General features: G+C 41.3%; 45 protein-coding genes and 1 non-coding gene across 65 annotated transcripts in view; 22 read left to right on the top strand and 24 right to left on the bottom strand.

Annotated features, from left to right (window-relative positions):
- Positions 1–6,419: 6,419 nt before the first annotated feature.
- LOC129590769 (protein rtoA-like) lies at positions 6,420–9,890 on the bottom strand. 2 transcript variants are annotated; one of them, XM_055486141.1, is made up of 4 exons: positions 9,514–9,890; positions 7,588–9,327; positions 7,205–7,238; positions 6,420–6,903 (listed from the first exon to the last, which is right to left on the bottom strand). In XM_055486141.1, exons 1-2 carry the CDS (start codon positions 9,634–9,636, stop codon positions 8,629–8,631), a joined length of 822 nt encoding a protein of 273 aa, XP_055342116.1. In that variant the 5' UTR covers positions 9,637–9,890; the 3' UTR covers positions 6,420–6,903; positions 7,205–7,238; positions 7,588–8,628. The 2 variants fall into 2 exon arrangements, with proteins under 2 accessions (XP_055342116.1, XP_055342117.1); XM_055486142.1 differs by having other exon boundaries at positions 7,190–7,238.
- Positions 9,891–10,405: 515 nt separating this feature from the next.
- On the bottom strand, positions 10,406–11,962 carry LOC129590770 (putative lysozyme-like protein). The gene is made up of 3 exons (XM_055486143.1): positions 11,538–11,962; positions 11,292–11,355; positions 10,406–11,020 (listed from the first exon to the last, which is right to left on the bottom strand). The coding sequence occupies exons 1-3, from the start codon at positions 11,646–11,648 to the stop codon at positions 10,620–10,622; spliced, it is 576 nt and encodes a 191-aa protein (XP_055342118.1). The 5' UTR covers positions 11,649–11,962; the 3' UTR covers positions 10,406–10,619.
- Positions 11,963–12,298: 336 nt separating this feature from the next.
- Positions 12,299–21,919, bottom strand: LOC129590786 (uncharacterized). Its single transcript, XM_055486160.1, has 25 exons — positions 21,535–21,919; positions 21,292–21,455; positions 19,521–19,656; positions 18,923–19,314; positions 18,608–18,847; positions 18,321–18,486; positions 18,033–18,238; positions 17,714–17,871; positions 17,497–17,649; positions 17,018–17,151; positions 16,774–16,802; positions 16,569–16,709; positions 16,356–16,464; positions 16,219–16,277; positions 16,081–16,156; positions 15,541–15,754; positions 15,429–15,465; positions 15,224–15,333; positions 14,711–15,050; positions 14,410–14,588; positions 14,261–14,315; positions 14,030–14,165; positions 13,372–13,903; positions 13,125–13,230; positions 12,299–12,995 (listed from the first exon to the last, which is right to left on the bottom strand). Exons 1-25 carry the CDS (start codon positions 21,612–21,614, stop codon positions 12,601–12,603), a joined length of 4,347 nt encoding a protein of 1,448 aa, XP_055342135.1. The 5' UTR covers positions 21,615–21,919; the 3' UTR covers positions 12,299–12,600.
- Positions 21,920–25,432: 3,513 nt separating this feature from the next.
- On the top strand, positions 25,433–48,156 carry LOC129590785 (low-density lipoprotein receptor-related protein 2-like). Of its 2 annotated transcripts, none has more exons than XM_055486158.1 (49): positions 25,433–25,451; positions 26,007–26,113; positions 26,195–26,393; positions 28,479–28,598; positions 28,707–28,826; positions 28,913–29,044; positions 29,283–29,376; positions 29,516–29,541; positions 29,612–29,752; positions 29,875–30,485; positions 30,626–30,885; positions 30,968–31,353; positions 31,614–32,006; positions 32,082–32,558; positions 32,635–32,796; positions 32,912–33,094; positions 33,334–33,483; positions 33,569–33,875; positions 34,470–35,382; positions 35,447–35,631; positions 35,687–35,915; positions 35,976–36,153; positions 36,223–36,351; positions 36,413–36,597; positions 36,679–36,858; positions 37,010–37,258; positions 37,322–37,483; positions 37,546–37,837; positions 37,953–38,260; positions 38,323–38,768; positions 38,908–39,404; positions 39,479–41,113; positions 41,323–41,524; positions 41,588–41,887; positions 41,988–42,561; positions 42,665–42,832; positions 42,892–43,127; positions 43,195–43,495; positions 43,557–43,746; positions 43,810–44,101; positions 44,165–44,451; positions 44,509–44,748; positions 44,835–45,251; positions 45,339–45,887; positions 46,034–46,422; positions 46,493–46,580; positions 46,699–46,889; positions 47,066–47,231; positions 47,417–48,156. In XM_055486158.1, the coding sequence occupies exons 3-49, from the start codon at positions 26,315–26,317 to the stop codon at positions 47,566–47,568; spliced, it is 13,971 nt and encodes a 4,656-aa protein (XP_055342133.1). In that variant the 5' UTR covers positions 25,433–25,451; positions 26,007–26,113; positions 26,195–26,314; the 3' UTR covers positions 47,569–48,156. The 2 variants fall into 2 exon arrangements, with proteins under 2 accessions (XP_055342133.1, XP_055342132.1); XM_055486157.1 differs by lacking the exon at positions 25,433–25,451 and adding an exon at positions 25,612–25,630.
- Positions 48,157–49,533: 1,377 nt separating this feature from the next.
- Positions 49,534–62,071, top strand: LOC129590809 (collagen alpha-2(IV) chain-like). Its single transcript, XM_055486200.1, has 41 exons — positions 49,534–50,063; positions 53,006–53,057; positions 53,127–53,258; positions 53,324–53,458; positions 53,523–53,567; positions 53,633–53,695; positions 53,771–53,893; positions 53,956–53,991; positions 54,054–54,116; positions 54,175–54,253; positions 54,317–54,432; positions 54,495–54,611; positions 54,760–54,804; positions 54,861–55,068; positions 55,130–55,327; positions 55,395–55,490; positions 55,590–55,891; positions 55,960–56,281; positions 56,502–56,666; positions 56,744–56,833; positions 56,918–57,033; positions 57,097–57,202; positions 57,286–57,444; positions 57,505–57,617; positions 57,802–57,859; positions 58,031–58,084; positions 58,151–58,472; positions 58,545–58,803; positions 58,866–59,001; positions 59,057–59,164; positions 59,227–59,349; positions 59,416–59,592; positions 59,696–59,893; positions 59,957–60,052; positions 60,151–60,204; positions 60,288–60,349; positions 60,526–60,580; positions 60,641–60,829; positions 60,890–61,176; positions 61,362–61,485; positions 61,563–62,071. Exons 1-41 carry the CDS (start codon positions 50,008–50,010, stop codon positions 61,694–61,696), a joined length of 5,373 nt encoding a protein of 1,790 aa, XP_055342175.1. The 5' UTR covers positions 49,534–50,007; the 3' UTR covers positions 61,697–62,071.
- LOC129590810 (vesicular inhibitory amino acid transporter-like) lies at positions 62,045–67,239 on the bottom strand. The gene is made up of 6 exons (XM_055486201.1): positions 66,647–67,239; positions 63,577–64,022; positions 63,397–63,498; positions 62,836–63,208; positions 62,552–62,753; positions 62,045–62,432 (listed from the first exon to the last, which is right to left on the bottom strand). Exons 1-6 carry the CDS (start codon positions 66,947–66,949, stop codon positions 62,338–62,340), a joined length of 1,521 nt encoding a protein of 506 aa, XP_055342176.1. The 5' UTR covers positions 66,950–67,239; the 3' UTR covers positions 62,045–62,337.
- A 1,051-nt stretch (positions 67,240–68,290) lies between these two features.
- Positions 68,291–72,407, top strand: LOC129590838 (uncharacterized). Its single transcript, XM_055486261.1, has 9 exons — positions 68,291–68,437; positions 68,719–68,905; positions 69,503–69,667; positions 69,877–70,016; positions 70,195–70,383; positions 70,788–71,065; positions 71,137–71,185; positions 71,246–71,335; positions 71,531–72,407. The coding sequence occupies exons 1-9, from the start codon at positions 68,330–68,332 to the stop codon at positions 71,855–71,857; spliced, it is 1,533 nt and encodes a 510-aa protein (XP_055342236.1). The 5' UTR covers positions 68,291–68,329; the 3' UTR covers positions 71,858–72,407.
- Positions 72,408–72,562: 155 nt separating this feature from the next.
- Positions 72,563–89,202, bottom strand: LOC129590815 (uncharacterized). The gene is given in 11 exon segments (XM_055486216.1): positions 72,563–73,710; positions 73,712–73,853; positions 74,281–74,714; positions 74,918–75,647; positions 76,667–76,911; positions 77,232–77,617; positions 78,412–78,486; positions 83,341–83,405; positions 85,909–85,969; positions 88,568–88,815; positions 88,895–89,202. Coding segments are annotated over 10 exon segments (2,952 nt in total). The 5' UTR covers positions 88,584–88,815; positions 88,895–89,202; the 3' UTR covers positions 72,563–72,912.
- A 538-nt stretch (positions 89,203–89,740) lies between these two features.
- On the bottom strand, positions 89,741–91,288 carry LOC129590808 (solute carrier family 25 member 35-like). Of its 2 annotated transcripts, none has more exons than XM_055486198.1 (6): positions 91,225–91,282; positions 90,910–91,126; positions 90,813–90,850; positions 90,566–90,715; positions 90,362–90,430; positions 89,741–90,294 (listed from the first exon to the last, which is right to left on the bottom strand). In XM_055486198.1, the coding sequence occupies exons 1-6, from the start codon at positions 91,264–91,266 to the stop codon at positions 89,974–89,976; spliced, it is 837 nt and encodes a 278-aa protein (XP_055342173.1). In that variant the 5' UTR covers positions 91,267–91,282; the 3' UTR covers positions 89,741–89,973. The 2 variants fall into 2 exon arrangements, with proteins under 2 accessions (XP_055342173.1, XP_055342174.1); XM_055486199.1 differs by having other exon boundaries at positions 89,742–90,294; positions 90,910–91,115; positions 91,225–91,288.
- Positions 91,289–92,046: 758 nt separating this feature from the next.
- LOC129590793 (regulator of microtubule dynamics protein 3-like) lies at positions 92,047–95,000 on the top strand. The gene is made up of 3 exons (XM_055486170.1): positions 92,047–93,054; positions 93,737–94,349; positions 94,561–95,000. The coding sequence occupies exons 1-3, from the start codon at positions 92,333–92,335 to the stop codon at positions 94,687–94,689; spliced, it is 1,464 nt and encodes a 487-aa protein (XP_055342145.1). The 5' UTR covers positions 92,047–92,332; the 3' UTR covers positions 94,690–95,000.
- Positions 95,001–95,086: 86 nt separating this feature from the next.
- Positions 95,087–96,799, bottom strand: LOC129590818 (uncharacterized). The gene is made up of 4 exons (XM_055486224.1): positions 96,596–96,799; positions 96,345–96,443; positions 95,757–95,834; positions 95,087–95,534 (listed from the first exon to the last, which is right to left on the bottom strand). Exons 1-4 carry the CDS (start codon positions 96,696–96,698, stop codon positions 95,335–95,337), a joined length of 480 nt encoding a protein of 159 aa, XP_055342199.1. The 5' UTR covers positions 96,699–96,799; the 3' UTR covers positions 95,087–95,334.
- A 9,683-nt stretch (positions 96,800–106,482) lies between these two features.
- LOC129590848 (globin-like) lies at positions 106,483–109,215 on the bottom strand. The gene is made up of 3 exons (XM_055486275.1): positions 108,708–109,215; positions 107,391–107,616; positions 106,483–106,835 (listed from the first exon to the last, which is right to left on the bottom strand). Exons 1-3 carry the CDS (start codon positions 108,962–108,964, stop codon positions 106,704–106,706), a joined length of 615 nt encoding a protein of 204 aa, XP_055342250.1. The 5' UTR covers positions 108,965–109,215; the 3' UTR covers positions 106,483–106,703.
- A 1,736-nt stretch (positions 109,216–110,951) lies between these two features.
- On the top strand, positions 110,952–113,807 carry LOC129590796 (trace amine-associated receptor 1-like). 2 transcript variants are annotated; one of them, XM_055486177.1, is made up of 5 exons: positions 110,952–111,324; positions 111,437–111,459; positions 111,654–111,799; positions 112,343–112,370; positions 112,449–113,807. In XM_055486177.1, the coding sequence occupies exons 1-5, from the start codon at positions 111,287–111,289 to the stop codon at positions 113,411–113,413; spliced, it is 1,200 nt and encodes a 399-aa protein (XP_055342152.1). In that variant the 5' UTR covers positions 110,952–111,286; the 3' UTR covers positions 113,414–113,807. The 2 variants fall into 2 exon arrangements, with proteins under 2 accessions (XP_055342152.1, XP_055342151.1); XM_055486176.1 differs by having other exon boundaries at positions 110,954–111,324; positions 111,437–111,455.
- Positions 113,808–116,856: 3,049 nt separating this feature from the next.
- LOC129590797 (beta-2 adrenergic receptor-like) lies at positions 116,857–121,436 on the top strand. Its single transcript, XM_055486178.1, has 4 exons — positions 116,857–117,797; positions 119,089–119,113; positions 119,369–119,999; positions 120,715–121,436. The coding sequence occupies exons 1-4, from the start codon at positions 117,498–117,500 to the stop codon at positions 121,073–121,075; spliced, it is 1,317 nt and encodes a 438-aa protein (XP_055342153.1). The 5' UTR covers positions 116,857–117,497; the 3' UTR covers positions 121,076–121,436.
- A 3,498-nt stretch (positions 121,437–124,934) lies between these two features.
- On the bottom strand, positions 124,935–127,115 carry LOC129590811 (cytochrome b5 reductase 4-like). 2 transcript variants are annotated; one of them, XM_055486203.1, is made up of 3 exons: positions 126,416–126,627; positions 126,126–126,335; positions 124,935–125,566 (listed from the first exon to the last, which is right to left on the bottom strand). In XM_055486203.1, the coding sequence occupies exons 1-3, from the start codon at positions 126,485–126,487 to the stop codon at positions 125,390–125,392; spliced, it is 459 nt and encodes a 152-aa protein (XP_055342178.1). In that variant the 5' UTR covers positions 126,488–126,627; the 3' UTR covers positions 124,935–125,389. The 2 variants fall into 2 exon arrangements, with proteins under 2 accessions (XP_055342178.1, XP_055342177.1); XM_055486202.1 differs by having other exon boundaries at positions 124,944–125,566; positions 126,420–127,115.
- Positions 127,116–127,334: 219 nt separating this feature from the next.
- Positions 127,335–131,785, bottom strand: LOC129590821 (protein regulator of cytokinesis 1-like). 3 transcript variants are annotated; one of them, XM_055486227.1, is made up of 13 exons: positions 131,542–131,785; positions 130,750–131,020; positions 130,444–130,554; positions 129,819–129,947; positions 129,610–129,750; positions 129,351–129,503; positions 128,963–129,107; positions 128,758–128,894; positions 128,484–128,579; positions 128,127–128,333; positions 128,018–128,038; positions 127,834–127,911; positions 127,335–127,762 (listed from the first exon to the last, which is right to left on the bottom strand). In XM_055486227.1, exons 1-13 carry the CDS (start codon positions 131,598–131,600, stop codon positions 127,757–127,759), a joined length of 1,554 nt encoding a protein of 517 aa, XP_055342202.1. In that variant the 5' UTR covers positions 131,601–131,785; the 3' UTR covers positions 127,335–127,756. The 3 variants fall into 3 exon arrangements, with proteins under 3 accessions (XP_055342202.1, XP_055342203.1, XP_055342204.1); XM_055486228.1 differs by lacking the exon at positions 131,542–131,785 and adding an exon at positions 131,338–131,378; XM_055486229.1 differs by lacking the exon at positions 131,542–131,785 and adding an exon at positions 131,161–131,226.
- A 591-nt stretch (positions 131,786–132,376) lies between these two features.
- On the bottom strand, positions 132,377–137,770 carry LOC129590750 (3-hydroxy-3-methylglutaryl-coenzyme A reductase-like). The gene is made up of 11 exons (XM_055486119.1): positions 136,968–137,770; positions 136,771–136,882; positions 136,181–136,569; positions 135,707–135,939; positions 135,186–135,561; positions 134,893–135,087; positions 134,099–134,191; positions 133,861–134,017; positions 133,164–133,804; positions 132,947–133,101; positions 132,377–132,872 (listed from the first exon to the last, which is right to left on the bottom strand). Exons 1-11 carry the CDS (start codon positions 137,133–137,135, stop codon positions 132,737–132,739), a joined length of 2,655 nt encoding a protein of 884 aa, XP_055342094.1. The 5' UTR covers positions 137,136–137,770; the 3' UTR covers positions 132,377–132,736.
- LOC129590866 (U12 minor spliceosomal RNA) lies at positions 134,511–134,653 on the bottom strand. The gene has a single exon (XR_008690780.1). It is a non-coding gene; the product is annotated as a U12 minor spliceosomal RNA (small nuclear RNA).
- Positions 137,771–139,125: 1,355 nt separating the features above from the next.
- On the top strand, positions 139,126–144,705 carry LOC129590798 (rhotekin-like). Of its 2 annotated transcripts, XM_055486179.1 has the most exons (8): positions 139,126–139,661; positions 139,769–139,824; positions 141,359–141,554; positions 141,730–141,904; positions 142,513–142,690; positions 143,394–143,656; positions 144,103–144,241; positions 144,331–144,705. In XM_055486179.1, the coding sequence occupies exons 1-8, from the start codon at positions 139,618–139,620 to the stop codon at positions 144,483–144,485; spliced, it is 1,206 nt and encodes a 401-aa protein (XP_055342154.1). In that variant the 5' UTR covers positions 139,126–139,617; the 3' UTR covers positions 144,486–144,705. The 2 variants fall into 2 exon arrangements, with proteins under 2 accessions (XP_055342154.1, XP_055342155.1); XM_055486180.1 differs by lacking the exons at positions 139,126–139,661; positions 139,769–139,824 and adding an exon at positions 140,542–140,646.
- Positions 144,544–146,455, bottom strand: LOC129590799 (proteasome subunit beta type-7-like). The gene is made up of 3 exons (XM_055486181.1): positions 146,283–146,455; positions 145,571–145,965; positions 144,544–145,309 (listed from the first exon to the last, which is right to left on the bottom strand). Exons 2-3 carry the CDS (start codon positions 145,957–145,959, stop codon positions 144,853–144,855), a joined length of 846 nt encoding a protein of 281 aa, XP_055342156.1. The 5' UTR covers positions 145,960–145,965; positions 146,283–146,455; the 3' UTR covers positions 144,544–144,852.
- Positions 146,456–148,754: 2,299 nt separating this feature from the next.
- Positions 148,755–151,677, top strand: LOC129590863 (rRNA N6-adenosine-methyltransferase ZCCHC4-like). Its single transcript, XM_055486291.1, has 2 exons — positions 148,755–149,441; positions 150,547–151,677. The coding sequence occupies exons 1-2, from the start codon at positions 148,863–148,865 to the stop codon at positions 151,270–151,272; spliced, it is 1,305 nt and encodes a 434-aa protein (XP_055342266.1). The 5' UTR covers positions 148,755–148,862; the 3' UTR covers positions 151,273–151,677.
- Positions 151,678–151,835: 158 nt separating this feature from the next.
- Positions 151,836–156,828, bottom strand: LOC129590862 (gonadotropin-releasing hormone receptor-like). The gene is made up of 5 exons (XM_055486290.1): positions 155,416–156,828; positions 155,049–155,277; positions 153,576–153,725; positions 153,305–153,388; positions 151,836–152,442 (listed from the first exon to the last, which is right to left on the bottom strand). The coding sequence occupies exons 1-5, from the start codon at positions 156,007–156,009 to the stop codon at positions 152,138–152,140; spliced, it is 1,362 nt and encodes a 453-aa protein (XP_055342265.1). The 5' UTR covers positions 156,010–156,828; the 3' UTR covers positions 151,836–152,137.
- A 1,527-nt stretch (positions 156,829–158,355) lies between these two features.
- Positions 158,356–162,065, top strand: LOC129590864 (dihydropteridine reductase-like). The gene is made up of 5 exons (XM_055486292.1): positions 158,356–158,670; positions 158,745–158,884; positions 158,973–159,022; positions 159,531–159,780; positions 161,696–162,065. Exons 1-5 carry the CDS (start codon positions 158,578–158,580, stop codon positions 161,877–161,879), a joined length of 717 nt encoding a protein of 238 aa, XP_055342267.1. The 5' UTR covers positions 158,356–158,577; the 3' UTR covers positions 161,880–162,065.
- Positions 161,808–167,367, bottom strand: LOC129590861 (uncharacterized). Its single transcript, XM_055486288.1, has 8 exons — positions 166,968–167,367; positions 166,091–166,744; positions 163,815–165,713; positions 163,275–163,752; positions 162,990–163,175; positions 162,886–162,921; positions 162,686–162,795; positions 161,808–162,355 (listed from the first exon to the last, which is right to left on the bottom strand). The coding sequence occupies exons 1-8, from the start codon at positions 167,175–167,177 to the stop codon at positions 162,245–162,247; spliced, it is 3,684 nt and encodes a 1,227-aa protein (XP_055342263.1). The 5' UTR covers positions 167,178–167,367; the 3' UTR covers positions 161,808–162,244.
- Positions 167,368–167,783: 416 nt separating this feature from the next.
- On the bottom strand, positions 167,784–169,172 carry LOC129590748 (transcription factor IIIA-like). The gene is made up of 2 exons (XM_055486117.1): positions 168,990–169,172; positions 167,784–168,795 (listed from the first exon to the last, which is right to left on the bottom strand). The coding sequence occupies exons 1-2, from the start codon at positions 169,052–169,054 to the stop codon at positions 167,919–167,921; spliced, it is 942 nt and encodes a 313-aa protein (XP_055342092.1). The 5' UTR covers positions 169,055–169,172; the 3' UTR covers positions 167,784–167,918.
- Positions 169,173–169,523: 351 nt separating this feature from the next.
- On the top strand, positions 169,524–171,112 carry LOC129590749 (GTP:AMP phosphotransferase AK3, mitochondrial-like). The gene is made up of 5 exons (XM_055486118.1): positions 169,524–169,862; positions 169,936–170,052; positions 170,136–170,311; positions 170,423–170,541; positions 170,741–171,112. The coding sequence occupies exons 1-5, from the start codon at positions 169,718–169,720 to the stop codon at positions 170,862–170,864; spliced, it is 681 nt and encodes a 226-aa protein (XP_055342093.1). The 5' UTR covers positions 169,524–169,717; the 3' UTR covers positions 170,865–171,112.
- On the bottom strand, positions 171,037–174,031 carry LOC129590779 (rab-like protein 3). Its single transcript, XM_055486152.1, has 7 exons — positions 173,780–174,031; positions 173,529–173,644; positions 172,501–172,637; positions 172,202–172,385; positions 172,012–172,083; positions 171,853–171,900; positions 171,037–171,430 (listed from the first exon to the last, which is right to left on the bottom strand). Exons 1-7 carry the CDS (start codon positions 173,820–173,822, stop codon positions 171,362–171,364), a joined length of 669 nt encoding a protein of 222 aa, XP_055342127.1. The 5' UTR covers positions 173,823–174,031; the 3' UTR covers positions 171,037–171,361.
- A 77-nt stretch (positions 174,032–174,108) lies between these two features.
- LOC129590762 (hormone-sensitive lipase-like) lies at positions 174,109–178,395 on the top strand. 2 transcript variants are annotated; one of them, XM_055486133.1, is made up of 10 exons: positions 174,109–175,184; positions 175,503–175,721; positions 175,788–175,958; positions 176,054–176,149; positions 176,232–176,466; positions 176,553–176,771; positions 176,897–177,240; positions 177,323–177,517; positions 177,575–177,611; positions 177,798–178,395. In XM_055486133.1, exons 1-10 carry the CDS (start codon positions 174,510–174,512, stop codon positions 177,983–177,985), a joined length of 2,379 nt encoding a protein of 792 aa, XP_055342108.1. In that variant the 5' UTR covers positions 174,109–174,509; the 3' UTR covers positions 177,986–178,395. The 2 variants fall into 2 exon arrangements, with proteins under 2 accessions (XP_055342108.1, XP_055342109.1); XM_055486134.1 differs by lacking the exon at positions 176,054–176,149 and having other exon boundaries at positions 174,110–175,184; positions 177,798–178,393.
- A 60-nt stretch (positions 178,396–178,455) lies between these two features.
- LOC129590788 (syntaxin-like) lies at positions 178,456–181,211 on the bottom strand. Its single transcript, XM_055486162.1, has 10 exons — positions 181,009–181,211; positions 180,768–180,851; positions 180,469–180,571; positions 180,053–180,127; positions 179,913–179,986; positions 179,730–179,847; positions 179,485–179,558; positions 179,205–179,342; positions 179,036–179,146; positions 178,456–178,906 (listed from the first exon to the last, which is right to left on the bottom strand). Exons 1-10 carry the CDS (start codon positions 181,039–181,041, stop codon positions 178,826–178,828), a joined length of 891 nt encoding a protein of 296 aa, XP_055342137.1. The 5' UTR covers positions 181,042–181,211; the 3' UTR covers positions 178,456–178,825.
- A 158-nt stretch (positions 181,212–181,369) lies between these two features.
- On the top strand, positions 181,370–183,406 carry LOC129590787 (GPALPP motifs-containing protein 1-like). The gene is made up of 3 exons (XM_055486161.1): positions 181,370–181,798; positions 182,008–182,407; positions 182,679–183,406. The coding sequence occupies exons 1-3, from the start codon at positions 181,603–181,605 to the stop codon at positions 183,121–183,123; spliced, it is 1,041 nt and encodes a 346-aa protein (XP_055342136.1). The 5' UTR covers positions 181,370–181,602; the 3' UTR covers positions 183,124–183,406.
- A 1,507-nt stretch (positions 183,407–184,913) lies between these two features.
- LOC129590807 (histone-lysine N-methyltransferase SMYD3-like) lies at positions 184,914–189,184 on the top strand. Of its 6 annotated transcripts, none has more exons than XM_055486193.1 (10): positions 184,914–185,055; positions 185,187–185,522; positions 185,991–186,059; positions 186,202–186,265; positions 186,440–186,571; positions 186,774–186,849; positions 186,917–187,093; positions 187,181–187,314; positions 187,634–187,943; positions 188,302–189,184. In XM_055486193.1, the coding sequence occupies exons 2-10, from the start codon at positions 185,314–185,316 to the stop codon at positions 188,703–188,705; spliced, it is 1,575 nt and encodes a 524-aa protein (XP_055342168.1). In that variant the 5' UTR covers positions 184,914–185,055; positions 185,187–185,313; the 3' UTR covers positions 188,706–189,184. The 6 variants fall into 6 exon arrangements, 5 of the variants coding, with proteins under 5 accessions (XP_055342168.1, XP_055342169.1, XP_055342167.1 ...); XR_008690777.1 differs by having other exon boundaries at positions 184,922–185,522; positions 187,634–187,968; positions 188,302–188,681; positions 188,773–189,184; XM_055486194.1 differs by having other exon boundaries at positions 184,922–185,522; positions 188,302–188,681; positions 188,773–189,184.
- An 832-nt stretch (positions 189,185–190,016) lies between these two features.
- LOC129590780 (uncharacterized) lies at positions 190,017–196,034 on the top strand. The gene is made up of 18 exons (XM_055486153.1): positions 190,017–190,305; positions 190,452–190,522; positions 190,600–190,655; positions 190,749–190,865; positions 191,138–191,180; positions 191,249–191,387; positions 191,449–191,652; positions 191,812–192,034; positions 192,213–192,388; positions 193,124–193,294; positions 193,389–193,459; positions 193,539–193,594; positions 193,742–193,855; positions 194,165–194,207; positions 194,269–194,407; positions 194,494–194,700; positions 195,138–195,363; positions 195,706–196,034. Exons 1-18 carry the CDS (start codon positions 190,232–190,234, stop codon positions 195,883–195,885), a joined length of 2,310 nt encoding a protein of 769 aa, XP_055342128.1. The 5' UTR covers positions 190,017–190,231; the 3' UTR covers positions 195,886–196,034.
- Positions 196,035–196,847: 813 nt separating this feature from the next.
- On the top strand, positions 196,848–197,510 carry LOC129590831 (serum paraoxonase/lactonase 3-like). Its single transcript, XM_055486243.1, has 3 exons — positions 196,848–197,085; positions 197,179–197,249; positions 197,347–197,510. Exons 1-3 carry the CDS (start codon positions 197,012–197,014, stop codon positions 197,493–197,495), a joined length of 294 nt encoding a protein of 97 aa, XP_055342218.1. The 5' UTR covers positions 196,848–197,011; the 3' UTR covers positions 197,496–197,510.
- A 182-nt stretch (positions 197,511–197,692) lies between these two features.
- Positions 197,693–199,604, top strand: LOC129590781 (serum paraoxonase/arylesterase 2-like). The gene is made up of 6 exons (XM_055486154.1): positions 197,693–197,734; positions 197,969–198,011; positions 198,078–198,216; positions 198,365–198,568; positions 198,916–199,138; positions 199,425–199,604. Exons 1-6 carry the CDS (start codon positions 197,693–197,695, stop codon positions 199,602–199,604), a joined length of 831 nt encoding a protein of 276 aa, XP_055342129.1.
- Positions 199,605–200,175: 571 nt separating this feature from the next.
- Positions 200,176–203,370, top strand: LOC129590829 (serum paraoxonase/arylesterase 1-like). Its single transcript, XM_055486241.1, is given in 10 exon segments — positions 200,176–200,448; positions 200,954–201,042; positions 201,315–201,370; positions 201,461–201,574; positions 201,850–201,892; positions 202,138–202,276; positions 202,442–202,539; positions 202,542–202,641; positions 202,783–203,002; positions 203,060–203,370. Coding segments are annotated over 10 exon segments (1,092 nt in total). The 5' UTR covers positions 200,176–200,383; the 3' UTR covers positions 203,228–203,370.
- A 279-nt stretch (positions 203,371–203,649) lies between these two features.
- Positions 203,650–208,919, bottom strand: LOC129590830 (GTPase KRas-like). The gene is made up of 10 exons (XM_055486242.1): positions 208,458–208,919; positions 208,231–208,360; positions 207,734–207,782; positions 206,625–206,653; positions 206,157–206,241; positions 205,467–205,609; positions 204,616–204,726; positions 204,494–204,543; positions 204,276–204,395; positions 203,650–204,126 (listed from the first exon to the last, which is right to left on the bottom strand). Exons 2-9 carry the CDS (start codon positions 208,268–208,270, stop codon positions 204,306–204,308), a joined length of 597 nt encoding a protein of 198 aa, XP_055342217.1. The 5' UTR covers positions 208,271–208,360; positions 208,458–208,919; the 3' UTR covers positions 203,650–204,126; positions 204,276–204,305.
- Positions 208,920–209,905: 986 nt separating this feature from the next.
- LOC129590806 (uncharacterized) lies at positions 209,906–213,322 on the bottom strand. Its single transcript, XM_055486191.1, has 10 exons — positions 212,730–213,322; positions 211,997–212,421; positions 211,848–211,928; positions 211,470–211,708; positions 211,282–211,402; positions 211,030–211,158; positions 210,796–210,893; positions 210,520–210,732; positions 210,375–210,448; positions 209,906–210,289 (listed from the first exon to the last, which is right to left on the bottom strand). Exons 1-10 carry the CDS (start codon positions 213,146–213,148, stop codon positions 210,232–210,234), a joined length of 1,857 nt encoding a protein of 618 aa, XP_055342166.1. The 5' UTR covers positions 213,149–213,322; the 3' UTR covers positions 209,906–210,231.
- Positions 213,323–216,258: 2,936 nt separating this feature from the next.
- Positions 216,259–218,445, top strand: LOC129590790 (nuclear pore complex protein Nup50-like). The gene is made up of 2 exons (XM_055486164.1): positions 216,259–216,563; positions 216,647–218,445. The coding sequence occupies exons 1-2, from the start codon at positions 216,491–216,493 to the stop codon at positions 218,188–218,190; spliced, it is 1,617 nt and encodes a 538-aa protein (XP_055342139.1). The 5' UTR covers positions 216,259–216,490; the 3' UTR covers positions 218,191–218,445.
- A 602-nt stretch (positions 218,446–219,047) lies between these two features.
- On the top strand, positions 219,048–221,157 carry LOC129590803 (cell division cycle protein 123 homolog). The gene is made up of 2 exons (XM_055486184.1): positions 219,048–219,619; positions 220,016–221,157. The coding sequence occupies exons 1-2, from the start codon at positions 219,178–219,180 to the stop codon at positions 220,534–220,536; spliced, it is 963 nt and encodes a 320-aa protein (XP_055342159.1). The 5' UTR covers positions 219,048–219,177; the 3' UTR covers positions 220,537–221,157.
- On the bottom strand, positions 220,695–223,522 carry LOC129590800 (major facilitator superfamily domain-containing protein 1-like). The gene is made up of 4 exons (XM_055486182.1): positions 223,013–223,522; positions 222,139–222,643; positions 221,785–222,060; positions 220,695–221,346 (listed from the first exon to the last, which is right to left on the bottom strand). Exons 1-4 carry the CDS (start codon positions 223,303–223,305, stop codon positions 220,984–220,986), a joined length of 1,437 nt encoding a protein of 478 aa, XP_055342157.1. The 5' UTR covers positions 223,306–223,522; the 3' UTR covers positions 220,695–220,983.
- Positions 223,523–223,525: 3 nt separating this feature from the next.
- On the bottom strand, positions 223,526–226,333 carry LOC129590801 (major facilitator superfamily domain-containing protein 1-like). The gene is given in 6 exon segments (XM_055486183.1): positions 223,526–224,405; positions 224,566–224,841; positions 224,916–224,974; positions 224,977–225,192; positions 225,580–225,800; positions 225,879–226,333. Coding segments are annotated over 6 exon segments (1,428 nt in total). The 5' UTR covers positions 226,175–226,333; the 3' UTR covers positions 223,526–224,045.
- Positions 226,334–229,794: 3,461 nt separating this feature from the next.
- On the bottom strand, positions 229,795–231,883 carry LOC129590783 (uncharacterized). Its single transcript, XM_055486156.1, has 3 exons — positions 231,632–231,883; positions 231,095–231,296; positions 229,795–230,688 (listed from the first exon to the last, which is right to left on the bottom strand). Exons 1-3 carry the CDS (start codon positions 231,881–231,883, stop codon positions 230,261–230,263), a joined length of 882 nt encoding a protein of 293 aa, XP_055342131.1. The 3' UTR covers positions 229,795–230,260.
- Positions 231,884–234,640: 2,757 nt separating this feature from the next.
- On the top strand, positions 234,641–243,519 carry LOC129590791 (sodium/potassium-transporting ATPase subunit alpha-B-like). Of its 3 annotated transcripts, none has more exons than XM_055486166.1 (21): positions 234,641–234,786; positions 236,991–237,171; positions 237,489–237,540; positions 237,621–237,682; positions 237,787–237,846; positions 238,049–238,196; positions 238,406–238,461; positions 238,556–238,919; positions 239,092–239,360; positions 239,471–239,605; positions 239,937–240,000; positions 240,079–240,323; positions 240,454–240,649; positions 240,717–240,884; positions 240,972–241,334; positions 241,700–241,801; positions 241,902–242,056; positions 242,190–242,313; positions 242,382–242,527; positions 242,600–242,730; positions 243,075–243,519. In XM_055486166.1, exons 2-21 carry the CDS (start codon positions 237,157–237,159, stop codon positions 243,295–243,297), a joined length of 3,078 nt encoding a protein of 1,025 aa, XP_055342141.1. In that variant the 5' UTR covers positions 234,641–234,786; positions 236,991–237,156; the 3' UTR covers positions 243,298–243,519. The 3 variants fall into 3 exon arrangements, with proteins under 3 accessions (XP_055342141.1, XP_055342140.1, XP_055342143.1); XM_055486165.1 differs by lacking the exon at positions 234,641–234,786 and adding an exon at positions 235,803–236,899; XM_055486168.1 differs by lacking the exons at positions 234,641–234,786; positions 236,991–237,171; positions 237,489–237,540; positions 237,621–237,682 and having other exon boundaries at positions 237,807–237,940.
- A 2,543-nt stretch (positions 243,520–246,062) lies between these two features.
- Positions 246,063–257,523, top strand: LOC129590804 (tyrosine-protein kinase transmembrane receptor ROR2-like). 3 transcript variants are annotated; one of them, XM_055486186.1, is made up of 11 exons: positions 246,063–246,341; positions 251,846–252,067; positions 252,900–252,991; positions 253,138–253,318; positions 253,398–253,504; positions 253,771–254,152; positions 254,340–254,740; positions 255,119–255,507; positions 255,698–255,840; positions 255,905–256,117; positions 256,421–257,523. In XM_055486186.1, the coding sequence occupies exons 2-11, from the start codon at positions 252,027–252,029 to the stop codon at positions 257,115–257,117; spliced, it is 2,646 nt and encodes an 881-aa protein (XP_055342161.1). In that variant the 5' UTR covers positions 246,063–246,341; positions 251,846–252,026; the 3' UTR covers positions 257,118–257,523. The 3 variants fall into 3 exon arrangements, with proteins under 3 accessions (XP_055342161.1, XP_055342160.1, XP_055342162.1); XM_055486185.1 differs by lacking the exon at positions 246,063–246,341 and adding an exon at positions 250,048–250,573; XM_055486187.1 differs by lacking the exon at positions 246,063–246,341 and adding an exon at positions 251,650–251,664.
- LOC129590805 (protein Hook homolog 3-like) lies at positions 257,206–261,693 on the bottom strand. Of its 2 annotated transcripts, none has more exons than XM_055486190.1 (15): positions 261,371–261,693; positions 261,092–261,177; positions 260,871–260,922; positions 260,304–260,418; positions 260,151–260,231; positions 259,905–260,080; positions 259,747–259,841; positions 259,203–259,474; positions 259,043–259,128; positions 258,724–258,888; positions 258,546–258,646; positions 258,266–258,446; positions 258,022–258,135; positions 257,864–257,935; positions 257,206–257,563 (listed from the first exon to the last, which is right to left on the bottom strand). In XM_055486190.1, exons 1-15 carry the CDS (start codon positions 261,437–261,439, stop codon positions 257,360–257,362), a joined length of 1,869 nt encoding a protein of 622 aa, XP_055342165.1. In that variant the 5' UTR covers positions 261,440–261,693; the 3' UTR covers positions 257,206–257,359. The 2 variants fall into 2 exon arrangements, with proteins under 2 accessions (XP_055342165.1, XP_055342164.1); XM_055486189.1 differs by having other exon boundaries at positions 258,218–258,446; positions 261,371–261,692.
- A 1,157-nt stretch (positions 261,694–262,850) lies between these two features.
- The window catches only part of LOC129590857 (serine/threonine-protein kinase A-Raf-like), an 8,811-nt gene continuing 2,689 nt past the window's right edge, over positions 262,851–268,972 (top strand). The window contains 10 exon segments of the mRNA XM_055486285.1: positions 262,851–263,056; positions 264,148–264,369; positions 265,488–265,589; positions 267,217–267,453; positions 267,456–267,611; positions 267,670–267,694; positions 267,697–267,784; positions 267,902–268,180; positions 268,253–268,431; positions 268,681–268,788. Of these exon segments, the coding sequence (XP_055342260.1) occupies positions 264,193–264,369; positions 265,488–265,589; positions 267,217–267,453; positions 267,456–267,611; positions 267,670–267,694; positions 267,697–267,784; positions 267,902–268,180; positions 268,253–268,431; positions 268,681–268,788 (1,351 nt within the window). The 5' untranslated portion in view covers positions 262,851–263,056; positions 264,148–264,192.

The following is a 268,972-nucleotide window of genomic DNA, read 5'->3' on the forward strand; positions in this document are numbered from 1 at the left end:
TAGTAGACAGAAAAATGGCTGCTCCCATTGCGCGTAAACGGATAAATTAATACTGCAACTGACTAAAAGCTCTATACGCCGTTAGAAGAACTGCTATATATACGTGACTGTTGTCAACTTGTCACAAATTCACCATACCCAACATTTTACATAAAATACGTAATTGGCCTTTTGTGGAGAGAAAAACTCTTTGGTAAGCTAAGGTAAAAGAATGGCTGGTTTTATCGCCTTAGATAAGCGACCCCTGCCCACTTTAGTGAAAATGTGCGAGAGTATAAGTAAAAGTGTTTAAGTAAGTATTATATGTGCAAACACGAAGTTTATGTTAAATCTTCATAGTTTTATGAAATTAAAGCCGATGTATATCCTAGTTTAGTTAACTACTTATTTGTCTGTACGGCATTTCTGTCCGTCTCCACAAAATAAGTACACCATTAGTTACAAATTTAATAGATATAGTATTAGTTGCCTTATTTATAGTGCGCTATGCGTGTGCCATACAGGATGTCCGATTGAATAAGTAATTAAGCAGCAATCTTCGCAAATCTTTAGTAGTTTCCCATCTCATCGTCTGGTACGGCCAAAGGTTACTGCATAACCTGCCCCGTTCGTTATTCACCTATTGGCATCGTGTTGACCATCATGGTCACCACGGTGTGTAGTCGGCACTATATTGCTCGGTCTACGGGAAGACAGTGTATATATATACCGCTGCTGTGGAGTTGCGATGTCTTTCCACTCCTGTTTTAGTTGAACTGCTATATTCAAACCGTCTTTGGACAAAATGGTTCTGCATCATTTGAGCCACAAATTTTGTTCTCCTGCATCCATCCCTTACCAGGTTTCGGGAGCGAAGTTTTCTCGGCTCATCTATGGTACAACCGTTGTTGTTCTTTCTTTGTGAGGTTTTTTGCACTGTTCGTATTTGTGAAGTTTTTTGCACTGTTCGTATTATTATTTATTATGCTCCGAAAATTAAAGCCGAACGGGAAAAACACACTGCAGTGTTGCTGCGTACTGCGTAGCAGCGCGTACGCGAAAATTGATGCAGCAAACAGCGCCGCATTAGGGTTCACGTACCATTCGGCGGTTTACTACAATACTTGTATTATTATTATATCTACTACGAGCACCAGATGTCAGTCCCCATATATTATTAAATTTTGGTATTTATCTTGTTTAAGGTTAAAACTTGATCATTTGCACCGTTGCACGCGAAGATTTAACAGGTTAGCTATGGTTTAAGATTTAATTATTTTAACAAATATCAACGTACTTCTCAGTTCTCACTCTACTGCGAAACCCCGTGGAGACGATTTGTGGCAAAAATCGGCTATCCGGATTTTGGAATATATATTTATTTGCGCAGTAATGAGATGAATCGTTTAATTGTGTGTCTGAATATTCTATATGTACATATTACATAAATAAAATTACATATTAAAATATGGATCAGCGGAGATAGCAATTTATAGGAACGTTACTGTGCGTACGTTTTTCTTATTAATTGTCCTCACCATCAGTCATTCAGACAAAACTGACAAAATTTTCGGGATAAGACTTAGTCAAAATAAACTGACTATGGATGCCTGTCGGCTTTTTTTCATGAATACTACCAGAGAGTCTATATTATACTTGTATTATATGGTGCATATACGCTGGTATACCATTAATTATAACTATGTTAGAGAACCATAGTACGTGCTATAGTATTACTGCTTTACCTGTGTCACACATTCTAAGTAGATCTGTAATGTGACCAGTGACAGACCACTGTAAAGCAAGTTGTTTACGTCATATTTACGTGTTTACGTGGAGGCATAGCCTGGAATTATTCGATTTAATTTCGAATTTATCGAAACTATAAGCACTATTAATTACTTAGGTAAACGGCATGCTTCGCGTCCGGCCGGAATGGTTACTGTAAGTACCAAACTCCGAAAAGCTCGAAGTTAGGTAGTTCCGCGCTGCGCATTTTAGTTCAGCTGATTGGAGGAGCTTTACCGATTTTGGTCGAAATTTTGGAATTATAAAAAGGTTAACAAAACATTTTCTGATAAATGGTGTTGATTAGTATCACTACTCGTACTATGCTTGCGTTGCTAACTTGTATGCTAAAATATGATTAATTTCATTCAGAATAAATCATCATGCAGATATAGTCTTCTGTACAGCGTACAGAGCACGTATGCTAACTCTTTGGTAAAAATTGGTTAATTTATAAAATTTTAAATGTACTCTTGAGAAGAAATGTATAAATATTATTGTTAGCTTCTGAATACACGTCTTCGTAGAATCATATGTTTTAAAAATAACGGACAAGACAATGCTCACCCGCGTCTCGATCCCTTTTCGATAAAAACACTGATTCCATCCGTCATCACTAGTTTTCAGACAGTCCTGGCAGCGTTGTATCGAATTTTTCACAACTCGGCGCGCTTCTGCATTATGCTGGTTCACGGAATGATATGATGCCGTCGAAAATTAGTTCTAACAGAAACACAGAAATTTAATTTTGTCACGCATCGCGTTGCACAGCAAGATCTCGGTCTCTTCGGTAGGTTGTACGTGGATGTAAGTTTAAGTCTCAGCTCTAATTATAAGCTTTAAGAGTAAATTTAAGAAGTACAGTTGTTAATGTTAAACTAACATACTGCGGCTGTAATTCTGCAAGAGCAGCACTGTCGCTGGCAGAGAAATGCGTGACCTTAACAAAATCTCCTGCAAGCTAAAATTATCGCAAAAATAAACTACAAGCAGCTTATTATTCTCCTCAACATGAAATCTCTTGAAACATTATTTCTCTCTAGTTCACTTGGCTTCGTAACAAGATATTCACAAAACTAGCTTTTGACCATGATACGCTCGATTTCTTGTAGCGAGCGCTCAAGCCTGGCATTTAATAATTTTGCTCATCTACTGTACATAGCTGAATTATTGCAGGCACCGGCGCCGAGCACCAGTCACCCATTTTTTAAATTTTGTTCGCAGGTTTTTAAAAATAAGTTATATAACCTTCACTGCTCGTACCTACGTAATTAGTTACTAATAAACAACTTAGCCGTTTCATCGGATATCAAGGCATATCTATATGCATAATGCATGCATCGGGGTAAATTTTAAAAGAAATATATAAATACCTCGTTGATAATGCGCTATGAGTACAAAATCAGTGTATCTTTAACTAACTTAATTAGTTAGTAATTCTATTAAAATTAAATAAACAATAGTCATTACAAATTTACATTAAATTTTATACTAATCGTAAATCAGGTACATACGTACAGATCTAGAGTAGTACTACTCGAAACGGACTTTAAATGTGTTCTGTAAGATACAGAGCCGGGAGTTCTGTAAAAGTGAATCTACCAATGGTACAGCGCTGAATCTTATAGAGCGTTACAGAGCAACGAGACCACGGTTTCTAAAAGCCCCCAGTTACCGTAGTTGAATTGGTCAACGATTTATTCATTTTTCACAACAATTTTGTGGCGGTTTCCTTTCTGTTTTTCTGGCGATCTGAAGTTTTGTTACGTTAAGAAATCAAACGACTGGGGAAAAAGCGAAAGGCCATTGCATGTAAAGTACGCTGAGGTATTCCTCGCGCTGACGGCTATGGCGAAGTTGCTTGTTGCCACGATACAAATTCAAACATGCACAGTCGGAGGCAGCTAAAATCAGTGAACAAAGCAGACCTGGAATGTTGATTCGATAGAAACAATTAAACTCCCGTTAATTACACCCTCAAAACTTGAAACTTAAAAATAGGACTTATGATTAGACGTACAGCGGACTGTGCCTCCACATCAAAAATAACTTTGACCTAGCAAGAAATGCGAGTTCTGTATCGTAACGGAGCCAGGAGAGTTCCTTTTACAATGGACACCATAAATGTGGTTACACTTAAACCGCGCGCAACCAGATACTTATCTGTACTCAGACTGCCATTTCCGTGCTGGCCATCGGCCTGCTGATGTTTACACTTGCACCTTGCACACTTCCCAACGAAAACCATCAAACGATATCTCAAAAGAATGAGAAAAAAATTCTAAGAATTTTGATACCATACAAATTCGTTTTTGTTTCATCTAAGAGAAAATCGAGGTTCCTGAAGTTTCCCGTAGACAAAGCATATGCGTGAAAACAAACCAAACCGTGGATTCAAATCCTATGCTATTTCTACGGGAAACTTTAGGAGCCTCGATTTTCTCTTAGATGTGATAAAAACCAACTTGTTTGGTATCAAAATTCTTAGAATTTTTTTCTCATTCTTTTGAGATATCGCTTGATGGTTTTTGTTGAAAAATGTGCAAGTTCCAAGTGCCTGAGTTTAGCATACGAGTCTACGCGCAATGGACATGACCGACTTATTTTGGTCTGCTGTTGGTCTTGCCGTTAAAATATCGGTCCTCGGACCGATTGTCTAGTGTAACCACATTTATGGTGTCAACTGTAGATACATAACACTTTAACTCAGCCGTCCAATCAGAGGTACGGGGGTGTGATCGAAAAATTACAGAACTTCCGGCTCTGTATCGTACAGAAGGCATTTAAAGTGCCTTTCGAGTCTAGCATCCTGTATCTGTAGCACTTCCTGTATTTCGTAGTGGTGAATCTGGTGAATGGTGATTGAATGAGTCCAAAAATTAATTTCCTTCTTGCTCAGACCTGCCCTGCCGCCCAAACGACGGCGTCTACAATTTCGTCGAAGCTACAGCGACCAAAATTTTTGATTTTTCATCCTTCTCGAGCATTAAAGACAAGAGTTTTTGAGTTTGAACTTTGAAGTATATTTTGTAAGTGTCAGATATCTAGTTGTTGTCAGCGAAATCAATTTACGCGCGCACGTTTTGCAGCTCTGTTGTTTTGATAGTTGATACTCCTTTAATTGTTTTGAGGCAGTTTTGCTAGTATTTACCGTAAGTAACCAGCTTGCGGCCTTGCGTGCAACCATGAAGCCTGCGCTTGCAGCATATCGTGGGATACTGCACGAGATACGGATGTTGAAGCTCCAGGTTTGTGTTGTGGGATTTCTGTTTTCGTTTTACATAATATACTGTAGAAGTATGCTTACCTTTACTGTTTTACTTTATGCCTTCATTGTGCTTGTTAGGCTAACAGGTGAAGTCAGTGGTTATTATGCAACTAAATGTAATTGCTTTCAGAATACTTTACGCCAGGATTTAATCAAATACGTTAGCACGCAGTTTAAGAGGCACAAAGTTACGGATGAGAAGTATTGTCGCGCTAATGAAAGTGCGATGTTCGTCGCTGATACCTACCTCTCCATGCTGAGGAGCTCCAGATCACATAATGTACGTACAAGTAGCTAAAATAAGGTGAATTGTGTTAAAATGCGAACGGACTAACCGTGATAATCTTTCTCCCATCTATTTCTTTCGTGGTTTATCTTGGTTTATGATTATCTTCTTAGGCAGACTTCCTACACGGTGATTCAGTTACCCCTAATTTAGTAGGCTTCGTTATTCTCTTGGGTTCAGCAATCAGGAAAACCGTGACGAAAAAAATCGTTATCTTGAAAACTGAAACGGAGTATTATACGATTCCAAGATCCTTCGTATAGTATTGAAGTGTTGTTTACGCAGTTCGTCATAAATCTATGACAAAAGAAATGTCTAATCGTCTATAATAATTATACGAGTATAATAGTAATAGTTATAATATTAATTGAGTTTATCTCCGTTTATGCAGGTTACAGTTGCGGTTATTAATTGCTTTACTTATTTTTCGAACGCAACTTCCGGTAGCTTTCCCAAGTTTGAAATCCAGGCGTAAAAAAGTATACATAGAAACTCATTCGTTGCATTTTTCGGATCGCATTGTTATGATGCTAAATATAAGTAACAAGAATTCGGTTTAGGTGCTCACTAACCAGTATGGTGGAAGAGGTGAAAGAACAACAGCTGAAGCGGCTGCATTGGTGGGATTGAGTCTGCCGAAGACCACGTAGGTCTGTACTCTGTAGTTAATATCCATAGTATCCACCGGAACCGTCAACTAGCCACAACTAAGAACAAGCAACAGTGCGTGGGCGCAGCTGTAGTTCGAATGGATAAGGCTACAAATTCATGCAACGTCGTGGTTGTGAGCTATTTTAATTTAATATTTAATATAGTGGATTTGCGAAAATGTTTGTTGTGACAGTTTTTCTGATGTCCTTGTTGTGGTTGTTCGTTTCTTGCTGTTGTGATCGGGAAAATTTTAGGAGTTTGGAGAAGGGTGTTGTAGATGGCACTCTTAATCATTAAATCGTTTTATGATGAACCGTAGTGGATCGACACTTCCTGTCAAACAGTGTCGGCAAACGCGAATCGTGATCCTGGGACAGTAGAGTGCAAGTCCTGTATTTGTCCCGTAATAATTGGGATCGGTTATGGTGAATACCATTTTATGTTACACAATCGTGATTCTCTTTATCATTGCAGTGTACTCACAAAAAACAAAAGCGTGTCGTACATACAACAAATCAGATTAATGCTCTGTATAACTTATTCTATCAGAACAATAGTGCGCTACGCATTAGTGCACTCTCTGCACTCAGTAATTAACTGCATTTGCACAGAAGGCTTCGTTCGTGACAGTTCTAGTATTCGGTATCATCTGGGTTTGCTGCTCCCGGTGTCTTCCCTGGAGTGGGCACATAACCGGTTCCACTGGAACTGCTTGTTTTTCCACCGAAGCCTCCGTTGCCACCGCTGGACGCCGGCGCTGGAGCGTACCCTCCGGATCCTCCTGACGAACCTTTGTTACCGCTGAAGCGATTGATCAGTTTCGTTATCATGCTTTGGCTCAGGTTGTTCGTGATGTGCGCTCCAAGGATGCGGGTTAGAGTCTCCATTTTATTGTTGCTTTCGGCCATTGCGAGCACGGCCTGCAGTCCCCCTGTCCATTATAAACATAATAATTGACCATTTTATTTATACAAATGCTTACGCTGTACATAAAACACTGCGGTTGATATGCGGACTGGGCCAGCGGCAGTAGCCTAAACTCATTTTTTTAAAAACCTTAATTTTTACGTTTTGTCCATTTTTTTGTGAAGCAGTCTGAATACTAATTAATGCGAATCGATATAAAAGTTGTAATTTAATGTTACTATAAACGCTCCTGCAGTTGCATAGAGCCATAGACAAATCAGATACCGGTAGTTACCGATTTCATCGCTTACACTGATTTTAGTTACCTCGTCGAATGAATTCCCCGGCAAGCTCTCCTATCTGCAAGCATCACAGGTTACTGTAGGTTTAGCATGAATATGGACATTGTTTAAGTACGAGTATTAACGGATAGTAGTAGATACCAAGCCGATGGGTCTTTTAAAAAAGGAGAAAATTTAGAAAGGTAGAGTGTTGTTCGTATAAATAACCCCATACATAAGCATGCAGTTTCAAAAAATTATTATTTCATTGAATTCACCATATTTCTCTGCATGGCGCATGGCATCGTCAAAAAACAACATCTTCATATTTTTTTCTTTCTGTTAGCTTTTGTTGTACATTTTACAGGCACTTGTTTCTCTTCTACACGGTTCACATATCGGAAATGTACGCGACCAGCCATCCTTACCGAACTGAACATACTTCCGGAGCCACCTGATGTTTGCCGTGGAAGCCGCTTATGCACATCGCACGAAGGGCACTCTTTGCCAGGAAGTCCGTTTTCTTGGAGTGACCCATATAAACCGGAAGGAAGATAAGGATTTCGCGCATTGCATCCACTTTGCGAGAGTAATACTGATAACACTACGATGCTGTACAGTCCGGTTCTGATGTAACCCTTCATGTTGAAGCTGATGTGGTTGCTTACAATTAATTATAGCAGCCGTGCTCGCAGGCTAAATTTTGCAAATGCGTCAAGCGCTGGGTCGAAGGAAGTATGCTCTGAAGGAATAATTTTCCGTGAATATCGCACCCCTGTGCTACAGAGTACTGCTCCATTTGAATTTTGCCTTCTTTGGCAGAGTGCAGCATTTCGAGCACCGGTGCTGATTTCGAGATTTCCTCAAAACTTTGCGGCGCCTACTGCTTAATAAGTATTAACGGAATCGAGATTACCTCCTTCCCCGATTATCTGCTGGTGAAATCGGCTGTGGCGTCTGCTATCAACTTACCGATATTATCGCAAATTTTGAAGCTCTTATGCTATACACGTGCAAATAAATCGAAATTTCTTTAACTGTAACCGGTTTTCTATTAATTTTTTATACGATACCTGCACAAAATTACTCTTTTCGTTTGCTCAGGTTAACCGTAACATTATTAATTAAACTGGCAAAGACTTAAAGCTCCGTAAAAACTGCTCTCAAACTCTGTTCTCCTTCGTAAAAGGTCGGTTTTTGCGATACTAATTGCAATCACGCCACAAAAAAATTAATTTCAGTTCGACCACATATAAATTAAATTCCGTCCATATATAGCAGCTGTGCTCATGTGCAGGCAACTATACTTTTCTGACCTTTAACTGCAAAAGGAAACATGTATCATGTAACATCAGCATTAATAGTACACAGAAGATTATAGTTAGTGCGTAAATTTGCTCAAAATTCGTATTCGAAATACTACGCATTCGTCCATCAGTACCAAACCATAAATCAAACTTAAAACTGCCCTAATTCGAATCATCACGTCTGTTTCCGCTATACCGTCCATAACCTCGGCCGCTTCCGGTTCGTTCGGTGTCAGTATTTCGGGATCGACCGGCATTTCCATCTTGGCGCGATCCGTCGCTACCAGCATCCACATCATAATCGGCAACATCTGGGTTGCGGCTGCCGGCCGAGGAACTTGCACCCGAACTAGAGCTGGAAGGTCGACGATCTCCAGGCCGAGAATTAATAACTGAAACACCAGTCTTGGAGTTACTTCCAGGCAGCGGATCGAAATCCGAACCACGATTCCCCGTTCCGCTGGGCCTTCGTCTTCCGGTATTAGTGTCATCGGTTCCGGACCCGGATCCAGTTGAACCACTTGAACTGGGACGTCGCGGCCGATCTGGATGGGAATCCACAACGGAGACGCCAGTACGGGAGTTGGAATTTGAGTAGCCGCCGCTACTAGCTGAACCTGAGGAACGGGAGCCACCGCTAGCGCTTGGTCGGTAGCCTCCCGAGGAAGAGGAAGAAGATGAACTGCCGCCCCATGAACCTAAAATCTGACTGACCAAGTCGTTTCCATTGCCGAAAACCATTCCCGCTATCGCCGAGCCAAGATATCGCTGTAATACTCCAGATTGATCATTACTGCTGCTCAGTTCGTCCACTCCTCGTTGTCCACCGCGACTAAAAAACTGGCTGGCCAAATCCGACAGCTGCAAGCATAGTTTTCTCAATTACAGTTGCATTTCCATTCACAAGGAAAATAATAATGGCGATGACCTTCCTTATTACGGCTGTGAAATCAATGTTTATACGTAAAATGATCAGTATTACAATGTGTTTTCTGCATTACTTGAAGTCAGTTAAATATAATCAGCACATAACGTTTAGGTCCGTACTATGCTTGATATTTCCCGACGTTCACGTCCATTTTGAGGAACACTGGCTGTCAGCACAGGCAATATTGTTGACAGCACCAGAAACAGAGCCGCTCCGAAAATTACCACGAAATTGGTTTTCATTTTACGCCGCACACTTATGTGATTCCACCAGACGCGCTAGTAGTAACTTTATCTCGTTTCTTTTAAATCACAGGATGGAAGAATTTCGACTGTGTTGACTTTAAAAAATTGTGGAATTATATAAGAAGTAAGAAACAGCGCATTGAAATCAACTATAGTGTTCTACTGCAGCTGGTGAATCACTATCGTACAGAGTGAAATTTCACAGGTAGCGCAAATTCAAATAACCCAGCTTTTGCACGGATTATTTACGATTAAACATTAAGGCGATACATATTATGATCTCGTCATGGCTAGTTACAGGAATTGTTGTGATACAGATCGCCTTTTGGATATCTCCAGCAACCTTTGCACCAAACTTTACGGTTGACACTACTTACTCATGATTTACATGGGGTCTAATAGTAGCGCTTAAATTTATTCTACGGTACATACAATTATTTTATGAAATCAGACAACTACGAAACTGTATTAAAAATCGTACAACACTATCCACAAAGGCATCTAAAGACTGGCCGACAATTATTGCCGTTACGTTGCCTTAACAGGATCGTGCCGAATAGTTCATGAACGAAAATAACTGTATGAGTCTTATGCAAATTATGTAGTTATTTATGTTTTTTGGTAGTGGCCAGCTGCCAAAACGCCGGATGAAATTTGTGGATACAATTCGTACAACATGATATGGAGCTACCATGGTTGCTTTTCTAAGAAAGGTCACCCGTTAACCGCCGATAACGTTCTCGATCATAATTATTTCACAACATCGCAGACTCTCGTAATTTAATCGTATTTACTCGAATTTAAAAACTGGAGACGATTTACGTGCTAACTTACAGCGTTTCGCAAAAGCCAATGCTTATCAACATCGAGCAACTTGTCAACGGTAATCTCTGCAATACTGTAAAATCGTTCGCTTCTGACACTGGCATGATACCATATTAAATCGATGTTTTCATAAAACAATGCTTTAAACAATTAAATTATCCAAGAAATTTTGCAGCCAGCGACGCTAGCATGCCGGAGTTGCTGCTTGACGACTGGCTCCCTTCGCCCCCAGAATTCGAAGAACCGCTTCCTGAAGAACCTCTGTTCATGACCGCTCCAACAAGTTTTCCTAGCATTCCCTTCCCAGATCCGGAGCTTGATCCGGAACCCGAGTTAGAGTCGGATCCGTGCTCCGAGCCACTGCTGCTGCTGTCAGTGTTAGAGCCTTTATTCATTCCCATCAGTTTGCTTAATATTCCGCCGCCTCCAGATCCACTGGACGTTGGTTGCTTGTTTACACCAATAGCCCGCCCTAAAACTTGGCCAACAATGCCCTCACCCAAAACACTCCGAACGGCATAGTTCGACACAAAGGATTGCAGCGCTCCCATTTTATCTGCAATACGCAAAAGTATAGATATCACCGTATTCGCTATCGAACGTTAATTACAAGTTGTACAGGTAGTTCTGGTGCTACTGGCTACTGATATGCGCACACATGTACAATTGATATTGTTTTAATACGATAGAATACTTAATACGACGGAAATAATCAATACCATACAAGTTAAGATTTTGTTGACCATGCTTCAACTTTTACGAAATGAAAATAATTTAATACAACATACTGATATTTGTATGTTGAAAGGATCTTACGATTTTTTTACCTGAATTTCCTTTAATGGTTTCCACTCCGCCACCGAGTATGAAAGCCTTGACAGCATTTATTAACTAACAATAAATACATACATAGTTAGGACTTAGGATCGACATGGGATCTTGGATGCAGTGCTTTGATGTATCCATGCTTTCTGCCGCATGAAAATTGCTACTCTTCTCAGTCAAAAAGTTTCGCGAAATGAAATCGATGATAGAATCTCTTAGAAAAGCAGCACTCGTATTTAGGAACTCACCATGCTGGTTAAACCGTCGTTTTGCCGCTTGGCTCGGTAATGATAATCAGCTGACGCAGCGAAGGATAGCGATCCCAAAAGAGCCAGAATCGAAAATACTGAGAAACGCATTTTGTTTATTTTGATAGAAGGCAAGAATCACTACAAAAACAGCGGGAACTTCGGAATTTATCAGTGGTGAAGATTTCCAGATCACCCTGTAACCAATGGAAATAAGGCGCTCAACGGGAAGCTCAGATGCAAGAAAAATCTTCTTCAGACCCTTATCTCGCAGGCTACAACCGCGTTATTGTCATGTACATATGCAGTGGGGGAGTAGATTTTCCAGCTGCACTGACAGAATGGCTACTGTAAAGTCCGCTTTGTGCAGGCAGGCGTGCGCTTAATAACTTCGCACTGTTAGAAATCACAGGTTTGCTCCGTTTTGAAACCGGATTTTTTTTGCAATGAAAGTGTGACTGCATAATCAGCGTATTTGTTGGCTGTATTTTTAATCAACACAAAGCGCTAGAGGTGCCCTGTACCTTTACTTAATTTTGCTCCCGTATAATAAACCTGTATGCATGCAGTTAAGTAAGTTAGTAGATACCGGTAGATGGTAACTGATTGAGAAGTGCAAAACATCGGCAATATACTTTGTATTATTTATAACAATGCCGGCACAGGGCATAGCAGATTCATGATGCAGAAAAATCTACTTGTGGATCAGGAAAATAGCTTGGCATGGTACTCGGCATTCGGTAATTGCAGAACCAGTGTGACTATTACGTGATTGGGTCCATAATCTGGAGCAGCAGCTAACCGCCTGTTCAGTTTGGCTCAAATGAACAAAACTCACGACCCAGAGTAAAATACTTTTATTATTATAACTATCGCTTTGGTGTAACAAATTGAGTATCTCTGCCACATCATAAAAAATTCCTAAAGTATAATCCAGAAGGCAAAAACCGCAAAAAATATAAATCACCACTACTGGCATCTCGTAACCCTAATCCCGCTTGTGCGGCAACAAAACGACAAAAAATCCCAAAAACCGCGAAAAGGTTTGTGCCCTATCAAGCAATTATTTTGCGCTGTCGTCGTCATCCGCTAGTTCTTTGGAGCACTGAACTTTACAAACGTTGTCCGCCAAAATTTGGTCTGTGGTGAATTCTTTTTTCAGGTCTTGACAATTGACGCTGAGTGATCGGCAATCCGGCCCGTTTACTGTGCACGAACATTCTACGCACGGCGTCGCTCTCTTTGACTCGCCGATCTCCACTCTCTTACCACTTACAGAACAGGCGGAGACCTCCTGGAATGGGGAGAGGTCCAGTGATGTGATATCATTACAGCTGACATGCGTATTGGAAAACGTATCCGGGAGATCGAATACGGATCGTTGAATCTGATTGTAAGTGTCCGAATTTTGGCAAACAAGTTTGGCCATGGTGACCTTTTTTATTGCCGCTAGTTGTGCTGCAAAATTGCATCACATATAGATACGACCGATCGCAAAGCCATTCAGCAACATATTAACACAGTTAATATTGAACTATACTATCTTTCCGCCATTAGAGAAAGAATATCATTTATGGTTTTAATTACCTGGTGTGAAGCGCACAGTCGTGTCTGAATTTTCGTACCAAAACCTATCGCACTTCCGTAGCCGGAGAAATTGTTCTCCGATAATGCAGGCAAAAGTTGGACCAACCTAAATTAGCATAAAATGACTTACATTGCGGAAACGGCTTACAGGTTTCAGTTACTTGGCGCTTACCACACTATAAATATATATTCACGCAAACATATTTTAAAATGCCATAAAGTTGGCAACCAAAATTCCGGTACTTACCAGCCCTCCTGTTACTGGCAGCTCCACAGTACCTCCGGTAAACAAATCAATATCATCCACATGGCGGTAAAGTTGAGCAAGCCGGTCGACCAAAAACTTCGGGATATCCCCCAAAAGGTCATCGAACGATTTCGCCTTTGTCATATTGCATCGTTCTCTATACGCGTTGTATCCAGCCAAGCCGTGGTCCCTGCCGCGTTGGATGTTAATTGCGACGAGATCTGTTCCTAACGGACGGTTAGGGTCTTGGAATAGGTGATTGGCCAGTGCATCGGAGAAGGAAAAGTCAGCATTCTGCGTCGGTTCGATCGTTAATCCAATCAAAATCTGATCGACACCGAGACTTTCGTACAGAGAATCGACTCGAGAGAAATGCTCAAACAAGTTGAGCGGTTTGAAGAGGTTGCTTTGGAAAGTGTTGTCATATCGTCCCAGCCGAGCGGGGACCAAACTGTGTCCGAAGCGGAAAGCGGCTGTTGCAAATTCGTTGCTGATAGTTGCATCGCATGTGTCGTCGTATTCATTGTAATACCTGTCGTACAGCATTGCGTAAAAGATGTGATGTTCCGAAGATTCAAAAAAGCATTGCTTATGTTCAAAATAAACTGTAGGCTTGTAAAGATTTGTAGATCATCACTTTTAAGCATTAATTAATCACCCGCTTTTTTTGAGTGCAAGTCCAAAGATATTGGCAACTGGCTGTCCAACGACGCGAGGTATCCATTCGTTGTAAGTGATATGCTGCAACACTGCGACTAAAATTCGTCGTGTTTCATCAAATACGCGCTGGTCATCTACAGAAGCAAAAACAAAAGTTGAAATTTTAAACCAACGAACACATTCTAAATTAGACAGCGCATGCAATGCAGAGTGGTTGATTTGTAATTACCCCAATGGGGATTCAGTCCCCTGAGTTCGTTGGCAATTCGGTTATGTTCACGCACCTGAGACATACAGGTAAATCGTAATTAATTTTAATACTGTACGGGATAGACCTAATGCAGTCGCAAACGATATTAATAACTATGGAACTGTTACCCAAACGGTATGCATTGCACTGAGCCCGGGTTGCTCGTTTGATCGTGCGTCTCCAGCCAGAAAACATCGATTGGCCCGATTGACACTGCGGCATTCCTGGGATTCGACATCGTTCTGATTTGTACTCTGCTGCAACAAATCTTTTCCGCCTTGTGGATGCCTTGTAGTTATCAGCAGTCCTGGAAACGAGTTTTCTGGCTTATGTTATTTTTAAACCTTTCAGTTTTTAATGTGGGACAAAAGCCGTTTTTTGTAGAGAATATTGATTAACACACAAACTGCCGTGGAACGAATAAAATACCATTGTTTAGTGATCGGAGTCTCCTTGTAAAGCAGCGCGAAGTACCATAAACCATCCCTCCATCCAGATACGAGGACAACTGATTAACCTGTTGCCGTCGACCATCGGAGCCCTGTCTGGACTGGGAGCGGGTGAAACTCAGGCACAATGGGCGACCGCGCTGGTCAAACGACGCCATCACTGGATCGCCCTGTGGCACTCGGATCGGACGGCATTCTTGACTAACAGTAAACTGTGAATCACATTCCCGGCAGGAGAGAAACCCCCCAGTGTTGCTTGTAGCCATCGGTGTGTTAGTAAAATCATGGTCGATAAATTGCCCAAATTGCATCAGCAAAACCTAAAGCAAATATGATTTGAACTGTCTATCATTTGTGTCATCATAGGATGTCCAAATTTGCATTAGAAAATCAAAATTTGTAATGTCTGACAGAAGCAAAACAGTGCTATAAAATATGCAGAGTACGAGAGCTTACCATTAATTCCTGAGATCGTACAAAAGGTCAAGCGTACCGTATACTTTGGATGCGGCCGGTCAACATCTGTCAGGATATTTGTGCGGACAGCCCTGACCGGAGGAAGCGATCCTCCCGCAGCACTTGCGTCCCTTTGTTGTCCCACTCCTAGACAAAAACTAGTGTTATGCAGAAATTCGAACAACGTTCCGAAAATGCTGCTGCTTGGAGAGAAACTTTATTATTCCAAAAACTTGACTTACCATCATCATATTGTGGAGCAAGAAAACGAGAAAATATCTACAGAAAAAAAGATTGCAGCATCACATTAATGATGACGAATGTAGTTGGCTGATATTCAGTCAGCTTTTTTACTCGATCTGTTTCGCCGAATTCGGGATGGTTTAGATTGTTGCAATGACCGGAAATTGATCGGAATTTGGAGGTGGCATCACATCCTTGCCGCTTTTCATCGCAGCCATTATCACTCGGCTGGAAATTTTGAAACTGATTAACTGGCTGAAGCTGGCGACTTTGGCGGAAGTTTCCAAATCCACCTCCTCCAAATCCGCCTCCTCCAAACCCAAACCTATAGGAAACAGTGTTTAGATGTAAAAATGGAGTTTTGCGATACAGATGAGCTTATATATTACAACATCAGTTCCTGCTGCCGATTTTCATGCACGAAAACGTAGAGCGATCAACTGTACAGTACCGGTACGTACTTCAAAAATTTACTGCCAAGCGTCACCCTTTTATTTTATTGTTCTCTGCAGCATATTCTCTATATGTAGAAAGCGGTATCTGGATTAGCTTTTCTTGTGGTTAAGCATGCCAAACGTATTCTTTTCACTTTATGCTTTGCCAGCTTAAATAGTACCCTAAGCTGACCATGAAGGCCACTCGCACACTTACTGCCGACGGTTTCGAATTAAAATCGGATCAGTTTCATTCGAAGGGCTCAACAAATCGATATGGAACAGAGCCGTTTCTACGCCAGAAAAAAATTCAGATATCATTTTCCGAACTTTGGTGTTCAGGGCAGGTTCTTACGTTCTCTCCATTTGCTTAAATCCATCGCAGGAATATTTCGGCAGTCAATGACGGCATTCCTTAAAAATACTTCTTTTCAAGGGCACGTTTTGGACAAGCATGGGTTTCGATTATGTCACTAATTATGTATTACATACAATGCTTCATCGGGCAGCAGCATGGCTTCCGGCTGAATATTGGTGAGGTTGTCGGCGTTATCGCAAATCAGTCTTGAGAGCGAAGATTTCTTCAGTTCGTTTAGTTGGTCTGAAGAATAATATTCATCTAATTACAGTGAAGCAACAGGTGAGCGCTATAATTCGCGTAAAATATTTGTACCGCTTTTTTGTAATTTATGAAAATCGACTTACTTAAAGTGAATTTTGATGGCGGAATATCCATTTCGTACCAAAATCGGTCTCCATGCCTGAGGCTGTTAAACTGTTGACCAATAACGCAAGCTAGTACAGGTCCCACTAATGAGCCCTTGGATGGCACTTCCGCAAAGGCGGCTAAAATTTTGGTTGAAATCAATAATTCGTTGCTGAATCACTCCGGAAGAATTTTGTCAATTACCAGCAATTAAATCGATGTCATGTACGGACCTAAAAGAAGAAGAGATCTTGATTTTAACCCAAATTGGGGGGGTTTTTGCTTAACGTGTAATTATGTAAGTGCATGATGTACGTATTGTATTTTCAGATACCAGTTCTATACAGTATGTTCATGCTTATTGTTAGAATCCGATATTCACAGATATTATAAGTTAAAACTAAAAAACTCAAAAGCACGCTTTTATGGCAAAAAGCCATTGCAGTACTTGAATATTTTCTTGAATTGCGCAATATCTTCAGCGGTCATAACGCCGTCCAAGTCTTCATAGTTCAGAATGTTTGGTAAATCACACTGCTTTCTCCAATTCGTGTAGCCGGAAATACCGTGATCTCGTTCTCTCTGCAGGGAATACATCAGTCAGAGTTTTAAAAATAAGCTGCTTATTTTTGCAAAAGTGGTAAACACTTTAGGCATTTACAGCATAATTTGCTGTTACTGACTTAGACTACTCTGACAAAAATGTATACTTCTACCGTTCTACGTACGTATACAACACATAACCGCTAATGTGGAACATAATATAGTTTTATAGTTGTATATTATGTAGATACAAGTATTGTATGATATATATGTGTATGACCCACAAATTCTTATGACTAACTATAAGAAAAAATAAAGGCTGTCACTAAAAATAACACGAACGTCCAGTAAAATTGACTTTACTTGCAGACGCAGTCAGTCTACCTGAATAACTAACGATAATAAGTTCATGCCAAATGACTGCTCTGGACTTTGCAGCCAGTCATCTAGAACCTCTCCTGAAATTCCGCCATGCTTCCGGATTGGTTGCCTCACCATTCCTCTTATATAGCTATCCATTTCGTCGTTTTCCAAAAACTAAAATTGCATAAAATTCTGCGATATAAATATAAAATATCCAAAATTAATTTATTTTAACCACCTCAGACTGTTGCAACACATCTTTAGAAATTAATCGTCTGGACTTTGTGTTGTTCCAGTGAACGCGCAAAATTTTGTCATCCAACATTGTCAACCATAATTTTGACCCAACTGTCGCAAACCCATTGCTGGCACTAGGATCTGTCTCCATCCTGTAACCTGCGCACATAATATCGAATTACAAAGCAATATTAATACTATCGTACTGTCGAAAACTTTCCGGTAAGTTATTAAGGGCGTAGCATGGGCATACGCAAATATGAGCCAGCACAGACAATTCAGTTTCTAAGGAAAGGTAGCAAAGCTAAAGCAATACATACCATTGTAATAGTTGATGTTCTGTAATGTCAGATTGTGGTCTCTAAGAGCGCGATGGTCCAACAGGATGGGCAAGTACTCCTTAAAAGTAATGTGTTGGATTTCTGCTATCAAAATTTTTCGTGCGGTCTGAAAAAGCTTTTCGGCATTCCAGTGACGGTTTAGCGTCGAAAGAATATTCGCCAGCCGGTTGTGTTCTCGCATGAGTCTGTAATAAATACATACTTTCATCCGGTATCGAACTTCAAAACTACTCATACCCGTATTAAATGCTACGGAATAACACCTACAATATTTTTATTGCTGCTAATGGTGCGTAGCCACTCGTGGGAGAGGTTTCTGACTTGTGAGAAGGACACTGTCCTTCCGATGTCTCCGGTTTCTCGCATTCTTTATTATCCAAAGGTTTTACAAGTATACCCTTTCCGTTTGGGCCTTTCTGCATAGGCAGTAATCCTGCAAAAATAATTCGAAGAACTTGAAGCCTAAGAAAAGCAGTAGTGTGCGGAATGCACTACCGAAGTTTTAAACCGAGAAGTTATTGCTCATGCAAATGTGATTCCTGGTGTCACCGTACCATTCTTAATTCCAAGCGGATCTCGTTGATCAGAAGTTCCATAAATACTGGATCCATCCAGGAAGTGGCTGGCCAGGTTCATCTGCTGTCGTGCTTGCAGTTGGCAACCGATCGCCGGTGCCGATAATGAGCGCATATAATGCGTACAGCTAGACCGGTCATTGTCAACAATCGGAAAGCATTCCGGATGTATTGTTTGTAAATCCCCACAACAAGAGACCGCCATACTGCCGTTGCCAGCTGCCGAAAATGCAAGTAGGCGGTAATTTACAACTTTACGTAATCCCTGTGATCATGACACTGCCGCAGACTCACCGGCGTAAGATACGCTTTGCGCCAAATCATCCTCCAGCAGCATGGCCCAGACTGGTAGCAGTTGATTGACATATTTGTGGTCGCCGATTGCTGTTTTCCTGAACACTTCACTGACGCGGACCGGTGAGGGTAGACGGTGCCCGAGACTATCTTGCGTTTTTGGGCCTGATACACCATCGAAATATTCACCATCTTTTGTCCGGCTGAATGGCGTAAATTGTCGGCCCCAGTAAGGATGCTGCACGTTGTTGCATTCTCCGCTAAACGATCGAAAATGCGCTGCGTTGCACGGTAATGTGCTAATCGGGAAGGGGCAACTGGCTTTAATGTCTTTCGGCAGGGCTTCGCTATAGTCGTTCAGGGTTTCCGGGGCAGCACCAGAATGACCATTTCTACGAGTAAGTGAAGCATATAGTATATACTCGTTTTCGTCAAGGTCTATAATATATGCACCCTCGCTTCTGTCAGAGAATGACGCATTAGTACAATATGTCAATCAACCAAGCGGCAATTATGACATCTATTATGCAAGGCCCAACCGCATTTACGGCGCTGTACCGGAAACGGTATTCGACGTGCCAGAACCATGATTATTTACCTTTGAGCAACAGCTGCCGAAATATACTCCAGCTTCCGCGAGAATGCTGCTACGTTCCGTGGTTCATCCGCTAGAGAATTGTACGTCAGCCAGTCAAAATGTGCCGGAGATCCTTCTCGGACTATCTGGTTATGATCTGGAATCAGGCCTCAGTTAAAAGAACAAAAGCATTTGAAGTTGAAGAATAACCGCCTGTTTCTGGATTTAAAAGAAAATAAAATTACGGCATCTTCTAGTTTTCAGCCACAAAACTGAAAACTAAAACCGCTATCACTATATCACCAGTAACAAAATAATTGCCAGCAATGTACTCGTCTCGTTATTATTATGTCAACCGATGCTGGAATAATTAACAGGCATCTAACTGCAACTCACGTTAATCTTAGCGTATACAAATTGCAGATAAACTACATTATTACAATTTACATCGATTTCAATTTTACTGTCGGGATGCTGGAACAATAAAAATTCAACAATTATCATTCATTGTAAGGATCATTGCAGCGACCAGTTGGAGCTACAGATAATATTTATTGTTAATAAAAACGACTTGCAAGTTCTATGCTCTCAATGACCACTCAGTGTAACACCTTTCTTGGTGCCATTTATTTTGGTAAATTTCATCGTATGCAGAAGTTTTGCAAATTTTGCTAAAGAATAAAACACATTAATTTACGATAAATATACCTTCCGTTGTGCATGGATAACAGGGGCTCGTCTGATGAGCACATCCTCCTCTCATGGCAAGTACAGAAAATAACAAAAGAAAACCAAACAATTTTTCGATACGCATTGCCGCCCAAAACAGCCAATAAAATTTTCAGTACTAACTAAGTACTCATAGTTGCAGATGCAGTTGCTTTCTCTACGTACTGCATAGACAGTTGCCTTAAACATATATAGCAAAGGCAAATGAAATACTTTGAAAATAACATAGAAATTAAGTACTGTATTTTTTACGTGATTATAAGTGGGCGCAACTCCAAAAGCTTTTGAGTTTCCACCCCTTTCGTTCGGCCATTTGGTTAGACTCAAAGCAATTGCAGTTCATTTTAAAAATTATAAGTTTTTAAATAACTGTTTTAAAATTAGAAGTTTTTAAAGATGGCCATTTGCCATTATACTAATGTCTAGAGAGATGCACCTGGTATCTGTTGAAATCTGCAGGTTTAACTGACTTTATGCGCCGTTCCCGAACGAGATTCCGGCGATACTGTTGGCTTTAATTTGGAAATAAAAGCCCGTTATTACTTAAATGCACTACATGTAAATACTATGCAGGCTCGCCGGTGAGTCTGCCGGCTCGCATGGGAAACACTGCGGTTACGGAAAGCGTACAGAATTTTGATCATTCGATTGCAAGCCGAAAAATTTACAATATCAAAAAATTTCCAAATTTTGGTTGCGGACATCACTGAATTTTGGATGCAGCTGATCATCCCTGTGGTAAATAATCTGCGTAAAATGCGCGTTTAAGCGGCAAAACACGAGGCTGTTCAGCTGTTTTCCTGTCTTCTACGATCCTATGTGTTAATAGGCGGTAATCCACATCAGACGCGCGTGAGAGGGAATGATGGATTCATATGAATCCATCAAGAAAATTAGCTTGGTAAAACGATAATCTATTAAAATAAGATTTCATGTTTTTTTAAACGAGTTTGGAATTAGCGAGATTTATCCCTCGCAACCAATTAACGTACACCAAAAGGCGAACCAGTACGTACTCATAACAGCTAAAGCATATTTGTCCACTGAATACTTTGCATCTTACCGGACAACAGCGAAAGCTGTTCTTCAGATTTCATGCTTTCCTCTCGAAGGGTTGCATCCCGAAACCATGTGTGAAATGATTGTGGTCCAATAATGAATCCGAAATCGACAAATACCGTATCGTTGCCGGTTTCCGCGCTGGCATTTTGACCACTGACACCGGCGCTACGGTTACAAACATAAAATCATGATCAGTGAATATAGTCTCATTGTATTAGCGAATTAGCGACATTTGTTAAGATACCTTCCGGTACTCTTGTTAAAACAGATCAGAACAGGAACAAGGATAGATAAAGCGCACGCGGCCGGAGTTCTTCCAGACATCGGTAAGGCCAAAGCAAATAAACAGGGCAAAAATAACTGTGCGACTAGCTCGCTGACTTAAAGCACTTGGTCAGTTGGCACAACCGCGTCGTCAGACATGGACACAATTCGCTACAATAACACCGCGACCACGTGCGGTATTTATTTATTTGCCCAGTTAATAATTCGGAAAAAAGGCGATCACTGCTCAAAAGTGTTCGGATGCATGTCGAGACTCGGAACAATTTATAAACTTAACGCTTATAGTACAGCGGGGAGATTTTTATTGCAAGAAAGCTATACGTGCTCCACCTCGGTGTTGTATTCGTCCAGTACCATGGTAAAACGAAGCTTAGCGGTCCAAAAAATGCTTAGAAATCGGTTTTATAACGTTTGTTGGCATCCCATTGCCAGCGGTTGCTCTTACTATGCCGATTGTAGGACAGTCTACATTGCCAATGATTTTAATTTAGCTTTTGGATGCTGTGCAGTCGGCATGATCACGTGATCATTGGCAACAATTATCTAACCAAGAGTTATTAAGTACAATAAGGCAATATTGTCGTGAATTGAAAACTGCCGCTCATCCTTATTGCCATAGACATTTGTGTATTGCTGCATTTTGCTGTATAGTTTGTACCAGTGAAATCATTAATCAGTGCTACACTTGCTAAATTTGTTATTCAATAGTTGGCATTCTCAGATATCCTAAAGACCTAAACATAAAAGTGTTTCTCATCAAAGGTACCATTATTTCCTGCTTCCGCCTTCTGCACTTTTATATGTGTTCATAAACTGATTTAATTTGGTTATTGGCCGGTTATCTAATGTGCTATATTCTGTAAAATTTTGTAAGAATCATGTTCGTAGATTTTGCATACATTAGTTTATTGCTTCGTATTTTGCTTCTCTGAATAGAGTTCGCTAGAGCCTAGAACAACATGTACAATCTCTGCATCCCGCGGGGAGTATGCCTTTTGATGGCTATTATCCAGTGTTCAGTCATTTGATCTTTGCCGTAGTCGTGTTGCAATATTGGTGAAATTTTGACTTATAAGTATAGTTTTTGATCGGTTGGTTTTGTTGTTAGTGCGCCACAAAACGTGATAACTGAACGCGAATCTTTGATAAGCTAACACTAGTTACGAGTACCCCCGAGTAAAACAGTTTGTAAAAAATACGGTGGCTAAACGTCAGTTAAAGGCCAAAATTCGAACATGTGTTTTACTCGGGACCGTACTGTTATATTTATATGTAATACGTTATCGATTAACGAATGTTCTTTTGCATGTTAAACCATAATGTTCTTTTGCAGAAGAACATTATGGTTTAAGCAGAGAGAAACTTCACGAATCATCACTGAATGCATACATGGAGGTAGCCGCTGGATAATGACAAAAAAAAAGGAAATTGAGCGATCATGCGGCACATAGCCAGTCGGCGTTTAACGTTTATGAGCCCACTCTGGGGCTCGCAGACATTTGGACAATAAATTGAGCGATTTTTCGCGCACTAGATGGCGGTGACCTGGATATGAACAAGAAAGCCCGCTAGTGAAAGAACTGAGGAAAACCTTCGGGAAATGACTGGAATTTGGAGGAAACTGCAAACTCCAAGGCATCGAATTTAAATAACGATTTTTGCAAAGCTATCTCCATAAATATTAGTAACATTCGCGGAATGTGTGGTACCGATAGATTTTGTAGATTGACAGTTGGGAAAGATGGCATGCGCAGTCCACGGACAGGATAAGAAATTAAAATATGTTCTTAATATTCTGAATGAACTGTAGAAATGACTAAAAAGCGAACATTCCCAAGCAATAGAAATGCGAGCGTACATCGACAGCATCAAATTTCTTGTGCCGCAGTTCAACGGAATCACTGGGATCACTTCGCCTAACATGCCTCAACATCCCCAACATCTCTTTACCCAAACATCTTGACGGCTCTACAAAACACAACTTCCTACCTATACGCATACCGGACCAGCTATTGTATCCGAGTATTCAGAACGTTGGCTTCTATATAGAGCCTATTTATATGGCATAACAGGACACTTGTTTTGGACTCAGCTTATGGATGCATGCATAAGGAATATCGAAAACACTTATTAATAATTTATAATCTTTTTTTAGACCTTTTATTGTACTTATTGTTAGGTATGGTGCATGGTATATATACAGCATTTATAGGTCTTTCGTGTGTGTCAGCATCAGTGAAAACCAGAAGACTTATACCCGGAATCCAATATGGCCCCATGTAAAAATATTAACATTAATTTTTTAGCGTAATACGAGTATCTGTAATTCTATACACTAGCTACTAAAATTATGATAATGCAGGATGAAAATTTAACGTTACAATTTTAAGACTGCAACAACTGGGCACAGAATGTAGTACTTCTACTGAAAGTTGTGTTCCTAAAGCTGCTGCGAATATTCCACTTTAGGCACTTGTCGCAGTGAACGCCGGTTAGCAAATGGCGCGTTAGTGGCCGGTTCCACGGGATGCGCCGTTATGGGAGCGAGTGACCTACATAGAATGCCGAAACCGGTCCGTCGCTACAGTGCATGTATTGTAGGTTCAAAATAAGGATTTTGATTATTGCATCTACTGTACCTGCAGAATCGATATTAATACTATCAAAAGACAAGAGCCCACCACATACGTAGCTGAAAAGGGAAGGGTAGCAAAATTATGATCGCAACCGGGAGACCCTGATAATTCCTTAATACAATGTCAGTACAATGCAGTACCACTGTTGGTGTACGTATTCCTGTTGCCAGTTGTGTCAAATGTATGTTTTGTTTTTCCGGTTTGAACAAATCTGAAGTTTCTATTTTTACTTTAACGTCGCACTAGAGATCTTAGACAAAATTGACCCGGTATTAATTTATGTAAGTCGGAAAATGTTTATCTGTGTATGTTTTTCGCGTTAAGATGTTTGATCGTTTCTACTTCCCGGGTAAAACTATACGTACATAGTATTTTATATTCTACAGATATTTGAGAATAATAAATTCATGAAGGATTTAGAATATGGAGAGGATTGCTTCTTCTTGTGGTCAGTCCTTTACCTATAAACATGCGCTTTTACGAATAATTTTATGTACGATTTACGATTGTTATTTCGCTTGAACTATTATTCTGCAGTCCAACGGTGCAGACAGTCTTGTTACTCTGTCTGTCTCCCTCTCATCCTCTATGCCCACTCTCTGAATTCTGACAAGGGATACCTTGTGCACCTGTAAGGACATACCTTCGTCTTGCAGACAGATAGAATCCATACCAGTACTCTTCAAAACTGACCATAAGGGCCATGGGCAAGGGTTAATACACACGTAAAGCGCGAAGTTGCCATTCTTGGGACTTGGGAGTTTTTATTAGAATGTGATCTTACTACGAATTATTTGCTCGTCGCGTAGATAGGTATATTTATTTCGTGCAGAATCTACGTTGAAATATGAAATGAGACGAAACGCATTTGCGTAAATTTATGATGTGGACATCAGGACATCTATATTAGCCATCATCATTTGCTGCATAAATTTCCGTTTATAACAATGTCAGAGTGTTGATGAAAACTGGAAATGCTGGATGTTTTCGCTGATTTAAATCGTTGCGTTGCAGCCGTACACTGTATGGAATACTATGGATAGCCAACAATAAGACGATCATCAAAATCTATCCGTTAAAAAAGCTTCTGGCTAATTTTTTGTATGAACCTGCGCGGCAACAACAAGTGCAAGAGCATCTGTACGAGCGCATCACATTTAATTGATTTATTCAGTCCGAAGGACCATGACTGCGCCACTCTATCGCTCTAACAGACTCACACCGGAGAATCGTCGCGTTGGTAAGTGTATCTGCATCTAATAATTTTGTTATTTCATATTTTCACCGAACTAACCAAACTCTCAGAACAATGTTTCCATACAACGGTAGATGTGCGTTTGTATGTAGTCATTCGTAGTGTACTGGTTCGTCTATGTAGTGTAGTGCAGAGGGACACATTCACAACCAGCCGCAAGAGATGTGAGTAATGCCTGCGTTGAAATCTCGTTGCAGTTTTTCGGCCACAGGTACATTTTTGTACGCTTTGTAATAATGCAACCTTACCTGCCGCGACGTACCGACAGACATTCATACTTGTACAGTGCGGCCATCACTTACCGTGTTTAAGTGTTGTTGACTGGGCCGCGTGGCATCATTAGTTGTCTTGTAGCCGCTACGGCAACTACGTATACGGCGTAAAAAACAGCATTCTATCACACTGTTTATACAGGCACTACTAGCATCGACAACTTGCAACGCCTATCAACTCTGAATGCTGCAACTTTGCATGTTTTGTGAAACTCGCATCTCTCCAATGCATGTATTCATCCCGTGATGTGTGTGTTTGCATCTCCAGGTTTATGAAGTAGCGTACCTATCGGTGGACCGTGATTATTGTGCGGAGAGTAGTGCATATTTCTGTCCTTGACATATCCTGTCCTTCATTGCATATCGGGGTCATCGGTAATAACTTCCTTAGTCAACACCACTTTGTACCGGGCTCGAGTAATTGATTAACCAAATCATCTGATTTTTTGTGGGTAGGAATTCTACTGGGCCTCCTCACGGTGGATTGTGTAACGGGCAGCCTGTGATATCCCCCTCAACTGACCAGTGCCAAATGTCCTTCCCAGCGTAGAGCGGTCGAGCGCGCTGCCCCCAAACATGCGGATCCTATTAATAGGATTTATAATTTCGGTCCAATGGACCTTTTCCAGCCGTATACACGCACAATCGTCGACAAGTGAGTGCCGAAATTATTTTGACCGCATTTTTTGGACGAACAATGGCAGCTGATGCTGCTAAATCATATGACTAAATACGTTTAATTGGTACACTAGGACGGTGCACTTGCTGCCAGCGGGACTGATATCACGATCACATTTACCTGATCAATTTATCGTTATTCAAATAATATTATAGAGTATGCATGCATTCCAATGCAGGGCATTCCGTAACCCGTAGTATTTTTGTAAAACTAGGGTACACTTCTGTCACTTTAAACTTTAATTAATTCATAGTATTTTTATTAATTATTATCCATGCGCGCAGTACATACGCCCATAATAGAATCAAAACACCATACAAGCAGTTCGTTTTGTGTAAGTAAGTGTTTGTGTACTTTTTGAGACGAAATGGTTGTCATTGTGATGCGCTAAATTAGCTAGTCGGTTGAGCTGCAATTCCTTTTATTATTCTAGCACATTGGCTTCCTTTTACGGTTTAAGGCTGTTATCGGCAATTGGATTTAATTTAATTTTTTCTGCATAAAAAATTATTTTTACGAGCAGAACTCATGAAAATCTATTTTCAAGGTTTATGAGGTTATGGTTGGTGAACCATCTCTCGAATCAGTCAGCAGGACCGTTTAGCCGGAAGATATGTTTGACATTATGTTTTTCGGAAGCTTTGTTGCTTGAAAATACGGCATTTTGATACGCTTCCATGAACATCAGAGCAAATACAGTTTAATATTACAAGAACTGCATTGCGATCATTAAAGTTTTCGTAGGATTCCGAACGGTTTTTTTAAGAAATCGTAAAAATAAGAGGACCAGAATTAATTAATGTTGCGCTTTGTTAATGGAATGACTTTACCAGCTGGAACTTATTATAATCGCAATGATTTCATGGTCAGCTCATTTGAAAACCTTGTCCTTTATTTCTTTTAAATAACATTTCCCCTTTAATAAAGACAAGTCCTGAAAGTTGAAATCATGACTTATGAAGTTTTATGGAAGCGGCCAGAAGCCGGGGTGTTTTGTAGTTGAATTCGCACAAAGGAATGTCGTTTTGCTTTTTTGTTTGATTTATTTGCTGCGCTTCTACACCCAGAATTTTCCTACGAAGCAGAACGTGTTTTGCAACGTTGTCGTAACTGTATTTACTCAAACTGTGATAATCCTGTGCATTCTTTTGTTGAATGTTTTTGAAGGTGTGCACAGAAATCGATCCAAGTAATTCGATATCTCACCGGTGTAGTTTTGCGCTGCCTATACTTGAATGTTTCTTCGGATTTGATGTAGATTTCGACTAATTTTATGAACACATGATTTTCTGTGGAACGACAAAATTTCGCAGGATTTTCGGAAAATGATAAATCTGTAGTGTAGGTGACTCAAATGTCTCAAGTCATGAGATGGGTAGATATATTGCTGCACGAGACTGGGTATACTGAAAGCGTGAAAACAACTAAATATAACTGATCGCTGGATGCAAACATTTTTGGGCCCCAAGGGGACCCTATAGTTAATTGAAATTTAATTATCTTTCTAGAAGAAACAACATGGGTGAGCGATTAATGACCATAATAATCATAAGTGGTAGATGTAATACTGGCTAGGTTGCTGGTTTTTTTTAAAATTCTTCCATGCCGCAAAAATCGGTGGAAGTATGTTGTCCTAATTCGGTGCTAGTGCCTGCACTCCCGACAATACGAAATAACCAAGTGCACCACTGCTAGTGTTTTTCAAGGGTGTGAGGACAGTCGGCACAATAATAACGAATTCTTGAGTACACTTCAGAATTGCTTCCCCATATCCGTGCATATCTCGGTGTCTGGCATGGTGCATATGCAGTGATATGCTCATCATTACTGTTAAAATTCAATGACATAAAATTGGCAATTTCAATTTAAATAATTCGTTTTCAAATTGTAACGTTTACTCACCTAAAATTTCGAAATAAAATCTGTATCTTTAATCTGCAACCGTACGTTTACCGACTGTAATGAACCAGTGCAGTAATTATATCATGGCCTGCGCAACACTTATGCTGTAACGAATAGTTTTTAATTTTTATCCATTCTATCGAGGATGCTATTTTGCAGGATCATGCCCATACAGTCCCCCAGTATTTAACTGTGCCACAAGTGGAGAGTGCATCCCTGTATATTTTGCATGTGACGGCGAAAAAGACTGCGCGGACGGTTCTGACGAAGCACAATGTGGTAAGACATGTGTGGTCGCCGGTCGGGAAAAAAGTTGCCTATCTTGACCACTTTTCTCGGTCTATCGTTGGTGCACTTGACATATACTTTCTGTCGTTTACCGAGCAGATTCTCGGCCATGTCCGGGTAATTATTTCCGCTGTTCAAACGGACAATGCATTCCGGAAAACTGGAAATGCGATTATTATGCCGATTGTGCGCAAGGGGAAGATGAACAACAAAACTGCCGTATGTGCAAATTTTTCAGTCGCAATATGTTTTGACACGATGTTCTTTTTGACTCGACTATAATGGATATGTTATTTCGCTTTTAGCTCCTCCAACGTGCAGCGCGTTCCAGTTTTCTTGTAAAACGTATTCCTGGAACTCAACCTATTGCATACCGCAACATTGGCAGTGTGACAAGCAAACTGACTGCAAAGATGGATCTGATGAGCAAGGCTGCTGTATGTCGCTGAATAGTTACATTAGCGATAAAACACATTAATTTTAATAAGCTGCATTTTTTCCTTGGTAGTAATTATTAATAGAGTTTATATAAAGGTACTTTTCTACAAAATCCGGATACCGCAAATCTTACATGAAAAAGAAATCACGATAACTTAGCATTTTTCAACAAACTTATGGAACAATACAATGTAATGTTAAGTCTGTTGGCTTAACTTCCAAATCGACTGTTTGCAGCATATCGCCAGTGTCTTTCCGACGACTTCAACTGCGCAAGTACAAGGCTATGCATTGCTAAAGAAAAACGATGTGACGGTGTATATGATTGCCGGTAATAATATTATTTCTAAATATGAAAAGTTGTACTGTATTTGTTGAATTATAATTAAGCATATAACTGTACCGAATATATGGAACCAAATTAGACTTACTCTTGTGACGTATTTAAATATTGATTGATGTTGTTCCAGGGATAATTCTGATGAACGCGGATGCAGTAAGTTCTGGATTAACTCGTTAAATAGCTCATTTAAAGTGACAGCAATGCCAAATTGATTTGTTTACAGATCGCACATCTTGCTATCGGGGACAATTTCTTTGTAAAACCCGGGATCGTTGCATCGCCGAAAGCGATGTATGCAACCATCGTGATGATTGTGGTGACGGCAGCGACGAACTGAATTGCACGTTCCCGGATTGTGGCCCGGGTAAATAATGGTCGTTTACGAATTACATCGAAGTCGCTGATACTGGCGTGATGGCACAAAAAAACTGGTTTTTCCCTGATGTTTACGGTGGCGTGATGTGTATTTGTATGTGTGTTTTACAGCTGAAATGCGATGCTCTAACGGTGAATGTGTGGCCAGTGAGCGCAAGTGCGACGGTGCCGTCGATTGTTCTGACGGCTCGGATGAACGCAATTGTTCCATCTGTGCAGCTGATTTCTTCGCCTGTGGTGGCCAGTGTATTCCCAACAAGCAGGTCTGCGACGGGATTCCACAGTGTGCTCGTGGTGAAGATGAGATACAATGCCGGAGCGATCGCTGCCCATTTCTCAGCTGTGAATTCCAATGCCGCAATAGTACAGCTGGTGGGGAATGTACCTGTGCCAAAGGCTATACATTGGACCCCACCACCAACCGCACGTGTATTAACCAAAATGAATGCGATATGTGGGGATTTTGCGACCAGATTTGCATGGACACATTGGGTTCCTACCGGTGTATGTGCAATCCTGATTATCAACTGGAAAAGCAGGGAACGTGCCGGGTGTCTGATTCATCCAAGTTACGAATCATATACGCACGACGAGAAGGCGTCTATGATGTCGATCGACAGGCTGTGAAAATCCGCAAACTGGTCAACACCAGCAAGGCTTATGCAGTCGATTATCATTTCATTAACAACGTATTGTACTGGACCGACACGGACGAGCGACGAGTGCGTGTCCTTATTAATTTATTTTTGAATTTACGGATATTTTATTTTTGCTTGCCGAACATTACGCTGCTTTAAGCATTACGTGTTACTGTAATAAATCGCCGCTGCAAACACAGAAAATTGCTATTATTGTTTTGCAGCCTGCCGTATATTCGGCTCCGCTGGGTGATGTGGCTACTCGAGCAAACACTACCGTAGCGACGTTTGCACTGAAGAATCCCGTGGGCTTGGCTGTCGACTGGGTAGCCAACAAGTTGTATGTTGTGGATTTGGCCGCTAAGCGCATCGATGTGATGGAACTGGACGGAAGTTATCGCGCTATTGTCATTAGCCAGAATCTCACCGCTCCGTTGGCAATTGCACTGGATCCGTTATTCGGTGCAATGTTTATCTCCGACAGGTAGTGATGTAAACCAATACTGCATTCGCTATTCTTTGTAGCCAATGATCATGCAGCAGTGATCAGCATGGTTTTTTTGTAGCAAGCGAATTGAGCGTGCTAGCATGGATGGCACTTCACGCCGTACCATTCTTAATGAGAGGATGTATTTTGTTTCGTCCGTGACGACTGATCTCATTGCGAAACGGATTTATTATTGTGATTCACGACTTGACTACATTGAAACGGCCAAATATGACGGATCGGATCGCAAAGTGGTATTAGCCGGCAGTGCCAGTATACCGCATCCTCAAGGATTAGCGACTTTTGAGAACCTTGTCTATTGGTCAGACTGGACCAGATTGGGTGTTCTAGCTGTTGCAAAGTTCAAGGGAAGTGAATCTGTCATACCGGTTCACTTAGCCAAAGACGACCCCAGTTTCCCCATGGGTGTCACAGTTTATCATCCACTGAAACAAATTCAGCCGCGTAAGCAAGCGTTTAATCTCAAAACATCAAAATTATAGTGCTTGATATGTACAGACTATTTACAACATTGTCTTACGTAGTAATTTTCGGTCTGCGGTAGTAATCTAAAAATTTGTTAAAACTGAAGAGAGCAAATTTTTCCTTGGGAATTCAGATAATTAGTGTTTCCTATGTGTGTATTCGTCGGTAAAAGTATTCTCTCAGTCATGTTTATTTTTTCCTGCGATTCGGAAATGGTAATTTTATTGTTTCATTTGCAGCTACGAAACCATGCGGAACCGACAATGGCGGTTGCTCACACTTGTGCATAATTCGCCAGCAAGCCAACAATCTCGGTGTCGGCTACCGTTGCGCCTGTAACATAGGATACCAGTTACAGCCCAATGGGAAATCTTGTGAACGCTTGTCAAGTTATTTGATTTACTCTTCACAAAGCGCAATCCGTGGGGTGGTTAAAGATGGATTTCAGGAAGAGTCTTTCACGGATGCCATTATGCCAGTTGTTGGAAGCCTGCGTGGAACAAATTTTGTATCTTTGGACTTTGATCATCGGAATAACTACATTTACTTTTCTGACGTTGTGGCCGATGTCATTTACCGTGTCCATCCTGATGGAAGCGGAAAAGAGCCCGTTGTTTTGTCGGAGAACGAAGGTAAACAAGTTGGAATGTTTGAGCAGAAGCTAACCCGACAAATTACGATGCCTTTATCGAAAATTATTGTTACAGGAGTCGAGGGAATTGCTGTCGACTGGGCGTCACAGCTGTTGTACTTCTTGGATTCCGGACGCTCCACTTTGTCTGTGGTCAGCTTGCGTGATTTCCAATGGCGGCGAACCATTTTGAGTAATTTAAGCCGTCCTCGGGCAATTGCCATCCATCCCAACAAAGGCTTTATTTTCTATTCGGAATGGCAACGACCAGCCAATATTTCCCGCGTTAACTACGATGGAACTGGCCTCAAACGAGTCCGCCGACAACAACTTGGTTGGCCGAATGGTGTGGCTATCGACTATCAAGCGGACCGTTTGTACTGGTGCGATGCCCTGTTAGACCGCATCCAGCATTCAGATTTCGACGGAAATGATGTACAGACCATTGTGGGCCGCTATCTGCTGCATCCGTTCTCCTTGTCGATCCTGGACGATTATGTTTACTTTTCCGATTGGCGATTCGATGCTGTCATCAGGGCAAACAAGAGAACTGGTGTGTTCAGTTTATTGCAACTGGATTGTAATTATTGTTACGGTGAATGGGCACATTGTCGTTTTTGCCGCTGTAGGTGGGGATCAAGTTATAGTGACCACTATTGATCCGGATGATCGACTCTATGGCGTTAAAGCGTTTAGCTTGGCAAATCAACCGACGGTGCCTAATCATCCTTGCACTTTATCCAATAATGGTGGATGTTCGCATTTCTGTTTCCCAAAATTAGTCAGCGACGGTACGTTAAGGTTGAGGAAAACAGCAGTGTAGAGCCATGACAAAGGACTAACTGTTTATTGCGCCAACAATTGCATGTTACAGTATTTCACCCTTGTTTATGGATTTCTTCGTAGATATCAACTCCGCTCTATCATCGGTCTGTAGTTGCCCATACGGATACCAGCTGGGAACAGATGGGAAGACTTGCGTTCAGAACAAACTTGAACCTGCCCCAAGGCAGTGCCCGTCGGCTAGTGATTTTGCTTGCGCCAACGGTCGATGTATCACCAGCCGATGGGTTTGTGATGGCGACAATGGTAAGAGTTTGCACGGCTTAATTAATTATGTACTACTGGAGCGGATACTTTTCCTACGCCTGTGTTGCTGCTGTTGCATTAGTTCGCAGCCATTTCATTTGCCATTTCATTTGTAAATAGCGCTTAATGATATCCAATATCCATAAGGTTTCTTGTAAAACAGACTGGAAAATCATAATATTGTGGCAGGTTTTGATGGAATAATTGTGCGAATAAGTGATTTTTACGGTCTATTCCAGATTGCTTGGATAACAGTGACGAAAAGAACTGTACTCAACCTACTTGTTCGTCCGAACAGTTCAAATGCAATTCGGGCCGCTGTATTCCTAATCGTTGGAAATGTGACGGGGACAATGATTGCGGTGATTTTAGCGATGAAATGGGCTGTGGTATGTGCTGGGCATTTTTCCACGATAAACGATGACATTTACAAAAGATGTGTCTGTTTGTATTTACGTTGTAATATTTGTATAGCCAACGTCACATGTGAGTCAACGGAATTCCGCTGCAACAACAGCCGATGTATCCCACTTTCCTGGAAGTGTGATTCTGATAATGACTGTGGTGATGGATCCGATGAGGGAGATTTTTGCAAGGAGAAAACTTGTCAATATTTCCAGTTTACCTGCTCCTCTGGGCGTTGTATTCCGATGTCATGGAAATGTGATGGAGACGATGATTGTTTTGACAACTCCGACGAGACCAACTGTCCACCAACAGTTTGCAGGCCCCAAGAATTCCGATGTGATAATGGACGGCAATGTGTCAGAGAGCTTTACAAGTAAGAATCGTTTAATATCATTAACAAGTAAGACAGGCTCCGCGAGCACGCCAACAGTGACGTTGGGGAATAATGTATCGATGACCTATGTAACCGGCGCAGTGGATCCAATAGGTCATCTCCACAGTATGTAACCGACCCAGCGTATCCATTACAACATTTCCACAACAATCCCCTCCATAAACAAAAGGGAGGGAGGGTAGGGAGAAATTGCCAAACTCATTTCTAGCAGCCGCAGAGGTAACTTCCATACTTTGCACTCAGCATTATCAATCGCACATCTATATACACAACATTCCCATGAAACTATCCATAAGATACAGCTGACCACTGCCCAAGCGCCCAACCACAACACATCGATCCGCCTTTCATCCTTCTCCGCTGTCTTAACCGGAATTAGTTCCGCTAATTCTATGTTTGAAAAAAATTGTGCGGTAGGATAGACACCTACCATATCAATGCATACTGGAACGATCTTTTTTTGCCGAACGAGTATTTGGGTAACATCATAAGAATTGTGGAGGAAGATTGAGAAAATCATTTAGTAAGCAAGACGCTGATATACGGTTATAAATGTTGTTATTTGCTTTACAGGTGTGATGGATATCGTGATTGTTCTGATGGATCGGACGAGAAAAATTGTGCCTCAAGACCGCCTGGCACATGCAAAACAGATGAATTCCAATGCCGGACATCGCGAATCTGCATACCGAAAAAATGGCAGTGCGATGGACAAGCTGACTGTGATGACTTTAGCGATGAGAACGGTTGTACAAACATAACCTGCGGTGAGGACTTTTTCACTTGCGGTAACGGACACTGCGTATTCAAGTCATGGGTTTGTGACGGCCGTGACGACTGTGGCGATGGCACCGATGAGGCTCAGAATTGTGGAACGAAACCCGACACCTGTCCCACGGGAACGTACCAGTGCTACAATATGAGCATTTGCATAAATGAGACGCTGGTGTGTGACGGAAAGAGCGACTGCCCGTCGGGTTACGATGAAGGGCCACTATGCGCCACTAATTTATGTGAATTGGATCGAAACAAAATCCGGTGCAGCCACACCTGCCTGCAGACACCTTTGGGACCGCTGTGTCGCTGCCCAGCAGGAATGCGTCTTGGTAGAGACGGGAACCAGTGCGTTGATTACAATATGTGTGACGATCCTTCGATGTGCTCGCAAATATGTACAGACATGAAAGGTGGACTCAACCCCAGAGGATTCCATTGTGACTGCGTATCGGGATATCAGCTGGCGACGGACCAGTATGGATGCAAAGCCATTGGACCACCGCCGTCGGTGTTTATCTCAAATCGGCGGACTATCTTGCGGACCAGTCTGACCGGTGGAAGCATCGAAATTTATAACAGTAACGTGAGCAACGTTGTGGCACTGGCAGCCGACACCAAGAACAACAGACTTTTCTGGTCGGACCTTCGTTTGAAACTCATCTACCAGGGGCCAGCCAACAATCTCAACAAAACCGATATAAAGCAACCGGTCAGATACTTCTGTTTTGATTTAGCATGACCTGTAAGCTAAAATTTTATTTTATTGTTTGTAGATTGTCACAAGCGGTATTGACGTTGTGGAAGGTTTGGCTTTTGACTGGATTGGGCGAAATTTATACTGGACTGATTCGTCGTTGGATACCATCAATGTGGCTTCCGTGGACCGAAATATGCGTTCTGTGCTTTTCAGCCAGAATATTTCTCGACCACGAGGAATTGTTGTAGATCCTCGAGAAGGGTATTTTACTAGATAGTAAAAATGTTTTCAGTTAACGAAGATGACTTCTTTGCAGTGCGCGATACGTTTTTTGGACTGAATGGGGTGAGCGTCCAAGAATAGAACGAGCCAGCTTGGACGGACAGGGTCGTCGTAGTATCGTCACAATGAAAATATTTTGGCCCAACGGTATTGCTATCGATTATCCCAACCAGCTGCTGTACTTCGCTGACAGCAAATTGGATTTCATTGATTTTATAAAATACGACGGAACTGGACGTACTCAAGTGATCGCTAGCGCTCTGGTGAGGTTCAGCATACAAAGTTTCGTCGCTGTTGTTTTGTTTAATATTTTGACTGCTTAGGCATTGCATCATCCACATTCGATGGTGGTTTTTGAAGACAAGCTCTACTGGACGGACCGACAGATTAATCGTGTCAGCATGGCGGATAAATACAAAGGACGCAATAGCACTATTCTTACTTATAAGATAGCCCAGCCGCTTAGCATCGTCGTCTTCCACAACGTCACCCAACCGGATGGTGCGTTCTGATTAAAATTTATTTCTTATATATTGAATAAAATATTCTGACAATGGAATTTTATTTCAGAAGCGAACCCATGCGCAAACGCTGGTTGTACTCACCTGTGCTTGCTGTCCGCAAATTCGACCACTGGCAGCACTTGCGTCTGCCCAGCCGGCTTCAAATTGGGCAGCGATAAGCGGACCTGCTCGGAAGGTAAGAATTTTGCTTGCTGCAGAATATTCAATAATCTGTTAAAGAGGAACGTTTATTGTAGTCGAAGACCTTCAGTTTTTGATGACCATGCAAGACAAAGCGGTGCGCGGTATCAGAATGGAAACCGTTGATAAGGACTTCCAGTCGCCCTTCTCGGCGGTCGGCATTGAAAACGGTTACGATTTCGCCGTGGACCCCGAAGGCCGCATGTTCTACTACACGCAAAAAGAGGAAAAAGGCGACAACGTAAGTGATTATAACCTCAATTTTACTGGTCATATATCGCTTTTTTTGTTGTTTGCTTCACTACATGTGCCTTGGTTGCAGGGATCGCTATGGTCGATCTCATTCGATGGTTCGGACAGAACGCGCTTACTGCGAACCGGCTTGATAGGATCTCCGTATTCAGTAGCCTATGATTACATTGGGAAAAATTTGTTTATTGGTAACGTGGAACAGAAGCAGATTTTGGTTACTCGGACTGGCGGAAAACGACAATTGTACAAGGTACACATCCATATTTGCACTTTGCACTTACGACCTTTCGGCAACATGAATTTGTAACATCATTTTGTTATTGAAATTATTAATAATGCTCGTTGACTTCTTATGCAGTTATCCGTTGAAATCCTAGAAAATAAATGTTTTCCCAACCTAGGTCATTGTCGGCAACAACGGCACGGAAGCCAGCGCATCCCAACCCGTATCACTCGCCGTAAGCCCCCAAGAAGGCCTGTTGTTCTGGGGTGACAACGGTGGCACCGGTATACCTGCTAAAATTGCCAAAGTGCGTATGGATGGAATTGGGGCGACTATTATATTCAAGGATGGTATTGGCAAAATCTCCTTCATTACTTATGATCCGCTGAGTCAGATGGTGTACTGGAGCGACACCCGCTTATCTAAGGTGCAACGGAAATTTTTCTTAAGTCTACCCGCATTAAATTATAAACCGTTTGGGATTCTACAGATTAGCCGAGGAAAAATCGACGGCACCAACCGAGAAGATATTGTCACGAAGAATATCTTTCACCCGGAAGGACTTGTGGTCTGGGAAGGCCGGTTGTATTTTGCGGATTCAGCCTATGAATCCGTTTCTCGCGTGGAGGCGTCGGCCAAAGATCGCAATCGCGTATGCATTTTTTTACCATCTATAAGATTTCCTTTCTGGTTATAGACAATTTTCTTTTGCAGCTGGATTTGAGAACTCAGTACTCTAACGTCAAGCAGCTCAGGATGTATAAACGAGATAGCATAATAGAAATCCAAAATCATCCTTGCCGCAACAATCAAGGTGGTTGCGAACAGTTTTGCATACCGATTGGCGCCAACCAAGCCACCTGCGCCTGCAGTGTGGGATTCACGCTAAAGGACAGCACGAAATGCCAAAACTTTGATACCTTTATTATCGTCAGTCAGCTGAGCCAAATTCAAGGTGTAGATTTAAATGGTACCAACATGGCAATGACGCCCATCAGTGGACCAGGTACTTATATTTCCGTTTTTACAAATGAGTGGGAACATCCACACTTGCTGAGCTGGGTTCAGATTTCGAAATGATGTGCGTAATGAAAGCCACATAATGCATGTTTATTTTTTAGAACGCAATGCACTGCATATCGAATTCCACTATCAAGAACGATGGGTCTACTGGACTGATTTCAACAAGGATCGAAATCCTGAATATCCCAATGGTATCTTCCGTATTCATCCCGATGGATCTGGTATGCAGCAGATTGTATCTACCGGTGTTGGAATTACTGGTATTCGCGGTTTGGCCGTTGACTGGCTGGCTGGTAACGTTTACTTCAGCAATGTGTTTGCCACTGATACGTTTTTGGAAGTGTGCCGTTTGGATGGGCAGTTCCGTAAAGTTTTGTTGCGCACTGATCGGGATTCACCACGACAGGTAAGCCAACAACTTTGCCGTTAATTTCTAGCGACTAAATTCTCATGGATGGGTTCTTGTAGATTGCAGTAAATCCCATAAAAAACTTTATGTACTGGACTGACTATGGGCAGTATCCGAAAATCGAACGAGCCTTCTTGGACGCATCCGGCAGAAAGGCGATCGTAACAACAGGCATATCGACACCTCGCGATATTGCCATTGATTTCGCTACGCATGATGTGTACTGGGTGGACTCGGTGATTGATGCCATTCAAAGTGTTAATTATCTGGGAGGTAATCGACGGTCGATCAAGAGTGCGGAAACGGGCTACTCGCTGCCTGCTCCCTATGGCATTGCGTTATATTCTGATAAAGTGTACTGGGTGGATCGCAATTTGATGGCCCTTTTCCGAGCCAGCAAATATCCAGATAATTCCACCGAGCCAGACAAGATCCTTGGGGATTTGGATACCGCTCGGGATGTGGCTATTTTTGCTCAAGCTAACCAACCGATACCTACGCAAAGGTGAACTTTCCATATGTGACTAATATTTGTATATTTAATTTTGGATAATTTGATAATTTAATTTATTGTATGTACGATAATTGCTGGTGCATTTAGCGACCGTTTGAGTGAGTTATAAGAAAACCTAATTACTTGACAGAGCCGTGTGTGCACCGGAAACAAGCGGTTGTTCTCAGCTGTGTTTTGCCGTGCTGACGTCCGATGATATGGCCGCTCAGGTCAGTCGTCAGTGTGCCTGCGCTCAAGGCCGACTATCCGCGGATCTTGCTACCTGCATAGCTTGGGAGGAATTCCTGGTGTACAGTGATATGGGCAACCTTGTTGGTATGCATTTCAACCCGATGTTCCCCGGCACCCCATTCTCGGCTCAGGGCGTTACTTTCCAATCGATCACCGGACTGGATTATGATGCGAAAAATCAGCGACTTATAATCGCTATTAACGGCCCGCGACCAGGCATTCGCTGGATGAGCATTAAAAATCCCCAAGACAACGGAACCGTTATCTTCAAGTCTGACAACTTCACGCTACCGAAAGCATCGGGATTGCTCCAGCAGCCGGAAGGAATCGCTTATGACTGGACATCCAACAGGGTCTTCTGGGCTGATAGTGCTAGGAAGAAAATCTTTGCTACCGGTAAGCATTGTTGCCGAAATTAGGTTAAATTTTATGATAACGTATAAAGTATAAAAACGAGACTTTTGTGACAGATTTTGCGGGCACAAGTACAATTGCAATTGTGGATGTTACCCGACCGAAGGCCCTTGCCCTTCACCCTTGTCGTGGGCAGATGTTCTACACCGATTGGGTGGTGCCTAATGGTATCATCAAACGCGCCTCAATGACTGGTACCGATGTTACTGTACTTATCAAAGATAACTTGGTGCAGCCAACCGGTTTAACCATTGACTATCAAGAAAACATGATCTACTACGCAGACGCAATTTTGGAGAAAATCGAACGCTGTGCTCTGGATTGCGTGAAGCCGGAAACCCTTATTACTGGAGCAATTTACCCGTATGCCTTGACCATTTTTGGCGAGTACATCTACTGGTCGGATATTTCACTTCGGGGCATTTACCGGGCCGAGAAGTATACGGGAAGCAGATTGCAGACTCTAGTTTCGCGGTTACCATCGGCACCAAGGGTACTGATCGCGTATTCTGGTGGTAAACAGAACTGCTCCGGAAGCCCTTGTGATTACGCTAATGGCGGCTGCCTGCAGAAATGCTCGGTGGCCAACGGGGCTGTACAGTGTTCATGCAACGACACCTACCAGCTGGTCAACAGCGGAACATACTGTGCACCCAATAACCAGACATGCGATTCTACCGGCTATTACTGTTGGAACGGGAAGTGCATCCAGAAAGCCTGGGCTTGTGACAGAGATGATGATTGTGGGGATAATTCGGACGAAGATCCAAAGTATTGTTCAGTGAAAGAATGTCTGCCCAATGAATTCCAATGCGCCAATAAGAAATGTATTTCCAACAACTGGAGATGTGATCATGAAGACGACTGCGGTGACCACAGCGATGAAGAAGGTTGTGCGTATAAAAAATGTGCAACGGGAGAATTCACGTGCGATAATGGACGCTGCATCAGTATGGATCAAGTTTGCGATGGCATCAACGATTGTAAAGACAATGCGACGTCGGATGAAAGCATTATCAATTGTCCTGCGGCTAACCGCACATGCCCGCGCAACACCTTAAAATGCAACACCACCAATATCTGCATTGATCCTTACTGGCTATGTGACGGTGACAACGACTGCGGTGACAATTCGGATGAAAATCCTATGTTCTGTCAGAAGACAACCTGCCCCTCGAATTCCTTCCGCTGCCCGAACATGCGTTGTATTCCTGGGACGTGGTACTGTGACGGCGACAACGATTGTGGTGACAATGCAGATGAACCGCCAGGATACTGTAATTCCACCGGACGCACTTGCTACGGCAATCTGTTCACATGCGGCAACGGAAACTGCATTCCGCAGATCTTTGTCTGCGACGGCGACATGGACTGTCCAGATGGAAGTGACGAATCTGTCACGCAGTGCCAAAATCATACTTGCTCCAGCAATGAATTTGAATGCAAAGCCAATCGCCAGTATGGACGAAATCCCTGTATCTACCGACAGTGGGTGTGCGACGGAGAGCCGGACTGTGCCGATGGTGAAGACGAGAAACAACCAGGATGCCCGACAGCTGCTCCTTGCGCTCAGGGTGAATTCCAATGTCAGAATGGCCGTTGTATCTCTTCTAAATATGAGTGTGACCATGAGGATGATTGTGGAGATAAATCTGATGAGCATTCTCAATGCAGATACAAGCCCTGTGAAGGTAGGTGACGGTCAGTTATAGCCATAGGTAACCATACTCTGGGTGTTTCACGTAATTGTAATACGATCAGCAAAATCAATACAGCTTGATTATTTGTCAACATCTTTATTAGGTGATTAAGCAGTTTATTGTCTGGTTTGGCGTGAAGCCTTTAAAGAATTTTTATTTATTTTGGTTAACGTTTAACGTTACAATTATTGCCTTTTCAGTGAATGAAAGAAACTGCTCTTCTGGCCGCTGCATCCCCGCACAGTGGTTCTGTGATGGCGATAATGACTGTCGAGACGGAAGCGACGAAAAGAATTGTACTGTTACCAAATGTAACAAGGATACCCAGTTCGAATGCAGAAGCGGCGAATGTGTCCCAATAACGGCGGTGTGCAATCACATAAACGAATGCAAAGATGCAAGGTAATTTTGCTGTTGCAAGATAATTTTGTTATGGTTATGAGCTGAGCAAACTTCTTGACACAGTGACGAGAAGACCTGTGGAATCAACGAATGTCTTCACCTGGAAGATCATCAATGCGGTCAGGTTTGTGTGGATTTACCTACCGGTTATAAGTGCGCTTGCAATTCGGGCTACACTTTGATGGATGATGGCAAAGCGTGTCGTGATGTCAATGAGTGCCTTGAAGTTCCCGGTGCCTGCGATCAGTATTGCTACAACACGGTTGGAGGTTATATTTGCAAATGCAACACGACATTGTATGAACCCAGTGGGCCGGCTACTTGTAAGCGCATTGATAATCAGGAGCCCTGGCTGCTGTTCAGGTAAACGTGCGATTGGCTAAAGGCTAAACACGAAATTAATAAGCAAACGAAAATTTTCCGCTAGTGCTTAAATCAACATTAAATTTATATCTCTTTACAGTAACCGGCATTATATCCGCAACATTAGTTCGGATGGAAAATACCTGCAGCTTGTTAAAAGTGAACTACGGAACGTCGTTGCTTTGGATTTCGATATTGCAAAGGGTATCGTATTTTTTGCGGACGTGGAAACCCGTCGCATCTCCCGATTCAATATTAGTAATCCCAACGGAAGTGTCGAAGTCATTATTCGCCATCAAGTCAACGGTTTGGAAGGTTTGGCCGTGGATTGGGTTGCAAAGAAGATCTACTGGGCCGATCGTATTGTGAAGGAGCTCGCCGTTGCGGAATACAATGGAACTGGGCGCAGGAGTCTGCTCCGACACGGTTTGAGCGAGCCTCGTTCGGTGGCTGTGCATCCTGGCGTAGGCTACGTTTTCTTTACCGACTGGGGTCTGACTCCCTTCATTGCCAAAATCGGCATGGATGGTATAATGTTTTCCCGAATTGTCACGGAGAAGCTCGGTTGGCCGAACGCAATCACAGTTGATTATATCACGAATAGAATAATCTGGGCGGATGCGCATTTGAACGTTGTTGAAATGGCTGACCTCACTGGAAGAAACCGCTTCAAGGTTAGTTATTTTACGCATATAATGTGCGCAGAATTGGGCTATGCACGTTTTGTCAGATACTTTTTAGGACTCGTGTACAGTTATATTAAGTGCGTTTCTTTAGGTGTTATCGGGACACAACGTGGTGCCTCACGTGTTTTCATTGGTTGCACTCGACGGCTACCTTTACTGGACAGATTGGAACTTCCAAGCGGTTCTTAAAGCAAAAATGTTCGTGGATAAAAACGGAACAATCATTCGAAACACTACGCACAGGCCCTATGACATCAATGTGAGTTGGGAAACAGTTTCCGTATGTACTACGCAGCATGCAAATGGCGCATTTTGCAGATTTGGCATCCAGTTCGGCAGCCGAAATTTAACAACCCTTGCGAAAACAATAATGCGGGATGCTCGCATTTGTGCCTGCTATCCCCTGGTGTCTATGATGATACACCGTCGTACACTTGTGATTGCCCAACAAATTTCGGTCTACTCCCTGACCAGCACACTTGCGTTGCCAACTGCAGTGCGAATCAATTCCGATGTGGAAAGCCAGACGAGAAATGTATCCCGAAACTATGGAAGTGCGTACTGGAAGAATTTTTTTTGATTATTTTGAACGAATTCATTCATTAAATTGAACATTTTCAGATGTGACGGAGAAAAGGACTGCGGAGATGGCTCGGATGAGGGGCCGACTTGTCCCCAGCGACGGTGTCTGCCGGGACAATTCCAGTGCAATAATTTTAACTGCACGTTACCGTTATTTATTTGTGATGGCAAAGATGATTGTGGTGACGGATCGGACGAAGCCAGCTGTAACGTTGCGTGCGACCAGTGGCAGTTTAAGTGTAACAGAACGGGACGATGCATACCAATTGGTTGGTCTTGCGATGGTGATGATGACTGTGGAGACAATAGTGATGAAAGTCCAGCAATCTGCAAAGCGAAGGTATAACTCTGCTTTGTGCAATATTGAGGCATTGAGAAATATGACCTGGAATTTCTTTCAGGCATGCGATTCACAAACCGAATTCAAATGCCGAACGAGCGGTCGCTGTATTCCGGCTAGCTGGTATTGTGATTTCGACGATGATTGCGGCGATGGCTCGGATGAACCACAGAGTATCTGCAAACAACGTGCATGCTTGCCTGGTTGGAGTCGCTGTCAAGGCACCCCGTTGAATTATCGCTGTATTCCAAGTATGTTGCACTGGAGACGTTTTCTGCTCTGCTGTGCGTTTAATTTCGAATGTTCTGCTTTAGATTGGCACATTTGCGACGGAAAGAATGACTGTCGTGACGGGTGGGATGAATCCCCGCAGCAGTGTCCCAACTGTACATCTCGCGGAGAATTCCAATGTAACAACCGAAAATGCGTGCCTCAGCGGTGGACATGTGACTTCCAGGATGACTGTGGCGATCGTTCCGATGAGAATCCCGATATGTGCCGTGGACGATATCGTGAATGCTCGGAAATGGAATTCAAATGCGGCAATGGGCGGTGCATTTTGGCACGATGGGTATGCGATCACGACAATGACTGCGGCGATTTGAGGTACATCTTTTTTGCAGTTTTTGTTTTTTGGTAATGTTCTTCTGACCGGTGGTATATTTGTAGCGATGAAACCAACTGCACTAATTACCGCTGCAATAACGAAACGCAGTTCCAATGCACCAGTGGGCATTGTATATCCAAGAGATTCGTTTGCGATGGAGATCGTGACTGTCTGGACAACTCGGATGAGCAAAACTGTACGAAAAAGCCTGGACCGAGTAGGCTGCAGCCGGAGATATGTCCACCTAGCAAGTTCCAGTGCGATAACGGTGTCTGCATTACACGAGATTGGTTATGTGACAACGATAACGATTGCGGAGACAATTCGGATGAATCACCTCGAGCTTGCAGTAAGTGTCTAAGCCAGTTAAAATAAAAATTTCGATAATTAACTGTACCATTTACAGCGCAAGCGACTTGCGAACTCGGAAGAAAGTTCTTGTGTGGCAACGGCAAATGTATTCCAAAATATCGCGTTTGTGATGGCTTTGATCACTGCGGCGATGGATCAGACGAGCCGGCGGCTCTTTGTCGCGTCGGATGTCAACCGGACAGCTTCAAGTGCAAAGATGGGTCCTGTATCGGTAAAGAGAAGGTGTGTGATCGTATTCGAGACTGCCCGGAAGGATTGGACGAAGACGGCTGCAGTGAGTTTATTTTCCTAAACTGACTTACATACGAACTAAAAAGTTGTGTAGTTTGCATTCGATAATCGCCGATTGCGATTTTGCAGATGATGCTAAGCAAGGAATCAAAGGTTGCGCCGATAATAATGGAGGTTGTCTACAAAATTGCACCAATTTGCCCAGCGGGAAAGGGTACTATTGTTCATGCCGGGATCACTTTGTGCCATCCTCGAAAGACCACAAAACTTGCGTTGAGCTGGATGAATGCATTGTGCCCTCGTTGAACAACTGCTCGCAGATCTGTACGAACGTGAAGGTTGGATTCGACTGCTCTTGCAATCCAGGTTATGTGAAACACGATAAGAGCTGTGTGGCAGTCGACACTCCATCTCTGCTGTTGGCTAATGCGGACGAAATTCGCCAAATGACGTTGGCATCAGGAAATAGAGGAACATATAGCGGGTTAATTGGAAACGATACAGCATTAAGCCGTATTAATGCGATTGATTACGACGTGAAGAACGGTAAGTTTTTGCAGGCACAATACGTTGCTACTTTTTCTATTGAAAAGTTGAAAGTACCGAAAGTCGAAATTTTGCTTTTTTCTGCAGACATCATGTACTGGGCGGATTCTGCTTCGAAAACGATTAAGCGCTCGTATATTCCTCATCCTGACTCGGACACGCGCAGCGCCCATCCTCAACCACTGGATATTGCTTCCGTTAACCGTCCTGATGGGATATCTGTGGACTGGGTGGGTGGCAACATCTACTGGACCGACACGCGACCTTTCACGACACGCGGTCGCCGTGATGTGGCATTCGACAGCGGTGACAACGGCGGTACGCTCAGCGTTGCCAAACTGGATGGCCGCTATGTGAAAACTCTTGTAACTGATCCACAATCGAAACCAGCTGCCATTGCGGTTAATCCCAGACTGGGTTTGATGTTCTGGACTATGATTGGCGAACGACCGAGAATTATGTCCAGTTGGATGGACGGTTCCAATCCGCGAATAATTGTTGACTCCCGATTAGGACACCCCACCGGATTGGCCATCGATTTCAATCAGAATGATCGCCTTTACTGGGCAGATTCGAAGGGCAACAAGATTGAATCATCCAGGCCGGATGGCTCTGATCGACGAGTTATTCTAAGAGGTACGTACTACTTTACGCGGTTAGAGTCTTTACAACAACGCATTTTTCGTCACCATATTTCCTTTTACTATTTTTTACATACAGTATCTGCATGAGCTTAATCGCTGGCTTTTCCTTCCCAGTTGTACACCTTTACCGTTTTACAGATATCGACCATCCAGTGCGTATCGACGTGTTTGAGGATGATCTCTACTGGATTGCTCGCGATACTGGAACAGTGTACTCGCAAAACAAATTCGGCAATGGTGCGAAGACAGTCGTGACGCAGAAATTAGGCGTATCGAACGATCTTAAGATCTATCAAAAGCTGTATTATAATACATCCATTTCCAACCCGTGCGAAAAGAGTGGATGCTCACATCTGTGCCTTATGACGCCCAATGGTCACACTTGTCAGTGTCCGGAAGGAACCCGTTTTGTGCGTACCGATTCTACTCGACATCAGTGCGATGCTGCGGTAGTGGAATCCAAACCTTTGCCGTTGAGGTGTCCGTGTCAGAACGGTGGATCATGCATCGTCGCATCACCCTCGAATGTGAGTGACAAACGATTGAACCTTTGTTACTGGATTCTGCGGGAGACTAAACCGCCATTTTACTTTCTAGACTACTTGTCAATGCCCTGCGGGTACCTCCGGACCTCACTGCGAAACCATTAGCCCGAACGGAGTGTACCTGCCAAATCCTGGAATCAGTAAGTCCCATTTGACTCCTTTTTCTGTTTTTGGTTTCTGAAAGTACTTAATATATCGAACCATATGCAACATTAACAGTTCAGCGACTTGAAACATTCTGACATTCTCCCATTATAGATGCTGCCGCTGTGGCTGTTCCCATTCTTCTCAGTTTACTTGCCATCGGTGTGATTATTGCCGGTTTCTTGTATTTCCGAAAACGCAAGAATCATAAAGCTTTTGCTACTACCGGGCCAGTGGCTTTCCGAAGCGGCACCAATGTCGAGTTCGGTGGTAACGGCCTCGGCGGTCCTGATGATCGCGTTGAGGTAAGTTTCGAATAACTTTTATAACTTTTGCATGTTTAAATATTTAACCGCGCTTGACCGCTGAACTTTTGAACTGCGGTCCCGTTACAGATTTATAATAAGCACTTTTTGTTATTTTGTTGGCCATCCTACTCTTCATGTACTTGCAAGGAAACTCCGGAATTGAATCTTTTCAGGAAACTATGCCAAATGAATTCCAAATGGGTGGAAAATCGAATTTTACGAATCCTATGTACGAAGCCATGGGAAATATGGAAAATCAAGCCGAATCTGCTGCTTCAAATCCCACTGAAGTTCAGCGTGCCATGACCTATGATCCCAAGCCCCTTGCAAGCGTTGCGGGTACGTTGTTGCCGGTCAAATAGGACGAAGTAAATCGTATGATTCAAAATTTGGCGCTTGCTTTAATTTGTTTTTCACAGTTAGTTTTATTATTTTTAAATTACGCGTTGTAAAATTTGATTTCAGTTTTTTTATAAATAACATTGTTGAATGCTACTGTTAATGATGAATAGTTATCATTGCAGAGCCAGCGTCGGCAGTATTAGCTCCTTCGAGCAGTGCGACCATTTCCAAAATCCATCCTCGCCCACGAACAACCGCTCTAGATCCTAGTCCGTCCGAGAGACATGATGATAAAGCTAAGCTGGTGGTCGAGGATAACAGTAGCGAAGCATAACCGCATCGCTACTGTGTAACGTGTGCTGTATGCGGATCGCTACTTTGCTGACCCATATTTCCAATGTGGATTTAATTTTTTGTCTGTTTTAAATTTCGTGAAACGATAGACGTGAGAGTGAGAAGAGTCTCGAGATGGTCCGCCTGGTTTTTCTCTGCGATGATTCACATTTTTTCTCTTCTTCACACCACTGTGTGGACCGAAGCGCGCTCATTCCAGTCGTGATATTTCTGGCAGCCATGTACCCATTTTCTGCAAAGAAGAAAATGTTTTGTTTTTAGAAATTTTACTCAGGCAGTGTATTTTTAGATTGCTCTCTCTCCTTAGTTCTGTCTTACTTGCTTTTCGTGTACACTTTGATAGAGTAACAAACCGTGGTAGCTAGTCTTTGATGTGTTCTTTTAAAGTTTTCATTTCTGCGCTCCATGTCGGCTTTTCAATGTTTCGATGGAACTTGCAACTGCTTTTAAGGTTTATTTTTCGTCTTCCTACTGTATTAATTTTAAAATGTGCCTTTTCAACGGATTTACCGCTGTTTGCATTATTTTGTATGATATAAACTTGATAATAAAAACGTTACAATATGAACACTGTACTTCCTGCAGTTACGATAATTACGGGTATTTTGTGCAAAAAACCCTGGATTCCAATTAATGTGCAATTAAAAGAATCCAGCGACTTTCTGTAGCTTCACCCACACGAGCCTCCGCTTTAAAGTTTTCGAACAGCCCCATCAATTTTATTTTAACGGGAGAGTAGCAAAATTAAACAATTAAAGAACTCATTCAATTATGAACTCGGCCGTTGGTTTTCAAGTAGCGTTTGAGCCTGGACGGTAAAAGTAATGGCAGCTTGAAATCAGTGATTCGGTAGTCGGCTAACAGGTCAGTTTGTTTAGTCAATATGACCAGAACTAACTGACATTGACCGATAAATCAACAGAACTGTCCATCACGATCAATTGCCGGCGCAACCAGAAACTGCATTAAAACAAGAAAAAAGTTTATTTATTGTATCGCAAGGTACGGTATTTTTTCGTAAAAGTAGTGTAGCTAATAAAGCTTGTTAATAAACCTTTGCTAATAAAGTTGTTGCATATGAGATATCATGCAAAGGATGACCTTTAGTGATAGACAGCAAATGATTGTTGCAAAATTTAAATAATGCCCTGCTATAAGAATATCCCTGCGATAAGAATACAGTTCACCTTCCAATTAGTACTAGCATGTATTTAAAGGCTATCGGGTGTACATGTACAAATCGTGCGGCGCACAACTGGTCAAAGGCAGTTTTATTTTGGCATGTTTTTTTCAGTTTTGTTTTTCATAAATCAGAGATCTGAATTTGGCTTTGTATGCATCAGGATGTTTAGTTTCAGCAATTTCCAGTTAATAAACAAAAGTCTACCGAGTACTAGATTTTCAATGAGCAGACTCGCACAGTTAGTATGCAATTAGTAACAGTATGCGCTGCCCGTTATGTTCGATGAACTATGGAAAGGAAACAATATCGCAACATGCGAAACCCAGATCTACAAGCGATGGAAGTTAGACAACCCGGGTTCTTCTCTGCTGCTGTGGTATATAAGAATCCCATCGTTCGAGAGTACGCTGCATGCCGCCTGGCTAATTCTAGCCGCGACTGTCGCACACATTCGTCCAGCATCCTTCTGAACACGATCTTCCACCACCACGCTTAACATAATTCGGGTGATGCACATTGCACAGTGTCTGGACTGCTTTACACAGATAAAATGCGGCTCTGTGTCTTCGACGGAATAATTCGCACATATGCTGTGCATTACACACATTGCCTACTTTAAACTGTTCATAATCCATATAATTCAAGGCACACAGATCCGGCCAAGGACCAGTGGCAAACTTTTGGCGTTCAATTATATGAGCACTGGTAACTAACTGTCCCTCTCGTGACGACAGCTATTTTTGTTGATGTAGCATATGTGTGTGCCTTGCATACATATCTCGGCCGCTGCTGCTGCTGGCTGCATCTGAAGCTGCGCCGCATCTCTCTATGATCCGGATTTTGAAACTGTTTTAACAAAGTTGCATGTTAGCTAACTATCTTAAGATTGGACAGTCAACATCTCTCAGTATATTCTTCCGCACAGAGACTGCGCCCGCACGATGCACGGCATTCCTTGTGCGAGGAGTCTAAACTCGTAACTGTGCTCCAGCACAGAAGTTTCTGCAGTGTTGCTTCTTTGGCTTCTTTTCCGGAGACTCTGCATATCGCTTCGGTGTGTGTGAGCGGCTGTTGAGCCTAGTTGTCTCTTCCTAATTCTCATCCACATACGCGTATACACGTATTATAGCGAACGGATACATTGTACACTTGTGAACCGGGCGTGTGATCCATCTTTGGGCGTGCTGCTGCGGCCGGGCTGACTATGAGGTCAGGTCCGCTCCAGGAACCAGCACAATGAAACGCCATGTCTTGCAAAGGATTTTCGGGATGTCGCAGTTTATGGCCTCACAGTAAGTGCAACAATTGATCATGACGATGGTCGGCAGCTATTACAAAACGAAGAGCGATAAAATCTAATGGTGAATTTCTCTATAAATATAAATTTAAACTGTTTTGTTGAGTTACTGCTCTTTTCCTGTCCATTGAGAGAAAGCAGACAACACTTTCCCGCCGGTTCAGTTGAAATAACGTACTGCACTTGCGGCATCTACCGTCGTTTAATTTTGCATTATCTATGATTTTTGCATTCCTAAAATTTATCTAATGCAATCAAAACTCTATATGTGCAATAAAATCCTCGTACAAAAACAATGCAGAATTAAAATTTAAATGTTATATAAGTATTGTGAGTTAGAAAATTTGCATAATATCGAATTTCTGCAGTGCCAGTCACTACTGCATGTGAAGCGCGAAGATTATTGGTTCCAGTTCCATTCAAAGCGTTTTTAAAGGAGCATTGGGTGTGGTTTTCCCATGCAGTTGCTATATGATGGGAAATGGTTCGCTCGTTCTATGTAACTGCATTTGTGTTGTGCGAATGGTCCCGAGTTTGAAAGAATATAGTACTCGTACCTATAAGGACATATGATGCTCATTCAATATCAGTTTTTGATGTAAAAAGAAGTTTTTAAAATTCACCGAGGTTTCGTTTAGTTTGCAGTCAAATCCTTTTGTCATATTAGCGATATAACAATTTTGACAGAGCGCAGACACTGCTGAAACGCACATTATGTGTATCCTTGGCGGTTAATTACAAAGGAGATTTGAGAATATTATTGCGCTCTTCCCCGTTTACCAGAGAATGTCATTGATCGGAAGGAAAGCAGCTAATAGATTAGAATTCTGCTGTGCTGATGGAGCTAAGTTTAACTTTCTCTAAACAAACCCTTGAAATAATTTGAGGCCACCAATGGGGTTACAGCGCTGCATTAATGTAAGGAGTGTACTGGGATCTAGTTGATGCTGTCTAATACAAGGCGCCGCCGCCAAACCGACAGCGAGGGCATTTTACAAGTTTGAACCGCTCATTGTAGTTTTAGTACGGTGACACGATCCGGGAGGCGTCCAGCAGCAATTCACACGTCATCTGATCATCAGCGCGCTGCGCGATAAGATTAGCTCTTGTGTTGTGGTGTCGGCGCGCGGACATGCACTGATAACTTCATTGACCAGCGTCCGATGCAACGTGAAAACGTGCGTTTCCACTTGTTGATATGTCTGTGGATAACATTTCTGCTTTTACCATTGAAAACTAGTCTTACTAATAACCAAATCGCTTTTTCATAATCTGCTTTGTTTTTGGTTTACATTTACTAAGTTAAATTGATTGGTTTCAAGACATTGAATAGTAGTGATTCGTGTAATAACTGGGTAAATATTAAGCGTCGAGCGATAGGTTATAAAAAAGGCGCTATTTGGGCGCCGCTGCCGGATTGAGCGTCTGCTGCTAGAAGAAAAAAAAAACAGTTTCATAATCTTCCGCCCTAATTTTGCACAACAACGTAAGGCAGCAGATCGCATCGAGGATTGGTTGTTTAGTAGTCTCAACAGACGTAAGCAACATCGTTCACAAATAGAAGCTAGTGAATTGGAAAGGATTGCGTTTTTCGTCTTTGATCCTTGGACGAGCGGCTGTAGCAGCAGTACCACACAGTAGCAGCAGATTGTCGCAGTCACAGCGCAGTTCTAAATTAGCGTCCGCCTATGAAACCTCGCCAGCAAACGCATGCTAACTGGACCTCCCTTGAAAGTTTAAAAGTGCACATCGGTTGGCCTGGAAATTTGTTTTAAATGCCAAACTAGTCAGAAGCTCAGCGTCGAGGCGGCGGAGGAGAGACCGTTAGAGAGAGAGGAGAATACGAAGAAAACTAGTCCAGATCGTCGCACACATGTGGACGAAAATGGAGTGTAACGAATAGAAAGAGTTATGATGGCGCGTGTGTTATAACGCTGGATGATACGTAACCGAAGTGCACTGCAATTATCCCAGAAGCGGCTGCTGCTGCGCCCGTTCTGATTGCATGTAACGAAAACGTCGCTTTCCGGATTTGTTTGTTCTCATAGCATACATACACACATAAGGCAGACACACACTGGTCGTGTTCATGGGTTTACAGCTGACATTTCCGCCTTTCGAAGGTTGTTTTGTATGCAGTGGTCAGAATGCGTTAGCGCACGCTGCCGTCGCTGCCGTCGTCGTTTTGCAATTGTTTGTCGCCGCCACTGAGCCATCAAAAGTAATTTTAACTTTATGCTAAAACCATTTGCACTGACCGGATATCCAGTCTAACAGACCGCCAGCATAATCCACAGTGCAAATGCTAATCGATTCAGTCTGAGGGACAACAAAGTTTCATTTCAACGCGCTGTCCAACAAATGCAGGTTCTAGACTGAGCCTCATCATGAATTGCGACTAAACGTAAATGTGTCTGCTTTTCCTTGTAGGCAAGTTGTAACTAACAGCGCGCCGGTAGTTAATAACTGTAGGCTAATTAATGAGTTTTCGAAATCCATCAGAATTAAATTTTCTAGATGTAATTTGACTCGAAACGTTAACGGTACTTTTTCATAAATCTCCAGCTTCCGATTTTGCACTGCACAGAAAAGGAAAAACTAAAACAATGCAGTCTGCAAATAATTTCAATATTTATGTGTAGAAGTAGGCGATTTTGCTGTTAGCGGTTTGTTCCCATTGCTGTTGACGCAACTTTTTAAAAATCATAGTTATTATTTTTTTATAAAAAATTTCAGTTAAGACTCTTCGTGATTAGACAGAAATTACTAGAACTGTTTCCACCCCGAACGGTAGCGTTGCACAAAAGCATTCTAGAATCTTGATATTGAAAGATATTAAAAGTTAAGTTATTAAAATTAACGGTGTAAATATATTGCGTATTGCATAAATATTGCGGTAGGCTTGCTTGATTGACCGTTTGCACCTTTTAATTGCAGTAGCGTGATATTTTGGATTTTTTCCACGAGTTTTTTATTATCCCTGTATTCGGTAAGTCTGCTCCTTGGAATAGAGTTTTCAGACATTTATTATCGTGATAACTCTATCCATTTATTACAGGTAAATGCCCAAAACCGAGATGATTTCGCGTACGGAAGCGGTTATCCCGGAAATGGCCGGGCAGAGTACGTAAGAGACTGCAACGGCCGGGATTGCTCCGCATGCGGATGTTACGGTGAAAAGGGTTCCAGGGTATGCACAAAATCATGCAAAACTAATCGATAATAATTCTTAAATTAACCTTGCTTGTTCTTTAGGGTCCGCCTGGACCCATTGGACCTGCAGGCGAACGCGGTCTCCAAGGTCACCCCGGTCCGGAAGGACTTTCCGGCTCGAGGGGCGACAAGGGTGCCATGGGCTTTCCCGGTGCAATGGGGCTGAAAGGAGACAGAGTATGCACAGCAACGGTCAGAACAGTGAGGAATGGAAGGTTTAAATTTCCCATTTTATTTGTAGGGACGGACAGGAGTTCCTGGATTTCCTGGTATCAACGGAATTCCGGTACGTTGCGTGCATCACTCTTTTCTAAGAAGGGTCACTTAAGGATAAGATTTGTTTTGTGATAGGGCATTCCTGGTCCGCAAGGTCCAAGAGGTTATCCAGGAAGAGACGGGTGTAACGGCACGGATGTAAGTCACATTATTTAGAACGACTTGACATATGTTCGCATTGCAATATAAACACCTGAAATGCTTCTTTATTAGGGTCCACCTGGACCGCCTGGTCCAGGTGGAAATGGTGGTGGCTACGGTGCGCCTGGTCCACAAGGACCGAAAGGTGATAAAGGTGAAGCCGCGATTGTATTTCCTGGAGCAAAGGGCATAAAGGTCAGCGGCATTGGCGTTATCCAGTTTGTGTCGCGTACACGCTTTCAACTGTTTCTATGCAGGGCGATGAAGGCGCTCCTGGTCAACCAGGCTCTCCCGTAAGTAATGCCATCATTACTGAACCATTGTTGCAATGTAAGAAATAATTGTTTTAACACAGGGTCAACCGGGATATGATGGTCAAGCGGGACCGCGAGGTGATGCAGGAGAGCCAGGATTACCGGTAAACACTTTTAACACGCTAAAATGTTGCGCACACAAAAAGATCCTTTATCTAATAGGGACAACCGGGACCCCGTGGCCTGCCGGGCGTTGCCGGAGGAATGGGAATCGGTGTACAAGGTCCCAAGGGAGCCATGGGTAATGCCGACACCGGCACAAAAACATCGACAGTTTGCAAGGCTTTGGTATTATGATCAACAGGTGAAGCTGGCCCTCCCGGAGCACCGGGCGTCGGGTGCTCGGATCGTGGTGAACTGTGGGCTTATAACAGTTCCTGTATTGTCAACCCTGGTGCACAGGGCCCGCGTGGAGACAAAGTAACCTGGTTGCTTGTCATATATGTTGCCAGCAAAAGCGTTATTAAATGGCTGTTTTACAGGGTGAACCAGGTACACCGGGCACACGAGGATTTGATGGTCAACCCGGTCAGCCTGGTATTCCCGGTTCACCGGGACAGACCGGCGAGAAGGGTATTCGCGGTCCAGTGGGTCCCCGAGTAAGTCCACATTTGTACTCCCGTGCAGCAGACTGATTATTCTTTTCCGCATGTATTATATCACTGATTATTCGCCTGCGTACCGCTAATAATGATCTCGTCCTTTGATGCGCATAATTATAAATATTTCATTACTTTCCAATTGTAGGGCAAAGAAGGTCGCCCAGGTCAACAAGGAAATTACGGAGCTAAGGTACGGTAAAGATGATTTAGATTACCGAATATATATCTTAATTAAGGCTACTGTAGGGTGATAGCGGTTTCCCTGGTAATCCCGGATTACCCGGACCCAAAGGCGACCGCGGCAGTACGGGTGACGCCGGATTCCCAGGTGCCAAAGGTGATCGTGGTGCTCCAGGTATTCCGGGTGGAGCAGGAAGGGCAGGACCAGCCGGACCACGGGGGTTAACTGGACCGAAAGGAGATAGAGGAGCCCCAGGAGAAGATGGTCTATCAGGTAATAAGCAACATTCTTTGGGCTATTTGTAGTGACATCTGTCATAGCGAGAGTGGCGTAGGCCTTCCCGGTGGTCCTGGCCAAAGAGGGTTCCCTGGCGGCCCTGGCCTTCCCGGTATTCCTGGAGCAGAAGGTCCAGCAGGAGTCAAAGGTGACAAGGGAGATCGCGGTTTCCCCGGATCGGCTGGTCTGTCCGGCACTCCAGGTCGTCCTGGTGTCCCTGGGGCCAAGGGCGAACCTGGATTCAAAGGAGAGCCTGGTAAGAACGTTAGTTACTTAAATTCTGTTGTTCGATCCGTTTCTTGCAACAGTGTCTGCAATTTAAGGTCTGCCAATTCGTGGTCCTCCTGGCTTGGATGGTTTGCCCGGAAATGACGGTCTTGTTGGACCAAAAGGTGACATGGGTCCAAAGGGTGACAGAGGTGCGTATATCGTACTAATTCTATGTAATATTTATTTTTTTGGAAATTAATCGGTCTTCCTGAAAAAAATTGTCTTATCTGAAAAATCTCTTCCCAAAGGATTCCCCGGAGACTCACCCGATGCCATCCCCGGCCCACCAGGATCACCTGGAGCGAAAGGTGACAGAGGCCCCGGTGGTCCTCCCGGCCGACCGGGCTTGGATGGTCGAATCGGACCCAAGGGAGACCGAGGTGGAAGTTGTCAAGACTGCCAGCCGGGCCAGAAGGGTGAGAAAGGAGACCGTGGGTTCGAAGGACGCAGTGGTGGCCCGGGTGAACGAGGTGCTCCTGGACCAGAAGGTCAACTCGGTGAACGCGGTGAAGATGGTCTCCCTGGCTTGCCTGGATTAACTGGCGCTCCGGTGAGTGGCCGGCTCAAAATTTTGGCTATTAAATGCTTAGTATCTCAACATTTTTTTAAAATTTCCAGGGTATTCCGGGAGTTCCAGGATTTAAGGGAGACAAGGGTGATCGCGGCTTGGATGCAGTTGTTTCACCGGACGTCGCTCGTGGTGCTTCTGGACCAAAGGGTGACAAGGGTGACATTGGTTTCCCTGGCCTGCCAGGACCGCTCGGTCAACCTGGTTCGGCTGGAGCTCCCGGCTTGTCCGGACAACCGGGATTGCGCGGTGCCAAAGGAGATCGTGGTTTCCCAGGAGCCCCGGGCGCTCCAGGATCTCCTGGTGTGCAAGGTGCTACCGGTCCTCGAGGAGCACCTGGCATTGGCCTGCTCGGCCCACCGGGCACACCTGGTAACTACAGGCTTTTGACTGCGAAAACGATGTTTATTATACGAAACAAAACAACAACAAAAACAAAATTTAGTTTATTCGACCACTGCAGGAAAAACAGGCTGTGAATAGTTGTTAATATTAAGTACTAAGGATTTATATAAATAAAATTTTGTACAATACTACAGTACATAAGAATGGGTTTCATCTGTAGCATCGTGACACATCATCACTGTTACAGGTGACATGGGCTTACCTGGACAAAACGGTTTTCCCGGAGCAAAGGGAGACAAAGGTGAACCGGCCGAAAGAGGCGCACGTCCAGAAATTTTGATACCTAAAGGCGACCGAGGCGAGCCGGGCGCACCTGGACAACCTGGCACACCAGGCCTTCCGGGATTTAAAGGTAAATAAAAGAAAGTTTCGAAAGGCCCACAACAGTTACATTTGCGGCAAAGCTAAAGTTAATATTTTGTTTTTCAGGTGACTTGGGACAGCCCGGACTGCCTGGCGCGTTTGGTCCTAAAGGTGATCGTGGCTTACCAGGCCAATTTGGCGCTCCCGGAGAACGCGGTAAATATTTTTTAAGATTCCACTACATTGATACAATATTCGATTCAGCTATGTCAACAAATTATGACGTTTCCTTTTTTAAAGGTCTTCCCGGAATCAGAGGCGACAAAGGTGATCGTGGTGGTCCTGGCATGCCAGGTGCTGGCGGTGCACCTGGTCAGGACGGTGTTGTTGGATTGCCCGGACCCAAAGGTCACAAAGTAAGTCGTGTGACAGAAATACGGAAAAGTTACCGAGAAGTTTTCAACATTAACGCATCGTAGGGTGATGCCGGACGATCTCAAATCGGTCAACCTGGTCAACCCGGAACACCGGGTGGACCTGGAGCGAAGGGCGACAAAGGACAAGTAGGCTATCCCGGACAACCAGGTAAGATGGGTGATCAGTGGTGCTGTAATTATCATATGTTTGATGCGTTTTGAAATAATTTGTGCTGTGTTTGTATCTGCTAGGCCTGCCCGGCGCCACTGGGCCAAAAGGGGACGCCGGCCGGCCCGGTCAAGATGGATTACCTGGTTTAATGGGTATGAAAGGTGGACGCGGTGAGCCCGGCTACGGTGTTCCTGGCCCACAAGGTCCCAAAGGAGATCGTGGTCTTAACGGCCAGCCAGGTAAACGGTCTTGCAAGATATTCATGAATTATGTATCTACTCTTACTGCTTCTTGAATAGGCTTGCCTGGAGCAAAAGGAGACTCCGGATTCCCCGGACAGCCAGGCAGAGTCTCGGCCAAAGGTGACAGAGGTGATGCAGGTCGACCTGGCCAACCTGGAAACGCAGGAGCGGTACGGCAATGAGTTTCGCTTAGAAAACTTTAGGACGTAAACCATTCAAGTCGCTTTCAATCGGCTGTGTAAATTTGCTGTTTGGTGTTGCATTTTGTAATTTAGCCTTACTGTTACGACTACTACGCTGCTCGTATAATTAAGTGAGCACAAGTATAGTGTAGTTCTAATGAGATTTTTTTAGCCTGGAAGCGCCGGCTCGCCTGGACTACCCGGCGCCCCCGGTTTGCCTGGTGCAGCAGGTAATTTTCATACAGACACGTCTTATTGCCTATGAAGTTCCAGATTTCCTATTTTCTATGACTGCAATTAAAAGGCTATGTTTTACTGCAAATCACATTAAATTTTGAAGATTCGCTATGCCGCGCTTGCTATGCCTGTCGTTCATAAGCTAACCAACCGTTTTGTTACAGGTTTCAAGGGAGATGCTGGTGCACCCGGTAGGCCTGGAGTTGGAGGCGGTCCAGGTTGGTGCTAGATTTAAAGAAACTAATTATATATTGGTCTCAAATGACCTTTTGCTTTTCAAAAAGGACTGCCTGGTCTTCCTGGACAAAACGGTGCGAAAGGTGACCGAGGTCTACCCGGTCGAGAAGGACAGTCCGGCCAACCAGGACTGCCTGGCGCCAAGGGAGACGGTGGATTCCCTGGTCAACCTGGTGCCAAAGGTGAACCCGGACAAGCCGCTCTTATGGGACCAAAAGGCTTCAAAGGTGACTCTGGACTGCCCGGTGCGCCTGGACTCCCTGGTCAGCCAGGACTGCCAGGCCAAGCTGGAATCAAAGGCGACGCCGGAATTCCAGGACAGGGACAACCCGGACGACCTGGTCCGTCTGGAGAACCCGGTCTTCCAGGGTAAGATACGTTCAGTTTTTGCGTGAGCATCGTCTCGATCATCCCTGACAAAGGTGTTCTAAAATACGTTAGCGGTGCTGGTGCTCCCGGAGCTAAAGGAGATCGAGGCAGCGCTGGCCTGCCGGGTCTGCCCGGAGGTCGTGGATACAAAGGTGACGCTGGCCAGCCAGGCATACCCGGTCAACCAGGCCTTTCGGGAGTGCCAGGTCCAAAGGGTGATCAGGGCGGGCCCGGGGCGCCTGGCTATCCAGGTGCCAAAGGTGATCGCGGTCAAGCTGGATTCCCGGGTATTGGTGGCGCAAAGGGAGACGCCGGAACCCCTGGAACTCCTGTATGGATTTACTGTATTGCGTTATTCTGGTACTGTTCTTATTGGATGAGTTGTTTTAATAGGGTCTACCAGGACAACCAGGATTTTCTGGCGCGAAGGGAGATAGAGGCTTTGCTGGACAGCCAGGTCTTCCGGGTGGCGAAGGAGCTAAAGGGGATGCCGGACTACCTGGTGGTCCTGGATTCCCCGGCGCAAAAGGTGAGAAAGATTATCTTCTGTCACTTTCACTCGTTTAATTCAAAAAGTCTTGTAGGCGATCGTGGCATTCCTGGCCAGCCTGGTCTTGGTGGCATTAAGGGTGATGCCGGTCTACCTGGACGCGAAGGTCAACCCGGAAACGCCGGCCTACCTGGCCAACCTGGTAAGAAAAATGGCTTACTCCAGTATTGCATTTCTTGGTCTATTACGTGTTTTATTTTTTAGGTTTACCAGGCCAACGTGGCCAGCCAGGTATTCCGGGAGCTGCGCAGCCCGGACCAAAGGGTGACGCAGGTTTAGCTGGTCAACCTGGTTTACCAGGACAAGCTGGATTTAAAGGAGATCGAGGTATGTTAATACAGTATATCATTAACAGTGAAGAACAAAGCTGAGAATTATTGGTATTCCGAATAGGTGCCCCTGGTCTTGACGGACAGCCCGGTGCTCCTGGTATTCCAGGCATCGGACGACCCGGCTTGCCCGGACCGAAAGGTGACAGTGGACTTAATGGAATGCCGGGTGCGCCTGGTCTGCCAGGACAGCGCGGTCAGCCGGGTCAGCCTGGATTTGGCGGGGCGAAGGGAGACAGAGGTCAGCGTTTGCAGCCAGTCATAACGTACTAGGCATAACTGGGTGAAGAGATTCTAAAGATTGTGAAACGGCACGAAAATAAAACACATACCTTCTTTTGCAGGTTCTCCTGGTCTTCCTGGAACAGCCACTCAGATTGGACCACAAGGGCCAAAGGGTGATCGCGGATTAGACGGTGCTCCGGGCTTGCCAGGCGTGGGTGGTGCCAAAGGTGATCGAGGTATTCCCGGACTTGGTGGTGTCCCTGGCATCAAGGGTGACAGAGGATTCGCTGGCCAACCTGGACAACCCGGCTTCCCAGGTACTCCTGAGGCTGCACTCATAACCTTATGTGCAGATTATAATGTGAGATTATTTGATGCAGGTCAAAACGGCCCTAAGGGTGACAGAGGTGCCCCCGGCGCACCAGGTATCCATCGTGATGCGTTGCTAGGACCTAAGGGAGACCGCGGAGTGCCCGGTAAGACCAGCTACCAGTCTACAACTATGTGACAATGCAAAGTATTACGCATTTATATGGGAATGTTTATGCTCTGATTTGACCGTGCTGCTTGTCAGGAATGAGAGGACTTGATGGGCGTCCGGGAGGCCCAGGAATGCCAGGATTACCAGGTAAAGTGCTAATTAGGAAACTTCGTGTTGTAGTATTTTCTTACCAAAAATAACAGTGGGGTATAAGGTATCATTGGTTCTAGGTGTGAAGGGAGATATTGGACCACGTGGTTCGGACGGTTTGCAGGGACCACCTGGCTTGCCGGTAGGCACTGTGCATTGACATCAGGCAGAAAGATCTCATTAACAATCAAAAAAGAGATACGTCTATTTGTTCAAAACATGTTTTAGAATGACTACTCTAGTTGTTTGCAGCTGCCTGTACATGAGTACGTTAATTTATCGCTCTTGTGCTGTGGGAAAACTCTTTTTTGTTTTAAGGGAGGCCGCGGAAATCCTGGATTAATGGGATCTCCAGGAGAACGCGGCAATCCAGGTATAGCAGTTAACGTATTACAAAAGAAACCAACATCGCTTATTTTACGTTATCACGCAGGTCTACAAGGGCCTCCTGGTGTTCCTGGAGCTCCGGGTGGTGCTCTTTCGTATCAGACCGGCTTCTTGCTTGTCCGTCACTCCCAATCGGAAGCCGTACCAATGTGTCCCAGCGGTCTCACACAGATGTGGACTGGCTACTCTTTGCTGTACATCGAAGGAAACGAAAAGAGTCATAATCAAGATCTTGGTAAAACTGTTGATGATTTTTGCTGAGTACTGGAAAGGTCATCGTGGTGTGTTTAAACAGGTGGAGCTGGTTCGTGCCTGCAGAGATTTAGCACGATGCCATTTATGTTCTGTGATGTGAACAACGTGTGCAATTATGCCTCGCGAACCGATAAGTCATTCTGGCTGAGTACCACAGCACCTCTTCCGATGATGCCTATAGACGGCAACGAACTGCAGCAGTACATCAGTCGCTGCGTAGTATGCGAGGCACCGGCCAATGTTATTGCCGTGCACAGCCAGTCTCTGGATGTGCCGGATTGCCCATCCGGATGGAGAGGTCTATGGATTGGTTACAGCTTTGCAATGGTAAATTCGATGGCAATAAATTAAAACAACCTGATATATTAAACTAATAATCAACTTTGTCATTTTTGTAAAGCACCAACATAACCACTAACAGCAAGTTAAGGTCATTTTCTGTTCTTATCGAAAATCCAGCGGGACTTTAATGGTTAAACACGCACAGTTTAAAATGTCGCGCGTATTTACAGCACACTGGCGCTGGTGCCGAAGGTGGCGGACAGCAACTTGCCAGCCCTGGATCTTGCCTTGAAGATTTCCGAACAACTCCTTTTATTGAATGTAACGGCGGTCGGGGTACTTGCCATTACTATGGTACGTTTTTATTCTTTTAAATTCACCTAGGATCTGTACCACGGTTTACTGTATTTTTATATCTTGTTCTTTTCCAGCGAATGAATTTTCGTTCTGGTTATCAACTGTGGATGACAACAATCAGTTCGGTCGACCGGAGAGTCAAACGCTCAAAGCCGGAAATGTCCGTTCTCGTTGCAGTCGGTGTCAAGTCTGCCAGCGCATTGTTTAAAGATCACTAACACACAAAAGAACAAAAAAGGACGAATTGCTCATTCTTCTTTTCTACTACAAGATGTCAGTGCATTTATGATAATGACACGATTGCATTTGTCGGTGCCGTGTTAAACGGTGCCCAGGATGGTCAACAAAGATCCTAATTGCTTGGCGGGTTAGGTTTTGGATTCAAGTCATTTTCCGGTTAAACACTGCCTTTGTTTTGTTTAGATTACGCCTTTATTTGCTCTTTTGCTGCAGTCACTCATCTCTTTGATATTCTCGCATTTACAAAATTTTGTTTGTCTGCGACTTTTTTGCGCTCTTGAGCTTTTATATCGAGACAAAGATTTGTGTATTTGTTATGTTGTCCAGAAGATTACTTATTGGCCATCTGTTTTTCTAAATTGTTGTGGTTACGCTTCTATTGTCATTTTTAGCAAGACAGTGTAATATTCACTATGAATTTGCAACTAAGGTCACCAACACGCAACTTGAAAATCCTTTGCACACATTTTGAAATTCTTTACAAAACACTGAAAGATCACGATTAACAACGAGGTACGGGTACATAATAAAAGAACTGATGTATTAACGTAAAAAGAACTTGTTATTGAGATCACGCATTTCCAACACATTTTTATCGATGCGATGGTTTTATCCCGTGTAATTTCCGATAATCGGCAAAGGTTTATAGCTTATATCCTCTCCATTAAATGCTCTGATCAACTCGTATGCTGAATAATACATTCCTGCAAAACACGGATTTTATAGTGGTACAATATTATGTACAATATTACTGTACAGTATACGCAAAAAAGGGGTGCAATTTTTTTTTAGATCATAGTTACTTTTAACTTAAATAACTTACCGACGCAACCACAGATTAGCCCCAGACAAATAATGAAGGCATTCAGGGAAATGATGTACCATTCCAGGGTTTCCCACTTCAGCCTCATATGGAAGTAACAGGGCCAAATGAAGCTAAGCATCGTGCCGGTGAAATTCCCAATAAATCCCATGAGCGTGGTAAAATGCGGAATGGCGATGGCCATAATCAGCGTCGTAAATACCTGCAAATGCAGTCCGCACATTCTGTATCATGACCAGCAAATGTCCTCACTTGTCAGTGGTAAAGTAGCCATATCTTCTTACTATTCCCATTTTGAAGCCAATTCCCCACTTCTTATAAGACCCATCGGGATTTCGGCACGACGGGAAGGGTGTGTCGGGTTTGCCGCGGAACAAGCAGTGCTCCAGCGTATCGCATGCCGCGTAGAACGGAAGAGGATAACTGAGCAGTGCTTTAATTACCAGACAGAGATTGACGATGGCTTTGAAGCCCTGTGTCGGGAGGTTATTGGTGATTTCTTCTTGTGTATCTAAACCCCAGGTCAGGAATCCAACGTAGGCAAAAAGTGCTTTAAACACAGCTGCCGCCAAATGACTCCAATTTAACATGGCGTTGAATCGATTCGGTTTGGTCATGTTGCCTTCCAGTGTTGGAAGGAAGATTTGCGATGTGTAGCTGTCCGTTCATATGGAGTATAGTAAAAAATGGCGAATAGCGTAGCGTAGCCATAGACAGTTATATAAAAAACCGGCGTAAGTGTTATCACAATAAACGTTTTCATACTGGTGAGATTTTGTTCTGCTATACATATTCCGCAAAATTAATAGGTAAAATATGTTTGCAGGCTGGCAGTTGTTAGTTACCTGAACACAACTATTCCAAGAGCAATAGGAAACGAGTAAATATCGATCTTGAATTGCACATCGCTCCAATGCCAATCTTTGATGCAAATCAAGCAGTATGTTCTGCAGAATAAATCCGTTAAAAATTTATACTTGTAGACAATATCTTAAGGTGCCAAACCTCCGGCGCGATTGACTTACAGAATTATCATGTTGATGATAATATGAGCTACTGTACACCAAAAACTCGTGAAAGAAACGGACTGGAGATTGCGTAAAAATGCACAAGATAATAATATTACAGCGCTCATGATCATCCATCCATTAGCGCCGATAGCAGCATCCGGGAAGCTACCTTCCATAAGGTCACCACACAGGACGATATACAGAATACAGGTCATCAGCAGCTCGATGAGCTGCGCGGCCGTCACAACGGGCCGGCCCCATTTAGCACCCCACACGGCTGCGGCAATATCCATGTACGATCCGCGGATACGTTGCGGTATACCGTCCAGATTAGGTTCGTACAAGCAGTCCACCAGGATCTTCCCGGTGTGGCAGCAAATGTAGGCGAAGAACACCATTGATATGATCGCCCAGTAGCCGCCCTTGAGAACGGTGTAGGGAAAACTGACCACAAACATGCCCTGCAAAGGATATTCGGAGAAAATGTTTCATATGTAATTGGTGTCGTGCACGCGGTATTGTAATATTTTTGCCGTTACTTTTTATTTCACGAATTATTATTCACCTAGCCTTGTTTAGATATTTTGTAAAAAGGTACACTAATATACATACGTATGCATTATGGTTTTTCGTTTGACAGATACTAATGATTACATGACTATAATTACATCGTGTAGCCGTATGTGCGAAAGAACAAAATTTAATTTAAAAGCAACTAACCATATTAAACCGTCTGGCTGTTATTTATTTTTGTGCTAGAGGCGGGTGTGCACTGCGACAGCGATATATTGTCGAACAATTTCGACAAGAAAATCTAATATTTGATATTGATCGCATTCTACCGGATATTTGCACAGAAGGCCTAGAACCGGCAATACTTTCAGGAATGCAGCTTTTCCCCGATAATTTCAGACGTGATGCTCTTCGAAATCAAATTTGCCGGATAATTTTTATGCCAGCATTCATTTTTCATGAACCAGACCGGTTTAGCACCAGCCATTGTAGTTGGTGCATTCGAACATGCCGGGCGAATGGGACTGCTTTATGCATAATTGGAACATCTGGCTGGGATTTGGCTCCATGTCCGATCACCGATGCCGGCTACGTTTTCACGCATTCTGTCAGCCAGCTCCTCATTTAAAACTACATCACAAGGCCAATTGGTGTCGGAGCATGCGTAAACTTCTGAATAGGATAGATAGCTCGGGAGTGTGTAAAGAAAATGGGGAACAGCTTGACAAAATGTAAAGTATACCCTGTGGGAAATTCAATGAATCAGTCCAAATAGCCCCGGTCTTCATATATGTCTGTTTCACCACGCCTTCCATTTAAATTAAAGGTTTCGCCTGATTTTCCGCTCATTTAGTTTCGTGCGGACTGTCGGAGTTGAGTTGTCCAATATAAAATCTTTTTACTTTACATTAGCACTCTGTCTCTCCCTTCGACGGCTGATGTTTTCCCGCATACGGAGAAAACACAACGTGCAGCAACAGTGCAGCCTCTCACTTGTTAATCAATATGGCAACGATTTCACTTTGCACCTCCAGGCGCTATCAAAAGAAATCAATAAGAAAATTTATTGGACTTGTTAAAATGACCACTTTAAGGAATTAAAACAGTTTTTGCCCGGTCCCCAGCAAGAATGCCTCCAGATGCTGAATCTTCCCATGGTGTCGTGCGGTGTTGTAATTATACTGAAAAGGCCGAATATGTGTGTACATGCGTGCGACATGGTCCCCTTGTCAGGAGAGTGCATTGTTTTTGATCACGTGGGCACAACATTCTGCAGTTGGCGAAGCGTCGATGAGTCTTCACTACAGCGTGAATTTATTTGACAAATACATTCGGCAAACTATCGCTAATATGTTCCATCTGCTCAAACAAAAGGGATGTTAACTTTGTGAACGTTTTTCGTAACGGTTTTATGACTGGGAGTCGTCGCTTACGATTACGGTGTTAAACATAGCAGAAAACCCGGCGTTAAGCGGTTTATTACCACTGGTATCACGTATCGCTTCCATGATTCCATCACCGGTTGTAGATTATGTGTACCTTAGCTAATCGAACTTCTATTCGAGCTTCGAATTACCTTTCGAAAACGTGATGAGCAACACAATTATGTGCCACTAATACCATGACTATCGAAAACATAAAACTTTAATGCTGGTAAGTTATCAGAAATTGTAAACTTTTTCAGGCGTTTTAAATGATCATAAAATATGTTCCGCGCTTTATAATTATCGTATGCGCACTGTGCGTTGAAAAATCGCCGAAATGTACCACAATATCTGAAACATAATTTTATGGAGGTATTCTAGAATATGTTTTAAAGATATCTAGTCAGTAAGGCTGCGTTTCTAAACTCTTTGATAATTCATCACGAACTGCGTGATACCACCTGTGCTACTAACTCAGTTTTTATTTTGGTATACCATTGCCCACTTTACCAAGACAAGGTGAATTCCCATGCTCGAGAAAATCTGGTAAATGGTCTGGTAAATGAACCAGCTGCAACTTGGCGATGATGGAAAACCGATTTTGTAATTACGCGCCATGCAAGGTTTTTGACTTTTCGTTGGAGAGTGCTTCATGCACGTGTATCCGTTAAGTATCAGAAATATAAAAATGTCTTCTGCATAAAAGAATATGAAGACTTCTACACGTAAAGGGAAAGAAAACGATATGCGACTCCGAAAAACTATTTATTTGACTACATTGTCGTTAATGAATTATTCTGACTCGCGAACATCACATTCATAAAGTATATACACAGCAATGCCACCGGTTATCATCCGTAAAATCATACTTTTAAGTTCTTTCAACTTCATTCGCTGACATACGCACTGCTGACGCAAAAATCATTTAGTAATAGCTCCAAAAAACACTTTGTGCTACTAGCCCGAAGCCACCGACAATCTCGCTAAAGGTCAATTCCTGAATCTTCCTACCGGTTTTGTTCTGATCATGGGCAATCGTGTATGCACATAGCGGATATGGGAAGAATTATTCGTCTATGATTAGGTTCAAAGTTCTGTACAATTTCGTCATTGTATAATTATTTGGCACTTATTGCACTATCACCTACCTGGATGGCATTCGTGACGTTCCACCCGGCTTGCCATTCTGAAATCTTATGCTGCGTTGCCACACCCTCGGAAAACTCTTCGTACTCCCCAAATCCCCCGTGATAATTGCCATTAATATTGCTGTCGCCCGTTGTGCATTCATTATAATCCTGGCCATAGGTTTGATAATTCTGTTCATCATAATAATCATTGGCCCGGGCGAATTCAATCTTCTCGCTGTCAACCGGAGCACCAGTGGCTAAAACATTCGTCTGATACCACTCTCGCGCTGCTCCACCAAAGTGCTGTAGACGTCGAAACATTATGGTTGTTGGCGGATGTTCTTAGTTGGAGCGTACAGTATTTTCTACCCTGGTCCAATCGACGGCATTTTTCGCCGGGGAAACTTGTTCAGAAAGAGGCTAAGGATTTTCGGTTGTTTTGGGATCAGCTTTAGCAAATGTTCCCTGGGCATATACAGTGTGTTATGTTGCCTGTGCAGTACAAGTAGTAATAAAGAGTAGCATTTGGCGGGAGTAAAGTCGCGTCCGGGAGACAGGAGCCGCACTACGAACGTGCTTAGCACAATATGGACAGCTGCTGTTGCCTTTGGCCTGCACTGCACACTGTGCCAACCGGTGACAACAGCCCTTTCCACTTCGTCAATTCGGTTGTTTTATGGATTCTCATCCCGCATGTACAAGAGCACTACTTTTTCCTGTCACTTGTATTGGTAATCGGTGAATGTCTCAAGTGCGGGCTGCACAGCTGGCTTGTGTAATTTCGCAAACACCCTTTCATGCCGTTCTGCCAACTTTTTCCAAATCAAAAACGTCCCCCACGAATTATATGCGGTACTGCTTTAATAAGTACAATGCGCTCACAGTTGCTTAATAAATATTGGTTTGTGATTAGTATTTTTGCAAAAAATATGAAAACGTAACCAGCTCACCAACAAGCTCCCATTCTGCGTAGCCGGCTTAAATAAATTTCGGCTTGATCATGATTAAAGGATCAAAATTACCGAATGGTACATACATGCCTGAGAAAAAAACCAAAATAAATATGAACATCATAATTTTTCAACTCATCAAGATCTATCTTTTGAGACAGCCAAATATTTACCAATAAATTCTATTTCTTAATTTTTCCTACTAACTTTATGCGATTCTAGTTAGCTTTACTACCATTACTTGTATTTTCTATTATTTTAACAAACAGTAGAGAATTTTACTTGCCATCGAACGTTTTAGCAACAGTAAGAGTACGAGATTCGTACTGGAAAGATTGCCGTCCACGGCAGAAAAATACCCCATGAAAAATGCAGATCATATTAAAAAATTCATTTAAAACTCAAATATGTAACACGGATAGAAAACAGTTTGTTCGAATTGCGCCATGACACCCTTGATCTACAACCACTTGTGTGACGATTAAACAATGCAGTATTCAACGGCGCATACTACGATTCCCGTACTTTTGCCAGGGATGTAAGTTTTAATTGTAGAGAGCGCGGTCAAAGAACAAAAAACACTCGCACGCTTGTCCACTCAGATTTCGCGTGGCGACACAATATTATCGTGAAATGTTGATATATAGTCAAAAATACGAGTAGGATGTCAGGTCCTTCGCTAGGATGACCACTCGGACTGTGAGACGGCAAATGAACAAGCAGTACTGTCTGTTTTCACGTTGTTAATAAAATGGTATCCGTGTTTTCCTTTGTATTAAGTGGGCTATGTTTGGATTTAATTAATTATGGATTAGCGTTAACAATGCTCACCGGAGGAAAATCTCATCTTGAAATTCAGGCAAGCTTTTTACTTTCTGTGCCTTTATGGTACCTGTATGTTTACCGGTTACCGCCGTATACCGGTATATTTCCTTTCCACGAACTGTGGTATTAATTTTGACCTTGATAACCTTTCGATTAATTTCTCTCGGTTTCTGATGCACACGTGCAAGATTGATTTCTATTTGTTCACTGCGTGCTTATTTTCCTGTGTTTCGGTTTAATTTTCTACAATATGAAAGATCGTTTAGGTATCAAAGCAGCAGGTTTCAAAATTATTGCTGAAAAATAATTTTGCAGGAGCAGAATGTATCTATTTCTATTACCATTGGAAATTTGGCAACGAGTTTCAACTCGAAGCTGCAGGTCCAGAACACCGGCAGACAAAACATTACCACGACCAGTTCGCCTACCACCCAGACTTCCACCCGCTCGACGACAAGGAGTTTGAGTCAAAAGCTACATTTCCAAAACACTGGGAAACTACGTAAGAAAACTAGTTTAAAACTGATCTAATTTTGCATACGTACCTGCAGGTAATCTGAAATATGTTCTATATTCTGGAAGTTCGCTCAGTAAGTACTCTATATATAGCTAGTGCTTGTTCGCTGATTACGAGCAACGCAGTGCTAACAAACTGTACTCGTACTGGATTAATGTAGGAGCGTGTCTTGCATCATCGAAACATTTAAAAAAACGCGAGAAGACAATACCGGTGAATGAGCCGGAAGAGAAGTTTTCGCTGATATACAATGTATATAACTTAATTTCAAAAGAATACTTACCTGGAGAAAAACCAAAATCTTACTAGACTGAACAAGGCACAACCATGACAGCATTGCATGCCGAATGACAGCAAGAAAATCCAATATGGAAGGAATTCAACGCCCGCAGTAAACAGTTATGACCAAATTAAACGCGTTTAATCATACAGTACTTCCGTTCGATTCGTAAAACACCATTTCTAAAGACCGTCAGTCTCCCAAACGCTGTAAAATTCAATTTTTTTTTGCATGTTTCTACTTTGCGGTTGTAAGGCATTCACCGAAAAGAGCTTGAGAATTTCACAATATATTTTGATTAGGCACCACGACCACTACGAAAAGCCCTTCGAAAGTCCGCGTAGACCATTCGGGTAGCCACTCTGGATTTCGCGACCTAAGGCATCCTATTCAAAATTTCAATATTCCTCCCGAAAAAATCAACAAATTTCCATCACCATTAGCAAGATTGATGGCATCCTTGAATAGTAAGCACAAGCTGTACGGAAAGCGTAACACAGGGCTCGAACATTTTATTGAATTGGTGTTCATTCTTCCGGTATATAGGCGCTATTCGTTGAACGTGCGATAAGATGCATAAGTTAATAGCTCGTGCGATATAGATACATAAATTATTAATGGCAATATTAATAGTACTAAGAGTATAAATTGAGGTTGTCTTCACCCATAATTTTAGATTCTCCTTTAACTGACATCTGGACGGTACCTTTAGAACAGCCTAATACAAGATTAAGGAAGAAACGCCAGTTAGAAAACGCATCAATTTCCATTCCCGAAACGCGACTTGTCTGTCCACTTGAACCGCCGTGCGACCTGGTAAAAAAACCATTCATAAAATGTTGTTAATAAAATTATTAATTCTTTAATAGTTTATGTCTTTATATTCAGGCTAAGTTTATCCTCAATCAGTTTGTATTCATTTTGCAAGCGATGCCAACCTCAATAAAACATGATCTTTAAAACATGATGACCTTTTATTAAAGAACATTTCTAGAGCCCTTTTCAAGCCTTCCTGCCGCATGAAGAAATGGTACTTGGTTTCAAAAACGGGAAGATTCACATGCTATCGCCCAATGGTGAAATCTTAATACCACGACCTGTTCCTGTTGAAACGATTTTTCCAGACGCGACCTCCAACGTAACAGCCGCACTGAAAATCAAAAACCAAATTTACTTATTTTTCGTAAGTATTAATTCGTAATGCAGCATATATATAGCTGGCGTTCGTAAATTAATATAGATATATTTACAACCTGATTCTAAAGATTTATTATTGATTAATGCCACATGCATTAGATGATACTCTGACTAACCCAAAGTTAGGTTAACCGTTGGTACTCCTAGCTATATACAATAGTTTGTAACTATTATGTAAACTTGTACGCGCATAACAGTAAGGTACCCGGTTCATTCTAAAGAAAATTTGTTCATGATTTTTCTCGAAAATGCCATGCTCTATAGAGTCTGTACATATTATACAAACAGTCTGTACATATTATTATTATACCATACTCTACACACAATACACGGCACAAACGCTGGAGCTCTTAATTAACTGTAAGCTGGTACTTTGAAATTCTTTGTCAGGGGACAACCTACATGAAGTACAGACCTATCCGTCGCCCGCCGATTTACCCACGACCAGTGCCCGTGCCGACCGGATTCCACGGCGTTCCTGTGCCGGTGGATGCTGCCTTTCAACTGAACGCGCATACATATGTGTTTGTCAGTGGACCAAGTTTTGTATTTTATCAGCCGGATGCCAATCCACCTGTTAATCCAGCCTATAGTCCCAATGTGCTGTCCAACATTTTCGGTGGGCCGTCGCTAATCGATACTGCTTTTAACACTCCTGATGGAAGAAGGTACGTACGTTACGTGGCTATTATGAGTTGTTTCGGTCTTTCATATGTAACTGACAATGTATCGACGGCAGGTTCTTTTTGGCGGAAAAGACGCTTTACGAAATTAACGACAAAATGCAGGTACCCCGCAATTTATACAGAATTAAAGACTTAAACTAAATGGCTGCCATTCTTTGTAAGGTCATAAAAACGCAACCGTTCAGGAAAGGGATGGATAGGATTGGTTGGCTGGATTGTTCAGTTGGTGTTCCACTTGGTTGCAACGCAGAGGTTTGGTTTAGCTTCGAATGCTTCTGCAGGGACAGTTTTACTCGTAACAGGAGAAATTTGACGAAATATAAAATTAGCGTTCAGAATACTTAAGATTATTATGTAATAAGTATTTTCCAGAAGCCTTAGTCGGTGGAAGATAAGCGGCCATTTATCACTTCGCAAGTTATTGTACTCGTACATAATTAATTGTAGGGTTTGCCCATTCCGGACACTTCACACGAAACACACTCCCTCCTTTCAAACGAAACTTCAAAGGAGCAGAAACCACATTTTTTGGAAAATAAACCGACTGATCAAACCACCACACCTAGTGAACTACCTAAGTTATCGTCGGAAACGGTGGGACATTCCTTCATCGGATCCGACGCCGGCGGTGCAGAAGGGAAGCATTTCTCCCGGCGCCACCGCACTGACGACCGTTTCGTCCACCTTCAGTGCCCCAGTAGCTGTCACCGTGACCACGGAGCCATCGACAACACTAACACCACCAACAGATGCTCCATCAACGCCACGCGATGACTCGCCATCAGTCAATACACACCGGTCAACCGAGCACACCACAACGATGACCTTTGGCAGTGCCACGCTAGATGGCAGTCCGTTGACGACGGCGACAGGTGGATTTACTGTAAGCGCAGCTAACACCTTCGGCGGACTGGACGATCAATTACCAACACAAAGTGTTTTGTTGGAGCGACTGGAAAAGCATGAAATTGTGCTTCAACAGTTGGTTGACAAATTGAACGAACTGGCTCGTGCACTGTCAGTGCTGCCATTACAAATTCATCATGCTCAGAGCGGTCTCCCCATTGCTACCGATAGAATGCAGCGACTCTGACAATCTTGCGGAAAGTATCAGCAATTTTTCCGTATTAATTTAAATTTACTAATTATTTGTACGTGCATAAGCACGTTTTTTGTGATGATGATGTTAGAGAATATTAGCGCTACACTCACCGCCGCTCGAAGGACGCAGTGCATGTGAAAATATAAGTAATTACATATTTCTAATAATTTATTTCTTTTGTTGCGTTGCCCCGCTGGATCGTTTTGCCTTATCGTGCATTTGTTTGCTACCAAGTCTTGTCTTTTTTATAGCGAGGTTAGAGTAACCATTGAGTTATTACAAGCCAATAACGAAGAGCAAAAAATTTATATTTATCCATGTGTGTTGTGACTTGTTAATTCGTGTTTCACCGTGGTAAGTCGGAATTATTTCGGTAGGAATAGAATCAAATTTATAACTTCAACCAGCACAAATACACTCACAGATCTGTATAATAAAGGAAAACATCCAAACAAAACTTCATAAGCATAAACTTGACAATAAACGAGAGCGCGAGACCACTTGTACCAACAAAAAATGCCATTCAAGCGCAACATAAGGAGCCGCAAATTAATCCCAAAGTCAACATAAAATTCCACTTCTCAAGGTAAAACTTCACAGCCATTTCGCAACTTGTTAAGAGACAAAAATCATCCGATTCAACACTTGACGTCCGCAGTGAGTGTTGTCACTTGGAATATGATCGGTTCATCAAATATTCATAATCTAATTAGACGCCTGTATATCCTCATGTGGATTTCTTGAACTCATCCAACCACTCCAGCAGTTTGTCCAGTTGTGCAATATCATCACTGACTTGCCGGTGCGACGCTAAGCCCAGGGATTTACTGCGCGGCATCCGATAATTAGCCGATACACTGCGCTCTTCCTCCCACTTCAGATCCGTCTCCCGCCCCGAGGAGAAGCCACTCGACTGAGATTCATTGGGACTGGGATGGGCAATGCCCGGTATTAGGTGGTCGGACACATCCAAAGTGGAATTATACGCAATATTCCGACCGTAATTGGCCGGTGTATGGGCGTAGTCTTTGTCGATTTTCCCATAACTCTGATACGACACACTGCCCACGGCCGGACTGCGATTCGGCTGGCCCATGACCGATTCGAATTTCTCCTTCAGATGGTGCCAGAAGGGATGTTTGAGATCGCGAGGCGTCAGTGGAGCATTCAGTAAGCGCAGCTTTTCCTCTAGTTCATCGAGGATAGGATGGTAATGGACGCCGTTTGTCTCGGCGACCGGCAGGTGACGCTGCGGAGGGGGCGGGGCGGCGCTGCGCTTCAGTGGAGTATTGGGATCCGAAATGGCTTTAGGAACTTGATTATCAACCGGGAAGGGAGGCAGGCGGGTGTCGTTAGGGTGGTACAGTGAATCATTGAAACTCCCAGAGCGGCCGACGTAATTGTAGGCTCCGGGAAGGGGTCGTGATCCGATCCCGGGCCATTTCTCCACCGGCGGCCGGCCCAGTGAACGTTTGTCGTAACCGTTAGGCGCCGTGCGCGGACCCATATTATCCACTAGCATCTTTCTCTAAATGCTCAAGTTGTGCTTCAAAATTAGCATTGCGCGAGATGGCATGCTCGAGTTTACTTCGATCGACGATGAGTTCAGGTGAGGGCGATGAAGAATCGACTAGTCGATGCATGGCGTCAAACTGATCGTGAAGTTCTCTATAACAACAACAACCAGGCCCAATAATCCGTTAAACAGTTTTGATTAGTTCACGCTTGAATAAACAGATTTTATGAATTGCTTTTAAGTGTTGTCCTATAAAGCTGACGTTAATACCCATCACATAACATAAATCAAACAACAATATTATCCACTTCGCTGGCTTGCTGCGGTTCGTTGCCGCTGTCTCGTTCTGCTTTAACTCATTTCAAATGATTTTTTTCCATCTGACACAACCACCACGAAAAAAATTATCTGTCGCATGCGGTTAGAATTTCAATTTGACTGCCCTGTCAACACATGCTCCCGCCTTGGGAACGGTTAAATTAAAAAAGGCGTAACTGTTTTGGTTGCGACTTAATTACCATCCGCAGCCACAGCCGCATAGAAAAGTAAAGGTCATGAGAACCCGTTCAAGAATAATACCTGTTTTCCCGCTGCATAACATGGACCTGTCGTCGAATCTCATCTAAATTTACTGCGCGCTCCGCGACATCCGTCTGGACCTCGACAGAACTCTTGCTAATGACTTTGGGATACAAGGAGCGTGGCTGGATGCGCTCATACTGAATGGGCGGTTCTCCCCGAGGGCTCGCGTCAATGTAGTCCAGGGTAGAGAACTCACTGCTGCTCGACTGACCGACACGTTGCTGGTCGTTCTGAACGCTGATTGCTGACTTTGTTGGCGGTTTATTGATAACAACTTCTGTATATTTGGTCTTGCCTTTCACGGGAATACTGGGAACTGAAGGTTGGACTTTCGGTAGAAGGACGTCCACCTCGGTGTAGTTGAGAATTTGTGCGGTGACTGCACTGATTTGGCGCTTTGTCGTTGCTGGGCTGGGATGCGCCGGAGGTTCCTTCGAAAGGTATGACATTTTACAGCAGCGTTTTAAATCGATAATTTAAACAATAAACGTTTTTCTAAGCGGAAAATGAAGAGAAGTAATCGAAGCGCTAAAAATTTACTGCAAATAGCTATCATCATTCGGTAGAAAATACCGATAAACAGGCTGATATGAGTATAAGGTTGCACACGTTATTGACAAGTGGCAACATTTACCTGTCTCACTGAGCGTTCTTTCATGATTACAGGCGCGGGTATCTGTGGTTCCCATAATACCGGCAGCGGTGGTACAGTTACAGCCGGCGGGTTATCTTTAGGTACCACGCTCGGCTGGGCCGGCGTGGTAATTTGAGTTTGATTATCCAGAGATTTGATTGTCACATCCACCGCCGGTCGGCCTGCACCATCCGCTTCTTCCGCCAGTGCATCTTCCGGCACAGTCGGCGGCTGCTGTAATGCCAAACGGAAGTGCGCGTCAATGGGCTCAGAGATCGATCGCGGCATGTAATTTCTTTCGGACTGCAAATCGCTAATGCCGCCGTGCGCGCTATCTAGCTCGCTAATTACTTCCACATCCACCTCAAAGTCTTTTTTATTCACCGCACTGACACTCCCCGATGGTGTACCGGTACTGTTACCGTGACTGGGCGCTGTCGAGCGCGACCGATTATCGGCGGTGTCCGGCTCGCGATCCGAGTCGGCACCGGCCGCGAATTCCATCGCCGACGCCGAATCCGGTAAAATGGGCATGTAGCGGGGCTTGGGCTCATAATCTTCCCCGCGAAAGACGCGATTCCTCATGATCTTAATGAGATCTTTTGTCTCCTGGCCGGCGGTGACGTAGGAGGAATATTCGCGGATGGGATGCCGTAGGCGGTGGGATTTGTTGAATTTGCCGGTGAAGAAGCAGTTCTGGCACATGTTGTAGTTGTAGCATCGCAAACACCTAAGCCATAAATACTGGCGCTGGTAAATGCCATAAATTTGCATGAGTTGTAAAGTTTGCTCATAAAATACAGATCATATTTTATGGCGTGTACAAGCCATAAAAAAGATAACTGATGTGGATTCTCCAGTTTCAGATGGCTTATTGTCAAACAACAGCAAAGGCTGTGAACACAGTGGGCTTGTGGCCATGAGAATTCATCGTGCGTTCAAGTGGTACGGTTCGACTTCATTAAATTGAAGCTACAGCCGTTATTGTGGTAAACTGTTTTATCAGAAATTTAGATCGAATATATTTTTGTTTGAACAACGTATACAGAATACTACTCAATATTTCATTATTTTACTTATTAATTTTTAGTTAACATAGTAGCGAGTAACCAACAGGTACACATAATAGTGACGCTTCTACAGATGAAGAATGTTCAGGTAATTAATGTCCAAAATGGCGTGTACAAAGTAGTAACGGCCGGACACCACTTCATTGTTGGTATCAAAGGATAAGATTAGCTGTATTTTTAACGCAATTTTGCGACGATAATGTGACCGACCTTTCAATCATCAAAACTTAGTGCATAATTCGCTATTTGTAGAGAAACGGAAGCTTGCAAAATGGTGAATAAAGCAATTTATTCGATACGTGCTAAAATGATGTATCGAGCTCATCGCGCGCCATGGTACCGTCACGATATGCTGTGGAGTTCGCAATATAACAATAATACCTTTCGAAACGTTCTTCACTAAGAATAATAAAACAATTTATATTGCTACATAATTATGAGTTTCTTGCGTCGCATAAATGTTAAAAATATATAGTGAGTTCACGATAATGGTCGGATGCTATTTTGTTGGTGATGCGTCCTAAATTATCGGCCGCTTTTCTCATCATTATACGACAAAGAATGCTTGACCATGATTTGAATTTCAAGTTCACAAAACGAAATAACAGACACTTGATGGTTGTTGTGCTGTGCAAATGGAATCTGATCCGTGGATAGCCACGAGAGATTCTTAACATACCGATAGCGTAATCCATTGAATGGCTGAGTTCGGCACACCGAACATTTGATATGATGCCGTATCCGTTCGGCCTGTCGAATACGGTAGCTGGTACTTAGCCAAACAAGTGTTTGTGGTTCGTCTCTCAACCAATGACGGAAGCCATCTTCTGTCAGTCCGACACTCGTGGGACGACCGCGAATCCATAGGCTTTCAACGGCTGCCGGAACCAAATGTGTCCCGAACAGGCGCTTCTCACCCAAAATCTGCAATCAAGATAAAGAATTGAATTTATAATGTAAATTGATCTGAAGGTTCAAAATAAGAAAATAAGTATATAAAAAATAAAGTATGCACAGCTACGTAACAAGGATTATTGCAAAATGCAAAAATAAGTAAAGAAGTCCCTAAAGGTTAGAGGGGTATGTCAAGTGAATCATGAACGTGAAATCTTAAAAAGCGATTAACAAAAGCGGCCTCAATGACGTAATGTTAACGCACACCGCTTGAGTTTTTTTCCATTACACCGCACCGGTGTATTGTTGCAATTTTCTTTGGTCTCAATCTTTTAAGACCGGGCACTTACTTCAGGTATTCGGGCCACATCAACCAGGAGGTTAAAGGCATTTTTACGACTTAAACACCGGTTGTAATCGAACAATTCGCCTAAAATGTATTTCCACTTTTCCAAGTAAGAGCCGGATGCGAGCAGAGCCAATCCAATTTTGGCGGAAATCAATTTAATGGTACCGCATCGATTTGTATCGTATAATTTCAGCAGCAAACATAATAATAATTCAGCATTCACTTCGGGCTGATCAATGCTGGGCAGTTCGCGACGGGCACTCAGGTAGATGTCGGCCACTAAAGTCTCTAATTCTACACAGGGAATGAGTGTATGATTCTGGTACACGGCCTCGTATCCATGCTGTTTTAGGACACTCCGGATTGTCGATAATTTAATCTGGTGCACTGCAACAGCCCATAAAAAGAACATGAAATGAAAAGTCAATATTGTTACACTGAATTGCTACGGTGATATGCAAAAGTCTTATTATTGGCAATCGTTGAAAAAATTTGAGACATGCGGCACAAAATATGAAGCTCTAGAAGTCGACAGTTCGTAAAACCCTTAATGGCTTTATGAAAGACGAAACAAAAATTTTAGCTTACTTTTGGATAGCTGAATGCACTACAGATATAATTATATATCGACAATAGTTCAATATCATATTCGGTACGTAAATCAAATATTTGCATCATTTCTTTTAATACCATTTAATTCAAAAATGTAGCAATAAAAATTCTTGGTTTCATATTTTTAAGTACATATGCATTATTTTCTTTAAAAAACCGATTTTAGTGAACCTTAGCATTTTTAGCTTGTTGGTCAGCTTTATTTTGTTGTGCAAGAGCGTGGCATAGACTGCCTATTAAGTGATACATAATAACATCTTTAAACTCAACACTCTAACAGCTATTTAATTGGATAGGACGGCTTGGAATGCGGCGCACATTTCGCAGCCTGTAATTTTATCTATGAATCCATTCAGTGACTTTATAAAATCATTTTGCCCTCGAAGCAGTTGACTTTGAGCTATTGTAGGAAACATATATTTTCAAGCATTAGAAACCGAGAAAAATTACTGGCTTCCAGTTTAAATGCGTTTGAAATCGAAAGCAATTGTACTTGTACTCCTAATTAAGTCCGACTGATATTTGCTTAGTGCTTTTTTTTGCCGATCACCGAATAAACATAGGCTTACATTGTAACCGGTTTGATAATGTCCGAAATTTAAGTGCCGTCCTGTAGGCCGCATATCGCACGTCATTGTAGGATGCTGCAATAAAAAGCGTATTGCGTTATTAGATGAAAGGAAAAAGGTCATGCAGATAATACGGACCATGCCTATTCAATGATCGATATGTATGTCATGTAAATTAAAATATGGCGATTACGATCGGCTGCTGAAGGCTTTAGTGGACCTTAATGCGCAATATATCGCTCTGGGGAGAAGCGAGCGGGATAATAATATTTTATTTGAATATCATTGCCCATTTTCCATGCAGATTGAAATCTGAGTCCCCTGCTCTTGGCAGAGTCGGCGCATGTGGATTCAGAAGCAGGTCTCGGGTAAATGCGCAATATCTGCGCCAGACTGCACAATCTTATTATGCTACACAGAGCAGCCTAATAAAACCACCAGGCAACCTAAGATCCGGTTCCGGCGCGAGGTGTTGCCGACTGCACCGGCTTTGACAATTCATTCAACGTGTCTGTCGGATGGAGTTGCATTTCACCGTTTTACAAAGAAAATATCACTTTCCAAAACTGCATGCCTGAATTTTGAAAAGAAACCGCGTCGCTGACCTTACACGCTTGGTTACATCTGGTCAACTGGTCAAATACTGGCGATGAAATGCACAAACCTATTCCTGCAGGTAATCAAAACAGTCGACAGCAAACAGGGCCACATTTCTTCGTTTCGCACTTGACAATCTTTCGGCAGTATATACCGCATACAGCACTGCCATTTAGTAATCCCTTCTACTATTCTTGTTTTAATTGGGCATTTTGAAATGGCTATCCTTCTAAACACTGCCGGGAAAAGTGGCTCTGTTTAGGATGGACAACCCAATCAATTTACTTACTCACTTAGCCCGACAAGATTTCCTTGATTACCCTTTTGGACGACCTGATTTTTGGAATAAATACTAAGCCAAAATACGGGCCCATAGCGATTAGCGAATAGGAACACCAAGATGCAATTTGTTCCCACAATTAGGTCAGAGTGGTTGTTTTATCACATTACCACGTTATGCCGTATGAAATGGAATTATAAGCAAATACAATTATTTGACCTAGAAGGTAAAGCCAATCGAAACGCACAGACAACAATCAATTTGTGAATATTTTAAAATAAAGGGTAGACAAATATTTTTCCATGTTGCCTCTCGCACAAATTCAGCTGCTTGATTTCCGAATAAACATGACGTGCTTGACAAGCACAATTTCCAGCAACACACTTGAATACTTTATAATAGCGGGTCAATCTTTGACCATTGGGCAGTAGTGGATACTGCTGACCGGAAATTATCTACCACCACTTTGGCCGGGGTGCTCTCACATTTTCCCGTTGACAACATTTTTAAGAATAATAATAGTTCATCAAGTAGGCAAAGCACGCACACTAGTACATTCATTAGTGTTTTCTATGTGAGAAATGGTTTGACATGTGCCTCTCCTGCATACGCGGATATCTACTTGCTCTGATGAATGTTCGACTTCTCACGCCTCGGGATGAGCATTCACGAGAGAAAAGGACCGGGGTTCATTCAGCATTCCATTGCTGCATATGTATATGCATGCGGCAGCCAACGATCAGAAATATTGGGAAGAAGACTGTTTTGCATTTGCATAAACAGTGCTGACTCTCTGCATTATCGATTACTGGCGGACACGATGATTTCCGCACCTCGCCCTGTCAGTTGTTTGTGTATGGAGGCACGGGACATTTGCCGTATGATCAGATTAGAAGTATAAAATGCGCACACATACACACACTTCTCAACAAGATGCGACACGGAGGATTCATTAACAGCCATTACATACGCAGGCTCTTAACGAGTAACTACAAGTTCCGGACTAACAAACGCGATGGTAATTGAAAACCGTCTACTAGCCCAAGCTTCTGTAAGAGAGAACGATTTCGGAATCCCACTGAGATCTTGATCATTAATGTACATACACTGGACAATTTTCTTTATGGCTGCGGATAACCTAAAAAAGTCCATTGACAAAAGGAATGGAATGTGATCCAGAATTACTTCATTGGAAGCAAACAGCTCCCATGGATTAATGCTCTTAGATAAGAGAAATTGATCTTTTCATACAAACACCAGTTTTGACTTAACTGTAAACTTGTACGAGTACACTGAATACAGTAACGGAACAGGATAACGCTGTCTGTGGGAACTATATCCTATAATAAATTACTTTCTCTATTTTGAAATCAGAAACGATAATTAGCGTATGGCATTTGCTTTTATTTATTTTCGAATGCATTAAGTGGCCTAAAACTTTGATAACCGGCTCTTTTTTTTGAAAGTGGAACCCCCATGTAAAATCTGGCTCCGCTACGCTTTTTTTGAGCCAGAACTGTAACTTCGTTAAATGGAAGAACAAGTTTCTAATCGGATCTGAAAAGCGATTACAATCAAAACCCAAAACAAGATTGCATGACTGGGCGATTTATTCATGCGTTCAATGACGCCTGCCGGATCCCAGGGGAACGTACAAAGGGCACTTTGAGAAAAGGCCTAAGCACCACTTCCAGCCAACCCCAACGGACCCTGAGAAAGCTTGATGTACGGTTATGGACAAAATAGTACCGTGACTTGTCACTTGAGTTTTGCTATCTTGTCACGTCATACAAATTAAACCTGATCGGTTGAAATTTAATGACATAATATCCTGTGCATAAAGGGCACAGAATATCGAAGAAATCACTAAGCCGATGAACATAGTGTTGTCAATCACGACAAATTTAAATAAAGGTTTAACTTAACCACAGAGTGAAACTGAGAAAAAAATAACTTTTGATACAGCCATCGTATTTGTCACGGATATGATTACCAGCATACACAATCAGCAAATAATAAGAAAAGTTACACAAAATTACTGGATGATCAAAAAGTATGTTCGTCCAGATTAACATAAAATTTTATTGTAAAAGCAATGTGGTGCAACGTAACTGCGCACAACCGAAGCAGACTGGGTAGTTATGTATGTTAATAGGTATGCATGTCAGGCCGGATATTAAACTGCCGGCATATTTTCAACACTTTACAATCACCGACGTACATCTATGCAGCAGATCCGATCGAAAATTCGAATGAGAGTATACCGAATAAATGCAACTGTAGCATCCGATCAACTTCACCAAGGTGGCCGTCGTAAATTTTTGTGAAAATTAATGTTTATCATTACAAAGTTCATGGCTCCGAAAACATTCCCTATTGACAGATCAGCGATTTGTGGTTTGGAAAACGCACGCTAGTCAGTTAACAAACGCAAGCAGACTTGCTATGGCGTTATTGGCCTTTCATACGCTTTGTATTTATTTATTTACGCCATAAGAGCACACTTTACCATTTAATCCTACAAGGAATATAATTCGGGATTGATCGTTTGAATTATAAGCAGTGCAGCTACGTGCATATATATAAGTAATAACTGGCGGATGCTGGTCCAAGATTTCTGAGTTGTGTCGAATATTCAGCTTGTAACGACCACCCATTAAGTTATTAATATGGCTTATTAATAATTACATGGAGTGCAATTGCGTAATATGCTGGAAGATTGGCTGCTAAAATAAGCCGCACCGCCGAACAATCACCAGCTGCAGAAAATTTAATTTAAGAGCCGGCTGATTGCACGAACCAATTCTCAGGGAGTTGAACAATGACATTTACATATGAGCTTGCGTAATAGCACGCAGCAACGAATGGTGTTTTACCCTCACGTTGATTTGCAAAAAGTCAATAAACAAAACGTTGCAAGGTCGACAGACAGCAGTGCCAACCGTAGGTACCGAACAACAAGCTTAAATTATGCATTAAGTACGGGTATTATCCAGAGCATGCAACATTCACAAAGACAGTTTTGTGTTATTATATCACAGAACACACAAAGCTTTCCCCGTACTTCTTAAATTTTTCAAGTGCTTCTTAAATTTATTATATGTAAGATTGTTATTGTTAAAAGTGTACAGTAGTTTATAATTTATTTCGTTAGACGCGCACGTTACGGCTTCGTTAACTCTCTTTCACATCTGAAGCGCCGTTCACCAGATCAATCTTCCTTATAAATTTAAAATATTTCTACATTCTCCAGGCAGTATTTCCTATCTATCCTCTCCATGCCAGCCATCAGCATTAATAAATTCGAAGCTTAGTACAAAAGGAAAGCGCCACCAAACTGACCAGATTTTCTTGTGTTCACTGAAATCGCAGTTGTTGACAGATACTACTACAATTTTGCCGGTTTATACCATGCTCCGAAGACCTTAGTAGCCAAAGCGGCTTAACTTTAACGAGCGAACGACTACGAGGAAGATTTATGGTTTATGCTGACTTTTAAGTGCAGGTGCCCCACCGAACCCTTCAAAATGACAATCAAAGTTCAAATCTTGCTTAGAGAAATGAAATAGCCTTATATGTGCATATATTTAAGCCGGGGATTACTCGACCGATAGGAAATGTCCCACAGACGAGATGCGGTGAAGAGTTGTGGATCGTATTATTATGATATAGTATAAAAAGTTATATTATATATTTATGTGTGTTCAGCGCGTGGTAATCGGGCATGGCACTTGAAAAACTTGAAAAGTTTTGACTTTAAGCAAAGTGATAGGTTGTCGAAGGATTTGTACATAGCGGTGCGAAATTTACCCTGTGCATGGCGTAACGATAGTTCAAACAGTCCATTATTTTTCCAGATACCCACTCATTTCTGTGCAAACCAAATCCAAGCGCAAGAGGATTTTATAAAAAAGAGCGGGAGAGCAACTGACAGCCAGTGAGCACTCGACCATTAAATCGCCAAGGGTATTATGAGTAAAAAACAGTCTATATGTGCCTAAGAAGGAAAAGACAACTTTCCGCAGCTTCCGCTGCGCTTCCTTATCGCTTACCTATATCCTCTGCAAATATTTTCGTAAGAAGTGGATGGTCCCAGTGTGTAGTTTGTTCTTTGTGGCTGAAATTAGAAAAAATTTGACATGTATTTACTAAAGTGAACATCTTAGGCGTTTATGTCAATACACAGTATGGCATCCACATTCAGCGATAATTTGAACAATCTACCGGTGCTTGCCCAGATCAGGCAGTTGGACTACTTTGATGCAGAACATTATTCAAGCGTTAAAAATCAAATCTTGAACGGTTACCGCAAAATCTCAATATTTACTAGCCCGAATCCACTGATAATGTGCCGCCTGACTACAAAGCCGGCAGCGCACCTAGTCGAATACAGCTCCGTGAATTACTGGTTTTTCAACGCAATAAAAACCTACCTTTTGAAATAGATGAGATTTTTATTGTCAACAGACTAAACACTATATAATTGCTTTTTTATCAGTTTCGTCTTACCCCTTGTAAAAACGAGGAAGTCTCTTATACAGCGCTTCAACAGCCGTGCGCGACGGCGACGGTTTTAGTAACTCATTGTTGTCTTTGGCTTCCGGTGAATTACCATCAACAATTGCATTATCAATCGTCTGATCATCCACAATTTCATTGGGCGGGCTGGAGCCGGGAGACGGAACGGTAGGTATTATCTCCGTGTTCTTCTCGTTATGTACAACCGGCTTTTCAAGCACCGACTCGACCATTGTTAATTACGTATATCTATGGTGGTCTAATAATTTTACAATAAAACTGTACAATACACTCGAACATGAACCGCAAAACAATCAATGCTGGAGATAACAAGATGCACTCGGGGGCTAGGACAAAGTCGGAATTATATATACTCAGGACATGGATGAATTTCTCGAATGAGCACGTTTGTCACGCAACCTATGTGTAATAACAGTCAAAGCCAATGAAGACAGCTCCTGTGTGCGCCACACGGAGAGTCCTGTATATGAATCCCCTGACTCAGCCGGGTTGCCGAATGGAATCCCAGTGCGCAGTGTCAGTATGAACAGCCCCGGCTTTTATCCATAAGGAAATATAGCTACTGTTGGGAAAGTGAATTAAGCATCTCTTTATAGGCGTGGAAAACACACACGAAAGTAATATAAGGTTTCCCGAGTACACACATATATATAGCAGCAAATTACAATATCAGACACCTCAACTGACTTGTAAAACGCTGATCCAACCCGTTAAATGCATACTACCTGAAGAATCTCATGGTCGGCACTCTATCCCAAACGGTTATTTTTACAAAGTCGAAAGATCGGTTTTATAACCGTACCGGTATTCGTACAGCACTCAGAATGCACTCACTCATAATGTTACTCGCTCGTAACTACCTAACGTTTCAGCTTACAATATTATGTACCGTATTTTACTATACGCACGCGACGTACAGTCAGTGATTCCTTTGTATTACAAATGCGCCGCACCGTACATGATATGCCGCTATATTTGACCAATCGGTATAACCATAAACGGCGTTTATTATAAAGGATGTCCAGTTTGTACGTACTGTTGAGATATCACCTGCACATGTGATTCTGATTTTCAGCTGCACGGAAATTTTTTTGTTGTTATGCTCATAATTGAAGCACGTGCGGCGAATGTCCAAAACGTGCTATCATCATCTTCTAATCGGCGCGCATTAATGGTCAACAACTGTCCGGGCATCATAAGCCAGTGCTCGCGTCTGCCGGCAATTTGCCATCATCCGTGCTTAATTATAACTTCCGCACCAACAACTGCTGCTGCTCACAACACGGAAAAAGGAATTTATCTTCTGTAATTTAGATCAATGATGCTCGCAGCTGAATTTTTACTCGAAAACGCCCACATCAGACAGATCTGAGATCTGAGGATTTAAGCGGCGGCTAGCGCTTTTTTATGGTTCAAGTTTCACAAAGTGTGGCTAGTCATTACGTCGAAACTCGAAGGCATTCGCATACATTTTTCACGCAAGTAAAAAAATGGTTCTCAGATCTCAACGCAGTCTTTGTAGCATGGCGCCACAAATCTAATGCAAGCCAGATGGCAGACGTTTTCCAAATCTCAGTTTTTCAATATTTAATTCGCCTTTAAGAGTTTGCGGTTGTCAGCATACTGACAATTAACCAGCCTTATCGAGCAGTACCAAATGGACCGCAGTAAAACTACTTATGCAACACACAATTCTGTAGCTTGAGAAGTTGCAGCTGCCACAGCGATAAAAACACAAAATGCGTTATTTGGTCAGTTTCATGCTCTGTACATTAGTTTTGTAGTTACGCTTGCGGTGTTTGGCATGGAAGAAATAAATACGAATAACTCAATAACGGTACGTGGTGTTAAGGTTAAGAGTTAAGACAGAAAACTGTGGCAACTTTAGAACCAAGCTCTGTTATACACTCTAAACCAAAACAAAACAAAACAAGATTTTTTTATTCATCGATGTTGAACTACCTGGATACGCTTTTGATGGGATTTTCTGATGTGGATGCCATTACTGTGTAACAAAAGCCGCCCACCAGGTTTTGTATGTTATAAACAGTGGGAATGCGCGGAACTTCCACCAAACTTACTTGATATAGAATGGTATTCCCGCGGGAGAATCTCCTCTTTGCCAATCATCCTGGGAGTAACCTAGAATGTACAAGGTTACGTTCATTTATCAAATATTATAATTTCTACACTGCGGTGTCTATAGAATGTGGTGTTCATATTCTGCTGTAGCACAGCTGCTGCTGCCCATTAATGCATGAGCAGCTACGTTTAAAGTGTCCCCGGTCCACTGCAACGGCCAAGATGCCTTTTACTTTCGCATCCAGATGGTCCGATGAGAGAAAGCTTAAGCTGGCATCCGTTAATATTGACAATAATAAGGAACAACCCCCCTCCAAAGCTGCGCCCGTTTTCAGGGTAAACCTTTTACAAGCGGATATCGCTGCTTCGCGTGCAGCAGGAAGTCAGGGTGCAGAAAATTACTCTGTACATATTGCAGTACTCCGCACCACGCAGACGATTGTCCACAGGGCAGTCAACAGTTTATAAATGAAATATGCTCTACACTAATATTAATACTGCGATGTTAAACATCGATAAGACCATAGAAACGTTGTGGGCGAGGATCGATGCAGATTGTCTCGCCAAAGTATTTGCACTGATCCGTCCATTCATTTTAAGTTATCGGATACAGTAATTTTGCAGTCCATTGGTCAGTAAATCCCTTTAAACCATTAAAAGGCCAACTCAGATAAAAAGGAAAAAGGAAAACATCATGCAAGGAATGTGCTGGATGGTAATACACGCTTCGGCTAGTTTTTTGCATCGAGCTATTTCGAATTCGATTTCATTTAATTTAACCCGGTGTGACCGCGGAATTTTCTCAACATTGCATAGTATTCATAAATATCATTCTACGTAGTTAATGTTGTCCTTGTCATTCAGAAGGCCAAGCAACACAACGAATAATTAGCCGTACTGGTTAAAGGAAATGATGGGAAGTCATCGAAGATATCGCATAGGCTGCTCCGGAAATCATTTTCACTCAAAACTGCACCGCTCATTTACAAGAAATCCTGACGCTGACCAGACTTGACCGCAAGGCCACACATGTCGCTTAATTGCTGACGCCGAAATGAGATAGTCATAAGCGGTATGCATTTCCAAACCAGGGAAAGCGTTTCCTACCAATAATGTCAATTTTGCAATATTTAAAAACACCATAGTTATTATTCAGCTCAAATTCATAATTGCAAACACAGTAAGATTGTGAAAATTTTAATGCTAAGCAGAAATTCGATTTCGCACTTCAGAATATATGTTACAAACTGCTGCAAGTTTAAGAAACCTCATAATAAAGCTAATCAAAACTAGAAAACACAAACAAAAGGTTGTTTACATTAAAGTCGGAGTTATTTTGGTGTTTTCCGTACCATGGTCGTTTATTCCTTATGCAGAAGACATTAACCGCATTTAAATTTATTTATTTTTCAAGACATCTTAAAGCGAGGAATCTTTTACTGACTTGTGAGCTTGGAAGAAGTAGTATTGTACTATTCACTATGGTACTATCTAACCGGTTTCTTTCCAGAAACGTAAGAAACCGCTGCATGTCATTTCAGAATATGGTTCTTGTAAAGCAATAAAAAATTATCCTTCTTTTTGAATTCCTTTCTTAGCAAAACAATGAATGTAGTAATTGCAAAATCATTTATGCAAATTTTCCAAATCCAGCTATATAGCTTTTTTTAAAATCATGCTTCAGAAACGTTGCGCACTCAAATGATTGTCTTAAAATGCGCCAAAGAATATATAGAAAACGAAGTTTAACGAACACACATACTCATAATTTTTTTGTTGAATTACATTTTTACTGTGCATTGTATTGCTAACCAAATTATTCGGTTGCTACTTTTGGACTGCATTAAATAAATCTTAATTTTAAATGTGTCTTTCCGATTCTAAATTAAAAATTAAATTAACAAGAACGGATATCTAACACATCGTGCATAAATATGTGCATAATAATTATCGTGATTACTATGGTAGTCGCGGGATACTTCTGTCAACTGGCAAGGTATATAAGAGATAAAATCTGGGAATAGACTCAGCAGCACTTTTCATGAGTTTTTTACCGGTCCCGCGCATTAGCGATACTGTATAAAGGCTGGAAATTATGTGTCTGCCGTATTTATGTGCAAACTGGTTGTAGAGTTACAAAATCTTGTTTGTATGCAAAGCTGGCCGTGAAAACATTCCAAACAATATCTATGGCCTGCTCGTGACTTTATTCAGCGATTTTACAAATAACACTACGCGTTACGCAATACTTCTTTGTACACAGCTAACACACCTAACAGCGTTAACTTATCACCACATATGCTCTACCGAGTAGTGGTCACGAATCAGGTACAGTACTCTGTATTTGTACATAGGAATGATGGGATAATAAGATCACGTAAAACAATTATTTATGTACAATCATGATTTTGAAATTTGCGTTATTTTCTATCCTGCGCATGCGTTGGCCAAATGATAAACCTATTGTAAAAATATGTCTCCAAATGCACATTTTTATAAGGGAAACGATTATAAAATCGATTTAAGCCGCACAGACACCAAGTAAATTTGTGGAAATTATTCGAGTAAATACGAAACAAGTCTTTAATTTAACGACACAATTTGGTTTAATATACTGCCACGATCAGTAAAATTGCCTTTGCAATATTTATATGGTACCTTCGAAATCCCACATTGCCGATAATATCCACGATGAGAGTGGGGCAGTATTTCCGAATTATCCATTTGCAAAATGACACGCTGTCCACGGCATGTCGTTGTTGACTTGTTTACGCAAACAAAACCGCCACAATCAGAATCTTCCACCAAACCATGTTTTCAGGGAATTTCATCATATATCTCCGCTCCCGATATTGTCTTTGCTATCCATTCTACTCGTGGCGCAGAAGAGCGCAGAGAGATTCGACCTAAAAGAATATGTGTATATGGTTTGAATGAACTCTATCGTCTCGAGAGATGCAACAGGCATTTGGTCGGTTTCCTTACCGCAGTTATGCCTGCCACGCTTCTTATATTTCCGCTCTGACTTTCCAAAAGGGCGCCCAGAGAGCCGCAAAACTGGCAGCTGCTTCCACTCCTTATCAGCGACAAGCTAGCTTTTTGTGCCACATTGAGCACTGAACCGAACCCGTTCCTCGTAATATTCCGTCTGCAGCATCCAAATTGCCGCCGAATTCAGGTGTATTTGTTAATAGTGCTAAATGGACAAACAAATTGACGAGGACGTTTAAATGGCGGCCCGATTACAATAACCTGACTGCACATCCGTACAGCTTAACTAGCCTTATTCACACACCCGGCATTTTATATTGTGGTCCACAACACGATCGAGATGGTTAAACTTCGTTAAACAGCTGTCACTAGCTACGCATGGAGGAATACATCATAGACATAGTGGCATAATTTCTTGCCATGGTGTACTCGTATAGCTAAATATATTTTTGAATCGAGACTACCGACAACCCCGTACGAATGAAATCGTCATAAAAATAATTGTAATGTTATGCATTCGACTATTTCAGTGGAAAGTGCTGAACTGCATGGGAGCGAGAAAGGTCCATAAGCCGGAAATCGAACACTCTCATTTCGCGAAGCGCCAGAACTCCATTCGAAATTTCGAATACGTAGTAATTAACGGCATAAAACGAATTTATATGGTTCAAACTCACAACCTAAAAAAGTTAAAATGGTAGGGTAGTCAAACTCAATATGACTAAAAGTTTTACGTTTTGTTCACATAATATCAACCTCTTTTCTTACATGATACAAAACAATTGAGTCATATATCTATAGTCTGCGCAAAACAGCAAACTGAGCGTAATATTTTCAATTTTTTATCATTCAGGTACTTTAACTCTCACCAAAGAAAAAACACAACACTTTTATTTTTTCCACAATGAGCAAAACATGAACGTTAATCCATCCTACTCAAGTCTTGAAAGAATAAAATTCAACACAATCTCCACTCACTATACAAAGTTTTTTGCCGAATGTGACAGATAAAACCTTAAAAGAGCAAAGGATAAAATATTAAGTATTCTGAAAAACGAAGCCATGTCGGCGCCTTATCCGGGCGCAGTCGGAAAGGTGGCAAAATAAAACTTTCTCAATTCATCCCAAAAAAGTAAGCTGAAGATGGTATGAGGTGCCAACCGAAGAAAAACTGCTGTCCAGCCTTTATAAAAACCCAATGGGCCTTCTTTTCTCAATACTTTGGCCACGCAATCAAGGAAGCCGGAATAAAACGTCCCACGTCCGCTGGCATCCACAGGCTGGTTGTAAAGGCGCAACGAAACCACGTCGAAAGGCGTCATGAACACTGTCACAGACAAACTGGAGATGCAGGTGGCCAAAAAAGTGCATTTCCAGTCATGCGGACCAAAATGCTGAAACCATTGCCAAGTGAGAATTCCATGAGGAGATAGAATTTATCAGTGATGAATCAAAGCTTACGAAATGCTTCTCCAGCCATTCTTTGCTCAGGGAGAATGTTGCCAGCTGCGAGGACGATCCAGCCATAACCTGATCAAACAACAACATGCACAAATCCAAGGTATGTATATTAGAAAACAAATAAAACCTGCTCTTCTTTGCCGTAAACGCCACATAGACTGGAAACGGACGCACTGACGATACACAAAATGCAAACGCAGTTACCCGCGGAACTGCACCGGAAACACCGCGCCACAGACCAACAACTCCATGCAGTCCATAAATCGAACGGAATGCTTGCAACATGCTGCTGTGATGGTGCTGATGACCAACAGCGATTTCCCGACTAGCTTCGGCTTGCAAGTGGGTTTTCACCTGCAATAGTAATATTCAGTAACCCAATCCATGTATGCGGACATAATGCGGTGGCATTTAATAATAATTATACTACGTAACATGACAGCATCCGCACCAAATATAAAGGGCTGGCAAGACTGGCTCCGATGCAGCCTACGAAAAAATTGAACTTCGAGTAAGTTTTGTCAAAATAACGAAATGCACAAAATTACCTGCAAGGGCCCCTGCAAGAACCGAGCGCCAGAAACTCTTGCTTCCGTCGGGTTTGCTGGTAATGCCGGCGTTGATACATATTTGGTATGTTCCCAAACGGGTCCCGTTCATAACAAACTGGTACCAGATGGCCGGCACGAGGCCTTTCTGCAGCGCCAGCAAGCCCTCTTTTTCACCCACAGTGTAGAAGGCGTGCAACACATTCCTGTAATGCACCTACATGAACACTCCAGCTGAACGGAACCAACTGTCAAAGCAAACAAAGCCAACATTAGTGCAAGTGCCCTCAGACGTATTAACAGTGCACAGCTTACTTTGTACTGGCCGCGTGATGCTAATTCGCCCTGTAACTGCATGCGGGTTTTGGCAACCTGAAAACGTTAAGAACAAGTTTATAGCGGGTGGACAGCTTGGAATTATGGTATTAACAATTACTTGTAGAACTGCAATGATTATGATGAGAAGAGTAGAACTGCAACGATTCCTGAATGAGAAGAAACTCAGCTGACAAACCAATGTTTGCACCACTTTCACCCAAAGAGTCTCTCGCCAGCCAGTGCCACCAACTGCCAGAAAATTCGTTATATGCATGTTCTTTGCACCAGGATCTAATTCTCCCTGTCTGATGGGGCTTGCAACCAAAACTTGGAAGAAGAGGGGTTCTGAGTATGATCTATCCAACAATATTGTAGAATTCAACACACAGGAAGGGTGTGAGCTGCCTGTACACTTCCTTTCTACAGCTCGTACAAAGTTCTTCAAGTAGTAGCAAGCCACTGGAAGCCACCCAACATAAACCGTTACATAACAGTACTTACACAAACGACAGTAACAATAAACTTATAAAAGTAACGAGACGAGTTAAGCGAGAACGAGTCAGCAGAGGTGCAGAGTATATTATTAGCCCCAGTATATTTAACTACCCCGGTAGTGCTGTCGGCTTCCCATTTCCGGGGGGTATAACGACTACTCACACGAGGAGTGGCAAGTGTTCCGTGAGGTGGTTGCTTAAGCGACCACAGCAATTGCTGCTACCGCACCAGATGCAATGGTTTCGTTGTTTTTCAAACCAGGGATCGTAAGGGAAGCAGGGATGTGTGCGGAGTCTGTGGTCTGTGACTCTGTGGAGCCTGACAGTGGCGTGAATCGCTTTCGCTTTACACTAATCTTTAGACCTTATGTCCTTATGGCTGAAAATTTTATTTTTAATTTTTTTATGCTTGTGGTTTAATTTTAGAGCGGTATTTTTTAATATTTATGGTTGATTATGTTCAGGCATTATACAAAATAAGCCCAGCATGAGAGACTTTTGTTGAGGCGTTCACAAGCAAATACCGAAATATGCTGATCGGTTCCTCCAACTGAATGGGAGACTAGAGATATGCCGCTGGCCCGCTAGCGTAGTCTTGATCTGTTTTCAGAATGGCGGCCCACGAGCATGTTCGCGGCATTCTGACTTCATCCGGTTTCGGTGCTCCATCGGAGCCTATAAGTGGCGCCACCGGCGCAGAGGATGATCTGTCCATTTCGAGATTCTGGCGTCTCATTCCGCCTCCTGATCGGAAGTTGCTAATGGTCGGGGTATCCGCCATGGGGATTGGGTTGGTGGTTGGAGGCACTTCGGTGTATTTCTACCGCCGATGGACGGCTTCCATGCAGCAGGAACGCGTGGAGGCTCTGTCCCGCTCCCTGAGTGGCGTGTACGAGGAACTGCGCAGTCTGCAGCAGGGAATGGTCCGTGTGCAGGAGAGTCTGACGCAGATGAACCGCGATCCGTTACAGGATGGGCAAAAGCGACGGAGACCACGGCGGTTGCAGTTCTACGATTCCGATTCGGATGACGGTTCTGTTTACCTGTCGGCGGACGACGAAAAACTGGAAAAACGCCAATTGAAACCCATTCTGAAGAAACGTCTCTCTAACGGACATGTGGAGGTGGATGGGGTAGCGTTCCATGTGCCAGCCGAGAACGGCGATATTGGCAGTATCAACCAAGGATTGTCCATTGCGGGCATGTTGCCGGCCTCTCCGCTGGCTTCGCCTACCAGCGATGATGACGATGTCTACGAAGACGCTCTTCAGGATGGTTTTGATGAAGGCGTACGTCAGGATTTGATTTTCGAAAAAGAGTTTGAACATATGAGGTACGTGGCAGTTTTTCCTGAATTTCTAACAGCTGTGCTCAGTAGTCAGCTGGAAGTTTTGTGTATAGTTGGTTCTTCGTTATGGTTTGTGCATTGGTTACTGTTGGTTAATTTGTTTATCTGTGAGCACTTAGCAGTTAGCAGTAATTTTAAGATTTGGCTTTGGTTATTTTTCTTTGTGCTAGTGCCATTTTTCTAAATGTGCCATTTTTCGGGCGGTGTCATTTTTCTAAATGTGCACGGCTCCCGCTGTTTTCACACAAATGATTAATGGATATTTTCGTTCCGAAAGAATGATATGGAATTATTACATGAAACAGGTATTTATTTGTTTTACACTAATTAAAATTAACATTTAATATCTTAATGTTGTACGTGAATAATTTTTTTCTCTCAACTGTGAATTTGAATCGTTCGTGATTCAGTGTAGTTCATTTTTTCTGTGGTAAGTGTAATTTTCACGCTTTTATTTTGCACCACAAATCGGGAGGTTGAATTAATAATTTACCTAATTTCCGTAACGTGTATGGAATCCGATGCCTTGGCGATTTTATCAGTGTGGAATTGATGAACATTTCATTTTGTGTAAGTTAAAAAATGATACAGACCTCATTAAACAGGCTTAATTAATGACGAAACTAATTATAAGCTGGCTGTTTTCAAGGCTTTCTAATGGTTGCAGAGGCGATAGCGGACAGGCGACTGACACCCCGGTACGCCCAACTCCTTTCGATGCCATCGATATGATCTTGGATGCGTCAGTATCCAATGAACAAGTAACGCAGGCACTGGAGTTGATCAAATCGAAGCAACCGACGTTTGGAGAAGATCCTGAATATTTGTGGCGTCTCGCCAAGGCCACATTCATCTATGGTAACCAGTGTCTGAAACATGACGTTCCATCGCGCATTGCGTTAATGAAGGAAGCCAAACAGTATGCTGATGCGGCACGCAAGTTGAACAATTCGCATCCCGACGTGTTGAAATGGTGCGCATTAACGACCGGTGGATTGGCGCGTTATGCCGAAACAACCCAGAAGATCAATTATGGCCTGGCGACAAGGGACTTGTTGCAGCAGGCCCTGGACTTGCGCCCCAACGATGCGTCATTGCATCATATTTTGGGCAGATGGAATTATGAGATTTCCCAACTGGGATGGGTGGAACGAACTGCTGTGCGAGCGATTTTCGGGAAATACGCCCAAGTAACGGTGGAGGATGCGAAACGGTGCTTTCTCGAGGCGGAGAAACTGAAGCCAAAGATGTTCAAAAGCAATATGTACTACATTGCCAAGGTGAGTGTTAATATTGTTATTCTTACAGGCTTCTTATTATTCAAAACATATAGTTGTGAGATTTGCACTTTTTTCAGTTTATTGTGGCTTATTTTTGTTCGCTGGTTTTGCAGGATGCTATGCCGCTTTAGCCTCTTATTAAAGTGCTTTCTCACATTATATTATCATGGTTTTGCACGTCATGTGTGCAATCATTCTTTCGTCTTTGCAGTGTTTTGCACAGCAGGGGAACAAATCCGAAGCCAGGAAGTGGCTAACGGAAGCGCTAAGCGTAGAGCGGTTATGTGTGGAAGATGAGCAGTGTGACGTCGATATTCAGGAACTAATGGTACAATTGTGATACTGTGTGACTTTGTCTGACAAATGGAGAGTTTCAGTTGTTTTTGGTTTTAAACAAATTTTATAGAGTAGCATGCGCTTTTTGCTGCAGCGTTATGTATGTTCGAGCGCAGTGTTAACTTCATACTTGCATACCTGCGATGGCTCTGGATAAATCCGCGCAGTCCTTTTTTGCTTTGCTTCGAAAAACTATTTTGATTTTATTGGCGGTTTATCGTTAGCATCCCAGTGATATTGAAAAGAAACTGCTGTTTGTTTCCTGTGCTACTACCAGTATTTAAGTTCGGGTATTAATAAGATTGCTATCCATGGAGTATTGTTGTCTGGAAGTATCTTTGTATGAAGGAAATCTGAACAAATTCCAAAGTGTTATCCGTTTAGTGACTTCTACTCTAGCCTTAGAGTAACAAACTTTTATTTATGCCATGATATGGGTTTGATTTAGGTGGTTCACAGACGGTGAAAAAACACAGCAGCACCCATTTTTCGAAAAATGTACGTAAAGTTTATTGACGTCTTTTGGAAAAAGGGGAACGAAAAACAAAACGGTCATCGTCCATCGGTGCTTTGAAGCAGTATCCCTGCAGGACAATGGACACTATTTGCATCAAAAATATTTGTACAAAATTGGGTATTAATTCTTGTTTTAAGGAACAGTTCTATAGATAATCCACGTGACGATGCCGATTAACAAGCCGAACTGCATTTTCATGGCAGAGCCTCCGTTACAAAGGGAGTGATCGCAGTTGCATGTTTCTTCGTTAGTGCTAGGGTTGGTGTTGCACTCGTCCTTTCCGCTTCCGGTCAAACCTCCTCGTTTGTTGCATCCGCGCGTAACATTATAAACTGAATAGGTATAAACAGGAAGAAAAATATTAAACTACATACAACTGCATACTTATATATACTATAATATTTATTAAACTTCATGCAACTGCTTCTGCAAAAGTTGAAGTATCTGTAGACTCTTCCAGGTACAAGAATGTGCGTTTAGTAACCTCTCGGAATTATACTTTACATTAATAATCTGCCAATTTTACACTAGCTGATGCTTTGCGTATCACTTACATGGGTCTTGCAGCATCGTAGTCTTGAAGCAGGCTCCGTAGGTGATACCGTCTGCCGAAGGCTTGAACTCCGCGCATGCTAAAATAAAACAATTATAACAGTACGAACGAGTAAATGGCATGTATAACTAAATTTATCCAGCGCACCATTTTTGTTCTGTGTTTCTTGCCATTTATGGTATGATAACATAGCTAGGTTTTTGAGTTAACAGGCCATTTAAACCATGATTATAGCGAATGAATACAATATATAAAAATTAATAATTATGCGATCATATAAGGTTCAAGGTTGTTATCAGATTTTGTAGCTGGTCTTGTATAACGTATGCTATGCACACTTAAAATTTACATAATTATTTAATGGATTTACTATTTATAGTATATCTCACTGCAGTATTTATAATTTTTGTTTTGGACAGTTTACCTGTTCTTAAAATTAACATTTAATCAAAGGTGACAATTTCCTAAAGAGCTTCTTGAATTGTTCAATTGGTGGACATTACTAAGCCCATAGTTTATCTGCAAAACTGTACAGAATTGCCGAAATTTGCTATTTAACTTATAGTATCAACTACTATATGTGTTATACTTTGCAGATGGGCAGGGTTTGGTTCTACACAGCAGTCAATTCTGTTCCCACAGGAAGGCATTGATGGGTGGCATACGTAGCACTGAAATGTCGACTTGTCTGCAAATAAGAATTCAGTTTTTAGCAAAAACTTTGCAATGCGGGAGTCGTACTCGGTTTTGCATCCACGATCCAGAGAATGTACTCGTTAATGAATGTACGGATGTTGCAAGACTACTTAGTAATTGTGTAATCAGGATTTTGTACATTACCTCTAAAATTTGGTTCCGGGTTTTCGATAACAGCGACATCTTTTTCGGCTAGGGATAGCCCGGCTAAAGTCCCGAAAACGTACAAAAGCATTAAGAGGGCCATTTCCGGACGTTCTCACTAGAATACTGCCCCTCCACAGTAACTGTGTATCACGTTGGTAATAAACGATCGAAAACTGCAACAACCATGCACGCTCTGTCAGCTCCTAACAAGCACTAATTACCCGATTATTTTCTTATCTGTCGACAGTTGTGTTGTAGATAATCAGTTTGTTATCACTTCCCGTGCGATTAACTGACAATACGTACTGTGCGTACATGTATGCATAATACATATATTATTCAGTAACATGAACATGAAGCACCGAGCAATTCACGGATAATGATTATGGCCCGGATAGATAATTTTTACGAAGTAGCCTATCGTTGTATGTACATATATCTTTTTAAACTAACAGCTGTAATATTCGCGGGTAGATATCGAGCTTCGATAATTTGAGATCCGCCTTCTTTTACGTCTGCGCGACAGTCAAATGTGCATATGAGTACTCATATGCACATTTGACTGTCGCGCAGACTTAAATACTTAATTACTAGTAATTAAGTATTTTAGGCGCGCAGTAAAGCACCAAGCACTACAGAGTAGTATATATTTATATATAGTTCTAAATCACACCTTCGTACACTTTGTGATTATATACTTATGGGATAAAACTTCAGGTTGCGAAACAGTGTCAACATTGTTAAGGCCAACGTTAAAATCTTACATCCTTTCTGTACACATGCTGATAAGCTTAAGCTCAGCCAGGCATAATTATTCATCTTGAACGGTACTGTCTACAAGTACCTACTGGAATACATCAAACTTAATTAAAAAATCGTACTGTAATATGGTATTTAAATAGCAGTTGCATCGTCGGAATTTACCAGCCATAAATTTGAATTCAACAAAGAGGTGTAATCACGAGGACATTACCTATCACATCCTAAGCTAGAAAGTCTATCTTGAATACGTAGTTAAAACTTTCATGGTGAAGTATATTTGTGGCCGCCTGCATTACTTTAACTACATTACAGATCATCAGGGTTTTACCTAGCTGAACAGCTATAAATGGAAGTGTACAGATAGTTATGTAATTAATTTTGACTTATATAATGGGTCTTTAAGCATTAGAAGGGCAGCAATGTACGAACAATCCAAAATAGTTTTATCCAATTTTGAATTCAAATTCATTTAGGTATATAAGTGCACTGTCTGCGCACAAAACGCGTCTATTTAAATCCGATGATCTACTGTTTTTGATGGTTTGGCATTTAAGTGGTCTTAAATTTGTAGTGTGTTCGGTACAGATACTGGGGCATACGAGTGCATACTAATCCCAGGAGTACATGAAGTTAACGACTCCAAACACTGGGATTTGTAAGATATTTCATGTTCGTCAGCCGGAACGTCAACGATCTTTGTGTTTTACGTAAGAGAAACGCATAATTACATGTGGTGTTTGAAAAACAACAATTCACATGAGACACTGATGCAGCAAAGCGATAATCATATTGTCCTTATTTATTTGCCGTTTTTTAGGATGTGTCAAACATTTGCACAGAGCCGGAAGCTCAGAGTTTGCATACAGTACGTCTGTATCAATATAGCAACGTCAGCATGTTGTACTGGTGCTTTGCGCGGTTAAGCTGTGCGAGTTATGCGAGTTTTATAATTGTTTTGTTCAAGATCTACACATACAATACCGTACTTATGGCTAAAATTTTGAAACCCAGCATACATACTGGTTAACGATTTTTTTCTTTATGTTTGCGAACAAAACTGCTCGTCAGAATAATTTAGTATGATACAATACCTAAATCTAGGTCAAAATATTGGTTTCTTTATAGTTGCACTTGAGAAAACTTCATAATAATCTTCAAGGCCAAACTAGCCGACACAGGTGCACAGGTTTCATAGCAAAACTATTTTCACTAATCGTATACCGCCACTGCACCAAAGCGAAAACAAGGGGTGTGAGTATGGGACCAAAACTGACTATGACTCGAAAAATTTTTTATGTGTATTACCATAGTTTTATAAGCGGTAGTTATCAAGATTTAGCCAGATTTGTCTAAAAGTCGACCTCTGGGTTTATAGACAAGAATCGAACAGCTAACTAATATAAGGTCACTGCGGATTATGTCGGCTCTGCCTTTGAGATCGATCAAAGACCCGGAATTTCAACAATTCCAGCACTGATTTCAAGGATTCAAAAATACATTACAACGTTCGACCAACCGGAAATACGAGCGTACCAAATAAAATGTAGTGTTCAGACTGCCTAAGTGATAATGCAAACAGTGCTGATGGAAAGGCGTTAGTTGTCTGGACATCTACTTTGTAACTGTAGCGTCGAGTTGTTTAGCGGCCAAGCAGCGTCTCTTCCAAGCCTTCCTGGACCTATCCATACAAAAATATATGGCAGGAGTTTGTGTGGTACGCAGCTGCATGCCTATTACAGCTGCAATCTGGCTATTGCAACTTTTAAAAATATTCCCTTCCGCTGAAAGCAGTCTTCGGGTATACATGGCCATAGAAAATTGCAAGCTGTAGCAATACTGCAGTACAGTTCGGTGCGTTCATGGAAACGGATATTGTAATGCACGATTGTAAATGAAGCAAATATTTTTGCAAGAGCACAATTAGTTGGCGCCAAAAGCGTCAGACAGCTGCCCTAATGGTATTTGGTTTGTTCATTTTCAGTGCATTGTACTTAGAAATGTTGTTTAAAGTTCTTTGTGATCACGTGAGATTTAAAGCAAAACGTTTTTGCCCCAGAAATAACAGCGAAGAATATTGCTAGCAAGTCGGATTCGATGATTCTGAACAATTTTTCAGGGCCGTTATTTGTGAAACTCGTATATAAAGTAATACAGAGCTCTTAGGGTACCTGAACTTGGTGATTACTGGTTTTTACTGAATCTCATTAACAAAACTGTTGCCAGATTTGAACAGATTTGTAATGCTTTCTGCCGCAGCATATGGTACAACAGGCTGTATTATTTAACGTAATAAAAACGTACGTTTTCTGCCTTGAACACATAGGGTTCGTGAATTGACTACCAAACTCCAACTGAATGTCGCAGCTATTTCACGGTTAGATCTAGAGATCGGGTAGAAATGATTTGATGAGATATCCGAGGATGTGGACGCCGCATATTCATTGTGTACATGCTGGTTTGAGTACGGCATGCGTACGCTCCTAACTCGACAGTCTACACTATAGTGTCTAATTAAAACTATTATTACTCGTACAATTATGACGAAAACATGGTCCACCAATTTTGAAAATTCTTTGATCAACATTACAGCGAGCGAGATGGAGAATACAGAGTACGGTAACATATGTTTGCGCGTATCCTGCATGTTGTGCTTTGTCATCACTGTTACGTATATGGAAGCAGATGCCGAATCCTGAAAAGGGATTTGTTCAGCGTGGACAAACATTTCGAGATCCTGAAGGACGAACGTTGTTCTCGTTCGAAATCCATCTGTTGATATTAACACTAGAAGTATAGCCGCGCATTTTACAAATAAATCCTTTCGGGGGTAGACGGATTAGTGTGCTGCACTTATATTTCGTCACATGCGAATAGTACATCTGCGGATCGCCGAGATATGATACCGGCTTTTATTCATATGCAACCGCCCTCATGCGCACCAAAAATAAACATTCTGCATAGAACGCAGAAAGCAATAAATAAAAAAATAAATAAAAAAAAACAACGGAACAGCAGTCAAATGAGATTTCATTGCGAGACAAAGTCACAGATTTGGCCGAAGGCATGAGCGCTGTAATTCTTTGATGGAGCTGGAATTATGGCAATCCCAAAAAACAAGTACGATTGTATCGAAATCAGTCTTGGCATTCCATCAAGCACAGGCAACCTGATAGAATCCATGGAAATTGGTTTGGCGTCATGTTTGAGATCGTCCACTAACTGTGCGAGCACTCAAGCTAGCAAAGATTTTCCGGTATTTCTACCATCCTGGTTAATAACAAGGGGCGTGATGCGATGTTTTCACCCTCTATAAAGATAGAATTCGTTGTGATTATGTATGTTGTTATCTGTCTGTCACTTTTTCTAGCTAGACAAATGCAGTCGTTGTTTTCGTCGTATTCACATAAAAGGTTCATGTACGGTAATAAGGCTTTGAATAAAATTTAATTTAAAAGTAAATATTATTGCATATGAATTATTAAGTTTTGCGTACGTTGAGTAATAATTCATTACCGATTACTAATAAGTAATAACAACATTTTTTTAAATTTAACTGGATGGCTCGGTCTAAAAATAATCATGTCATATTTTGCTATACTTTTTTTCATAATGGGAAATTGAAAGGCTGTCTCGTTAACGTTATCAATACATTCGTTAACGTAATTCTGTTCGTTAATATGTTTACCGAATGTATCGTATTATTCTTTTTAATAACTACATAGTAGTATGAATACCGGTTCGATTTTTGCGTTATTGAATAGAAATATGGTTCGAATCAAAATTTTGCATACAAGCAAGTATTGTATCTAGGTATTTGCTATCCACTTCAGCTGTGAAAGTTTTTTTATAAAACTGGAGTTAAAATTTGACTTTTTATCAGGAGACAAGGTATATCTCGAAGTTTCATGATCATTGCGCGGCATTTCCTATCTTACAAAAGTGCGTTGTCATAATTAAATGATTTATTTATTTTTATTTTTTAAGATCATGGCTTATCTGCTGCAGATATTACATTTCATCCGGATTTAGCACTCCATATCCATACTGGGCGTTTTGATGCAATCGTCCTGTTGAACCAGATCGACTTCTGCTTTTTGCCATCGACAACAAAGCCTCGATTTCAGCTAATCGTTGGTCCGATATTCCACTGCGCTTTTCTCGCATTCTGTGTGATGAGAAATACTTAATTATCTATATGCTGGATAAAAAAATGTTCCGATGAGCACATCATAAGTACTTACATGGCACCGGGAGGCAGAGATCGGCCGAGTGCCAAACGAGAAAACAGCTGAACGATTAGTATTAATATTAGTATACGTAATGCTGTTGACATATTATCCAGGTCATAAGCAAAAAAGGCGATCGTCAAATGGATCAGAATGCTTCCTTAATGATAAGGAAGGACAACCAACAAAACAACACAGCTGCGTGCACGTTGCCGGCCGGCGAGTAAAAAGTGCTGCACGCGACCAAAAGGCAGCCGAATTTCACACCGTGCAGCGGACGAATGAGTAGGTCGACGGGGTGGGTGCCGATTATAGCAATGTAGACTATCGCCCCGCGATATACAGATGCAGATGTTGATCACTACTCGGAGGAACGTCGCCAAATTAGACGATGCTGACCTTCGTATGCGCGTCTGATTCAGCCACCAGTAAGGAATGATGCAATATCAAGGTGCAAAGTTAGTTTCCCACCATATCAAGCAACCGTACTTAAGTGTGGAAACGGCAACACCAAATACCAAAGACGAATATTAACGCCCGTCGAGTGCCGCGCTGTGGGTATATAAATGTTGGTCCAGCCAACCAGGAGATCCGGAAACCATATCATAAACCAACTCCACAGAGTATTAGTAAGTGGTTTGACATCATGACGTATCACCTAAAGGGTGCAGTGTGTATTAAAAAGTAGATTATATATATTAATATTACACGAATCGCTTTCTAAGTGACGACAACGACATGTAACGCCGACTTGTGCAAATGAATGATGGCGCAAGATACGATTGAATTCGGATGCGGTCGGCGGTACCATTAATGCAAAAACTGTTGTACAAGTTTAACAAATTCACATATATCAGTAACAGTATCCTTCTCGCAGTAAGGAGTCGATTACAGTCATATATGCATTCCGATTGATTACATTTAGACTCAGGTGACAAGACTTATCAAACAAAACGTTCACCGGGATTACGTAGCGCCGGATTTGATTTATCTCCCTAAACCGCAACATTCTTCGCCACATCAGACAGTCTCCACGTCGTCGCACTGGCGACGCGGACGTGGGTGTGTGAAGAACGTGATATTTGAAACTGCTTTCCAGAACAACGCAACAGGAGGATTGTTAGTTTAAGCATTAACCTTGTTTATCTGAATTTGGGTCAACTCAGGAAAAACTCGTGTAGTTACACATAGGTGCACTCCATAACATCCTTGCACGCTCTTGTCCGTGACATCACCTTTGGTATCAGATTTGACATCGGACGTAAATAGCCAAAACTTATTCGCACTCGTTTTCTGCATATGAATGTTTACATGTGGTCGAATACATTTTCTGTGACCTTTGGTAGCTGTATCTCTTAAATATATTTTGCAATTATGTACTTTCTAAATTCCGATAGCTTGTGCACCTCACAAGCTCAACTTGTAACGAGAACAGCTTTGTTGTATTTAATTTAATTATTAACTTGCTTTAAGAAAAGTCATGACACGAGTAACATGGCCATGAGTAAACTAAAAAACAATGTTTGCGCTATCACTTACCTTCCACTGTCCGTAAATGAAAGCCGACGCAAATATGTTACGGTATACAATGCAATACTTGTTGTAAGCGCTCCCTAATGCTGCAAGATAATTAATTATAGCAAAACAAAAGTCAAAAATAATCTGAGCAGCGTACAATACTTATAAAATACAATATACGAGTAGCTCTGTTTTTATACGATCTTAACCGTTTGTGCATGGGTATATATATGGCGAGGTGGCGCATTTTACTCTCGAAAAGGGAAAATTAATGGTGTGTTTTATTATTCTCATAATATATTGTGAATCACTGTATTATATTATGCAGGTAGTCATTATTTTTGCTACTTCGAATTTGTTTCATACGACGCCGAAGAGTTTTGGAACAGGTACCCGATTACCTTTTCGGATGTTGAGAATATTTCCAAGTGTCCATGAATGTACACACATAAATTTTTTATTTCGGCTCTTACATCACGTCTGGCAGAACTGGTTATGCAGAAAATCTGTATTTATTGTTCGTCTTCAGTGCAATGCACCGGACCGACAACTGCAATCATTGCCGCCTTTCTTTTCAGATATACTATAGATATAAGTTATAACTATCAAATCTCTTTACCACCGACCGGTAGGTGACGCAACTTCCTTATCATTGCTGTTAAAAGAATTTAATTGTCTCATTATCGCACGTTCACGTTTTAAAGCTCCCCATATATACTGCTTTTTAAATTCCAAGCATTCTTTTCCACCATAGTAATAAATTTGTAGAATCCACGTAGACCGTACAAAACTCAACAGATTAGGCTCGCGGTGCATGATGCAGCCCTTGTCAGAGTCAACTGCTTACCTGTGACCTTTGGAGCGCCATGAATTTGCACTTTTGTGTGAATTGTCTAAAGCTTTTGGTTGAGAAAACAATAAACAATAAATAGTAAACATTTTGCATTGTTCTTACTACTCCTAATTTATTTCAAGTGCATCCGCAAATGTTATTTAATCCTCTGTAAAAGTAAAATGGATTTTGAAGTAATTTCAGTTGATTGCACACACTTTGGACGCACAGGTAGGTTAAAGATAAAATAGACTGCTGTATTAAAGTGTACGGCGTCTATCAAGGTAGTATGGTTAATTTTGGAAAGAGAAGATACTGCGCTGTGACTACCATATAGCAAATTAAACGAGCATGTTCGGAATGGCAATGACAGTTAGTAAAGACTGTAAAGTAGTAACAAACTCGCTTACTGAAAAGTGAAATGAAGCAAATCCGTATTGTTAATTGTTAATTGGAAATTTTATTCAAATGGAACAGCCATGAAGTCCTCGTGCCAAACTGACCTATCGGTCCTATAATTGTTTGTCACTCGAGCTAATAAAAGGTACGTGCGCAGATGTGGGCAAAGCGGCAAAGCAACAGCCTAAATTTTGCACTATAATGTGTAATATGCAATAATATCATTATACTGTAAACTAGAGCTTGTCCGGAAAAGGGTTTGTTACTTATCGGGCTCATAAACTACAACGAATCGGCGGGAACGAATCAACGTACACTATACTGCTCAAATGGTACCGCCTTTTCTAAACCTAGCCAAACTCACGTTGGTGGTATTCCGCAATCGTTGGTTCGACTTTCCCCATCAAATTAAAGTAGTGGGATGTATTTCATTGGGCCGAGGTCTTTTACAGTTCCTCGTAACTATAGGCAGAAGTATTAAATTAATTCGGGCTTATTAATAATATTAATAAGCCCGAATTAATTTAAGATTTATAATAAAGCAAAATATTATATTTGCTTCATTATAAATCTCGCGCCTTAAAGACACCGATATTTAAACGCACTTAAAGTGTACTAACAGTCATAATATCTTTCTGCATGGTACATATTGTACGTACATGTATTGTAATACCGTACCAGCACCTTGTCCTCATACGAGTACATGTACAATGGCATGATTTGTGTCGGCCTCTGCACGCATGTATTGTATCTGTAGATCGATGCTTTTATTTTTTTGGCAACCGAGTTTAGTTAAGGAGATTATTAAAATTACGGTATAGAATTAAAAGAGGGCTAACTAACCAGGGCACATTTTCCGGGTCCAAATTCAGAAAAATCTGATCTTTGGCATAAACATAGTATGCCATCGTAGTATATTTAAAAAAATAATTTCAGCTGCTGACACTCAAAGGGCGTGGCCAAAACAAAATTAATAAGTAAGTAATACTGCATGTTATTACAATGCACTAGCGTAGTAGCGTTATATCCGCACAGGCTTTTTATAAAATAACAGCATATCAGGAAACTTTCACCTCTTGTAGAAACGTAGTATTCTGCCACATTATGATTAATGAAAATTTTCATGTGCAAACGTTAAGACGACACAGTAGAAAAACCATTTTGTAGCTGCAATTCTTTGCAGTAGTGCAACAGTACGTACCACATACTGCCACTGTATTTGCATTTTGGATTTTGCTTTTCCTCACTGTGTGTAGTCTGCTCCCGAAACTTGTGATAAATACTAAAGTTCATTATTTTTAACCGTGCTATAGTCGTACACTGTCATTCGGGAAAAGATGAATTTCTTGATTTATTATTGTTACACTGATACAAACAGCTGTTAAAGTACTACACTAGTGATAAATACTAAAGTTTATTATTTTTAACCGTGCTATAGTATGTACTATTACTTTCTTATTAATTTTGTTTGGCCACGCCCTTTGAGTGTCAGCAGCTGAAATTATTTTTATAAATATACTACGATGGTATACTATGTTTATGCCAAAGATCAGAATTTTATGAATTTGGACCCGGAAAATGTGCCCTGGTAAATAAACTAACTACGTCATGGTATAACTAATTACATAGTATATACCTGATTATATAGTATTAACTAATTACATAGTATTTACCTTTTCACGTTTTTATTTTGTTGCATGCTCAATATTATTTTTGAAGTGATTATTGACGGTAATTCGAAATTGGATGCTTACAGTTCCTCGGCATACAGCATTTGTGCGTGCACTCTTAAACTTTCGTCTTTCGGTCTTTACAATAAATTATTTTGTTAATTTGTTTATTTGTTTGTTTATTTTGTTAACTACGTCATGGTATAACTAATTACATAGTATATACCTAATTATATAGTATTAACTAATTACATAGTATTTACCTTTTCACGTTTTTATTTTGTTGCATGCTCAATATTATTTTTGAAGTGATTATTGACGGTAATTCGAAATTGGATGCTTACAGTTCCTCAGCATACAGCATTTGTGCGTGCACTCTTAAACTTTCGTCTTTCGGTCTTTGCACCAATAAATTATTTTGTTAATTTGTTTTATTGTATGCAACTAGCATAAAGTTTCACTGTTTTAAATCGGGTACCAGTGAAATCGTAACTAATGATAATACAAAATTACTCAAAGAAGTGTGTTTGTTGTGATCTTGTGCATACTACTGCAACGCACACAGTATCAAGCAACGTGATAAAAAGATAAATCCTCAATTGTGCACCAATTTTCAATTTCAATTGGCTTCATAGGAGGAAGCAATTTATCAAATTTAAGTGGATGAGGATCGGTACTTCATATTGTGTGCATCTGGCTTAGATAGCAGCTGCTTGTTTCATTCCGTGGGCGATGTAAGTAAATAAGGCCAACCAAGCGTTTTCTGTTTCATCATCCCACTTCATTTGCAGAGATAGGCGAATTGCGCAGATAAATTGAGGTCCGACAAACTGCAATGACATTTGACACTTCGTAAAATCAACAATATAAAAAAGAGCGCTGTTCGTATCATATTCATTAAATAAATTAAATTCATCAGCGACTGATTACGGCATGTCAACAGCAGCGCTCCGTTAAGATCAACTACAAGTACAGGCATCCAACACCAGCCTCAAACTATCCCGGTGTAGAGTAGGTACGAAACTTGTTACTGAGTAATAATGTTAGGTAGTTATGTCACATTTAAATTGAAGAAATAGAGTTATCATTACACAATACACGATGCGAACAATCTTGCGGAAATGCAAAGACTGGAACGAGTCAAGAGAGAAAGTGGTCGTTGCACACCGCAGTAAAGTTGCCGTTATAAGTTATTTAACTTATGAAAGATATGTATACTTCACGATCATTAATATTTACGTACTGGTCAGTGGGAGTATTATGATATTTTTAAACTACTGTAAAATTTAGGGTAAACACAACACCAGCAAATGCTGGTTTATCTTTGAGTAATCGCATATAATATAGTATGTGCGATGGCTTAAAAACTTAACTACGAACATTACCGGGAAAAATTCTGACGGTGCCCCGTAACTTGCATGGCGTTCACCCAGCTCCTTTATTATAGCATCCAGTTTATCGGTCATATATATTCGGCTGATACATTTCTCCACAAAACCCATCACGCGTAGTGCATGCTGACGCAGTTCTTTGCTTTCCGGAAGATTTTCGGGTGGGCAGTCTTTAAAATTGCCAAAAAATCCCTGAATTTGGGGGTGTGTTTCAAATAACCTAAGGGAAGAGCGGAAGCGTTTAAAGTTTAAAATTACAGTGCTGTGGTGGTTAGAAAGGCAAACACGTGATCATTCCACAAGATCAAATCAAAATAACTTATACAAAATGAAATATCAATTTATGATAAATAATCAAGTATGATAATATTGTGTGTTTTAGTTAAACGTAGATTTTCCCGGTAAATGATAAATGTAAACTAGCTGGCTTAGGACACCGATGAAATGCACTGAACTTCGCCACAGATGTTATTACTGTATGGATGTCGACTGCCAGTGTTAATAGTAATGAAAGGTGCCACATTTGTTGGTCTTCATTAATCATGCGACTCGAGTTCATTAAAACTTGAGATCTGTTCTGTGCATTCACTGAAAATAGTTTTCTTTTTCTGAACTTCCTTATCAAAACTATAGTGGACATGCTGTCATCGTGTTCGTTACTCCATAATAACAAGTTCAACGTCAACGAGTAATAGTCATGTAGTAGGAAAATTTATTTCATAAAAATCCTATTCAATCCCAATCTCAGCGTCATTCTCCCCTTTGTCTCAGTGGGGTATCATGTTGGAGTCAACAAAAAGGACGCGCGATCGTGACTTTTATATGTAGTATTCCACATTTGGCTATGAGCCTTTTTTGTTGTAACTGTTCGGTTATTTCTTACTGTTGAGACTGAGACCCCTTTTACATATGATTCAGCATTGACTCTTGTAAAAATGCGTGGTCTCGATTAAAAAATTAGAAGCAAATAAGTAACATCACAAAAGTCATTATGTGTCCCAGGCTTATCTGTATTCTTCAGGTAATAATAAGGTTCTCCAGCTTCGCGTCATATTTTAAAACTATTGTAAAGCGATTTTTCTCATAAAAGTAAAAATTTTAAATTTGTACTTGATAAGAGAAGTCCGAAATTTTAACTGCGTACTCGTACAACTTTACTTCAAGTACGCAGCTCTTGCTGCATAAAAAATCTCTTCTTGACTGAAAGAAAAATTACTAAAAACGATTTAGTGTAACAGGAATGATAAATTAAAATTCACTTACAAAGTTTTCTTTGTACAATACGTACACAAACATTTGCTGCCGACTCACCCCATAAAAAGCAGAACACCGATTTGAGAGATGTGAAGTTTGAGAGTGGAAAAAGACTCGACTAAGATATCTCGCTGTAGATCCGTTATAACAGGGGGTGTCGCGGCAACATCGAAATCCGAAATGGACTTGTTTGCCGGGTTAAAAGTTGATTCTCTCCGCAATAAAATTATACTTTTTCTTTTCTTCTTTTCCACTGCGTTGTTTTCCAGGTGTTCCGTGCTTTTGGCAGATGGCTTGGTATTTCTTAGTCCCATTTAAAAAAAGGGAAAAAGCAGCTAATAACGCAAGCGCTATATGGATTCAAAGACCTAGGCCTATTGACAATTATCATGCATAAGAATCCAGGAAACTATGTTCATAAACTGGATAGGCTATATCACATGATCAAGTGAACAGGAAGACTTGCCGGTAAGAACTGGTGTACAAACAAAAGATCCTTAATAAAGTGTCCGATATCGGGTATATGTTTACTGAGAGGCTGTAAGTGCTTCTTTGATTAGGAATCGATTTTTTGTACCACATACACGCATCGGCGTCCTGTAAATTCCATTAAAATGCTTTCTCGCTTCGCCGGTCTCTAATCACTGTTTCTCGGCTGCATGCCCATAACGATTACAGCAAACGGCAGTAATGTAGCAAAGGCCATAAAACCAGAACTGTCCCAGGTTAACTTTTTAATCCACCTGAGTTACACGGGTGGGCCTAACTTAATTCCCCGAGAATTACTCGAGCCGGGAATGACCGCGTGCCGACTTTAGTGATAAATCACAACCCGGGTAAAATGGATGAACGGTGGAGTTTTATAGCTGCTCTCCAACCAATCCAGACGGGATCAAGCGCTTAGTTCACAATACGTCCAGACGGATATTAAAGAGCACTTAAGACAGCACTGAATATACACACTACAGATGCTATTAGCCAACTAGGAAAAACTGCAACGTTGCTTAATTACCAGATGTCGTGGAGAAACCCAGTCCCATCAGATCTTTGTGATGTGTTGTAACACGCAAGGGTGCAATTGTAGCGGCAACAGAAGTTATTACGAAATGTACCTACATTAATTTGAATAAAACCTGGACAATCGTCTCGAATAAGTAACCGACTTAAGAAAAGGTCATAGCTAATACGTTATTATGGTGACGTTATTACGATTTTTTGGGCTTCTAGCTCGAGCTTGTTGGGAGAGTACAAAATATTTTTATAATATTATCCTTCACCACATATATCATAATACGATTTATTTCATAAAATTTTACGGACAAAAAAGAAAAACTATGCATTATTTCAGCTTTTATATTTTGTGTTACTGAATACACCATGGGGTACATACTGCTGCTGGTACTGGGATGTGACTTCTCACTTCTGCAACACAAAATGTTACTCATGGTAAAAAAACTTCACCGTTGACTATTCTGCAACTTTCTGTTTCTTACATGCAGGCGAAACCAGCACTGGCAAATTTGAGGGCTGGAACCAACCGCCAAGACCTGGATCATCATAGTTTATAAACTACAAATTTTGGATGTGTGCTTCACTGTACCCTTGGTGAAAGTTATGTTTTGATTCATGGAAATAGTGATGATAAATCTACCAACATCGTTAAATCAGTTTCAACCAGTTAGTGCATCTTTGCATATGCAACACTTCGATGGAGTTCAAAAGTTTAAAAAACAAAGTTTGCATTCATTTTCTACAATAATTGAGGGCTATTTTCAGTATGTTATATGTTCAGTACTTATTATCCAGTTGAACTTGTTTTTATTCATAAACGAAAAAAATACAAATCAGTAGGAGTTAACCAAGCAGTTTCATGTATATATTGAGTTCCGTTTGCTGTTGTAGCTAATAATATTGTAGCTTACTCTATCACAACAAAAAGAGCGCAATTTTATCCAGTTTGATACTGACCCGGAGTACACGTATACTGTACTGGTATCGTACTTTGTACAAATACGGATCAGCCTGCCAATATGGCTTCTGCTTGTGTACAAGTGCAAGCAAAAGCAACTACACATTTTGTGTATATTATATATATATGTTAATATTTTATCGCAGTGCATCCGTAAGCATGTAATCATAACCTTGAGATTGATAAGATTTGATTATATATCATTTCTAATGTTAGCACAGTATTTATGCTCACGTTAAACGTCGGCAGACTCACTGCATATGACGACGTTTTTCCTTATCAAATCAGGTCCCAAAGAGCACCTCAATTACCGAGTACGAATCCAATGCTTTCACGATTTGCAAATGTTGATAATTATAGGAAGATATTATTATATTTTGTCATGCCCGAAGCAAATACAAATCATCGAAAATTCATCTCTCCGTGTTATTTGAGTGTTTGTACATTGTTTTGAATGATGTTATGATCCAAATCATACAAGATTCATATTATGTGAACCACGCACCATATCACAGCAACATGAATTTTTCGGATTTGGATGAATCTTGTCCAGTTTGTACCGCGGCAAAAACTCCCATTGAATACTTGATTTTGAATAGCTTTCTTACAATCGTTTGTATTTTCACAATTTTATCCAACTTCACCTTTATGATCACCGTCTTTTTCAATGCCAAGCTGTACGCTATCCCAACAAACAAGCTCTTGGTATGCACTTATAAAACTGGATAACCTTCTAAAACCATGTAACTTCTCGTGACGAACTACTTTCAGCTGACTGAGTTTTCTGTACGTTGCGCTAATTTCAGATTTTTTTCAGGTGTCGAATGCAATTGTTGGTACGTAAGTAAACCTAAATAATGACGTACTGTATTACTAAATAATTATTCAAACATTTTTTGACTTGCCTATATTTGCCGCGGTTTTTATTGTTAGCCAAAAAAGGAAGAGTCCACATGCTTTCACACTCGATGTTGCTTACGTCTCTCTCCAGACGTTGTCGAACACGTTGTCGAAGATCCGGTTTAATTTTACAGATCTTCTTGTCGGTGCTTTCGTGATGCCTTTTCACATAGTGCGATGGATCAACTTCACCTGCTGGTCATCTGGTCAAAATTCCTGCAAAGCTCTGCAGTCTTTGGATATACACATGACGAGTATGAGCGTTTTCCATCTTACAGGTGTAAGTCAATGGGTGTTAGCTTGCAACATACGGTACTAAAAAATGTAATGTTTTAGTTCATTAGCTAAGAGCTGTTGTTAAGAAACGTGCTACACCGGGTTTAAGAACTTCACCATTTAACCCGAGAAAGGATAGGCTGGGAATTTTAAATGTCTTTTAATTGTTATAAAGTGATGTCACAGCCATTGCACCTCTCTATTATTCTGGCGGCTCTTGCCTGATACTGTAAACAACGCTTACAAAGGATTTTGACGTACAAGCGACAAATTACGAAAACGACGCGACGCCAGTTATCTGCAAGCATACACATTACCATAACTTAAATTTAAACTTATGTACAATATCTGTTTACGTATTTAACTCCTAAAATAGCCATAACAACACATACTAACTCTGATATGTGCTGTAAAGTAATACAACACTGAAACTGCATATATAATTATTATTAGCCAAGACAGATAGAAGTATGTGCAGTGCCGCGTTAATCACGATGAGCACAAGTTTCAGTTGCCAATTAAGCGATGTGTTGTTGTTTGCCTGCAGGTCGCCGCTGAACGTTATGTGAGAATCGGTAAGCCCGATCAACAGTCCGATTAGATCTTTGAATTTGCGATATTTTAATAGCATGCGGGTATTTTTGTTTTTTTAGCCCATCCATTTTTCTATGAACGATGGGTGCGTAAAATTCTGCCTTGGGTGATAGCCGTATTCTGGATCATTCCTGCTCCCGGCACATTCTTTGCCATATTTTTCAATCTGCATCAACCAGAAAGTCATTTTGTCCGCGCCGTGGGAAACACTACAGAGAAACACTATAATCGCTGCGGAAAAGGTGACATGACCACTGGTAACCGCCGATGCAGATGCTCCTTTTGGGCGTCGGATGAATTCACAGCCGTCACCTTTTTTTATCAGTATCTTGTGCCAATGTTCTTTATACTGTTCTTCTACGCTCGGATTTTCGCCATCGGATTGCGGCAGGCAAATCGCATCGAAAAAATGAAAGCCTCCTTGGCATCCAACTCCAATCTGCACGAACTGGCCGCCAGCAGTGAAAACCGTAGGAGTGTGGTGTCGCAGTCAGGTGACACAGCTGCAACTAGTGGACAATCACAGTCACCGCCCACGCGGCGTTTATCGCGCGTACTGTTTTTTAGTAAAGATATTCAAGTAGTGCGATTGTGCGCGGTGATACTCTTGGTATTCCTGATATGCCAGACGCCATATTTCGTCATGATGCTACTGGAGGCGTTCTGTTATGGAATCTTTCTACAATCAGACGACCAGATTTTGCATCCAGATAATCCAGAATACAAGCGAAATGATGATCGTTTGACCTTTGCTTTTTTCTGCGTGCTCTGGTTGTGCTTACTGAACTCCCTTATTAATCCTATTCTGCTGTTTCTGCTGGAGAAGAGTTACAGAATGGGCTTCAAGTTACTCGTCTTCCGGAGACTGCCAAAGGTTGCCGCGTTTCTGCGTATGACCAACCCGGTGAGAGCCAATTACATGCGAAATATGTCGCGGGATCGCAATTCTGAGTCGCATGCCGATGGACGACAAAGGTTAAGCGTCAGTTTCTCGGAGTCGGCCAGCCAGATGACCCTTATGTGATCTGTGGAGCCAGGAGGACACGCAGCTGTTGCAACATTAATTCAGTAATCAGTTTACGTTTCCTTGAAACTGAATGAGCAACGTATCCTAGCGGCAAGCAAAATGTTTTACATTTGGCTTCCGTTATATTATCGGCACACCGTGCAAACGGGCTAGAATGCTAACTGTATGAGTTAAATTTCGATAATTACATTGGCTAGAAATTTTCTGCGTTGCCGTATTACTGGCCGATCCGATTATTCTTCATTTCTTTGGAAACTGGAGGCCTCCGCCAACGCCGCATGCACATGGCCGGCAGTTTCACAAAACCCAGTGTACATAATTAATATATCTTTTGGGAAAAAATCCCATTTGCATGTGCCGTAGAAATTTATTTTCATATGAGAAATTAAAATACTCCTTTTTTACTACATGTTCGATTTCAAAAACTCCTTGAGTGACCGTCGTACATCACATATTGCAGTGTATACAAACAGCGGTATATATTGGATAGATGATGCGTTACAGAATTACGTATCTGTGGATCTTGTAAAGAAAAGTCGGAATTGGTACGGGTGTTTCTCGCAATCGAAAGCAGCATTCCTTACATGGATTCGCAGTAAGCTACCATTATACTCGTACGTATTACTGCAGCATGCAGAAGCCTATAAACATTACGGATTAAAAAACAATTATTCAATTTTAAATCATCAATTAAGCAACTGGCCATAGCTCGTGTATTTATGGATCAAATAAATTGTCGTTGTTTTATTGATTCAGTTGACTCCCCCAATGCTCAGAAATGCTAATGCTGAACGAAAGTCATAAATTTAGTGAATGTCGCGCCATATGTCGCTTATGGATAGTAATAAGTTTTCTTTCCTAAAATAACAACAGTTTTAATAAATCATCAGCATGCATGAACAGTGTGCGAATGAGTTGCTTAATAATTCATAAAAAATAATTGGCATAACGTCGGTGCTAAGCAAGAAACACTCACTTAATCTTAATTATTAGAAATTAACGATATCAGCAAAAGTGTGCGTGGCTGTCAAGCCGTACTGCGTAAAGTTAACTGGTGGACTGACGAAAACCGGCGCGATTGACACTTTTATTTTTTTAATGTGCACAAATATTACTGGTAAGAAAAAATTCAACAGTATTCCATGGTATACCGTAGTAAGCTGTTGAACTTTTTTTACCAGTTTATACCAGCAACGTAGGCCCGATACACCGGTACGGTAAACCCTTCCGTAGAATATTCGAGACCAAATCTTTAGTCCAATATTATGGTGCACCTCTGCAGTTCAGTTCAATAATGGATGAAATACTCTAATTTTGTTAATTATTTGCATATTACATACTCGCTCACAAACATCTGACAGTTGTAATGGCGTACAATAAACTATAAGTATTGTATATTTGAAGGTATCTTCGCATGGCATATGACTTGCGTGAACTCAGCAAGCCGCTTGCGCTAGTAGAACTACATTCTCCATTAATTTTGAGATGAGTTGTATGTTTGTATTCCTTGCCTAGAAAAGCTTTTTGCTTTTTCGCATGTTACTGCAATAACGCTTTAAATAAATACGTAGTTTTTTAAAACACGAAAAAATCTTTGGAAAAATCTTCTGTAACTCTGTTACTAAATTATATTTGAATAATTTTGTAATTGTACAAGACTCTAATATGTGCCAACAGTGCCATTAAGTATTTCAAGGCACAGTTTGTGATAAGAATTCTTTTGACAATTTCTGTACCAAAATTGTTGTCATTTTTTTGCTGTTTGTTTTGTTTGTGGTATTCAATACTACTACTGCCACGGCATAACAAACACAATGTACTTAGTAGTTTATTATTGTGCTGTGCTAGATGTACATAATTAATTTTGTAAGTCATTCTCAATATTTACACTATGAGTACTCGCGATCGTACTCATGCATAACTCGCTTATCATATTGTAGCAATATTATTATACTTTAATTATTATGCGATATTAAAGATCCTATCACAAATGTTAAACGCCATTTACAACAATTTCATGTGGTACTGACTGCTGAGCTACTAAAAATGTCGTGACTTCAGAAAAAAACTAACAAACTGCAGTAGGAGTTCAATATGCGCGCCGTATTTCGCAATACAGTAATGTATTTTGTACAATAGTGGTTTACTGTAAACATACAATCTAAATACAGTATAGGTACCTATCTCGATATCTACTATGTACAATACATACATAAAAACAAGGTGATAAAATTATCAAGAAACACCGCTCTAATGGATATAAAAAATAACCCAAAGTACAGTAACTGGAATACCCCACTGTGCAATCGGAATATAAAAAACTTATGAGTGTGTGCGGTGTGATTTTAATTGCAAAAAATCTTATTTTCATGTTAGCACTCCCTAATAATACCTATTCGTGTCGTTAAAGTTTTTTGTTTTTTTGTAGCTATTATCGATTGCTAACACAACCGAACATCACAATAACATTAGCTTAAAAAATCCGAGTCTCATGCCGTATAATCCGGGTTGCCCAGTATCAAGAACTTACTATAGGTAGAGGACTGGGAAGCGACTCTGCAACGGTCGACTACGTCATCACTGTCGCATACAAAATTCACTGCTGTGCTATTGCTGACTGCCTTTTTAAAAGATATCTCAGTTCCTTTCTCCTCTAAAGCACTACGTCATCACTGTCGCATACAAAATTCACTGCTGTGCTATTGCTGACTGCCTTTTTAAAAGATATCTCAGTTCCTTTCTCCTCTAAAGCTTTCTGATATTTTAACAGATCATATTGAATTTAGAAACCCAAACATGAGGGGCTAGAAATAGAAGAGAAAAGAAATATGCTGAGAAAACTGACAAAAACCGTAAAAAACGCGCATCTGTCACCATGGCAGCCGCCCTCTCGTGTATGCGAGAGTGATGACGTCAAACGGTAGGTTACCAGTCCTCCTCACACTATAGTAAGTACTTGCCAGTATCTAAATTGCAGCCCGTTTAACTGTACTTGGGCATTCAAAGTACTAGTTATTTGTAAATGGTGCCACCGCGCCCTTTGATTGAACCACGCCACTACCTCGCAGCGATAAAAACCCCAATGCAACTTCCGTCATATTGTGAACCAATATAATTCCCCTGCATTTTATAACCAATTGATCGCTTCCATAAGCCTAACATCCGAATGTCAACTCATAACCGGAATACACATCATCGCGCGGGAATATTCGCTACCGCGTTAAACAACCCATGTCGATATTATTTCAACATCAAAATCAATGGTAACATATGGGCCCAGTTGCACTGACACAGGTTACATAAATGAGCAATATCCTGCACAATGGGAACACTAGCAGTGGAACGACGTCAGCTGTAGTAACTGCACCGATTATCCCGTGTCGGTCAATGTTCTTCCATCCCATCTGCATATCATGCATTTCGATCCGGCAGTGGTCGGAGGTAATCGTTACTCTTGTTGTCGGAGATGTGGAAATTAGGCACTCGTTTTTCCGCGGACACCACACCAAGCTCCGGATAGAATGATGAATATAACACATGCATCTTACCGGCAATGATTCGTACATCTGCATCACGTGTCTTCCCGTGTCGTAGCCCGGTTCTCTCTCTTTCTCTCTCCCCTCACAGCTGCGTGTTCTGCCGGTTTGTATCGGATTTCTTTGTACGCCAACTAGAGGCGCGCGCTATATAAAAACTTAGTCAATGTCGCACTACTTAGATGATCGGCAACATCAGTTTAAGAACCACTGTCGAGTCCTGTCAATGGAATTAAAGTGAAATGGAGCGAAGAGGACTATCTCCTCCGTTCTCCATCGTGGAGTGTTGATGATCCCCAGTGCAATAAGGAGATTGAAAAAGTTAGCCCCTGTGATATTATGTTTGTTCCTTCAGACAAAGCGCCATCGGCAACACTGACTCGGCCATATCCCGTGCAGCCGCATCCGCGCTGACGATGCCGAAGCGGACTAATCCACACTAATCACAAACCGTTGTTTCCGGTGCGCATCTGTATGGTGTATGCATTCGCTCATTACATTCATCCATCATCAGCACACCGGATTGTTCTTTTGTCATCTTCCGCATGGCGGGCATGTTATCGCATTCACCTGAGCCGTTATTTGTTTCCGTTGCCGATCATCGCATTAATTGGACACATCACAATGCATCATCGCCAATGTCCCTGAATAATAATACAACCGACACAGTCGTTGAATCATCGTTTTTGATATCCTTTCTATTGGGGACGTTATATGCGCTGAATATAATTATCTCGTTTTTGGGTAACGCCATGGTGATTATTGCGGTGACCACGACGCACAAGTTGAAAACCATTACAAACTATCTTCTAATGTCGCTGGCGGTAGCTGATTTGACGGTCACGGTAGGTGGTTTGCGGTAGCGATGCAGTGAAGCGTATACATGTGGCGGTATACAGAGAACGGGAAGCCCGGCGCAATCCCATTTCAAGAACGAGCTCATTTCACGAATCAGTAATTTAATCGGGCATTAAGGATTAGCTAGGGAACTTCTCAGTATTCCTGTGGCTTTCCCAAAAGACCCTCCAGCGAAATTTGACGACTTTAGCATACATTCCAGACACGGAACGTTTGTAGTTATTATCCACGTGAAATTTCCGGTCTCAGCATAAGTGCAATAATAGCGCATTTGTCTAAACCGATAAGCAAGCAGAGCGTAATCCGCCGCTAGTATCTAAACGGATTTCCTGCATTATCGTACTGAAAACTCCAAAGTATTCCTCGAAATTTTAAGATTTTTCAGCTGATCACTTTGGATATTTAATTGGAAACAACAAATTAGACTGTATGCACATTGTTCCTGCTGATAAAAACGCATAATTAAAACGTTGGCCCAGTATTCGCTTCCAGGAATTTTCGGTACTATACACTGAAGTTGTATGCAGGTTTGATCTTAATTAATAAGTTTTGGGTATACTTTTCGGACCGTAACAACCTTTAACTACCACTTTACAATTGAATTAGCCATCAAAGTTTCCGTGGTGAGAGTAGATTATCTATCGCACACTCTTTACGCTGCAGAATTATAAAATATGCATGGTGCAGATTATCGAAGTACGAGTACAAATCGCTGGAACGTCGAGTTTTATGCGATTCAGTATTTGGCACTAATGCGCCTCTCAGAATCAAATTAATCTCACGTAGAGGTTACAGCTACTTCACCCTAATGTCCCTTTAGGAGTTTCCCCCAGATCTCCACGAAGGGCTTAGCATTTCCATTACTATTATGACTTTTGTGTGACCTTTGTAATGGTAAACATCGCCCACCCGGTCGAGTGCTTAATTTACGGAGTACTAATACCCTAAATGCGACTGTTGACAATCCCGTTAAAGAACAATAATTTTTACGGTAGTTTCTTGACAAAACTTTACGAAATGCGGTACGCCGGGCAACAATGCAATTTAGAAAACCTGAAAGTCTCTGACAAACAAATTTTTGAAAGCAGAAATATTACACTTCAGGTCAAGAAAAAAAAGTAGGGAATGTAGTCAAGTCGTGATATCTTTTCTACCGATACTCGTAACACTAGTTTATTCTGGAAGCATTGTAGACGAAACGTGGTCGCGTCACGCTTGCTGCTGTGTCAATCGCCTCACCTGACTTTTGAGTTGACGGAATCTATAATTTTCTTGCAGGTCCTTGTGATGCCCTACGCACTTGGTGAGTTTACCAGAAGAAATACTGAAAATTAGCTTGTCCTTAAGCACTGTTCACGAAAAAAGAGTGCACTATACTGCAAGTGCATTATGTCTGTACATAATATATACACTCTATCGAGCACTTATGCCAATCATCGCTAGCATTATATCGCAGGATACCTCACAAGTCAATGAAACAAATTTATGGCGCAAAATTGCCGGCATGTTATATATGTATGAAGAATTTGCTAATAACTTTAATGGCTTGTGATTGTAGTATACGATATTGTCGGCACATGGCATTTCGGGCAAACATTTTGTCTATTCTGGATGAGCTGGGATGTGATGTGCTGCACCGCCAGTTTGCAGCATTTATGCGCTGTCTCGGTAGACCGTTACTTGGCGATTCATGATCCGCTGCATTACTACGAACGTATGTCCAGTCGCAAAGCCGTGGTAATTGTGATTGTTATATGGATAAACAGCAGCTGCATTTCCTTTATGCCCATCTTCATGGGCTGGTACCGGAAACTTAATCACGAAACACCCGTTGGACAATGTTTCCTGAACATAAACATGACATACGCTGTAATATCCGCCACTGTCTCCTTTTACATTCCCTTCATTATTATGGCCATTTGTTATCTGAAGATCCTGTCGATTGCTCTCCAACAAGCTAAAGAAATCCAAAAAATTCAGCGTACTGTCCAATTACAGACATTCGAAGACAGTCAGTGTTTAACCAACAAGTCCAAATCACTGGCTAGTGAGCGGAAAGCAATTAGGACACTAGGAATTATTTTTGGCATGTTCTATCTGTGCTGGCAACCATTTTTTATCATCTACTGGATCTACGCCTTCGCGGCCAATCCGGATATTCCCAACTGGATCCGGTCGACTATTACGTGGTAAGAAAGTCTAAAATCTAATTTAATATTGCCTTACGGAAATGCATGCGTATATCAGCGTTTTCCATTTCACAGCTGCAACGTAACGTCTGTCCGTATCGCATCACAATGTTTCATTAATTATAGACACATCCACTGTATTAATGCACAGAGTAGGTGTTGCGTACGTATAAGGTGCGTATGCCTAATCACAATATTGACCAAAGGAATTATCTTGCGGCGGAAATTACTGTTGCCCTGCGCAGGATGCCTAACCTTTAAATGTATAATTCAATGGCTTTTTGCAGCATCCGTTCATTAAAATTTAATTATTTTTCGCTACTTATCTGTGTTATGTAGAGAAACTGAACGCTCCTATGTGTAGATGCGTGTGTCCTGTGAACAGCGTAAACTAGGAGTTAAATATAATGTGCACGTAATAAAGTCGTTTCGTGTACAAAGCTGTCAGCAATACATTATTAATCGTCATTGGATAATCCCCGATGATCTGGTTTTCAATTATCGCCATTCAAGACAAATTATTTCGATAAGCGTGCGTCATATATAGTGCACCAAGTTTTTGTACTCACAATTAATGGCCTAATTTACAAAAAAGGGCAAAGATACTTTTGCTGACCAGCTTTATATCAAATTGACAATTTTTGTTTATCTGTGATTCGTAATATAACTTAGTTACTTTAAGATATCTTTATTTTTTTGGCTAAAATTGTTTTAGGCTGGGTTACATTAATTCCGCCATGAATCCGCTAATCTACGCACTAAATCCGGATTTTCGCGCCGCGTATAAGCGCATCATTAAGTCGGCACTCCGGAAATGCGGCATTTGTTTGGAGGATAATGCCGGAACAATAAGGTATGGCTCGACCACGATGTACAACGTCGGAAGTGATACGACGAATACACTGACAATCGGCGATACCGCCAGCGCGGCATTGGAGAGGATCGGATCGAGAAAACATACCGCACGCAACTACGCCAGCCTGGGAGAGACTCCGATGAGCCAATTAAATGGCTTGCATACTTCCGACCGATTGATTGATGAAACCTCAACAAATCTGACTTCTAAGCCGTCGTAAACAGAAAATTACTTAGCCATTTATGTTCGGCCTAACTGCGTGGCGCGACACACACTATCAAAACTACTCCACAACCGTGGCAATGGTTTCCGTGTATCATTCAGCAAATAGGCATTTTTGCCAGCTCAAGGGGCGTATTCAGATTGTGCCACGCCAAATTAAGCTGCCTGTTAATTCCGTGTTTTCAGTCCCTCCAAATGAACATTACATGCCACCAAAACGTACGTGTAAGTGCGTCTTTGGTAATCAGCCAATTCTTTTTTGTAATTAAGCTCGTATTTTTGGGCCTATCAACCCCTGTGCACACGTCAGTCCATTTGCGCAATGGCGCAAGTGGGAATATTTATTTCTGATTAAAAATCACTGCGAACCAATGAACGCATCCGTAAATCGTCGGACACTTATCCGAACAGAAATCAGCTAAAAGCAGACATGTGTCAAAACTTGAGAAGCAAAAACTCGGAGACATCGGCAACAAGATGTGATGTGTGTTGGTGTTGAGACTAATGCTTCGTTCGAAACATGTTAAGTCACCAAAGGGCGTTGACGAACAGGACGCAGCCATTTATATTCCAGCCCAAAGTAATTTAATGACTATCTCCATGTAGTCCAAGACTCTTTCTTTCCACGATCGAACGAAAAGCAGAAAAACCGGCAGGATATTTTCTAATCGAGCTAATTCAACTATAAAACTAGACGCTGATAAATCGTACATGTGTAAAGCTGCCTAGCCTAAATTAAAAAAGATCTCTTTATTATTTGGGTAATTATTCGTTATGAAATATTCGCAGTTGTCAGGTTCATTCCCGAAACAGCACAGATGCTTTGCTTCCTTTGCGCATGCTAATAAATTTTCTGGTAAGTAACTGGGTCGTACTGCCTGCCGCAGCTTAAGGTCATCCTACCGGAAGTGCCGACTACCGGAAGAGAACAATGCACCGGCAGATGCATGCATAGTTACCCGGTTCTATTCGAGAAAAAAGCGCCCATGTCTTCTTCATCCAAAAGATGTCCTTTGGATGGTTGTTTTTTGAGTTTCAAAAAGCCATAATATAGTTTCGTAGACCATGTATATTAGACGTCTAAATGTACATAAAAAGGGGCTCCATAAGTATACTGAAACATGCCGTTCTAAAGACGCAGTGTTGTGCTCCGACGATGTCTAAAGCACGTCAAAAAATTGCTTGCCGTAGAACCGGGTTATGCAATGGACGGTATCGATGTCGGGATATTTTAGAATTCTCGCGCATTGAATATTAATGCATAAGTTTTTTATTTGCACCGTGCAGGATCTTGTATACATACTTAAAAGTGTAAAAACGATGATCAAGTGAACACTTCGCATTGGAGTTTGGGAGCGCACCACACGTTGGCCGAGCACCAGTGTTGCAGGATGCAGCATTTATCCATGGACGCAGTGCAGAGCAAATAGACTGACCCGTTTGGGACGTCTTTATTAATTCTTCACCCTGAATAGCATCAATTTCCGCTTGTAAGTTCGTCCCGTTGAGGATACAGCGTTTTCACAGTTTCCTGCGCATAATATCGACCTGTTTCTGGTGCAGTATACGTGTACGTATAATAATCGTCATACGGCAAGAATATACCAAACCGGCGTTAACGGGACTTTCATTTCGTAATGCGATAGAGATAAGGACGCAAAGTAGCATTCATGGGGACTCAAGCGCGTCGCTTTTCATCATGTCAAAATTGGCTCCGTCGAAAAGGACCCCAGCGAATGAATACATCCACAGCCAACTGCTGGCTCTTTGAGGTGCAATTACACTGTAAAGTAGTTGCCACACTATCCCACACGGTATCGATCCGGCTAACAGCCGGCATCAGCAGGGAGACGGCAGATATCACTACTGTATTCAATACTCTATCAAACACCCATTTCGATTTGAAAATTGCCAGTTGGGCGAGTGGCAAATTAATTCACCTGCTTAATATTTAAGCTCCGTGTTATCAATCAGGCAAATTATATGTGGAGCATTCCGCCTTTGGAATTGTTGCGCTAATTCCGCGCAGCAGTTGATATGCTGTACATATCGGATTACCAACACCATTATAATCACGGCAAAAAGTGCTGTAATATGTGCTGCGTAATGTACGCTACGAGGTATCAAACACAACATTTCTTTAATGCAGTTTTGCGGCTGCTCCATCTATTAAAAGTAATGATAACAAAAATAGCCATTCCATGCGGTTTACGAGGTAATAAAATTTAAATTACAATGGCGCGAATAAACTTCTGAAGGCAGAAAATCTGCACGTTCAGATTGAACGGAAACTTCAATAATAATTATTAATTTTGCCACATATTTTTCTAATGATTGACGGAATTAGGTTACAACTAAACTATACACCGCAGTAAGTAATCCGATCACCGACACGCTTTATCTAAGGACTCTTCCGCGACGGATGTTGCGACCAAACTGATGATCCATATTTATATCCTTAACTGTACTCTAATTCAATTTGCACCATGCAAACTGAATTAAAGGTCATTAAATTCCAAGTCAAATACAAATTATTGCCGTTTAAAATTCAGCTGAATTTATTTATTTGATCATAAATGCAGTTGATGTATACAGCACAAGGATTCACAGATGAATAAGTATCATATTCACTCGAATTCCCTTTGCATGAATGTTTTATTGCGTGCGCGGTGCGGTTCAAGTGATACTCTCCGTGCAGGAACACTCCACCACTGGATTCTTGAGAAAAAGAAAACTCTTGTTTATACTTTTTGCTGAGAAGGCTGTGATGCCAGACTCAGAGTGCAACCAGCCTCCTTCCCCAGTTTCGCTATTATACTCTATTGGGTGCATCCCACAAAAAGCCAAGTAATCCCCGAATGTCCGCCTCACAATAGTCCGTCATTTATTCGGGGCTTAAGCAGCGTAATGTGGCACGGATAATTTCATTTACCTAGTGGACTAGTTGAGCAGATTACCCAGGAGACCCCATCGACAGCTGACCACAAAATAGGGAGAGGCAATTATGTAGGCTACTCCCAGGGTGCACATTATAGCGAGGTGCTTTTACCCGGCGAACTTGTCCTGACGGGCGTCATTATCTTAGCGGGATCGCGCCGTTCCGTCCAAGTGAGCAATCAGGAAATCCTTCTGGGTTCCTTTCAGTCAGAACCTTACTTCATATTTTATTAAGAATAAGTAGCTCATCAGCGGCTCATAAGCTTATCGGCTGCAACAAGTACCAAAGCGGCATTAAACATAAAATCAGGTAACGTGCCACCTTCACTACTGCGTTTCTAATGGAGGATAATAAAAGTGAAGTGCAAAACCGGAAACATTATACAGCCCTGCTACGCCAAGTTCGGACACTTTTGAAAATAAATTATAAAATATCCGATTTCCCGTCTTGTGTCGCTTTTTCAACTTTTCTAGTGTAACTTTTTATTGTAAATCTGGCAATATCAAATTCGGAATCTTCCGATCTGTCAGTGAGGAAACAGGGGCAAATTAAGGGGTTGGGGTACGGGTCATTACTGGGCTGCTTATATCGCCAGCTCTCGTAAAATCCCCAGTCAGTAGTTTTGTGCGAACATTATCGAAACCTTTTCAGTGACCGACAAGGTCTCTAGCACGGGCTAACAAAAGAGCCCTACGTGATCGGTGCGCCAGGTGAGCTCGAAGGAAGATCTGTCACCCATATACTTGTATGTTAAAAGGTACCTACCGAAGACAGTGGTTGCCTAGTGCGTTGATCGCTTTTGGGAAGATGTTAGTGCTTAAACAGATGTTAGAAATGGACCGTTAGTAAATCGCAATACCACCTGGAAAGTTCAATTTTCCAGAATTTTTAAACTATTATCGATTGAACATGGTGATTTTCTCGTAAGCAGTGCGTTTTTTTTGAAAAAAGTCCAAGTAAAACTTTTGCTCCCAGTCCCGGCATGGTAGCTTCTTGCATAGAAACATAATTTAAAAAGTTGCTGTTGATTGTAATCTATCATAAAAAAAATAAATAAGAAGTTTAGATATTAATGGTCGTATATGAGAAATATTTGTTACTGTCCGAACTTGGCGTAGCAGGGCTGTAATAGAACCACAAAACAGCAAAATGCAGTAAGCACACTCTTTTATCAAGTTCTCGAGCAAATGAAGTTTATTTTTAACTTCAGCTGGAAGTTATCATTGCACCTTTTGGTAGCAACCGCTCAGAAATTGATATCAAATCAGTTCAAACCCATAATTTTGTGCCACGTTTTGGGAATACAATCATGAAACTTTTGTCAATGTCAGTCACCGAGCTAAAAAATCCTCAAGGAAGGAAAGCCAGAAAACACTATATCGCTAGGGACAACGTTTTTAAAACACCAACTTGACACGGTCCCAATAGCCGTTCAATGTTCACCCAGCGATGATTTTCATCAAATAGCTTCGTCGCTTCTTTGCCGGCTTCATCCATCAGGATATCGATCCCACCAGGATGATAATCCAGATATTTCGTGATATTGTACACCTACAACAACCAATACTGTCGTTCATCAATTTAGGCCTTTAATCCGCTGTCCACGCAGTACAAAAACAACAAAGATTATCATTAAGCTACCTATCTGCATCTTCGAAAACGATATCAATGATCAATCAATAACTGCTACGAGTAGGTTAACGATGTCAACTGTGCACATTGCATGTCAGTACAAAAAAGATGCAGCAGCGTGGAATATAAATTTCAATTTTCGTTCTGTAACTACGGTTAATCCTAAAAGATAATTTAGGTATTTACCTATTTATCGAAAGATCGTAGGCAAGTCATTTATGCACAGAAATGGCATTCCATGGAAAAACCAAAACATTTTGGTGTAAGTAATAATCGTAAAAATCAATACAGTGGAAAGGATTTAAAAATAAAATCTGGCGAAATAAAACATACAGACAATTTTAAAACCAAATTACCCACTGTTTAAAATTATTCCCATAAACTACTAGTGTAATACTGATAAAATAGCAGAAAATTTAAAAAAACACAGGAGGACGAAACTCGAGTGACAGAAACAAGGTGAAACAAAAAAAAATACTTTTCCTCTGATGGCCATCCATGCATCACCCGCAGTACGATGCCTCGCCATTTCTTCCGGGGTAATCAGACGCGTCTGTGAATTGCCAGCACCTCCCGTCATATCCTCCCCCGATTTCATTCGCTCGACCCAGTGCGCCAAGGAATGTCCGGGTTTCAGCTGCACCTTCCGCGCTCCTTTCTTCGGCTTTATTTTCTTATCCGGCTCCACCTTAACGACCGATAATTAGCAGGCTCGGTGGTGATATGCAGTGCTAAATGCGGTAAGCATTGTCGTGCATGTAACAGTACCTGCCTGTGGAGGCGGACCCAAGTGAACAACCTCGTACTGGCTGGTCGAGGAAGGACTCGCGTACACTGCATCCTGCGAATCTGCGCCAACCACAACAGGCACCGTCGCTGCTGAATGTGTCGTCGGTGGATTCATCGTTGGTCCACTTCGGGAAGAATTCAAAGGAGCGAATGGATCCGATGTCCGACGAAGTGGCGCCTCCGAAATACGCGAACTGTGCGCGCTCACATATCCTAGCGCGGATTTAATCCACTTCCACATCGATAATCATGCCTGGAAAGTGCTGCAAAATCTGTGAATATGTCTAATCCTGCAATCAATAAACTCCGCTTAGGTCGAAGAAACTGTGAGGCAGAAAATATCAGTTTAACTATCTGGAGAAACGTACACACTACACAGTAATAAGAGCTCTTTTAATTGCTGCATTAGTTTTATAGCAGCAAGTTGCCAACTTGCCAGCAAGTGACTGCAGACATGTCTGAAGTGCAGTCTTTGCACTCTGTAGTCGCTAGCTAGCCAGCCAGTGTAAAGGTAAAAAGGCAGTAAAAGCAAAGCCAGCAGTCAGGTGCTGCAAGTTTTAGTATTTTAAAATTACACAAAAAACTACAGTACTTACTAACTATTGTTACTCTGTTAAAGTACGAGTATGTACAATAATAGTAAATTTTACTATTATTGTACATACTTTAACAGAGTAAAGTAAACTCATCTTCGAGAAATCGCGGCATAATTTTGTCAACGTTTACTACTTTGACTGATATACTCGCACAAGAACGAGGCGAATTCATGCGATGTCAGGCATCAACGTTGCCGTAAAAGTGTACTTACGACTTACGAGTAATACAAAGTAATTAACCACATAAAAATCGTAAAAACTTAAAAGCTCAGCTGTAAAGAATTCTCATTTTCCATTTTCGCCGAAAAGCGGTAATTATATTTATAACAATACAATACGAACATCCAGAGTTGTACCTCCTGGGAACTGCTTAAAATAAAATTTAAAAACTTTAATTGCAGTTCTTTGGCCATACATCCACTGCATCGGTTTAAAACGCATTTCACATACCATAATTATACATTTTCACTTTCTTCATAATGCTTAAAAGCCTATAGATTGTAAACATCGAAAAATTTCATCGTTGAACAAGATCAAGTTTCTCTCATATACATACACTTAAGGAGAAGTACATCAACGATTTAAAAACAACAAAGAATGCTAGAAACCGAGATTCTCTTTCAAACGATAATAAGGCAAAAGGTGCAATATTTAAACCACGGTAAACCACCCGTATCTCCCGTCACAGGAAAAACGATGATGCGATCTGCCTCATCAATGTAGCCTAAAACTGTAAATAAAAAGTTAACCCTAATATCCTTTCGCATCGTACAGAGAGCATTCAGTTAATCCCTTTATTACCTTGCGTTTCGGTGAAAATATTTTACCAGATGAGCTACCAAAGGTCAATTCGCGCTTTACGCTGTCACATCCACGGTTCTGCATAATAAAAATATCACAAATCAGGAACTGGTACTTCAAACAGAGTTGGTGCTTTTCAGAACTGGTGCTTTTTATATGCACATTTTGCAGTGTAAGAACTCACCGAACGGTTAAGGTTCTCGTTCTACCAGGCACATCCGGCAAACAAACATGTTAGACACAATCGATGATATATTATTGTTTCAAATAATGGGAACAGTCAGAAATCTTACTTCAGTTTTCAACCGCTTGGACAATGGCGTGCCCTTTCCTTCCTTCCGTTTGGCTGCACTGGCACTGTTCATACGAGCCACCTTTTCCGCAGCAACAACAACTTTTTCTTTGGCCAAAAACTCGTCCAACGTCATGGTACCGATCAGAAACGACTTCTTAGTAGAATCTTCTTTCTTCTTTATAGCAGCGCGGAGCTCCGCCACGTTCTACTCAAACACGAATAAGCATTCGTAAGCACATACCGTTTTCAACGAAACACAAATACTTTGTATAAAAAGATGCAAAACAGATACTGTTGGCCAATTATGCTATTACAACCGAAAATTACAGAAGGATGCATATTTCCAGTTATTTACCTTTTCCAACTGCTTAAGCACTTTCTTCTTTTCGGCTTGCGTTTTCAGCAGAATGCCACCACGGTTCTGCATTACGACAGGATCTCTTTCCCGCTCCTATAAATTAACGAAGCCACTGAGGAAAGGGTGATACACATTCTTACGATCATCAAAGAGGCCAAAGGTGAACCCAAGTGGGTGTGGAGGAAAACTCAGTGAAATCGAGCCATTATATGCAAAACGGTATCTCAATTACCAAAGTAGATAATAACCATTTCTGCGTATTTCAGTTTACCTCAAGCTGAACTTTATTCATCGTCAGTTCTTTTCTTTCCTCTATCAAGTCAAAAATCTGTCGATGATCGTCGAAAAAGTCTTCCAGTTGCTTCCGCATTTCCTCGTGAACGCGAAGCGTATCTTCCGAGAATTCCACTAATACCACACACTAAATTGCTGAGATTCTAACCACAATAAAGCAAAATACAGAATCAAAGAGGTACCGGAAAATAAAGCCGGAAAATCTCGCTCTTCCGCAGGAATATGCATTACTTCCCACAACTGTTTGATCCGTTCGCGATGTTTTCCGATCATATTCTCCATCTGCGCAGCAACTTCGCGCTCCATTCGTAGCACTTCATTTCGCAGCTACGAGCAAAGTACTACTTAATGTTTTCTTAGCTGATTTAAGTGCATATTACAAGTACAGTATTTCATTAAAACAGGAAAACCGTTGCGGCTACGCAAAAAATTGTAGGAAACCTGACCATGAGTGATAAATTAAAACTGAAGAACACTTTCCAATTAACACCTATCCATGATATTCAAATTTATTGACAATAAAATTCAAGTTATTTTACGTTTATATACGTAATTTGTACTGCCTGTTACCTTTCCCACAAGATCGGGGTCGAATAAGCGGTGGATAATATCTGGACTTTGTACAGAAACATCAGACTGGACCTCCATACGCTTTGACAAATATATGATGCGGTCCAACAGCGACTGTCCAAGCTCTTCAGCAGCTTGCTTTTTCTCTACCATCTGGTGCGAAAAATGCAAGTTAATGTACAAAGATTGTATGTACGACGATAATTTTCTCACATGTGCAGATTTGGGCTGAGTTTGCTATTCAAATTTTATGTCGCACCTCTTTTTCCAAGGATTCCGTAAGGGCCATATTGTGTCCAGTAATGTCGCTGAAGTCCACATGCGATATGTCCAATTTCAAATCCTTTGCAATTGTCGTTATACGTGCTCGTCTAGCGGCCATGATACTCTTACGGTCATTCTGCACCAAAACATGACCGTACTTACTGAATTACCAAAGCAAGAAATCCCCCAAAAACAGATTCTTACCGAAACGGTTAAATGGGAGTCGTTGACCGCCGCCAGTCGGTCAAGAACATCCAAACGGTACCGTAAAGTAGGATCTGGAATGTGAAAACTTTCCACGCCCAATGAAGTAACATAACTGTGATTTTCGTCCTGGAAACAAGAAAATAAAAGAATTTTACGAATAATACCAATATAACTCCGCGGGAACAGTAAATCAGTAAGCTATCTTTTACACTTTGATTCTCTGCTAAAAGCATATCAGGGTAATCAGGCTATTAAAATAGGGATGTCCGCGCATATGCGCAGTCCATCATCCAGTACATTTCCGCACAGACTATTCAACGACCTGTTCCAAGACTCATATCTCATGAGAAGTAGAGAACAGAATAGAGAAACCAGCATCAAAATAAGTTTTCTTACGTGGGGCTTTAACCGCATCAGCTTCTTTAGTTATGCGAAAAAATTGGATGTTCACAACAGTATACTGTGGCGTACCAGCTCTTTTCTTAAGAATAAGTTTTAGCTTGCACGCTTCCCTAATCCAAAGCATGAGAAGTAACCGTACTAAAAGTAAAAAAATCCCTGCAGTAAAAAATAAAAAACAACTGCGAAATAGACCATCACCAATAACATTACGGTAACATACCAGCAGTCTTTCCAGCATTTTTCGGCGGTTTTCCTTCAACGTAAGCAAAGGCTGAAGACGCTCTTCGCGATAGTACTTCTCCAACTCGAACAGTTTCATTTCTCCCGTTTTCTGCAACAGTACAACTACAACATGTAGAAAGCAGCCATCTTTTCAGCGAAACATGACTACGTATAACAGTTCATAATTTTTTCGGCCATGCTGGTACAACCCAGCAGTTTAACATGTACAAAAATGAAATCAAAAACGTGTAAACAGTTCGCGCCAATGTTGCACCCGTTCAGAAATTCCTAACATCATCACTACCTCGTCGTTCCGATCGCTTGTAACTCCTAAACGATGTTCCAGATTAATCAGTTCATTTTTTGAATTGTCGATGGAATTCTGCAAAGCCGTGTGGTACTCCTGTTGAGCTTGAAGTCCATAGCTGAGCACCGACAAAGTCGACGTATGAAACGCCTTCCGGAACATGTCGAAACGACTGCGAAGATCGTCTTCCGATAAGCCAATTCCATCCCAGCACTCTTCGATCTTTGTAATAATGTTCTCTTCCTCAGTGTTCAAACGGAACATATCTCTATAAAACAAAGGGAAAATCCAGAGTCAACGACATTCCATCCGCTTCCGCACAACAGTCACATGTGGATTTTCATGTAAGTAAATTACTGTAAATTATTTAAATAATTATAGTGATATTTAGTTATTATTTACTCGTACTTATTTATAAATACGTTTTATAACTTTTATGCATGCAATTCCGACAACACTGCATGCCCATAATGTCCACAGTGACAATTATTTCCACAGTGTCCACGGGCTCATTATTTATTAATTATACTAATCAGGGTGACTAATTTCAAAATTTTTTGCTACCAATCAAAACAAGTTCTCTACCAAGTCAGCATTCTGGAGTCTCGAACTCTCCCCTCTTCAGCCCTCGGCTGCAAATTTTTCAAACTTTACCATGCACGCAAGTATCTGGTATTTTTCCATCGATAAATATTGGACAACAGATACGGTCGACAGATACGACTGATACTGTTTGCGAACTTGGTAAAGTATGGGCGAGCAGGAACTATTACAGTAATCGTAACTAACCTCAGATTTTCATTTTGCTCGTTCAAGTCGTCAGTCGATCCCGAGATCCGCTCACTCATTTTGACGTAAGACTCAAATCCTTATTATGCTCACAGTTCATCACAAAACGATATTATACAGTTTTTGCTAATGAAATATGGTTCAAAATAAAGTTTAATAACTGAATAATCAAAGTTATGACTTCGTGAGATTTCAAGGTTTCAAGTGATTGCAAAAACATCCAAGTTCACACGACAAAATTAATTTTACTACTTACTCGTAGACCGTACCAGGGTATTTGTAGCGTTGGAAAATTCAACGGACATAAAAGCTTACGCGAATTCTATACGGGCAAGTTTATCCGCTACGCCGAGTATTAATTTAAGCCACTGGCCAAAATACATGAGCCAACAAACAGAGAAATCATCGGAAAGTTCGTCTTTATAAACGCCACCCCAGGCGGTGGGTACGGGTTAAATCCTACCGCCTACGGTTACCCTATGCTTTGCTGATGTGCATGATCATTACTCGCAAAGTCTTTTCCTGTTCCAACTTCTAATTGTAGGCTGCAGCAGCTTGGAAGTTGAAACAGAAATGTGGATTATTGTGGTGTACCGATGTTGAAAAAATGTCGGATTAAAAGTAAGTAAACAGAGCTTTTAAACTCCATGGGTTACAAATTTGTATTCCAGCTAGCGGATGCCACTATTTACCAAAATATTTCTGAAGTTTATACTTCAGACTTCAGAGTCCTATCGTTCGCAACTTCGCAGACTCAAGAAGAAAAGAACATAGTCACCGGCCCGTCGAAATGTCAAGCAATAACTTGCCAACTAATTGTGGAATCTTGAAAGCACTGTTTCCGTAATATCCTTTCGTTACGTACATAAATTTTAATATGTATTCCATAACACCAAAACACAAACAACAACAAACGTTCTCAATTTGAGACAAATTACTTGTATACGCTATCGACAGCTCTAAAACTATCACAACTCTACCTATGTCACATGAGAGTGGGAAGCTAACCGGAAACACACTCATACAGCGGACACTTAAAAAATAAAAGGGCAAACAATACAACAATCCAAAAGCAAAACAATCCATTGAGCAAACACCGACAGCATTTAAAAATTCACACCAATTTAATTTAGTAAATTAAATGCATTTACAACAGAGAATCTTTATGCAGCTCACCAGGAATCGCAACTGCTTATCACTCTTTCGAAGCAATTTCGACCTGACAGGGGGACAGTAAATGCCCGGGTAGGCACAGCACCTCCGGGGAGGAAGCGACTGGATGATGCAATGGCGACCCGACAGGAGTTGGACGAGACACGTTCAATTTAGATCTAAACGGGGATTAACTTTGATGAAGACTACAGAATGCATTTCATGATTCCACAGAAAACTGTTCAAAACGTACCTGTTGTGTTTCATATGGCTCTTCACTAAATCACCGGATGTTAATGCAGACAGCAGAGATAATTCCGCCGCTAACACAGCACCACATACCACACGCGCCAGCTTTTGTGCGTTGGCTCCAGGTACCACTGACGAGGGCCCTTGCACATTCAACATCTACACATATTTACATGATTATTGATTATCGAAATTGAGAGCGGACAATTAACAAAGTTTACCTTTAGACATGCCATCTGGGCTGGCAGGTTCGTGCCACCGCCCACCGTACCAACTTCAACGCACGGCATTGTGCAGGAGATTTTTAGATTCACTGGATTGTCACGGTCGGGTTTCAGTTTTGTCAGACAAGCCGAACTCTCGACAACTTGCGCAATATCCTGCCCAGTGGCCAAAAAGACTGCAGCCACAATATTTGCAGCGTGAGCGTTGCATCCGCCGATGCTCCCTGCCAAAGCAGAGCCCTCCAAATTCTTTTTGTTATTCAGTTCAATAAGCGCACTCAGGGATGTTTTCAGGACATTTTTTAGTACATCTTCCGTGATGATAGCCTCGCACACAACTGATTTCCCTCGCCCCAAAATCCAATTAACAGCGGAAGGCTTCTTATCCGTACAAAAATTGCCACTTAACGATATTATCCGCATCTTTGGAAACTTTTCCTGAAGCTCACGCAATGCTTTTTCCGTGCCTTTGCACACCATATTCATGCCCATGGCGTCCCCTGTTTTAGCTTCGAAACGCAGATGTAGTTCGTCTCCCACAACAGATGGAAAAATACTTTTCAATCGGGCGAAACTGGAAGTTGTATCGAAAGCTTTCTTCAGGGCTGCGAATCCTTCTCCTACTACCCACGTTTTAGCTAAAAAGAAGGGTACGTAAACGAAAGTGAAAAGAATGGAAAAAACAGAATGGCACCTTCATCCATTTCGTCGATGTTGGAAAATTCCACAATCGGTGCTCTGGTCATTCCGTCTCGAGTTAATCGCGTTCGAGCACCACCCGACATGGTAATGGCTCGGCAGCCGCGGTTAGCCGAAGCTACCAGACAACCTTCAGTAGTTGACAACGGGACCTGAAGTCATTTAAAACTTTAAAAATTTTCAAATTCAAGTAGGGATCGCCGGTTCATCAAATCGAATCAGGTTTAACCTACCCAATGGGACTCGCCATCCAGCAACAATGGTCCAGCAACACCAATCGGCACGGGAACATATCCGATCACATTTTCACAGCACGTACCTTTTACCTGCAAGCAGAGGTCATACAAATTCTTACTCCGACAAAGTAAACGAATAACTTTCAACTTCACAAATTTCCAAAAAGGCTGAGAAAGTCAAATAAACAAAATATGTCATCCTCCAAATCTTCTACACTCTCTTAAAACAGTGAAGGTACTCACACAGTTACACCACAAAAAATAGTGCACTCTAATAATTGCCGGATTTGACCGCACGACATGGGAACACAACATACTTAACTTTAAAACGTATCCAGAAGCATGTAATTTAAACTTGTGCATAGACAGAACGCTACGCTTTTACAGTTCTGAACTTTTCTGATTTGGCAGGGCAGTTCCCAATCTAACAAGACGCAAAGTAGACGCCTTGCCAAACTGAGTCCTATACCCTTTGAAAAATTGTACGCCCTCACGGGCATGAAGCTAGCCTCCGCTAGACTTCGCGGTTTCCTTACTCATATTTCAGGGCACATAAACCCAGCATAGGACAAGCAGTCCAACTGTTGATCGCCAATATATTCGTGGAAGGCAAAATTAGCAAAATTTTACGAACTGATTCCCACCAAACGCGGGGATTGCAATCGGCAACATTCATCCGAACCTACTCTCTGAGTTTTTCCCGTAAAAATCAAGCAGCCTAATTGTTGAATTATGGGAAAAACACAGACTGCGGCAGCCGGCATACTGAAGCAACCTGCTCTGTCACTTACGAGTGAATAGTCGTAACTCCGAAAAGGCAATTCCTCCAATGATGTTTTATTGACCAGATCTTGTAAAATCAGAGACCGTCGAATATGAACAGCACGCTCGAGATCACGAAACTCATCTTCAAGTCTATACTGTTGTAATTTTTTGGATTTAATTAACAGAAGAATTTCCTCGTCGGTCAACTCTTCGATCCCTCCCTGAAATATCAAAACTCAATACTCTGTAGTACAATTTTCAACTAAATTTAAGAAAAAGATGAACAATATGTAGTTCTGGCACAACAAATGAGCAGTACCTTTCTGGGGAATATAAGGTTCAGAGAAGCAGGGGGAACGAGTGCGTTTGGCCTTTTCATGGCATCATTTTCCATATCCTTATCGGTTTGTATTTGTTTGTCAAACGTTCTAGGAGGAAGATCCATTTCCAGCGATTCGTCATCATCACCGTTTCCGACAGTGAATCGTCTAGTGCATCGCGTTTCGAGAAGGCCGGGAGCGGCAAGGAAACTAACGCTCCCATTCATTTTTATAGGACTGGTACTCTCGGAACCAGAACTGCTCGGAGTAGGCACCTTCTCTGTCTTCTTCACGGAATCATAAAATATGTATTTCAGGCAAATCACCAATACGCAAACAAAAGTGATCAACTTCTGCGGCGTAACTTCAAAAAACCTGAAAACAATCAAAATCTAACACACGGAATTGCAATTACATTTGACTGATTTGAGGTTCGTGTTGTATATTCCGTCCTTAATTACAGATTTGCGATCAATTCTATTAACCACCAAGCTACGTATTCATAATGTTCACAACTTACTCTTTCAAATAAAACTGCCACAAAGGCAGAACAGGCACAACACGACGGTTTTCCTGGAACAGACTCGATACGTTAGATACCGCTGGAGTATCCACAATCCGGCTGTAAACGTGAACGAGGACCAAACCCGCCGACATCACCAGTTTCACCCTTTGAGCGATGGGATTAACCGGAGTGTCAATGTCTACTTTTTTAGCCTTTAATGCCAAGGGTAGACTACGGAGCTGATTTAACTACAAGAAGGAAAGCAGTGGGATAAGCAACTGAAAATTGAACAAGAACAAATACTATAGTTCAGTAAATAATAGTTTCGGCATTTACAACTAGCATTTAAAATTATTCTTCTACATGGGAAGATCAATTACGAACGCACAACATTTGATTCATGCAAAAAAATGATTAACATTACAACAGGAGCTGCACAACTTTGATAGACTGAATTTCGCTAAATAACTTCAAAACTTTCCAACTTACCTCCAAGATAAGGCACAGTACTCCCGGGAAGAACGTCATGAATACGACATAATGCACCAACAAAGATACACAGCCAAAACAGCAGATCACTTCCAGCATGGGAATTCCGGAAAGGCACCCGATGGCGATTAACAAAACTTCCACAACAATATCCAGTGTCATCGCTGGTCCAAGAATAGCGATTCCTTTAGCTACTGTCTCCTTAATTTCCGTATCTTGAGATGAGTTTGCCAACGAGTATTTGGCCAGCGCGGTTACTTTACTCAGATCCAACAACAGCAGGAAGAACGGCAAGGAATCCGCTAATCCTTGCAATTCGTATCCCAAAAGGTGTATGAAAGCGGCGCTGAATGACATGGAAAAAAATACCGACAACAAACCAGCCAAGCCTGCAACATAAATTTGCACAATCCCAAAAACCGGACAACCAGAATGAAAATTTTGCTTACAATTAGCAAATCACAAACGACCAATTTTCTAAGCAATCCTGCCAATTTTTATCTAGTTTTTTTGTAATTACAACATCCTTTTTTTATTGTGCTTCAATTAGACGTTTTCATTTATCAATAATTAAACTAATTTCCACCCACCCAAAAGATATTTGCAGCCTAACGCGTCGAGCTTGCGAAACTGGAGGTAAATGTACGCCGCAGCCAGACAGCGCGCGATGGAAAGGATTATGACATCGGAGCTGAGAACATCCTGAAAGGGAGCGGTATAATGCGTGAACAGTAAACACCAGCACAAATTACTCAGTTCTGGAGTTCTATTAACTGGTCGTGCTCACATTTTCCAAGGAACAGACGTAGTTCCAGCCACAGATTTTCGACTGCTGAGCATCTCCACTCAATGCCACGGATATCATGGACACCGTCAGCGTCAGGATCACTCCAATCACTTCCCATGGATGGGAGGTACAAAACAGGGCTTGATTATAGAAAATCGTCGACAACATGATGAAGTCGCTTGATCTTCCAAATCTTTCAGGAAATAATACGCTGAAAAAACGCAAAAACAAATTCCTTCTCCGTCATGCGCACAAGATGTGAGGTAGTCAGCAGAGAAAATCTTGAATGGTATGGTGTTCGAAATCGAAACGCCGTTCCACTTCATCGGTGAACCAAAAAACCCGAATGTAGGCCTCCAATGGAGGCCTCACCAGAGTCACCAGTTCGAAGCCTGCGAACAAAGGTTGTTTTGCAAGGCCGATGTATGGCTTCCGAAAATCACACGAAAAATGTTTCCCGTTTGATTGGATAAGCAAACGTCAGACCATCAAAAGTGATCGTCAAAGTCCAGACCGATCACAATCTGATGGGCGATTACCGACTACGGGTGAATAATACCGCCGTAGGCTCCGCCAACAGGCACAGACGGCAAGGACAAGGTTGATCAACAGCATCCAGCCACCACGCGGCGAACAGCCGCTGCCATTCTGTGCGAAGTTCCAAACTGCCTCCAAGGATGGCTTTACCTACTTAAGCAGAAAACAATCTACAGCATTTGAAAACCTGCGAAGAAACCGAAAGTATCCAGTATTAAACTGACAAAATAGAGTTATCGTTGTGACGTTATGATGTTATCCGAAAATTCAAACTCATCCAACGCGACATGGCCCATGGGTGATGTTGAGCGCTGATGTAATCCTGTGATAATCGTAATTGCCACCCCTTGTAGTACGAGTGCATATCTTCGGCACACACGCAAGTCATAAACTTTAAACTTCAAAGATTGATAATGGCCATCTGCATTCTTGCTCATTAGGCCAGTACCAGACTACCGTACGCCAGAAATCACAAGACACTCGAAAGATTTAAACTGTGACCGAAATCTGTTGTTTTTTGTAATTTTCACAAACCCGAAAAAGTAAAAAAAACCACCGTGCTTGTATCTAACCAGCCTTGTATTACAGCGTTACAGATACAGCAGCACAATTAATATTAACGTTGCACCGGAAAAAAAGGAAGTATTTATATTTTGTTAAATGTAGTGGAAAACGTTATAGGACTAAAGTACTTACATATAAAAAAAAGAAAATATTCTTACATTAGGTTTGACTTCTGTTTCGCGAATATCCTTACTATCAGCATTCCACCGAATATCCTTACTATCCACCGGAATAATGGAGACCCGCTGCAAGACTGACAAAGGACAACGTCACAACGTCGTCTTATATTAAGCTGCATTTCGAGCTGATTGTGAAAATCGAGCACAAATTTCCATATTATACAGTTTATTCCATCCGCATGATATAGTAACTTAACTGTTTCAATATTAGTGTTGTAATACTGTTACTGTTTTTAATACTGTAATGCGTAGAAGTATTGGAAATTCTAGAACGTACACCTGTTCCGTTAATTATATTTATGGCGTTTTTTTCAGCGAAAGATGCATATATAATTGCTTCGGTAATTTCGTACGGTAATTTTTTCAGCCAAGGAATCAAGCGCCCTTAATTTGCAACAACTTTTTTTTAGCTTTTCGACCGGACTGCCATCTTTTAAGTGTAGCTGTTTCAATAAGACGTGAAGAATTAACACAAAACAAAATAATTACAGCAGTTTTTGTTTTTACGATTTACTGGTTGCCCGAATCAAAGCTTTATATTGCGTAGAACAGTAGATGGACAGCATTTGCAAACCTTACAACATGTTAATCATGTTAACAATGTTTTGCACAAGTACCATACTTCTATCTTTTCTGCATCTTATAGCGTTAACATTAAATTATATGTTACGTAGCCTCAATCAGTTGTTGACAGATAGTAACTAATTACATATCGCCTATTTTCTCAAAATAATCGGTTTCATGGTTGCGCATTAATATGCGCACAGAAGCGTGCTCGGCCGGCGGAATCATTTCGACGCAGGCGTGGCTGCACCGAAGCATCAAAGCAACGGTAAACATCGCCTAACTGCACCATTTACGCATTGGCCGGACGACGTTTTACGATTTCCTCTTGTAAAGCCGAAATATTGCTCTGATAGGAGGAGTAGGTACAATTTCTCTTTTGAAGAAAAACATATTTATGTGCGACAATTTCCCCCGCACTATATGGTCCGGTGTTCGCGGCATTCAGTGAGAGTAATTCGTATTAATAAAAGTTACAATAGTGACCGTAATCCGTTCTCTATCTTCATCACTTCCAAAGTTTGCACAGTGTTTGTACCGTCTCGATACCACTTTGCCAACAAACTCAGCGGGTCAATTTTCAACTTAAATCGTTAACAGATCCTGTCATATGTCGTGCGCTACACAGCCAATAGAAAACTCGAGAGCATCTTTAATTTTTGCGAAGCAGTTGATGCTGCTTGAGTCTATATAACATTGCCGGCGGATTGAATGTCTTAATCGACAGTATCTGTTTTATGTTTGCCGCTTGATGAAGTTTTCCTGCATAAATGATTATCTGAGTGAACCAAAATCTGTGCGCAACAATGGATGCTCCCACTACCGGTTCCTTTTCCGAAGGAATGTTTCGGTAAATTTGGTGATATATACGAACCATTTCTTTCATTTAAGTACTTTTAAAAACGGCTTGCTGTTTTTTACGTCATTGGTTGTTCAGCCGAAAAGTTTTTTCGACAGACAAAAGACTCGACTTGCTCCACAAAGACCACCACGCGGTCGACTATTAATTACCGGTGAGTTGCTCACAATCGAAATTGATTCAACTAATATAATTTCTTATTGGCAAACGGTACTGTAACAACTTGCTCCGATAGAATATACCATCATACGACATTTGTGAAATACAGAGTTCGAAAGAATTATGTTTACGGAATCAGGCTACTTTTATTTCACTTTGAAACTGTGGAAAAAAACTCTGTGGTATGGTATGCACCGTTCTTTTGAACTTGTATACCCTTCTGAATGACTAAAATAGGTGGTAAACGTAACCACAACACAATTGTTGGCATTGCGATTATCGGTGCGATAATTACGGTCGGTTATGAAGATTAACTCAAGACAGCGAACATCGCATTGGCTGTACAACTGTAATTACTTAATTAACATTAACTACAAATCTACGGCGTATAATGAAGTGGTACACAAAATCTGTTTGGTTTTTATAACGGATCAGCTTATTTATTTCAAATTTATTTTTTTCGGATCTATTTATATCGAATTTCGATGTGACAAAATGAGATCCACAGCAAAAATTCATAAGCTTCCTAAAGCATGCATATAGCAGCTACTTACGTCATTCTAACCATAAGGTTGCGTGCTAATTATCACGATATCCGTTACTGAAAAAGTCCAATCGAACCAATGCGGCACCTTGGGTATTGCAGTTAGTAGTGCCGGCACATAAACGGTAAAAGCTTGTTCCGGTCAACAGTTGTGCTGTATGGCTCCTACAAATTTGTTGCAACAGCGTTACGGTTTCTGTTTTTACAGACAGATATTTTGCAGTAACTAAAAATGAAGTGTTTCTTTAGTTTAAAAATAAGTATGCAATTCCTGTACGTGAGTACTCGTATTAAATTTACGTTAGTTCAGTCATGACTCTTGAGTACGATATTTTGGATAATCGCAGCGGGCAAGCTAGCACGCACGGGCACGATTAGCTCCGAATTCATTATTGGTTTTCCTTATAAACGGTTACCTTTTTCGGCATTGTCATATTTTTAATAAGTACGATTTTAGGAGAGGCGTTTATACGTGCAGATCAGTTACAGTAATTTCCCGCGCGTTCATGTTTGCATTTGCATCCAGAGCGTCAACCATTCAATGGTTGTGATGAGTGTACAAGTACTATTGTTTGCTTGTCGTGATTAGCTAATTGTAAGGATACGTACGTGATTCGAAATATTTAAAAAAAATGTTTGGTGTTAAGAGGTTTTTTTAAATATTTCGAATCAGTTAGTTACTGTACAGTCGCGAAATCAGCTACTTAGTTTGCTCTGCAACCTACACTATTTTGTTTTGCATTTCTCAAAATACGATTTAAAAAAATTTCGTTTGATAAAAATAGCATTTTAGTAGATTGCTTTAATTATATTTTGGTAAAAGTGCTGCACCACCCCTGAAACAAAATCAATGTTTACTGAATTTCTTACGTGATAAATTCTAAACGTTCTGTCAGCGATATTACTAAGAACGTTATATACGAGTATGTTAGACTGTGTAACACTTCAAATTAATTCCTTAACTTCATACTACTCTGTATGTTAGAAATTCGCATACCATTCGTGTGGAACGAGCGCCAATATTTCAAGACGCGCACACTTGAACAAACACCACTGGCCAACAACGGAAAAAAATATGTCGTATTTTGCATTTTTTACACGGAGAATGACATGCAGAGCACACAGAAAGTGATGGTGGACTCAAGTATGGCGGACGTGGTATTTAACGAATTCCTGGAATTGTGAGTAATTAATTATGCAACGGCGTTATGAAGGTCAGAACTTTTACTTCCGCTTAGCGATAAGTAACTGCGTAATTCTTGCCCTGCGATGCGTATTCGATTCCCACGGTTGCCTGTGACGGTGTGAAACATTATTATCACTACTAACACATTTTCTTAACTCTGTCGTTTTTAGTTCAAATATCACTCCAAGCACCACTCTTTACATGGAAGTATTCAGTTATGCTTGTTCAAGCGGCGCAAATAAAAACTATTCCCCCGTACGAAAACTGTCACGCAAACTGAGCCGATCGCTGACCCGCGCTTTTGGTCGCCGATGCCTCACAAATCCTGCGCTACGACGGAGTCCGGTACTACTAATTTTAATTTCGAATTATAATCACTGTGTTAAGTAAAGGAAAGACGGTCTGCCGATAAAACTCCAGGGAGCTTTTTTAAGCATCTCAGGTTTTGTTTGTGCACAAACATGCCTAAATTGACCGAAAATTTTAGGCTGAATTAATACTTAAAAAAAGGTTTACATAAATTAAAGTTAAATTAATTGAAGTTTCAATGTATTCAGCAGTCAAAATTATTTATGTCGCACAGCGCATATAAATAGACAAGAACGCGTGCCTTATAGTGCACGCTGCATAAATATTAAACTTATACAAACCAGTGATCATGAAACATGTACATGTACAGTACATTAAATAATAGTTCATTTGTGTGCTGGGAATTAATATATGAGGTATGGATCGTAAATGGGCGACTACTTGTAGATAATTAATGATTGTGAATTGTTAATTTCTGCAACATTCTTAACATTAATATTATTAGCAACAAGTACTGATGCTGTTGCAGTCGTTACGTTACTGGTTAAACGATCACCTCAGCCTGATAACAATGTGCAAATTTGTAACTGGAATGCTCAAATAAGTCGAAGAAATGGCGCAATAGTTGTTTTTTTTAATTCAAGCACTCCTCGAGCATTCATGCTGATTTACATGCCGCCGAGTACAAACAACAACACCAGTTACCAATCAGCAGTTTACCTAACTTTACCAAGATTGCTGACTGCCAGCTGCCGATTGATGAACTGGTTTCCTGTGAGGAAGGCCGGTCACATATTTTGACCAGCAGAATGCAGCAAAAAGGTTTGTTCAATGGCCAACTTGTTTTACTTGACCTGCACTGTATAGTCTGACATTTAGTGATCAATTCAGCTCATTATTATATGAATTAGTGCATTTGTGACCGCTGAGGTAACATTTGTAACTGTAGCATCTTGCAATGTTTTCTTCGCGTCCTCAAAAACATGAGATCAGATGTTATAGCTTTTTCTATTAAGAAAGAAATCGGTGTTGTGGTTAACAGTTTGGTAATAATGCAAACAGCAGAACGCATTTTTGGAAGGAAAAACCATGGTGATCTATGACAATTTATTTGTTGAACGTTGTTTTTTTACGCTTGTGTCACCATATGCTCGCACGTTTGCATATCAAACTTATTGTCAGATTTTCTTCGAAAACTGCGCTGTTTATTATTATTGACGTAATAATCAAATTTTTCAATGAATGAAGCCGAAGATGTTGCAAAAGCACAACATAAGGTTACGCGTTTTATATACAAAGTAGTTTAGGTGATTGTATAACTTGTAATGCAAAAAGTAGTAACCGAAAACGCTAGATCTGGACCAACTGAATTATAATACACAATCAATACGTACGTTTAAAGTTTAGGACCTTCTGTAATTGATAATTTTGATTATAAAATATTTAAAAAGCATAACAGTGACTCAGACCCAGTGAAGACGCAAACCGTTAGGTTTTAATTTTGATGTTTCGCTGTTTTGTTAAGGAATGGACCGGAAGTCTGCGGCTGCGTTCAACATTCCGCTGTTTGGTTCCTTCGCCTGCAGGAGCGCTGTGCAACCGTATTGCGCCACCAAAGAGATACAGATTGGCAAAGTCAACATCCGTGAACTTGACACCGGCTTAAAGCTTAACCGTAAAAGTACGACCAATGCCCAATATTTCTGTACACTCATCAATGCATATTTGTACTGCTACAATGCTGACCGAGATCGGCGCCTGATGGAAATGGCCATTCGGATTGACAAGGTATGAAGATAATACGGCATTCTTCTTCATCGTGCTTTTTTGACAACTTATAATTATTACTGAATTGACATGATTATCTATAAGAATGGACAGACCGTCACAGACGCGAAGAAGCTTATTATTTTCAGTAAAGAGCTCTAACACACTCCCAAGAAAAAAGTGAAGAGTTAATTTTGTAGATATTGTAACTATGATACGAGTACTTACTGTTTAAAATTGCTCATTGCTCATACAAATTGTTTTTTATTCGCTGCTTATACTTTTTATGTTTTAAGATTTTATAGTTACATCGTCATCCGTTTTGATGTCCACGTACAAAAATAAATAGGAAAATGCACCGCTATAGCCTACAGTCGCGATCGGTCAAATATCCAAATCTTTGCGTGCGGAAAAGCACTTGCAATTTGCTTTTCTGCATGCAGTAATGTTAAACTTTTTTGACACAGGAAACATCCTTCAAGAAATTAGACGATTCCGTGAGTCTCCAGCTAGCCAATCAATCTGGATCATATGTTTTAACTCTGGCAACATCCGATGAACGGAATTACGTTCTGCATTTACTGCAGGGTCACGTACAAGAAATCGGTACGGTGCTTGTAAAACTCACTTCATGTTCTAATTCGTCAATGAGCGTGTTAACTGAATAATGGACTGCAAGGTATAATCTCTTTTAGCGCAATGGAGTGAAGCGGCTCTTGTCGTGCGGGATCTCAAACTGAAACCGAATGCGGCCAAAAACGAACTGCGACGTCGAGGTTCACTATACGATGAAATTCCGATCTCCATGTCGCAAACAGCATCATGTGTGCAGATGTCACTACACATCTGATTTAATAAAATGGCTTCTTTTACAGTGCTAAGAATAAATCTCCCGATGCCAGAATCTAACTGTGAATTTACTGAAATGTATGCATTTGTAAATTACATCAAACTGACGCTCGATTTGTCCTTTACATGCCTATCCGTTAGAACTATCAAAGAAAAGCTCTGTGTTATCTCATATATCCAAATGTATGGAAAATGAGTGGACAAAATAAAGTGCTACCGCAGTCGGAAATAAACTAGTCGAGATTTAATGAACATTGGGTAACATGAAACTCTCTTCAATAATTTCGATTGTTTTAGTTATAAAAAATCGGTAAGCGCAAAACAAGAAATTAACACAGGGAATAGTGATTTCATTACCCTTCAACTACTTAAGATGTTTCCATTGGTTCTTCCGTGATTTTCCTGGTTTCTTGGCTTACCACCTGGTAATCGATCTTTTTCACAGTTTGACTAAGAACTGTTGTCTTTCCACGCTGGAAAACATAGGAATTTTCTTTCTTCAAAATATCCGGCTGGTTCTGCTCATACGGACGAACGACCTCGGATTTATCCTTCGTGATCACACAAATGTCGATATTCGATCCCGAGAACAGATCATTGGTCACTCCGGCGTTGATGGCATCCCGGATCAGCTTAACCGCTTCGTCTCTGGTCATATCCGGGCGGAAATAGGTTTCCAGCACTGACATGGCAGCAATGGAGCCCGATCCCATAGCCAGATAGGGCGCATTGTCACTGGAACCATGCGGAGCAATGCTGATAATGTGTGGACCCAATGTGTCCACTCCGCCGACAATCAATGCTGCCTGGATGTGTCCTTGATATCTAAAAAAACACATGCTATGTAAAACATAATAATTTAACTTCCACAAGCACGACGCTTGAATCCCGGACAAGAATTCTTAAAATGTTCTCGCAAAAAAAACGAAAAGAAAACGCGCCCATCGAAGAAAAAGTGGGAAAAAATCTAAAGCAATATACTATAAATCAAGCTGCTTCAAAACTCAAAAGTCCTTTTTGTGACTTGATTTTTTAACATGGTAGCTGAACTTGATTTATGCCGCGAAGTTCGCGGCGCGAACATACCTAAACAGCATCTGCTTCAGCATACGAACGGCTGCCTTGACTGGCGCCACGCGACGTGTTGACATGGACAGCATTTCCAACTTGCCAGCCATCAGTCTGGTAACGTACTCGGTGTCGGCCGCCGTCCCCGCTCCCAAACAGTACATATTGCGGGCCAGAAAGTGGATCTTGGCGCAGTTCTTGTTCATCACCATGTTGCCGCCAGTGGCGCGTGTATCGGCGCCCAGCACGACTCCGTCTTTGAAGACCACGGCGGCTGTGGTCGTTCCAGTCTTCATCATTTTCGGGGGTTTCACCCCTTCTTTCACCAGCTGCTGATTGCGGGCGTGTAGTTCGAAGTTGAAGCCACGACGCTCCGGTTCCACTGATAGGGTCTTCGCGGATGCCATCGTTATCTGCAATCAGCGGAATGGAAGAAAACGACTCAAAAGTGAAAAGTTCAAAACGAATCCAAAAGCTGAATAAAAGCTTCACATTATGCATTTCATGGTCCAAGGAATTTGAACTTACTTGAAGTAACTGAGTGTCACTTAAGATTTATTGTAACTTTATAGTACGAATATACGAACTATAAAGTAAACAATAAACAAAAATCAAAAGGTAAATAATTTAAAATTACGCCATTACGGTAAGATACGAGCATCGTGTCTGCTCACTCTGCTGCAGTCTGTAAACCTGGGTCCTGGTCTAACACAAGAGTCACACTTCTTACTGTTGTTCTCCTCTTCCGTTTCTAATCCAAAACTGAAAATTCCACAGGAATAACGAAGGAGACGGCGCAGTTACCGTTGTATATCTGTTTCTAGTCGGATCAGAACTTAAAATAAATTTTCAGTAAAAAAATGGGAAAGTTGTGAAGATCAGTCGGATCAGAAACCAAAATTATGAGCTAGCAGTTTTTGTCAGTGGCGAATCAGTAGAACATGCAAGAGACTGGACCACGACGCCCCACGCCGCTTGCCGCCGTGGGGCAGACGCTGTACAGGAGCACCATTGTACTGATGCGAAAGAGCGCATTGTACGGCGTGCGATTCTGTTTTTCAAACGAGCTTCCTCTAGAAATTCCTGGTCAAGATATTTCTTACGGGATTTTCTGCTATTTAGACAATCGGAAAGCAAAGCATATCTATGATGGCAGAACAAGAGCGGAAAAGTACAGAAACGGAAGAAGAGGATCCTGTAACCAAAGCAATCGAGAAAACCGGATGTCTGCAGCTTCATTATGCCGTCCAGGAATGCATGGCGGAGCACCAGGACTGGAGAAAATGCCAGGAAGATGTTAGAAAATTTGGCACATGCATGGAAAATTATCATCGCAGCCAAAAAGTGAACAAGTAGTCGGTTCAATGCAGATGGATGCACCTCTACTGCTGACGCCGGTTCCGTAATACGGAGTGTTTTTCTTCTTGTGGTGCAAGTAGACTAACGTATGTGGATACGTGAATTTTGATTTACGATTAGAAAACCACATGGATGTTTCATGTCCGCAGTGTTTTCTGAGTTAACTAAGTTTTAGAAAAAGTTTGCGGCTGCGGTGTAATACTACGAACTTACTGTTAGCAGTAACTCTGAAGGGTGTTCCGCCGCATGTTGATGTACGGTACGGTATTTATTTTTGATACCTTACTAATTTGTACATAATAGCTACTCTTCGCAGATAGCGTCTTTTGTTGTACAGATAAATTCGAATATGAGACCACGAGTCCTGTGCGTACCAGGGCTATCAGTAGTGCAAACCAGATCGTTTAATAAAGTGAACAACTGGAGCGACAATGTGACATTAATTTTGGTTTTCATTTTATTACGTACTACCGGTTTCCATGTCGGCAAAACGTGAACAGTCGGTGCTCTAACATCACAAATACCAACTGCAGGCAACCAAAGCTCGAAATAAAGAAAAAACTGTAGCAGGATACAAAGAAAACACGACCACGATCCACAGTAGAATGTCAGCAATGCCGCTGACACTGCAAGCACACTGGGCGTTCCCTTGTGGTCTCGAGAATTCCAGTCAAAAATTCCCGACGTCAAATGAGCTATCCTTAGCTTCTCCTAAGCGATATTAAGACATAAATGCCAAGGGAATTTATGCAGTTTCCGCTGCGTACAACACAGCCCAGGTACAATAAATAAAATAATTAGAGTGCGAGTTAACAAATCTTACCTTATTTTGCTATTCAATCTCGTTATATCTGACAGTAACATATTTGACAATATCCGCAGGTCGCACCAGTTTCTCTGCATCTAAATCGGTAATTTCGAAACCGAATTCATCCTCAATAGCCATAATTAATTCGACATGATCCAGACTATCCAGCCCGAGATCATTCATGAAATGGGTCTCAAGATTTAACTTGTCCGCGTTAATCTTGTCGAAGCCCTTGCAGACAACCATCACGCGTGCCCGCACATCCTCTTCCGATAGCTTCGGCCGTGATGAAGCTAAGCGGATCGTTGCAATGCCAAACGTCTTCGCACTGTCTAAAAAGCGAGAGCCCGTCGACTGTCCCAAGTGTGAGGGAATCCGAATAATTGGGACAGGGAGAACACGTGCACAGGAGCTGAGTCGTGCGCTGTTTCGAGCCACGAACTGCATCCGCAGGAATCGGGACGCCAAACGAATATTGCCAACCGCTGCCATGACAGGGATCATTCACTGAAAGAAATTGCAAATTTTCCGTTACGCAGGATTATCGAGGGGAATATTCGTCAAGCCTAAGGATAAACCAAGGGCTGTCATGTCCGTAGGAGCAGCCAAGTTCTTGACTTCGGATGAAAGAAATGCAATTCAACCGATCCAATCAGCAACAGAGCTCAACCATACAATGTTAACAACTTAACATGTACATTTGGCCGTACCTTTCTTTCGAAAACAGATGTAAAGTTCTCAGTTTTCCAGGCCGTACAAAAACATAAAGTTGGGAAAGACCTTCAGTTTGTTATGGCCCGTCATCCGTGTTTACAGTCTACTAACTCTACTTGTAACTTGCGTATTATTTTTTCACCGTACCTTTCAGATCTCCTGTTGGTTAAGAGTCCCCTCGTTAGAAAACGTTTTTCCACGCTTCCGCCTCCCGTTTAAAGTTCGTACTGTTGCAAGAGCATAATGTCGCGGGAGACAGTTACATGTAGAAAACATGGAGCAGACTCGCAGCCAGCTGGTGTTTGGTGCTTATAGCGCAAACTGTCAAGTTCAGCAATCACAGGTCTCCGGCCAGGAGTGAGCATTAATTTTGCCTTTTTCTTATTAGACTGTATTTTCCAGAAACTTGATTTTGACAAGAGCAGTTTAATGGGGCAAAAGACGAAAGCTCACTTTACCAATGGGAAATCTAGCGAGCAAAGCCTCCGGGTGGATGCTGACAATCTGAAGACCCATCTCGCTGAAAACCCTCGGTGTCCACATGGACCGACCCTGCTTTTCCATCGAACTCTACAGAAAACAGGTTTACAGAAATCATTTTACTCTTGTGCAGCGTTTCGGGACAAGAAACGATGCAAATTCCACCTGGAATGTTCTCCGGGTGTACAAAAAACTGGTAAGCGTAAAGTGCAGGAGATCACGGAGAGGACTGAAGCGGATAGAGTGGACGGTGATCTCGGCGCTCCATCCCGGAAAAGCCAGAAAAAATCGGGAGCTGCATCGAAGTTCGAATATGATGCTAGCCTTTTGCCGAAGGACTGGTGCGGTCATTGTCAGAAACTCGTCCCTTTCGAGCGGACTGCGGGTCATCCACATCACCTGGAAAAAGTGGATACAAGATTTCCCACTAGGTTCTTGCCAGCAATGGAAGATAACCCTGCCGAAGCACAGTACTTCTTCAGTGAAAGGACGAAAGAATTCTTCATCCATTTCCTGCAGTCGCAGAAGGTAAAACAGAAGAAAGTCCGTTTACTTATACATTTTATACATTTGTAAGAAATGCGAGTCTAAAAAATTCGATCCTTTTGTTTTCTGTATTAGACTTGTTGTTAGGCCATGAGACAAAAACTTTGTTGTTAGCGGTAATTCAAGTAGCTCTAACATATTTAATGTAAATATTAATAAATGCTAAAGCTCGTATTATAGTGTTGTATTTAATACGGCCACTAACGTGATTAATTTGCCAAAGGTATTTTATTACTTCCGTTAGTCGCTGTAATGTTGGGGTGGAAGCTTACTGTCAAAAGTCCTGGTTGTATATTTTATTTAATTTGATAAGTTGTAAGCCTGGTACAATGAACGAAAAAGTTTGTAACGAGTTTTGTACCAAATTTTTATAAATTGATTGTAACTGCTGTGTGCCTTAAACAGATTACTGTATAAGATTGGTCGGGACTCAGCTGGGCTGCCTGGGCATACGCCGCGTACCATTTATTTAATCGAGTTAACCATCTCCAGGTACGCAGCGGTGCTTGCTTGCGAAGTATTGATTTTGTTTCTTAATTAATCGTTAATAAAAGAGTTGACCTTGTTTGTTATGTTTCCGATTTTTTGACCGAACTAGATAATGTTTTTAATGGGCGTATTGGTTGTTGTTAATTCGATTTAGGTGCTATAATAATGGTTCTGGAACGATAAAGTATCTGTATGTAGTACTGTGTACGGTGTAATATGTATTGTATTTTCTGATGCGATCGCGGTTGCTTTTAATGGGCTGCGGCTTTTCTGTACCCTTACCTTTTGACGTAGGATTGTATTTTGTTGCTGTCGAGGTTTACACGGTGTTTCGTTTTTGTGCGTCCACTCACTATTCTCCAGGGACGAAATTGCGCAATTCTGTTTTCCACGTAGCTTTGTCAATATCCTTTTCGGCAACCCGGTTTTTGTGTTCACTACCAGTGTACTGGTAGCCCCATTACCGGTAATGCGCACATTAATAGGTACTGCAGTTTAGCATCCGAATGTGCAATTGTACAGTCGTCCGCATAATATTTTCGTACTTTCGTTTAACGAGTTCATAACATTTATTTTGACAGGATGGCTTTTTTTGTAGGCAAAGAATGTGATTTGCGTAGGATGCCCTCGATTGCACGAAGAAATACTGGCATCATCAACGAGCACAAGTGGATTATGCAGTTTCCTACTTGACATTGATGCTCGCTTCAGTACCTTCTTTCCACGGAAATCTTTCGCTCACTACAATATGTTCAATCATTATTTTTTCGAACCGGCCGACCGGCGAGCCTACTTGAATTTCATTAGAGAAAAGGAGCCCGATGATGTCATTATCGTCATGGATCCACCCTTTGCTGGCATCGTGCAAGTGCTGGCCAACAGCTTGCAGTGTATCTTTGCGGACATCGGTGGCCAGTGTTCCTTATTGTGGATCTTTCCATACTACATGGAAAAACACATCAGTCGCGAAGCACCGTATCTCAGAATGATTAGCTATAAAGTGGAGTATGCCAATCACGGCAAGATGCGCGACAAATCAGCGCTCACTCGTGGCTCTCCCATTAGAATCTTCACGAACATCCAACCGGAACTTATCCAACTGCCGGCGCAGGAAGGCTATTGGTTTTGTCAGCCGTGCCGGAAGTTTTCATCACGCGAGGAACGACATTGCCCTCAATGCGGTGAATGCGCCGGGAAAGACGGCAAAGTCTGGCGGCACTGCCGCAAGTGCAAACGGTGTGTCAAGGGCGACTGGCAACACTGTCAACGGTGCCAGAGGTGTCATGATAAGGTGTGTATTAACGCAACATCCAGTGGAACTTAAATTCCCGCCATCTGTCCGATTTATTTATTTTGGCTTTTGGTTGCATTGTTCACTTACTGCGTGTGAACATTCGATTCTTGTTCATGATACAGCAGATCATGAAAAGCGCCAATTTAACACGGTGCTTGCGTTCGAAGCCAATTTCGAGTAAAACAAATCGGTGGTGTTGATTTCAATGTACGCGGTGTCCTTTTACGTGAGACGATTGAAAACAAAAACTGAAAATTGCACACTTCCGTCTCACGCACGCATTTTGGTGGTGTCATCGGTATGTGAATCTGTTGTGCAAGCACATGATTTCCACCTGCGAATCATATGCCTGCCCGGAAATTTCTCTTCAGTGAATACATTAAAAGGTCGCGGCATATAGCTAATGGCGGAACAAAAGAATAGCACGCGCTACTACTGCTTTACTGTGGTGTGGAAGTACGGTAGATTGGTTTGGACAGAAGGATACTGAAGGATTCAAGAATTGATCCAGAGCGTCTTTCAGCTAACTATCCCCCAATGGGATTACTGATCGGGTTAATAAATGTCGTTTCCTCCTGTTTTAATGTTCCAGCAGAAAATAAAGATGGATGAATGATCGGCCAAGGCCGACGATATTTTAGTCAGCTGTCAGACAGAATTCATTCTTACGTACTTAACATACCCTCATCAGTCCGCTAGCGGCATATACGTACCAATAATTTCTTACAAAGGTCACACTACAGACATTTGCCCCTAGATGGAGCCGCGTAAAATTTTCTACTAATAAAAAATGCGGGTGAGCCAAATGCATATATCGACTCCCGCAGATTAAAATACTTCTTACTAGTCTTAGCAATAAAAAAATAGCATAACAATCGGGTTTGTAATCTTTGAGTCAAAGAGAAATACCGGAATTTGAAATCACTGGTCGGTGTATCTGTAAAGACGATTGCCGTCTAGCTCCAGACGACGAGCCGTCCATTGATGACAACCGTCGCGATATGGAGGCGTTGCTAAGCCTAGCTTCGGTCCGGTTAACAAAATGTGGATCCAAACGAGCCGTTGAGCAATTTTCAGGGTTAACCAACAAAGCAAATGATGCCCGCGGCCGGCCGAAATGTTTCCTCCAGGCTGTCTGGGATTTTTGTGCCATATGAAAGGCCCCATAAATAACGGGATTTATTACCGAGTTGGACATGCCTAGATAAGGATACAAAAACAGAGTCATCAGTACAGTTGTAAACTGGCCTTTTTCGGCAGCCGCCGCCCGATCAGCAAGGAAAGCAAGATAATGTGGTCATTTTGATTGTAACCCAATAAAAGACATTTGTACACGTGGTGCATGGGGAAGCAAATTAGTCCAGAGTGCTCTTGGGAATTGTCGGCTTATATAACCGGAAAGCAGGGGAAGACTCCCAATTTATATCCGTACAAATACAAATTATGACGTTCTTCAACTTTTATCAAATCGTTAATACTCGGCTCTCCAGAAACTGACCGTAAATATTTCCCGCTAGTCTGCAATTCAATGTGCTTTGCCGACCGTAATTAATTTCGCAGACGTGGGAGCTAGCTTAAACCAATCCGATTTTTTTTCATTATAGTGATCTGCAAGCGGCTTAATGGGTGCTAAATTTAGCAATGCAATTGTTTTACAGGCAGCAAAATTATTGCATCAGAGAATTGTTTTCCGGTAAGGACATATCTGATTGTCATAATTCTTTAACGGATGTACTCAAAGTAATTAAGCAGCACTGCCCACTGGTACTAGATTACTTCTTATCTGCATTAATACTCGTATTGTTTATATTTTATGATTCTAGTATTTACTTACTTTCTTCAAAACTCCCCTTGTGTATTCTGATTTCCACTAATGCTTTGCTCAGGCATGAGAAAAATTGTATCAATATAAATCACATTATTTGAAGTTTGAACCGGTTTTATGAAACTGACATTATTCTGCGCACTACAGTATATACTGTGTAGCTATGCGTACGTACACGGCTTACGCGGCAAAACAGTATTATTACAATGCTGCGAATGGATGGCAAATCTGGCTTACCAAAGAAGAAAATAATCTGGAACATGTAGTCGCTTGGATCCTTGCTGATTATCACGTAATATATCATGCAGACGTAATAGGGAGCTGTAAAACAGAAAGCGCAATGAATTATTTCGGCCAACAGGACTTATCTGTAATACGGGTGTTGTCTATACTTTTAAGCAGACTCTGATTTTTTTCGGAATAAAGCTCAGTTGTTCTTATGGTTAACTTTTCGTACTTCTTGACTGTTAGAAACAGTACTTCAGACGTACTGCCATTTTCTACGTACCCCAACAGACAACAAATGTCACGATCACCATCACCGAAATGCACAAAGCTTTGGCTTTTGCCTTTTTCATAAGCAGCTCCCTTTTGTGGCCAGCAGAAAACGATCCTGATCCGTTGCGTATGTTGGCATTAGTTGGAGGTGCCGGCACATCTGTACAATATGAAGTGGGACTAATGCAATCATCTCAATCGTCAGTAGCAAAGCACTTCTGTATAACCATAAAAACTAATGCACCAGCACTGTAAGTATCAATGGGATCCTCTGTAAAGACAGTAATACTAGTACTTACTTTCATATTATATACGTTCATAAAATCTGAAAATCCGACTCTAGCCTAACTTATATAGGCCAAATCTTTTGATTAAAAATAAGATCTTTAAAAAATTAGCGTTTGTTGTACCCAGAGGTTTTTGCGCATGTATCGCATATAATTTTTCTAATGAATGCATTGTTCATTAGGACTTCGACTGATAATATAATTGCATAAATATGTTTAGCAGAGTGTTTTTCTAATTCTGTTACGAGGCATACCTGTAAAAATTCGAAGAAGTTATTGTATAATGCTCCAATGTTTTTTCTTCGCACTGGCTAATACTATTGTGATGGCCTCGTCTACTTACGACAATTATAGCGCTCGTGTTATTGAAATTAGCTATTGCTTTAATTTTAAATTTGGTTGATTATTGGATATTGCCACCTTACGGTCCTTATTCAACAAAAATGATCAGTTCCGTACAGAGCAATATACTTTTTTATTAAATTAAGGCCGGTGTTTTCTTAAATCTGTAAAGTATCTGCACTCGTGCAGGATATTCTGATTTCATTCACTCGTCAACGCCAGCGTAAACAGTTGACGTAGCGGCATAGTAAACGGAAGAAAGGCCATTTAAATGTGTGAAAGGAAGTACGGTTCCAATTAGCTCGCAGCGCCACTTTATCAAATACGCAAAATAAATCAATAAAATCAGAAATTTAGACAATCACAATCCTCATCCCCCTGTAACTAGCGCAAGTTACAGAGTGGGCGAAAAGCTGTACAAGATGTAGATCACACAGTCAGCAGAAAGGTCGTCATGTTGAAAGAGCTCAGATATCATTGTCATTTCACCTAATTTAGCCTCTCTGATCGAAACACGCTGGCTGCAACTGTTTTTTAGCACTATATCAAATACGCAAAATACTGCATTTTTTTTGTGAAGACTCCATTTTAGCCAAAAAAGTCCCTTATTATACCGTAAACTTGTAAAATGTACCTGTCTTACGTAGTTCTATCTAGCACCGGTTACTAGTATACGTTATGGCAGTCAGAACTCAGTGTCATAAATCCGGATAAGGGTTCAGTTTGTTTTGCACTAGTATAATTGTCTAAATTTCTGACTTATTAAAAATGCAGCGTGCAGTAGCCGTAATCAATAAAAAATTAGGTAGAAGTGTAGAACTTATATATGATCTACGGTTTATAAGGGTGAATACCTGCGGCTCCGCCAGCTTTTAACCTTGATTCTTGAGTAATTCTCACGCAAATAAGAATATAGTTTGGGATGATGAGGAGCAGGGGCACGGCGAACATGATTGTAAAGGTGAAGACCACATAGGCCGGCTCCTGCCATTCCGCTGAATAGGCTCCGTGCGTAACACATTGATAAAAATCCTCAATATCACTAAGCGTAAAGGGCGCTTTCTGGACGCTAAAAATGATAATCTAAAAAACAGCAGGTGGTTACTATCACAAACATTTCCAATAAAAAGTCAATTAGCAGTATAGTTCAAGATTTCAAACAATCAACAATTGACCCTTGCGTGACCTTAAGCCTGGACTTAATGTGTATAAATACGATACCTGTGGTACACTGCATATTCCAGCAAACCCCCAGGCAATACTGACAAAAACCTTGACCAAACGGTGCTGGTCAAAACGCGATATGGGAAAGAGAACCGCAATACATCGATCCAGGGAGATTGTCACAATGATAAATGTGCTGGCATATAACGAGAACATTTGCATATATTTGACAAATTTACACATAAGATCCCCCGCCAGCCACGTGTACGTTGCCTTCCAAATGGCATCGGCGAAAAGGCAGAATGCCACCACCAAAAGATCAGAAAACGCCAGTTGCAAAATCAGAAAGTTAATATTGGAAAAATGCCGTTCACGCAATCGCTTAGTGCACAGTACGACAATAATTAGGAAATTTCCTAGAAAACCCAGCACAGCCAGACTTAATAACACATAGACCTGCACCAGACGATTAGCCTTCTCTACGGGATCCTCCTCTAAGATAAGGTAAGTCCAGTTGCCATCAGCGGAAGTATTGTAATCCGCGGGCGTAAGATTCTGCGATCGCAGTAAATATCCATCTGTTTGTCGATGGTCATTATCCATAATGTAACTGTAAACCGGGTTAAAGCTATTCCGGGTCGGCGCTGACATTCACAATAATATATATAGTATTATAACATTATCATATATAAATGCCATTTATTCCGGTTAATTTTTGTAAATTGTCCATCAGCGGCGCTGCCACAGTATTTGCCGCGTAAAAAAAATCTGTGGAATCTGGCGGGAAGCATAGGGATAATTCCAAGCGCCTTGACCCGATTAATATTAAGCATTCAGGCTACCACGCGATTGCAGTGATGCAGCGGTACGTTGCGCCGACATTCGCGAATTTGACATTTCATTCATTTTTCCGACACATGGTATTGAAAATGTTGGACGTAATTGGTATAAAGTACATATACAGACATTGCGCATTCACGCATGAACAGAGCTTCGCAATCAGAAAAATGATTTTCCTGGTTCCATATACGCGACTGGGATAGCGCCCGAATAGGTTGAACAGGAATGATTCACGGGGAAATGCTTTTCATTCATAGTGTTGACATTCTGATTAGCCGCGGCTGTATAAGATCCCGCATTGCTGTAAACCACTGCAGTGTACAGCTACGTTAACCACACCCAAAACTCAATTCACAAGGAAGCTCAAATACGAATAATATGCGACATTTCGGTGCAGATCCAGCCTGTCGGCATTCTGCATCCAAATTTTGCAGAAATTAATTTATGTAGCGTCCACATGGGAAAACTGTGTAAAAATAAAACCGGGAACGTCTTAATACATGTGGAGTAGTTTTGCAGGTTGGACGGCGAAACCAGAAAATACTTCATGTCGCAGTAGCGTTTCTGTAACGCGAACATGATACGAAATTAACCGGGATCATTTTGCGATTTATCGCGGATCGTGTCGAACGGGCGGGCATAGTCAGCCTGATACCGCTCTCATTTCACAAGAGTGAAACAACAAATCTCTAATGATGTTGTTAAAAGTGGCTGAAGTGATCGGATTGACGCAGTGTTCGCTTTTGAATAGTACAAGTGTAGCAACCGGAAAAGCCGAAAAAGGTGCCGATAATTGAACAAGTATCACTCCTAATCCGTCATCAATAGATTAATTCGCTTCAGTTCCAAGAATCAACTTTCAGTAGGGGACGATGGAGGCCGCGCTTCTTAATGGATCTCGCTCCATGTTTATTGTTTTCCACCATAGCCTCTGATTTCTCCTTACTCACAATAAGCACAACAAGATGTTCAAATATAGAACTTTGAACTCTATATTTGTAGCATTGTCCGTACCACGCTTGCTGCAATAAAATAGATTCTAGAGTACATCATATGGCCGGCCGAAGCCGCTATCTGTACATTGCTGGATGTCCATATTTATATATTTGGGTTTCTCAAAATACCGAAATTAGGCGAATTAAAAACGTTATGGTTGCAATTCTATTCCGCACTTAAACTAAAATTATTTACCGTCTAGAAGTACAGCATGGGAATGTTTTTTGTGGCACACATAATATTGTTGTTAATACTCGTATGTTGCCACTAGAAGAATGAATTAATGAATTAATTATTTTCGAGTTTTGACTTGCGCTAGTACACAACAAATTCACTAAGTATATATTAACTGTTAAGCTTAAATAACGAATAAAACACAAATTTTCATGCAGTTATGAAATGTTTTACCAATTGATTCAAAACACTTCGAATAAGTCAAATTTCGTACCAAACACCAAATTAAATGGAAACACAATACTTGCTCGGTTATTGTGGGACTTATAATAAGCATAGCAATGGTAGTGACCTGAAATTAGTGCTATAACTGCAGTTGTGAACTTGTACGTAATTCCAGTTCGTATCCGTGTTTCTGCTAGTTAATTAAGGCATAGTATATTTTGTAATAAAAAATCCACATTGTATATTATTAAGGTGACGCTTCCCTTTTACCCGCTCCCATACTTTAAATACCGAAAGTAATTATTTCAACGCATGAGTAATCCAGATCATATAATTATTTTATTACAAATACTCATTTATATAATATTATTAGTAAGTGCTGTTATTATCTTTGTTATTCCTCATAAAAATGTTTCGAATCATCGGCTGCTGAATTCACATGGCGCATGAACAGAAAGCGCCTTGCGAATTTTACCATTTCATCTGGAACATGACAAAGACTGTAATAATTATAATTATAATCATAATTGTAATCACCGTTATATTATACTCGTATTATGCAAGTGCATTGTGCAAAAGTACGATACTTATGGATACACTATTAATTTTACCGGTATGTGGCGACACCGGTTGTACCGCTTATCACCGCTTATAATAATTAGCCTGATTAAATCTGCTGTAGGTTACAGTAGCTTGGTTTGTGTGTGGAATCTTGATAAAGTGATTATAGCAGTCTGATATCGCACTATGTATGGTGAGTCTCTTCACAATCGCAATCGCGGGTATGCGTGTTATCGCAAGCGTAGTCAGCTGTCAGCTACGGTAGCATGCGCACTATTCTACGGTAGCAGATTGAATTTAACGCGAGACTTTCCCAAGCTGGCTTGCACTTGCAGTTGTCGCTGTGATCACCGTTGGTTGTGTTGTTGTCTCCTGATTTTGCTAATCGGCATTATTTACGCGCCCCATCATCTGCGCATCCCAATGGCAACGCAAAGCGCCAAAAAGGTCATCGTCTACGGCGGACGCGGCGCCCTCGGAAACGCTATCGTGCAGCATTTCAAAGCGCAGGGTTGGGTATGCATCTTATTACTACAGCTGGTACAGAAGTTCAGTTACTTCCTTATCTCGTGTGTTTCCTGCCACTGCAGTGGGTTGGATCGGTCGACCTTCATGCCAACGACGAAGCCCACGGAAATGTGGCCATCACCAAGCATGATTCCCTTCTTGAACAGGAACAGGAAATCCTGGCCGGGGTGAAGAACCTCGTGGGTGACGGGCAGGTCGACGCGTACGTATTTGCATTTCATTTTGTGCTTGCTCTTAGTAACGGCTGTTCTGGAGACAGGCATGTAGTCCGAGTTTGATTGTTTGTGCAGGATCCTGTGCGTTGCCGGTGGATGGGCTGGCGGCAACATAGCTGATAAAGGTAGGCGACAATGCAAATTGTTTTTCCAGTTTTTTGTACCTACAGTTTTCCGTTATAAGTTTTCTATTAGGAGCATAATAAGATATTAATTTTGCGATTTTCTTTTACTTATAATTGCAGCTGTACGACAATCGTTGACACGCTATTTTTATTCGGACATTGATTGGAGATTTTAAAAATTGATAATTAGGAGTCTCTTATCACTTCACCATGCTGTGGGGATATTGTATCGCACTATGCACTGTGTATCGGTACGAGGAAGTCAAACGGCGTTGACTTTGCTTAATGTAATCATAGTGAACTGGCACGCTGACAGGTCGATCGATAATGTTCGCCCTAAAAGTTTCCTGAGTTACGGATATTACGTGCAATTTTTTTTGGGTGATAGTACTACGTCAAAAGATGTTGTAACTCGGTACTCGGTAGTACGTTGTATACGGTATGCCACTCACGACTGGTGGCTGCTCCACATTTAAGTGAAAAGGATCTCTTTCTAATCCATTTGCAGATTTCGTGAAGAATACCGATCTGGTACTGAAGCAGAGCGTTTGGTCGTCTGTCATTGCGTGCCGGCTTTCCAGTGCGTATTTGAAACCTGGAGGACTGCTGACTCTGACCGGCGCTAATTCTGCTACCGAGCCAACACCCGGTGCTGTTGGCTACGGTTTAGCGAAAGCTGCCGTGCACCAGCTGGTGAAAACTCTGGGTGCTAAAGGCAGCGGGCTTCCAGAAAACTCCACGGCCGTGGCAATACTTCCGTAAGTACATCAATAAAGGTAGCATAAAATATCATATTAATGTTTGCAAATGAATTACGGAGTGGTATTATCATCCTAATTTTGCGGTACTCCAACTCGTTTAACTGCTATCAGTGGAACGTGCCTTGATATTCCCGGCGCAAGGTAAATAATTGGTTCTGATTCCGGTCTCGATGCAGACTGGCTGAGGGCAAGGTCAGAAGCGAAATATGTATCAGTGCGCTCCGGATTATGTAAGGTTTCACTGACTTGTGAGCTGTCAATTAGCTAGCTAGAAAACAGAAGGCTGCTTGCTTAACTGTTAGAGATTTTATTGGGCATTTTAAATAGTAATAAATTATTTTTGTTTTTTCTTGCCAAAACCGTCATGCAAATGCAACATCGCGGGATACCTTTTTTTGAAGAAGTGCCCGGTTTTTATTTCAGTTGAGCAAATACTTCTACCAAAATCAATTTATGCACTGTATCTCACACTACAATTTAAGAAAACAGTAAACGGTAAATGAACAACAGTTATGAAAACTTATGTACTATGAAGATCGTTTTGGTACCGAACCAGCTTTCTACCAGTTTTTTCAGATTTTAAAATGAATTTCAAAAATTTTAAAAATTAATTTAAAATTTGAAAAAAATGGTAGAAAGCTGGTTCCGTACCAAAACGATCTTCACGGTAATGTGCGTTTTCGTGCAAAATTTGAAGAGCATCGGTTCATAATGCGACTTTTGGTACACCTCCGCGCGTTTAAACTTTTGGAATTTTATCTCACTAATATCTCCCGAACCGGATGTTGCGCGCACAACGGTTTTTTCGCCTATGTATACGAATCCTTTGGCTACAAAATATCATAAAGCAATGCAAAAAAGTGTTTGGGAGTGCGCGACAGCGAAAGTTGCCGTGGATGCATACAAATTTGGTGCTATGTACCGGACCAAATCCCTTAATTTAGGCCCACTACTATAGTGTTCGCGAAGATATTTTATATAGCTGTAAAAGTTCAGTAAAGCGGGCGCTGTAACTGATTACTCTGCAGCGCTAACTACTTAGGTGTTAAGCTAAGTATAGTAAGTAATTTAATTACATGGATTTTTTCGTATAAGGTCAAGGCAGTGCAAACACTATTACTATTAGGTAGCAATAGTAATATCATGCTGTTTTCAGTTTTGCACCTCAGATCATATTATTATTGTTTTTTGCAAATCATCAATCGATGGCATTTTCCGTGATGGTAAAGCTCTAAAGTGTGTTGCACCGTGTGCCGTACGGGTTGACAGTGCGGAAAGAGTGTTGTAATTAGTCTGTCGCACGAATAACTTCTTATCCTGAATCAGAGTTGGTTCACCTTTAGGGTGAGAATTTAATTGACTCATTTCGTCCATGTGCTTACAGCGCGTGCCACTTTCGCTGTAAATCAAATCAATTACCAGAATAGCGTTATTATACCGGTATGGCCACGTAACAAAAATCTAGCGGCCAATTTCTGAAATTATTTTTTATTGATTTTACAATTACAAAGATCGGTTTCTGGAGTAAAGCCTGAAAACGAACAATCGTGTCGTACAGAGTTCGGTAATGCATATGGCATGAGGTTTGATCATCCCTGCATTCCGCTCACGGAATTTTAGCAGAGACAGTACGTCCGCTTTTCACGGTCAGTAAAAGTATACGTACCGGGGTGAAGGATCGGTGATTGCGTTAACTTTCAAAATGCTGCTTCTTTAACGTGGTTCATGCACACATTTATGGAATACTACACATCCTATTTTGCAAAACATTTGACAAAATCCTGTCTGATTCAAAGAATACGTTCTGAGAATACGAAGTATATAATTAATATGATTAAAATTACTATGATTAAGATATGTAACGTTTGATTCATGGCTGTTACGATTATTTGACATTTGGTATTGTTTGCAGAGTTATGCTCGACACTCCCATGAACCGTAAATGGATGCCGACAGCTGACTTCTCAACGTGGACTTCTCTGGATTATGTGGCTGACTTACTGCGACAATGGTCTGAAGGAAAAACTCGCCCGAACAATGGTAGCCTTGTGGCGTTGATTACCGAGAAAGGAGAGACAAAACTACAGTATTCATAATCTTTGTAATTCACTCTTTTTATGATATTTTGGTACGAGTATACGGTCCTTCTGTGTTTTGGCATTCCTTCTGTGTACCCAGTACTGGCACATGACAAAGCGAAAACTTTTATCAGAATTCCCTGTCTGCCCGTGTTTTCAAAACGTACGCTGCAACAAGAATTCGACGCAAAATATCTATCGGTACATATTACTCGATTTTGTTTACACTCAGTAGCGCTGAACAGATACATATTAGAATATGTCCTAACGCTAAGACATCTGAAAATTAATATGACAACCCCGAGTAAACGTTAGAACAGTAGTACATGCAGTCACAAAATCACTGACTAAAATTCACCCATGCAAAACATACTCTGAATACTCTAATCAAGAGCAAAACCCAGTTTTGTCAAAAAATATCTTGCCACATTTTTCATTGCATCCTTTTTGTTAGCAGCGCTTAATGGTCCATATTCTGATCCATTAACGTTCAACTACAAAGGAAATCAATAGTAAAAAATTGTTTATAACTGCAAATTCCCCGTAATCACTCACCAGTAAAGTACAGTTTTTCGTATAACAGTAAATCATTTATGGCTTTCAGATTGCGCATAAATCATAGCCTTTGCGTTCGCAACGTGTTTGTAGGTACAGAAGAATTAAAAGATGCGATTCTCAGACGGCAAAATTTTGCTTGTCAATATCGATATTCAGATCCTTAACATGACCTTTAATCGGCATAACTCCTTAAATTAATTAAATAATCACGATCGAACGAGAGATTCATTACGCATTTCATTTACAACAGAAAATACGAAACTTACTTTGCATGAAAACTCAGGAGATTTGGATCCTATGGCAATACAATCAAATGTGGGTGGATTAAATTTGACTTTTTGGCAATACTCGTAAACTGCCTGTACTGGAGTTTTTCCTGCGCAAGAAAATTTTACCGTAAAATGTAGTTTTGTGCTCTAATTACTAAAATGGTGGATCATCTAAGCATATTAACGAATACTCTTACCTTTAGTGCTGAAGTTTTTCAATAACGGCGGTGCAGCTGAAATCAAATAATTTAGCATAAAAAAGTCGTATAAATTCATCAACAATAAGGAGACGAAGCCATACAGTGCTGAGTAGTCTGCCGAAATGACTCGCTGATGTGGTCCGTCTCAACTGTCTGGTAACAGCGTGAACTAGATGACTGTTCTACACAACATGAAATTGATGAAGACTCTGGATCAGACTGCCGAACATCACCACCAACATTTGCCGAGACTGCTGCGAACAACGCTCTGCCGACAGGAAGTTGGGCTAGTCACAACCAAGCGGAAATTAGCTTTTCGCTACCAGTAATCAAATTAGCTAGCCGATGTCAACAAAAATACAATCGATAATTCTATTTCTATGTACCTTTATGGCTTTGTCCTTGGACGGCTGCGACGGGCCGTGCGAATTCGGCCATAATATCTGACCGAACTTTCGAAACAAAATTCCTCATAAAGCCAGCGCTACTGCTGCTGTTCGGAACGCTCCAGCTATTATCCAAGGGCTCTTGCTTAACTGAGGCGGTCCAATACGGATCGCTTACCTCTGTTTTGATCGCAATAGACTGGTGGCTCACGAAGCCATAACTTCTGTACTCAGCAATACACGAATCTGATGAAAAATCGCGCGGCTGACTTGGAACCGAAGCGACCGATGACGTCTGACCGGGATATTCAGTCTGCGGTTCTTGTTTGATAATCACCAGCGGCTCGGAGGGAGCTTGTTCGGCATTGCTCACAGGAATACCAAGCAAAGGCTCAACAGGAGTGGAGGGAACAATGAAATCAATGACCGTTTTCGGGATGGTCTCCGTTGAGTAGCCGCATTGAACGACTGGTGTCACCTGAGAATGACATAGTAATCTAAACACGCAATAATATATCGACTACTTGTCCGGCATCCTACCTGAGAAAGCTGAGGTGGTTTGCTGGAAACCGAGGTTGCCAGTTTTGACCTTGTAACATCTATCTGGCTTAATTCGGCTGGAGGTAGCCTAATATTTGCGGATGGATTAGTTGTTTGCTCATGGTCACGATTTATAGTGTCACGGTTCGGAGTCGGCTCTGATACCATCGTCCTAGAAGGTATCAAGGGCAACTGCGGTACGCTATGTCGTGAATGACTTTGGGCACTGGGGAGAATTGTCGGCGTCATGGTCTGCGTTGGCTCAACAGTGTTTCCCGCAGGCACATTTCGACGAGGTGAAATCATTGCTATCGGCGAAAGGGTTTTCTGTTGAGGATGGGGAGCAAAGGAAGCAGCTAAAGCGGTCGGAGCATCCATATCACAGCAGCGAGTAACCACAGCTGTTTTATTATCAAATTTATGGTCCAAAGGGCAACGGAGTAACGCAGGTGATGGCAAAATGCCAGTTCTATCTGGTTCCGAACGGTTCTGGCCGAATGATGCCTTTCCGAACACAGGTTTCGTTATTTTGTCTACTGACAAGGTTTTCGGCGGTTGTACTGGACTACAAATTTCCGGGCGAATTGTTCGATCAGGTCTTTCAGGAAAATCAGCTCGAATGGGCGCAATTGGCTTAGATGCCGACGCAAGAGCCATTAGCCGCTGTGTGAGGCTCCCTTCAGCGGGCGTAGCCGATGGTAATACCGGAGGATTACCAACGGGGACTTCATTAGCATTTCGGCCATCTTCTGGACTCTGATGGCGCCGTTTCTTAATTGGTGATACATGAAGAGGCATTTTCCGTTTGTTAATCACTGGAAATTCTCGACGCGGTCGATCCGGTATCTTCGTCGCTACGAAGCCGGACGGTGGCATGCTGCCAGTACTCTGCGGCTTTCTTAAAAACTCCTCAATCAATGGAAGCAGGGCGATCTCCGCATCCAGTACGTTGATATTGCTTGTCAAATACTGATATTTTGCCCGATATATTTCGATGACGTGCTTCACAACATCCTCCTTTTTTACAGATCCCTGCGCAATCAATGACAGATCTCGTTCAATTGTAGATCGCATTTGCGGCTTGACCAAATCTTCATCAAGGGCCCGATAGCCCTGTATCAGTGCCAGTCCCATAGGGGTGGGAATAATTTTCCTTTCAGCATTCAACTGTACGAAATTCCGTTTAAAAATATTCTGAATATGCGCAGGAATGGATGCATCGGTTCCGATGCCATGCTGTTCCATAAGTTGAATCAAATCACTTTCCGTCAAGTAATCTGGAGGAGTCGTCATATCTTCCCGTACAGAACAGGCGCTCACACCGACGCTACTACCCGTTCGGATATTGGGAATCAATTTATCTCGGATACGCTGATGTTGATGAATGTCTGTAAAGCCATTCCGCAACACCTCGATTCCATCCAGAACAAACTTTTCCCCGTCCACATCAAATACTGCAGTTTTTTCCAAGTAAAGACAATCCGACGATAGACTAGCTAAGAAGTGTTTGCATATCATTTGATACAGATTATAGCTTCTTTCATTCTGCATCAGTCGACCGTTGGCGCTTTTCAACGGAATGATAGGTGGATGATCGCCGACATCTTTTCCGGTGCGACGAGTGTCCGGCATATCGTACATCAGCTGGTCAATTGTGGAGCTGAACTCATTATTTCCCTTCAAATTCGAAAGAGACGACAAACGGTCAAAACTAGCCGGGTACTGGGTGGTTTCGGTGCGAGGGTAGCTAATAAACCCATCCATATATAAACGCTCGGCGGTCTCCATGACTTCACTTGGAGAAATTTTTAAATACGAGCTCGCCATCCGCAGTAACTGCACCGTATTTAGCGCCACAGGGCGTAGTTTTCGCTTCTCCTCAGCCGTGACGTCCATAACCTAATACAAACGTAAGAGCAATTAGTTGCAACCAAACAGTGAATGACTGCCCTAAATAATGTGAACTCGTGAAGCCTCATCGGCGTCCACTGAACGCTTCGTATTTATCACCAGAAGTCTTAAATTAGTTCTACCAACGAAGCAACTACATAAATGAAAATACTTTCAGACAGGCGAAACTTTGTGATTAACTTATTTGCTTCGTTAGTAGAGGAAATTTAAAGTTTCCGATAAAAATGTTTACCTAATTCAAAAATTATTGCTTAAATATGTACTTGCCTTTTACAAGTGCAACAAAGTTTTGTAAAAAGCGTGTGGCAAAATGCAATTCATAGTAATTCCACACCGGAAAAAAAGTTGCCAAAAACCATTATTACCTGCAGAATACGGCGAGACTGCAATTTGCGCACTATATCATCCGCTTCGCACCGGTCAAAAGTCCGGCCTTTCTTCCACTTCAATGGTAACGTTCCACTGCCTGGGACATCTACATTTGCTTCGATCTTGTAATAACATTCCCCTCGAAATTCAACAATTTCGTTATGCCTGTTCACGCAGAAGGCCAAGGTTGGTGTCTGACACGGACCGAAAGGAATGGTCGTTGTTTTGAGCGTCTCTTTTCCATATTTTCGGATAAAATATCTCGTCTGGAATCGTGTAAATGCACATCCTATCCGCAAATCAAGCTCCATCCGCGCGTCCACGGAGAGAGATTCGTTGCGATTTGGCGAGCGTAAATTTGAAAACGCATCCATCACATCGGATTCGGTCAAGGCACTGAAGCGTGCACGAAAAATTCTCTGTTCGTGCGGGAAAGACTTCATTACCGGACTGACAATGTCCATCACCTCGAAGCAAATGTTTTCGCCTTCCTTATCACAGTCCAGCCATAATACTAGATAGTCAATGCCCCGTCCCGCTGTTTTCAGCTGTTGGGCCACGCGCGATTCCGGATTGCATTCTCTTTTGAACGTGCCACACGAAAACAATCCATCCGGATCTTTGCGCCAGTCATCGAATTCCGGCTCGAACTAATTCGAAAACAATTTTTACTCCTATAGTGCAATCATCGATTTATGTCACGATTTTTATAAAATGAACAATACAGCATTTGTAACTCATTATAAGCATAATATTAATACTTAGTACTAGCAGAGAAAATGTAGTGTGCAATCTTAAACTGTAGCAGAGATTACCTACAAATTCACAATTAAGTATAACATCTCCATGGATAGTACTCGTAGTCAAACTCACAGCAATTTCTTTCACATGTCCGTATGTACTAGTCATTTTGTAGCGAACCATTTCGTGGGTGTGCGGCCATGGTCCATCCCATTCAAAAAGTGGGAGTCCTCTGCTCAATCTTTTATCAATATGCATTCGTTGGAGGTTGCCTCTGGATAGAATATTCGACAAAGCCGTAGCCAAATTTGGCTTTTCTGCTACCATTAGCACTTCCTTCATCGCGGATGTTGTGAAAAGCGCAAAGAGCAAAATAATATAGTAAAATTAACAGTACATGATAAAACGGAGCAGCTTAATAATTCTAGCCTTTCCAACTACACCTAATTACTGATGAAACGATCATGGTTGCAACTATGCAATAATTTAAAAAAATTGATTAGAATCGTTTGATTTTCAGATTTATTTTGAAAGTTTGATCACTTTGATAGTTTGATGCGAAGAAAACATTTCATCGCAAGTTCGCACCACGGCGTAATGACCACCAGAGTACAGAGGCTGCCAATGCATTTAATCGCTTAAGGGTGTGTGCCGAAGTATGGCGGTTACATTTATAAATGTGGGTCGATTTTCGGATTTATAAAAATTTAATTAAGTAACTTATCATTCATTGTTGGTTTGATCGTCAAAAATTGAAGTAAAATTATTCCTTAATCCTTACTCACAAAATTATTATTGTACCTTACGCATTGCACCAACAAGTATGACAATACATTACTCGCATTTTTGCTGTTTCCATCGCTCAACAAGTGCTTGCAATTTTCAAAGTGACAAATTTTGTCGCAAACTGATGCTACGCTTGCCGCAAGAGATAAAGTTGTAACTAGGTACTTGTAATTATTTATTAATAATTCTTCCATACAAAGTCACAAACCAAAATTAAGCACTTAATATCCTTGTGAGCATTGAAGTAGTAAGTGATCACAATTCCTTTCTTGGTCACGAATACACTGTATAGACATTTTAACCGGTACTGTTACTACCAACAATTTCCAACTTAAACTTTTCGCCCAGATCATGTAATGCCTTATGTTTATCAAAATGATTTTTTCTCGTATAAATTTTACCGCATCCAGGAAAACCACAAATCAATTTTTCTTTCTTGGCTGGACACCGTTTTTCATGGACTTTCAGTGATTTTTCCGACATCAAAACAGTTTCACAATCGGGACACTGCACCGCACATCTCTCGTTCTTATGCGTTTCCAGATGCTCCTCCAAAAACGCTTTCCGTCCAAAACTCTTTCCGCAATGCGAGCAACGATGCAGTTTCCTGTGTTCGGCTGCTTTGTGCTTCCTCAGCAGTGACCATTTCGAGAAACAATTTCCACATCCTTCCACCGGGCACATATAACCATCGTGCAATTTCATGTGGCGCATAAGCTTGCTGTTGGACGGAAAACCTTTTCCACATCCGTCCTTTGTGCACAGAAAAGGCAAGTCACCGGTGTGCTCCATTTCATGGGAGCGTAGTTGGTGCTTTTGTCGGAAGCACTTGTCACATCTGGAACAGACAAATCCCGGAGATTCATGCAGGCGCTTAATATGGCGCGCCAAAAGCTGCTTCGTATGTAGAAATTTTCCACAACTGGAGACAGGGCAAGCGAATTCCCCCGGAACTTCGAGATCATCTCCATGAGACTTGCTTTCATGACGAGTGCGATGATAAGGCCGAGTAAAGGCTTTGGAACAACCAGGAATGCTGCATTTATATGGCCGATCTCCGTTGTGGACCTTCAAATGCCATTGCAGGCGAATGGGTTTTTGGAAAGCGGCATCACAACCCGCATAGTTACATCGGAACACACGCTTTTCTTTCGGCGGTGTCCTTGAAGTGCACCTAAACAATTATAAATTACCTTCAAGATCTTTCTTTTAACGAATACGAATTCTGCAGTTCCTTCAGTTACAATCAACTGCGATTCTGCGAGTAAGATCAGCGGAAGGCAAGCCACCAGCCGCGTGACCAGCGCTAGGAAACTACAGTAATGGATCGCGGAAACGATAAGCCGCACGATCTAGACGGCAACTTACAAAACTGTCCCCGTGCTCAGGCCATCCGCGCAGCATATCTCCTCTCTCCCTTCTTGTGGCTTCATTCGTAAGAGGAGACATCCATTGCAAATAAAAACTGAAACCAGAACAAACCCCAGATCCTGAACTCATAAACTACCAGCAGTTCGCCAACTTTTGCGGACTAAAATAAAAGCTGACACCACGTGCGAGAAAGTTTGAAGACGGGACGGCAAAGTCAGAAAAACTGTCAAGTCCATGTTAACAAACCGCCGACCAATGCGGCTGGCAAAACAAGACCCCAGTGATGGTTGGATGACTCTGGATGAGACGTACATTTTGTGCGTGCAAAATAACAACTGTGTTAAGTACAAAAATGTAAGGTTATCGTAAGTTATTTACCATAAAGCTATAAGCGGTAGTTTTTGTTCAAAAAATTGCGTTGCAAATGCAATCAGCAGTTTGTTTCTGTTGCATATATTTTTTGCTGAAGAACTTAAATCAGTCTGCCAGCCCTACGATGCATCATTAGTTTTCCCCTTGATGACGTACAAGCCACACCGCCGTTTTGGGCCTTGTGGCTAACTAAATGGTAACAGCCAACACCGCTCCAGAATATCGCCAGTCGCCACCATTCCACTGATTCCAGCAGACGTACCAGCTACCTCGGAATTCTGTAGTTATCCCATTTATTTTCCGCTGATGAGATCCAGCTAGCTTAACGGCTATCTGCTCTTCCCTTAATAAAAATGTCGCTGTCAACATTCCGCGTAATAATCCTAGGAGCGCCAGGATCTGGTAAAGGAACAATCGCATCGCGAATCTGCAAGACGTTTCAGCTGAACCATATCATTTCTGGTGACATCCTCCGAAAAGAACAACAGAATCAATCAGGTGTGTACATCATTTGCTGTTTACCTGAAACTACTGTCAAAACTGGGTTGCGGTGAACAACTTCGAATTGCAGAACTGGGAAAAAAGCTAGCGGAATACATCAAATCTGGTGCTCTGGTTCCTGACGATATAATGATCCGGATTATGGGAAATGAAATGAAAAACGTTGGCAATAAATGGCTGCTTGATGGTAAGAAAGCAGAATAGCGCAAATTGTGATTTCTGGATTATGAATGCAGTCTGATCTGATGGTGGTATATCGCCGCTTTCAAGGCTTTCCACGGACATACCCGCAAGCTGACAAGTTGCACAAGGAAGTTGGGATGGTGGACAGCGTGGTCAACTTGGACATTCCGTTTGATGTGATCCGCAAACGCTTAGAGGGGCGCTTCATACATGCACCCAGTGGTCGAACTTACAATTTGGAGTTTAATCCGCCTAAAGTTTCGGTACGAGTATAGAGCAGTAAATGTCTCCCTTTCAGTACACGTAATTAACATATTATTTTTTGCTGCCGTTTTTATTAACAAGCTTCAGACATTTATTTTCGATAATTGTAGGGCAAAGATGATATTACGGGTGAGCCCATCGAACGGCGCGCTGATGATGAACCGGAAGTTGTTATGGCCAGGTTGAAAACATACAAAGAGAGAACTGAACCGCTCCTGGATTATTACCGGTTAGAAAGATAACTTCTGAATTTATTGTGTCTGTATCGTATGATTCGTGTCTGTGTTAGCTTTGTTGGAACCCAGAAGCCTCCTACTGATATAATTGCTATTGAAGCCTGCTATATAATTTTATCAGTTTTGTATTATAAACCATAATTGTAATCCGTACCCTGTCAAGTGCGACAGTCGCAGTTCCTTTTCTTGCAGAAAAGCGGGAGTACTCAAAGAGTTCCAGGGAACGGAAAGTAATGTTATTTGGCCGTTTGTGAAGGAGTATTTGGAGCAGTTCATATCGCAGCTGGATAAGCAGCCAAAGCGGAAAACTGCTTAAATTAGTTAATTTTAGTTGTCATTATTTAACGTCGGCCTATCTATGCAAGCAGATTTTAAGCATTCCTGTCACATTCTTCACGACGCAGATATCGTTGATCGATTTTGTTTTGCATTTGTAGCCAATTCTGCAACTATCCATACGCATTATGCACAACAGATCTATAACGGTAATTTTTTATTTTCTGCTTGTTAGTACAATAGTTGTTACCGACCGTTTTTATTTTGATAATAAACCGCTTTAAAGAATGGGGACCGGGAATCGAATTACAGGCATGTTAGTGATGTTACAGGCAGTTACAGGCAGGCATGAAAACAAAATTCGCAACTTAAAGCCTACTCTAGAAGACAGAACGAAAAACTTGAGAGTGTGCGAGTGGCACTGAGAATCAACAAGCAATCACGAGCATTCAGAAAGTGTCCGGAACTGGCACATTCATTCAAATTTCAAACATCCACGATACATCATAATATCGTAAGTATTTTGAACTCAAAGAATTACATCGCCGCGGATCGGTTTTTCGTGTTAAAACTTCGTGCTCTTGGTCGCATTGTAGGCGATACAGGCTGCAACAAGAATGACACAAACATGATACCCGGAACAGGAGCCGGCAGCGAGCTATAACAATAATTATTAAGAATCTCCAAGACAAACAAAGATTTAAGGTATTAATGCTGGCTCCTAAAAAAGCGAATACTCGTAACTCAACTTATTATTCAGTAATTCCTCGTGCACGGTAAGTCGTCAAGACCAACACCAACAATGTCACACGTTCTTCCTTGAACGATACAGTAGTGCACCATCAATGCCGTGGTTTGCTGAGTACTCGTACATACTTGTATCGTAGCAAACAAATTGTTGCTCACAAAATGAATTCTCATTCATTGCAGCGCCGCCGCGGCGGCACTGACATCAGCATTCAATCACTCATAAATTCACAATTGCAAAAACTTATTTATCAATTACTATAGTAGAGCTCCACGCTTACCAATATGTGCGGGGATGGAATACTTCCATAAAATTTCGTCTCAATCACCTATAAAATGCGATTTAAATAAGATTAAACACTTCAGCACAAACTGACCAGTGGTCAGAAGACCATCCGAACAAACGACTCGTTAACTGGGCAGATAATAAATACATTTACCTTATTCATAAATGACCGAAAGACTTCAAAATTCTTTGTCCCGGGACTCAAATCTGAAGGTCTATTTGAGCTCTAAAACATACGGTAATTAACTAATTATTTTTTTTTGCTTGCAAACAACGAAGCTTCGTGAAGGACATGTGTGAGTAACTCTTCGCACGAAATTGTTCAGACAAAGAGAACTTTTTACCACACGTATTTCCGAGGCAGAGTAATCATTAAGAACTTTATCAATCCAGCCGCGATGTTCTGGAGTAATCGTGCTCGTTTGGTCCGCCTTAGTACCAACGATCAGTACGGGCACCGAAGTTCGGCGGGTAGTCGACTGCCGGCGATCGTCTCCTGTTACAACACCATCTGGGACTCGCGAATACCTATGCAAACAGAATATAACCGACTCTACATTTCATACGTTTTAAAATTAAAATTAATAACTCCAATATCTGACAGCGACTGCCAGACTGCACGGGATCACAAATAAATACGTACGGGAACGCTCCGTCCGGTACATCTTGCTTTTCATAAGAATATTTATGAATTTCTTGGCGCCAGTACAGCAAACGCTGACACGATCTGGGACTGGTACTGTCATAAACGAGAATAATCCCTACAAATTTATGTGGACACCAATTGAATATTCACCAAATCATGTGGCGCGGCACGATAAGAAAAAGGGTGACACCATATAGGTACCGGAATAATCGTTTATATAACATCCCTTTTCACTGCCCGCATTAAAGGCACCCTTGCAGTGATTTTTCGACCCTGTTTTTATAGAACTCCCCTATGAAACTTTAGCATATTATACTGTAATTGTAGTGTCAGAACCTAAATACGGTAATGTTGAAAACTGCTGCTTGTAAGCTGTTGTTGTGCAAGATCGCCACGGGAAAGGTCGACCAGTTGCACTTTGCTTTATGTCATACGAAAGGAACCACTATATCGACGCGTTTTTCACCGCCTTTAAAAACTGTCACAAAGACTGGGGGTAAGGAGAAACTTTGGTGTCCGAAAAGAACCAAAGGAGGCCACCCGGTGTCCGAAAAGAACCGACAGAAAACCGGCATCCGAAATTACAATTGCGAAACGAAACATCAAAATTACCACCGACGATGCCATCCTCATTAGATCTAAGTTAGCAGATCAGCCTCACCGCCCGATCATCGGATAGAAAGCCTGATTCTGTCTGTATGCGACTATCTGTATGAGACGGACGCACGTACAGTACATGAAATCATTTTCGAATTCTGTATCCGAAATATGCTATTAAAGGGTGCCTGTAAAATACACTGACAGGGTGTTTCTATTTAATAAACCGAAAAGGGTGTCTATAAATTACGGGGTGCGAGAAGGGGTGCCTATAATAAACGAGGGTGTAAGGGGGTGCCTATAGTGATTTCCTATTTTATAAGCTATGGTCAGTGAAATAACAGTAACCTTAGGTGCATAACAGAAGGTCAGTGCAACGAGCATTCTTTAAAAAAATACTAGCAGTGTCCGTAAATAAAAATACTAACTGAACACAGTGTGATTCTTACAAGAACTTCCAGCTCGCATCCCACAGTTGGTGGTGGGGGATCGTTCACCGCTTTCCTTTGCGACAGATACCGGATCAGTGACGTTTTTCCAACAGCTGTAACGTACAGTCATCTGCTAGTCTATGTAACCAGACAACAGAAAGTAAAATACAATAAAAAAACTCACCAAAGAGACATGCACCGTTCTTCACTGTAAAAAGTAATAGTAATGCACGTATTAGTTGACTTACCCACATCGCCAACCACAAGAACTCTTGCGTTGTCGACAGACATCCTCTTGATCCTGACGTTTTCTCTAAAGGAGAATGATGATGTACTGCAAAAATTCGAATACTAACGTTGATAAAAAATACCCACGGACAACTAACACCAAAAAGGAAAAATTCTTGAATCGAGATTCCAGAAAAACAGTAAAAACTTCGTAATAATTTAGAGCTTTCCGACCCACGCAGCAGCCATGTGCAGCTGGCAGCTGCATGACTTGAAAGTTGAAAGCGCTAACAAATTGCGTAACTTGCAATTTCTAAACATTCGATTTCTTGATATCTTCTAATCTTGTTTTCAAAATAATCGTTTTAACAAACAACTACTTCATTCTGCTGCAGAGTAATCCGATTTTCGAATTATGGTATGGATCTGTCTGTACCTTGTCTAATTTTTCTTTGACTTAAACACGAATTGATTTATTTGGCAATTGTTTTATTATATTATTTCAAATTCGTAGTTTAACTATTCTTAGCAGGTAGTCTTGTAGCCTTTAAGGCTACTGGATTAACTGGAACAATCGCTTTAATGAAACATGTGTTTGTCCATTTGGAAAATTCCGCTCGGAATTGTGCGGAATAACCCAGCCGTGCAAAGGCAAAATCGTGTCTACGCCGTATTACCTTGCGCTCTTTGATACAGGATGCGAATCGTGAATACTTACTGTTTGCGCTTACTCAGTTTACAGTCCTTTAAATGACATTGAATTATAACTCTGCCAAAACTGCGGGCGCTCCTGGAAATCCGTCCACGATTCCACCACTTGTCCGCTTGAGTCCAGAGCAGGAGGCGGATGCCATCATGCGAACTTCCGTCGTGTGGTTCTGCGCTTTGCGTTCCCTGCGTACGAGTGTGTCGAGTAATCTGGAGAGCATCGCAGATTCCCTTAGCCCACTGGAACGCCCGAAAAACCGTTTCTACAAATCCTTCGCATCCCTCAACGAACAGCTGGATCAATTAGAACCCCTTATCGAGAAGCTCAGCAAACATAAACATCGTTTCGATTTCGGCCAAGTTCCTGCCAACGGATTTCGCAGCCTACTATCTGTGACGGATGCGTGCTTGTGCCACCTGGTAGGCACATCGCGAACGGTGGAAATACAGAAGGACAGCATTTTGTTCCGGAAGAATACGTATTTGAAGGAACTGGAAGAGTATACCAAAGTATTGGGTGGTCTGCATAGGATGTTGATGTATGCAGAAAAAATTCTCGATCAATCAGATCAGAAGGGATCGATGTTCCCCAAAGACGGCAGTAAACTGATCGAGGAGTGGTTCCGTGATGTGGAAACACTTAATCAAGAGGTATTCTATGGACGCTCCCTTGGCTTTCAGTTTGCGCCTTCCATTCATACCACACTTCAAACAATAGTAAGTAACGATGGATCAAACAGAGCAAAATTGTAAAATAATTTATTCCAGTGGAGCCCACAAGTTGAAGTTGCTGCTGTAAAGTGTTGTTTTTGTGTTACTTCCGGTCCCAAACCGAAAGTGAGTCGAATTTTTAATAGACTTCATTTTTAATTTTGGTTTTGCAGGTTATAATTTGAAGCATTTTTAATTGTGTCTACCAAAACTGGATACGAGTAAATTTTTGTCGAAAAAAAGTACCGGTTTGGAAAAGTTGATGAAAGTGAGAGAAGTGAGTGTCTCTATAAGAGATTTAACATTTTTATGATTTTATCATAGGCTTTGGCAATGGCCGTATGTGCGGAAACATACCGGACATGGGAGGAGTGGAAACCCGGCTCAGCCAAGTTAGCCACAACAATGCCTAACATGTTCAGTACGACGAAATTTATCATCAATCCTCGGCTTCGAGCACGAAAAATTGTCCATACTACCCGGAATGCGGACATCAACTTTTGTAAACAGTTCTGGGGATTGACCGAAGCAAGTTACCTGCAGGTACAATTTGTCTAGCTGCCTCGAGCGATTAGTGGGCGTTCCAGTAATTTGCGGGTGTCATTTCAGTCAGGATTCAACTGGATACTACCGACAGTAGCGGTCAATAAAGTGTTCGAAATACCACCGGAACTTATCTACGTTGCGGATCGTGATGGCAAGGATATCCCTGTCAAACCGGCACTTACCGACCGACCTGTTTATGCCCGATTAATAAGCGATACTGCTTATGACAGACGGGTATATTAATTAAATTTTAATCATGCGGAGATTTCAAGATGCGCCATTTGCTGCTGTGCTCTACCCATGTTGTGCTGTGATTGTGTTACATGCAGATTAAAAAGCAGAAAAAACGCTTGCGCAGATTACTTAGACGAAAAGGTTGGGGAAAGCGTAAAGCACCGCATCTGCTCCGCAGTTCCCAAGGAAATGTAATGTGCTTTAGCTGCCTGCTTCTTTTTGTTTGTGCTGAGCGTTTGGGACCAAGGTCTAAATGATGTTCCTTTTTCCCAGGTTAATGGCGCACCAGAAGCACTATCCCCTTGCTTGCTGTTCCATTGCCATGGTGGAGGTTTTATTGCTCAGTCGAGCAAAGCTCATGAAGTCTACCTGCTGAAATGGGCGAAAGACCTGCAGATACCTATATTCTCCATTGATTATGCTTTGGCACCGGAATATCCTTACCCTAAAGGACTGGATGATGTCGTCTACGCTTACGCATGGGCGCTTAAAAATGCGAAGCAGCTAGGTAAAATCTGTACAGCCGCTGTGGGTCACCTTTTTGTGTAAAGCGTGTGTTGATGCCTTCCCTTTCTATAATTTATATTGTTTTAGGTTGGACAGGAGAGCGGGTTTGTTTCGTCGGGGATTCAGCTGGAGCGAATTTAATTGTGGGCGCGGCGTTGAAAATCGCACTGAAAAATTTGAAACCTCCGGACGGTATCGTTGCTGCTTATGGTGCTTATCTGGTGCAGTACACTCCGTCGCCTAGTCGGTTGATGTCCCTGATGGATCCTATTCTTCCTCTCGGCGTTTTAACACGCTGTCTCGCTGGTAATTACTGTGATGACTGTGATTTATTATAAATAAATGTCTGACGTAACCAAGCTAATTGTCTCAAATTGGAGTATTTTGTAAGGAATAGGTCGAGTAATTAACAAAAGTTCATCTGATTTAAGCGTACGCCGGAATTTCTGAACCAACTTGTGTCGGCCAAGTACAGGGCGCTAACGATAAAGTTGAATCGAACACAGCGCTTCCTAAATCACCCGGACCCTTTAGAGCCGCAGAGAATGAGATTGGAGATGCTCCTGGAAATTTAAGAACAACGTCCTCGTCTACGGCCAACCTCCTTGATTCCGACCGTTCGCCTAACAACACAGCAGAAAAGGATATGGGTGATCAGATTCAGCAAATACCTAAAACCGCGGAAAATGAGTTGAAACCGGACACCAAGACGAGCAGATGGTTTGGAAAGGGCATCGCCACTTTGTTTAATAAAATCAGGGCGAAACCTATGGAGGTAGCGAACGTTTTGCTAACAAGCTGCGCATTCACCGCTGTCGACATACATAAGTTTTAATGACCACTGTGAGTAATTATAGATCATCAACGAAGATACTCCTGTCGACCCTGAATCGTCTCAGCCGATTGAGGAAGAGCGCAACATACAGCGGACCGACAGAGTGCCTCCACTTCCACGCTTTAATTTCGCCGCTGTTTCAGTGGAAGATCCATTTCTTTCGCCCTTATTAGCGGAAGACCATATTTTGCAGCATTTACCGCCTATTTATCTAATGGTAAGAGAGCATTATTTCGGCCGTCGATCTGTGATTCACCTTTTGCGTTTGTTACAGGCGTGCCATTTGGACCCTTTGTTGGATGATTCTGTTAGTAAGTATAGTTAGTACTCAGTGGCCGCCCAACCAACGGGCTATGTAGACTTAGAAGTTGTTGCATGAATTAATTTTTCTGCAGTATCTGTACTTAAAGTAAAAAATGGCAACAACAAAATTATTTATGTTTAATTAATGTTTAAGTAATATAAAATTAAAAATAAGGTGGTTTTTGTTGCTGTAGCCTTTGCTCGGAGGTTGCTGTATATGAAAAAATCGGTGCATCTCGATGTGATGAATCATCTTCCGCACGGATTCTTAAATTTTTCACTGCTTAGTACAGAAGCAGCGAATGCCACTGATCTCTGTGCAAAGCGTATTAGGCAAGTTTTAAACCTGGACACTGATGAGAGCAAGGAGTCGCTCAAGTAGCAAGAGTATTACATTTTGTTCTTCCAGCCGGTTTTGTAAACTTTTTTTTTCTAAGTTCATAGTTTGTGCACTGTGTTACGCATAAAGTCTTTCGACTTTGTAGTGAGTTTGGAGAACCACATTTTATGTTTTTGTCTTGCCTAGTGTTGCAGTCTGAAATACAATACGTAAGTACCATGGTACAGATAACAGAAGTGACTGGACTATAATTTATTTTAATTGTGAAATTCCTATATTACCAGGATCCCTTTCGTAGCATCAGTTTCCTAAATTTTGAGCTCTAAAGCGCTATTCTTGGTGTATTGGTATCGTGTGATTTGCAAACTTGAACGACTTTGTTTGGTCTTACGGATTTGAATGAAGTTGGGTGTTGCCTAGACTGTTCAAATTGTCAGGTTGAAAGATCCTGTTGAAGTAATTTATGAAAAGCTAATCTCTTATTGTTTAGGAAGTAACAAAACGTGAGTGCGTCATGACAGTCCGTTTTTATACAAAAATATAGTACCACGAATTTTCACCTCATTGTACAAATTCAGCAACGAACCAGCAAAACATACAAGGACACAACAATAAAAAAACGTCAAGGAAGAAAACCACACAGGACCGAAAAAATCACATAAATCCGGAACAAGCAGTAACAAAGATATTACAAAACCACTCACTCAAAGTAGCATCAAGCAAGCTGTTATTGCTCAAAGCTCCAGCCGAAATCGTAAAGACTAATTCAGGGTTTAAAACCGTTCCAAATCAATCTGTCTACGCACCACACACAGCCGGATGACCATTGCTAGAGAAATCCACACCAGTGCTGGCCAAACGTTCGTTGCATTCAGTCGACACTTATCCGTTAAATTTCACCGCAAGATAAATTGCCACCCCAACCAACACTCCAACCAGAACCAAAATCGCAATAATTTTGCACTAAAAAACGCTTATAGAATTTCATTTCTGTATTATGTATGAATGGTGTACAATTAGGCAGGCGATATCGATAATGGTCAAAACTATCGATAGTCAGCACTGAGTGGTTGCACATTTCATCAGACCTACCCGCCTGGCTCGCTTCTGAGATACGCGGGCAGACTCAATTTGCTGTCTCCCGGAAGCCATGTTCCCACCAGCTGCCTCCATGTTGTACTCAATGCGATCACAGATTTCTCCCTGTAAAAAGTATGAGCCTTGAAAACATTTTGCAAAGACAAAAAGACAACTTAATTACCTGTTGCTCCACGAGATTAGTGATTTCCCACATCAAATCCCTAATTTCTTTCACATTCTGCTCTAAAGACAGGATATCCTGATGTCGCGCTTCAACATCTGCTAACGCATCTCTAGCCTGTTGTGAATTGGCAATAATCTGTAAAAAAAACGTTCCTTTGTTGATGTTATGACGTCGTCTCGATATGGTTCGTTCCTTATGTCGACCATAATGCAAAAACGTTCCAGAAATTTTTAATCTTAATCCAGTTCACGAGAATTTCATAATATTAAACAAGTACCTGTTGAGAAAATATCATGGGATTCCTATTTTCTAACAGCTCCTCAATTTCAGCATCCGTCCTTACTCTGGAATCTGGAAAATTCAGGGGATTAATTACTTGAAAAACGCAGACCTGCCACTCTGCCTACGTAACGTGACTAATGATTCACCTTGTGCTGCAACCAGTTATTCGTACAAAATTCATACTGATTAGATTAATCTGCTAACATAAGGCACTTAAAACCGTCCCAGCAATTTTCTCACCCAGGTCGGCAATTTTTAGTTGCCGGCGCATGCGTTCTTTCAGTCTTTCGCGGTGCGTAATTTGTTCCCTGTCATATTGACTAGTCAAGCTCAGTAGTCTCCGTGCAAGCTCTCTATGCTAAATAAAAGGGGCGAGATCTGAAAAGGAACACACCACCACAAAAGTGTCAACAAGTACCGTACTTGGGCTCTGCGAAGCCTTGTAGTTGCGCTCCTGTTGGGACGATTTTCAGCTCTCGCAACATCGTCGCCCAACGCTGCAATTTACAGTCAGAAATTATGCATTTACAGCATCAGCATTTTCTCCATGAAATGCTACTTACTTCGCAGTTCTGCCCGAATGTTTGTTGAGATCACGATAATATCGTGTAGCAAGTGTTCTTGGTCTTCGTGATCCGCTGCATCAGAATTATCAATATTTAAAATTCGAAACGAATTAAGGCCTGCGTCAACATAGTACTTAATTCTAGAGTAGCACATAATACAATCATGAATACGCCTGTACAAGTGCAGCTTTTCAGTGTTTTTGGACACCGGCTAAATGTATTATTTACTTTAAAAAACAATGCAGCGGCAGTTTTTGTGAGTGTTAGCTATTTAGACACTCACTTATTTTGGATGCCGAACAATGAAACGAATGTAGAGTTTGGCTCATAATTATAATTATTATAATTCTTATAATTCTGCTACCTACTTAACAACAAACCAAACGTTCGTCAGAAATATACCACTTATTTACCCACGGGATCGGAAGGCAAGCCATTCAGGATTCTTTGGTGTATTTGCTGTAACATATCCATTTTAGTGGACAGAGAATCCAAACTGTCTGATACGTTCTCCACCTACGAAAGCCAACAAACTAAAGCAGCGAAATAAATATCTGTACGAGTTCTGTATGTATGGTACTGCAACCAGCAAATCAACTACAGTACGAGTACACAGTACGCAAGTCAAAAACGTATAGTGCATGTGTGAGTGTTAAAAACCAATAAAAACATAAAGCATTCAGTAGGAGTAATTCAAAATTCCGAATCTCACCTTCGCTAGGAACATGTCTGTCGAATCTTGGCGAGATATCGACACTTGTTCGTCTGCCTGCGAATTCCATTTCACCTTTTGGCTCTGGCCAGAAACAGAACACCATTTTCACAATAACACACAGAGGGCCTATATAAATAATCGTAAAAGTTAAAAAAAAAACTAGCGAAAAACCTGAAGTCCCTCTGTTTCTGCATAATTCATATCAGTGGCTCATATACCGACAGCGTACTGCACTTACTGCCCGCAACTCTTCCAGCCGATCTTTAGGCATTACGATTTAGGTAGTAACCCAAGACGACTTCAAGCAATCACAGCCGAAGCATTTCAGAAAAAAGCATCATTCTGTGGCACAACTGGGTAGAAACTGGACTTTTAAACAACTCTTTCGACATTAGGGAGCACTTCGGCTGCTGGAGAGCAACAAGTGCCAGGCAAAAAATTCTGAAATTCACCAGACGTCCGGTATCGGGTGTACGCAGTATACTTACCGTTGTATGTTTTCAGCACCTGACAGCCGTTCGAGAGCGGAAGGAAATCTACAATCCTATATTAAATGGGCATTATTTTGTCCGTCTCCACATTCGTACTCCCATTATTACTCCCACATAAATTTAACTGTTTTAGCAAGTTCAGAAGTTTTGAACTTTAATCCTTTGCGGTTCGCCTGTTTTGAAGTATGTTTAGGCTTTCAGGGATTAAGTACGTACTTAATTGCATTTCCCAACTTATGGAATATAGCTAGATACTTGTCGAATAACACTTGTCTTGGTAAAGGTGTGAAACCTGGCAGCAGAACCAGCGCTATTGTTGTTATGTTATCTTTTATGATCTTATGATTCTTATCTGCCTTATCGTCTTACCATTAATTTTATCAAATTGGTATTCCTGGATTTCCATTTTCTGGAATATGGCAAACTATGGTCCGCAGCTACCTCCTGGTTTTAATCTCTCCAATGAAAGCAATGCAGAAAGCGATCGTCAGAAGGAACATTTGCCTGTTGTGGATGAGGATGATCACAGCGGACACGGTGAGATTTGTTGATCTACTTATTACAATATGTTACTCAGTTATTACATTGCGTATGAAATTTAGAGTCTGCATCGGCAAAAAATGGTGGTATTTTAGCGCATCCTTGTTTCTGACTTGTGAGACGAGTGACTGAGGATTTTTGCCGCGTATGTTGCATGATATCAGTCACCAACAGTTAAGGTCTAAAGATTTTTTCTTGTTACACAGAAGACAAAAAGAAGGTTTACGGGCCTGTTTTACCTCCTGGCATCCAGACCAAATCTTCCGCTGACGAAACTCAAAAATGCGCTCCAATAATAATCGGACCTGTAATTCCCAGTACAGCTCTGACCATAAATTCCACTGCAGGTGGACTTACCGAGATAAAAGCCATGCCGAAGAAAGTTATAGGACCGACTCTCCCTCCCGGCCTCTTCACGGACAGTACAAAATCAGCTGAAGATAATTTAGTTGGTTCAGATGATGACGATCTTGTTGGGCCCTCCGCTTCTCTTATGGCAGCGGAAGGCGACTACTCCGCTGCGGATGAAGTTTCCCGACGGTACCATATGCACGCGGAGAAAAAAAGAAAAGCGAACGAACCGGTGCAAGTCCAACGCGAGGAATGGTGAGCTGAAGTGTTTTTACCACCTTCCTTCCGTCTTCGTTCCTTTTCCGTTGAACATTTTTTCTCTCTGCTTTTACAAAGATTGATCTAATTTTCAAAAGAATTCTCTCCTGAAGTAATGTCTGTTTTCGATGTACTTGAACGCATTAAAACGCAGATTTTGTTACAAAAAGTAAGAAAACGATGAAATCGGCGTAATTTGCATCAGTAAGTAACTGTCTTAGTTTGAATGGCATAGGCTTGGTTTGCTCATATATTTTTGTAATTTTAGGATGACTGACCTCCCAGAGGCGTTACTAGGACGCAATTCCATACCCACGATGCCTACCGGTCCCAGAACATTCAAGCGTCGTGCCGATGAATATGAGGCGGATTTTTCCGGGTGGACTGCAGGGCCGGATGGAAAGCACAAAAAATCCGCCGGTAAAAGTGATGATACTAACGAGCTGCGGTATCACCAAGCCGTAGAGAGGGAGCGCAAGCTGGAACAGGAAATTACACAGCATAATAAGGACAAACGCGGCGAAAGTTTGGTGAGCATGGCACAGAAAGATAAGAAACAAGTGGAAAGCACGGGAAGAAGAGAGTTCGATCGTGAAAGAGACCTTGGGATTCGCAAAGTGACTAAACTGGACCAAGACGAAGTTTCCAAACGGGCGGCCGCTCTACGGGACCGGTTTTCTTCGTCCGGCACATCGGGACAAAAATACCTTTAATAAGAATCTGGGGGCACGCTCAGTGTGCATGTTCTAGTTTTCGGCGCCGATATTTTATCTGCATTCCGTCTGCTGTGATACAAGTGACACTAGTTGTACTTGTATATTCTCGTACCTGCTCATATAGTGACATCAGACATATACTGTAAGCTGCATTTATTTTGCAATTGTTCTTGATGGGTTTTTGTTTAAATGACTGTCTGCGGTGCTTCAATCAGAAACGGAACAAGCGTGATCCGCTTGGTCGTATTCATGCATTCAGTGTCATTGATAAAAAATGTTGTATGCACATCCGGATCTGGAAATGATTTGGGACATCCACAGAGACATCTACGATTGTTTAACGGTTCGGTTTGTTATGCTTAATAGATTACAACGCTGAATACTCAAGGTGCGCATACGTGTAATTTAAATCTACGGCATTTTTTTTCCAAACCAGAAGAATTTCTTGTTTACAAATTATAGCTACATAGTAGCTACTGTATAGTACTTTGAAGCTCGATTACGGTTCACCCACGTTCAGGTCAACACAAAGGAAAAATGAGCGGAAATATTCGAGTCATTTTTAATGTGACTTGTGTTGTCGGTTTCTTGTTGACAATGGAAATTTTCGGTCGGGTCATTGATAGACTGCCATCACTGATTCCTGCTGCGGAACTGCCGGCGCTCACACTGAATGATGCTTTGATGGAGTTCGACACCCAAGATCCATTTCCAGAAGGTAAAGACTTAGCGGCGATGTCTGTGTAACCCTATAGGGTTACACAGACCCTACCCCTATAAACCGCTCATTCTAGCAGTTCTTTCAGCCATGCATCGTCACATGTTTTAGTGCCACAATAATATTGTGGGCTCGAGCTGTGATTGCAATTTTAATGCGAATTATAGTTCCTAACTATACTTGTATTTGTTTGTCCCAGCGGATAGCATCGATGTACTTACCGGTGGATTTGGGATCAACTCGTTTGTCGAAGAAAAGAGACTTCGGACGTTTTCATCCACATTTTGTTGTTTGAAAAGAAACCCGCCTTGTTTTGTTATGCCCGCCAATTGTTTAGGAGACTCACTGTGACGCAAAACGCTGAATTTTACATCAGGTAGTTTATTTTTCTTTCTTAGTTCTTAATTACATAATTACAGCTGATTCGGGTGTTCAAATGCTTGCAGTTACTGCTCTAAAACTGTGCTACTCTATCCGCATTATGCATGGTGAATTGCATTGCACCCCCCTGTACTACAACCGCATCCATATGGCCACAAAAGTCTTTTTGCTGACTGCATGACGCCTTCGAAGCGCTGCGTATCCGTGAAATGTTGTTTTAAAAATAATAATAATGCGCTGTATGCCTGGTTCACAGAATAAAAGAATGTATTGCAACATATTGTACTTATTGTGTGCAACTGCAGCGGGCAGATATTAAAGGTCACACGCAGCGGCTTCTTCCTCAGCCGCGATTTGAATGCCCACACACATTAACGCGAAATGCGAGTAAATCTCAACTCTTCAAACGGTTATTTTATTTAAGTACCACTCTGGTGCACTGGATAAATCGCATTTCCATACAAACAGCATTTACTGCAAGCATCTGATGAAGTGAATTTCCACAGACGACAGATACATATTCCTCAATAACATGATTTTGACAAGGAGTCTGCGCAGTTATAAATAAAACGTTTCACTGCGTCTCCTGTCGCGTTCAAGTGCTGTCGTTGGGGTTCGCTACATGGCTGTTGGCCACTGAATTGGTAATAGCACACCAAAGCAATATGAACACCAGTATTTAGCACATTACGAGTTTATCAGAACATACAGTTATTATAGGAAAACCAAATAGGCAAATACCAATCCAGTTCAACAATCGTACACTTAGCCGACTATTTTCCGCCGATCTTGATGCAGTATCCGCGCTGACGACGACTGCGGACTTGTTTGTATGGTTTGTCAAGTATTTTACACGCTCCCGTATAAGATCAATCGACGATTGAGTTGGTGTTTTTGAGTTAACGACGTGCAGCGTTGGAAAATGTCACACCGTCTAAAGTTACCTTGAAATATTGTTTAGACCGTAGACGACGCAACCCTTCACGTTCGCGAAGGATAATTTGATCGAGTACCCTTGGGAAAACATTCCAACGCCGAGAGGCCAAAAAATTGCGTGTATATATATTAGGGAATATCGCACGTCCACAATGTCGGCGAGAAAGGCAGTGTTGCGGACCGTTTCCGCTGGTCCAGATAAAGAGGATAGCGCAGTGGATCTTACGTTTCCGGTTCAGAGCGTGGAAACTAAAATGCACGGACCGTACAAACGCGGAGACCGACTTTTGTACGAAAAGCCATGGATCTTCGTGGTGTCGGAAAAGTGCAGGGAACGGATCTGCAACCATTGTTTCGAAAGGTATGATCAGTTACAAAACAGTTCTGTATCGTATATGGCATATAGCTAGCAAATCTACTCTATAATATAGTAACTTGACTAGAGTAGCGTATTGCATCTATAGAAGTGTATATATATTATATAAGCCGTTTCTTTAACAAGGAAGTTGAAGGAACGGCATTTTCCATTTAGGACGCACAAATGGATTTCACTAAAACTATTTCCAGCTAAAACATTTTTTTATCTTTTGCGCCTGTTCAGTTCTTATTTTTACTTTCATGTCTAATATCTATAAGAAACTTTCTCTGCCTTTCATGCGCTTATAACCTTTCAATTAGTACAAAGTAACATCAATTAGTAGATATCCACCTTCTGAAAGCAGTAAAAGTACCATTTTGTTCATTGTTTGAAAGAAAGGCAATACTGAATTCGGAAATATTTCTAGCATTTAGCAAATGTTGTAATCCAAATTTTTACCGGTATTGTTAGTCTGCACTCATCAACCGGAGCGTCTCTTCCCTGCCAACCGGAAATCCTCGTCCGCGTTTCCCGCACCATGTGTGTGTCTTCTGCAGTGGCACCATAGCATGTTGTTTGACATACCTCCTGCATGGCGAGTGTGAATTCCCTTTGTCATGTTGTTTACGCCGTTTTAACGTACGTGCTCACCTAAATTTTTCTTGCATTCGCTTTTAATTAGGAAACCAGGACTGCGCCGCTGTACAGGGTGTGCATTTAGCTGGTACTGCGGAAAAGATTGTCAAGTAAGCAAATGGAAAAGTTATTCTCTTAAATTGTTTTTTTTTAGTTTTTATTTTAAAATAATTTTGGAATCGCTCCACCGGAAAGGCAGCCAAAGGTTTTTCAGAAAAATTTGCAGTCGCCCTTAAGAGCGAAATTTCTGCAGCAACATGTCCATAAATTGACTGATCTTGCAGAAAACCAGCTGGAAGTTCGTGCATAAGCATGAATGCCAATTTTTCAAAAAGGCTCTGGAAACCGAAGAAACCGCGATTCCGCTGACCGTGGAAACGGTTCGTTTATGTTTGCAGGCGATGATTCGGATGAAGGTAATGTATTATGCATTAGTAAGTAATAACCAGTGCATCCTGAAACTGCTGCACTTTTCTATGCAGCAGCAGCATTACGTGGTATTGAAGCGCATTTATCAAACTTCTATAATAAGTTCTGTAGAAACTGCTAATTTTTAAAGACCGACATATCCATGTTGCTCAATTTTTCTTTGATTAACGTTTCTTGGTGTCGACTCAGAACGATCCCGACTGGGACAGACCGGCGGATGGATTTCCAGAGCTGTCTCATCGGACATTTCCGAATATAATGTCCCGTACGGTGCCAGAGTCCTGTACGAAAATGTTGTCGGCGTACCTAACATCGACACATCCGGTTTTCAGATTGGAAGGAAATACGGGAAGATCAGAAAGAACTGGATTTCATCGATCTCATGTCCTCCTATTTCCAGAAAATATGGAAAGGTCAGGATCTTTATAGCGATCTCATTGAGCCAAGTGTCCTGGGAGTAATCTACGGCAAAGTGCGAATCAACAATATGACTATTTTTGGGACGTACGGTGAGGTTTACACATGTACATTAAAATGTGCTCTGAGTATTCGCAAATGCCGGCAAGCCATTATAAGACGCAGTGCTTTTGTTTTAGGAGATAAACTCGGTGTTGGATTGTACTTGTCGGCATCCGCAATTGACCATGCCTGCCTTCCAAATGCTTGCCCCAGTTTTTCGGGAATTCGTATAAACATTCATGCAACGGAAGATGTGGACTGTTTTGATAATGTAAGCTTTTATGCAAGCACATAATTAAAAATCACCGCCTGCCATTTTGCGCATTGTGTTCAGTGTTACGTTTTAGATAAATAAAATTAAGAAGAAGTAATAATTTTCAGAATATCTGTATCCGTTTGGCCTTTTTGCCCTACAACATACAAATTTCAGGGTTTAAAAATTAAAATTTAAAAAAAAAATTATATTTATATTAAACGTTTCCAGGCGTAGACGCCTGTGTGGCTAATTGCAACTATTTTCTTATACTCATTAGGTGGTTTCGCTTTGGTGTTGCAACTGACTAAACAATAAAATTCACTTGTATCGGCAGGTTCGTTTGAGCTATTTGGACCAGACCTACTTTTCTCGTCCACGGCGAGAAATGTTGCGACAACGGTATTATTTTGATTGTTTTTGTCGAGGTTGTGCAGACGATAGATTGGATAGAAAAATGAATGCAGTTCGCTGCACCAAGCCAAGTTGTAAAGGTCATGTTTTGATGGATCCTTACACCTTCGATTCTGATCCCTGCTCCGTGTGTCAGGAAATGCCCGATGATATATCCAAAGAAAGCATAAAAAGAGCATTGCAGAACGGGATCGAAGCCCAAGCTCTTGTGGCGGAAGCAAAAAAATCCGATGGTAAAAGCCATTGTTTAGCATCACTGTACGTTAAGATTGCAAATACTATAGCACTTCCCAGTTGGAGGCAGAATTTTATACTACGTAATAATGAAAATTTTATTTGAAGCGAGAACTATATTTAAAACAACATATAATTTATTTATGGATTTCGCTTCCTGTAGGTGCTTTATTTGTGCGTGGGAATTGTGTGACATTTCTTTGTGGCAATAATTACAGAGTAAACTTTTTGGTACCTGGATGTTGGTTTTATCAGTAACCGGTTTTTTAAAAACGAAATTAAACAAATTTCTCCACAATAAGATCTCCAAAATTTTAATTTAGAATGACTAAGTTACGCGCTATCTCTTATTTTTAGAGCATCGAAAAGTACTGCACGAATCGGAAGAACTGTATTTAATTTTGCGCAAAGTGATGCATCCAACCAACACGCTGCTGATTTCCACATCCCTTCAAGTCGCCACCTCCGCCGACATTCTCGGACAATACGACAAGGCCTTTTTCCATTTTATGCAGCTGGCCATTGTGTATCCCCAAGTGTTTTCCCGGTGGTGCTTTCAATATTCAGAGATTCTGATGAAGTGTACAACACGCGGACTGCTCGTGCAGCAGTCACCATTGCAGCATCGCAATCTGCTTGTCCATTTTATTGAAGCTATGAAAATTGTTTCCACATGCGCCGGACGTGATAGCCCCACATTTGCCTATTATAAGAAATTCTACGATGACTGCCGTCAAGTATGCAGCATTGATGAGCGCTAGTTGTGATATGACAATCTTACATAATTTAGCTTGTAGTTTGTACATGCTTCTTATTTTTGTTTTGCAGACCTGATCTTTCCCATTTTGTTCACCCAGTTGATTGCCATAACCCTTGGTTTTTTGCTTTCCCCTACCAAAGATATGCGTACGGCAGCACACACCTTAATATCCCGGTGACGTTGTCACTTTTAGCAAACGGGAGAAGCACGTCAAGGGCATTTAATTTTTTAATTACTACCTGTATTCCAAAGGTTTTGTCGCCAGTTTTCTTTGTTTTGTTTTCCCACGTGTTATATTTCTAACAAACAACTAATTATAACTCAACGATCAATCTTCTTGCGTTAATATTTTTCCTTGTTTTTAATTTAATGTTGGTACGATTCTACTAAATGATCATCGATCCCACACTGGACAATGGACAATTGATGTTTCATCTGCAAATCTCAACAAACCGAATGCGGTACAATAAATTTTATGAAAAATAAAACATATCTCCTGTCTTGATCTTTACCACTTTATGATCCGCCTCCTACCCTTAGCTTCAATACAACGCCAATTAAGAATTATTGTTAGATTTTGTTTTCCAAGAGTTACCGATTCCGTGACCATGTAACAATAAAAAAAAAAGGATAAATCAATAAAAAAATAATGCAATAAAAAAGGTAAATCAGGGATGGTGCCAGCTGCTGATAATGTAGACACCTTCGGAGTTCGGCCTTGCAGACTGGAAATGAAAGTAATACGAGTATTAATTTTAATAACTGCCGCTCCAACCGAGCCAGACATTAGTTAGTCGCAGTCGATCGAGTGTTCGGTATTTTTGTTCTAGGCCTTCCGATCCAGAAAACCTGTGTGGCGATATGTACTGACGACAATTATCGCATCTTACATTAGAAGTGACTATAATAACCGTTTCATACACGAAAACAAAAAGTACTTTAAATAAGTAAACTTGGTTAATGTGAGTGGCTTCAAGCTTGTGCTAATTAAAACCCACTACAGAACTGTACGCACAGAACTATACGCGCTTGTCATAAAGCGCTTATTAGTAAACATAAGTTATACGTATTTCTGTTGTCTGTACCCGCTGTACAATAAGTTAAAGTGAATTTTGATAGTACGAGTTCGGTGTTCGGTTAGTTTTTGGTTTTTGTAAGCTCGTGCTTACCTGGAGCTCTTGATTACGTATCATGGATGCTGCTATGTCCTATGTCAGCTGTCTCTATCTCTAAGGCACACTTCTTACGGGTTGCAGTTGCGGGTTGCATGGTATAAATGTACTAGTAATTAGTCATCCCAATTTCCAAAAGCGTTTAACGTATGACTTGTCAGCGACTTCTAATTTAGCACCTCTGCGCTATCACTGAGACATCAGAGCTGTAATAAATAACGCAGAAATCTGCTGATTGTGAGAACATTGAAAACTACCTTGCAAGTACTCCCTAAATGTTCTCTGCGTTTTCCACGTAAAGTATTCCAGACCTGTTATCGTTGGAAACATCCTCGGGAACCCAGCTGCAACCAGAATGGGGTTTTTCTTCCGATTCTTCTTCTATGGAACGATTATTTCCGGCATCACCCTTCTGGCGCTGTCTTTATTGTAAGGCTACTAAAGCTTAATGGATGCCTGCCGCAGGAGTTTTTACAGTTACCGACATGTTTTTTAATACTGCTCTACGTGGACATTTTTCGGGAATGCACTTCCTGGTGTGCTGCTTCGATTATGGCAGCTATATGTTCTTACAGGACTTTCTCAGACGTCTGCAGAGTCATTCACAACCATGCTCCAGGCCCTTGTAATCTAATCGATGGAATGGGTAAGCCGTAAGCGAACAATGGTGTGTTGACTTGATTCAAGAGTTGGGTATTAACCAGAGGCTGCAAAATAATGCAGAAATTGGTAGCGAGGATGTGGACATTCTTCCGAACGGAATAGCCATTTTTAGCACGGTATACTTCGTTTTTTTTATTTCCGTTTGTTAAAATTCCATGCGGCTGAGGGTCAGCTTCAGTTGCAAGCATTGCCGCTTTGTTCTGTTTTAGGGTGTCACCTGGTCCCGAAAATACCAAAGTGCAAGAACTGAAGCATCTGGATTTGCAACATTTAATATCTCGACACCTAACCAACCAGCGAAAAAACTTAAAATAAATGGTTTTAAGGTGAGTTTAAGACATACAAATGTTAATGTTTAAACAGCGCGTTGCGCATTGTGCTGGTTTTCGGCATTATAAGGTAGTATAAAAGTATCTGTGAAAACGTTCAAATGGTTTTTAAGATGTGTTAAGATGTGTTTTTAAAATGCTTGTGTTTTTAAGATGTGATAACTAATAGCGGATAAAAGTTTTCTCCTTTTCATTACTGCTTAAAGAATTGTGGAAAAAGTGCCGGTAGGCTATGACCTAAAATATGGTGAATTATCTGTGGATTGTAGGGACATCCGAATTTTCATGGCATCAGTTTATACGGAGAGAACGGTATGTGTTTGCAAAATTGCTGAGTACACCTCCAGATTAAATTTAGTTTCGTCGCTCGTGTTCTTTAGGGAAAGTTTATCTGTATGCAATAAATCATGCCCCATTCAACGAACACCCGCCCGCCGACACGGTAGAAAAGTTTTTATTGGACATAGAAAAAGGAGTGCTTAGTCATGAAAAAACCTTTACGGATCCTGAATTTGTGGGGTGTGTGAAAATATACTATGAAGTTTCACGCATTTCATTTATAAATGTGTGCTGCCCATAGGTTGAATGACTTGACAGTCGTGGGGATGGATCGGTTTTACGCATCTAATGCGGAGACGTTTAAGAGCAAGATATTAAGAGAAATCGAGTTGTTCCTCTTTTTTATTCCGGCACAGAATGTTGTTTATTACGATGGCCAAAAGGCCAGTGTGGTATTACCTGGAATGTTCGGAGCAAACGGACTCGACGTTTCTCCAGATCGCAAGTATGCCATATTTTCTTTCGAACAGCGTTTTCTGCAGTAGTTTTCTCTTGATTCATATCCAGAAAATTCTTTGATGATACTCTTCAGATTAGAGCATAACATTTTCTTTCTTTAATGCTCGTACACAATGGAATGGATTTTAATTAATTTTGATTACAGGTTTTTGTATGTTTCGGAAATTTCCAAGAAACGCGTCAGTTCATATCGAATTCAGAGTCCGACCGACCTTATATGGCACGACTCGAAATACTTGGGAACGATACCGGACAATATCAACGTTAATCACCGAACAGGTGATTTATGGATTGGAGCCCATCCTGCCGCCTTACAATTAGTAATGAGACTCACGGCTCCATCAGGAACACACACGAGCCCGAGCCAGGTATTCCATAACTAGTTGACTTTATACATGCTCTGATATAAATATTTTAACATCCGGAGACAATGATAAACGATTTTACCTTTTTGATGAAGCATTCAGTTTTATGTTGAACTCTTTAGTTATTTACCAAATTACGAATCTTTTTAAGAGAATACCGCTATGATATGCTGTCTTGTAGGTCTTGCGAGTGATAGTAAAAGATGGAAAGTTTACGGAATCGTACGAGATGTTTGCCGATAATGGCCATCAGCTTGTTGGGAGTTCAGCCGCGGCGTATCATAAAGGAAAAAACATGTTTGTAATTGGAACAATCGACCATAAAGCGATGTTTTGCAAATGTGATACCTGTCCTAAGTAACTTGAATTGGGAATGTGTTATAAAGTTATAAAACTTCTGCGTCACTCATGAATTTATGCCCAGTGATTTGTCACTTCCTACAAATAATGGAAGTTCTGTGAACTAAGATTTTTGTTTTTTTTTGTGATAATTTTGTTGTTATTTTGATTCTCCCCGTTAAGAAAATTGAGGCTGGTTTCACTAACTGCTGATGTTCTGACGCGTCGTGAATCCGTATCAAATGATGCATGGACAAATACATTCCGGCTTTGGCAATACCGTAAAGTACGACTTCCATGGAAAAAGGAATTAAAATAATTCATGCTTTTAATATGCTGCCGCACTGGCTAAGTTAATCTGAACCTGAAGTCCGTCCGATGCCAAAAAATGCCAATGTGCAGCTCCTGCCCAGTGTCCACATGTACAGAGAGTCAGAGACCACAAGTCACCACAACAGTGACATCCATTGATTCTTCTTACTAACCTGTAACAGAATTCACAAACCTTACCAGACCTACAAAATAAGCGGAATGGAAAAACCTCAAAAGTCAGCATAAAGAACACACAACATCTCTTTGGATTTTGGAAATATCCAGTCATTTAATGGCACTGGATAATTCCGGAAACAGTTGTTACTTCGTCCTCCCTGCGGTAAACGGTTCCTTATAAATACACCGGTGCTTCCGGTGTACTGGTGAATAGTGGAAAATCAGCTGTGATCCTGTGCGCCCTGCAAGCTTATTTTAATAAAGTTTGAGTTTGGTTTTACAGATCACTTCACAAGTTAGAGAAGTTACCACGAATGATATTCCCCAAGTTCTATACAAAAACGCTTTCTTTTTATCAAATATGGGATTCTTTTTCAGATTGTTTGTCTATGGCAGTGCATTGTCATCTTTCACTGTTTTCGTGTTATCTTACTTGTAAGCTACTATAGGCTGTCCCATTTCACTTGTCAGCGGAGCCTTCGAGAAGGACAACAAAACAAAATGTACATCGATTTTGTGCGTTGTTTAGGAATTACCTGGACATGTACAGGATTGTCCACAATCATACACCCGGTCCGTGTCACATCATCCCCGGAATAAGTAAGGCGTACATGAATGTTCCATTTCGTAATCTCTTAACTGGGCGCTACGGTTGGAAATATGGGGTACACGGTTGCAGACGACGGTTCGGAAGATGTGGATATTCTTCCCAATGGAATGGCTATTTTTAGCACGGTATGCCGTCTCAAATAATATCATAATTTGCCCGTGCTTGTGGAATGCACCTAACCTTACTGCAAAAGTTTATGTGTTTTTCCCATAGGTTTTAACGTTAAGCGGTAATCTGCAACAGCCGAATCGCTGACTAAATATTAATTTCAGGGCCTCCGATGGTCAAAGACGCAGCCGGAAACAGCGGAGCCGTCGGGTTTTGTGGCGCTAAACATTTCGACACCTGAAAAACCCTCACAAAGGCTAAAAATCAACGGCTATAAGGTAACGTAGCCTATCATAGAATTCGTCAGGCTGTTTTTTAATTGGAATGAGCCGGTACACCGCTGCAGTTCTTCAGTTTTCGATATACTGCACTTGAACTGCGTAGTGTTTTCCACACCGAAAAATCTGTTTCTATTCTGTATGTACATGGAAACGATATCCACTGTAGACTGGTGGTGCGGACAATTATTAAATTGACCTGATTTAATCGATTACTGTATTCCTGAAGTTTGTGGAAACTTGAGTTTATTTTGGCTATGTTCCTTTGAGGTGTATATAGTTTCAGTTTCCTGATTTTGTGCATTGTAGGGCCATCTTAATTTTCATGGAATAAGCCTGTATGTACAAGATGGTAAAAAATGCCAAAATTATTCACAGTGAACCGTGTTCATCACGTTTGATTTTTTTAATAGGCAAAATCTATTTGTATGCGGTGAATCATCCTCCCTTCAATGATCATCCACCGGCGGACACCGTGGAAAAATTCTCTTGGGACGTAGATAAAGGCATCCTTCACCATGAAAAGACTTTCAGCGATCCTGAATTTGTGGGGTGAATTATGCACATTCGCTCTCCCCACCGGATTTTCTTGAAAATTTAAGAAAATGGTGAGGATTTAATTATTGTTTCCTTTGCAGACTCAATGATTTGGTCGTCGTGAGGATGGACCAGTTCTACATATCGAATATGCAGACATTCAAGAATAAATTTCTGCGGGAATTCGAAATGACCTATCTGTACTTTGTTCCGGCTCAAAACGTCCTGTACTACGACGGTAAGGAGGCCACTGTGGTACTGTCGGGAGTATTTGGCGCCAATGGAGTGGACGTATCCCCTGACCAGAAGTACGTAACTCCCTTAAATGTCTTATTATTTTGTTCTGTCTTGTTAGTTGTTGCCTTATGCTGCAGTCCCTTCACCCGTGCCGGTGTGTAATATTTATATGTGGCAACGCTTTTTGTTGATGAAATTTTTGTATTTTATGTTGATCGCAGCTTTTTTCTCAAATTTAGCAGTTATCTGTAGCATTGAGACATTAAATCTTAAAGAAAAAAAGTGAGACTGTTGCCTTTATATTCATCTAAGACAGTTTATCGTCAAAGGTGATTTTAAATTAAAATAAAAATTTTATTGCCGTACAGTAAGTACTGAAGTGCGGTACTACAGAGTAGTTCTGACTTTGAATTCCGAATTGCGGTGCGATTACTCGAATTGTTGTCGTTAATTCAGTTCATGTGTTGTTGTAAGAATAGTACAGGATTTCACGCACCGTTCTTTACAGGTTTCTCTACCTGGCGGAGTTCACAAAAAAACGGATTAGATCGTATCGCATCGAAAATCCAACCACTCTTGTTCCAGAAGATTCGAAATTCCTGGGTACGAACCCAGATAATATTAATGTCAACCATCGAACGGGTGATTTATGGATTGGAGCTCATCCCAGCCTTCATCAGCTTTTGAAGAGACTGGCCTCCAGTTCTACCCCGCGATCTACCAGCTCGAGCCAGGTATGTACTGCTTAAAGTAACTCCATTTCAAATAATACGGTTATAAGTTTAAGTTAACTCAACGCTTTAAAATTTTTTTCTGTAATCGAAACAGCACGAAACAGCTAAAAGTAAAATATAACTTAGCAGTTAGCTAAAAGCTTCTCGTAGACCGATAGCATGTTGGAACATACCCTGATATTCTTCTTGTTTACTGCGTTTCTTGAGTTACTATGAAATCAAAAGTTAATGGCAGCTTATCGAGATGAGATTTGATTTAAACAAGAAAAAAGTTGGGTTGGTACCTCCTTTCGTAATCTGCAGTCTTTAGTAGCCAAGTAAGGGTACCACAATTTTTGACAGGTAATACGAGTAACAACGAAAGATGGAAAATTTCTGGAGACGAGTGAAATCTTCGCTGATAACGGCCAGCAACTTAGTGGAAGCTCAAGTGCTGCTTTCCACAAAGGAAAAAATGTATTTATCGTCGGAACAGTTGACGGTGGTGCTTTGTTTTGCAAGTGCCTGACATGTCCACAGTGACAGGACGTTGTTTCGTAGCTTTCTCTATGTGTCATTCGTGGTCAGTAAATTTCATTTAAACTTGTCTATAGTGGTGAAGGGTTTCTGTGAGAAGTAGGGAATTTTCATTCGTGGATGTTACTCTGTGTGGAAGTAAATGCAAGCATGAACAGATTCCTGCAGAAAGGAAATTTCTGCCGCTCGTGCTGTAATAAATCAGGCTTTTGTTGGCTGAAGTAAAGTGCACTCGTACGTTGTAAAAAATATTCTTATCACAAAAGGTGGATAGTGCTGGAGAAATGATGTAGATAGTGCTCGAGGTTCAGTAACGGTGCCACAAAGCGACAAACTGCCTCCAATGCCGGTATTCGTATCTCGGGACTGATGACAAGGCATTTTGACTATCTCTGGTTTCCTCCGGTTGGGAGAACTTCACGGCGATGAGGCGGTTCACCGATATTAAATGGCCCTACTTGATGTAACCTTACTGGTCAGGCGTTGTTCGCCATAAAGGAAGCCATATCCTGGGGGAAACAAGTAACTGGCAATGTGACACGAGTCGCAATATGTTTTCGCGTAAAAAATGACCCGTGCACTAAGGTAAAAAAACGTACCGTATAATGCACCGTGTACTAAAGTCTAAAACTAACAACTAAAGTAATTACGTAATAGTGACTAATACTAATAGTTTAGAAATATAGTTTAGTTCACAATTTTATTAGCTGCAATAGAAGTAATCGTAATAACAACGAATTTGATTTCTATTGTGAGACTTGAACCAAATCTGTACTCAAGGGGAACTAACCCCTTGAGCACAGTTTTGCTTGAACAACCGGTGTATTTACAAAGGGACTGCCTACTGCATGGAGCTTGTAATGGAGTTTCGCGCATACGTCAGAAATTCCTCCAGGCATCCGACTATCAAAGACTTTCCAAACGCGATATGATACGAGACTACGAGTAACATTATGCACAGTCAGCAGTAGTGAAGCCTAAAAGAACACCGTAGAGTGTAGAGTCGTAGAGTGTAGAGTGTAGAGTCTACACTCTACAGTGTTCTTTTGGGCATCTAACGAATGAGACTCTACCGGTGTCATACTTCGTCATTTTTTAAGTTTTCTTTCTGATTTTACAAAGAACAGCAGATATGGGGTTCTTCTTCAGACTGTTTCTCTACGGAAGTGTAGTTTCATCTGTCAGTCTTCTCGTGCTGTCATATTTGTAAGCACTCCCATGGATCAGACTACAAAGCTTATCAAGGCGCTTTCAAAGCGTAGCTTTACGACAGAACAGTACTGTTACATTTTGTTGTAGGAGTCATCTGGATGTATACAGGGTTGTCCACAATCATACTCCCGGCCCGTGTCACATCATACCCGGAATAGGTACGGCTTAAATAAAAAATAGGGACGTTTCGCATTGTAATGGCGTTGTCAAGCGCTGTGTGCGACAGCTGTGGTGAACGGTGGCAACCTGTTGCAGGAGACGGTTCGGAAGATGTGGATATCCTTCCCAACGGATTGGCGGTTTTAGCACGGTATGTGCAGTGTGCACTCTTGGGAATCTTTTTTACTGCAAATTTACCTTCGCTCTTCAGTTGTGTTCTTAGCACGGCTGCACGAGTGGTATAAGCGGTAACGTGTGAGACTTAAATAAGTCGAATTGTTGGCTAATTATTCGAAAAATCTTTCAGGGTCTTCGATGGTCAAAAACGCAACCGGAAACAGCAGAGCCGTCCGGTTTTGTAGCGTTAGATCTTTCCAAGCCCGAACAGCCGTCAAAAAAACTAAAAATTAATGGCTACAAGGTAAAGATTGTCACTTACGTTATGACGGCTACGCGATACGAATTCTTTTTGCAAAAAGAATTGGTATTGCTCAGATTTTGCGATTTTAAAGTTTTCGGCGTGCTGCGAGAGATATTTTACACACTAGAAAAACTGTTTGAACTGCATACGTTTTGCATTAGCTGGCTATAATTTGCTGTGTTCTCTGGATTGTTAATAGAAGTCATTTAAAATTGCCTTTTTTATTTTATTTGAACTGTTTGTTCTTAGTTTTATTAGTTTGAATTTTCCTTGTTCTGTCACTTCTGTGTAATACAGGGACACCTTAATTTCCATGGAATAAGCTTGTTCGTGGAAGACGGTAAGGTTTGAATGGAAACCGTTGAACCGCAGCTAAATTAATAACGTGTAAATATTTTTGCAACAGGTAAAATTTATCTGTATGCGGTGAATCATCCTCCCTTCAATGAACACCCGCCGGCTGACACCGTGGAGAAATTCCTTTGGGACGTGGACAAAGGCGTTCTTAACCACGAAAAAACCTTCAGCGATCCGGAATTTGTGGGGTATACTATGCATTTAGTGACGACATTATTAACCGTTTGCGCTGAAAATTATGTCGCTTTGCACGTTCCTTCTTTCCGCTCATTCAAGCTCCCTTACAATGAAGCGCAACTAGAGTGGTGAACAAAACGTGCCTTTGGTGATTTGCAGGCTTAATGATCTGGTCGTCGTAAAAATGGATCAGTTTTACATATCCAATATGCAGACTTTCAGGAGTAAGGTTTTGCGCGAACTCGAAATATATCTTTTCTTCGTTCCCGCTCAGAATGTGTTATATTACGATGGCAAAAAGGCTACTGTGGTGCTGCCGGGAATGTTTGGAGCAAATGGAGTTGATGTATCACCCGATCAGAAGTTGGTTTTTTATTGTAGTTTCCATTATTATTGCTAGGGGAGACCTGTTAGTTATTTTTTATTTTGTTTATGCCGTCTCGATCTGTGTCACACTGTGTGGTGCGGCAACGTACTTTGCGAATTTTTTTGTAATGTTTTTCATCGTTTTTCCTTAAACTTCTGTCGGTTTTAAATTTATTGGTTACTTACAGAATTCGGGCACACTTTTTTGCAGTATGAGATATGCTATATTTTTTAAGTTTTCATGTTGATAGTAGTTTAACATCGTACCTTTTTAACTTCTAAACTGATTTGACTTTCTGCGTACGGTAAACGTATCGTACATTTTATGTTTTCTGTTGTTACAGGTTTCTGTACGTGTCGGAAGTAACTAAAAAGCGTATTAGCTCTTATCGCATCGAAAATCCAACTACTCTTGTGCTGGAAGATACGAAATATCTGGGCTCTAGTCCAGATAATATTAACGTTGACCACGGAACCGGTGACTTATGGATTGGAGCACATCCCAGTATCTTGCAGTTGTCGAAGAGGCTGTCCAATCCTACTGAGCGATATCCCAGTTCGAGCCAGGTAATGGTATACTTTTGATTTGGGGTTTTAGTGTTTTTTGATAGGCAAATTGTTTTCCGCATACATTATTAAGAACACCGCTTATGGTTAGCAGACTTTGACAAGGACGATAAGGAAGATTTGTACATAATCTGTCTGTTGCCATATTTTGCTTTTGACTTTCAGTAAAACGAAAGAGTTAGTTACCGCTGACTGCAATTAAAAATCGCGAGAAAGATGTTATATGTTGATTTATAAATTCTGATGATAACGAACAAGCATGGTTGTGATATTTGGGGATTAATAGGTAATTCGAGTGACAGCGAAAGATGGAAAATTTCTGGAAACTTATCAAGTGTTCGCTGATAATGGTCATCAAATCAGCTCAAGCTCCAGTGCTGCTTTCCACAAAGGATCAAATGCTTTTCTTATTGGAACAGTTGATGATAAGGCTATGATTTGCAAGTGCCTGACATGTCCCAAGTGATTGAATTGCTGCTTTTTCTGGCAGTTTTTGATGTGTGATTCAATAATACATTTCGCTTAATGGTTTTAGTGGTGAAGGAGTTTTATAGAGGGTGGGAGTTTTAGTACTGCGGTTGTGGGGCTTTCACGAAATTATACGGAAGTTTTTAATTTTCTAAATGCGTGTTGTACACCTGATAGTGCATAAAATGATTCGAAAACATCTTTCCAATCTACAAGTACTTACTCATTCGGTTATCATCAACGAACTTAACAGAGTATCATTCGCGTGCAAACTGCTGAAATGTGTTTTTCAGTAGTGTAACAAAATGCAGAACGCCAAAAAATGAGAAGAATTGGTTCAAAATGCCGGATAGTAGTGAGACGAAGTGGTGCTTCCGGCTTCAGAACTGGCTGGACTTGCCTTCGGGGAGTTTACAATTACAGCACGCACTTCAGCCGCACTCTACCTTTACTATTAAAAAGATTGCCGTTATCAACCAAACTTCGTACCATTGTTTGCATGTCTAACCATAAGATACTTAACATTACAGGTAGAGCGTCCTAGAGTACGTAGTCGAAGAAACTTTGCTGTATAGTACGAGTGCCATACAAAAGCATTTAGCGTATTTTACATTCAGTTATATCTACAAGTTTCCTCCTTGAATTCAACGGTATGGATAGCTGCTTAGAAATATGAATAAGTTTGCATTGACTTGAAGTGCACGATAGGTTACAATACCAAACTTGCCGCCATCGGTTTGCAGAGAAACTCCAGTAAATCACGCGAACATTACCGAAATGCTGAAAAGTGCGCTTTTTGGGCTGCTGCTCGTCCTAGTCGTCTGGTATGGCAAGGAAATCATGTAAGAACTAACAGAAGCATGCATTATTCCCAAAACAACGTTTATGTGCTTTTCGGGGATAAAATTTTTGTACTTCACAAACATTTTGTCTGTTCACGTAAGTACCAACTTCTTACTTAACTTCATTAGTGTTCAATGTGTATTAGCACTATTACAAATTACAACACGAGCACTTTTAACAAAAGCTTCGGAAACTATCACTCATTAAGCATCAATCGACAGCGGCGGCCTAATCACAGAGAAAATTTGGTCTAAAGTACCAACTGATTGTAGTCTACAAGATATACGTGTACAATACAATATACATCGGCATTTGTTATAGCGAGGATTTGTGTAGTTAGTGCCTACCGTAGTTACAATGAAATTTACGCTTGTGTGTTAATTAGGCTCTTATGGAAGTATGGTTATTATGGTTATTACTTATTCGTATGGATTCGATTTCCAAAATAACTTATAAAATGCGTCTTACTAAAAACCTACTAGTTTTAGTGTAATTTACTTTTAGAAAATGGGGCGGTTTCTTTCGTGTGATACACAGTCAACAGCCTGGACCGTGCCATGCAGTCGAAGGAGTGTACGAAACAGCCGACGGAGGTATGCGTACTGTACTGTATTCACATGTTTTGGATCTAATAACGCCGGGTGACTTTACGATTGTTGTGATTTTCTTGATCCTGAATGCCTTTTCCTATAATTTTCTTTTAATTTTATGAAAAGGCACGTAATTATATTTTGACTATTTTCGAGCAAAGATACGAAGCAATAGAATTATTAAATTAAAAGGTTAATTCATGAGTTAAACGAGAGGGAATCCAAGAAAAGTAGCGAAATCCTCTCATGTTTAAAATTTAATTTGGTTGATAAAGGCCAAGGCTCGGAAGATGTGGAAGTATTACCCAGTGGACTAGCTATTTTCTCTTCGGTACGTCTGCAAGACTGCAACCTTGATTTATTTGTGCAAGGCTAGTACAGTTTACCTTCCATCTGTCTATAATAATTATTGATATTTTAGGGGCTTAACTATATGCGCAATCCGGCGTTAAAGCATGTGCCGGGAAGGATAATGTTGTTTGACTTCAACCGTCCAGAAAGTGCAGCACGATCTCTCATCATAAAAGGATTCAAGGCAAGACCGAAGCAGATAAGCAAAACGTTGAACAAGTTTTTAAGATCTAGATACTAGATACTAGATCTCTAGATACTAGATACTAGATCTCTTTTTTTTAGTATCTAGATACTAGCATACAATTAATTTTGGTATTTACAGTTTCAAGCAAGTTGCGATGTTAACGTCGCAAGGTACCGTAACCGATCTGTAGTTAAACCAGAAGAATCACGATAAGCTTAAGATGGCCATTCGATTGGGCATATATAAACAGCGATTACAGTATGATTTTTCAGGATAAACTGAATCCGCATGGAATCAGCATCTGGAACAGTTCCGGTAAGATCTCAAGTGCGGCTTCCGGATATTATAAGCAAAGGCCTTGCTGACCATGTGGTCTGCTATTGGTTACGATTATATTATACGCCATGTTCTAAATTTTTCATTTGAACACATTGGTGTAAAAAATAAGCTATCTATGTCAGAAATGACTGTAATGACGTAGGTTGTAAGAAATGACAGTTATCAAACAATTGCATGATAGCCGTTTTAGATTGCAAGTACGGTGTCTATATTTTTTGCAGATTCGATTTATGTGTACGTTATCCACCACGGAATGGACGATACTCTCGGAGCCGAAGAAAGCGTGGAAAAATTTCGCTTGGATGTCTCCAAACTGGAGCTCACGCACCTTCGCACCATTAAAGATCCCTTGTTCACCTCGTAAGAACAAAAAACTAACTGATCACTTATTCCGTAAAACCGATGCACAGCTTGTAATATAATTAATTAAGCTAGCCAACGCTATCAAATATCGAGAAATTCATCTGCGTAGCCATGTGCTGTATATATACCATCGCGCACAGTTTTATGGACACCTATTTGCAGACTTAACGATTTGGTGATGGTTGGAGAAGACCAGTTTTATGTGACCAATGATTATGTTTACCGTAATAACTGGATTCGGCGGTTGGAATATTTCTCCTTTTACCTTTTAATAACATCATTTATTTTGATGGCGAGGATGGCTACCAAGCCTCCACCAAACTTCGACGTCCGAATGGTATAAGCGTTTCTCCAGATCGCCGGTTAGTGTTGCCGAAACCATTGAACAGTATCTGTGTTAATCTCAGTTTTCCTCGATCTCCATAATTGTCTATTCTGTTACTACCAGTTAACGTTCAACTATAAAATTGTATAATCATACTTTGCGGTGTTACTCATTTCAGGCACGTATATGTCGCTGAGTCTGGAGCAGGGCGCATCACATCTTTCGTGATTCTACCAGATAAAACATTAGAAAAGTTGAATTCTCTGTACTTGGACACATTGGTGGATAATGTCAATGTCGACCAGGTGACGGGAGATCTGTGGATCGGCAGCCATCCTATCGGATACAAAATTTTTCTTAAGGTCATGTTTCCGGTCGGGTCTGTTTCGCCCAGCTTGGTAAGAGCACCTTGATAAGCGGTTCGTTAAATTAGTCACTTAACTGAATCTCTGAAGGTTCTCCGTGTTCGCGTACGTGGAGGAGATTTTCTGGAGTCTACGCAAATTTATGCAGATGACGGGCATCAACTCATCGCTTCCGGTTCGGCTGTCCGTTATAACGACGCCATACTGATTGGAACCCCAACTCATAAACTTATGTATTGTAAATGCTTAATTTGTTAATTCGTGATTATTGTAGCCCCAAAATGTCAGGGTTTTGTTTGGTTACAGTACTGCATTTAAACTACAGTATAGTTTTTGACTATTGTTATTTGTTAACGAGAAAAATGGTTTCGTTGATGCTACAGTAAAACCTGCGTACACACCGTGCAGTCTACAGTAGTTTACAACCAAAGAACAGGAACGCTGGCCAGACTAAATACATGCTCGTATTTTTAATTTTGTCGTCAATCTCATGGCCGTGCAAAACGCAGCCTGCTTATAATTGTATTCAATACGTTCCGTTTAATATCAAATAAGCTATAATAGTGGATCATGCTACGCAATGCCGATATTCGGGTGTGCTTGAGCGACGCTGTTTAACATAAATATGTACATCACTCATAGAGTCGTGGGTATTTTGCATTTTGTACAGTTCGTGCTGCTTCCCGCCGTAAGCCGTTTTTAATATTATATTCTGCGACATGCAAAAGTTAAAACAGGTACAAAATGTATCTGATGGTAGGCAGTTATTTTGCAGTTTTATAATGCATTACACAGCAAGCATGCAGTAAAAAAATACAAAACAAAAAATATGTAAAAAAATTGGACGCAATGAAAATTTGACACACACAATTAACGGGTTGGAACACCAGTGACTTCGGTATATGTACCAAAACATCGATAAAATTTGCAAACGTCGTCAAGCATTCACTGAAGCGACCCTGTGCAAAGTGTGGACACTGCATTACGAAATCACTCCGCCGGTTGATGTATTCCGCATTGTGTCCACATTACATATCATAGGAAAAAGGAAACGGTTTAAAATACCAGGAAGAGCACTTCAAGCCCGTGCATAAAGGATAAAAACACAAAATTCCAAGGAAATCCAGACCAAAAGCCGCCAAAGGCCGATCCAAAGTCTGCAATGAAACAGCTGTTACTTTCAAAATTTTGCAACGAAAATAATGTTCAGTAGATATTGTATTCTCCATCCTGATGATTCAGGATTTTTAAGTTTTAAATTTTATCTTTACAGCGAAATCCGTCCGAACAAATTTACAGTATTTACCAGATAAAGGAAGACATCCAAAGTAATTATTCAAACAATTGAGCAGCACCCAGTGCCCCCATCAGGCTTCTGTGGCTTGGATGCCTTTTTGCCGTTTTTATGCTTGATATCCCGCTCCCGCTGAAATAAATGCAGTAGCGTAATGTATTATTCACTATTTTGTCAGCAATTACGGTACTGTCATCGAACGCTAAATTGGATCCCGGAATATCCCTTACCGCGTTTCGTATCTCTTTCACTAGAGTGTAGAAGGCATCGTCAACACCCGCTGGAAAAGAGAATGAAAATCCGTCACTAACGCTTGTTATTGTCATGGATATTTAATCAGTCCAGTGTTTACATCTCGTTTTGGCCGATGTTTCAATATAGGGGATCCCGTAACTGCGGGCTAAATCGCTGGCTTGTTTAGATTCCACATTCCTTGCCGGCAGGTCGCTTTTATTCCCGACCACTGCAACAGCGCAAGACATTAACAGGGTGCGGATTCGCGGTCATGCCGGCCAGACACAGACCGCACTTCAGGGAATTATTTGTGTCAGCTGCGCTTTCTTGTGCCACAACAAAGCGAGACATTCCCTGCCAACCATTACAGTTGCCTTTTCCGGTTCATTCCATAAAGTCAATTTTAGCGGAAATCGGGCGCTTTCTTATTGTTTGTTAATGTATTCATACGTACAGCAACTCGATAAGGCGTGTCAGGCTGGACACATTTTTTTAATAACATCTATTACAGATAAAAGCAAGCAGAAGGACATAAAAAGTTCGTATTACCATGGAAGTCAATTTTCTCAAGCTTCGGTATTTGTGCTTGAATAATGTAATACGATTATTCTGTTTGAGATTTACTTCCGCTTGATTACAGTATTTAAATGCCGCCCTCGCGAGCACAATGCTACCTTCTCCCGAACTAGTTCATTCTCAAATAGTCTTTGTTGAATTTGTTTCATTCTGAAAAAACCTCTCTTGACCTCAACAGTGTAACCGATAGGACATTCCGACACATTCCCTAATAAAGCCAATATAAATGCAAATATCAATGTCGTGACACTGCACATCCGCCCTTCATTACGACCACAGTTTGCACAGCGTGGGAGCAGCTCCCGATTTTTTTAATCAACAGCGAACAGTCTCCACTTCCTGTGCCAGCTGACACCACATACGTATAACTAGTCGGTTGGAGAGGCCACTTACAAACCATGGGTACGTTGTCAGAATCTTTCACTCGTTTAATCTGCTCTCGGTACGTTTCGATGTCCTCGAATGATTTGGGGCCGTTGAGGGCGAACACAAGCAGGAAGCCTTCGCCGGTTCGCATATACTGGTCGCGCATCGCACTGAAAATAACCATACCAGCCCTTCGACTCTTGCATTCTCAAGTATGATTAAATTACTCCAGGAATTTTAATAAGTATGCACTGCTTGCATGCATGCCGTCAACGAGGACAACATATAGTTAAGCTTACAAATCGGGAAAAAGCATTTAAATCACCATCATCCAGAGGTCTAACAATTTAACTTAAATTCTGAATGCCACAGAAATCAGATTTACGGAGGTATAGCGCTAGTAGTTCAGTTATTCTGATTCATTTCTACACCTTGTATACCATATACTTATGTACGATAAAACTTACAATTATTACACCAATAAGTAATCACATGCGTATTACTGAGTAACTGAGTTATTAATTACTGGTACACCTGCACATACGCCTACAGTTTTATAGGGATAAAAACACTTTAAAAAGGCAGAGAACTATTTTGATGATTTATTTATGTACACAAAAACTTTTTGCAGCATTTTAAAAAAATCAATAAACTGCACAGATCAAAAAAGGTGGAAACCATAAAAGATGGCATCAAGGCTTGAAGTTGGCTTCCCACCTGTATTCCTCTTGGCCAGCTGTGTCCAGGATATCCAGCAAGCATGTTTCTCCCTCGATCACCACTTGCTTGCGATAAGAATCCTCTATAGATAAAGCAAGACAATAAATATTTACAACGAACAATCATTGTAGCTGCAGTCTCCAGCCAAGAAATTTTGATCTTTCCTTAGGTTATTTATATCGGATACCAAAAACTGAAATCGCGAGCCTGTTCAATTTTTATGTTCTTTTCACATAGCGGTGAAACGCATGTAATAATACAGTGCATTTTAATAAGTAATACAGCAGTTATTAATTTGTAAAGTGTTAAATACAGAAAGTCTACACTCTACTGAACCTGTATTCAATGATACTGCTCCCGCAGAATTGTACAGTTAAAAACGTCGCATATTTGATATTAGTGCCCGTACCATAGATAAAATTATTAAATGTTCAGATTCGTCATCATTAAAAGTATATGACTCACCTATGGTCGGATCGTATTCTTCCACGAAACTGCAAATAAGGACACAACAAATCAAACACCACCGCAATAAGGAAACACTGTGAATCACACACTGATTCTCAGAATGCCGTATTTTTTACTTTCCTTCTTCATCAAGTTTCTTTCATGAAAACCTATTTCTTGTTTAAAAATTTGAAGGTCAGGACAACCGAACCCAAAAGCAGACAGAAATGTCGGAATGTGCCTGTGCGAACACTTGTCCACTTGCCAGTAAACTGCACTACTTGCCTACGCAAATGCAAGCACTAACAATTTCCAGGCCAATAAATGTAGCAGCGTTTAACCAGCTAATACAACAGACCTTTCGGCTGAAATTAGCCTCATGCACGCGTAAGTTCTGTGGCATTTCCGCTCTTTTTATTAGGTTTTTTAACATAATTTCCCGAAGGAAATCGATAGCATCGGACTAGCAAATGACTAATAACACGATCTTTAAATTGCGCAACTGCAGGCTGCACAAAGTAAGTAAAACGTCTGCATCGCTGAGCAGCAACTACCGTACTCACTTGTCAGACTCATCGAGCCAAACTTAGCGCAAGAACGCAGATAATTGGGGGATAAAGTTCGTAGCAAATTAGCCGATAGCAGAGATAAAAAACTGAAAGAACGATAAAACCAGCATTGATTTTTGGAGTAGCGTAGTGGAAGCACGAGTCCACAAGCCATTTATCTGTAAACTCTCGCAACTGCAACTGCCTCGTAAATTAAATTTTATCAGCAAAGAGTACGATTCAATCAGATTTCAGCGACATAAAAATAAAATTATCTTCGCAGTATCTGGCATGGATATTTTAGGAGACGGAAAAAGAAGAAAAGCCACAGTACATACTACATACCACGCTTCGAAATGCTTAATACTTTAATTTAAACATGATTGATAAATTAACCTAATCTAAGCAGCATCAACTGGTATTTTAAGTTTTTATCTTAGGCGGAAAGTTCAGTATCAAATATCTGGCCGCTCAGTGAGATCGATGACCACATCAACATGGTCCACAGGATCACATCCGAAGACAATACCGGCGTCCCGTTTATTGTGGACAAACAGTTGACATAACAGCTGAACTTACTGGTTTTGAATTAGTTGTATCGTCAAGGCACTTTTGCCAACACCTCCGGCTACAAATAAAAAGAAATATAAGTATCTGCTGTAATGTACCTTTCAGTTTTAACAATAAAATTAGATAGAAGGGTACGTAGCACAGCCTTGAGTGCAAAATGCAAAACTTTTCTAATATTGAGCTCACGCAGTGCATTAATCTAATTAAACAAATAGCAGTGTTGGCACAGCTATTATTATTCTGCATTTTTTAGTAAGAAATTAATCAAGTATTAGATGGAATCACAAAATTTGATAACGTACGTATATGATTATATATCATTACACATAGCAAGTGCCTTTTAATACGTAGTAAACGTGCACCCTCCCGGATGTGCATGACTATAAGCAAGTTGCTTCCCTCAGTGGAAAATTACGAATAATTGAACTGTAATTCACAATCAATTTTCTCAAACCATATTAAATAATGTCCAGTAACTAGATAATAACGGCCGCCGCTTCACTCACCACCGACAACAACGAGCTTGTATTCCGTCATATTGTGCATTGGCGCGTTGATTAATAATCACAATAATTAATCCGTCTCGGCAGAATGGAACTGAAATGCTTTCCACTTTCCAGTCGACAGCCCACCCAGCTGCAAAATTCGATTACCGCATTATAATAATTGTACCAACGCTGTTTGCTATATTATTCCCAGTTTATGTTTTAGCGATATTTTGATACGGCCGTACCACACACAAATTGCAGTGTCCAAAATTTAAAAAAAAAGCTAACAGATCCTGGTTGAGTTGGCGTAGATCAAGACATTTTGATGAATCCAAGAATACAAATAAACTGCAAATAATCCAGTACTCCAACAGTGCACACCTCTGGCTCTAGAGAAGTATAATAAACTATCCAAAATGCAAATGGTGTGAAACAGCACGCCACCAGCATGTACAAAATCAGAATGAATTTCGGCAGGAGTACGGACTGGAACGAACGCTGAGGCAGCTACTGATACAGCAGTTTCAGCCAGTCTGCCTGAAAACACAGCCTGTTCCACCTCCCTTTAAACGGCTCTAGCAGACCAGCCAAATACTTAAGCAAAGCAGAAGCAAATAAGCATGCCCAACTACCATTCTACACCGCGCACTAACTCGGTTCTATGAATGCTGATAACCTTGTCGACTACTTTGTTCTGGCCTGTCTATCCATGCAGATACGAACAGTGCACCGGCTTATAAGCGCAGAATATCCATTGACACCAAACATGCCGGGGTTTGTCATAAAAGGCGTGTCAATGACATTTCACTTGATCGAAATTCGAAATCTGCACAAAGCAGAAGAGTTAACAATTAATAAGCGATCAGTATCAAAGATGTTCTGTCTCTTTCTTTCCTCTTGGTCTAATTACTAAGTGGGAAAATGCTCCCTTTTATATTCATCTGGACCTGGTATTGCTATATTCTTACGCTTTCTCATACCACTCTAAAACGGATGCAACTTTTATAACACCAGAGGTATCCAATGACCAGTGGTCAAGCCACATATCTATTGATTACTATCATCGAGCGGCATGTGAGAAACGTTGCAGGTTTGGAATATTTTTTCGTATTAGCGAAATCCACATCAAAATCATCGAAACCAAAAACTCTAAAACGACAAACGATTTCATACAATTAAAATTATATTAAAGGAAAACTGCCCATTAGTACAGTACAGGCACCCTGTGCTTGCTTGCTGGTGTGCTAGCAACAGGTTTGACTGTGAAATTTTCAGCGAGATCGAACCGATACTTATATCTTTGTAGTTTGTACATGTGTCTTTTCAATTGTAAAAACATTATGATCCCGGCGTCCCGCATGGTTTAAACTTCAAGCGATAAACGTATGCTGTGATGAGCCAGACTAAATCATTTCAATGGTTTGGGTAGGAAATTGGAATTCAATTGCGTATTATGTTACACACCTGTTACCTACACACCTTTCGAGTAGAAATATAATATAAAAATTTTGGCAGGTATCACTCTATCGGTTGAACCTGTTGAGCAGTTGTTCAACAGATCCACACTAGGGCAACACAAACAATTTTGGCGGGTTCTTGAATATTTGTCAGACTTTCATTGTTAGAATTTTGAAATGTTTTAAAGCAGGTATTATTCTGCAAATGAAAACCGCGGCAGCTGATTGCCTTAAATGATCCCATTTTAATAATACATTCATAGTAATGCCCACCTTTTATGAGTTACTATACAGGCCTGCTGCTTTACAATGCTGACTTTCCCTAAAAGATATAAAAGACACTAGACAACAACAACAAAATACGTAGGCAAAGCGGGAGATTTCAAATTTTCAAAGGTCGATTAAAACAAAACAAAATTAAATGTCTCACAAATCCCACTACGAGTCCTAAAATAGTAATTAGTTAACTTCAAAAGGTGGCCACCAGTACTAGTTTAGAATCAAGTAATGCATCAACATCAGTTCGAGATCCAGAGGAGAGAATATGAGTCGCCGTCTTTCATCATTTATAGGTATCAAAGACACGGAAAATTATTCGTCCCGGTCCAAGGTTAGCATATCTGAAAAATCAATCCATTATATGTATGGATACTTACTAATACGGATTCAAGAAAGGCTCTCAAAAAAGTTCATCATAAAAGTTACCCTTGTCCGTTTTTTTCACGAAGTTGCATCAGACGCGCGAATAACAGGATTGTGTGAAACACGTTATTTTTCCCCTGTAATAAAAAGCATCAAGCATATGTAAAACTCCAAACGCCCATCTTCTCTATCCAGACATTTTGCTCACCTCTGCTACCTGCAGCAACTGGCCTCCATACAAAATTTCATATTTCGGTGGATTGGACACCGCCTGGTGTATACTTGGTTTATGCGGATCCTCTGCTTTCCAAGAGCCCAAACTCCGAAGCACATAACGATGAGAAAAGCTTCGCCAATTAGCTGCATGGGGATCGGGTGGCAGGATGACATCCAAAAACGTTATGAAGCAATGCATTACCAACTACGGAATAAAAAAAACAGATTATTTAAATTTAAAGCAGGGAAAGAGATTCTGCATTTTTACAGCGGCATCAGTTGGAAGAAAATCCTGCCAAGGTTGACCGCCGTAAGAAGAACCTGAGTTCCAAGAATAATCGCCCAATATTCCATCTTTCACTAGTTCTATAACACCACAACGTTTCATTTTTATATAACTTAAAATCTGCAGCAAACTAAGAACGCTTCGGATAACCCATGCACAAACACTAACTAGTAAGTTATGCCAGAAAAACGGCTATACCAGCACACCATTTCTCACCTTTAAGACGTTTAATAACATAATCCTGTTGCATGCTGATGTCCAAAAATGGAATGATCTGCAATAGCTCAGGAATATTCTGGCGATGTTTGTCTGCTGTTTGACGTAACGAATCAGGCGTAGAAGATTCTATAAGAACAACAACAGCTACCAAGCGGAGAAAGCAAACTGTACCACTCACAAAAGATATTTTTAAGTCTAGTCAGGCGAGTCAAACATTCGAACAAATAAAAAACGACCTTAAAAAATTACCCCCAACAACATTTTCCGTATGCATCCTTTCATGTAGCTTGCGATTAACTTCGTCGATTCTCACGAGCAACGGCGATATCACAGTATCAGCGATCCACATGCGCAAGTTTTCAGTCCAGAACTACAACAAGAGATCAAAACAAACACTTCTGGAACGCACACAATCAAAGCAACCAACTTTTACGCACATGAAGCGTTTCCACCGAAACTTTCAACTGAATCCAGGAGAGGTCTTCTAAAGGATAAACTTTATCGTCACCTTTCAGTCGGGTCAACCTTTCCATCGGCTCATCAATGTCCGGCGTCCCGGTCTTCTTGCTTTTTTTCGGAGAGGGGATGTGAAAGGAGCTCGATGTCTGATAATTTTGATCTCGCAACGACTGTATCTGCGGACTCCAGTTCATGCTCTCATCTTCCAACATCGTAACTGCAAAAAGAATGATTTTTTGCGTAACAATAAACAACCAATCCCCAATTACTACAGAATTATCCGGCCAAATGGAAAATTGCACCACTCAGTAACAATTCTTTGTAATCGAAAAGACTACTGTATTTTTTCGACTCACGTCGCTGTTTTTCGAATAGCTGCTCCTGAGCCAATAATTTATCGAGCGCCGCTTGGCCACAAAAATTTTCAATTTCATCACCTAGTCAAACAAAGACCACTGATATCAAACCTAAATCTCAGGATGCATTAAACTATCTGTAAACTAACGATCAACTGGATCCCAGTCCACTGCCGCAAACAAACAGGAAGGGCTCGATGTATTTGATCCGGAAGAATGACTCGACCCGAAAGAACGATTAAGCGACTTGTTCAGACTGTCGTTCATATGTCGCCGCGGACTCGAACGCCCGAATCCACCCGACATCTGACGCTGGAATGGTGAATTGTCTGAATATGGCGTGCGAATGTAGTTGTTGTTGTCATTTGCGCTAAACTGGGAAAAACTTAAATCCGCTAGCTGATCGGGCTCTTGCTTCACTGATTGTCGCAAACGGAGATTTCGAGCAAATTTATCTCGCGGATCCTCTTGCTGGGCTCGCGCAACGCTGAACATGCTGGTGTTGGCGAGATGCTCGGCTTGGTACGTTTGGAGAATGTTCAAAGGAACTTGGAGCACGCCAATATAGGAATACCTAAAAAACGATCAGATTTATGATTATGACAATCATTAATATTATCAGGATAATTTTTTTAACTGTTAAAGAAAATCACATAAAACATACTGAATTAATTAAGTACTGCACACAACGATACTGTTGCTTTTTACTTTTACACAGTATTAATGTTCAGTTTCCATTGCGTACTCCCTTGTCAGCTACTGTTTACAGTATTAAGCAGCAATCACTAGCTACTTGTGGCTTACAATTGCGTGAAACCGAAATGGATAAGTGTAAAAGTGGTTCTAAAACTTACGGTAAGTTGCTAATCGTAAATTACTTACCGAACAATTTCCGTGAGTACGAGAATCCCGACTACAATTACGAATCCATACGCCACATAAAATAAAGTCCGACTTGAAATGTAGGTAAAAAATCTGCTCTGAGGATCCACAAAATTAACAAGAAACCACAACACTGAATGCCTCAACATTTCCATGATTATCCAAACGAAAACCAGTCGCCCGAGGATGTGATGGAGTTTGGGAAGATGACGCGCGCGAAACTTGCGTTCTTCAATTTCAGCAGCAACCTGGGCCCCGGATAATGATAGCCAGCTTACAGAAGAAATGCCGAAGACACTCTGAAAAATCCATATCAGGGGAAGAGGCGAATGGTTCGTTGTGCGGTTGCAGATGTCCGCCAACCATCGAGTGGTGGACCGCTGCAGCGGACCTTTCGGCGGCGATAGTGCAGAATCCATATCTCGCGCGCCACTGATTTCTCAACTAAAAACATTCATAACAGTGAAAAACTACAGCAATTGGAAACTGATCATACTTGTGATTTATAACCCCGTAACTTTCTTAGAACTGGTAGAGCTAAAATTCGTTATCAGTTATGGAATTATGGTAAAAAATGCGATACAAAATGCTTCTATAAAAGATTTTCCGGCAGGCGGTGGCGGTCGCCATCGCGACAGAGGGTGTTTAGCACCCGGACCATATGGGCTCTGTTGTGTAGAATTTGTAAAGGTAGTCTTTTTTGTAGAAGCTATAGTTTGCCCATATGTGTCCTGTCTAGAGTCCGTAAATCGTCATTTTGACGAAGCTTAACGAACGTTAACGAAACGAATCGTCAAGCCCCGCATGTTTTACGGACTTCTGAGCACCGTCGTTAAGTTTCGTTATAAGAAAATGTATTCTGCTTCGCGAAGTTATATTGAAATTTTGGAGTCGCTTTCGTCAAAAGATACCGATGTGGAATTTAGAAAATAAAATAAATTATTTTCCACTGACGCCAGCCGCACTCGTGCGTGCGTCTCTTGCGCCTGGACAACAATTCAGTGTTTTGGGCGCCCTGAACAGGGTCTCCTTCATAAGCGCACACTGGAAGCTGCAACCCATTGTACACAGTGAATCTGACGCTTTGCGAAACTCCAGTTCTAGACACTGCACTAGTGTTTCGCAAGCACATGTTGTTTATAGCTTCACAGCACTGCAAATCATAACGGCACTAGTGAACTGCAAAAGTGCAAGCTGCAATTTCATAGAAGCTTGATGATCTGATCTTACTATTTTTGATGTGGAACGACATAGAAAATTCAGATAAATAAAATTAATCCCAGGAACGCTTACTACCGTGATTTGTATTTTGCGATTTCGTTGCGTTCAGTTTTTTTTACGGAAAAATATCGAAAGTTATCGTTAAGTTGCGCTCAAATATTTTATAAATTCGTCAAGGTTCGTTATTTTATGGGACAGGAAGCGTGCAGTTAAGTTTCGTTACGTTTGCTCAGTACGACAAAATTTTTCGTTTCGCTGCCAAAATTGTGACGATTTACGGACTCTAGGACTCCTGTCAAGGACAATTTTCGACATGGGTATTTCGATATAAATGAGGCCGCTTTTGGAGTTGTGAAGGCCGATAGCTCCGCCTTCATGATTGGCCATTCGCCGTTGTGTTTTGCTGTTCTGGGGATTTCCATCCCACATATTGCTGCTGTGTTTTGACGGATCTACAGCACAGCTGCGCTGGCTGTAGGATCCGATCTCATTAGTCTGGTGTTTGCTGCGCCACGGTGCGCACATTAGATTTCGGCATTAAAGCATCAATCCGGGTTCGCCGCTGTTTCGCCGTCAAAGGTACGTGGGCGCCCATAAGGCCCCACGTTACAAAGTCAGCTGACGAATTGGTTTTGGATTGAAAGTTTTAAAATGCAAGGGGCTGGCATTTCTTTGGGATTGGTAGTTTTTTTACCATAGTGTGGTTTGGGTATATAAAAAGAGTCGGAGTGCGGTGAGAAGTTAGTTGGTGAGGTGGTTGCTGGGAAGTTTGTTGGTTAAAATTGTTCTGTTGGATTTGTTGGATATTTATTTCAAGAGCATAAATTAGGAGATTTGGAGCATGAAAAAGTATGCCATGATAAAATCAAGCTTAAATGTCAGTTAGATACAGCCATCCGTATAATTTTATGACTGTGTGCTTGGCAAAGACTTCTGGCGCCCTTTTATCAGATTTGTCTGTATGTAGTAGAATTAGTAGAAAAGTGTAGAAAATGAGTATAGGCATAGTAAAATGGTAATTCGCCAAAACAGTTTGGCTAAACTGTATTGTGTAACGACTTAATTAACTGGAAAACTGAAAGTTTCATTTTGGCATAAAAACATTTTACATGTACACAAGTGTGTGCAGTCATCCGATGTGTTTCCTATTTGTGTAAGTAGTGAATAAGATGGTGCATAGCCATCCAGTAATATAAAGGCATTTCAATGTAAACGCTAACTTTTGAAGCAATACAAGGTATTCATTTTGTAAAAATTGAATGCTGATTTCATGAATTCTATTCCACTTTTTGTTTCAGTCGTCTGGGTGTATGTTCGAAATGGGTTTAGTTCATCTTTTTTGGGTGATTTTATCTCACAAATGAAAAAAATTTAATGAATTAAAAAATCTTTTAAGGGCCTGGTATATATCTCGGTAATTGAGGTTTGGTTCCCTTTTTACAGATTTTCTCAATAATGAACCGTAAATCGTTTATATAATTTTTGTTATTAATAAATAACTGAAAATTGAAGAAACATTTAAAACGCACAACCACCCACCGCGTTTGAAAGACGTTCGCATAACACGCAGTTTACGCTAATTGAGAAAAAGGAGTACATGAACGCTGTTACCGATTCGCGGACAGTAATAAAACAAAGCTTTAACGCAATACTATGTTATGCAATATAAAAATCAGTACAGTACTATTAGTGTTAGGTACTATGTTATAAGTATGCGCCCAACCGCGCCCAACCAGATTTACTGCCACCCTTAAGCGGTTGTGAGCGTGCATGTTACTTGCTGCGTTTGAGATACCGGTTCTGAATATACCGATAAAGTATACAAAGTACAAACTATCTTATAATTATATATTATATCGGCAAATTGTAACAATTTGCCGATATATGCTCTGCAAACTTCGAATAATTCTAACCGAATGGAAAAACCAGAACCCAAAAACATTCCGAAGACTCCATAACATAAAAATACTTCACATCAACAAGCAGCACTAACCAACAGTCAATCTTGTATTCTTCAAATGCTCAAATGCCGCACATGTACTGTATATACAGGACCACAGGTGACGATCCTAGCTCCTTAACCCGCCTGCCACCTGGCTCTCTTCCAGAGAGAGAGAGCCGCCCGCGAGGCTTTTCATTTTGGACAAAAGTTTTGCAAAACTACGGTAGTCCAAGCGCAAGGGGCCAAGGCCTGTGTCGGTGGCTGCTTGCAATTTACATGTACGGCGTCAGGTCTCATACTTCCGGAACTCAGTCACTCGGCGGCCTCACTCACCACTCACCCGTCACCGACTGATATCACGGCACATTCATGTCGAAACACGTTTTTGTCGTTTGGTAACTTTTCCTGAAAACACTGCTAAAAATATTTTAAGCGTACCAAGCGAGATCCAAAAAATTTGATTGTGTGTACACTGTACGACATACGATGGAGTAGTGGGGCCGAGGGATCTCACGGTTTGTCAAGAAATCATTTCTGGTTTTTGTACCTTTCGGTTTTGCTTCTGAAGCTTGGCCTTCGAATACTCCGATTTCCAAAAATGGCAAGGCCCTCGCGATCTCACAGTGAACTCCGTGTGCGGATGGTTGATTTTGAGGATTTTGGAACATCAGGTACGCAGCCCTCTGCATTCCCTGCATCAAAGTAAAGCAACCTGTAACTTCTTCAGTTAACAAATTTCTTCTGTTTTTTGTAGGCCGAGATAGCACATCCAGATATTTCCACGAGATTGGGGCGTTGAACACAGTATTTCGTAAGCGATTGAATCAAGCACTGTCTATTCACCCGTGCATTCCTTTGGCTGACACCTTGCATGAATACATCAAGTATCAACGTGCGCTGGAAGATAAATACGGAATTATTCTTCCGGATCAGTCATCGCCGGCGGGCTCTTCCATATCGGCTACTTCGGCGGCGAGCCCCACTTTGCCAGCGAAACCACTTCCCTCCAGCTCTGTGTCGTCACTGGACTCCGCCACTGGTGTTGCAGCCAGCCCAAAGCTTGTTGAACCCAAAATAGCCACACCTACTCCTACTGCCCAATCTTCAGAAGAGTCTGACGTATCTTCTCGGCCCTCTAAACGAAAAGCGGTTGACGACGAGACTGACAAAGGGAAAAAATCGGTGGAGCCGTCGAGCATTCCGCCGTTTCAACGCGGGAAAACAACAGTGACAAGCGTGGTGGACGCACCGCGCACGGACGAGTTTCAGTCGAAGATTAAAAAACCGGCGGTTGTGTCGAAACCTGTCGAAGGTGCCAAAAAACCCGTTTTTGCCGGGTTTGACTTTAACAAAGCCGGGACTTCATTCGGTCAGCCTGCAGCAAGCGCCAGTACGTCGTCCTTTGCCTCCATTTTCAGTCAGTCTACAGACAACAAGCAGGACGAAAATCGTGAACCCATATCGGACGCTGGAAAGTCTACATTCAAGACATCATTTGCTCAAAGTGTTGGCGCGGGAGGTGAAGTGGTTGCTAGAGAAGTGGTCGCGGACCGAACGCTCAACGAAGGTTTGTCAGCCATCCCGCAAACCACCGATCGCACTGTCTTTCGCGCAGGTTTGAAAAAAGACGCGGAGGTTCCTGTGGAAAAGACCAGTAGTTCATTTTTCAGTTTCTCAAAACCTCCTGTGAATGAAAGCGCCAAAGACGAAAGTAGCAAGCAAATGCCGGCTGCTACAACTAATTCCATATTTGGAAATTTTGGAGGGGCAGGATCTCTTCCCTCGTCGGGATTTAGTGGATTCAGCTTTAATAGCTTTAAAATGCCAGCGTTTAATATTCCACCGGCTGCTTCGGATAATAAGGAGGACGCAGCGGAAAATGGTGATGATGGAGAGGAAGCGGAAGCACCGCCGGTTGTTCCTCCAGAGGAGCGGGACGCTGTGGAGACGGACGCGGTGATGTCACAGCGCTGCAAGGTGTTCTACCTGGATGCGGGCAAGTATAATGTGCGCGGCACGGGAATGGCACATCTGAAGGTTATTAGTGATAAAGCTGTGCAATTGCTGATACGAGCCGGTACGGCGTTGGGAAACATTCTGCTTAACGCTCGAATCAATAAGGAGACGAAAGTTTCGCGGAGCAGCAGGGACAAAAGCGAATCTGTGGACATTGTCTGCTTGCCGGAACCAGCATTTAAAGGTGCTGACCCCAAGAAATTGTACCCCTACGTCATCAAATTCAAGGATGCTGCTGCAGCGGATCAGTTCTACAACAAGATCCAAGAATTGTTAAAATGATGTGAAATTTATTTTTATTTGATACACGGGCATTTGTTAACTTATGAATTAACATCTGGCTTTTTCGGTTCGATTTTTTGCTGTACGTGCCTGTAATTAACAACATATTATTAACGCTTCTGTGACCTACGGTAGGCGATGGATCCTGCACTTGTAGGAATATCTGGCCTGTCTTGGCTTGTTGTGTGTATCATTTTTCGAAAACAGTGCGAAATTAGTAAAGTGATAACTGTTAGATATTAACGGGTTTTCGATACAGTTTTTTGAATAATCCGTCATTATCGATTGATTCTTTGATGGCTTTGCGGCTTCTTTGAATATCCAGCGCGTAAAATGGAGAAGTTCAAAGTCAACTACAAACCTAATAGTTCATAATTAATTATTACAAGAGTCAAAAAATTGTCAATTGCCATCGTGATATTAATAAATATACTCGTACTTCGAAGAATTTACCAGTACTTCTATCCATTTTGATGTCCACAAGTGCCAAAACCTTAGCACAATGCAACCTAGCTTGCAGTCGACGTGCGGGTAGTTTGTTGATGACTGGGGGTGTTAAATGTGCATTGCTTTAGCAGAATTGATAAAATTTTATATAAACATTAAATTTTAAATACGATTTTCCTAATTTTCACCCTTTTATTATAATAATTTTGAAAATGCGGATCTCATTGAATACGACCACCTTTAGTAGGGTGATACTTACTTACGTTTTATGGGGACTCAGTGTAAGTAATATTAAGGCATCAGTAGTGTCAGCGAGTCAGCGACTGAGCAGCGTTTTGTACTCACTACACTGTGACTACTCGTACAGTCAGCTTTTTTCCATAGAAGTATCAGCGTAGTTACATCAGAAGTTTAAAAAGCCTTGGAAGTTACATCAGAAGTTAAAGTTACATCAGAAGTTTAAAAAGCGTAGTTTAAAAAGCCTTGGAAGTATGTATCTGTATTTTCAGTTTTCGGAAATTGATTTTTCGTTTTTTCGACATGGTTCCGGATACCAAAGACATTTTTTCTTTTTCCTCGTGGTATGGCGATTTTACTAACGTGACATTTGAAAGCAGAATTATCGAGCTTTCCGAAGACTTCCTAAACTACCTAAATCAAGATGGGATCTTTATTCCTCCTGAATTAGGTCAGCCTGCAGAGAACGCGAACGAGAATGAAGGAAACGGGTTTTCTTCAGATGAGGATGATGAAGTGGAGCGCTATGAATGGGTCCCCGAATTCCGTTTGGCCATGAACACTGCGCTAGCCGAATTAGGCGGCCAGGTGATTCCTAAACTGAATTGGTCCGCACCGAAGGATGCTTCCTGGATTCTGCCAAATCGGCAGTGCAAATGTACCTCGGTAGCCGATGTGCTTATGCTGCTGAAAGCATCCACATTTATTGCCTTTGACGTTGTGAAGCTTTCACAAAAGACCTCCGGTAATGATAAACTGTGTTTTTTGCGTAATACCAGCTGTCATAATTTTGTTTAAGCTGTCTTTTCAGCATTTGAGCTAATTTTAGATTTTAGCTGCCAGTAAAGTTCTGCGGGAAGTACATACAGTATTGTTTACCATATTTGGGCGATTGAGCCTTTTGCAGTTTTGCATTTTGATTTTATAAGATGTTTTTTATTACTGTACTTTTAACTGTGTTTCTGTGGATTGTGTTACGTAGTTGCATAAGTTTTATCATTTATGGTTTTTTATTTACTGTATGTTTATGCCTATGGTAGGCAAGGATTTAAAAACAATTTTACGCACATAGATAATCTGTGTACGTACTATTTCTTTCAGATTCTTGCTTGGTATACCCTTTTTTTTATTTTTATTCCAGCTATTCGTACCAAACCGGAGCTGGTATTGCGCAAATGGTTTGATATCAATCCAGGCTGGGAATTTCGCTGTTTCGTCAAAGGGAACTCTTTGATCGGAATCACGCAGCGTTATTGCACCACTTACTATCCCCACATTGCTCAAGACCCAGAACGACTAAAAATCCAAATTAAAGAGTTTTTTGCGAGAAAGATTTGCGGAAGATTCCCCGCCGGGGATTTCGTGTTTGATGTGGTTATACAAAACTCTGCTACATCCGGCGTTGTTTTAGTGGATTTTAATCCTTTCGATCGAATAACGGACGCTATTCTTTTTACATGGGATGAACTGCTCAGCGTCGATAGCGTAGCTGATGATGAATTGCTGCGTTTTGTGAATTCTTATTTATCCATCCAACCGGATGAAATGCGCCAGTACCAGATTCCTGCAGATATTTCCGACAGCCGATTTACCACTCATGGTCAAGACCTATTCGGATACTTGGATAACGAAATAGTCAAGCAGACAGACAGTAAGAACTGATATCTCACAATATACTGCTGTACTCGCGAACAAAAATAATAAAACTGAAGGCCTTCATCATCGTCGTTTTCACGTACGAAAGTCAGCTTGTGTTCTCAGTATATTGTGTTTTCCATTTCGACCGAAATTGTTAATCTCTAATATTCACAATCATTGCTTTTATGTCAACCGGAAAATGTTTTACTTTCCTTTGCACTTTTCCCCCACTGAAATTATCCGTCCGAAGTGATTTAAGACAAGCTACTACGAGAAGGCGTCCGTAACAGGACAACTGATTTTCACAGTTCACAGGCTCAACAGTGTCCACACTATCAAAATGACACCGAAAGGGAAAAGCATCTTTTTATACAGAAAACGAAACCAGAAGTCACGCCTTAATTCTTAATAAACGGTAACAAATGTTAGAAAAATAAGTGAGCTTATAGAGTGTTGCTAATAAAGATTTTGTCAAAACGAAAGACCCACTCCAGTCGTTGTCGCAGCTGGAAGAATTTTCACCGGTGATGCCTTTGTATCGGAGAGTAATGGAGTGTGCTCGTTGATGCTCCGAAGTAAATCAGAGTGAGACAAAATGACACTTCTTTGACGTTTCCGGAGACTGCTGGACCCGCTTTTGGTGTCCAGATAAATCGACAGCAAAGACAAACAGAAGGATATGCCAGCAAAAACCGTCATTATAATAAAAAATATCATCCAGTTGCTTTGAAGGTCCGTTAAGTCGTGGTCTAAGATAAAGCCAGTTATCAGTAAGATAAGTCCCGTGGACAGGGCTTGTGTTCCCGTGGCGATTCCCATGGCCACACCCACGACCTAAAATGGCAAAAAGCGTCATGTAGGTTAAGTAACACCCCCTTTTGTACCGGTTAATGCAATATTAATATTAATATTGTACAGCAATTACTGCTTTTCAACGACCTTATTCCACATGTCCTTAAAACTCTTTAGATGGTTATTTAGTATTTATTGTCTTGTTATTTGCCTATCAGATTTACATGATAGTACTGTTACAGTCAGAATTATTTATTATTTTTTAGTGAGCTTGTTCAAACTGGCAATCGGTAAAAAATAACCACAGCGAAGTCTGTAACCAACATGGAGACAGAACTTCACACGGCAGAGAGTGGAGCTCGAGTGCAAAAACTCAAAATCCAGGTTGAAACTTGTTTATTAGCTGCTTAGTTCGTTTAGTTGCGGTTTCTAAAGACCTTCAGAAGAAACAAATTTTCATAATTTATAAAATGTACGTACCTCGGATTTTGTTACCACCGGAATACTGCTCCAAATGCTGGCGGTCATTAGGGCGTAAGAAAGAGCAATAAGAATGCAAATCGCCAATGGAGGCAACATTTTAAGAAAAAGTATCATCAGTGATATGGCAAAAAACATGGCCGTGCTGACACAAGTGATGATATCGCGGCATCCGCACTTGTCAATCAAGAATCCGAAAATCGGCGCCATAAGGGAAATATCAGGAATGGCTCCGATTATCGCTCCGGCAACCGATTCAGTATTGTGATACACATCCTAACCAGATGGGCAAGATTCAACTGATTCTGATTAGCAATACCATATATAGCAAATAATTATGTAAACAGGTCTTACCACAAGCCATTTTGGACCGTCCACCAAAAAAGTGAAAAGCACAGCGTAGTAAAAAAAGATAATAGCCGTTAAAACCCAGAAATCCCGGCTGAGCTTCTTGATATGTGAGAAAGTAAATTCCTTGGGTTTAGTCTGATCCATCGTGACGACATGGGTCAAACCGACGGAAGCATTCTTCCGAAAATTGTACCCGGCAACAATAGCGCAGATAGGCCCGAACACGCCTATCCCAAACGTCATCCACAGCGTTTTTTGCAAAGCGAAGACTTCGATGATCTTTCCAATAAAACCAAACGACACAACGGTCGCTAACCGGCTCATGGACAGGTAAATCGTGAAAGCCAGTGCCATTTCTTTTCCCCAGAACCAATGCGAAACAACTTCTAAGGATACGACCTGGTGGCTGAAGTATGCCGATGCAAACAGAAATCGGCCAGCCAACATCAGTCCAAATGCTGGTCCAGATCCCCAAATGGCCAGATACGGCGCAACGGTATTCATAGCCCTGCATACGAATAGACCTCAGTCTTCACAGATAATCAGCTGATACGAGTATCATAGTTAGCATTAATGGAATTCTGTAAGTACTCGTATCTGTAGTGCAGAGAATGCAACAACTTCGATGTACTTACTTTTATGGAATACCCAAATAAAAAACCAACCACTAGCGGACATTTTAATTAAAAATTACAGTCCCTTATTGTATAATTATTCTGTATTCTTGTGTTCAAAACGATGACACAAGAATTGTGGAAAATGCAGATCTGTAAGTATACGTAGTCTAGACTCTACACGTACTGTGCAGTGTTTGCACTCCATTTATAACCTACCCGTTAATGTACAATAGATAAACATATTAAATACACAAACTTACGTTCCAATCAGCAGCATAGCCGCACATGTCAAACTGGCAATCCAGATTCCATAACGGGCTATGAAAAATCCCGAGTAGGTCGCAGCTAAGCCACCAGCCCAGAAACCCGTTGCATACAGTCCATTAAATTCTGTGGACGTGAAGTTCAAACAAGAATCATCGCCATTACTGCAAGCAGGAACACTTCCTTGAAGCCGTCCGTTTTGTAAGCTGAGCTGATCTTCCACGATCTCAGTAGTGAAAAAGGTAAGACTAGCAAACGCCAAAAACAACCATCGTTTCGGCAAGCACATGATGTCGGTTTGTTGAAGGAATTGCAAGAGCTGGTTGAACAAATCTGCTCCTGCATTTAATCGCGGAAAGTTTTAGAGACAGACAGAAGGTGGTTCTGCCTGGTACAGTAAATTGGCAGGTTTGTGAAGACCAGCCTAATTCTGTGTGGCTAGTGGCTACTTGACAGTTTCTGGCTTTGTGTACAGTAAAATATCCACTACGAGGAAGACAGCGGGTTTGTCGTCTACTATCAACTCGTTATATGCGAGTCTGGACAGTCCACGCGATTGTTATCGTTTGTACATTACAACACCGATACGATCACCCGTTGTAATTTTTGTTGGCGCTGATGCAAGTTATCGTTAATGCACGTGAGTTTGAAAGGCCGCTGGAACTTGGCAATTAAACCAACATTGTATCGGAGTTCAAGATTTAATGAGTAAAGATGCATAACATTTCGATGATACTAACTTTTTCAAAATAAATAAGCCGAATCAACACAATAGTACCGTATCCACTTACCCAAGCATGATCATGAGATCGTCTGATCATGTAAAGCATTAATGAAAATAACAAAAATCTTTCTGGAACGCGCAAACACGTTCTCAAAGGTCATACTGCATATGGATTACCGCAAGACATCCAATTATTGAACAATTCAAATCTGTACTCGATCACGAACAAAGAATAATAAAAATTTAAAATTGTCTAAAACACGTTTTTGGGACTAGGGAAATGCGTAAATTTTAAAGAGAACTGCTTAATTTGGTGAAGCGAAAGACAAAACGGTAGGCGTCTTGCTAATACTGACGTCAGGGATGGTGGGGTGTGGTTGCAAAGGCGAGCACTCGTTGACATCTTCGTTAGCTTCCGCTGCGATGGCGGGAAGTGTATGTTTTGAGCGGAGTGCTCTATCAGGAGACCGACTGTCCAAAAGCATGGATACTGCCGATAAAACTAAGCCCAGGACGGCCAATGTTACCATCAACTCATAAAACCGCTTCCATCTTGTATTTATATGGATCCCGTAATTGTCCAAAATAAATCCTGTAACAAGTAACATCAAACCACTGCTGAAGGCTTGTGTTCCCAAGCCGCACCCCATCGCCACGCCTACCACCTAAAAATATCTAAAGGTGAGAAACGAGTTGCTTCAAATAAAGCTAACAATAAAATTCTTAAATGAAACAAAATGAACGGGTACGCCCTAAATTTTGTATACGTTCATGACGCAATTTGTGATACATTATTTATTGTGGTACAATAAATGATTCACTTACATCCGGACGCACAACCAAAGGAATACTGCTCCAGAAACTGGCAGTTGCAATTGCGTACGATATGCCAATTGAAATACAGATGATGACCATTAGGAACATCCGAAGGGAAACGATCAAAATAAATGGCAACGCTAATAACACTAAACTGCATAGCGTGTTAATATCCCTGTGCCCGTATCTGTCCACGAGAAATCCAAATAGCGGCGCCAAAAGTGCCACATCCGGTATAGCGCCCGTTACGATTGCGGCCGCAGATTCCGAATAGTTGCACATTTCCTAGGACAAAAAATGCTAAAACATTCAACAATATGTTTTCATTGTTTTGCGAAACAAACTATGCCATTTGTTACCATTAAAAATTTGGGTCCATCAGCTAAAAACGTAAAAAGGACCCCAAAATAGCAAAAATTATCCCGCAAATAACCCAAAATTCCTTGGTTAACTGGGTAATTTTCTTAAACTGGAACTGCCGGGAAACATTGTGATGGACGGAAATACCGACGTCTACAGCCATGGGAGCATATTTCCGATAGATACATCCGGCGATAATCGAGAAAATTGGTGCGAGTAGTCCTATGGCAAATGTAATCCACAATGTGTTCTGCAGTCCGGTCGCTTCAACCGCAGCTAAATAGATAAAAAAAGCAAGGAACTGTATACCACTATAATAATTATTATGGACATTTTCATGGCAGTGGGAACAAGTTTCTACGACCATGCGATTAAGTACAAAGTACGAGTATTACACAATACTATCTGTAGTGTACTTCATTATACGTACTTCTATTGATTTTCATACGTACTTTTATTTCTAGAATAATATACTGTACGTATCTGTGTATTATGTACAATATACATACATCTATACATATCTGCGCAATAAGTTGTTCAGTTTATAGCTGAACTGCGGGCGCCCGCGCATAAATGAGAAATAAAATCCAAAATTAACATATAACCGGCTCATGTCCGGTCAAACTTTTTTTTACCAACAACCGGTAAAGAATTATCACTTACCGCCGACTCCGAGGAATGTCAAAACGGATCCAATTCGGCACATAGTCATATATAGCGCAAAAGCCAAAGCCAGTTCTTTCCCTAGAAACCAGTGGGATTTCACTTCGTGTGACAGCGTAATATTGCCAAAATATCCGATGGCATAGAAAATTCTGCCGGTGAGGAGCAGGACGAATGCAGCATCGTTTGACACGGAATACGGTCCAACTGTAATCAACAACCTGCAAAATTTTCAACGGCTCTCTATTACACTTACAAGGATGCCAGTTATGCACTGAAGTATGGAAACGAAATCTTACATTCCGACGAGCAGGAATACCGATGACACTATGCTCGCTATCCATACCCCAAATCTTCCAACGAAAAATCCCGTCAACAGTGCGGCAGTTCCTCCGGCCCAAAAATGCGCCACGAACAGACCGTTAAACTGCACAGAGGAAAAGTGCAAGCAGTCGGGATCGTTGCCGTTCTGGCAATTGTCGGCAGTACCCTGCAGTCGGCCATTCAAAATGGTGATCTGTTCAACGATAAACTCCGAAGCAAAAAACGTAATACTAGTAGCCGCAAGGAAGCGCCATCGCCTTTTTTCCACCATGCTTATCAGGACACGTATTGTACGTGGCACTTTTAAGGAAAAAGGTCAGATCACGTTAAATATTCCACATATCTGGAGCAGATGATGCGACCACGCAGAGCCCTATTATTTATTCCATAACCATATTCTCCATTCGACTGGCAAGATTATGACCGAAAGAAAGACAACTATGTCTGAAACCGATTTCCGATTGCCGAGGGCGTGGCATGTCATTCAAAGCCAGCAGCGAAATTTGTCTCGAGGCCACAAAAAAAATGTTGTTTACAATCATTTTTACATGCAACTTGTAAGTGGCAAGCACCTCTGCCGCATTTCACATATTATCACATATACTTCTATATATGGGCCTGTGCCCCTGTGGGCTGTGGCCGAAAGTAAGTATTTTTCAATGTATTATTTTTCAATGACAATGCTTGTTCTACGCATGTATGAATTATGGCAGCTCAATTCGATGCTGAAGTAGAAATCCTTGCAAATAAGGAAATAGAATTTGATTAGAGGATAAGATAATATTGATTTTTTTCTTTGATAATAATAATATTGATTTTATTATTTTATATTGAGGATAATATTGATTCTTTCATTACGTACTCGTAGATTCAAAATTTGAATGCCAGCGTACTTTCAGTGATCTTTTACTTGATATTTACAAAAAATTATTTATAGAAGTTTACGTACAGCGTCTCTGATCTCACATCCCAATTTCATTCTGAGACATAACAACAAAAGAAGAAACAGAAATACAACAAAAAGTTGAGTGTGCGAAGCCGAAGTGAAAAAATCACAGGGCCAAAAGCAAACACAGCAAGGCAATTTCAGAAAGTGGCAAAGGATAATGCTCAGATTCAGACATTCGGGTATCTTCCAACGCCTATGTAGGTTTTTTGTGCATAATGCGCAGTAGATAACGACGGGTAACGTGTGTCATCACGATCCGGAGCTTATCTGCGCTCCGAATGGTCAAAACAACTATACCGCACGTATTCAAGATACCGCGCTGCACAGCCCGTTTTCAACATACCCGTCCTTATCTCTATGAATCATAACTTATGCACCATAGTGCGCTGCACTGGCCGTATACCAGCCAACAGAGAAAGATGTCTGAATTTTCGTAATAAATGCTTCCTACCAATACCGCCAACAGATCGTCGGATACGAGGACATTTGGGTGCTGTGAACATACCCTTCACGATTAGGGTGCGATGAACACCTGGGAACTAACTTTACAGAAAATTTTATTTTGACAAAAATGTTATATCCAAGTATTTTCACCGTCTGTTTCGACAAATTACGGTCCACAAAAACTTATCGTATCTTCAAACCACATTTTAAAAGATCATAGTGCTTCACAATTTTAAGTCACAGAACAGCAATTCCAGAACAGAAATTCCCTCCTGACATGACTTGACTCAGTTGACTGCTGCGTCCATAGCAGCATTATAACAAGCTCTGGCGACTAGATCCATAGCTGATACATATTTGTGGGCAGTTGGATTTAGTACACGTAGCAACTCAGGATAATTAGTATAAAAAAGAAAAACAAACATCACTACAACAAATCTAAAACGTCAAACATCACTACAACAAATCTGTAAGGAAGGCGCCAGTCACCTTAACCCTCCAGCGGGCGGTACCCGAAGGAGTGCGAGTTTCATTTTGAAAATCGGGATTTCCCAATGAAAAAAATCAATTAAGAAAGGGAATTTTTCGTAAGCTTGTGCTGACCATAGGTCAGCCGTGGTGACTAGGGTGTTTGCCAACGCCAATGCCCATGAACGGTTTACACCTTACAAACGCTTAATTTTGTGATAATTAGACGAACGGGAATTACATAAAAGCAATAATTTACATTAAATAGTACAAAAAACGCACTTCTAAACAAAAGCATAGCAGTGGTCAACAAGTTGACCATTGGTCAGCAAAAAATTAAAAACTACTAAATCCCGTTGCCATGTATTTTGACCACTATTAACAGATGGAATACAGAAAATGAACGATGCTAGCGATATTTCTCTCCCATAACTTTCATTATACTCTCACACGAGACTGCACGAAGCATTATTTTTGAAGTTTAACATTGCATTTCCTGTATGTCTGGCACGCCTAGCCACCTTTATACTGCCCGCATTGTTCGCGCTTGCATTTTTCCTCGGTGTGGCCGCAAGTGCTACTATCTAAAAGCGGCGCGGATAGTCCAGCTGCAGTGGTCATTGGCGCAAAATTGACATTATGGTCACTGGTCACTATCACGTTCTGAACGCATTAGCGACCGGAAGAAACTAGTTGCCTCAGCGTCAAGATCCCCAATGTGCACGCGTAAGTGTGCAGTTATTGTGGTTTTTAACCGACCGAGAGCCAGAGAATGATCACACAAAATTCATGTTTCTGAAAAGCAGAAAGTTTCTGAAAAGCTTCTGAAAAGTTTCTAAAAAGCTGAAAGTTTCTGAAAAGCTGAAAGTTTCTGAAAGCTTCTGAAAAGTTTCTGAAAAGCTGAAAGTTTCTGAAAAGCTCTCGCCTAGCTTACCCAAGCGATGCATCAATATGTAGAAACGCGGCAAAGCGCGTGGTGTTGTGCCGTCATTCACAGTGTTATTGCAACGACGGTAGAATTACAATCAGGACTACCATGTTCGGTTTACCTGCGTTCTGTTTTCCTGAAGCAGACAAATTTAGGCGATTTTGGTTTTCGCCGACCGCCCGGGGTGTTGATACGCAAAAGCGTTTTTTGCCAGCTTCCGACCAACAGAACCGCGTGGCGCATGTTTTGCGTACGAACCGACAGTAACTTGATCTGATTATGTGATAAAGAGAAACAGTCGAAATTGCACCCGCCCGTGTATCTGAGACCCTTCATGGGCAATGGTGTTGGCACGCAACACAAGATTTTGACGGACTGTGGTCTTCTGCTGTTCAACTTACAAGACCTGTGTTAATCGATTTTGGATAGAACGTTGTTAGTTGTACCTTGTTGATTTATCTCTGGTTTAATTATTCATCCACTAATTAGTTAATTAGCAAGATCTACGAGAGCTTGAAAAGTCCGAAATTAGCCATTTTCGGGCAACGGTCATTTGTGATTAACTTGAGATATAAGTTTGAATCATGTTTTTACTGCTGCTTTAAAGCCTCTTATTGCTAATTATGCTAATTGATACTCATTAACTGTTCCCAATCATTGGGAAAAAAATTCAGAAGACCGTGTTGCGTCCTGACGCCAATGCCCGTCAACGGGTTAACTATGACTGGCGCCTTCCTTACAGCGGTCGTTTTTTGTTTCTTAGGAGGCGATTTCTTCGGACCAACACGCAGAGGAGGCGGCATAGCGGTGGCAATGTCTTCCCATTCTTCTTCTTCCGGAGCGGTATCCACAGATTTTGTAACGGTGCTGTCTTCTTTCTTGCTCCGCTCTATCAGGCGCAGAAGGAAAATTAAAGAAGTCAACCTTACTCCAAAAATTATGGAACCTTTTCGCGCTTGTTTTGTAATCGGTTCACACCGGCTACCGATCAGTTCGGCCGTTTTCATTTCAGCCGCGCTCATTTCGGCCAAAGTTTTTCGGCCGCCATTCACTTCGGCCGAGACTCACTGCGGCCGCCGCTTCCGGGTTGTTTCTACCAGTACGGACTTTTAATAACCAAATTGCTAATTCTAACAATGAAGTTGTTTGGAAACCACATCTATAATGAAGAAATATTTACAGCGTGAACGATAATCAGAAACAAAATATCTAAAAAACACGGTCTGGTGGGTTGGGATCAGCTTATACGAGTACAAAATATACAACCAGGCGAAAGGGGGAAAACAGAAACAGTTAAACTTCCGAATCACTGCACATTTACCACATCATCACGACATCATCTACTCAGTAGCTTCCACACGCCTTTGCTTTTGAATATCGACACGTTTCTTCAACAAAATTTCCAGATTTTTTGCGATCGACTCTAGGTACTCCATACTTGTCATATTTTCGTAGTTTCCGCCCACGTTCTTCAGTCGTTTCGTCACCTCAACATATTTTTTGCGCGGTTTAGGGACTGGCTCACCTGCCATACGGTTGGAAATCTCAGTTTCCTGGTGTGATATATCTCAGCATAAAAGATTAAAAAATCCGTAAATCTCCGGATGGTCCTTGTCCACTGTTTCCGCAAACGTTTTGTGCCATGCTTCCAGTCGGTTTGTTGTTCGGTGAACATCTTGCAGAAGCCGCTCGTAACAGTTCCACATTCTGATCGGGCATAACGGTGCTTTATTAACACACCCTGCCGCGGTAAGGACGGTTTTGCCGATATATGACGGTCTAATATACTGAACAAACAAATCCGTGGGACGGAATGGAAAACCCGGCTTCTGAAGTAGCTCATTAAATACACGCTCAACATCGGTTGGTGGCACGAACGCAAGCGCCAGTACCATCCGGCAGTTCAGGCTAAATTCCGGATCGTTCGCGTAAGCCAGTTTGTGACCAAGATCAACCAACTTCCGATGTACGCTTTGACCCAAATGGAAGTTGCACCCTTAAAAAAGTTTCTCATTAACAACACCAAAGAAAAAATATGAAATCGAAAGAAAGCTTAAGAAACCTAAAAACCTAAGAAAACTAAGACAACTATTCCAAGTGAAACTACAAAAGCTAGAAAAGCTAAAAAAAACTAAGAAACCTAAGAAACCAAAGAAACTAAGACACCTAAAAAACCTAAAAAAACCAAGGTAACTACGAGTACTCGTACGAAAACTACGAGTACAAAAGTCAAAAAGCTAAGAAAAGTAAGATAACTAAGAAAACCAAGAAAACTAAGTAGCCTAAAGAAACTAAGAAAACATAAGAAAATATAAAGAAACAAAAATCACAAGAAAGCTCGTAATGACACGAGACAACGCACAACAACCTAAATGATTAAGATTTTAATAATTAGTATTTACCGCCAATTACTGATTCCGGAAATACAGTTCCAAACGCTTTAATTGCGCTCTGTTCAAAATCCATAATCATGTACTTTGGACCGACATTGCCCTGTCTGGCGACTCGAACGATAGCGTCATGCACAACGTGGAACAACCCTGTGTAGAGCAGTTCGCATTTTCCTGGCAGCAAGACGTATACTAACGGCGTCGTGGCTCCAAACTAGAGCCCCCAAACAGTAACAAATTTTTGTACGGCTACGTACGGTTTCCCCTTACGGCTCCTACGGCTACGGTACGGTTACGGCAGAAATAACTGGATTGACCGTACGGTATACCGTATACGGCAGTACCGTATACGGCAAGCCCATTGTAAAACCGTGTTTTTGACTTACGGTTACGTACGGCACTTTCGTTACAGTACCAATTTTCACTACGGTTACGTACTGTTGTGCCGTACAGTATGCCGTATACGGCAGTACAGTATACTGTTTGGGGGCTCTACTCCAAACACATCACCGTGTATGGTATATAACTGCCGAAACATTGGGGGCTAACTCTGAACGTTCCATTGCTTAACCAAACAGGTGACCGCATTAAATGTGTAATATTCGCATCAGTGGCAAACACTATGATCCGATTCTGATCATGCGCGCCAGTATCTTCCCGGAACACATTACTGCCGCGAGCGTTGCCGTTCTTGAAATACTGCACATCAATGTCCGCTAGGTCACGCACTCGTGTCGCTGGTACACCCGCATCTTTTTGCTTCCGTCGCACAACCTGAGCAAGTGCACCGTAACTGGACATCTACGCCGTGGTAGTTAGCGAAACTGCATTCCTCACTTCCTCAATAAGCTGACGGGGTCTCTCCACTTTTGCCTTTGCACGGGCTTTTCATTCTTGTCTTACAACATTTCCAGTTGCTTTAGCAATGTCTGGTGGATGAGAGTTGTACGCGTTCCACTGGTTTGCCGACATACATAATGCAGCCGCGCTTTGCAGTAATCTTTTTCTCGGCACCGCCACTGTTCGCACGCTTCGGTTTTCGTTCTCCTCTTTTTCGTGCTTCGATTTATTCGTAACCATTGAAGATCAAAACTTTACCTTTGCGACTTGTAGTAGAAAACGTCACTTCGGACATTGTGATGCTGATCAGTATAACTTCATTAGAACAAAAAACTGAATGGATTTTGCTACGTCATAGCTTTCTAATGAAAGCGCTAATGATAATCACGGAGAAATAACTTATCATGGACGACAAAATCTGAACTTTAGTTTAACGAATGAAAACGAAACTAAAAACTCAGACTTTAATTCCTTTTCCTCAGTTCAAACGGGCATCTTATCGCCTGGCTATGACTACTTAACTGCGTATTACAATAGGGGCGTGAACAGCTCTAAAGCCATTTCCCGCTCAGTTTGACGAAAACAGCAGGTCGGCCATTTTGCATATACGCGCGATGACATTTTACTGGCCGCTCGCATTCACAGCGCTCTAAGAGGCTGGCTGTTACTTGGGAAAGGGTGCGGCTATATTACCCAAATGGCAAATGCCCTTGAACCAACGTCTATGCCGCAAAATGGCCGAAGAGGCGTTTTTATTAATAATTTTGCTCGGCAAACTGCAGCGAAATGACAGTTTTAAAAACCATGTCTTAGCCTTAATGCAAGCAAAAAAATCATTTACCAATCAGTAACAATGACCTTTTCAAGTACACTAAATGCCTTTATTTGTTTTCAGTTTCGTGACACGGGGATACAGAGTTTTCTGATATGAATTGTTTATTAAAATCTTACATTACATGACAAATAAACAAAAATTTAATAAACCTACGCAGAAAAATCTAAGAAACCCTATGAAGTTTAAGTAACCTAAAAAATCCCTAAAATATGTTAAGTAAATCTAAGAAATGAGAAACCTAGTTAATCTAACAAACAAAATGTTATTCTAGAAACTGGCATTTCGCACGGAACATTGCAAAGCCACCAACACACGTTCCACACTAGTGCGGGAACATCGCGATGATTGACTGTGATCACAACCAATAGAAATTGTGCAACAAAGGCACTGCATTAAAACTTTAGTAGCACCTAATTAGTGGCACCTAGACATAACTGACTATGTGCTATATTAAAACGTGCAGTAACACCTATTCATTTGCACTTAGACACAACTGACTATGTTCTTTGTGCTGCATTAAACTATTAGTAGCACCTAATTAGTAGCACCTAGACACTATGTGCTGTATTTTAAAACGGTAGTCTGAGTGCTACACATTAGGTGCTAGTGCTACTAAATATTTGAATACAGCACATAGTCAGTTATTTCTAGGTGCCACTAACTAGGTGCTACTAAAGTTATAATACAGTGCTGCACAATTTCTGTTGGTTGTAATCACAGGCTTTCACAGCCAATCATCGCGATGTTCCCGCACTGGTGAGGAACGCGTGCAACTTTAAACTGGTCAAACCACTGCGATTGGCAGCATCTTGAGAAAGTTTTGAGCAAAGATCCATACACGCAGACATAAGCAGGTTGCGGTATCAATGTCAGGTCTTCTCAAATCTTACTTTTTCTGAAGCCATTTTTTGATGAAAATTTCTTATTTTAATCAAGACTACAGAATCGTAGGTGGTCATGATTAGAACTTCCCAGTAAAGATGGCCAAAACGTGTTTTAGCTGTTGTAACAGAGGTGGGTTGGTCAGTGTTGAAGTGTTGGATTCTCAGCTTTTCTCATTGGCCTTCCATGTTTCAAACGCTTCTTTTTCTCTAAAACCTGACTTGCGATCGGGCTGACGAACTCGACAGAGTTGGAATTTCGTTAAGCCTTAGAGGATTATTATATCTATATACTATATTAATACTCGTATATATACTATATATATAAGTATAGTGATTATTACTGTATTCGGCTTCCAAGTCATCAAAATCTTACCTCATCTTGCAAAAAGAGCAACAGTATTCGCTTGGATTACCTTTGACAACATTAAGCTGGATGCGGCAGATTGTTCTCATGATTGGTCATAATTATCCAATCGGTTTCTAACTTTGTACATGTAGGTGATCCTTTTATTTGGAATGAACTACGAGTGCCCAGAGGCGCGAATTAATATTGCTGCTGCGATAGGTGCACGCCACCAGTGTTGTCCTTTCTACCGTTCCAAGAATCTCGTTAAACGAGATTCTTGATGATTGGCACTGATTACTCGTATCCGTGTTCATACAGTAGTCACCGGTGCTGTATGTCGAAAGTTACCGTACATTCATTTTAATAACAAGTGTATAACGTATTTCGATATTCTGTTTGTCGCTGATGTTGTAATTTCGTGGGTAACTTCCATCGGACGTAAATGTACTGTACTCTTAAGTACGGCTTTGCGCCATGCTAACGGCCAGAAGTCATTGGTCAGTTGGCGTACCTCAAGGACTGCAAAAATAAAATAGCGATTAAGTGCTCTGAAAACAGCGCAGACATCTTGCATCGAGCTGTATGTGATTATATTTATACATTTTCGCAATATCGGTTCACTATACGTGCAGTGCCTTTGCAGTCCTACGAGTAGTTTTTTTGTAGCCGCGAATGTCCTCACGATCCTATCAGCAGCGACTTTCTATTATTCTTTCTTTTTTTTTCTATTTCTTTCGCAGTCTGTGGCCCTGCTTTCAGTATTCAGACTTCAGAGTGGTGGAAGGAGCCAAGATCACCGGTCAGGGTGGTATATGCACCGTAGTTGTATTCTCAGTTATGTGACGATGTTAATGTAGACTAATTACATCACAGTATGTGTGTCGTTAAGTGAAGAGTTTTGGGAAAATTAGTAAGTACAGTACTTAACATGCAGTTCCGGCGTTCCGCTCACAATCACAACGGCATGGTCTGTATAAAGCAGGCTACTCGAACCATTCCCCTGTACTGCTGCCGTCAGCCGGCTGGTACTTTACGTTGTGGCTAAACAGGGGTGCTTATGTGCCGCGCCTGATTTAACCATACGTACTGCCGTAACGTCACACTCCAGCCGGGTGACGGCAGCAGTGCCGTGAATTGCTTCGACTGTCACGGTTTTCCCCCCTATATACAGACCATGGCAGCGGGCTGAACGATAAATCGGCATTGTATTCTGATCATGGGTAGAGATGGGCAAACTAAAACTGACTAAACTAAACTAAACTAAAACTCGGTTAAAAGTTTTAGTTGCTAAAACTGACTTGGTTAAAACTTTTAGTCAACTAAACGTTGGCGACTAAATTTCTTAGTAGTTAACCACGAGTTGGTTAAAATTTTTAACCGGTTAACCAAAGTTAACCGAGACTAAAATTAAATTTTTCGGTTTTCAAATTAAGTGTAATTTACTGCGTCCAGGCTATTGTCATTTGTAAAAATATGTTGCTCATTTCGCCGTACGCCTATGGTTGTCGAGTCAGACGAGCTTAAACTTTCCAGTAAACGTATATAAACAGTCATTTAGTGCGGCTCACTCAGACACTGGAATAATAGCCGTATCAGATGCATTACACACCTCCTGGTACTGCTGCAGTCGTCCGCCCGTAGTTTCGTCATTTGGTCATACTTGAGGCGATTATTAGAGCAGTACTGAGTACAGGGAAGGTGTGTAATGCACCAATGAATTTGTTTTGTACATTTGGGCTTGGTTTGTTAGGGCCCTAACCACACAATTTTTGTTAACCGGTTAACCGTGGAGATTTAGTAACTAAAATCGATTTGACTAAAATATTTAGTCACTAAAAAGCTTCTGACTAAATTTTTTAGTTACCAAAGTTTGCTAAACTAATTTTTTTAGTTTTGGTCAGGTTAACCGAAGTTAACCGCTAATTAGTCGACTAATTTTAGTTTGCCCATCTCTAATCATGGGTGTTTTATGGCGTAGTGGATAAAATGTTATTTACTGTTAGCATGTTGATTACAAAACGTCGTATCTGGAGCAATCAGTGAACATATCCCTATTCAAACTATTTGACAACTATTAGTTATCACAATTGTTTTTCGATTTCTTCTTGGGAATTTTTGTGAATTAATAGTGAGCCCTGCCATTTCTGGTTCGTACCAGATTGGCAGGGACAAGTTGTTCAGAGGAACTATAATACACTCTCCAGTGTACGAACTGCCCTCGGTTCTCGCAGCATCTTTTCGTGACTTTATTTCTCTCACTATTCCTACTCAGCTTTTCAAACTTCTCGAGACATACGTTGGAACCCATTCTTGTTTGTCTAATGGAGTCGTCAGGACGCTGGAGCCTGTGCTGCGGGAGCGACTGCATGCGCCGTGAGGGGGGACGTTCTGGGGCGTCTGAATGTTGTGCTTCAAGTGATCTGGGGGCTTGCCCTTATAACGCTTCGCGTTTGGCCCTTTTAACCAGTGATCTCATCAGCGCGGCACTCGGTCAACCCCTAAATCCTGCTTTTATGGTAAATGCGGCCGAAGAACGCGTATCTGTGCTGTGGAGTCTTGCTGACTTCTGGAACTCTCACTACGCGTTGGATCATTTCATTCCGTTGTTCATGTCATTGGGTTATCGTGGAACGAACGTGGATCTCCCAGATTCTGGAGACGGATGGAGGAAGCGCGGACGTTTGCGATCGGATTTTTCTGGTGTTATGCCCGAAGCAACCTGGGGGCTTGCCCTTACAACGCTCTGCGTTTGGCCCTTAACCAGCGAGCTCGTTGGTGTGGCACCTGTGGATTCTGGCTGCTTGCTTCTGTAGTTTTTTTTGTCGGTCTCTGTGTTTGCTTTGTTCGCGAATGTCGTAAAATCATCTTAACTATCAGTTGTTTTCACTTATGTTGGTTTCTCATGTACGAAGGTAATACCGCACCATGAATATGAACGTTATCACAATTTTTGTACAGATCGGCATGTTAACACCACCGATTTCGTTATGGTATGGTTTACAGTGCCTGTCAATCATGGCTGTCGAAGTCTGAGACTGGATGTTTTTCCTTTTCAACGGAAGGTTTGCCGGAATTGAAGTTCTATCATGTTGCTCTGATATTTATTTTTCCCGGAATCACGCTGTGATTTTTTTCTTCTCCTCTCCAAAGAAAGTAGTGCGATTTAATCATGACCGTCACAAAGGTACGAGTAGTGTTAAAAGTCAGGGAAGTCAAGCTACCGAAAATTAGATTGCTCATTTTAATGCAAAATTGATGACTTTTACCATGCCAAAAGCTGAAAGTGGGCTATACTCGTTTCTGGTCGAAGTCGCACTACGATCAATACCGTGTTAGCAATTTCAAAATGGCAGATTTAGTTGTCTCTACAGTACATGATCAGATTTCTGGACACAGGTATCATTACTGCAAATGAAACGTAAAGCCACTACAAAAGGCTGTTGTGAACAGCCAGAATGAGAGGAGATAGATAGCTAATAATCATTTTCTAATGACCTTTAGGACAAACAGGATAAAGAGGATAAGTCTGAACCGGTTGACCAAAAGAAAAGAAGTGAGAATTGTTTAATTAATGCAGTTTATACGTACGTGGGTATATTTGCCAGTTCAGCTATGTATGTTTTTTTATCCTAGATGCCCCAAACGGGAAGGAAGCTGGCAAGGTCATGGAAGACCTCAAACAGGAAGCCGCCATGGTATATGATATGCAACATTGGCTTTATTGAATGGCTTATATTTCATAATTCATATACATCGCTTATGTGGAAAGACAACGTTAATTTTGAACTGCGCTGTTTAGGATGACCATATCATATCTTTGTCTGATCTATGCCGACGTCTGCAGACGGATGCGAAAAACGTGAGGATTTTTCAAGATCGAAAAAGGCATTTCAATAGCCACGAATGGATTTTGATTTAATTTCCGCTCCCTACTCGTGCAGAGTATCGAATAGGCACGAACAATAATCTGTTTACGCGAAATATAGCAAATGAATTTTGAATTATATGAGGATAAATTATGTTCCATTAGCCCAGTGTGTGCAACATTTTCGCTGTTGCAGGGATTAAGCGAGGATGAGGCAAAGAAAAGACTGGCGCGGGATGGCCCGAATGCGCTGACCCCTCCAAAAACCACCCGTGGGTTTATAAAGTTTCTAAAGGAAATGTCAGGCGGTTTCTCACTTCTCTTGTGGGCTGGGGCAATATTATGTAAGCTTAGTGTTTCGCAGAATTACAGTACGTACATTCTTCGCTATGGCTATGATGCCGAACTCCCTTTCTTCTCCTACCAGTTCACCTAATTTTTTACAGGTGTTAGTGCGAGATAACCGACGTAAATTCTACATAACTATGAAACCTTCCCTTGTACAAAAAAAACCATCATTTGCCTTACATTATTGTGCTGCTTGCTGATTTAGGTTTCATAGCTTATGGGATCGAAGTGGCAACAAATCCGTTTCCTGAAAGAGATAATGTATGCCTACAGTTTTTTTAAGATAGCTTTTACCTTTGTAAAGCAAGCATCTTATGACATGTACGTATATCGCATGTTTTTTACACATTTTTAGCTTTATCTTGGAATCGTTTTGGCGGCTGTGGTCTTCATTACCGGCTGTTTTTCCTATTACCAAAAAGCAAAATCGGAACGAATTATGGATTCCTTTAAGAATATGATACCGCAGCACGCACTGGTTATACGAAATAGTCAGAAGAGCAGCATTGTTGCTGACCAGCTGGTTTTGGGTGACCTTGTGGAAGTGAAAGGCGGCGACAGAATTCCAGCCGATCTTAGAATTATTGAATCAAAAAGTCTTAAAGTGGATAATTCATCTTTGACCGGCGAAGCGGAACCTCAAAGTCGCACGACCGAGTCCAATGAAAATCCTTTGGAATCGAAAAACATTGCATTTTTCTCCACCAACGCTGTGGAAGGTAAGTGATACATAGTAATATTCTTAAATGTTACTAAAGCTGTTGATTACTGTATCATAATTTTGGCTGCTGTGAGTTATCTTTATCGACCACATTTACTTTACTAATTGCTTCATTGTTGTAAGCAAATTGTATCTATTTTTTTCGTTTGATCAGTTAGTTGTTTTCTTAGGTACCGGCGTTGGCATCGTTATCCGATGTGGTGACAATACGGTGATGGGTCGTATTGCGCAGCTGACCACTGGTCTAGACTCCGGTGAAACACCGATTGCCAAGGAGATTCACCATTTCATATTGATCATTACGTCCGTGGCCGTTTTTCTGGGGGTAGTGTTCTTAATTATTTCCGCTGTCATGGGCTATCACTGGCTGACTACCATCATCTTCATGATCAGTATCATTGTGGCGAATGTACCGGAAGGATTACTGGCGACCGTAACGGTGAGAAAACACGGCTGAGCGTTTCATCTTCCAGTGTTGACATTCTTGACACAAGCATCATGAAAGCTATATGACAACCATGATGAACATTGCTGATGTATTTCTAACAGGTGTGCTTGACCTTGACGGCTAAGAGAATGGCGAAGAAAAACTGTTTGGTAAAGAATCTAGAAGCAGTGGAAACTCTGGGATCTACTTCGACAATTTGTTCGGATAAGACTGGAACTTTAACCCAAAACAGAATGGTAATTTTTCCACAGGTTTTTTTTTCAAACGAAAGTAATGTTTTGAATAAATATGATGGGAAATATTAGAATGTTGACATCAGTATAAGCGGCACGGTTTCTTGCCATTTACGTACGTGCTTCATAAATTGCTCATGGTCCAACAGATATGAGTTTTAAACTACTCTGAACAATGCAAACTTGAGAAACGTTTTAGAATTGACACGTTCATTGCTTTTCACTGCGGTATATATCTTTTTACTTTTGCCGCCAATGTACACGAATTTAGTGCTGTGTACCGGGCCAGATCCCTTAAATTCACTTCTACTCGCATCAGCCTGTTTTCTTGTAGACTGTCTCGCATTTGTGGTACGAGAGCGAGATTCTAACAGCGGACACCAGCGAAAACCGAACAGGTAACAGGCTGCCTGCTCGTACTTACATGGTGCAGTGGTTTTCAAACATCTATTTTACTCCTACAATTTTTTTTTCAGGTACTGATATGAACACTTCGTCTCCCACGTTTCAGGCCCTTCTTCGGGTGGTCCGACTATGCAACCGCGCAGCCTTTCAAGCTGGACAGGACCACCTGCCCGTTGCTAAACGAGTAGTCAACGGTGATGCGTCGGAAACCGCTCTGCTGAAGTTTGGCGAGATCACACAAGGACAGACTATGGAATACCGTGCTCGGCATCATGTCGTGTGCGAAATTCCTTTTAATTCTACCAATAAATTCCAGGTACAGAGAAAATCATAATTTATCTGTTAATTTGGTCTTTTTTACGCTTGTACAAAACTGAACTTTCGTTATCCATTCGTTCGGCAGGTGTAATATACAAAAAGTCGTAATGGATGCACATTTACTGCAGGTATCAGTTCACGAGCAACCACCGGAAGATTCCGACCAGCGCTATCTATTGGTTATGAAAGGTGCACCGGAAAGAATTCTCGAGCGTTGCAGTACCATTTTTATAAATGGAAAAGAGGAACCGCTGACTGAAGAATGGAAAAAGCGCTTTAATGACGCGTATTCAGATCTTGGTGGCATGGGCGAACGTGTACTTGGTAAATCGCATACCCGGTTTAACTCATTTCGCAGTTTATACCAACAAAAGCACTCCCCATATTTCAGGGTTTTGCGACTATACTCTTCCACTGGAACAGTTTCCAAGCGGGTTCAAATTTGACGCCGAGAACGAAAACTTCCCCACCAGTGGTCTGCGTTTTGTCGGTTTAATTTCCATGATCGATCCGCCGCGCTCGGCGGTACCGGATGCTGTTGCCAAATGTCGAAGTGCCGGTCAGTCTGTTTTACTGATATATGAATTTTCAACCATTTACTGGCTGTTTAAGTATCCAGTAAATGCAACACTGGTACTGCGTACAGGTATCCGTGTCATCATGGTCACCGGTGATCATCCCATCACCGCTAAAGCCATCGCCCAAAGCGTGGGTATTATTTCCGTCGGCAACGAAACAGTGAAAGATATTGCCAACCGCCTGGGGATCGATGTCAGTCGCGTTAATCCGCGTCAGGCCAAAGCGGCAGTCATACACGGGAGCGATCTGCGTGACATGGCCGGCACAGAAATCGACGACATTTTGCGGCATCATTCGGAAATCGTCTTTGCCCGAACCTCACCGCAACAGAAGCTGATCATTGTGGAAGCCTGCCAACGTCAAGGGGCCATCGTGGCGGTGACCGGAGATGGTGTAAACGATTCACCGGCACTGAAAAAAGCCGATATCGGTAATTTGCGGCTAATAAACTAGAACATTTATAGCAAGTGCTCGTATAATCGTATTTAACCAAATATTCTAAATATTCGCACCTTTTTTGTTTGCTATGGGTATCTTTTTATTTGCTATGGGTACCATAATACCATTTAAAAGGAACAGAAAGTTGTACAACAGGAACACGTACGCGTCAGGTTAATGCAGCTGCATCAGTCCAGGGAAATTTGTCTGGGCAAAAAGGGTTTTAATTTGCAAATCAGATCTGGAGTTCTCGTTTAATCATAAGAGAATACTGCAATGTTTATACAGTGCAAAATCAAAGAATCACTCGAATCTGCAGCTAATGCAAAAGATTATAAATAAACCTTTATTTTACAGGTATCGCTATGGGTATTTCCGGCAGTGATGTTAGCAAACAGGCTGCCGACATGATCTTGCTGGATGACAATTTCGCTTCCATTGTGACTGGTGTGGAAGAAGGTAAGAATTCAGCACCTGAATTCGGGCAATATTTAGGATTGCGGCTGTCACTTACTATTGTACCGTTAAAATAAGTAAATATTTCTTAATTTTGGCTTAGGTCGACTGATCTTTGATAACTTAAAGAAATCCATTGCGTACACCTTGACATCCAACATTCCGGAACTTTTGCCTTTCTTGCTTTTTATTATTCTCGGCATTCCTCCGGCACTTGGCACAATCACCATCCTGTGTATCGATCTCGGTACCGACATGGTCAGTCATAAAGCTACTTAATAATTATAATAGTGCAACGATGTAAGATATTAACGCAACAGTACTACATACCAGATAATGCATTTTTTAAAGTTTCGTCCCTAAATTGAATGGAACTGTTTGTTTTTACCAGGTTCCTGCAATTTCTTTGGCATACGAAAAGGCTGAATCTGACATCATGAAGCGCCGCCCTCGAGATCCTACCAGAGATCGTCTCGTAAACGAGCGCCTTATTTCTTTAGCTTACGGTCAAATAGGTGTGTCAATCACAAAAAAATAATTAATTTAACCTTTTCCATACAGTTATCCCAATTTCTCGTCACAGGACCCATTCAAGCTGCTGCCGGCTTTTTCTGTTACATTGTGATTATGGGCGAAATGGGCTTTTTGCCGTGGGATTTACTTTGGAAACGAGAGAGATGGGATAGCAGAGAGGTCGCCGATTTGGCTGATTCTTATGGTCAAGAGTGGGTAAGCAATGTAGATGTAGATCGAAATTTAAATTAATAAGATATTCTTCATTAACTGTTTTTCGTATCGCAGACTTATAAACAACGAAAAGAATTGGAATACACTGCTCAAACCGCATACTTCCTATCTATTGTCATTGTCCAGTGGGCCGATTTGATTATTTCCAAAACGAGACGGAAGTCCTTGTTCCAGCAAGGCATGGGGTAGGTTCTCTAGGTTGTAACGTACAAGACATTTCTTATTGTGATTACTGCAGCGGTAATTTGTCATAATTACGAGCTTCCCGAAGAACTCTTCTTAATTTGCCCGTCGTATTTCATAAGTTCGAAACCGGCAGAGCAGCACTTTTTGGATTAGGGCCAATTTAGTCAATGTAGTCATCGGTAAGGTTATCAGCTTTTGCCATTTGACAGACCGCAGTGGCAATATAATTATCAGATAATGTCCGAATGTTTAGAACATTTAACCTAATTCTATCTAGTAGTGCCAGCCCGAATCAATATCGCGTTACAATGTTCATGAATATTTCCTGCAAATTATATTGTAGGAACTGGGTGCTGAATTTCGCTCTGTTGTTCGAAACCGCGCTGGCCTGTTTAATGTCCTACACGCCAGGCATATCGGTGCTGTTGCGGACTCAACCCGTTAAAGGATTGTGGTGGCTACCGGCCCTGCCCTTTAGCGTGGCCATCTTTGTGTATGATGAGATCCGCCGCTTCATACTGCGACGTAATCCCGGAGGCTTTGTTGAACGGGAAACCTATTACTGAAAACGCGTGGCGCCGTCCGTTACGCGTACTTTACATTTGTTTCCGGTGTATTTATAAAAGGATGACCTGTTTTTATCTGAAATGAAAATCGATCTTTTTAAGCTATACCAGCCCAGTGTAGTTTGTGATGATTTGCGATAGTTTATTTATGTCGACAGATGTGTTGACGGTTGAGCTGGATCAATAATGTTGACTTCCAAAAATAAAATTACCTGTGCACATTTCCAGTTCACCAATTGATTCAGTGCGGTTTTACAAGGTTGGATCTTAGAACGCATAAAATGATAAAAACAACAGCGAGCTGGCAAACATAAAAAGGTTAGGTTAGCCGGTACACAGTATTTAAATACTTCATTTACAATGATAGTTGCATGCCTTTTTGTTCTCTACTACGTACGATGAAAATAGTTACAGGAAAATAAACGCCCAATAGGGATTCAAACTTTTGGATAACCTAATAAGCCGCTGTTATCTTGCAAAACGAATTTGAAATTTAGAAGTAGACTCATGTCCGCATCAATATAGCAAATTTCATATCGCGTGTTGTATCGGCAATATAAACGATAAACAGCTAAGAGGAGGCCTCTTTTCTTTACTTTACACTTGGGATAATTTTTATTCAAACTGAAAGCACTACGGATATCCTGTCTTAGCTATGATCCCGTTTTCAAGTGCTGTGAAGGCCTGAAGCCTTGCGCCAGTGATCGCAACTGGCGAATTTACTGCATAGCTTAGAGCGTTTATATAAGGAGCGGGAATTTTAATCGCTTAACGAGGCATTGGTGAATCGCGCTGTTTTGGTGACGTTTGCAGGAATTTGGGTCACTCGGCCCCGGTGTTGTTTGTCCCAGTATAGCAAAATAATGGATCTGTTTTAATCTGGAAACCGGTGATCAGCGCCACGCTTCGGTTGTTACGAAAATAATATTAGCAGTAGAATAATGGTTCTTTAGATGATTTTAAAAAAACACGATTCCACAGTAAAACTACTAAAACAACGAATGCCAAGTTCTCAGTTTACAAGGAATATTATTGCGACGATTGGTATCACTAAGTAGGCATGCGGCCTGCTACCGTTAGAATCCCATTAACATTTAGCAGGACCGTTCGGCAATATAAAAAACAGCGTTCCCAGTAAAAATACTGATCGTAATACAATTAATTTTCGCCAGCGGATTAGGCTTTTTAAAGTTATAAACCGGTATGTTCCGTTCACTCTTAATATCTGCAAAACAAAATCCAGCAAGACATTGCAAATTTTCTTTCCACGGTAAAAATAAAGAATGTAATCCATTTTTTCCATTTTATCGTAACCGAACAAATGTCATTACTGTCGCCTTCTGAATGCTGGATTATTTTACACATGAGTAATTTTAGTTAATCAAGAACGGTCTCATTAACGAAGTGCTTCAGTGTCATTATGTTGCCACTCAAGTTTATGTCGGATCGATCGATGTTGTGCATGGAATATTGCTGTTGTTATTGCATGCATACCTCCTTGTGCACATAATGCGGCATCATCACATCGCGCTGCAGCTGACCGCTTGACAAATCGCCGAAGAGATGACCAATGTAAAAGCCAGTTATCCCTGATGTCTGTATTGAACCCGAAACGGACGTGCGCGCGCGCACTGGATTATTACGGCACTTATCGACTAATTTATACACTGGACTCTGTTTATGACAGTCCATATGCCAATGCAATACCGGGATTACGCTCTTCGCGGTCAAGTTAGCAGCAAAATACGAAAACAATTACAACTGCAACGGGAAGCTTCGCGCAAGTTCAAATTTAGCTAATTATGCATATGTATTAGAATGCCCTATATGCTATGGATTGTTTTTGATAATGGTTGTACGTAAAACCTCGTAAACGTCGAAAACGTTTACTTTTGTTGGGATCCTTTTGATTTAAGCCAACGTAGTGTTTTCATTCGACTGGGACTGCAAAAGTCTTTCTTTGCTTTTTACTAAAATATATAATTAATGAATTATACCAATACACCTAGGCATACGTGTGCTATTGTAAAGGTTATTTCTGAAATGAATCTTCATGCAAATTTGACAACATAACATGTATGTAATACTAATAGTCCTAATTGTGAACCTTTTGCGCCGGCTGTCGAGCAGTAATTCAGTATGCTTTTCAGTGATATACAGAATATGCATATTATGGTTATTCTAAGTATGCTATACTCAGAAATAAAATGTGCTAGAAATTGACTGACCACCCGTTGTGGAGTAGAATGACCAGCAAATTACCCAACCACATCGCATACGAGTACTCCATAATTCGAATACTCGAACTGCCATGCACATTGCAGATATATGAGTCGAAATAGAGTATATATGTGCTGCAGATCTACAACACATATTGGAGTGCAGCTTCTATACGGTCTGGTCATCTTGCAAACCATTTTGTGTGCTTATAGCGGAAGCTGCATGACCATATTTCATATCTGATTTCTGAACACCGGCTACTACAATTTGAAATGGTGCAAAACAGCAGCGATGGCCAGCTGCCGTGTTAGTTCACAATATCAGCGGTTCAGCAGCAGATTTGAGCAAGATACTTTTGTATGAATAAATGGTACACCGTAATACCCAATCTTCTATATGCCGATGTATAGAAGTATATTCGTATATTCCCAGATCGGACTGGTGAAACCAGTTTACACTGCATCACTTGTACAGCACAACATCTCGTTAGACTGACAGTGATCGTTTCATTTAAGATTTACATCGGTTCTGTCTTCTTGTGGAAAGCGATCGCTGGCCAGCATCTCGTCAAATTTTTCCCCTTAGATGACGTTTTTGAAAGCGTGCTAAGTTGGTTTGTTTTCTTTAGTATGAAGTGTCACTACTGTCCGTCACGATGTTCTAACTGGATCATTTGATAATGCATACAGCAGCGTTAAGTGAAAATTAACTAATCAGTCAAGAAGAAATTTAATCTTCTTTATATGGACAAATTGCGATCTGCCGGCAACGTGTACCATTAGACCTACCGGTCGTAAAAGTGGACACCAGACAAGGTTCATTTGGTAAGTCGACGAACTCTGTAGAAGCAACTATTTGACGTTCAATACTTTATTGGATACTCCCACATAAGTCTGTATATTGCTAAAAAATAATTGTGAAAAGTGGAGTGTCACAGCAAAAAATGCCGACTAGGTTAAAAGGTTAAAATAGTTATCCTTGGACAGTCCACAGTATGAAATTCACAAATAACTGTATCGTACGCGCGATTCTGCAGTGCCGGTACAGGTAAATTAAGAGATTGTTTTCTTTGTCTTGGCAAAAACTGGATACATTACAGCTGTTTTAATAAAGGGCTGATTATTGTTAAATGCAACCGGCAGGTGGTCAATCAGATAGGATTGTAGTAGATGGATGTAAAATATATTTAAATTGCTATCACATATAAACTTACGATCGAGCAAAGTGACCATTATATGGGCAACCGCGACAATTTTGGTATAAACAGCGTACTTCACTGCACACTTTTTTAAAAATTTTATGATAAATCAAATTGTTCGTTTTTTCCATGCAGTCCACGCCTTAACAAAATGTTACGAATAGAAGTATCGATTTTAGCGATAAAAAGTTTGTTGCAAATATATGCAAACATAATACAGTTGAGTACAACAGAGCTGAAGATTATGCAACCGGCGCGAATCCGTAACCTTTAGCTAGAGCCCGCACATGCTCTTACTACAAGAGCTAAAATTTGGTTTTGAAATTTGAAAGGGGTTGGGCAGTTTTTATTGACAAGGAAAAATTTCCCATCTGCCAAGTAGGAATGCCCCATGCATAGTTCCCTTCTTCGTCTCGTTCTCATTTCGCATAACAATAGTCGAACTGCGGCAAATGCTTAATTCATCGTTGCATTTATCTTGCGACCAGTTGTCACACATGGTCAGTTTTCTAGCTCGAATAACTATTGCCATCACAATGACATCTGCGAGTTTACTTAAAAATTATTTTCACCACTCGTTATGGCGAGTCATATGAATGTACTACCATAATTATAATGATGCGAATTAACAATACGCAACAGCGATGCGCACCGCCGAACGGTATGATGACCAAGATATCCTAGTGACTGTCCATCTGGCTTACAATATTAATATTAACGCAAAGCCAGAGTATATATTTAGGGTAGCTCATTAAAAAATAGTTTTCCCAATTGCAAATACTTTGTCCCACATCACTGTAATCGCGTTCCAGATGTGGTCATTCGTCTGGGATTTATTCGTAATATTTTATTGACAAGATAGTCACATGCAACCATCATTTTCGCAATATAGCTTAACGGGTAGTTTTGATGATTCTGACCTCACGTTGGGTTAGTGGTCCCGGCAATTGTGTGCTTAACGATAAGCGAACGTGTCTGCGTGTCGTCAGTATGCAATTAATATTGCGTCGGATCTGTCAGTTGGCGAATTCTTTTTCATTATAACATTCGCCAGCTCCACTAATCAGTACCATAAACCGATCATCGTCAATCATCCACTGGGCTACCGCATAAATTACACTTTGTGACTGTGAGGTATGTGTACAGTGGGCAGTTGCCACGGAGCGATCGAGTAAGTCATTTATAATACCAGGGCATTGTTGTCATATTATCCTCGCGATCGGCGGCTGCAGCTTGGAATTGGGAAGAGCAGTGCTGCGCAGCACAACTGCCGTCCCGACCGGTTTTTCGTGATAAATGAAGCTGTTAATTGGCTCGTGGCCTTAAGCAACTTACTGCCTTGATCAGTTGGAGCCTGAATTCCTTTTGTACCGGGTCATAATAGATAAATTTGTACAAGACAACAATAGTTCTTATCAACTGTTTCTCACAGGAGACAATGGCTGTTTGTTCTAGTCAATATCGCAGTTTGTCCGGTTGAGTGTGTGGACTAGCTGTATGATACCTACTGGCTACTGGTACTTTCTCAGCTTCCGTATGCCTTTGTTGCGCGCAGTATTTAGGAATGTAAAGAAACTCAACCGGACATGTTGTTTTTTTGTGTGACCTTTGCTGTTTATCATGTTTTTGGAATGTCAAATGCCTTGAGGGGACAGTGTCCCGTTGCACAAGACAATAAATTAACTACTCCATTAAATACTGCAGTTGCCGTCGAATACTAATGCAAATACGTTACCAATGGATATTTTTCAACTGTTTTGTTCATCATGTCGAGTTGTCTACCAATCTCGAACCAGACAAGCAATAAACAACTATTTGAAATAAATGCAGTCTGCAGTTACGAATTAATATGTTTGAATATTATAAATTTACGTTCGGCACAACATGCATTTTGTTAACTGTGTGAAAATCAGAAAAAACCGCCGATATTATCAAGTCGATCGGTCAAGGTACTAGTAAATCTCTGTAACTTGGGTGACTTTTGCAGTTTATTATGATGGTGTGTACGTTTACGTTTATAATCTAGCAGAATATTTGCTAAAAGAAACTAGGTTAAAAGTACGAGATAGTCATATAAAAAATTTTTTCATTGTAAACGTTAGCAAAAGCGGCGAACACGCTAGCTTGTGGATGTTTGCTCAAAATTACCACGAGAAATCTATTGATTGGCCATACAGCATTGATTAGAACAAATGCAGTGGGACCACTTTCTGGCCAAATCCGACACAGTTAATCCGAGAAAAAACATTTCATGCCGTCCTTAATCAAATTTACAGATGTTCTTTCCTTGTGCTAAACGCAATCTTTTATGCACAGACTTCCTCTGCAGCCTATGCCTTTATCGACAGGCGCAGCTATGAAATAAATCAGACTTGGTTATGTATTGATTTTTTTCGGGGGATGTTTTACACTCAAGCTAACTCGTTTATTACCTTATCCCGCACAAAGAACGACGAAGAAAAAGGAAGAAAAGACTTGTGTGAATGGCGAGCGAGGTCGTTGCGATGACCCAGTGCAAATTAAGTTAGTGTTACACTGGGTTACAGCGGCATTGCCGGGCGCACACGTACAGTGATGTAATCTGCTATCGCTGCGGGAAGCCATGATCCCGGCTTTTCCTGTTGATCTGTCCAAGCGATGGTTTTCGTTACAAAAAACGTTGTTGACTTCTCTACAACATCTACAGTGTCTGACCGTATTGCACTAACTGCAACACATTAGTTAATGCGATATTACACAATAATTACAAGCACTCGAAGTCCGATTCGAGCTACGTGAAAACACATATATTGCATGTGTCACTTTTTATAATATTGTACTACAATGTTATGAAATCGAACGTACTTTTACTCATTTGTCGAGCATCGTTCCTCATAATTTTCCAAAAGCAATTCACAAATACTTACCTGTTAGTTCAATAAAAATTCTAGTCGAATAAAAATATAAATCCATATTTATTCATGGTATTAAATTTTTAGGCGGAAATTTATTTCAAAATACTAACTAGCGAGCACTTATAAAACAAGCAAATTTTCGATCGTTGTTAGAATGAATACTAGCGTTCGGCATCTTCCCTGGAAGTAGTTCAACCACCCCCATCTTTACCATTGCATTTAATTTCAAATGGATAACAACATACAGTCAGGTATAATTTCACGCTGATCAGCTTGTTATTGGTGTCTGTTCTGCCAGAGGAAGTCAAAAGAGGATTCGAAGCTGGCGCAGTAAATCCCTATGATTTCGCAATTCTCCGGGTTAGACTCATTTATAACAAAGTGTGTCGCCGTGTTGTACAAGAGCATTTAAATCAATAACGACCAGTTACCAACACACCAGCGGCATATGCTGCATCATAGTTTGCTCCTTATAGCACGCAGTACTGTGATCGTTTTACGGCAGACGGCATGGGGATTTCCAGATTCCTTTGATCATGACTTGCATGAGGGGCATCAAATATCGCCTGACAGGTCATGAACACTTAAAACAGTCCATGTATTTTACGTTTTCCTAGGAATAATAGCAATGTATATAGCTAGTGTAGCGGCGTACGCACAGTATCATCGATTGTTTTATTTTTGCGTGGTGCGGCATATAAAACTCTTGATCTCATTTTTCAATTGGTCAAGTTCGTGTTTTCGTTGGCTGTTATACCGAGTGATATTTGCATTTTTGTTATGGCTACGTCGTCAGTATTCTGACGGAAGGATCTGCTCGGATAAACTCAATTGATTTTCATATACATTCTTCGCGTGGGTGTTTACCGCATCTGCATTAATATTATAAGGAATGTGTGTCAAGCGTCTACAACGGCTCTTCTGGAGCTTGATTATTTCTCGTGAATGAAAAATGCCATCCCAGGTGAGATACAACTAGGCCTTTTTCATTTCATATATTGCACTGGTATTGATTATTAAATGGAGTGCTTCCGAGCGTTGGATGGGCAGTAGGTCAGTACAATACCGCTGCACCTTGCTGTAATATTACCGGCAGTCGCAGATGAAAATTGTACTCGTACTTCTGCATACAGAACACAGGTGGAAGAAACGGAATGTTGGGATCACGCATGTTACATAGATATAAAATGTAAAAAATAATTATACAGTGATTAAGCTTAGTAACAGTTTTTAACGGCAAGGAAGCTCCTATGACAGGAAGCTGTTTTATTAAAGCTCCTATAACAAACTTCTATAATTGCAAACTCTTTTGAATATATAAGCACAATAAGCAAAACAGGTTGTTCTCTATTCTGACTTTTTAAAAACGATTTATTAAAATTGAATATAATTAAACATATGCAAAATGCATAAATTACATATTCTTGCTATTTCAAAATAAAGTTTATGGTAAATGCAACCTGCTTTTATAAGAGGTGTAAAAAGCGAGCAACTATATGGAAATACAGAGAGTTCTGAAATCCACCTTCAGCGTGTTTTAGCAATTCTAATTGGATGATTATGCAGATTCACCATACGGAAACAATTTGCCAGCATTACGCCATGTCATGCATGCTCTGTTCTGGTGAATAAATCCCTTGTGGTTTTAGGTAATTGGTAGATCTGTTTTAATGGACAACTGTCAGCAGACAGCGTGTATGCTTGGGACATGTTTGCGGTGGCATTTCGATTCGCACACTGTAATTATCTCCGCTAATACAATACTTCCAAATAGAGATATTCAGGTCCACTTCATAGGAGAGCACTTAGTAAAACAAATATCAAATTAGGATTATGACTAGACCTTGTTTCAATAGTGGATGCAAGTCGTTGGTCAATATCCCATACCTCGGACACTGGTCGCCTTCATAAACGTACAACAGCACATTAGATGTGTTGGATGCACTACAAGCTATGTTTCAAATAAAATAAAACTTTTTTGGTCAGTTCACAATTCGTAACAAAAACACGCAACGCAGTATCCTCCGTAGCATGACTCACCAGATGCATTACTAGGTAATCTTAACTATAATAATAAGTGTCTGACAATTAAAAGTACTTACGATGTCGAAGGAATACTTCTATGGATAATTACTGCAGTTTTATTGTGTTTTCTTACATTTTCCTATACAGTATTATGCTTACGTGCAGTGAACAGGTATGGGGTACTTTATTAATAATAACGAATTATTTTCAGAACCGAATGCGTACATCTGGCCTCCGCAATAATATTCTAATTTAACTATTTGGAGGAATCTGCTTGCGTGATTGTATCTCCAATGTCCTTAAGTGGCCCGATCATATCAATCTTTGACCGGCACAACACAACAATATTTATCGCTCTGCCGTATTGGTAGCTGAAAGCCAACCGACCGGAAATGGAAATGGCCGACGAGGAAGAACAGGCCAGTTTATCATTGTAAGTGATCTTCTTGTGCGGCTGACTAAACGACCACTCACAGTAAAACAACGGCTTCCACTGACGGACGGCAGTAGCCGCCCATGACGCTGGATAGCCATCCAGTTTAATGTACTCGTTCCCGGTACTTCCGGTCATAGGAAAATTAATTTCCTGTCCACTACACCCGCTATTAGTCTGTCCATTAATTTTCTCCCTCTACGCACTGCCTGAATGACCCTACAAATCAGCGTAAAAGCCTTAGCTCACTGTGGTTATGGTCAACATTACGGTGTTTCGCTTGCGGGTGTTCTACCTGCAATTTTTCGTAAATACTTCAACCTACAATTCTTACCAACCGAAGAAATTAACAACCGGAAAAGTAGCCCAATTTACTCTCCCGAATATTGTGCGCTTTATGTCAGACAGTGGATAATGACAGCTTGTTCACATAACGTACTAAAAACGAGGGAGGCGGCATACATGCTGTCTTTACATGTGTATTAAGAAATCGATCGAGCGGAAACCTTACAATAAATTGTGTATAATAATGCAACGACGGCCGGAGATATCCTCTAACTAACAAAATTAAACATTGTTAGCGCTTTAGTAATTCAATCATTTCTCCACGTCTCAGATGGCGCCTGTCGTGAGAACGGTATTGTTCAGTTGACCGTCGTCCGTAACTTGTTGAACACCGCAGAACTGGACATGCCAGGTGGTCATTCATTGTATGCGATGCGAGCTGGAGTATAATATTATATACGTCTATAGAGTTGGTCGGAAAGAACAATAAATATTCTGTTCTGATATGGTCGGTGATTTTTTATTTGTATTGCATGGGCACATAAAGGATGGATAATATAATATCGTCCAATATGGATAACGCGACCACCGTCACAAGATTGACCACAACCACCACTACAACAACAACACGGATTTCAAGTAAGTGTTTGCGCGAGTGCAGTATGTGTGTGTTACGTATATGTGCATGTGTAACTCGTCCAGCACGTTCCCAAATGTAATGCTATCCATTTCGGTCACGTTTTAGCCGTTTGTATATTTATGCACAAATATGTGTTTATGAATAGATTTCCTCTACATTGTGGAGCCACTGGTTAATTTCACCATTAATGCCGGGCGTGAAGCGCGACTGCGATGTAATGTCCGCGGCAGCCCATCGCCACGATTCCGCTGGTTTAAAAATGAGGCTCCGTTTGAGGGAGAAAAACGAGGCCGCATAACCATTAAGAAAGATCACGAGGGATCCAAGTATGTTTTTATGCTGGCTCATGTACACTTGAAATTCCATTCAAGTATTTACGCACATAAGTTATTCGAATATTTGTAGGATTCGCATTCGAAATTTGGATGTATCCGACACCGGTTACTATCGGTGTGAAGCTTTTAACGGGTTTGACAAGGTGGAAACTACCGGTATTCTCAAAGTTCTTATGGGTAAGCAATCTGAACTTCGTGCAAGCGTTTAATGCAGCAAGCATGCTTTATTAACAATTTTCCTTATTTTCTTCCCGCTGAATCTTATGCACTACACCAGTCATTTTAATTCATGCATATGTGCGTTGTTTACGTAAAAACATTTATCATCAACGAGAAAATCAAAATATGATATTCCCGACAACATACCTCTACATAACTATTATAATACAATACCTTGACAGGAAAAGTTAGCTTAGAGAATTTTAAATCTTGTTCATTTTTAGTGCCCGGAAAAGCTTCACTACCTCTAGATCTGGAAGAAATTGAGCATGAATATGAAGAGCCTACCCATATAACAGAGGAAACGGATAATGCATATACAGCATCCTTTAATATTCGCGCTCCCGATGTGGCCACTCCCGGTAGTTGTCAGATTTACAAAGGCACAGCCTGCATGAAATTCCTGAAAAATATTACGGTATACATTGGACATGGTCAACATCAGAATCATATCGAGGAAAGCTTACTGGCAGCCTTTGCCTCCATACCAAAACACACGGAACTGTCCACGCACTGCACGGAATATGCCGTGCCCTCGCTCTGCTTTCATATGTTCCCCGTGTGCGATGAAGGAACCACGAAAAAACGACCTAGAGAATTGTGCCGGTATGCAAGCTGCACAGCATAGACAAATTCCGATAAAAAGCATAGTAGTGTAAAACGAAATTATTTGCTTAGAAAACTAATAATTAACACAATTTGCGCAGCCGGTACCTGACATCGTAATAAACAAATTTTTTGAACCGGGTGAATTTCGTAAGTTTTCTGTTATTTAAATTGTTTTTGTATGTAGAGATGAGTGTGAACTGTTGGAATCGGAAATCTGTCGAAAGGAGTACGCAATCGCCAACTCTAATCCCATTCTAAAACAGTTCATGCCTGACTGCGATAAACTCCCCATTGAGCAATCACTGGATCATAAGAAGTGTGTACGGCTGGGTTTACGGCCCTCCAAACAGCCGGCCAGCAAAATAACCAAAGAGGAATGCTACAGTGATGATCATGGCGGCGCCGCGTATTCGGGCATGACCAAGCACTCTGTATCCGGTGGCGAATGCAAAAAGTGGGACGGCGTCCATCAACCAGATTTCGCACATCATAACTTTTGCCGCAATCCCGGCGGATTACAGTCCCGTCCGTGGTGTTTTAATGCGAAAACAGATTTGCCTGAGCCATGCAACATCCCCAAATGCGGTGAGTGTTGTCGGTTGCTTTAAGCCGGCACATACGGTTCGAATTTTTTAGGCATGCACAAAAAGATGCCAGTATTCAGCGGCCTTTATTAATTCAGAAGATTTTGAGTAATTTATTATATGTGCACTAAAAAGGCAGATAAAACAGACAAACCTTATATTGCTTTAGAATGCCTGAAAGTATAAATTTCTACTTCGCGTATTTTATTTTTTGATTTCTGTCTCGTTATGCGTAATTATTTTGACTATAGTACTATTCATACACACACATTAAATAGAAAAATATCTTAGCTTTCTTTATATCTTATAGAAAAATACCTTTATATGTTATAAAAAAAATTTGATCAGAGAAAAAACTCTAATTCCCATTGGATTGCAGTTACGCCGTCCACGGATGATATTCCCCTCAGCCTTCTGTACATAATTATCGCCTGTGGAGCACTGTTATTCTTGATCGTCTTGATTTCCCTGCTCGTGTGTTGGTGTCGGCGACGTGCGAAGAAGAATGAGCGCAAAGAGGCTTTTAAAGCCAACATTAAAACCAATCCGCTGGAATTGAATGCCCTGATTCCCAAATACCAGATCCATGGACACGTTCCGGAAATCCAGATGAGCAGTTTGCGCTTTATGGATGTTATGGGGGAAGGCAGTTACGGCACACTGGTCTACGCTGGACATTTGACAACGGAAGGCGGCCCCAAAACGGTTATCATTCGTCTGCTGAAAGAGACCGGCACTGTGAAAAACAAACAAGATTTCCAAAAAGAGGTAATACTCTTAACATTACCTAGTATTGTCTCGAGAATTTTTAATATTGCCTATTGCGTATTCTGAACAGTTAGAAAAATTACTATAATGTAACCCGAACAATTATATATAAAAATAGCGCATTGTTATTGCCTTAGTGGTAATTAATGGTTGAATGATTGGCGTTACGTGTGACACTGTTTTTTTGCAGTTGACTCAATGGGTCGATTTCCGGCATCCTAATGTGACGGCTTTGATTGGCGCTCATACTGAACGGGATCCCTTTTTCATGGTCTTTGAGCACACACTTTTAGGCGATATGCACGAATACGTCCTGGAAACATTAAATAACAGGTGAGGAAGCCGCCCGTGCACAAACATTCACAACAAAATACACCAGTTAATCGCATATTTCCAGAAGCGTTACGAGTACGAAGCACCTGGACCCGGGGTCGTATGCGGAAAATCTGCACATGGCCACGCAAGTAGCCGCTGGCCTGGAGTATTTAGCGGCCAACTGTTTCGTGCATAAGGATGTGGCGGCTCGCAATTGCTGGGTATATGAAGACGGCCACGTTAAAGTCGCAGATTACGGCATTGGACCAACGCGCTATCCAGAAGATTATTCCAGGTGCCAATCATTATGCAATAGTTAAACAGTTTTGTCAATAAAAATTAGATGAAGAAACGTTATAAAATGCGAATAAAGCATAGTGCTCCTGATTCATTACCCGCTCGATAACGTTTTGAGTAGTGACCTTTCGCACATGAACCGTTTGATTAGTCCTCCAACTGCTTATACTGTAGTGGATACATATTTTGTGTTGAGCTAGAGTGTAGACTGACAATTACAACGTATTTCCTGGTTAAATTATTGCTTTGTCAGTTAAACACAAGTGACAGTTTCGCAAAGTTAATACTGATCTTTGTATAGACTTCAGAATCACATCTTGCCAGTACGCTGGATGGCCGCCGAATCAATCAATTACAATCAAATCACCCTGCACTCTTCCGTATGGTCGTTTGGTGTGCTCATGTGGGAGATTTGGTCGGAAGGTCGTCAACCGTACTTCGGTTGCTCACTGCAGGAAATCCTGCAGATGATCCGCACTCGCCAGCTCCTTCCGCAGCCCGATGACTGTCCGGCTCACATTTACGCTCTCATGGTGGAATGCTGGCATGAGAACGCTGTACGCCGTCCTAGTTTCAAGGAGCTGCACCAGCGCCTGTGGAACTGGGAGCGGGGCCGGGTGGGCCCACTGTCCGGTGGGGATCTGAATAATTCCGGTCGCAGCCGCAGCACCGTGAGCCAGCACAGTAGCAATGGGCCCAGCAATAACACCGGATCAACCCACATCAGCAACGGATTTCCCATTGCCAATACGGCACAGTTCAACTTCGCGGCACCCATAATCCCCAGCTCACCTAATGTTGTCAGCAAATTCTCCACGGATCCTCGACGCCAGATGGGCACGCAAACCGGCGCTAACAGTATTATTCCTCCTTCACCGCTGCTACGCAATTCGTCTGCGCTCAATACACCGCAGTTTCGCGGACCACGCTTCGTATCCGCCTTGCCGGCATCGTCGCAGCTGCATTCGTTCAACATCGACAGGACGACCAACCTGTAAACCTTTTTTTCTGGTTTCTTACATTTAATAGCGATTTTCTGAGTCCCTCCTGTTTTGTTTGAGAAAGAACACGCAATCGATACAAGACTGAAAATACAAAATTTATAAACAGGTCCAATGTATACTATTATTGACTAGGAAGATTATTCCTTGGTTAGTCACATGTCATTGTGAAATCCCAAGTTGAAAGTAACAATCACGGTCCGGGTTGCTTATAAAAATAAACCAAATTGAAAGAAAGATCACTGCCTTAAAGATCTCGACGATCCGCGAGGGGAAGATATACGATAAGCACTGGCAACGGAATTCTGCGCACGAGTCGACGGATTAACTGGGGGCCCAACAGCGTTTCGCTGAGTATCGAGAAAGGTCGACGGTTTAGAACGATCATCCGCAGATGTCCCAAATAGACACGTATAACTCCCTTGTTGTGCCAATTTCAGTTCCTGTAAATCGAAAAAAGAAACTCCAGCGACCAGTAAGGTACATCAAAATGAAGGGTTACCAGTTTCGCACCAACCATCAAAATAACAGATTTACATTAAGTACACGTACGAGCACAGATACAAACATTGTACAATAAATAAGTACCGAAATATACGAGGTTTTCGTCTTGACTGTACGAGTGCGAACAGCTTTTTGTATATTAAACATTCAAAGAATGCGACTATACAATCCAACCATAAAAAAAGCTAGATCGGTTTCAATATAAAAGATATTTTAAAGAAAATTTTAACAAATCTTACCCTTTGGTACCACGCCGCAGTCATCATTTCCTGCTGCCTTGAGTAATGGCGACGCAAGAAATCCACTTCCCGCTAAAAATTACAATCGTTTCAGTTTAAGAGTGCTAAGTAGGTTAAAAACACGTGCTATCTCTGCTAAAATTACAAACATCTGATACCTCCAAAGTCCTAATATGTTCATCGCGTTGCGCTAGAATCTTATCAAATTCTTCGTTGCCACCTTCTGCTCCTTGCTGGATGTCATCTTGCTGACGCAACGAATATATGTTGTGCTGCAAAAATTAATCAGTTTTTCAAAATGGCTGTGGTCAGTTTTCACACATACTCATACTGAGCGAAAGTGAGAATGCTCACCTCCAGTTCTTTAATGCGCTCTTCTTTTTCCTTCAAAATTTTACCAACCTCAGATAATTCATCATCTTTAACGCCGTTTAACATTTTGCCGTTTGGCTTTATCTCGAGCTCGGTATCTGGTCCGTCTATTTTTATCCCGGATTTTTCAAGGGCATTTTGCTCCACTCGCTGCTGTTTGAGTAAGTCCAGTTCATTTCGGAGCTGACTGTTTTCTGCTTGGAGTTTTTCTCTAAAAAAAGAGTTGCATGAAATATTTTTGTATTCAAAGGTATTATTAAGCAGGCTTAGAGATAAATACTTCTGAAAGGAAGCCCTGCGCACTCATTACCTGGAATACGATGATTCCATTTCAAATGAAAGGCTGTCATGCAAAGGAACGAAGCCGCTTTCGGAATCTTGTCTTGTCATTCCCTTCTCTGACTCTAGTAGCTATAAATTTTTTATCCAATTAGTTGACCGCCAACATTGCGTAAAGACGCTTCAACTGTCAAAAGCGACAGGTTAACCTTGTTGCGGCGATCCAGCTGCAAAATCTGATCTTGAAGATCTTGGATTTCCTGTTGAGCAGCCTGTAGCCGCTTTTGTGTTAACTTGACGTTTTGCTGCTGGTCATCCATGTCTTTGTTCCGTTGGTCAGACGCGGCAACCATGACTAAAACCCTCGAAATTTCCTATTTCAAAAAAATTAAACGAGGGAATCAGTCAAACAAGAAGAGATCTTCAAACCTTGTCAAAACATATTATGGCTTGGAATACTGAATTAAAACGAAATCCATTCCTGCTTACGCATCGATCGGAAAATTATAAAATAGTACGGTTCCGCACCTGCTCTAAATCGGAGTTCTTTTTTGCCAGCTCGTTGTTCCTGCTCTCTGTACTTTTTAAACGCTCCCGAATGTCTCCGATTTCATCTAAGATAATAATTAATACCATTCCCACAAAATATTCTCTGGGACAAAGATATCAGTGCTCACGGAGCACATACCCATTTTTCGTCGGTACATTTTCGCTTCCTGCTCAAATTTTGACAAGGAATTTGCTGTTTGCTTCCATTCTTCCAGCTCATCTCGTAATTTGTCCGCTTCGGCAGTCCGCCGTTTGGACTGCTCCCCGTCAACTATGGCTGTTGCCAGTTGGTCCTGCAGCTCGTCGCAACGTGCCCGGTATTCATCGCGCGCTGTCTCGAGTTTGGTCACAGTTTCTTGAAGTATTCTGTTTTCGTTTGTCAGCGTTGAAATTTTCTTGTATCCAGGAGATCTATGGTAATAAAACGAGTCGACATAACCCGCGATTCCGATCATTGTTGCAGCTACCACACCAGAAACGGCGAGGCTTATCTTATAAAACTGACAAAGGAAAACTTCGTTCTTACAGTCAATATTATGTCACAACAGCATTATCCCGAAACGTCAAAAAAATTAGCAAACTACCATGCTGACTCCGACCCTTATTAAGTTGACGAAATCAAACTACTTTCACACAAGAAGCCGCGGTACGCACTGGACTGGTCAGTGTGTTACAAAACATACCGCTCATTTTCAACGTCACTAGCAAGGTCCAATTCATTCTTCAGTCGAGCATTTAGCATGAGCAACTTCTTCCTCTCGTCATTTAACTGGTTAACCTAAATGATAAGACAAGGTACAATCTTATCTGCATCACATACCAATATGATAATCTTACGCACTTCACTGCGTAGCGAACCGCATTTCTCACACCAGTCCAACACATCCACTTTAGAGTCCACCGGCTCCGGTGTCACTAAAGTATCGCCAGCGTTCTCCACAGGCATAATTTCCATAATGGCTTTAGAAATCACAAGGGCTACTTCGGGATTAAGCGTGCGCATGTCGTTAATGTATTCTAAAGGAAAACATTTTTTACAACTCTGAAAATCACGAGGAACGTTACAATAATTATATGCACTGCTTACGCTCTTTATCTGGACACACAACGGTGCAGACCAAAACAAGCTGAAGAATTCTCGTTAACGCCGAAATACCACCTTCCTCAACTAAAACACGGAAGAAAAAAAATTTCAAACTGACATGTACCATGATATCATCCCAACAGGTAATACACCTACTATCTTCCGTGATTCTCTTTACACTTTCATCGGGAAGGAGAGAACTTTTCCGGTTCTGTCTCTTATCGGAAATATATTCTAACATGCGATCCTCAAGGTCCCGGAGAAAAAACAACTGCAAGCAACTAGTATCGTTAATGATTGTAAATTTACTGGCAACCGTAACACGAGAGGCAGATCTGCGACAAAAATAAATGTGATGACGAATTCAACATAGGACAAGTTATTCTTCAAATAAAATGCTATCGCAGCATTTGTGATCTATCCAACCAATACTCGTACCTTAAAATGGTTCATCAATAATATTACAGAATACAGAGTATACACACTTTTTCTCATTTCGGAAATTCATACTAGTGATCAGTGATCACTAGTATGAATTTCCGAAATGAGAAAAAGTGTGTATAGTATGGTATGGTTTGCTGGATGAGTATGGTTTGCTGATCACTAATCAGCCAACCATACTCATCCAGGATACGAATACAATATACCCATAACTTTTATTTTTCATCAGTTAATAAGTAAAAGAGCAAAAGTATCGAGATGATTTTTTAAAACGAAACTTACTTTGTCTTCCATGCTAGCAGGAACACTAATGCTTGAAAAAAATTCGCTGTCTCTAAAACAAAAAAAAATCCAACTTGTATTCCTCGTTCGACCGCGCAAAAAACCATCAAAAAATATGGGATGCATATACCTATCATTCAGCAAATCAGCCTAACACGTTTACACAGGTGAAAAATGCTCTGCAATTTAGTACACAGACTACAGTTCCATCAAGAGCTTACACAGACTCCAACATCTCCACAAAAGCTTCTCCATCCAAAAGATCTTCCACGGACTCGCACTGCTTCTGAAGGGCCAGAGTCTGAAACTACATAAAAGGCACTTATAAAAATAACAGAATAATTATAAATCCTATTCGAAGTCAGCTGAACTGGGAAAACGTCATTTGCAAACAGCAGACTGTCACCATAAACGTGTCTATCGCAAGTTCGTAACCCCTAAATTATAAATATATTCACAAACATTTCGTTTTATACGTGTAACACAGGATACGATCTTACCCATCGGAATAACTGTGCACCATCCTCTTCCATGTCAAGCCGCAGTATATTCCCGTCCACTTCGCTCATTGTGGAATACTACTGTTGTATATTTTTTAGATGCACAGAATTGACAGAAAGATTCAATGTTACCACAGGTATTCCAGTAGCTTCAGGCAGCTGAAAGTGCGTTATTAGGCTGTAAAGGCAAATTTCCTGAACTAAAATAAGTCGTGCAGACTGATTTATCAATGAAACTTCGGCAACGAAAGTTTTTAAGTTTGGCAACCTTGCAATGGTGCTCGCAGACGAGCAGCAGCAGCACCACTTCCGTAGAATATTATAATATATGTATTTACGTTATCCGGTAATGGTATCGCACAGACTCACAGTTGTCCATCTGTTCTCGTGACGTACTTACTACCTGCTGTATGACATCGACATAATTGTAGCACCTCGCTTTGCTCGGTGCAGAATGTAGAAGTAGAACAGCACTAATTTATACTCAAAAGCTGTTGACGAAAACAATAATTTCAACAGAATAAAAATTCCAAAAACATTCCAATAGTATAAAACCACGTTTTACAGTACTCACTTCAAGTAAATTACTTGAAATCAAGTAAGTATATTTTTTCCTATGATTTTTCCAGTTTCCACCGTCCGAGCCGACACAGTTGCAATATAGACACTCATACAGTACTTAAAATTTTGCGTCCTATGAGCTGATGCCGGCTACATTACGGAAACAAATATTCAGTTTAAAAACAATGGAAATTTATTGTAAAGCAGACACCTACGTACATATTAAATCTGCAAAAGTGCAAATCAGTGCAGTAGCGTTCTACGTCACAGCTAGCGCTTAGCGTTAAAGCGGTGGACGGTTATATTGATTTTTTTAACCAGCTTCCGATGTGGTAACAGTTCAAGCGTTTAGCGGCGGCTCAACTCATAGTCAGTTTCCATCGATTCCGTTTTTGCAGTACTTCTATAGGATGTAATAACTGATAACCTGGCAGTCCTGTTGGTATTGGCCGGTGTAGCCGAAGTCCTACACAATAGTTATGGGCACCTTCGCTCTTTTCCGCTTTTCCTTGGCGTCAGTCATCACGCAGCTTCTCATAAGGATGGTTTCGGATATCTACAAAAATAATATTCCCAGTGGATGGGGAAGGGACTTTTGCGCCCAGTTTAAAAGTCGCTTTACGTTTTACAATGAACAGTGTATTACTTAATAGTAAGAAGAATGATAGTTTGGGTGGTCGCTGGTCAGAGTGGTCACTGGTCACTAACTGAACTTGCCTTCCCACTGCCTTACCAGTTACCACAGCCGTGGCTCACCGTCGATTATTTTGTTGCAAGACAGACGGCGGCCGCTTCGTAGTGATTCTTCCCACGCCAACGCCGTCAGGCGTCATGCTTTATGGCTCAACGCATGGCGTACGGCCGCGGCTTAGCTGTGTACGCACATCGATTTGAGGCTTTGATCCCGTACATACATACAGTGCACTTCGCATTTTCTTTTCGTTTGGTTACAGAGGTTACTTTACTTAATGGTTTAATATGCGCAGGTAGTGCGCGAATTGGTTTTGAGCATTTGATAACAACGCTGCAAACAATTTTCTAGAGAGAAAAATGCTTAAATAAAAATGTTGTTATTGTATTGTCCCTAAATAATCTGCAGTTGGATTGGTTCTGCTTGGGATCAATGTAAGTGTGTTTGTGACGGGATGCGTAGGTTTTCGAATTTTCGACAGACGACAACCACTTGCAGACAGCCTGCGCCATCCAGGGACTTCATAGATCTGGAATTCCTGATGCCTGGTTCTATGCTTTGCATCAGGAATTCATATAGAATTCGTAAGATAGTAGTAAGAGTCAGAGTGAAGAGTATGTTCCTTTCTACTTTCTAAAACACCGTAGGTTTCTTTGGCAAATACTTCGAGTCGTACATGTCAAATGTCAATGTACAGATAGCATTACACTTTACAGTATTAACAACTTATGGAGCGTTGTTAGTCAGGTTTGATGTGTTACTATTATCGCTGACACCTATGAAAATTGTTTATTTCATGTAAGTAACTTCTTTAATTATTATTACTTGAAAATTGTTAACGGACTAAGGCTGAACAACTTAAGAGTAATTTTTCTGCATTTAGAGCGGATGGAACATATTTTTGTGTTTGTAACTTACCGAAGCTGAAATGATTTAGCCACTAGAGCTTGGTCGTTTGGGTTGCTTCCGCTGTGGCGGCTGTGCACTGTGCAGAACCCCAATGATTAAAGTTTTTACTTTACAGAATGTACATACTTGAACAAAGAAACTAATGTACAGATATATTACGTTTTTAATAATATGTTCGTGTTAGGTTCACGTGCTTGTAGTTTTCTTAAGAGATTTTTTTCATCTAAGTTTTGAATAGCCTGAATGAAATGGAAGTTACTGAAATGGCTTATTATTGCAACTACACTGATAGTTAAATATCTTAAATTGTTCAGGTTGTTAATTGTATTATTACGAAGTCAGTGGTTACTGATTGCATTATGATTATTGTAACTCTGTGAGTGAGGACCTAATGGTGGAAAACTTTTATCGGTTATATTTACGACGCTTCGGTGCTGTAGTGCGAAATGTTCATAATCACACCACAGGCCCACAATAACATCTCAGAATTGGTGTTTGTGTAGGTTTGGGTATTTGTTTTTGAACATTAAACTATCAGATACGGGTTACGAACTGTGCAGTTCACTGGCGCGGCAGTGCCGTGATAGCTGTAACATTGGAACACATTTTCTTGCAGATTTCTCATCCTTATGCAGCAAGGCTTTAATTCCGACTTAACACCATGAGCCTCGTCAAAAATATGAACACCATTACGGATCCATCGGCTGTCCGTAGTTGTGGGAGTTCGTTGAACGGATCCCTGCACAGCTTGTCCATCGACTCTGTGTCAGATAATATGGAGGCAGATGAAAATTCGGCTAACAGTACGATGACATCCCGTGAACGGACCATGGAAGAGGTTAGGAGCAGTAATGTAAAAAATGTATTCTACAATTTGCATAATTCTGTTTATTATAAAATATTTCTTTTTAATTGAAAAAGTAAGAAAATTTTCTAATTTTGTGGGGAACAAACGTTTCCTCAAGTTTCGGCAGTTTCGGGACTGGTCATATTAGCGAACAAAGGACGAATAGGAATTATGAATAGGATAGGAATTATGAATAGACGAATAGGCTAGGACGAACAGGAATTTTGAGATTTTGTGCGGTTTACGGTGTGGGACTAAAGTTACTGATTTTGACATTTTGTAACATCACTTGTGAATTAATTTCCATGTGGTGAGTGACAACCTGACATCATGCCTGGGCCAATACAGTACAGAGTACTTTAACGGCGTGTCCGGGAATTGGAAGGTTGCCAGCATTAGCTCAGCGATCCTCATATGCTCAGATGTACACATAGTTTACTTTTCAGGTTGAGGTGATCGCACGTTTTCCCTTTTCCAGCCTATCCTTGCACCTCGTGAAATTTTGCCATCATTTATTAATTCGTAATTGACAGTTAGCTTTTTTTCCGTTACTCTTCTGAAATCCCGATTCGTTTGGGTGTTGCGTTTAGGTGTTAAGACTATTAGAATTTTGATTTTCTTGTAAAGACTCTTCTGTTGGTAGTAATTATTGAAATTTTGATAGTGATAAAGCTGATATTGCATGGATCTTGCTACAAAAAAATCCGATTCACGCTTCAGTTTTATGGCAGGGTTGATTTACACTGTAGCATGCGACGAGCTCAAGTAAACAGTCACAGTGGCTTTAAACTGTTTGAAAATTTAATTTTCGTCAGCGTTTGAATTTGTTACATAAGTAATTGTAGAGAAGTGAAGTGTTTGAAGTAACGAGGATTGCGGATTTGATTTTGTGGTTTATTAGTTAATTGCAAACAGTGGTAATGAAAGAATATTATACTAGCCCTTAAAATCGTAATCTGTGGCATTTTACATAAAGCGATAAAACAAGTTTATTTGTTGGCTTATCGAGTACGTATATGATTTGGCGTCACTTCCGTTCGTGGATGTCGCTTGTTTTCTCACTGAAAGTTTCTGTGAATTTGTACAGTAACTTTGCTTTTACTTTTCAGATGCGAAATTTGATTCTGATGATCGAAGTTACTACGGATAGTCTCAAATCCTTGAATAACAAGTTTGGATCACTGAGATCACCTCCCGAATTATATCTGAAGGTAAGATTAACGTAAATTTGCCTCATTGGTATTACTATTTTCTTTGTTCCCTCTTCATGTTGCTTTGTTGTAATGTGTTATTGATTGCTGTGATAAGCTTGATTGCTTGATATATTTTAAGTGTTAATGATTGCTGTACAGTGCAATATGTTCATGTATGTTCACGTTCACCTTATTCTTTCTTTATGGATATCTGGGGCTATTTTAAAATTGAACAGAACGCATATTAGCTTTGTTTTTAGTTATAATAGGTTTGAAAAAGCAATAATCTAAAAAGACATAAAATTGTTTAATCGTAAATCGTAATCGTTTAAAAATGCTAAAATTATTATTTTTGAGTATCACTATTGCATTCACTAATGCATTGCTGGTAGAATGTTGGTGCCAACTAACATGTTATGGAGGTCTGTTTGATCGCGCATTGTTAGCGCTTCCCGTGATCCACTTATAATTGCATCAGCTAGGCGCGATCATCATTCGGAAATCATTGACGTCAGCGCTGTCGTTCGTGGACGCTCTTATAGACTGCAACAAGTCCCACTTCGATTCAGCGTTGGCGCCAATGTGACAAATGCACCAATTTAATACCATCGTATTTGTGTAGGAATAATTCCCCGGTTCATTCTGTCAGGGTTAGGTCACCGCACAGGGTTACTGTAATTGCTACAAAAGGTTATGTAAGTGCGTTAAGTACGTGCATCGAATGAATTAGCAAACGTGATCAAGTTAATCTCTAAACCGGCAACACGTCATCTGAAATCGCGGAAATACCTGCAAAATATCACTTCTTTACGAACTGCTCGATAATGAGACATATTCAAATTGTCTCATATCATGTAGAATGTAGATGTAGTCTTAACCACTTGGTTGAATTGAAGTGGTCTAGAACGCTTCGTTTTCCCCGTTCTAAACGCTTCGTTTTCCCCGTTCCAAAGTTCGGGTATTGTGACCTGTTCCCCGTGATATTGCATGATATTACTATACATGCGGCGACGTCAGCGCAGCCTTGCCTACACATTATGCCACCGATTGACTGTAATATGAACAATGGAACACCTTCGCCGGCAGGGATCCCTAGGAAAGTGGACGGGCTACTGCCGTGATTCTGGACGACACACCACTTACCTATAAATTAGTATATCACTTACAGCATCAGCGCACCGCTTACATTAGTAATTTAATTCGAAATAATTAGGATAATAAATTCACATCAAATTTCCTTTAACTTCTCCGCTTCCTTCAATATCTCGAAGATCAAAGTTATGTAGATCATGCGCTCCTGTTCCATACTCGAGTGGAATAGGAGCGGCCGAGCGGGTGACTTTGAAGTAGTAAAGCTATCAGTTATTGTAGTCAGTTAGTGTTTTTCAAAAAAATTTAATCGAGGTTACAGTATACCTGCGCGATACTATGTTCTACAGTAGTCATTCGCACTGTTTGGAAGACTGGGAATGGTTTCACGTTAATTTTTCTTTATTGGGCTAGGTTGGATGACAAAATTCATCTGATCTAGCTAACTAGGTGGTTTTTGCTCTCGGGGGCTCGTTTTGTAATCTTTTCGATCGGCATCAGTAGTGTTGGGGAGCCTGCTTGGTTTTCGCATTTATATGATGTCTGATGTTTGTAGGAATACGCTGAATTGAATTCCAAGCTTAGTGGATATCAGGAGAGGCTGATATCGATACAGAGAAACGACCCGTCCTTAGCGGGAGCTTTCCGTAACAGGAATGCCAGCTCAGGCGCTACTCCTCCCCTGCCACCACGCAGCAGCCATGCCCCTGCTGGACCATCGAGTGCCAGTACTTTTCCTGTTGTCAACCACTCGACGGACAGTCTGCCGGGAGTGGAAAGCAGTAGTGGTGTGAGCACGACGTCCAACTCAGCGAGTTCGTCAACTGCCAACCTTCCCTACACACTCCGTCGAGTAGCGCTTCCGTACCCGCTCCGCCCATCCCACCAAAGCCGGCTAACGGTAAAGGCCGGATCATCCACGCCGAGTTACCGGGCTCTCAGAAATCAACAGTACGTTCGGTTTTTCAAAAAAAGGAGGGCCTTAATAGCTTACGCCAAATTTTTAAAGGTGGAGGCCATCAAAGGACGAAGTTTGGGGACACTTTCACTAGGAAGCTCGCGCATCGCCAGTTGCGAATCGACAACTGTCGGGTCTACAAGATTGACCCAGCAACTAACCAGAAGTATGTTTAACATGATTTTGCATTTGGACAAGATAGTGCAATGTTTTACGACGATAGGTTTAACCAGTCCTTGTTAAGTTTTGCTGTCATGATTTATAAAATCGTGCATATTTTTAGAATTACTTTGAGTTGGGATGACGATGTTGGGAGCATTGATGTCGATAAGATCTTAATCGAAGAAATTCCCTTGAAGTTCCCTAGCCGGAAGACGCTTTCTCATAATCTCCAGCAAAAAACTTTCATCACTGTCGTCCCCACAGTTTGTGATTATTGCAAGAAAAGGCTTTTTAACGGTTTTCGCTGTCAACGATGTGACTATAAATTCCACCACCGCTGCGGTAAATACCTTCCCGTTACCTGTGAGTTGCGTATCGTGGAAAAGGAATATTTGGCTGGGTAAGCTAGGATTTTTGGGGTCCTGTGTGGGATAGGGCAGCGTTGATATAGTATTTTGCTATTTGGTTATAGATTCTTGGCCAGCAACCAACAGCAGAATATTTCTGCGGCGAAAGAAGATACACAAGAAGCGCTGGATTTGCGCAAGCGATCCAGCTCGGCTCCAAATGTTAATGATATCGTTAACACGGTGTCCGGCAGTCTCCACCCTACACTGCCAAAGAAGCGTCTGAAGCCCCCTACTTCTCCAGGTATTAATATTATTTTTGACATCTACACTTTCGGTAAACTTTCGGCATACTTTCCTGTGGTAAACTTGCCTTTAAAGTTTTGTGTTGTTTCGGTTATGGAATTTGCGTTTGCATGTTGAAATTTTTTGCTTATTGTTGGTAAAGAGAATGTGTTCCCCATACGCCATAAGTCACAAGATTTTTTTGGTGGCCGGCATGTATGTATGCATGGCTTGATGCATGTGGACTGCTGTTTTTGTTTTGGCACAGTTTCACCTAGCTGGTCTGCATCCTCCTTTGCGTCGCGCTATATTCCTTATGCACCTTTTAAAGACGTCATCAGCGCTGAATTACAAGCTTGCCCCGATAATGGCGGAGGTACTATATTACAATACTGACGTACTAATAAGCTTTATGTCGGACTCGAGTGGCCTTTGTTTATATTGCCATAAGGCAATATAAACCAGTTTGCGATTTAATGCAGGATTTATATTTTTCGTTGAATATGAAAAAATATGAAAAAAAAGTATGAGGAATGTGGAATCATACGTTAGAGTTTTTG

The sequence above is a fragment of the Paramacrobiotus metropolitanus genome, unplaced genomic scaffold (genome assembly GCF_019649055.1).
Source record: "Paramacrobiotus metropolitanus isolate TYO unplaced genomic scaffold, Prichtersi_v1.0 Parri_scaffold0000042, whole genome shotgun sequence".
NCBI lineage: Eukaryota > Metazoa > Tardigrada > Eutardigrada > Parachela > Macrobiotidae > Paramacrobiotus > Paramacrobiotus metropolitanus.

What these genes read in the sequence shown, in the direction of transcription:
- LOC129590791 (XM_055486166.1), top strand. An exon ending in GGTTGACCAAAAGAAAAGAA is followed by an intron (nt 237,541 to 237,620) that starts GTGAGAATTGTT and finishes TTTTTATCCTAG; the next exon opens with ATGCCCCAAACGGGAAGGAA. An exon ending in TGTGACTGGTGTGGAAGAAG is followed by an intron (nt 241,802 to 241,901) that starts GTAAGAATTCAG and finishes ATTTTGGCTTAG; the next exon opens with GTCGACTGATCTTTGATAAC.
- LOC129590770 (XM_055486143.1), bottom strand. Translation starts at nt 11,648, where the DNA reads ATGCGTTTCTCAGTATTTTCGATTCTGGCTCTTTTGGGATCGCTATCC. An exon ending in ACGACGGTTTAACCAGCATG is followed by an intron (nt 11,356 to 11,537) that starts GTGAGTTCCTAA and finishes ATTTATTGTTAG; the next exon opens with TTAATAAATGCTGTCAAGGC. An exon ending in AACCATTAAAGGAAATTCAG is followed by an intron (nt 11,021 to 11,291) that starts GTAAAAAAATCG and finishes TGCGTATTGCAG; the next exon opens with ATAAAATGGGAGCGCTGCAA.
- LOC129590793 (XM_055486170.1), top strand. Translation starts at nt 92,333, where the DNA reads ATGGCGGCCCACGAGCATGTTCGCGGCATTCTGACTTCATCCGGTTTC. An exon ending in AAAGAGTTTGAACATATGAG is followed by an intron (nt 93,055 to 93,736) that starts GTACGTGGCAGT and finishes TAATGGTTGCAG; the next exon opens with AGGCGATAGCGGACAGGCGA. An exon ending in ATATGTACTACATTGCCAAG is followed by an intron (nt 94,350 to 94,560) that starts GTGAGTGTTAAT and finishes TCGTCTTTGCAG; the next exon opens with TGTTTTGCACAGCAGGGGAA.
- LOC129590800 (XM_055486182.1), bottom strand. Translation starts at nt 223,305, where the DNA reads ATGTGCTTGCCGAAACGATGGTTGTTTTTGGCGTTTGCTAGTCTTACC. An exon ending in GCTATGCTGCTGATTGGAAC is followed by an intron (nt 222,644 to 223,012) that starts GTAAGTTTGTGT and finishes ATTCGTATGCAG; the next exon opens with GGCTATGAATACCGTTGCGC. An exon ending in ACGGTCCAAAATGGCTTGTG is followed by an intron (nt 222,061 to 222,138) that starts GTAAGACCTGTT and finishes CCATCTGGTTAG; the next exon opens with GATGTGTATCACAATACTGA.
- LOC129590838 (XM_055486261.1), top strand. Translation starts at nt 68,330, where the DNA reads ATGGTATCCGTGTTTTCCTTTGTATTAAGTGGGCTATGTTTGGATTTA. An exon ending in AATCTCATCTTGAAATTCAG is followed by an intron (nt 68,438 to 68,718) that starts GCAAGCTTTTTA and finishes ATAATTTTGCAG; the next exon opens with GAGCAGAATGTATCTATTTC. An exon ending in AACACTCCTGATGGAAGAAG is followed by an intron (nt 71,066 to 71,136) that starts GTACGTACGTTA and finishes TATCGACGGCAG; the next exon opens with GTTCTTTTTGGCGGAAAAGA.
- LOC129590863 (XM_055486291.1), top strand. Translation starts at nt 148,863, where the DNA reads ATGGGGCAAAAGACGAAAGCTCACTTTACCAATGGGAAATCTAGCGAG. An exon ending in ATTTCCTGCAGTCGCAGAAG is followed by an intron (nt 149,442 to 150,546) that starts GTAAAACAGAAG and finishes CTTTTTTTGTAG; the next exon opens with GCAAAGAATGTGATTTGCGT.
- LOC129590806 (XM_055486191.1), bottom strand. Translation starts at nt 213,148, where the DNA reads ATGGATTCTGCACTATCGCCGCCGAAAGGTCCGCTGCAGCGGTCCACC. An exon ending in GCTATTCGAAAAACAGCGAC is followed by an intron (nt 211,709 to 211,847) that starts GTGAGTCGAAAA and finishes TTCTTTTTGCAG; the next exon opens with TTACGATGTTGGAAGATGAG. An exon ending in CGTGAAAAAAACGGACAAGG is followed by an intron (nt 210,290 to 210,374) that starts GTAACTTTTATG and finishes TTGATTTTTCAG; the next exon opens with ATATGCTAACCTTGGACCGG.
- LOC129590818 (XM_055486224.1), bottom strand. Translation starts at nt 96,698, where the DNA reads ATGGCCCTCTTAATGCTTTTGTACGTTTTCGGGACTTTAGCCGGGCTA. An exon ending in AAACCCTGCCCATCTGCAAA is followed by an intron (nt 95,835 to 96,344) that starts GTATAACACATA and finishes GTTTTATTTTAG; the next exon opens with CATGCGCGGAGTTCAAGCCT. An exon ending in TACGATGCTGCAAGACCCAT is followed by an intron (nt 95,535 to 95,756) that starts GTAAGTGATACG and finishes ATACCTATTCAG; the next exon opens with TTTATAATGTTACGCGCGGA.
- LOC129590809 (XM_055486200.1), top strand. Translation starts at nt 50,008, where the DNA reads ATGAAACGCCATGTCTTGCAAAGGATTTTCGGGATGTCGCAGTTTATG. An exon ending in CGGTTTGCCTGGTGCAGCAG is followed by an intron (nt 57,860 to 58,030) that starts GTAATTTTCATA and finishes GTTTTGTTACAG; the next exon opens with GTTTCAAGGGAGATGCTGGT. An exon ending in TGGATTCCCCGGCGCAAAAG is followed by an intron (nt 59,002 to 59,056) that starts GTGAGAAAGATT and finishes AAAGTCTTGTAG; the next exon opens with GCGATCGTGGCATTCCTGGC.
- LOC129590749 (XM_055486118.1), top strand. Translation starts at nt 169,718, where the DNA reads ATGTCGCTGTCAACATTCCGCGTAATAATCCTAGGAGCGCCAGGATCT. An exon ending in AGAACAACAGAATCAATCAG is followed by an intron (nt 169,863 to 169,935) that starts GTGTGTACATCA and finishes TTCGAATTGCAG; the next exon opens with AACTGGGAAAAAAGCTAGCG. An exon ending in CAATAAATGGCTGCTTGATG is followed by an intron (nt 170,053 to 170,135) that starts GTAAGAAAGCAG and finishes GCCGCTTTCAAG; the next exon opens with GCTTTCCACGGACATACCCG.
- LOC129590862 (XM_055486290.1), bottom strand. Translation starts at nt 156,009, where the DNA reads ATGTCAGCGCCGACCCGGAATAGCTTTAACCCGGTTTACAGTTACATT. An exon ending in AAAAGCTGGCGGAGCCGCAG is followed by an intron (nt 153,726 to 155,048) that starts GTATTCACCCTT and finishes CATATTGTACAG; the next exon opens with ATGTGCCGGCACCTCCAACT. An exon ending in CCAGATTATTTTCTTCTTTG is followed by an intron (nt 152,443 to 153,304) that starts GTAAGCCAGATT and finishes ATCCTTATCTAG; the next exon opens with GCATGTCCAACTCGGTAATA.
- LOC129590787 (XM_055486161.1), top strand. Translation starts at nt 181,603, where the DNA reads ATGATTCTTATCTGCCTTATCGTCTTACCATTAATTTTATCAAATTGG. An exon ending in GGATGATCACAGCGGACACG is followed by an intron (nt 181,799 to 182,007) that starts GTGAGATTTGTT and finishes CTTGTTACACAG; the next exon opens with AAGACAAAAAGAAGGTTTAC. An exon ending in CAAGTCCAACGCGAGGAATG is followed by an intron (nt 182,408 to 182,678) that starts GTGAGCTGAAGT and finishes TTGTAATTTTAG; the next exon opens with GATGACTGACCTCCCAGAGG.
- LOC129590831 (XM_055486243.1), top strand. Translation starts at nt 197,012, where the DNA reads ATGGGGTTCTTCTTCAGACTGTTTCTCTACGGAAGTGTAGTTTCATCT. An exon ending in CTTCTCGTGCTGTCATATTT is followed by an intron (nt 197,086 to 197,178) that starts GTAAGCACTCCC and finishes ATTTTGTTGTAG; the next exon opens with GAGTCATCTGGATGTATACA. An exon ending in TCACATCATACCCGGAATAG is followed by an intron (nt 197,250 to 197,346) that starts GTACGGCTTAAA and finishes AACCTGTTGCAG; the next exon opens with GAGACGGTTCGGAAGATGTG.
- LOC129590781 (XM_055486154.1), top strand. Translation starts at nt 197,693, where the DNA reads ATGACGGCTACGCGATACGAATTCTTTTTGCAAAAAGAATTG. An exon ending in AAGCTTGTTCGTGGAAGACG is followed by an intron (nt 198,012 to 198,077) that starts GTAAGGTTTGAA and finishes TTTTTGCAACAG; the next exon opens with GTAAAATTTATCTGTATGCG. An exon ending in GATATCCCAGTTCGAGCCAG is followed by an intron (nt 199,139 to 199,424) that starts GTAATGGTATAC and finishes GGGGATTAATAG; the next exon opens with GTAATTCGAGTGACAGCGAA.
- LOC129590805 (XM_055486189.1), bottom strand. Translation starts at nt 261,439, where the DNA reads ATGAGCGAAGTGGACGGGAATATACTGCGGCTTGACATGGAAGAGGAT. An exon ending in GTGCACAGTTATTCCGATGG is followed by an intron (nt 261,178 to 261,370) that starts GTAAGATCGTAT and finishes CCTTTTATGTAG; the next exon opens with TTTCAGACTCTGGCCCTTCA. An exon ending in AGCGCATTAAAGAACTGGAG is followed by an intron (nt 258,136 to 258,217) that starts GTGAGCATTCTC and finishes TAATTTTTGCAG; the next exon opens with CACAACATATATTCGTTGCG.
- LOC129590750 (XM_055486119.1), bottom strand. Translation starts at nt 137,135, where the DNA reads ATGTTGTCGACGATTTTCTATAATCAAGCCCTGTTTTGTACCTCCCAT. An exon ending in ACCTTATATTCCCCAGAAAG is followed by an intron (nt 135,088 to 135,185) that starts GTACTGCTCATT and finishes TTGATATTTCAG; the next exon opens with GGAGGGATCGAAGAGTTGAC. An exon ending in TGGATGGCGAGTCCCATTGG is followed by an intron (nt 134,018 to 134,098) that starts GTAGGTTAAACC and finishes AAATGACTTCAG; the next exon opens with GTCCCGTTGTCAACTACTGA.
- LOC129590808 (XM_055486198.1), bottom strand. Translation starts at nt 91,266, where the DNA reads ATGCAGTTACAGGGCGAATTAGCATCACGCGGCCAGTACAAA. An exon ending in TTGCCAGCCCTTTATATTTG is followed by an intron (nt 90,716 to 90,812) that starts GTGCGGATGCTG and finishes TTACTATTGCAG; the next exon opens with GTGAAAACCCACTTGCAAGC. An exon ending in AATGGCTGGAGAAGCATTTC is followed by an intron (nt 90,295 to 90,361) that starts GTAAGCTTTGAT and finishes CAATGGTTTCAG; the next exon opens with CATTTTGGTCCGCATGACTG.
- LOC129590785 (XM_055486158.1), top strand. Translation starts at nt 26,315, where the DNA reads ATGCGGATCCTATTAATAGGATTTATAATTTCGGTCCAATGGACCTTT. An exon ending in TAAGCGGACCTGCTCGGAAG is followed by an intron (nt 36,352 to 36,412) that starts GTAAGAATTTTG and finishes CGTTTATTGTAG; the next exon opens with TCGAAGACCTTCAGTTTTTG. An exon ending in CTGGAAGAAACCGCTTCAAG is followed by an intron (nt 42,562 to 42,664) that starts GTTAGTTATTTT and finishes GCGTTTCTTTAG; the next exon opens with GTGTTATCGGGACACAACGT.
- LOC129590798 (XM_055486179.1), top strand. Translation starts at nt 139,618, where the DNA reads ATGGATGCTCCCACTACCGGTTCCTTTTCCGAAGGAATGTTTCG. An exon ending in CGGTCGACTATTAATTACCG is followed by an intron (nt 139,825 to 141,358) that starts GTGAGTTGCTCA and finishes TCTGTATGTTAG; the next exon opens with AAATTCGCATACCATTCGTG. An exon ending in CTGCGCTACGACGGAGTCCG is followed by an intron (nt 141,905 to 142,512) that starts GTACTACTAATT and finishes TTTTAATTCAAG; the next exon opens with CACTCCTCGAGCATTCATGC.
- LOC129590780 (XM_055486153.1), top strand. Translation starts at nt 190,232, where the DNA reads ATGGGGTTTTTCTTCCGATTCTTCTTCTATGGAACGATTATTTCCGGC. An exon ending in GAATAGCCATTTTTAGCACG is followed by an intron (nt 190,656 to 190,748) that starts GTATACTTCGTT and finishes GTTCTGTTTTAG; the next exon opens with GGTGTCACCTGGTCCCGAAA. An exon ending in AAATGTGATACCTGTCCTAA is followed by an intron (nt 192,389 to 193,123) that starts GTAACTTGAATT and finishes ATTTTAATAAAG; the next exon opens with TTTGAGTTTGGTTTTACAGA.
- LOC129590810 (XM_055486201.1), bottom strand. Translation starts at nt 66,949, where the DNA reads ATGTTTCGACGTCTACAGCACTTTGGTGGAGCAGCGCGAGAGTGGTAT. An exon ending in ATCATCAACATGATAATTCT is followed by an intron (nt 63,499 to 63,576) that starts GTAAGTCAATCG and finishes TTTATTCTGCAG; the next exon opens with AACATACTGCTTGATTTGCA. An exon ending in GCTAATCTGTGGTTGCGTCG is followed by an intron (nt 62,433 to 62,551) that starts GTAAGTTATTTA and finishes CGTGTTTTGCAG; the next exon opens with GAATGTATTATTCAGCATAC.
- LOC129590807 (XM_055486193.1), top strand. Translation starts at nt 185,314, where the DNA reads ATGTCGGCGAGAAAGGCAGTGTTGCGGACCGTTTCCGCTGGTCCAGAT. An exon ending in GTCCGCGTTTCCCGCACCAT is followed by an intron (nt 186,060 to 186,201) that starts GTGTGTGTCTTC and finishes GCTTTTAATTAG; the next exon opens with GAAACCAGGACTGCGCCGCT. An exon ending in ATGTGGACTGTTTTGATAAT is followed by an intron (nt 187,315 to 187,633) that starts GTAAGCTTTTAT and finishes TTGTATCGGCAG; the next exon opens with GTTCGTTTGAGCTATTTGGA.
- LOC129590830 (XM_055486242.1), bottom strand. Translation starts at nt 208,270, where the DNA reads ATGCACAATATGACGGAATACAAGCTCGTTGTTGTCGGTG. An exon ending in AGAATACGATCCGACCATAG is followed by an intron (nt 206,242 to 206,624) that starts GTGAGTCATATA and finishes CTTTATCTATAG; the next exon opens with AGGATTCTTATCGCAAGCAA. An exon ending in AACATCGGCCAAAACGAGAT is followed by an intron (nt 204,544 to 204,615) that starts GTAAACACTGGA and finishes TCTCTTTTCCAG; the next exon opens with CGGGTGTTGACGATGCCTTC.
- LOC129590821 (XM_055486227.1), bottom strand. Translation starts at nt 131,600, where the DNA reads ATGAGTGAGCGGATCTCGGGATCGACTGACGACTTGAACGAGCAAAAT. An exon ending in CAAGCGATCGGAACGACGAG is followed by an intron (nt 130,555 to 130,749) that starts GTAGTGATGATG and finishes GTACTGTTGCAG; the next exon opens with AAAACGGGAGAAATGAAACT. An exon ending in TGAATAAAGTTCAGCTTGAG is followed by an intron (nt 128,580 to 128,757) that starts GTAAACTGAAAT and finishes GTTAATTTATAG; the next exon opens with GAGCGGGAAAGAGATCCTGT.
- LOC129590797 (XM_055486178.1), top strand. Translation starts at nt 117,498, where the DNA reads ATGGCGGGCATGTTATCGCATTCACCTGAGCCGTTATTTGTTTCCGTT. An exon ending in TAGCTGATTTGACGGTCACG is followed by an intron (nt 117,798 to 119,088) that starts GTAGGTGGTTTG and finishes ATTTTCTTGCAG; the next exon opens with GTCCTTGTGATGCCCTACGC. An exon ending in ATCCGGTCGACTATTACGTG is followed by an intron (nt 120,000 to 120,714) that starts GTAAGAAAGTCT and finishes AAATTGTTTTAG; the next exon opens with GCTGGGTTACATTAATTCCG.
- LOC129590790 (XM_055486164.1), top strand. Translation starts at nt 216,491, where the DNA reads ATGGCAAGGCCCTCGCGATCTCACAGTGAACTCCGTGTGCGGATGGTT. An exon ending in TGAGGATTTTGGAACATCAG is followed by an intron (nt 216,564 to 216,646) that starts GTACGCAGCCCT and finishes TGTTTTTTGTAG; the next exon opens with GCCGAGATAGCACATCCAGA.
- LOC129590848 (XM_055486275.1), bottom strand. Translation starts at nt 108,964, where the DNA reads ATGGGACTAAGAAATACCAAGCCATCTGCCAAAAGCACGGAACACCTG. An exon ending in GGTGTTCTGCTTTTTATGGG is followed by an intron (nt 107,617 to 108,707) that starts GTGAGTCGGCAG and finishes CTCTTCCCTTAG; the next exon opens with GTTATTTGAAACACACCCCC. An exon ending in CACCGTCAGAATTTTTCCCG is followed by an intron (nt 106,836 to 107,390) that starts GTAATGTTCGTA and finishes ATGTCATTGCAG; the next exon opens with TTTGTCGGACCTCAATTTAT.
- LOC129590779 (XM_055486152.1), bottom strand. Translation starts at nt 173,822, where the DNA reads ATGTCTGTCGACAACGCAAGAGTTCTTGTGGTTGGCGATGTGG. An exon ending in GTACCGGACGGAGCGTTCCC is followed by an intron (nt 172,386 to 172,500) that starts GTACGTATTTAT and finishes CTGTTTGCATAG; the next exon opens with GTATTCGCGAGTCCCAGATG. An exon ending in TTCGGTCATTTATGAATAAG is followed by an intron (nt 171,901 to 172,011) that starts GTAAATGTATTT and finishes CGCATTTTATAG; the next exon opens with GTGATTGAGACGAAATTTTA.
- LOC129590864 (XM_055486292.1), top strand. Translation starts at nt 158,578, where the DNA reads ATGGCAACGCAAAGCGCCAAAAAGGTCATCGTCTACGGCGGACGCGGC. An exon ending in ATTTCAAAGCGCAGGGTTGG is followed by an intron (nt 158,671 to 158,744) that starts GTATGCATCTTA and finishes CTGCCACTGCAG; the next exon opens with TGGGTTGGATCGGTCGACCT. An exon ending in GGTGACGGGCAGGTCGACGC is followed by an intron (nt 158,885 to 158,972) that starts GTACGTATTTGC and finishes TTGTTTGTGCAG; the next exon opens with GATCCTGTGCGTTGCCGGTG.
- LOC129590803 (XM_055486184.1), top strand. Translation starts at nt 219,178, where the DNA reads ATGGTTCCGGATACCAAAGACATTTTTTCTTTTTCCTCGTGGTATGGC. An exon ending in GCTTTCACAAAAGACCTCCG is followed by an intron (nt 219,620 to 220,015) that starts GTAATGATAAAC and finishes TTTTTATTCCAG; the next exon opens with CTATTCGTACCAAACCGGAG.
- LOC129590762 (XM_055486133.1), top strand. Translation starts at nt 174,510, where the DNA reads ATGACATTGAATTATAACTCTGCCAAAACTGCGGGCGCTCCTGGAAAT. An exon ending in ATACTGCTTATGACAGACGG is followed by an intron (nt 175,959 to 176,053) that starts GTATATTAATTA and finishes TGTTACATGCAG; the next exon opens with ATTAAAAAGCAGAAAAAACG. An exon ending in TTTAACACGCTGTCTCGCTG is followed by an intron (nt 176,772 to 176,896) that starts GTAATTACTGTG and finishes ATCTGATTTAAG; the next exon opens with CGTACGCCGGAATTTCTGAA.
- LOC129590748 (XM_055486117.1), bottom strand. Translation starts at nt 169,054, where the DNA reads ATGAAGCCACAAGAAGGGAGAGAGGAGATATGCTGCGCGGATGGCCTG. An exon ending in CTGAGCACGGGGACAGTTTT is followed by an intron (nt 168,796 to 168,989) that starts GTAAGTTGCCGT and finishes ATAATTGTTTAG; the next exon opens with GTGCACTTCAAGGACACCGC.
- LOC129590804 (XM_055486186.1), top strand. Translation starts at nt 252,027, where the DNA reads ATGGAAATGGCCGACGAGGAAGAACAGGCCAGTTTATCATT. An exon ending in AAAGATCACGAGGGATCCAA is followed by an intron (nt 253,319 to 253,397) that starts GTATGTTTTTAT and finishes GAATATTTGTAG; the next exon opens with GATTCGCATTCGAAATTTGG. An exon ending in CGACCTAGAGAATTGTGCCG is followed by an intron (nt 254,153 to 254,339) that starts GTATGCAAGCTG and finishes TTTTGTATGTAG; the next exon opens with AGATGAGTGTGAACTGTTGG.
- LOC129590783 (XM_055486156.1), bottom strand. Translation starts at nt 231,883, where the DNA reads ATGTCCAGTTACGGTGCACTTGCTCAGGTTGTGCGACGGAAGCAAAAA. An exon ending in TAAGCAATGGAACGTTCAGA is followed by an intron (nt 231,297 to 231,631) that starts GTTAGCCCCCAA and finishes TGGGGGCTCTAG; the next exon opens with TTTGGAGCCACGACGCCGTT. An exon ending in TCCGGAATCAGTAATTGGCG is followed by an intron (nt 230,689 to 231,094) that starts GTAAATACTAAT and finishes AACTTTTTTAAG; the next exon opens with GGTGCAACTTCCATTTGGGT.
- LOC129590861 (XM_055486288.1), bottom strand. Translation starts at nt 167,177, where the DNA reads ATGAAGGAAGTGCTAATGGTAGCAGAAAAGCCAAATTTGGCTACGGCT. An exon ending in AACCACCTCAGCTTTCTCAG is followed by an intron (nt 163,753 to 163,814) that starts GTAGGATGCCGG and finishes TGTCATTCTCAG; the next exon opens with GTGACACCAGTCGTTCAATG. An exon ending in TCGGCAGACTACTCAGCACT is followed by an intron (nt 162,922 to 162,989) that starts GTATGGCTTCGT and finishes ATTTGATTTCAG; the next exon opens with CTGCACCGCCGTTATTGAAA.
- LOC129590796 (XM_055486176.1), top strand. Translation starts at nt 111,082, where the DNA reads ATGATCCAAATCATACAAGATTCATATTATGTGAACCACGCACCATAT. An exon ending in GCGTTTTCCATCTTACAGGT is followed by an intron (nt 111,800 to 112,342) that starts GTAAGTCAATGG and finishes GTTTGCCTGCAG; the next exon opens with GTCGCCGCTGAACGTTATGT. An exon ending in TGAACGTTATGTGAGAATCG is followed by an intron (nt 112,371 to 112,448) that starts GTAAGCCCGATC and finishes TTGTTTTTTTAG; the next exon opens with CCCATCCATTTTTCTATGAA.
- LOC129590786 (XM_055486160.1), bottom strand. Translation starts at nt 21,614, where the DNA reads ATGTCTGGAAGAACTCCGGCCGCGTGCGCTTTATCTATCCTTGTTCCT. An exon ending in TCCGCTTGGAATTAAGAATG is followed by an intron (nt 18,487 to 18,607) that starts GTACGGTGACAC and finishes TTATTTTTGCAG; the next exon opens with GATTACTGCCTATGCAGAAA. An exon ending in GAACATCAACTATTACAATG is followed by an intron (nt 17,872 to 18,032) that starts GTATGTATTGCT and finishes TTATGTGCGCAG; the next exon opens with GTTACAGGATGGAGACAGAT.
- LOC129590799 (XM_055486181.1), bottom strand. Translation starts at nt 145,959, where the DNA reads ATGGCATCCGCGAAGACCCTATCAGTGGAACCGGAGCGTCGTGGCTTC. An exon ending in CTGAAGCAGATGCTGTTTAG is followed by an intron (nt 145,310 to 145,570) that starts GTATGTTCGCGC and finishes GTGTTTTTTTAG; the next exon opens with ATATCAAGGACACATCCAGG.
- LOC129590811 (XM_055486202.1), bottom strand. Translation starts at nt 126,677, where the DNA reads ATGTGGAAGTGGATTAAATCCGCGCTAGGATATGTGAGCGCGCACAGT. An exon ending in ACTTGGGTCCGCCTCCACAG is followed by an intron (nt 126,336 to 126,419) that starts GCAGGTACTGTT and finishes TCGGTCGTTAAG; the next exon opens with GTGGAGCCGGATAAGAAAAT. An exon ending in GGATGGCCATCAGAGGAAAA is followed by an intron (nt 125,567 to 126,125) that starts GTATTTTTTTTT and finishes TGGTTGTTGTAG; the next exon opens with GTGTACAATATCACGAAATA.
- LOC129590769 (XM_055486141.1), bottom strand. Translation starts at nt 9,636, where the DNA reads ATGAAAACCAATTTCGTGGTAATTTTCGGAGCGGCTCTGTTTCTGGTG. An exon ending in GTCGGGAAATATCAAGCATA is followed by an intron (nt 9,328 to 9,513) that starts GTACGGACCTAA and finishes CTATGCTTGCAG; the next exon opens with CTGTCGGATTTGGCCAGCCA.
- LOC129590788 (XM_055486162.1), bottom strand. Translation starts at nt 181,041, where the DNA reads ATGCCTAAAGATCGGCTGGAAGAGTTGCGGGCA. An exon ending in CATTCGGGCAGAACTGCGAA is followed by an intron (nt 179,987 to 180,052) that starts GTAAGTAGCATT and finishes TGTAAATTGCAG; the next exon opens with CGTTGGGCGACGATGTTGCG. An exon ending in CCATGATATTTTCTCAACAG is followed by an intron (nt 179,343 to 179,484) that starts GTACTTGTTTAA and finishes TTTTTTTTACAG; the next exon opens with ATTATTGCCAATTCACAACA.